Below are 213,397 nucleotides of genomic sequence, written 5' to 3' on the forward strand. Positions count from 1 at the left end.
AACTCAAGCACTGCATAATACTAACCTACGACTTACTAAGTTCACATTGACTTTATTTTAATTAATTATATTCAACACATCTCTGCCCAGTTGATGAGCAGAATCCATAATTTCAAGGATGTTGCTTTACTTTATGGTTTTGCTATGACTGCAGTCCCAACATTTTTTTTTCTTTTCAGTAACACTGAGATTGGACAAATTTGTTTGCTTATTGAAAGAGATCCCATGCAGTGTAGGTGCTGCCTAGTAGCACGTGAAGAGAAGTTGGCCCAGTAGCTGTTCTGGGTCATTTAGTCCAGGATTACAGTGATGAGCCAATCAGAAGCATAAAATTCTGCTCAAATACACACCATGTTGGGTTTCCATTGAGCCACTCATTTGACAAATGTAATGACTCGTGACTATGACTAGTATTCTGACTTACCCGTTTCATACAGGGCTGCTTTGGCCTACATCTTATTTTCCTCTGTCTTGCTACTCATCTCTCACAGAGGGCTTCTGGAGGGCTGAGGCACAGAGACTGACTACGTAGGCACTATCTTGATGGCAGATGCCAAATAAGAGTGGAGTGGAAGAAGCCAGTAGCTGCTTGAGTCTCATCCTGTCTAGAGGGGGACCCTGGATGTCTCCCTACATGGCCTCACATGGGCTAGTCCTGGGCACAGGCCCTGGGCACAGGCCCTGGGCACCATTTCAGCCCAGGTGGATGAGGGCAGGACTAAAGCAGTGCCCCGTCCTGGGTACAAAATAACTGGCAATTTTTACTTCATGCTTTTGCAGGACACTGCTGGAACCTCTCTGTTTTTCCATAACTGCTTGTGTTAGCAGGGTGCTGGCAGAGTCATCCAGGCCTGGTGTGCCGAGTCCTAATGCTGCAGGGGAGGTCACTGTGCTATGTCACAGCCACAAAATATATTCCTTAGGGGAACACTATCCGCAAAGGAGATCCTCTGGAAGGAGAGCTCCTTCGGCACGGCCTCCATGATGACCTTCCCTCCTCCCACAGATCTGGGGTCAGGAGTGTATTAGATGTACACCACTGCCACATGATGCCCCTGTTTCGGCCTCAAGCACAAGAGGAGTTGAGATACTGATGGAATTTCTACATTTCTTAAAATTCAGGCACTTGAAAATATGTTTATTTTATATAAATCATGTGGAAAAAAAAAAAGTGGTAAATCCAGCGCATGCTTTGGTCTTGCTGGCTTTGGAAGACTTAGAACAGCTGGCAAGTTACTAGGATTGTTACTGTATTGCTGTTATTGTACTGCTAAGCTTTCAGAGCAAGGAATAAAGTTTAAACCTTTTCATTATTAGTACCAATTTAGTGCAACAATTGATAGGAAATTGCTAAAGATTCAGTAGTTTATGCATTAGGCATTGAAAGTTATTTCAGTAGCAATTTCGAGTCATCTAGGGAGCTCCTAAACAAAAAGCAAAGACGGGACTTCACAATCTTAAAACCAGGTTCAGACATGGAAGTTATAGTAGTTGAGACCTAATTCAGTAGAAACCCACAGTGCAGACACAATACAGTGTTGTAAAAATGCTTCTACCTGTACAGTTTGTTGTTCTATAGGGACACCTTCTAGTGATGCAGTTTATGCATCTCTAAATGTACCCATGTTTAAGGTTGAATTGAGATAAATATTTCAGTCCAAAATACTTTTTAAAGTTTGCACCCTAGTTATCACAATTACAAAATGTCATCAAAAATTGAACATTAATAAATAAATAAATAAAAAGGTTTACAGACAAGGACATTAAAGTTTAAACAGGCATAACAACAATCCCCTTGTCCCCCAGGAAACAGAAAGTGACTTTTAACTACAAGCCTCCTTTAAGGAGAACCACCAGGTCACCTACAGCTCTGCCTGGTCCCTAATGGATGCAATTGGTTGGACTCCCCACTCCCCCCCCTTAAAAAACCTTTAAGTTACAGGTAGCACCACTTACTTATCTGACCGAAACACAATTAATAATGAGAAAAAGGAGAAAGTGTTGCAAGGTGCTTCTTTCTTATCTAGGCAAGTGTCCCCACTAAAGCCAGTATCAAGGAGAAAGCTTTTCTCGTACTGCGAATTTTGATGGATAGAGCACTGGAACAGGCGGGTAGCAGTTTAGATGCCAGACCTCATGAAAATTCAAAATATCAGATTATGCCAAAGATGTTTCTACCAATCAGATCAGTTTATAAACGCCTATCCCTTCTCATTACTGCCCTCAACTACCTTGATTTTTGGTGTGAGTGGGTGTGTGGTGCATCTGTGACAAAGCTAAAGTTTAGTGAGAGAATTTCCTGCTTCCTTGATGGGTTTTTAACCATGCAAGGCATATGCATGACCTCAATTCTCAATTTCTTGCCTGTTGTGCAACTGAGAATTTAGCAGCAAAAGGAGTTACAACCTCAGCATTATCTAGTACTTGTGCATATTGCATGTACATATGCTTGGATAAAAATGCTTAACAGCTGACATAAGTTGAAATAAAACACTTCTTTTTTTTTTTTTCTTTCCACAAATAATACTTCATTCACACAGTATTAAAGAATCTTCTGGCAGGAGGACAATTTGTCGTAAAAATCAGGAGGATTGGAAAAGGTATGCCAGGAAACAAAGCTCAGTTTTGTGTAAATGGCGAAATTCTCAATGAGTTCCACAACCGTCTGCGATTAAAACTGATTTCTGAAGCCAACAAATATGAAATCCTTTTAATGTTCACATAAAACGTTGCTATGAAAAGCTTTAAATTTTTTAACTACTTTTCAAAAACGAACAGAAGTAGTGCTCTTCCAGCTAGCGAAACCCGGTCAACAACACAAAGGAGTAAATAACTCCCGAGCACTTTTCCTCGCCACAGCCCGGCTGTGTCTCGGCGCTGGGCAGGCGACACCAACCCAGGCGTGGATGAGCTCTGCGGGTGTCAGTGGTGCTAACTGTGGGCTTTGGGAGGCAGAGACCTTCAGGAATTACACGCTTTGTCTCAGCGGTTGCGACGGGTATTAAGCAGCTCGGAGGCACTTATAAAGCAGCGGGATTTTCATAACTGAGGTACCGCCTCGGTGCCTACACGCGGGCGGCTCCCCACCTCGGCAAGGCATGGACGGACATTTTCTCCCCCTGCCTCGGCCGGGGACAGGGACACGCGTGCCCAGGACCGACGGGACCCCGGTTCCCTCAAGCCGCCAGCCCGGGGCACACCAGCCCAACGCCCCACGTCAGGCTCCCTCCCGCCTCAGCAGGGCCGGGGGCCGGGCCGGACGGCCCCAGGGCCGGGGCCCACAGCACGGCACGGCACAGCACGCCGCTCCGGGCGGCCCGGCCGGGGCTCCCCCTGGCGGCAGCAGCGCCGGGCGGGGATGGCGGCGCGGTGCCTTCCGCGGGCCGCCCCCCGTGCCCCCCTGCCGGCACCGCCGTCCTCCCGTGCGGGTGGCTGGGTCGGTGGGTGGAGAGAAACCCGCAGCGGCCCGTGCTGGATTAAGCCCCCCGCCGGCTGCTCGCTGCGGCCGGTTGGCAGCGTGTCCGCGCGGTTTATTTAAGATAAGGCGGCTGGTTAAAGCTTAACCCGCGCAGGCCGAGGAGGCGAGCGTCGGCGGGAGGAAGCGCTTCGGAGAAATGCCCCGCCGCCGGCCCGGACCTGCCTCCCGGGGCTGCGCGGCAGCGGGAAGCGGGAAGAGGCCGCCCCCAGCGCGGCCGCGAGGCCGGCGCCGCTCGCCAAATGGCGGCCGGGGGCTGCGGGGCGCCCTCAGCGGGATCCCCCGCCGCGCTCCCTCTCGTGCCGTGCTCGGTGCCTGTGAAGCCTCTCGGAAATAAGGGGTCCTTCTGCCGGGAGGCAGGCCGTTAGCCCCTCCAAGGGGGCTGGACAGCACGGTGCTGCTCCGAGTTGGGAGCTTGTGCCTTCGGTTAAACCGGAATTAACATACACAGAAAGCCTTTCGTACTGCTGTGGTGTACAGACCCGGTGTACGAGACAGTCCTTTGAAAAATTCAACCTGTCCCTTCTATTTTTTGAACTATCACTTCGTAAGTATTTGCGGAATAATAAAAGCTCCTGTAAATTGTTTCCCATCATTTGGGAATGCAGGAGGGAACATTTCTGATTTTTTTTCCAAACACAGTCTTCTAAACCCTAATCTTAGATATATGGTGAGCCATGCACGTAGACAAGGCCATGAACTAGTTTAACCAGAGTTATTTTGGCATCAGTTTAGCTGCTGTGGTGTGAATCGTCATGTGGACATACTGAGAAACAAGGTGTAAACATCATATTAGCACATTAACACGGGGTTTTAAGTGTGTTTAGTTAAGTAGGTGTAAAAAGTGATCTAGATGAGCCAGAGCAAGCTTTGTGCGTAGACTAGTTTTAGCATTATTTGGAATTAAGTTCCTTTTGTCTGGAGTGCCAGTTTGGCAACACAGGAACTCAGCCTAATTCTGTATCAGATGACTGCTATAAGTAAGTATATGCTTGTTCCACCACCGGGAGATTTGCCTTGAAGTATCTGAAATATGTGACATAATATGCTTTCCTCCTATAGTAGCAGTCAAGCTAAAAATCCAGCCCTATCACCTGACTTAGCATGCTATTTTCTTTACACTCAAATTTAATTTATTTATTCATTTCAGATGGTGAAAGTCAACAGCCATGTATTTCAAGACATACATATTTTCCCCTCATAAAAGCATGTTCCAAAGCCTATGCAAAAAGTCTGTGAGAAGAAAAGCTCATTTGTGTGCTTGAACTTTTAAAAAAATACAAAGGTATGGTGAACAATAAGAAGGCAAAGTATCCAGAAGGAGGGAATGTTACACCCATAAGTTCAATCATATTAAAATTACTCTAGTTCATTATAAAACCTGATGATTTTGTCCTAAAAAAATAATACAGGCTAAGGTTGGCGGCCTGATGTGAACATCAGGGATGAGTATGATTACAGTTTTTCTAAAAGAGAAGGTGAATACACACACACGCAGCCTTAGCAGGATTTTTAAACATTTGGTAGTGTTCGATATGTCAAAACACTTGAGCAGCTGTAAGGGCAGACCCAAAGGCCTACATGTAAGGATGTAGCTTCTAGGGAGGGCAATTAGGGTAAAGTGAAAAATGCTTACATGAGTCCTATTATAGTTGCTATTTAAGTAACCCTATCTGAACTTAACCATTGTACTAAAAAATATTCGAGTCTTGCAGGTTACTTATGCTTATGCAACCCGAAAACAAAATCTATCAGTTGAGCCAGACCTTGGCACTACTCCAATAGTTCAAAACAGCTCTGGAGCCAGCTTAACTGCCCTAACCATAAATATTTTCACATCTCCAGGAACACCTCTGCAGGGCACAGACCCATTGAGACAACCCACACTTCACTATTTCTGAACTCTGACTCCCAGAACACATGCAAAGAAACAAATGGCATGGGCTGCATGTACCTGCTCTGCTGTGATTCTCTGCCTGGGGAGCACTCCCCCTGGGCTAGGAGTCACGGATTAATTCTTCAAACAACAAAACAAACCCCAGGATACTTAAAATGTTCACCATCACCATTTCTTTCTTTCTTTTTTCTTTTAATGACATCTGTGGAGATAGAAGGATAGACTCAGCAGTAAGAAACTATTATTTTTTAATGTCAACAGATAGGATTAAGACATGTTTGCTTTTCCTTGGTCTCAACTGAATGAACCCAGGTACCGTTTTAGAATTCCTGTTGCTTGCTTTATACAAACATGCTCTCAAGCTTCTGTCTGGTGAGAAAATAATGAGAATTTGTACAGCAATAAAAGAGAGTCAACATTTCACCATGCTGAAAACTGTTCATCATCAACATCAAAAGGTTTTAATCTGTTGACAGTCATATACTTGATCTATACAGCCTGCTGCCCTACTGACTCTTCTCTCAGGCGAAGTGAAGGGTGCCCTGGGATATGTGTCTTTGTACACTGAGAGCTCTGGAAACATTGAAACAACAACTATGCAAGGCAATGGGTTGAATAGGAAGGCCTGAGCAAGAAGTAGTCTTGGCAGTACGTGTGATTTTCCCAGGTTGATGTGAATGAATTAAGAGTAAAGGCACTGCCTGCAGGAGTCAAAACAAAACAAAACAAAAAAGCCAAAACAAAACAGAACAAAAAAACAACCCTCTGTCTAGCAGTTGCCTAGAGCAAAGGGACGGAAATTTTGTTTTTGTGTTCCTGTTGCCTAGAGTCATGTAAAACCTTTGCCCTTTTACAACTAGCTACAAATCCTGGGGCTGACTGGGTATTACACTGTGTGAGAAGGAACAAGAAAGAAAAGAGAAAGAGCCCTTTGGGGCATTGAATGGACCTAAGGGCCAACCATGGGATTTGGGCAAAAGAAATTGCTTACTGTCTGTTTATTTACAAGGACTATAGAGGAAGGGACAGAGCCAGTATTATCCCTTTGTCCTCCTGATAGACGCCCTAACTCAAAGACTCAAATAATAACTTCTAAGCCAGGAAGAAAACGCTTTTTTTCCCCTTTTATGACAATCAGATGTTTAGTGGGAGGAACTCTCAATGTGCATCTAAGAGATAGGTAATGCCAGTTACAAGGAAAAAGGAACATTGCACCCTCAAACTAAATTAGCTTGGTTGCCAGTACAGTAAGCAGCCTGAACATTGCAGAGATAGGTTCATAATCACTTGAAGTATTCTAGGTAACACACAAAAAAAAACTTATCTAGAGACACCATAAACTTACAGGCTTTGCTTAGGAAAATGAAGTGGTAGGGAAGGTTCCCCAGATGTGGGCTATTCTCTTCCAGGTTTACCTGAGAAGGGAACAGAACAAGGACATCTGAAAGAGATGCTGATTTCAGCTGGTATAAAGCTGCTTCACTGGCGTAAGTGATTATCATGTCCTCTGTTCCTGCAGGTGCATGAAACCCTGTTTCAAAGAAGGATTTTCATCAGCACCATATTTTGAACAGTCAGGCAGTGATGGTGAAAATGATGAAAACATGACAGCCAAAAAATTAAAAAGGCAACGCAGATTCCTGTTTGAAAGTACTATTTTCATCATTGCAGAACTCACCTCCTGATTTGCTCCATCTCCTTATCACTTTCTGTGAACTTTGTCTCATGAAAAGATAAGAAAAAGATTATGTACCAAATGATTCAGCTGGGTCCCTATTCTGACAGTCTGCAAGGGAAGTAAGTGGTATGCAAATATTAACTGTACAAGGTGAATTTCACCTTGTTTTTCACAACCCAATTTTAAAAGACATGTTTCTACAAGATATTCCATGTAAGATTTATAACGTTTCTGTTAACAAGTTCCTTTTCAGTTTGTTTTTTCTTTTTTTTTTTTTTTTACATCTTTGAACACATTTATTTCCTAGAATTTCTCTTCCAGAATAATATAGATTATTATGAAAAATAAATTGTTAGTATTACTTTGAAGTGCATTCTTATTCATGAACACAGCTCAGTGTTGGCCTGTCATATCCAGTTTTACAGTAGTAATGCACATCAAAAGTTAGCTTGCTCTGATGTTAAAAAACTTTTCAAGGGAGAAAGAAGTCACAGTTCATTGCGATTATTTATAGGATTTAAGAATGCTTTTAAGTATCTTGTAATAGCAGATGCCATCGAATACTCTGTCATAAGTGGTTTTCTTATTCATAACAAGTAATGCATATTATGATATGTTTCAAGAAAGGCCCACATTAAATTTTGTGGGAAAAATAAATACCACATCTGTATTATTGTCTGAATTCCATTTGGGTTTTGTTAATGCCACGTTGTATTTTTATTTTTGTTTTGAATGCAGCTCTCACGTGTGGTTTCTAGCCATCAGTTTGGTAGTCTAATGTACGATGGATTTTAATGGATTGTCTAAGAAGCTCCAACACAAGTATTGAAGGCATGCTGAATGGTGTTACCCTGGGGTGGAAAAAAGATTTGTTACAACAGGACCGACCTTTCGATAGCTTGGACAGGAAGTCCCTGAAATGAGATTCCTGCTCTTCCAAGTGTTGGCCTCTTTCTCCCTTTCAAAGCCATTTCCTCCCACCTCTATTACTCAGCCTCTCCCCAGGAGTGTCTTCTCTTACCCCGGGGTACATTCTTGTGGCTTGCTGCCCCAGCAAACAGGGAGATGCTACAGCATATCCTGGCTTGGGGTAGAGGAGCAAGAGGGAACTGGAGGACCACTAGGAGCTCAGAAGGTCTGGGACACCCGTTCTAGGATCTAAACAAGCTGCACTGTTCAGTACCTCTGCTCCAGACGGATCCATGATATGGAGCTAAGAGCTGGCAATGCACTGGAAAGACAGATTTAGGACTTGCTGACCTGTAAGTAATAGGATCAAGTCACAACACCATGAGTCTTCCCAGAATAGGACCAGGCCACATTCTAGCAAAAATTGACAAATTCGACCAGACTTAAAGTCTCATTCTGGCTTCTCCAAGCTAGAAAGCTCCACTCCCTTGGAAATGACAGTGGCTCCCAATGGTTCATGTGTAAGGCTCCCAGCACTACCACAAGAAGCTGTTACCTTCCTTCAGACAAGCCATTTCTGTATGCCCCAGTCCTGCTTACTGCCTCTGACCTTACCTTTGCTGCCACCCCTTCCAATGTCTGCTCTTAATCATTCAGTTATAAACATCCCTTTAACATGTATTTGTAGCTGTCAACTTGCATGTCTTCTAGAGTGGCTGTGGTCATTGAATATTCAAAGTTGTATTGTAGTTGGCAAGTAAGAAGTCGTTTCACAGCTGTTTAAGAATGTCCAAGGTAATAACTTTGGAACTTCGGGGCATGTAGATGAAAATATTTACACTCATTGTTAAATAGGTTAAAAAGTAGGTCATTCCTTTTATTTATTTATTTCTTCTCTTTCCTCTGCCATTTAACACATTGTGTGAGGATTTTCCTTTTAGAAGTTGCATAGCTGCCTTAATCAGCACTTCTCGCCCTTGTCATAAAAAACAAAGAAGCTGGATTGGGAGCTTCTGACATGCTCGTAGTTCCTCTAGTCCAAATTCCATCTTAAGCACTGTTGGTATGATTCCCACTGGGAAGCTTCTGCTGATTTCTGTTTTTTCCCTCTTGTTTGTTTGTTTGTTCCACATAAAAGTGGAACTATATTTTTATGTGGAACTATATTTTCTGACTGGAAAGCTTCGATAAAAGCAAGCCAAGCATGTTTAAAAGTATTATCTAAAATGCATAATTGAAAGATAAGTCTCTACATGGTGTGCCTTGACAAGTTCCTTGAGTCGCTCTGGCCATATTGAAGGACAGAATTAACACCCATAGGGTTTTTTTGCTGTAATCCTAGCTGCCCGGTTATAACGACCACAATCCTCCCACAGCCTCAGAACCCAGCAGTCTGTCCCTTTTCCTGCCAACACAGCATTTCTCTAAAGAATGCTGTTGACCAAAGGCATACCTGTAGAGAAGATGAGACTTTTATTTCGTATGTATCTTCTTAAAAAAACAATCATCTGCTGAGGTGATGGGAATTTGGGGAATTCTGTATTATAAATACCCAGATGTTTAGTACATCCATGGCTTGCTTGTAGACAAAGTCAGCACTCAGTAGACTTCAGCATATAGCGAGAAATATAAACAGGAAATGTTTAATTCTGTCCCAGTGAATTATATACCAGACACAGAGACTGTGGATTCTTAGGATTATTTCTGCAAAGTCGAGTGTTCAGATCCCGTAGCATTCCTAAATGCCCTAAGTGAAGTACGGGCTAAAAGAAGATTCTGATGGCAAAAGAAGTCTTTACATTGCTGGTAGCCTACAGTTTTCAGTTATTGTCTTTAATTATTCTGAATTGTATCATATTAGCTATGGCTTATTCAGGTGTTCTCAAGGGCAATGAGTGTTTTGTTTGAGCAAAGTGTAAGGGTTACTGAAAGAGTGATTCCCAGCAAGTAATAATTCAGTACAGAAATGTAGATTTCATTCAGAGGAAACTATTTTTAAGATGTGTCATCACAGACAAAGCAGACTTTGGTTGGTATAAGCTAGTTATTAATGGCTTTCTGATGTTAGGCATGGTATAGGTCTGAATGTGATTAAGTTAGCAGGAATTCTGCCATCCTTCAGTGACAATGACGTTGAGTCCTGAATTGAAAAATAGGAACATCATAACAAGGGAGGAGCTATTCTGAATAATTCAGCTAAAACATTAGAAAATGTCAGGGTAAACGGAAAGAGCAGACCTCAGCATGGGTGATTTAAAAGAACTGTAGTTGTTAAGATCTAATTATTATGCAGAAAATGGGAAGATTAAAAAATCCCTAATATTGCAGTTTACCACTGTCAGCCTTTTGAGTGCTTTATTTCTAGGTGATGGCCTGATTAACATCTTAACTATGAAGGCAGCTCCGATTCTTTATAATACTGCTTCAGATGTTAGTAGCACTATCAGCAATAGCAGAATCCCTAGACATAGTTTTCACTACATTAACACAGGAATAATTTGTTTCTCAACGGTTATTTTGAAACATATTGATTTTTCAGCCTACACATGTTTTTACTTGTTTGTGATCTTATCTTATTCAAATTTCTGAACCGCACAATTCACCGCGAAGATACAGAATGCAAAACTACCGCCCAGCTTGGCTTCAGACAAACAAATGCAACCCCACACAAACAAAGGGATTTGTATCTAAGCATTATTTGCCTGTGTTCTTAATATTTCAGTACTCTGTGGAAGAAAGCAAGTTGGGTAACAAGCTGTTTTGACTTCACATCCAGTATACTTTCAGGTTTCTCTAGTCTACAAAGCCAAGAATCCAGTCTAAAGATGCCACAGAGCTTCAGCATGTTTAAGGCAAGACAGTGCCTTAAACATGCCTTTTTTTTTTTTTTTTCAATCTTTGTTGCCATACTTTGGAATAAAATAAGTTTTGCTATAGATAAAAAAGGAGACATGTCTGAGACATTACCCAAATACCCAAGTCTTCTGTGCCTATTCCATGTATGATTTATGCTTGGAAGAACGAACCTTGGGTTGGAACTGGTTAGATTTGCTTTTTCTGCTGAAACGAGCACTGAGCTTGAAGCATTTCATTGGAAATACCCTGCTTCAGTGAGCTTTCAGCAGTTAAAGCTGAAGCCAAGTTCCCCAAAATGGGGCACTGCACTGTCTGGGTCTCCAGTCTCCAACCCAGTAGCAAATGGTTTGTGGGGACGCGGCATCAAAATCATTCATCTTGCTAGTGGCTGACATGACTTCCTCAAAGAGCAATTTGTGACTTTTCCAGGAAAAGCTCAAGCCTCACAAGTGTGGACATTGCCATATGACTGTTGTTCTTGCTGTCATGTAGGAAACGGGGTCAGCTTTGTAGAGGGCTGCCTGTTGACTGCTCTGGGTTATTAAACTGGCAGCTTGAAAGCAAGCCTCCCGCAGACCCAGAGATCTCCTCCTGAGAGTCAGCAAGCCTCAACTGCTGCCCTGTAAATGACTGCACTTTCTAGGGAAGTAAAACTCTGCTTGATTCCTTGTCTCTTCGTGCGGCTTCAATTTGGAAAGTCTTGTTAGTCCCCATCAGTACCAGGGAGGACAGGACCTGACATTTCAAATAACTTTTGTTTGTCCCCAGCAGGACTTGATACTTCTTGCCCAAGTTATGCAAGGCTGTCCTACCCTACGTGTGACAGAGCTATTTGGCAAGATCTGCCATTGTCTTTCTTTACAGACAGGGCCACTCTTTCAGTCCCGACTGACTGGAAAGTGTTTGCCAGTTTGTGTGTGTTTTATTTTAATTTCCTCTGTGCAGATCTGGAGAGTGCCTGCCTATAAATATGTGCTTATAGGGTGCTTGGGGAACCACTGTTTTCTCCAGGGACTAGATTGTGTTTTCAAGTCATATCTCACCATGGAAACAGATGGCTAATGAAGGATCTGAATTGGATTTCTCTGCGTCAACATCTCAGTCATTCATTGAACCAGGTGGCAAATCCTCATTACAAGATAAAGGTTACAGTAAAAGCGGGACCCCAAAAGCACAGGTTTCACAGGTTAATAGAGATAAGCAATCTGTGACATCTTTTCCAAATCAAAATAATAGGGCAGTGGTACCTTCCATAAGGAAATTTTCAGGTCTTTCTACAGAAAGCTTTACAGCCAATCTGAATGCAGCTCAGACTGACCTGTGAATTAACATTTGTATATTAAAAAAGGGACCAGAACATGCAACTAAATTCTAATTCAACCTTTGCAACTGAATGCCAGACATCATTGAATGATTTTCAAGATGTTATTCAAAGCAATGAAATGTATATTTTAAAGTGAGCTTAATCTTGCCCAGATTTTGCATGAAATCATTTGGAAATGTATGCTTTTGCAATTTTTTACTACACCTTAATCTGTTACAGTACTCAGGAAAGCTGTTGAAAATTACAGGCTACGATCCTACAAAGAAACATCACCATTAAGTTTAATAGAACTACCAGCATGCTATTAACTGCTGCTAATTAACAAGGATTAATAAATAAATGTTTTCTTAACATTAAAAGCCTTTGCTGAACCAATGCAAAACTGCGTCAACATTAACAATAAATATGTTCAGATTTTTCAGGATGTTATCAAAATTATAATGAATTTCTGAATATACAAATCAAACAAAGCAACCAATAAAAAAATTAAGGGATTTGAGAAAGATGACATGGAAATGCGTAGAATTGCTGCAATGGATGTAAAAGATTTGCCATAGAACATCTCTTTATAGTCTTGATCAGAACAAGAGACAAAGAGTGTTCCCAAAAGATCCACCATGTGTTTGACAGCCCTTAGTGAAGACTGAAGAAAGAGTTTTGAAATCTCACTTTGTCCAGGCAGAGCACACAGTTTCTATCAGCTTTAGTAAACCTTGTAATAAATAACAAGTCTGCTTGTATTATTTTAAAGATGACTAAAGGAACTTAATCTATAATAACAGTTTACAATACTGTCATTCCTGGATAGGAATTACTAATTGCTCAGTACTGCTAATATATGTTAGCTAACTGGAAAGTATTGTGGGGACTAGAGAGAAAGTTGGTAAAGAAATAACTGTATTATCTTTTGCTTTGCTTAGCTCTTTTCTCTCTTCTGTATGAAAGAATAGTGGCAGAATGTCATTCCTTATCCTCATTACTCTGTGAAAATACTATTTTGTGTCTGATTCTCATTCAGCGCAACTTGTACCTCTGTCATGATGCTGGTCCAGTAAAAGGGCAGTAGGAGCATTGTGCCAGAAGGTAAGGGGAAAAAGAAAAAAAAAAGCTGTAGAAGGGCTATCTAAGTGAAAATGTTTGAAAGTTAAAGGGAGGGCACATGTTTGACTTCACAAAAGAAAATGCTGGTTTCTGTTGCAATGTTGGTTACACAATCACATAAGGTTTTATTTTTAAAAGCAAGTAAAAAATTATAGTGCATCAGCTCCTCAACTGGTGTAAATCAACATGGTTTTATTGACTTTGATGGAGCTATGTCGATTTATACCAGATGAGGATTTGGCCCACTGTATGGAGATATTTTTACTTCTCTTCTCACTCTATCAGTTAAGGAAAGGGTAATAATCAGCAAGCTGGAAGCAATTATGTGTGTGTGAGGAGGGGGTAGTTTCATAATAGCTAACTTGATATTATTTCCTGTAAAATGCATCAGGAGAATAGAGCCTAGAGCCTGCTGACCAGTTCGTTTTGTAAAGAAATATTTGTTCAAATCTGTTTATAATAATTTGTCAAGTGACGGACAAGCAGGGCTCGAGCACTTGCCTTGCACTGACAGCAGAGGCGGCAGCGCCGCTGCTCACCCAGGCAGCGATTGGCAGCTGAAGAGAAAGACCCAGGAGAAATTCAGGTTTCATTCGCACCCATGTAAATCTGGACAAATTCTACCAAAATCAGTGGAAATATTCTCTATTTACATCAGTGTGCCTAAAAGAAAATTTTGGCAGAGATTTCAAGTAAGCATTTATAAGCTGTTTCTGGCAGCAAATAAGAACGGGGGAGGGGAAGATTATTCATTGCAGATGCTTTGTGAGATTAACAGAGGCTTTCTGGTGACAATAATGCCTACTAAGATAGTCACTCTTTGAGAATGCTTTTAAAAATGTGATTTGAGGGAGTTTTCTGTCATGCTTTAATTCTTAGAGCATTTCTTGGTGGCAAAAAGTGCTAACCAAAACCTCAAGTGCAACGGTCTAAATCGGCCTCTTGACCCTGGCTGGGCAAATCAGCCCCCACCTGTGATACTGAGTGGGCTGAAGTGGTTTATGCAAGCTAAGACTTCTAAGAAATCACTTTGGATAGAAGTATTTTGAAAGGTTTAGTTTTCATTATTGTAAAGGAGCCACACATTGACAACGGAGTGGAAGACAAAATGAAACGCAATTAAAATAAATTGAAGAACATGTGAAATTATTTTTAAATATAATATTTAAAATATATTTATCTATTTATTTTGAAATATATTTAAATCTAATGCAGATTATTCTTTAGAACATTCCTTAGAATAATCTGAATAATTCAGTACCGACGCTAATACTATTAACACTATTCCAACCAGCTGTTGGAATAAAGCTTAGTCATCAGTTAGCACTCAGGGATACTTTAAACATTTTTGTAATGTTTTTGACTTACAAACATCAATGAAACTGCTTCACCCCCTGTTAGAGCAGATGTAGCGACACGAGGCTGAAGGTGCTCAGTTACCGTGCCTTGTATCCATCTGGCCACCTCTGACTGATCTGCAGGGAAAACGATCCCCCCAAATGGCACGTAGGTGAACCCTCAAGCCCGAGTGGGTAACTCCGGAAGGGTTCACGAAGGTGGTGCTCAGCCAAGCCACGGGGCACCCTGGCACAGGCCTCTGCCCCGCGGCCAGCTGCCTTTGCAGGCCAGGGCCGGGGGGCGGCCCAGAGGCTGCTGCTGAGCGCAACCGCGACTCCTCTGCGTCACGGGGCCTGCGGCAATAAGTTAACTCCATGGGGAAGGGGTGGCTCTGCTTATTTGGGGTTCCTTTGTTTTTAGTACCTTGGTTACAACCTCCTCAAAGCCAACGTACCATGGCCTCCACCAGTTCATCAGGGGCAGATGATGGGCTGCTGACGTTGAATTTAAATCCCCTTTCTGGTAGTGAATATATAACTTTCAGTACGAGCTGCTAGCTTTTTCCTCTGTGTGTTGTCACAGTGCATCTTTCATTGGTTTCTTTAGTCAGCTTTCCAACCACTCATGGAAAGTCACGGGTTGTTTCTGCCCACTGCTTCACATCCGTGTGCTGTCCTGCACTGGGAGAGACAACTGCAGGGTCACTATCATCTTTTCTGGGGAGAACAGAGAATTGAAAAGCAGGTGCAATTTTGTAACCCATACTGCCTCTTGACTGAATTTCTAATGTTATACAGATTGTGTAAAAGAATCATTCTATTTTTCATAAATACATGCACCCAGATCCTTTTTGCTATTAAATGTATTGCACAAAACATAACCGTATTCCTAGAATCAATACCACAAGATTGATTCAAACTAAGTGTAATTTAGAAAGGATGAGAAAACTTTGTGTACAACACACAAGCGAAATAAAGGCAGGCTCTTTTTAGTACTTTTCTGCTTAGCTTTTAGGCTGTTACAGAGAAAGGCAAGATACAAAGATCACCTTTAAATCTAGTGTGTACTGTGAAGATGATGTCCCAGCTAACTGTGATGCGGACAGAGATTATGACTGAAGTCAGGAATACACAGAAGATTAAATCCTAAACCACAACCCTGTCTTCACAGAAAAAAAGTATTAAGGGAACAAAATAGATTGACATACCTAAACCAAAGCACTTCTAAATAAGGCATCTGTCAGATTTTTCCATGAGATGTAGGCAGTTTAAGATTTGTTGTGACAGAATTTGAGATGGTTGCATTTTAGTTTTGCTCAGCTTTCAAGGTAAAAGTGCTCTAAAGCCTGAAAATGAATTTCAGGGACAAGCTGAGCAGTAGCCAGGAAAATGATTAATATTGCAGTAACTACCAGTTCAGACACGTCAGCTAATCTTTAATGTGAGAAAACATGGGACGGGGTCATCATTAAATTAAGTGAAGCTTACGTGTATGAATGAATTTGAGCTTGGTGTCCAGCTACACACAGGATTAGATATTAGTGCAATATCTGATCTGTACACGCTGCTGGATTTAGTGCTTAGCGCAGCAGAACCTCAGGCTGCAAGCACAATTTCTCATAGGAAATATCTGTGGGTTACAATGCATCATTGTTTGGCCTTGATCGGGAACCAAGATAATCCTACCACCAGACAGAGCTCAAGTCTGCTGAGAGATCCCCGAGAGGAAGCGCACAGGGTCCACAGGACCAGGCGCTCATTGCTCGCTGTGTTATTCATCCGAGGACCAGGGCATAGGACAGAAGAGATCCAACTACACCCTGTACCAGCTGCAACCCCTGGACAGGTAGGAATCAGGTAAAAGCCAACAAACTACGACCAATGAGTTCCCTTCCATGCACTCCAGCCTGATCTCAGAAGAAATATTAATCATATTCCTGCTGTCTAAAACAGAGCTCAGATGTTCTTATAGACTGATGGTCTGGAAGCCTCCTAAGGCTCCTAAGGATTTTTTTGTTTGAATTATTTGTTGTTTTTTTTTTTGATGTTGTTTTGTTTGTTCGTATGTGTGTTTCTTTGCTTGTTTTACTACACACATTGGAAAATAAATCCTTGGAAAAAGAGACACCCATCACTTTTTGATCATCATGTTCCCATAGATATTATGATGACTGGACTGGAAGGGCTCTCTGAAGGCCATCTAATCCATCCCCCTTGCTAAGGCAGGTTGGAACAGCCCAGGTCAGGTTGCTGGGATATCTTCACTCACAAAACCGCTTTCTAGTGTGAAGCCTGTATCTGACTGCTGCAAGGTTTTACAAAAAGAATTAGTGAGGTACTTGCAGCTCCTCGGGGAAGAAATGAGAAGAGGAATGAAAGTAGCAGAATGACTTTTAAAAGGCTGTTACTCAGCTTGGCTCTCAATTTAGTATCAGTTTAGTGTAACTGTTAATTAAAAAAAAAAAAAACCTTAATTTGATTACTCTGTGTAGTCCTGAAATTTAAGAAGCTAGTGTCAAGGCCCACAGAGCCAGAGACCAGCTACGGTCTAATTACTAGTCTGGAATTTTTTAATTACTACAGATAAGAGTATTGGGGGAAAACTGTCATGATTCAGAATTCAGAAACCACATCCTCCCTATTTTCTAGCCATCCCACTCAGCTGCTGAGAGGGAGTGCTGAGAGTGTGGAGGCTACGTGGAGGCAAATAACCACATCCCCAGTCTGCTGTCATCCTCAGACAGCAGAATTTCCGATGTGCCCTCTACTTAACAAAGAGAAGTGATGAAAACAAAGAGGATGTAAGTAACTTCGTCATTAACAGGTGTCTTCACAATAATTTCTCAGAGTTGTCCTGGGCCTACAGGCAAAATTTCCATCGGCTTTTTGGCAAAATTCTGTCATGCCACCACTTAAAAAACTTAAAATGAATCAGCTGAAGGCATGAAGACAACATGAACAATTCAAGACATCTTAAAGCCTACATAAAGGCTCTCATTCAGGAGCAAAGTGCCTGCAGAGCTCTGATAGCACTCCCCTTCTGAATGTCTCCTTTGCTGAAAAATGGCTAAGATACCTCAGTCATAGAAGTTTACTGTCTCTTTTGCCATGTAGCAGAGCAGTATTCACACATTTGTGAGGGACATCCTCATCATTTACACCTAGCTGTCATAACACAGGCCTGTTTTTATTACTGGCTTATGATAAAGCACTGTGCTGTGAACTGGAAGATAGGAGGTGTGGTACCTGGTGTGTTCACCACAGCAAGGTGGCTGGGTTGGTGCATTAAACTGCCGAGCCGAGGGCAGTTTAAACTACCCTTGAGCTGAACTTTAGCTAAACTACCTTTAGCTGAGGGAATTTGGCAGAGTTTTTGGTTCATTATAAGCAGATCCTAAGCATCAAACTAAGGCCACTTGATTTCTGAATGGAAACCTCCACTGAGGGCTGAAAGCATTTTAAGGTCTCTGACAGATGGGCTCTGTTGGCTTAAACAGCAGCAATCTTTAACAATTTAATGCTACGCTGCTGTCTTCCAGTGCCACCTGTCCCATCAGCAGGGGCACCAGGAACAGATGAAGATGAAGATGAAGATGAAGATGAAGATGAAGATGAAGATGAAGATGAGATGAGATGAGATGAGATGAGATGAGATGAGATGAGATGAGATGAGGTTAAGGGTGGCTCCACTATGGAGTCTGGTCTGGGGACCAGGAGACACCAAGCCTCCGCTCCGGCCACCACTGGTGTAGAGGCAGAGACCTGGATCCAGCGGGGAGGTGGAGGAGGTGAGAAGTGGGCGACACAAAGCTGTTGCTGCTAAATCTGACCGAGTCCAACTGTGATGTCCCATACATCTTACCAGAATCTTCATTCAGGCAACTTGTTCACACGCATAATGATGTGACCACTGAGAAAATTTTGCTTAAAGCAAAGCACAAGAGAGCACTGATGCGGTGCATGCAGCAAGCAGAATAGCTTTAAAAGCCCTTTCACAGCTTTGATCTGTGGCTGTCCCTGGAAGGTTTTGGGGTTGCAGTAACCCTGTTTTGCCCTGCCAACAGCAATCCATACAGGGAGACAAACATGGGTCCCATCCACTCCCACTTGCAACACCCCCCTCACGTCTGGGCCTACTTGCCAAGTTTTGTGCACCTCTGTGTCTGGCACCTATGCAAATTAAGCAATCTGTATCTAATTTAGATGTGGTCATAAATATGACTTTTGAAAATAAAGGCTTTAGGGATGGGCTGAGCCCAGGCCTCTCTGAGAGAGAAACTGCAAGTGCCAGGCGAGAGCATGTGAGGGTGGGGAGGGGGAAGGAGGCCTTCTTGCTGATCATCCCAGAAAGAACACATTTTTGTGAAAAAGAACAAGTAACAGGTGATGGGCTGTGAGCACTACAGCGGAAGGATGAACTGGAAAGAGCAGCAGGAGGAGTGTTAGCAACCATCCTGTGCTGCTTCTGCAGTGGGTGCTGCCAGGCTCTGAAGTCCTCCATTATCAGAGCCCTACTGCTGCCAACCAGCTCTGGTCCCCTCGTCCCCCTATGCCACCTCTCCCTCCTTATGGGACTCCTAGGGCCTTAAAACTGCACTGCAGAGTACAGGCAGGCCGCCCATCAGCTGTGAATTGCCCTGCTCCTTGCGACAGGAGCAGAAACCACAGCCCACACCAGCCAGCTTGCCTGCAGCAGTTTTTCCCCATTTTTTTTTTTCAGAGCAAGTCTTGCTGCTGCCTCTTTCTCCTGCTTTTCCCTCTCACCTTGCCCCTCTCCCAGCTCCCAGGAGCTGGCGGGGATCCAGTGGCACAGCGGAGCTGCCAGGCATATCCAGGTGAACCAGTCTGGGCAGAAAGCGATTCCAGTCTGTTGACCTCTGTACTCCAACTCCTCCTGACAAAGCGAGGGGTAATGGGATTCACGTGCTCTTCTGAAAACCTTGCGGGAAGAGTGACAGTGATAGCATGGCTGGGAGAGGTGGGATGGCTCCACAAGGCCGGGGAGAGGAAGGCACAGGGCTGGGCTCCTCAGGACTGAAAGCAACTTAAGGAGAAAGGCCAAGCTGAACAGGTCATCATGAAGTTGTAGGAGAGGCTCTGAGCAGTGGCATGGCTGCTTTCCCCACCAGTCAAACACCGGCGTTGGCTGCTCTGGTGATGCTGAGAAGTTCACACGTTGTTTCTCCTGAGCTGTGATCACAGCAGTGAGGTGAGCCTTGTGGGCTGGGTTTAGTTGAGGTTGAGAGCACAGATGTCATCCACGCATCCAGGATGCTTGCCTGCTCTGCTCTGTGCCAGCATCCTTCCCTACCACTAAGGCATGCACAGGGACATAACTAGTGTGTGACCAGCTCTGTGTCCTTTCCACTCCCTTCATGCCCTCGCAGCCACATACAGAAAGGACAAAGGAATAAGCCCAAGTCTGGACACCATAGGACTGTAGTTACAGGACCATAAACCAAAACCAATCCACACCACTAAAAGGCTGGTAGCTCTGAGTCGAATGGTCTGCTTATGAGTCTCAGTGAAATACCCCCTTTTAGTTACTAAATAAAAACTCATCCCTGTTGTTTGTGAGAGCTGAGCCATATGTACAGTTATGATGAAATATGGGTGCTGCAACTAACTTCTGTTAATTCAGAGCATGAATATCAACTCGAACCGATGAGTGGTAAGAGGAAAAAATAAGAAAACATGTAAGAACATCCTTCTATTACCAGCGAGCTTTCAGGGTGGCATCAACTGTTCCGAATACTCAATTTGAGCAAAATAGTTGACCAGAAAACAAAACAAAATAAAAACAAACGCAAAGACAAAAGATGAAGAACAAGAAAGGCAGACCACAGTGGCTCAAGACAAAGGAACACAGTGTTGGATTGTGTCATATATGTACTGTGAAAGAGGATCAATCTGAAAGGGACTGGAAAATTTCACAGAAATTGTCCTGTCATCTATTTGAGTAAATACAAATTCTCATGCTACCCTCAATTGCGCTGTTGCTGAGTGCAAAGCGCTCTCAGAACTAAGCACGTCATTTTAAGGTTCCTCTCACCTACAGGAAAGCCTGAGGAGGATGGGAAGGAAGAAAATAGCCATAAAAGGTGTTTTGGGCTTTCTTTGGCTTTAGTGGGTAGCAGAGACCCTGGAATAACTGCTAACTAGTTCATATTTAGCTATTCTGCAAGTTAAAGTATTTTTTTCACCAGAGCAAACAAAATAATGCAGGTACAGGAGAACTTCAAAGGTAGTTTAAAGACTTTATTATTTTTTTCCTCCCTCAGCCCACACCTTTGGCTGTAGCTCAGGATCTGAATATCTGTGCATAAGTAGGCTTAAAGATCCATCTTTAGACATCTCAGTGCCCTGAGTTGGGGGTGGGGAGCCACATATTCAGCTGATAAGAACTGAAGGAAATTCACTGGAGTCTTCTTACAGGCATGGAGTTACACCAGCAGGCATTGAACCAGCTCACTCCCCTCTACTTTTATCTAACAGTTTCCTTGCTCAGCACCTTCTGATGGTTCATGGTGGGTCTTTGAAAGGAAACACAAATTGAACAGGCTTCATGATGCACAGAGACGCTTCAGCTCACGCGGTTACCCACCAAGAAGGGATGGGCGGCCTGGAGCAACCTCTGTGCCGGTGCCAGCCTTCCTCTGGCAATGGGGCACGCAGGCCTCCAGCTCCTGCGCAGGCCTCCGAGGCTCTGGTTCCAGGGAGGCAGGCAGTGTGCCTCCTGCAGAGGCTCACCAGCATCAAAGGTGAGGCACGGAGGACAACGTGAGCTAAAAATCTCTGCTGGTGCTCAGCAGGTAGCAGAAAGCAGGAGCCAGGGGAGCCGAGGCTGGGAAACAGCCCCACACAGCAGGGCCAGCCACAGCTGGGCATGGGCCAGGAGGATGCAGGATCGTGCCATGGGGTAGAAGAGCTGAGAAAGTAACAGCAAGGAGCCAGGACAGTGCAGCGGCAGCAGGAGGCGGCCTGGAAGTAGGAACTGGGAAGAGGAGATGACCATCCCCCAAAGTTGCATGAGCAAAAAAGGAACTACATCTGAAAGGCAGCTCTCCGGCTGAAACCCACGGCCGTGCACCCACGAGTAACACGGCAGAGGTAGCACTGAAAGTCAGTGTAACACCTGCACGACTAAATGTCAGTAGCAGCCTAAAGAGGGAATTTCACTCTGAAAAATGCATAGCTGTGAAATCCGTAGACAAAACTGATGTCTGCTTCCATTAGTACCAAAACAGCAGTTTGACCTAAATAGCAATTTTTGTTTGGCATTGAAAGACAAACAGGAATAAAGTCCAACACATGAGTCATTAAAAAATTTAAAAAAGCCCAACAACATGCACTCTACTCCACAATCAGCCCCTTCCTGAGAGAGGGCCAAAAGCTGTACATAGTTTGGAGTCTTCTCTCCCATAGCAAATCTTAGTGCAGCTTCAGAAATTTTGGCTGACACCTTTATGACACTGAAATAGAGGGAGTCAGTCTATGAAAGGCAGATTTAACTAGGCGGTGGAGCTCCTTGGTAATTCCAGTAAGTGCCTCAGAATTACAGACTCGCAGTATTGCAACACCATATGTTGTACTTACATGTGCCGTATCTGTGATTATAAAATCCCTGAATTCTTCCTATGACCCAGTCATTGCCTGGTGCTGCTTTGGATTTTTGCTGATGACCTTCTGGGTGACTGCCCCGGCAGGAAAAGAGCCGACAACGAGCTACCAGTCATTGGTCCAGCTTTTCTACAATGCCCAAGTCGAAAGGATCAGTGAGGAGGTCCAAGACGCTCCTGTGAGGTTACTATTGCCAGCGCAGACTTCTGATACAGATACCCTGACTACGCATACATAGCAGACTGTGCTGCTAAGTTCAAGTAATCATATTCCCTACTTGTCACAGTTCCTAACTGGAATGTACTGACCACTCAAAATGCTTTCAGAATTACCAAGAGAATTTACCAGTTCATGCACATCTTCCGCTTGCACACCTTAAGCAGGACTGAAAGAAAATACACAGGCACCCACTATCTCTTGTATAGAATAGTGCTCCCCAACACCTAGGCCTTGTTAGTGGGCAAGCACCCTTCGTTTCATTTGATTTCTAAGCTGCTCAGCCTCCTGTTTTTATAGCTTTCCATTTAACTAACTACTAAAATTGTTATTTTTTTCTTTACTTCTTTATTCGAGCAGCTGAAAGTGAAGCAGGCAGCTCCACCCAAATTCTTCTTTTCATTATACCAACATCCTTGCTAGGTTTATCCATGTATCAGCTTGTTATCTGTTTTCTACTGTTTTAAATGCTTTGCCAGGAAGCTGTCAGTGATGTTCCTCTCCCCTCCTCCCTCCACTGGGGACTATTTATCTTTTTAATGTCATTTTAAAATAGAGACTATTTCTTTTAATGGCGATGTGCATATTTTCATGCTTACAGTTATAAGTCAATTAACGCATTGACCACAAAAGTGCATTCACCAATACTACAGACCATGTGCGTGCAATTACCTCATGTACACGATCACAATAACGACACATAATTCAATGCCCCATCTGTAAGATAGGAAATAATATTTCCTTTCTTCTACCTTTGTCCATGTACATAGTAGACTCTTGAGGATAAGCAGAGTCTCATTTTGTTTGTATATATATATATATATATAAGTTCACACACACACATACACAATACACATGCACACAATGCTGCAAACAATCAGAGCCTGGTCTGGGGCTGCTATAAACTCTGGTAGAACATTTTGCTTCAGATTTTGGCACGATATCTCCTGCTGACTTTCCCTCTTCTTGCTATTTCTAGCCCAGGCTGACAGTTTTGGTTAGCTGCTTTCCATGCTCCAGCAAACCTGGGGAAGCAAAGCAGAAACACTGGAGGACAGAAGCAGAGCCTTCCCTCTCTCCCACGTGTCCCCCGGGCCCTCTGTGGGGTTTGGGGCACGTAGTGGAGAAGCAGAGCCCTCACAACCATTTTCACACAAAAAGAGGGCAGATGAGGTAGAGCCCAGGAGGACTCTGCTGCATCCCGCGATGGCAAATGAAAAATGTTTTCCTGTTCTTTCTGTCACAAAAGGTGGAGGGAGAGGGACCTCCCAAGAGGAACGAACGAAAACAATTCATGAGATACGGCCTGTGGGTACAGAACTACCACAGCTGCAGGAGAGGCTGGGATGTTGTGCAGGTCACGCAGAGGAGAGTGGGGGGAATGCAAAATGCTAGAAAAGACTTGCAGCAAGTAGGCAACTTCTGTGCTTGGGTGTTTAAGATCTATTTGTTGGCAATCCTGAGGTAAGTGGGGAATGACTCCAACATATGCTAATGTAGGGGATTCCTACATTACAAGCCCCAAGGGACTCCTGAGATGATGAACTCCAAGCCTTCAGCAAACTGCTTCTTCATTCCTGTCAGAACAGACTCATCTCTAGGGTCACACAAACATTTATTTATTTTTTTATATATATATTTTTTAAATACTGTAAGCTGCACTGAGTTGCAGGAATTTAATATATATATATTTAAGCATGATGTTCCATCTCTCTCTCTTCCCCAAAACACTGTGCCACGAGTCTGTTCTCAAACGAGTGGATGTACTGACATTTGCAGAAATTTAACGTGCATTAGTTGGCCAAACAGCATTGCCCTCCTTCTCCACTTATTTCTACAAATACGTGCCCCTCTACTGCAGAGGGTTTGTCACAGCCCAAGGGTGAATTTTGAGAGACCGTTTGTTAAAATGCTGGCAACGAGCCGCAGCATTGTCTGTGCTGAGCTCCCACATTTCCGAGGCGGGGAGCCAGAGCCTGGGTCTGCCATGGTACCTCCGAAGTGGGATGGGGCTGGGTCTGACCATTTCTTTGGAGGCCCTGATGGGAATTCCTGGAGAGTGTGAAGCAGTCCTTTAGAAAAGCTTCCACCATTATTCCAGGCCGCACTGGCCTGGAGAAGCTGCTCAGCTAAAGTGACTGGCTAAGAGTGCTGTTACTGTCTTCCAGTGACAGAGACAAGAGGCAGGCAATGCCACACTCGGGTAGCACTTCTGCTTGCCTCCGGCTGCTCTCCTCCAGGAGCCTGGGGGAAAAGACAGCTGGAAAGAGACAAGAGACAGAAGAAACTGAAGAAAGAGAAAAGGAGAGAACAGATGCAGAGGAATTTAGGAGCTGGACTTTTTTCATGCTTGTCCCACTGTCAAGTTATCCCATCCAATACCCCTTCCAATACCACACATTGGGAAGAAGCATACATGGAAAACAGCTCACCTTTGACAGCTAGGCTGTCCACAGCAGACTTTTGAGGTTTTTCTTTAAAAAGACATCATGACAAGCAAAAATTTTGCAATGTTTTCTGTCTGCAAAGTTGTTTTATCATTCTTACACCTTGACGGTTTTTGCCCTGTTACAGTGGGTCCCAAACACCTTCTTTGGTTTACTGAAGTAGTTCTCAATGGATTTAAACTTCAGATAGCTTGTCCTGCAGAAGCCAGAGCACTACATGGAGAGTTATGCTGCTACGGAAGAGTGGAGCTGCTCTCAGTGTGTGCCAGAAACTCCTGGTGATTACAAGAAGCACTGCAGATGCACAGCTCCCTCTGATTACTTTGTCCTAATTCAGCCCTACAAACATGAATTTCCATGATTTATGAGTTGCTCATGACCCACAGGGTTTTGGCGTCACAGCTGGGGTTAGCTGCGCCATCAGGTCATACACAACGCTGTCTTTTGCGGGAAGATGTAGCACACCGCCACGTAGCTTAAGAGCTGTTCACAGCAGCAAGCAGTTTCTGGGCCGGCAGCTTGCAACAGCCACAGTGCCATCTGTGGTAGCTGTCACCCAACTGCCCTGTGCACAAACCCAAAAATCTGGATACCAGTGGGGGTTTGTTTCTCTCACTTCCCCTCTTCCTGATGCCAGCAGCCAGCTAACAGCAAGAAGAGTGCGAAGGATGAGGGCACTAGGAAAGAACTATTGATTTTTTTGAATTGACTATTGAAACTTATTGATTGATAAAGAACTATTTTCAGCACTGTGGTGTGGTTAATCTGGGCTTCCTTTTCAATGTTGTCTTGTAAAGAAAAGGGTCAGAAAGTTATCTGAGAGAAGTACTTGATGTTTTGCTTTGCTTTCCAGCTCTTCTAAATCAGGTCGGTTTACAAAGAACACCCTGGCTGTGTAGCACATTTTATATGACAATCTCAAAGCAGTTGATATTCAGTTAATTCACAACCTTGCTTTGATTTTGGATTTGTTATTCCCATTTTCACTGTAGACACTGAGGCAGAGAAAAGTTCAATTGTCTCTCAAGCAGCATGCAGTACAACAATAGCAGAACCCAGAACAGGGGCTCGGCACGCTGGATGTATGCCTGGCAGCTTCCTAGAGCCAAACAAGCAAAAGCAGAGCCGAGGCAATGCAGGCATTCTTAGGAAAATTTCCCCTGATGACCCAGGTTGCCCAGGTGTACACAGGGAGGACAGATTTTCCCACTTATCACACAGGGTTTTGCAAACCTCCTCATAACTTACTTTTGCTTCTCGGGTGTAAGGGAATCTATGACAGGACCAAAAGGAGACAGATAACAAGTTGGAAAAGGGACAAATTCAATTAACACCTTCTTTCACACAGTAGTTGTTTCTAGCTTGTCATGCTTGTCATGCTCGTCTAGCATAACACCCTTAAGAACAGCCCTATGAGCTTCGGCCCTATGAAGCCAAGATAAGAAGAAATGTCTGAAGGGACAGGGAACCAAACCAAACCGAATTACCACTACCCTTTCTCTGCAAACACGTGGATGTGTGGTTTTAAATCAAGGACCTGTTAAGGGCAACAGAGGAAGACAGACATTTCAACAACTTCAACTCACCTCTGACTTTCTCCTGATGTCTAAAAAAGACATGGGGAGCTTCCCTATTGCACCCTCTGTTGCATCTGAGCTCCAGATGCGTGCATGCTATTTCCAGAGTCAGAGGATACAGATGTCATTAAATATGCTGGTGATCTGCTCGAGTCTATTGAAATTTTTTTAATCTGAGATCAACACCCAAAAAAGTATTTGAAGACTCAGCATGAAGAGGGGAAACAACTGCAATGAAAGCTATAGTTCCCGTATTACCAAAACAAGGTGCAGGGCACAGATTATAGCTAGGATTGTGAACCAAAAGTCCAATTGATAGGGGACAGGTCTTGCAGGACCTCTGAAACAAGTAAGAAACTTTCCAATATGGTGTTTTCTCCTCATGTGGTTGTAGGGTTATACAGTAGGTTTTAAAGTCCCAGCCAGTTTTCCTTTTATAGTAGCCTATTTATACACTCTAAATTCAGTCACAGCTTCCACTGTACTGTACTGATTACTATAGTGCTTATTTCCTCATTCTGAATTGCACATGCATTTCTTTTCCCATTTGTTATTCTCTCCTTGCTTGCTAGATTTATTAGCCTTGCATTACCTCCACCCTGCTGCTTAGTCTCTTCTAGGTTCTCTTTCTAGGGGCATTTGTGGCAAATAAGTTGGCAATTAAGTAATCATCAGTTTAGTTTCTGTACTTTAATAAAATAAACATGTTAAGCAAAGCCTCTTCACTCTTAAATGCATGAAGAATAGATGCAATGGAGTTTTGGGGCAGTGATTCAGTATCGCTCAAGTTAAAATCTCCTCCTCCATGTCAAATAAACCACTAAAAATATAATTTCTTAATACTCACTGTCCGTTATCTGGTATCATTTACTTACTGTGTTACTGTGTGCCTAATGGCCACTGTTCTGTTTTGCTTACAGGATATATTATAAAGTTTTCTGACCTGTAAATCATTTGACGACTGAAATCCAATTTAAAGTTTTCCCATTTGCACTAGACATAAGCTGTGTAGCAAACTTTTAGATGCTAACAATACTTCTGAATTCACAATGCACTTAGTCCAAAAACTCCTGAAGTTAATATTTCTGCACTTGGTTGCCAATGTTTGCTAAAAACTGAAACATTCTTCAGCTGACTAAAAGCTTCACATCCTTAGAACGTAAAATCTAAATATAAATGTGGTGGGCGTATGTGGATCTTTTCTCTCTGAGGAGGCTCTGTTACGAATTTCCAATGTTTTACGCCACCACCAAGCCTCCGCTAAGCCGTGACACCTGTTCAGAATTTTCAGCTTCTTAAACTGAAAATAAGCTGAAGCTTATTATACTTCCTATAATCCCCAGAAGAACTGCAGGACATGGAACAGAGCTCTGCAGTCCCGGACTTGTGGTATTAATTCTCAATGCCCCCTAGGTGTCTTTCAGTGTTTTACATTAATAGCCACCTTAAGGATGACTAACTAAACAGATAGACTTGCTTCTCTTAACTAATGCCAGTAAATGCTTGGGTTAGCAGGCAGACCAGGGAAAGAAAACCTACAAATTCCATAGAAGGAACACTACAGATAATATGGGGAAATGGCCTATGCCGAAACAAAACAGAAAAACTTAACGTACTGCAGCTTTTAAGTAACTATGTTGAATGCAATGCTATCAATCATATTAATAATGATTTGCTATTCTTAGATTTGATATATTCAACAAACATTAGCAGTACACAATGCTAGTGAACAAAAATTGTTTTGGCATCAGTCTATAGTCACTTTCTAATATTTCTACCAAAAATAAACTGTATCTCCTAGTTAAAAGCCAATATATTCTTCTGAGGCACAATGCCTCCAGAAGAAATCCTGTTTCAGAAGACTCTCTCATTACAAACCACAGATACCACTCAAATTAATAACAATAACAATTTTGACCTGATTTGTTCACACACATCAATCAGGATTCATTTTAGACTCAAAATATATGACATTACAAGGTTATTAGTAAGTTTTTCCAGGTACTAGAGAATACTGTATAGATATATTTGTTCAAGTGCTTCTTTGTCAATATCCTTTTCCACATTTACATCATAGTTTAGCTGCACCTCTACTACCCATTGGCTAAATTGTATATCCGTCTGAAACAATGAAAACAGATCCTTAAATTAACACAATTCTGAGAAACATAACAGGATTTTCAAGGCCAATACAACATTAAGAAAGCAAGACATAATAAGAGAGATTAGTCATTCCAAATTAGGCAGCAGTGATAAACTCATTTCTGGAAATAATATTTAACTTGAATAGGAGAGAATACAGATAACTTTTTAAAATCATCTCAGTTGGTAATGTAGGTATTTTGCTGGTATGCTACAACTGCTTCTCTATATGCATTTGTATAAGCCTCAAGCATCCTGATTTCAGGGATCATTTTGACATAAGTAGTGAGGGAGTAGCTAACTGTACCATGGAACAATCACAGGTACTTTCTTGTTTTACACCCAGGGAATATTATAGTAAGAGTACAAAGGGCTTCTCATCTGTTGTGTAACTACTGTCTGCTCCAACAAAAGGTCAAATGACACCCCTGCTGCTCCTGGGGCTGAGGATCTATTTCATCCATCAGCACACAGGCAACAAGTGATTGCATGTCTATAAAGCAGACTATTGTGGCCAGCAAGCCACTTTATAAGTAACCTTGTCATGTATTATCAGTGTTTTGTTTCCTAAGTAAAGCCAGCCCGCATAATTTGTATAGGCATCATACACATAACAACTGCAATCTACCGATAACCTATGGCAGAATGGACGCAGGGCAGAGGTTGGTCCCTCGGAAATGGTTACTACTCAGAGAACAGCAGTGATAGCATAGGAAGTTCAGCATCATTTAAAGCTGTGTTGTCATTCTGTTTGTTTCCAACTGCAATATAAAGTAATGTTTCTGATCCAATCATAATCACTTGGCTAGTTGGGAGACTACACCTCTCCCTAATCTGTTCTCCTAACAGCTCATACCGGCAATATTGTGTATAATTTTCAATGCTGACAGCAGGTCAGAAGACGTGATATCTTCAGGAATCCCTTCTTTAATATATTATTTTCTCTCACTGGCTTAGCAAAACAGTTTGTCATGTTTTAAGGCAATGTGCAAATGCAGAGGTAAATAGAGAAAACAATTTTTTGCTTCTAACTAGAAGTTTATAAATACATCTGTACTTCTGAGGGTCTACTCCTATACCTGGAATTAATGAATACAATCATCACAAAACTTACTCACATAATATGGCTTCAATAATGTTTTGTCATCGTTGTTTTTTTATAACCTCACAATTAAAGTCTTGTTAATAATACAATGATTCACGGAGCCTATTGATATAAACTGGGTTTTCCATTTAATGGGTAGGAACAATCAAAGTACAGAAGATCATTGGTGGTCAACCTGGAAATAAATTCCAGAATCCTACAGGTTTTAAATCTGTGCACTAAATTACATACCCTTTCTGATGGCAATGCTGGCAAGCAGCTAACCTCCAGCACAGAACTGCTTTTCCATAGAAAGTGACAAAATGTGTTGGATAAAACTGACTGAGGGAACTTACCCGAAGCTTTGAGAGCAAATCTTCAAGGTTTGGAACCGTCACTAATAAGGACCCTCTTTTCTTTACATTACAAGCAATAAACTCCCAAGCTCTGAAATACATTTAACAGTAGGTCATCAGTTCTGAGGAAAAGAAACACATTTGATATACAACAAATCTAACACTTCTACAGTTCAAGCATCGGAAGTAGTCTAAGCTTAAAGACTTGCTGTACATGCCTTTGGCCACTGTTCACATCTCAGCAAATAACTTTGCAGGAATAAAATCAAGCTTTGTATTAAATACAGAGGGAATATATGGTCTTATAATGTTAGTTTTTGTAACTTTTTCACTCTGATACATACATGCATGTCATTTTGTACTTGTGTACCTTCACTTTGGACTACAATTAAACATCAACACTTGGTCCCTTTAAACTTTTGAAGAAAATCCAGTCCCCTCACACACTGTTTTATTAAGCAGCTCTTTACATACTTCGCAGTCGTGACAAAAGTCTCTTAAGACATTAGCAATAGCAGTATCTAAATATAGCCCCCAGCGTTCCTTTTTTTCCTGATTTTGCAAGTCAGATCATTTCTCATAGCACAGCAATTTAGACTAAAAAGAATTTAATTTCCAGCATTCTTCAAATGTCATTTGTCTTCATGGTACCAGTGCAACATTAAGCCACTACACCTGAGTTCTTGAAGAATCAGATGAATTCTTGGTCATGTGCCTGGAAACAAATCTGCTGGCAATCTGAACCACCCACTACCCTTCACCTACCCATTCTGTCTCTGTGGCTGACGTTACTGCTTGGTGTCAAGGGCAGTAGAACAAGCCTTAAACTGCTAGCAATGTCACACTGTTGGCTGGGCTGGCAGAGACACAGACATGCTTTCCTTTTTACTGCCCATACTAAAAGAAGAGTAACTTTGTGAGGTAAAGTTATTAATGTTTTAAATAGACACTGCTAGATTAACAAAAGCTCATCTGTGAGTGTCTAGTACCTGAAAGACAAAGAACCTTAACCATGCATTTTTTTGCTGCCACATCCTTATGAAGATACAATAGAAATATCATTATGTTTTGCAGTGCATCTGTATTAATGCTCTGACATCCACAAGGCAGAGTGACCTGTCTTCTTTCTGAAGATTAAGCTTTATGCTGATAGAGTAATTTCAGACCCTTTAACAGCAAGGTACTATTTTAACAGATCAGTGCAAGGATCCAGGGCAAGATTTGGGTAAACAAAAGAGCAGTATTTAGTGGGTTTAATAAAAAACAACTGCCCTAACACCTTAGCACTTAAAAAAAACCAATGGAGTAAAGGCAGTTTGAAACAATTTCCTTATGTAATTTATGTATGTGACTTCAAAAAGCACAACCTTAAGGTTTTCCATAATTCACAAGGTTACACACACATTGCCAAAGAAATAGATTACTTGTTTGGACACATAGCTTACCTGGCCTGTTCCAGTCTGTCGAGAAAATATTCAAAGACATTATTCATTACAACAACAAACATCAGCCTACTGAAGAAGTGAAGCCTGAGTACAGATGTCTGCATGAACCACCTGAAGGAGAAAAATTTCACAAGGCATAAATTAATTTAAGAGACAAATAAAGCCTTTAAGTAGACATGAAGTCTGTCAACATAATACAGCACCTGCTACCACCATTTTGGACTTGTCACAAAAAGGGGTATTTCACTGAGTTAACAGTAGATAAAAACTGAAGTAAATAACCAGAATAAACTTTAAAAAAATTAAATAGACATCTTTTCTCTAATTAAAATACTTGATTCATTACATTAAATGAAATAAGCTGTATCCAACTTTTGCCCTAGTACAGCACGTGCCATAAAGGAGGAGATGATGTATGTGATGGCTGATACTTTTCATTTATCTATGTAACACCACAAGTACTTATTGATTATAGTGAAGGAGTTAAGCTAGCTAAAGGTTTTTTGAGGATACTAACAGGCTCTTCACAGGCTCAGTGGCTTACTAAATGATCATAGCTAGAAAAGACAATACAGATGTAGGTTTGACAACTAAATTCTCATTACCAATATTGGGACTGGGAATGCTGGAAAGGCAAAATGCTGACCGGCACTGGAGGACAGCAAGTACTTTACCTTCCCAAACAACTGCCTCCCCAGACAGCATAGGAGCTGGCTTGATTTCATTTACTTTCACCTACCAAAAAGGATATTAGCACATCATTTCATTTTCAAACAGGTGAGATTATAGCAACAGGAGAATATGAATGCTCATTAACACTCTGACAAGATGTGTTTGATTTCCTCTTAAACATGGAGAAATACATCACATCCTAAATCTGAGGAGAAACATAAATCGGAACATCTTTTTTTGAGGGGATAAAGGAAAGAATGCTAATCTGCATATTGCTTGCATTCCACAAAATGTTTTGGAAGTGCATCTATGTATGTTGACAGTGTAGAGAAAATACAAATTCCAGTCTTTCCTGTGTGACCTATTACTAGGCTGTGCAGAGAATATACTAACATGATGGATTTAATGTTCCACATTTTGAGAATTCCTTCCAGTGTTGGGAAGATGTAAAAGGGAATCTTTGACTCTGACAGGAAAGCTGAGTGCTTGTATAGAAGATAAAACATTTACCTGTTGAAAAACGTTTTGCCCACTTAACAATATACAAGTACTTGTTGGGAGGGTAAAATATACATCCCTCTTCACAAAGCACATGCAAAGCATGCTATTCTGATTGACCAAAGAAACAGATGCTACCACCCCTGCAACTGGTAGGGGTTTCAGAGGGCGAAGTGATGACTAATTGTCACAGTTTATGATCCCAGCTGATGCTATCAGAGTGCATTATAGCAATTGCAATGATAGCCAAATATTTCAATATCAGTAATAGCAGAAACAAGGTTCTACTGTTCAGAAGAAAATCAGCATCACAGCATTTAATCTCTGTGAGCTATATTCCATGTTCCATGGGTTCTGGAAGAGTGCTCCAACTCAGAGAAAAAAAAAAGCTCTCTTTCCTTAAATGCATCACCATGCCAAGTTGGTCACAACTGCCTGTAGTGAGCAGAACAGAACCAAATGTATTATCGTACCTTATCCAGAACTGGCAGGCTAGTGTTTGAAGGCTGTACTTCGTTGAGAAATATGGACAGTTTAGTAGTCAGAATGACTGGTCAAATGGCTACTTTCACCTCTAGTGTGCGGACATCTGAATTCACTAGCTCACTATAACAGTAAGTTCACTATACTTAGAGCTTTTTAATACAATTAAAAATTGTCATCATTTATCTTAAAACAGTGCACTATAAACTGCAGGATGACCAGATGATCTTGGAGGTCTTTTCCAACCTTAATGATTCTGTGATTCTAAAAAGAAGCTGGAACATCTAGGCAGCAGAGAAACAAGACGGATCACCCCAGTCGATGTCACCACCAGCAGTCCTGATGATGGTAGGTTCTAGTTGTGAACTCATGTCCTCTGCATAAGCCACTGCTAACTGCAGATAAAAAAGACAGACTATGAACTGAGGTGGTAGAGGTATTATAGATAAAGGCTTGACTACTGCCCTGCTACATGGGTAACTGCTTCCTGCAGTGGGGCAGGACAGACAGCGAGGGAGAAAACATGCTTCAGCAAGACCTGTCAGAGCTCACTTATCAGAACCTGCATTACTCCATGATTTTTAGTGCACCTAGGCTGTAAGCAGGGTTCAGATCACAATTTTCAAGGCTAAGGAGACATTTTACTTTACCTTTTTTTCAAGGGGAGGAAAAAACAAAACCACTAAATTTATGTACAAAACACCTGAGCAGCAGCCATTTAATCCAAACACAAGTGACTGACGGACTATTCACAAAGGGATCTTTAAAATGACAACCTGAAGGAGGAAAAGGTTATATATATACACAGCACAAGAAGTTATATTAGTACTGAAATTTCTTAATGCCCTACTAATGGTAGTCCTCGTGTTTTAAGCCTCAATTCAGAAAAACAAACTACTAGGAAATTTTGAACATGTGTTGTTACCTCCTTTACTTCAAAAACACTTAAACTTTGAATTAAAATAAGACTGCATTTACAGAGCAGGTGACTGTGCTGATTAAACTGATTTCAGCAGCCCCTTCTCCCTAAACACATCCTTGTTCCTACGCAGGAATGTTGGACCACATGAGTGGCTGCACCACGAGCCAGACTCAGATACAGCTCCAGCTGAAACAGTTTTTTTGCAGGGTTCCCTTTCAGCTGGACCAATTCCCTGATCTGCTTGGCTATGTGCTGGCACAACAGAGCGGGCAGCAACTGATTTTAAATCTGTTGAACTCTTTTATTTTCTGCACAGCATCTAAACATTTGCTACAACGGCAAAAGATGCTGAGCAACTTTCAATGTACTTTAACAAACCAAATCTTGACTAAGATTACACCTTGCTGTCCTTTGGGAACACATTCTAACAAAAATTCAATGGTTACTTAAGAAAGGACTTTTCAAAGTTTTTTCCGTATTTGTGTCATAAATTATTATCAGCATCTGGATTCTGACTATTTTTTAAGCTAGTAGGTATCTCTAGAGAGGATTCATTTTGGGGGTAAAAAATAATCTAATGAGATATTAAAAGCAGTGTGATAACAGAAGTCACATGACTAAATTAGCATCTAATGAGATGCAAGCAGCAAAGTCCTCAGGCATTGCTTTGAAAATGTAATATCTTCTTATCTTTATGCTCTGAAATGAATACTTCAGCAGAATTACAAGGTGTGAAGGAAAAACAAAGTCGTATAACAAAGAATATACAAGGCCAAAAAGCATGTATATACATCTCCAGTTCCACTGAAGTAACTTGACAAAGTTCTTAACTGCACCTTCAGTCTCATCACAATATGGTGCTACACAAATGAACACAAAGAATACGCAAAAAGGGAAGGTTATGGATAAACTGGCAGCCTGGGACTGAACTGGGTAACCCGATGATACTGCTTACCTTGTGTTATATTTATGTATGTTTATTATTTCTTTACAGTTTAAAATTGGTTACTTTAATTTCAAATGCACTACTGCACCCAGCAGTTTGTGTGACTCCACTCAAGAGCATATGCATATAACACAGGATTAAAACCACTATTTCACTCAGCATACCCTTTTCACCAGTTTTTGCTGGTAACAAAACAACTGGTATGCCCAAATACAAAACATTTTTCTCATTAAAGTGGTAGTAGTTATTTCCACAACAGGAGTATGGAAACATTTCCCATATGATCTCCTATTATTTGAAACCCATATTGTTTGTGGAAGGTACACATGCACTGGCATTCCAAGAAAAAAAATACCAATAGCCAAAAGTCCTTTATGTGTTCTTAGATCCAAATTTGCAAATCCTACAAACATTTTTCTGCTAGTGTTAATGAAACACAGAGATATTTAGTTTTGTTATTCAAGACAGAAACTCTTTACATGCTCAGTTCCAAGGAAGTTAGTGGCAATCCTGTCATTAGTTCACTGGAGAAACAGCTAAGATGTATCTGTTTTGCATGAGCCAGCAGGTAAGTTCATTCCAGAAAAAGGCTAAGCAATTTGACACACATTATCGTATTTTGGTAATTTCCTTTCTCCTTACTGCTTTGAGAATTTATTTTCCAATACAAAGCCTTTGTTTAAGACCAAAACAAGCAGAGGCAGAAAGAACTTCTCAGAATGCTGATTTACCAGTCTCTCTCATAAACAGGATACCTACTGCACAGTGGTTAAAAATGCACTGAACCATATTATTTAGTTACCTTTATTCTGTCAATAAGCTGGTATTTTATAACTGTCATTTCTTGCAACTGTCAAAAGTCTGCATTTCTACTCCATAGAGTTGGGATGCTGAGCTATAAAGACAACCCTGTGTTAGGAAATGGAAATTTAGTAACTGATGCCTTTAGAACAACTTCAAATATTTCAGTCAAAATGGAAAATATAAAACAAAGGTTAAGATTAAGAAAGTATTTTAGAAAAGGATGCTGAGATACGTCTTAATATGGATGCGATGTATTTTTCAAAGCTAAGCCCCTATTTTGTCAATTTCCCCTTATATCTTGTGAATTTTTAAAGAAACCCAACATAACAGGTCAAAATAAAAAGAAAAGTAAAGCTCTGACTTTACTTCAATTGCAAAACAGATGGAAAGAGGCCCTGGAAGGAAAAAAGCAGTAAAAAACAAATTATAAAAATAGTGTGAAAGGAAAAGACTGTACATTTTTGTTTCTAGTGAAAATTGAAGAAAAAAATAGCAAGGGAAAACAAAACAAAACAAGCAAACAAACAAAAAACCCTAAGACATACACACAGTCAATGTGAGTGAAAATGGAGGGCAATGTACCCATAATATAATGGGATATTTTTGGACAGTCTTTGTCAGCACCTCTAAGAAGTGTATTACTACCATTTTCAGGTGCTTCATAGCGTTGCCTATAAAAAAAAGAAATATTATCTCTCAATAATAAGCCCAAAATACTTCAGTGGATCAGTTTTGGACTGAGATTTTAGAAAGCTGTTGGAGATGTGTTTTTTTGTTGTTGTTTTTTGTTTTTTTTTTAAGAAACAAGCAACCTTCCTGCAAACAACAACAACCAAACAACCACCAAATGCTTGAGCATATAGGGCCCTACTAGAGATATTGCTTTAACTTTTATCTGCCATTGTCTCCACTGAACACCATTATTACACATTAGCATTATTGCTAACAATGGGAGAGGCAAACAAGCAAAGCTAAAGATACAGACTGTTTGAGCTACCTATGGACTGCAATCTAATTAACATTTTCTGAACCCACTCAGTTCAGCAGAAACGCAGCCTGTGAAGGTAAAGTCACCATTTCTCCAACACAAGCCAAGAACATGACAAAAAGTAGAACTCTTTACGAAACGTTTTTCCTGCTTTATCTTGAGACTATCTTCTACTCTAACAATACAAGCATTTAAGAGCTTCAAAACAAATTCAATAGCTAACAAAAGTGTTACCATTTAAGGACCCAATGCTGCAAATATTTACAAATTGGAGTAACTTTTCTCATCTGAGTAGTCCCAAAATTAGATTATTCAGATGAGTAAAATTACATGCTCCAGTGTTTCCAAGACTGAGCCCTAAACAGCCATTGACTTTTGTAACAAAGTTGTAATGTGTGTTTTGCATTGCTGTTGGCCATATGTTGCACCAGCCATGCCAAAAGCAATCAAAATTGCACTCAAGTTTCTCGATGAAGTATTTTATGTGCATTTTAAAACACAGAGCAGGACAATATGTTTTTGGAGACAAATTCATATCAAAGTCTTCCTTTGTGTAATTTAACAGTTTGTCAGCTTCATAAAGGAATTTGACATAACTAATCTATATATAGACATGGTCAAGACATACGGGACAAACTTACTTATGAAGGAGAGACAGAGCAGGAATTAGCAAAAGAGCAGCATGTGTGAGAGCAATATGCTGCCGTGTTGGACAACAGACTTCTCCTCTCTGTAAGCAAGATCATTTGTATTCCCTTTTGTGAGGAAAGAGCAAGAACTAAAATCACTACTAGGCAGCACCATACTCTATTCAGACAGTCAAACCAGAGATGCCATTAGGAATGACCTGTCCAAGATCGAGTAGCGAGAGTAGGCAGTCAGAGAAGAGGGAAAATGATTGTCACAGTAATAAAATACAAATTCCTGTGCTGGATGTTACCACAAATAGCTCTGCACCAAGCCTGGAGCCAATGTCAACCACTACCTTTCCTGTCAGGTCAGGCAGTACACGCTGATAAAGAAACTTCAGTTTCATGAGAGAAAAGGAATGCGAAATAAACTCTGGGAAATTAAGAAGAGAACAAAGGTGTTGGATGGGCAGTGCTAACTAGTTTGCTATTAACCAATTAAACATTAATCTGAAGAGTTGCCATCACTGAAAACCTGTCTGCTTTCTTGCCTGAACTAGTGTGGGGACCCTGGAAAACCAGGGTTTGCAGATCTGATGTAGCCTGCCAAGGAGACTGTCCTGAGCGTGGGGACTCATTCCCTTACATGGAGAATTTTGAAATCCTTCATGAAACTAAATTCCCTTTTTCTGCACAGTGATACACTTTAAAGAAAATCAAATACACTAACTTGGAGTCATTTAAGTAAAAAAGAAAACACGGTACCTAAAGCTCAACACGATTCATACAAACCTTTTTATGGGCAGACATATTAATAGCTTAAAATTTAACTCCAAGGTTTTAAGGAACAGAATGTTCTCCTTATAAACTATTCCTTCTTCAATGCCTGTGCTGTGCTGGTGACAGCAGTGATCTGTACCACACCACACATGAGCTTTAAGACAGATGGTGCTTTCTACTGCCTTTCAACCTGCAAGAGGAGACTGAGGTTACTGCACAGTAGAAACGGTTTTCTTCTTGCATCTTCCTTTTCAGTTGTACATAGCTGTACCTCTTCCCTGCCCAGTTTTTGTGGGCAACTAGGGTCATTCATACACTGCAAATTACTTTGACTTACTTGTGCAGGAATCTCCTTCCATTGGTTAATGGCAATAATTCTGGCTGTGTATTGCACCAGTGTGCATGAAGTCCTCCATCAGCTGGATGCTGTGCTGTCCAGCTGAGTCATTGCGCAAACCAGTTTAGCTGAACAGAATTTGTTTCTCATGTTCCCAAAAGAGCACTTACCTAAAGATGCACTCTTGTATGAGCCACACTCTGTGCAGTAATTTCTATTCATTCTCTCCTCCTCACACAATGAATCAACGATAATCATCATCATAAAGGAATGCATCAACATGAACCATGGGCAGTGGATGCTGATGTATCTGAGAAAAAGAACAAAATCTAAAAAAGACATCTATACCAAAGTCTTTTACGCTGTTACACAGACAATCACCCCACCATTCTACCTTTCCCCAAATCCCTGAGACCCAAGTGCTTCCCTATTCAGAAGTTACAAGACAAAATCCCGCATGTGACCTGGATCATCAGATTCCACTGAAATAACCAGTAGGTGGAAGATGACAAAGGAAAGAAAGCTGCAGGCTTTGATAGCTGAGTAGGAGAGCTAGTGTAATTTTTGTCTCCTTAGAACTGTTTGGCTACAGGGAAGGTACAGGGTAATGGAAACTTTTTCTCTTCCATTTTAATGAGGAGAACGTATATTAAGAAAGGGCGATTTTGCTTCTTAACTTCAACAGTCTGAGTATTTTCATCTTCATGCTTTATGCCTCCATCTAGAAATACCCCTGATTAACACAAGTATAATTTTCAGTCAAAAGGACGCCAGTTGGGATGCTCGCCTTCTCATCCTTTCAAGGGGTATAATTCTTTATCCTCCTACTCCTCCTTCCTCCCTCTCCTAGGCTTGCTGCATGTGGCCAATCCACTTTTTCCTCTTAAGAGCCACACACCACTTTTTTGGGGAAATGTGTTAACTTCCCAGCTATACTGCCAGCTCAAGTAGAAGAGGTGCTCTCCCCTCCCACGGGACTCACAGCCCACCTCTTTCTGAGCCATCAGAATCTGAAAAGAACTGAAAATCATTTCTGGGCTGCCCACATTACAGCAACAGCAAAGCACTGGTCCTGTAATTCTGTGTTCTTTCAGGGGGCTGTTAGAGTCTATTATGGAGCTAGCATTAAGGAATCACCGTGACAGGTACCACATCACACAGAATGAAAGCTGTGCCAAATAACTTACGAAGCAGTATGAAGCAGCTTTCCTGGGGTCACACAGTCATGCAGCAACAGACCCGAGAACCAAACTGAGATTTCCCATATCTCAGTCCAGCACTCAGTCTCTACCATGAGCTACTAGTAAAACTGAAATCAGCACAGCCCCCAAATAAACGATGTGGTTCAGCAAAAGGAGACTGTAACAATTAACTTACTTTCTGCATAGCTATATGTTCCAAATTAAACATTGCCTCACTGGGTAAATGAGGTAAATTCTGCAAATCTTCAGTGATATTTTTGAGCACAACTTCATTATTCGTTACCACAAGCTCATCAAAGTCACCAATAAATCAAAACAAACACAAAACTCTGAACAATCATATGTAGATCACGTGGACTAAGTGATGACCAGTACAATATAGTTGCAAGACATAAACAATACCAGATGGATAGGGTTTTTATTTGAAATGCATTTTTCAGCCTTTGTTGGTTTTCCCAGCCAATGACAGATTTAAATTGTAATAACTTTGCCACTTAAAATAAACGTAGTGCTTTTTTGAAAACTCAAATTATTTTCATATTTATAAACTTATAACTCACATATGATGGTCTGGGCTGCCACCAAAGTGATACTGTTTCAGCTTAAGATATAAAAACATCAAAGATGTTTTTGAACTATTGGAGAAATTACAAAACTCACAGTTGCCTGAATGTGCATAGTTTTTTGTGTTTTTGTTTGTTTTTATAAATAAAAGTTTCTTTTTATACATACCATCTTTCTAATAAAGCGGTTACAAAAAAAATCAGGGATAATGCACAGTTCAACAGTTCAACTTACGATACATTTTATGTGACTGAAACTATCAAAATATTTCAAACGTGAAAGAAAATAAGAAGGGATGTAAAGCAGTACATTTTTGCAAAGCCACACTAAATTATTTCTATATTTTCCATGATATCCCTGCATTACTTCAACTTTTTTTTTTTTTTAATTTTGATTTTTTGATTTAGACATCTAGAAAAAAGACCTGGAAGGAACCTTGGGGAGTTACCAACGCTGCTTTTTCCAAGGCAGAATCAATTCTGAGTGCCACTACTTCTTCCAGACTATTATTTAAAAAAAAGAGATTGTTAATGCTGGAAACTCTACAACCTCCTTTATCAATCTGTTTCAGTGCTTGTCTACACCTACCATTAGAAAGAAATACTTTTCTTAGTAACTGATCTAAATTTCTCTGTGACAATTTAAACCTAGTACTCTCTGTCCTGCTCGCAACTGGAAGTAGAGAAATTTGTTCCTCTCCTGTATATAACAGCTTTTTTATTTCTTTGAAGTCTCCTCATGTCCCTTTAAGCCTTCCCTTTTCTAGAAGAAACAAGATCCACTTATTCAGCTCTTTCTTGCATTCTTTCTAGGAGTCTGATCATTCTCATCACTTCCCAGATCCTCTGGACTCTCCCATCCTGCGGTGTTCAGAACTAGGCCCATTACTCCAGCTGAAGGTTTATTTGCATCAACCAGACTTCTCACACCTTGCAGACAACATCCTGCTTACATACACCAGTTTCACGCTAGCCCTCTTCCCAGAGCATGATGTTCCTAACTGACATTCGGCTTGAGATCGTCTGTACGCCTGTGCTCTATTCCTCTCCAGTTAAATTTCCCTTAAAAGAAGGACTAGATGAACTAGATGAAATTCCTTTTGCCTGGACATCTCATCGCTCTGAGGGCACCGAGTTGGTTCTGAACAAAGGTACGTCTCAGGTCACAACTACATACGTGTAAAAGAAACAAAAAGCATGAAACAAAAAGCGACCACAAAACTAATCCTGAAAATCACATTCACCCCATCTTGAGTCTTTAACACGTTTGTCCTCTGTTCCCCACCCCTCCTGGTTTGCTTCTGGCTCCGTTCAGAATGCCACTACGTTGGGCAGAGTGTGGTTTTTACATATACATGTATTGCTCACCAAAAGGAGATCTGACAGCTTTTATAAGCGTTAATAAAGAAGTTTGGGTTTGTCAGCGTTGCTGTCCCAGGCGGGAGCATTAGGATGAGCATGCTTGATAGCAAGCAGATTCAAAATCAATCTATCAAACATGCCACAGTTCTGCCTATGCTAGTACACTCAATCTTTGTTGTGAAGCACAAGCAATGCTAGAAACAGGGAGAAAATTTAAGGCAGTAGGAATCAGAGACCAGCTACACTTTTAACTAGGAAATGCTTCTGAAATGCTGTTTGCTTAAGCACTTCAGTCAGAACAGTGTGATTGAAGAAACCATCATTCATCAGTGCAAAACACTCTTCTTACAGGGTACAAGCGTAAATGGTGATTCCAACACATTCCCAGACTGACAAAAAGAGATAACCCTAAATCCCCCGTAGTAAGCACCAGAAATTGTAAATGAGCTTTATTCCCTTAAAATGTGTTTAGTTTATCAGTTTAAAATGTCCAGCGGTAACACCCCAAAGCCCTGACGGGCACGGTACACCCCCTATTAGCTGTTACACGACTGGACGACAATTTGCTGTTTGAAACAGTTCACAGATAGGTTCTCCAGGACCTCAGCTCCCCAAAAGATGCAAACTTTGCATCGAGGAACAGGGCGGGATAGAGGAGGCAGCTGCAAATGCAGCAGCACGAACAGCACAACAGGTGCAAAGCAGCAGCTCCAGCTTGTCAGTATGCTAATTCAAAACCTCTACTAAGCACCCGTCCCCATTACCCTCAGAGTCCACCCCACAACCTGCAGATTCCTTAGGACCAGCCCAGAAGCAGCGAAGACAGTGACTTTTCTGATCGGCTCAGGGAAGGCTTCTGTGGATGTGATGTAGCACAGAAGTAAACCCAGAGGTTATGGGAAGGAGGACAAACTGCTGCCTGAGTCTGACAATATCAGGCCTGGGGAAACCTCAATAATTAATGTGGGAATGGGACCATCAGCAGCACTGGGACAGACCTTTAGAGTGCAAAGGAACCAGAGTCTGCGGAGGTGGAAAGCATCTGAGGAAGCAAGAAGAGGAAAAATCACGACACAGACAGAACAAGCGAGTAGAAAGCTGATATTAGCAGCTGTACGGGCTGGTGGCTGTGGGCAATGAGCCCCTACATCTGGCACATGCCTTAAAACAATACTATTACTATGCAAGAGAGCTCATCCAGCTGTTATACTGCCTGCTAAGAGTATCAAATTCATACAGAGAGTTTAACGAAACTCAGGAAGTGTTCGTAGACCACCGGGCCCGCCACATCCCACTGCAAAGGCAGAACTGCAGCTCGCTCGGTGGGTAGGACCTGCTCCCTCGGGGCTCCAGCCACGTTTCCTGGCCAGGGGCAGCGGTGGGCAGCCCTGCAGGCTGCGTGCAATATCGCAGCCCCACCACGGTGGGAGACAGGCCGCACACCCACCTTCCTCAGATCCTGGAATATCCCTCCCCTGCCGTGACTCCCATCCGTACAATGCTTGTCGCAACACTGAACGTCTCGTACGGGGCCCTCTGAGCTCCTCGTAGGAAACAAATGATGCCGTACAAAAGCTCTTGTGGATGCTCTGTATGAAATGGGTCCTAACCTAAATCTCCTTAAAACACCTAAGCAGCTCAAATGAAAAACTTCCGAAAAACGAATGGCCAAAGGAAGCGCTCCTTACCAACTATCAATTAGTTTTGTAAGCACAGGCGTTCAGCAACAAAAAAAGAGGAGGTCTGAGCACGCTCCTCCCGAGATGACAAAATGGCAGCTCCAGCAGACGCCGCACGAGGAGCGCTCTGCACTTGCGTGGTTAGCCCCTGACTAAACTCACACCCCGAGAGTCACCTCATTCCTGTCAAAGCAAGAAACAGCAGCAGCTCCCGCAATAACTCATTTACTTTTGCAGTATGTAAATATTTATAGATTGCCATCAAGTACAGAACCCAGGTGCCAAATATGAAAATCTGTATTTCTGCCTCAGACTGCTGCAGTTTTACCAACTCCACCCTGGTGTTTAACAAATTGTTCGCTCTTGAGAATCTCAGTATCACCTTACAAGGATCTTCAAAGAAGAAACAAAAATAGAAAACTATTTTTTGCTATCGTTTTAGTGCCTGTTATATATATCTGAAATGCAGAGTGTGCAAGACGAACCCTGCATTCAGAGAGCAGACAACTAACCAGGAAAGAGCTGCACAGTTCATGAAATGCTGCGAGATGAATCACAATCATTTGTTTATGGAGGAAGTCTGAGAGCATTAGTGTTTGTATTTTACTTCAAAAACCGGTTCCACTGGATCTACTCAACGTGCATTTCTAACATTTGATCAACACATTGCAAAAACCTAATTAACACCCTGGTGCTGCTCAGTCTTTCTACAGCAAATATAACACAAGCTAGGAAAACATCACAAAGCCTGACACGGGATAGAAAGAACTGCTATCCAACATCTAAGCATCCTGGCACTGTGAAATGCGTGGCAGAAGACAAACAATCTACTATTTCTGAATGACAACAGAAGATAACATGTCATGTGGAAAGGTGAGGATTTTGCAGTATCAGCCAGCACCGTATGGTTTTCGAGATGTATATTCAGGCTCACAGGAGCAAAAAGCAAACACTAACATCTATGTTACTTGATACAGAGTTAATTTAACCATTCAGTGTGCTTCAAGGATACTGGTCAAGCAGGTCAAAGAAGAAGTCCCACATCCCTAAAACATTACTAGCTCCAATTTTGACCAACAATTTCAGAACCAATCTGTGACCTCAGTATACCAGGTTCTTCAGGAACTCCAAATACCTTTTCTACCCCTAAGCATAACTAGCCATTGGTAGAAAGAAAACAACTTTTTTTTTTTTTTCCCAACATAAATATAACCAGAGATTATTTTATTAGTTCCCTTCATTCATAAATTGAAAGAAACTTCAAAGTTAAATTTTAAGCTAGTTAACTCACACGCCTATTTTACAATCATTGGTTTTCACCACCATTATTAAGTTTCAGTGACTAACAACTTAGAAGTACTTGGTATTCTTGAGATTTCTTTCCCGCAGCAGTATCAGTTGTCTCAACTGAGAGTAACAAAGAAAATTAACGCCACTTCCTAAAACTGGTGATTCATCACATGACAGGTTTACCAAGCAACAGAGTAGTGAAAAAGATTTTTGGTATGGCATCATTTTAATAAACTACATTCCTGTTAATGTGGCTTTGCAACACTATTTTGATCTCTTTTGCAATGATATTCTACTTGGATAGATTCTACCCATTTGGGTATTAAGCCTTGTACTAAATTGCTTTTTCACACACAAAAAACGCCTACGCCTATACTTGTTACATCGCAGAAACCCATGCTTTTATCCTTCTAAAGAGCCTCATTCCACCTGCAGCGACAACAGTACTGAAAAGAAACATTAAAGACCATTCCCTGTAAGAAAGTCAGGTTATTTTCTTATTTTATACTACGTCCTATTCTTGTCTTGTGAAAATCACCATCTGCTAGTTTTACCTGGCCTGTCTGGAACACTGCAAAGCCCAAGTCATAAAGTACATAATGTAAGCTGGACAAACTCGGTCTGTTCCTGAGAGCGTGATGAGAAGTTTCTTCTCCATATGCAGACCACTGTACTAAAGGAGCATGTCTACTATGGTCTGGTGAAGTTAATTTTGTCAGACACCCCTCGTTCACCACCTGTTAAAAGCCTGAGCTTACGGCACTGACTGACCTCAACTTCCGAGTCACAGGACTAAATTCAGTCTCTTAACAAGCTGGTTTACAAGTGAATCCACAAGAGAAAAAAAAATACTTAATTATATGTTGCTTATCTTTAACTTAGAGGATTTGTGAGGGTTTATTATTCAATGACTGTTTTGAATAACACATCACTCTATGAGCAATTGGCGTTTCAACCTAGAAAATCACTTTGAAATCTTAGCTTCAAATTTAAATGTTTCTAATGAAATGTATAAAATGGAAAAGCTTATAAGATTGTTTTATTTTACTGTTATACAACTGAGGAGAAAAAAAAAAAAAAAGAAGCTAGTATTAGTCTGTACTAGCCCTGCTGAAAAAAATACTTTTAAAAAATATATCTTAGACCCCATGACAGTACATGAAAAATCATAAAGGGTCTTTTTATCACCTTATCTGCACTCACTGACATGAATCAAGAGACAGGCTTTTGTAATCTGCATTAAGGCTCCAAGTACAGCAAGGATGCTCAGTAGTTGCCAGTAGGCAGAGTGGTTTGGTCACTTCAGTCTTGAAATTAGTATTCCTGGAGCTACTTCCTCTGATTCCCATACTTCCGTTAATGTAGAGATACGGGAGCCTGATCAGAGCCTAACCAACTCTGCTCACATCGCCTGTCTTCTCCAGCACCCATTCTTACCCAAATGCAACCTCTCCTGCTATTGAAAATTCTTAAGAGTTTGGGCAATGGAAGAGCGTTAGGAAAAATGTGCATGCACACATTTATATGGAAGCTATACATCAAATGCTGGGACCCAACCGAGTGGGATCTTCAGGGGGGTTTCCCCAAGTGGTTTGAATTAGCTTTTGGGCTTCACCCAAGTTTTCTTAGCCAGAACTTCTGGAACATGGTTATTGCAGAAGGATATTAAAGCATTAATCATCCTATTATATAAAAAAAGTTCAGTTAAGAGACCAAAGGTTCCTGTTATTCTTTCCAACTCTTATTGTTTCATTTTCTTTGAGATCTAAGAGTAACTCAAAAGAAAAGCTGGAATGCAAGTCACCGTGAAATGACGTACGTTTCACTGCAGTGTGTGGGAAGAGCTGGCTGATTGCGAAACAGCGAAGCAGCGTTGCTAAGCAGCTGCCTTCGAACAGTAACGTCTTCTTCCATCATACGTAAAGATTTGGAACTTCTAAAATTTGTGAGACCAAAAAAAAAAAAGTATGACTAGTTATTTTGTTCTCTGCTGGGACAAAGAAAATGAATAGGATCTTACACACGCTTACGTTCCCATAATTACTGAGAAAGATTAGTCAGAAACCATTAGAGTGAGAGCCTGTACAATGTTCTCTTAGCCCCATGTACATATGTGTCTTTACTATGGATAACTTCTTTTATTAAAAAGTAATTTGGCTCTTCCATGGAAAAGTTTTGATTTCAATCCATGCACTTAGCATGTGAATCAATCAGAACACATCAGTTAAGTTAAAATGAATAAATACGGCTGATTTTGTAATAACACAAATCCTAAAGGGCAACCACTTTTATGGCTTTACTGTAAGGCTGCATGTACACTGTTTGAGAGGGAAAAATCCTACCTATAACTAACACTGGAATCTTGCCCAGTCTTCCTCAGCTGGAAGTAAAACTATAAGCTCAACATCTTGACAGAAACGGGAATAGGATGGCAGTAGGAGGGGGGGAAAAACCCACACACCACAGAAAAACAACTTTGTGAGGGTGCCATTTTTGTTTCCATAAATCCCATCCTTGTTTACTGTCACTGTTCTCTTCATTCAGAATGCTATTCCTCTATCCCCCCCCCCCTTTTTTTTTTCTTTTTCTTTTTCTTTTTTTCCTTATAGGCTTGTTTCTTTCCTCCACCTCTGTTGCCAAAGACTGGGCTTTTATTTCCGTGTGGTACAGGGATATGTTAACTCAGTGCTGTAACTCAGAAACCTCAGTGCCTCACAGTCCTCTGTCCAACCAGTCCTAATGACTACAGCGCTACCTTGCGCAAATGTTAATCATTTTGCTTAAACACCATAATCAATAGATGCAGAAACTGGTAGTTTCTACAGGCAGTAGCATGAGACCAAATTTTATAGGCTCTAAATTTCTCCACAAACCTGGCAATCTGGGAAGTAAAATTAGTCTAAGTCCAACATGTCCCAAATGACACGCGTAGGTTGCCTATAGTTTCAATCTTGGCAAAATACAATCACAAGCTGTAAGGAAATGCTGAAAATGCAGATGCCCAAAGTGTAATTTCATTTCTCAGAAAATAAATTAATGGCATTCAGACAGTACGTTAAATATGAATGATTTTGTTTTCTGAACAAGAGAAAGGTAACATATAGTTATTATTAATATTATCAGATCATACACATCCTGTCTACGCTGTGCTCTGATCTGCAGCATTGGAGCTAAAAAGCCATTGAATGGCGACCAGACAATACATTATGTTAGTTTCAAGATGACGTACATAGTGAGGCAACAGAAATCAGCACATGCAAAAACCGAAGGATGAAGATTACTCAGATGTATCGGGTATGACACAGTTCAAAATTTAGAACCCGACCTACACCTTCGTTTGTATCTTCATTACAAAGAGTAGATGTGAAGCAAAAATATAAATCTCCTTTCACTGAAAGACTAGGCACAGACCTAGATCGTTAAAATAAATAAGTAAATAAAAGCAATTGAAAGATCATAATCTGAGGAAAAGTAGCAGTGTATCATATTTGTCTTTCACAGAAACTACCCGTCTGTGAGGATTTTTGGAAGTCGGCATAAAAACAAAAATTAAAAAGTTATTAACTGACAAAAATACGTCGTTTTTACTGTGTACATAAACTGTACTGCTGGCTGAGGACTGCTCCTGGCAGAGGTGAGGCAGGGTGACGGCCTCGGAGCGGGTGTAACAGCACGTGCACCTTTCCTCGCTGACACGGGCTCGCATGTGCAGTTCATGAAGCAGTGCGACTGCGTGTGAAATTCAGCCACACTTTTAAATCGGAACGTGCAGGATGGCAGAAAGCCACTGTATTTACGTGTATTTACACGTTTATTTACAGTAAGCAGGCGCTGCACCCAGGTCTGCAGAGGAGGGGACGCACCAGTACCACGCGCAGACAGGTGCGGGGACACACACACCCCCCCGGCACACACACGTGCACATATATAAGCGCACACACACACACACACACACGCACAATTACACACACGTATACGCTCACACACACACTCACTACAGCCACCACCACCTAACCCCCCACCCTCAGCCTCGGCACCCGCAGTACCACAGAGCCACCGCCGGGGGGCGCTGCGCCTCACGACCCCCCCCACACCCCGCTGCCGCGCATGCGCAGAGGCCGGCCATGAAGCCCTGCTACGCGCGTCCGGGGCCTCCCTTCCCCGGCCCCTCCCCTGCCGGGCGCGCTGCGTGTCCCTCTGCTCTTAAGGTGGAGCGGCGCAGTCCCGCGGGATTTCTCGGGGCGCGGGCACGCCGTTGCGTGGCACGACCTTAACGCGGCGGCTGGCGGGTGCCCCGGCGGCGGAAGCGCGCCGGGGGTGAGGGCGAGTGGTGACGTTTCGCCGGTCGGCGGGGAGCGCCCGCCGCTGCCGGAGCGCGGAGCCTGCGCAGCGCCGCCAGGCCCGGCCCGGCCCGGCCCGGCCCGGTGAGTGCCCGCGGACACCGCCCCGGGCCGGCCTCGCTGCGTGCCGCGCTCCGGTGCGGGGCCGCTGCAAGGGGTCCGGGGGGCTGCGGGGACGGGTGTGCCTCGCAGCGAGCGGTTGGTTAGCTGCGCCGGGGGGGGAGGCTGCCCTTCGGCCCGGCAGGTCGGGGGTGCTGAGCCTGCCGCCGGCCCGCCAGCGGGCCTGGGCCTGGGCCTGGGCGGGCGGCTGTGTAACGGGAAGGTGTGTGGAAGTCTGCCTGAGCAGTGTTTGACCTGGTGAATTTGACGCACAGGCACACCAGCGAGTGAAATGCCTCCTAGTTGCAGGAGGGAGCTTCTGTTTTTAAGTAGGCCATCAGGATAGCCCGAATTTAATTTCAGCCCAGTATTTGCCAAAAATAACTTGGCAAAGTGAAACTTGCCTGCTTTCTGGAGTGCAAAGCTGATTTCTTAACCTAATATTTACTGGAATAATTCATTTGGGAAGGCATAGCTTCTACTTGTTTTTTAAATTATTTTTTAATTGTGTGTGGTTTTTTTTGTTTTTGTTTTTTTTTCTCCTCTTCAGGTTCTTCTCTTTGAAGTTCTACCTGAAGCCGCCAAAATGGTTCTAGCAGATCTCGGAAGAAAAATAACCTCAGCATTGCGCTCACTGAGCAATGCTACCATCATCAATGAAGAGGTTTGTAATACACCTATGCGATGCATCTGTAACGTCTAGAAAGCGAAGTTCTAATAGATAAGGCTGATGAGAGGCTTGAAGTGGGTCAATGTAATCCCTGGGCTCTTTTTTTTCTTTCAAGTAACATTTCTAGCTAGAGGTTTATAACCCCTGATCGTACGGCGAAAACGCAGAGCTACGTTTAGGCCTCAGAGGTTGTGGGTCCCATGGTCACGGAGCCTGGTGGCTGTACTCCTGGACAGTGGCGTTCTGAGGAGGAGAACGCTGAAGGAGGCAATTTGCACCTACGTTTGGTTGGGATGTACGGTGTGAGACTGTACAGTGTTGCAACTTTTGTGTTCAGCTACGCTGTGGACGTGTATTAGGTTGCTAGAAGTTAGAGCGTGGAAGGAGAAATAGCTTTCAATGTAAATCCTGCCCTCTGAAATGTGAGGATTGTTGTGGTTACTGCCTTTCTATTCTAGCCAGTGTGTGTGGTTCTGGAAGCTGCTTGACTTGGTAGAGTTTGTATTTAAAAAAAAAAATCAAAACATGAAATGATAAATAAGTGTGTTCTGGTACAAAGACTGAAAAGCAAGATTGAAAACTAACAGATGTGATGGTTCGGAACTGCCAAGGAGTAAATAAATTGCTAGAAACTTTTCAGGTGGGAAGATATGGTTTGTGGCTTAAACTACAAAGAAAGCTTATCAAGGGTTGTAGAGTTGGCATAGTTCTAGAACTTGTGCATGGGGGAAAAGTTTTAACAAGTCTTAAGCTAGGAGACAACAGAACTTTAACTGAGTCAAATATAGCCCAATTCATTTATTCAGCAATGCAGATTTTTCCGCTGCAAGAGCTCAAGCTGTGCAAATGAGGCCACCTACTCAGGTGTTACTTTCAAAAAAAAACCTTTCTGTTACAGACTTTTCAAAGTGACAAGTCTTAAAACAACTAATCTGGGTTTCAGAGGCACCTGTTTGCCTCAAAGCCATGCCACAGAGCAACATACCAGTTTCTGCTGAAAATGTTGATAGTGTGACCACCTTGTATTGGGGGAATACTTTGTTTGTCAAGATTGCGTTAAATTCTTTTGTGGCTTTCTGTTGCAGTTGTTTTTGAGGAGTAGCTGTAGGGAAGTTTAGGAAGTATTGCTACCATACAAGCTGCCATCCTCCTTAATGCAATAGGAAGCATTCTGCATTACTTTGTAGTTTGAATATTACAAGTTCAGGAGCCTCCATTCTCTTTCAGATTTAAATTTGATTTGCAAATGAACAAATGTGCAGACCTTATGTGGCACTTGATATAATAATGGTACCACATGCATTTAATTCATAAAAGCCTTTACTAGATCATAAATACACTTTCACATTCTTATTTGAAACTAATCCTGGGCTAGTCAATGCTGTGGATTGTAAAACCATTTCTCTTTTATACTCCAAAGGTTTTAAATGCTATGTTAAAAGAAGTATGTACAGCACTACTGGAAGCTGATGTTAATATTAAACTTGTGAAGCAACTAAGAGAAAATGTCAAGTAAGTCAAATAATCGAAACAAATTTAACTCCTAATGTTTGTAAAAGTTGTAACTTGAGGTTACAGAAGAGCAACTTCCAACTTGCTTATGGTTTTCTTAGACATACCCAGTTCACCTGTAAGCCCCTGTTTTCACTTTACAGAAATATTTAGTTTAAAATAAATGTCCTGCCAGCTCTATCAAAAGAAATCTTCCTCAAGTTCAGCCAGCCTTTGCTGTTGTACGCTTGTTTTGAAAAACTGATGTCAGTTCAGTGGAAGAGTAAACAAGCTCTTTGTTGCTGCCTAGACACCTCATCTTCATATGTTTTGTGCCGGATATAAATAGATCCGTGCATGTGACCAGGACTGTTACCTTGGCTATTTTCAGATGTGTAACTCAAGTATATGCGAGTCTGAAAGACAAGTATTCCAGAAACATGTTTTTATCCTGCATACAGAAGCAATGTCTCTAATGTATGTCACTTCTTGAATGTGCGCTAACTGAAAACTCAAAGCAAATATCAGAGTGCCGCTCCAGCTACAGAGACTTCACTATTATTAGGTTGCTTTAAGTTATATTAGGATGCTTTAAGTTATACTAATATTTCATGGCTTTGGTTGTACTAAAACTGTTTTCTTCAACTCAGGTCTGCAATTGATCTTGAAGAGATGGCATCTGGCCTTAACAAAAGGAAAATGATTCAGCACGCTGTCTTTAAGGAACTTGTTAAAGTAGGACTTCAAAATTCCCTATTACATCACTTTTCTTGTACAGCCTGGGTTGTGCGAGCACTACAGTAGCAAGCTAAGCTTTAAGGTTACCACGTGGTCGCAAGAGGGGTTCTGCGTATCTGGGTTGTCATGTTTTCTGCTCTAATGCTATTTACTATGCAAACAGTATTTTTTCTGATCAGAACTTTACTTTCAAGGCATCTCTCTGACTAACCTCAATGTAACCTTCAAGTTCAGCTATGCTTACTTTTCAATTGAAATGTGAAGACGAAGGAAGGGTAATGGCCTACAAACTTGTGGACTACTGTATTTGGTTGTCCCAGAAACAAGCCTTTGCTACCTTAATGAAGATTTGTTAAAGCTACTTTAAAAAGTATAAGTAACAACCAGGCAGTTTCTCTACTGCAAATTCTAACCTGCCTGCTTGGTCAAGTCACTGCCCGGATACCAGGATACCAGTATTCTGTCCTCTCGCCAGTTAACGGTGTAGCGTTTTGTTCTTCTGTAGTCTGTGCTCACCCACATGATATCTCCCTGGAATGTATGCACCTTCTACTCACTGAGAAGTGAGGCACTAACCCAAAAAAGTCTTCTGTAGTGTTGGGCTCTCGTCAGAAGAGGTCCATCTAGTGCAGTGATGGTGGGGTGGAGGTCATGTTTCTGTGCTGATCGTAGTATTTGTGCCATATATGCAGGCCACCCTGACTTTAGTGCTTGGCCTTAGAAAGAAGCACTGTGACGGTCACAGAATGGTTAGGTATAACACCATATACTACAGATTTCTTGCGTGGGCTGTGGCTGTTCTTGTAAACCAGTAAGCGTCTAAGCCAAATTAAGACCCAGATATACAAAAAATTGTCTTTCTCCATGGAATGTGACACTAACTGTTCTGTGCTTCTGAAATTCAGATCTGCAACACACAGTATACTTTGTTCTATAGCTTGTAGATCCTGGAGTCAAAGCATGGACACCTACCAAAGGAAAACAGAACATTATCATGTTTGTTGGCTTGCAAGGAAGCGGTAAAACAACAACCTGTTCAAAGGTAACTTGCACGGAACCTGTTTGTGTTGTGTTGTTTTGCTTTGCTTGGGAAGGAGGGTGTGGTTGGACACGTTATGTAGGGCTTGCTTGTGACCCATGCTGCTTTTATCGCTAGGAAAGTACTGACTGATTGCATTGTAGAAATACTTCTGCTGAGGGGATTCTATGATGAGATGAATGTTCAAAATAATATTCTTTTGAGACTATTTATGGTTTCAGGACTTCCTTCAAGATTTTTTTCAAAAACTACACTCTTAATGAAGGAATTTTGTATGTGGATCACAGATTCTTTCCATTCTGTACTTCCTGGATTTAAGATGTACTCTGAGTAGAACCTATCTCATTCTATTACCTACTTAGGGGAACAAGTAGAAATTGGCCTCTGTATTAGGTGTCTCAGCTGAGCATGAATGGGTGCTGTGAAATCTGTTCCAGCCCTGAGTTTATTGAGGAAATTTAGATTTTTATCCTCAAAGAAAAAAAAAAGGCACAATTCAGAGCAGTTATAACTTAACCTATTTACAATGGTTTTGGGGAAGGAAAAAAATCATACTATGGAAGAAGACTACTGATGTATGTTTGTGTATTTTCTTTTCTTTTTTTGGTCACCTGCTCTCTGTGAGATTCAGACATAAGCTGTACTGAATATATCACTGCTCTGATTTCATAAGACTTTCCTAGTGTTTATGTAGACAAACTGTATTTTGGAAGTCTGTCTTTGGGTGAATCAAATGTTCTGTGAATGTATGTTGTACTAGTGAAGCTTACAAGTGTTACAAGGCAGTAAGGCTTCCATCCATTGCTTTAAAACACGTCCCTGCAATGAAATATCTTTGTTCCTCTGGAAGTGAAGAAACAAATGCTCACGTTGCAGTACAGCTTTGGGTAGTTTCTGAAAGCTAATCCCATCTGCAGAATCTAGGAGTTAACAAAACGGGAACAGAGGCTATTTGTAGCCATTCCTAGCTCAGGAAACTGAAATCAACTATTTTCATCTAACCATGTTAATCATTTATATAACATACTTTTCTAACATGCTAACAAGTTGATACTTGCACAGTGCTACTAGGTGGTCTCGGTTATAGGAAAGCTGGCTTGATTTTGTGTCCTCAGTATGTACTTCAAGCTGGTACATAGTGCCATGCTTTCTAGTGGGATTTTGGTGTAACTACTTGTTTGGATTTCTTTTAACAGTTAGCATACTTCTACCAGAGGAAAGGTTGGAAGACGTGTTTAATATGTGCAGACACATACAGAGCAGGTAATATAAACAGCTTCTAACGATATGGTTCTTTCTCTGAGTTTTGCTTTTTTTAAATAGCCCCCTGACCATACTTGTCTTACAGGTGCTTTTGACCAGTTAAAGCAGAACGCCACAAAAGCAAGAATTCCCTTTTATGGGAGGTAAGTATCTTTCAGAATCTGTTTGAAGAACAGCTCAATTATAACGAGATATTGTTCCTTACTGAACATCTCCCACAAAGTCCCATTCAGTGTTGCCTAACTAATAGGCTATTAAAATATTTTCTCTCATGAGATGAAATACCTGTCTAGCTCAGTATATTCTGTCTGTCAGTAGTAGCAGGTAGAGTGAGTGTAAGAAGAGATCAGGCATCTGGAGATAATCCCCCTAAATGTTCTCTCAGCTTGCAAGTTTACAGGGCTTTACCAGACAGATTGAGGTTTTCAGGAAATAATCCACTTAGCATCTTTACAGATCAAAAGGTGATTTTTTTGGCCCTTAATTTTTGTCAGGTAGTGGCAGCAGTAGAACTAATATAGTTTTTATTAAACTTCCGTATGAGCTCCAGCTTTGCTGGAGGTGCGCTGTCTAGGTGCCTAGTTACAACTTCCTTCCGAGAAAGGCTAGCAGAATCTAGCACGATCTTCAGCAGGTGAGACAGTCCTTTGTGCTTCAGTTCACCGGACTTCAAGGGTAAATGGCTTAGGGAGGCATAATCTGAATCAGTTTTGGCTTGATATAAAGGAAGTCCATCTTGAAATCTAGGTAGATTTAATAAGTTCACAGTCAAGTAATAAAATCCTTAATTAGCTTAAGGATAAGGAATTGCATACATGTTGATGTTTACCTTTGTGATCAGTTACACAGAAATGGATCCTGTAATTATTGCCTCAGAAGGTGTTGAGAAATTTAAGAATGAAAACTTTGAAATAATCATCGTTGATACCAGTGGACGTCACAAACAGGAAGACTCCTTGTTTGAAGAGATGTTACAAGTTGCTAATGCCATTGTGAGTAGTTTCAAGAAACACATTGACATTTGTTAGAATAATTTGAGTACAAATCATTGCTCATCTCCCAATGTTCTGTGTGGTTTTCTGTCTTCTGGAATGTGTCAGCATTTTTAACACCTAGAATGTGTTAGGAATTACAAACTGATATGAATAAACTAGGACTGGATGATCAGTGTTTGATCGCTTTGTGTCAGTTTTAATTCTTGGATCTGTAATTCAGGGGTGCTTGCATATAACTAGATTGCAGTGTTACTGCTTTAACTTTCCCTTTTGAGGTCTTTGCATTAAGAAACTAGATAAAATCAGACCACACTGGTTCTTTTCTGTAGCTGTGTACTATATTTCTGTGGTTGTTATGAATGTTTGCTCTGAAACAAAAAAGATGATTGGAGAATGTTCATCAGCTTGGGTATGTAAATGAAGCTGGTGTTTCTCGTGTGAGTTTTAAAAAGTTTGGCTAGTTTTTGATTCTGTGATCTCGCATAACAATGTGACAGTTCCCACACAACTCCTGTTAACGGTAACTTGTTTTCAGAGAAATGGACATCATAAAGCTCTTAACGTAAAACCAAATGGAAGATGTTCATTGCTTATAGATGCTATTTAGCTTACTGGCTCAGGTACTAGCTAAAATCATTCAAAACATAAATAAAAACTGTAAAGCTAATAAAGTTTAATATACTGTGTTGTAGATAAGATTTTCACAAATAGTAGCACAGCATAAGGGTTTCAAATGGTCCTTAGACAATACTGCTCATAGAACAGTGTTACAGTGAGTTCTGCTACTGAACATAACGCATCAACACAGTCCAAGAAAGCAGGAAACAAATTTCTCTTCTTTTCCTCTTAGCAACCGGATAACATTGTTTATGTGATGGATGCTTCCATTGGCCAAGCTTGTGAAGCTCAAGCTAAAGCTTTCAAAGACAAAGTAGATGTAGCTTCCGTTATTGTTACTAAGCTTGATGGACATGCGAAAGGAGGCGGCGCTCTTAGTGCGTAAGTATGGCGATACAACAGGGTGTCCAAGGTCTGGCTGTGGGTGTACAACCATGAAATGTGTTAGTGTCTCACAGAAACCTGTCTTGTGAAAGTGTCACTGTCACATTACAAGAAATCTAGAAATTTCAGTAGTAACAGTTAGATTTTTATCCTAATTTCAGTGGACCTTTTGACATTCAGTGGGAATCAGAATTGGGTATTACGATGTACTTCCAATGCAGTAGTGTGTATTGTCACACGTCAGACTTCTGTCTTCTGAGAACAGCAAAAAACAATTGTTGCATCTTGCATGTCAGATGCAAAGTACAAATTTGAGCTTAATAGATAAGGCTTACCTGAAAAATTTTCCTTCTCATTTAATGCCCATAATTTTTCCAAAAGGGAAAAAAAAATTTAGCTAGTCCTATCTAATGGCCTTAAAGCTGTGATGCAAATGAAGTTTCTGAATTTTCAGTGTCCAGCAACTTGGTAAAAAGATGAGTCTGCAGTTATGCTTTTCTGAACTCCATCTTCTTGGGCTTATGTGCTGTGCTGTATCTTGACATCCTTTGTTGACTAGAACATGCCATATTATCTTCTAAGTTAGATTAATCTCCAACTGTTTTTGAGTGATACAGCTTTGTATGGAGCCGAGATGTGTCTGACTTGGATCTTAAGTGTTAGAATTCCTAAACTGCCATATGTATTTTGCTGTTATTTATAGCACAGTAATGGAACACTAAATTTAAGAGCAAAATGAAAATACCAAAAGCGAGTTCCAGCTGTCATGTACTCGTATATGTTGTCTGCTGTGCCATTCTGTACTTTCTGTAGACTGGAAGCAGAGTTCGATTAAAGCTAGTGTCAGTGACTGATTCCTGAAAAGGTTTTGATTTTTCTCATGTCTAAGTTTTTTTCCTGTGTTGAAAATGAGATTGTTGTCTGTAGGAGGAACCCTGAAGAAAAATTAATCAACACCTGTGTCATCTGACCTCCCTACATTAGGGTAGAATGGGCACAATTTATTTTTTTCTATCCTCTCAAGTTTCTGAAAATTGGCAAAGAAAATGCAACTTATGTATCTATTGGTGATTTGTCAAAGCAGAGTGTGGAAGAAACAGTTTGTATTTTACAAAGTACTAATTAAAGAAATGTTGTCAGCTATTCCCAGCTACCCCTCCTAAATGGATGTTGGATGTTTCTGCATTAATAATTTTTGGGAGTAAAAAAGATACTTGGGAGATTGAGTTGATGTGTTCATTGTGTTGTGCTGATGATGTCTGAGACATAATATATTCCATATTCCATAATATATATATACATATATTTCACTGCAGAGTTGCTGCTACAAAGAGTCCTATTATTTTTATTGGAACTGGTGAACACATAGATGACTTTGAACCCTTCAAAACGCAGCCTTTCATCAGCAAACTTCTTGGTATGTATGACATGCAACTGTACTTATAAGACACTTTGAACCTGATAATAGAAAGTTAAAGTGTATTTTTTTAATGCTAACTTCAGAGCTGGTTTTGTTTTCCAGGTATGGGTGATATTGAAGGATTGATAGATAAAGTAAATGAGTTAAAGCTGGATGATAATGAAGCACTCATAGAAAAGCTCAAACATGGTAAGTTGTTCCCTGAATAGCAGATGTATTACCATGAACTAATCACGGCAGGTTCCCTCCAAGATGCAGACCACTGCATTAATTTGCGGTCTGTGTAGAGACAAGTAATTTGTTTCAAGTGCACATTGCAGAATGGTTGTTCTTACTCTAATAAATGCGTCAAGCAAGTAAATAGTCATGTTTTTCATCAAGTGACAGGTAGTGCTGTAACTGCTGATTAAGCAGCTTAAAACTCTTGAGTGTGTGCCATCTTGTGTGCCTAGCTGTATTAACGGTAGAGACGATGTTTACTTATCTGTTTTTATGCAGTATAGTATTGCTCTTTATTTTCACAGGGTAAATAGTTGAGAAAGTAACACCTAGATGTTAGTGTGACCTTTGCTAATCTTCTCTTTTTGTTGTATTTCAGGTCAGTTTACATTAAGAGATATGTATGAACAATTCCAAAACATCATGAAAATGGGACCATTCAGTCAGATCTTGGTTAGTTATCCCAAAAATCATTTTTCTTCATCAGATTTTCATTTATATCTGGCAAATTTCTGCTGTGAGCTTAAAAACTTTTCAGTGAAACTGGTGCTAGAGTCTGTGCTTTATATTTTTAGAAAAGGTCCACTGCGATACATACGTGCTGAACTCAAACTTGCTGTCTGTATTTCTGGCTGCTTACTTAAAGTTAGATTTGCTTGTTCTGACACAGCTTTTGTTTTGCATTTTAAAACTAGGGTATGATCCCTGGTTTTGGAACTGACTTCATGAGTAAAGGCAATGAACAAGAATCAATGGCAAGGCTAAAGAAATTGATGACTATAATGGACAGTATGAATGACCAAGGTAAAACAAACTTCAACCAGTATTTCACTTCTCAGTTGTTGAACAAGCCTATTTACAGAGATCTCTTTTGGAAACAAGTTGGACCTAAGGTAGCATCTAAAATGACAGAAAAGGGAAGAGAGCATTTACCAGTCTTATAAACAGTTACTTATCCCTGTGCCTTTAAACTTTCTGAATAAGTCCCAATACTTAGAGATATACTGACAACTTCTTGTTGCTGCTCTCTTGTGTAGAGCAGATGGAATTTCAAAGCATTCCATTGATAATTAATGCGTTTTTGTTTTTTGTAGTGTAGTTGTGCTTCTAAAATTTATTAATGCTACATGTGCAAATGAAAAAGTTGGATTTGTTTTTGATCTGTCATTATCATATTTCTTCATACCTTTCTTCCACCCTCAAGTTTACTTAGTGATATAGCCTAGTCTCTGGAATTCAGGGTGTGCTGTTTCTAAACCACCCAGAACTCTTACAGGAGAGGTATGCTCTCACCCTTGAGCTAAACCTATTAGCCTGGCTTACACCAGGTATGCTGAGAGCATAATTTATTCTGACAATTTTTTCTATCACTCTGATTGACACGGGAATGGCCTGTGCTATTCCTTTGAATATTGTCTCAATTATTTCTGTACAATTCTGCATTGACACTTCTATAGCTATTTTTTTGTGCTGATAATTTAGTTTTAATCCAGAGCGCGCACTTGTTTTCATTACTTTTAACAATGTTTTTTTCCTTCCTCTGCTGTAATTGCAGAACTTGACAGTACAGATGGTGCCAAAGTATTCAGTAAGCAGCCAGGAAGAATCCAAAGAGTAGCAAGAGGTTCAGGTGTTTCTACCAGAGATGTCCAGGAGCTTTTGACCCAATACACTAAATTTGCACAGATGGTGAAAAAGATGGGAGGTATCAAAGGGCTCTTCAAAGGTAAAAGAAAGTAAAACACTTATTAACTCAGTGCGAAGGTCACTTGATATGTGAACACAGAGGAAGCTCATAATGTAGATTAGGTGCTGGGAGAAGGGAAAGGGGAGAGAGGTGTGGTGGGAGAGGAGGACTGAGTTGTAGGTCACTCATTTTCATGATGCTTGCAAGCTCTTTGATTTAACTGGTGAGAGCCATACTGTTCTTCGTGGTGTTAATGTGTAAATTGGGAGTGAAAACTGCTGTATTTTTGGCTTTATCGAGGTAGAGTTCATCACTACCACAATACTGACACTGTAGTCTGTTATGTGGGCGGGACAGGGACTGTTGATCCTTAATTACTCAAAGTAGTTGATGTAGTAATTTTTGATCATTGACTTGAATGGATTTGAATATAAAATTACGTAAAATTGTTTTTTTTTAGCCTTGTATTTTAATCCACTTTTTCTTCCATTTTCTTGAAGGCGGTGATATGTCAAAGAATGTAAACCCATCTCAGCTGGCCAAGCTGAACCAACAGATGGCAAAGATGATGGATCCAAGAGTCCTTCATCATATGGGTATGTATCGGCATTTGACAGCTTCACTAGGTGATTACCTGTTACAGTAATCTATTTGAAATATTACAGAATTTAGGAAGGGGACTCATCTGGATTCAGCTCTCAAAATGAGCGATTGGAGTAACATCTGAGGAAATAGTACAGTGACTTCAAGCATGTCTGTTGTGAAGCAAATCTATTCCTGAACTTCCATCCCCTTCCAAGCTTTGCCTTAAATAAGTAATTTTGATAAGAACAGCTTTTACTAAAGCTTTTACTAAAGATTCCCATACTGGAATCTTTTTAACTGATAATGATGATTTCTTCAATTTTTTTTCCTTTGTCTAGATCTTGATGCAAAGGTCATCTTAAAACCTACTTTAAGCTTTATGTAATTACTTCCTCGGTTGTCCATATTTTGATAGCCATTTAAGCTTGGCTGAGTATTGGGCTTTTGTTTGTATATTACAGAGATGGTCTCCTTACACCACACGTACTTTAGAAGCAAGATAGCTGTCCTTCAAAACTAATTAACGCATGCATCTTCTCACTTATTTTCTTCAGGTGGCATGGCAGGATTGCAGTCAATGATGAGACAATTTCAACAAGGTGCTGCTGGGAATATGAAAGGCATGATGGGATTCAATAATATGTAAAGAAGCCTTAATAAAAATGGACTTGGTTGACTATTAGTTGCGACTTCAGTGAAAGGATTACTTTCTTCCTTTTTACAGTGATGGGGGAGTGGTCTTTTAAAATCTTATTCAGGCTTCTCAGTTTCTACATCTAACTTCTGAAAACTATTTTTGCTTAAAGTAGTTCCTCTCCACTAATACCTGATGGCACAAAGAGTAATTCAATTTAATAAAATCATGATGTAAAATTTTAATATGTAGAGACACTTTTTAATTGTTTACATTAAATGGCAGCCATTATATTTGTAAACAACCCTGATCTTTGGTTATAGTAACATAAAATGTCACAAATATACTGTAAAATAAAATTAAGCGATTATGAACACAGGAATGGACTATTTCTTCCAATTCTTCATAATGATCCTTTATCAGTATGTAATGAGACTTCCTTAATTTGAATCATTTCTAATTATCTATGCCAAACAGTTATAGCAAAACAGTTATAGCAGTAACATAACTGTAATGCAACATCTAAAATGTAGAGGTGCTGCTGCTCAGATTTTTGAAGGTGTCAGTTTTGTACAAAAATTGTTCTCCAGAAGTCTTATCAGTCTTTGCCTTTACATAAACAATGAAGGAAATTAAAACATGTATGTAGAAATCTTCAGTATATGTGACAGCTTGAAAATCTGCCTACTGGACTGCCAATTAAGCAGCTCTTCTGTTATCAAAATAGTTTGTAATATATAGTAAATAAAACTCTTGTGCTGGTATTGAAATTCAAATAGCCATAGATAGTTGTATCTGACAGACCATATTGCCCCAACTCAACTATTACCTGATCTTAATTTCCTTTGTCATCTCTTGTACTACCTCAGTCCACAGTGTAGGTCTGAAATGGGTGGAATCTACAGGTACACTTGAGAAGTGTAAGCCAGATAAACCTTAAAATCTGATACACAGTTTAGCAAATATGGTGAGATCGTTCAGTGTTACTTTAAGGAAAGGGAGTATATTATGGATTTAAGTATGCTGAGTGCTTGGATTGTAAATAGACACCCATTTCTGTTGCCTAGATGACATAAAAATTAGATATGGTAATCAAAGTATGTCCATCTGTTAGTGGCAGCCATTTGTTTGAAAAGGTGACCGCTAACAGCTGATAGTGAACAACTTATTAGCACAAGAGCATAATTACCTACATAAAACATAAGGCATGCTGTAACTTAGTTTATAATGTCTATTTTCTGCACTAGTAATGGTACATGTATTCTAAATAGGATACTGAAAAATCTTTAGGTATGCTTTTCACTACAATACTGCATTTTATGCATATAGTTAATCTGTAAAAGGATTGGTTACACTGGATTCTATTATTTTCAGTGAAAATCAAACAAAAGAATGAATACTTGCATATCATGAGCTTGTGCAGGAGCTGTCCTCAGCTATACAAGTGGCACATGTTTACGAAAACTACTTTTTTAAAGTATTTTCAGTTCTTGAGCAATTGAAGTGAATACAAGATACAAAACTATGCAGCTGCATTAGAAAGCAGAATATAAATCTTGGTTTGCAACACGGTAGGGGATAGTGAAGTTAAGTTGAATGCTGTTGATGGAAATCAAACGTGAGAAGAATAGGCATATTGAGGAGGAACAGTGAAGCACTGTTCCTGTACAGGCTTAGTTGGACTGTCAAGTTATCAACAATTAACTTGTCCTATTTTCAATCCATTGCACGTGTTTAATTTTAGTCTTTAGAATATCCAAACTACTACTGCTGCCGTACAGGAAGAGACCAAATAGGGATAATTGCCTAAAGATTTGAATTGGTGTCTTTAAAGAAAAAGTGGGTATAGGCTCATGCTAGAGGTGCTTAAGTGGAAAGTTCAACTGTACAGAAGGGTCTATAAAACCCTCTCATAGATTTATAGGAGAAAAACATTTTTAAGGAGTGTGGGGAAATAACTTTGTTTGTAGATCCTCCAGAGTACAATGTGTAGAAGAAAATCTGAGCTGTTGCCAGAGAATAGAAGCTATCATGTTCAGTACATTCTTTCAATCTGGGGCTCTAAACTGAAGACTTAATTACATCAAGTCAAGAGAGGTCTATGTAAAACAAGGCTAGAAAGTAACAACTCCCTGGACTATCTTCTTGCATTATTTAGACTTCTTGTGCTTGTCCATCACAGAAAAGTTCTGTCTGGTATACATGAAGCCTGAAAAGTTGAAGCAAGTTTCATTGGGAATAAATAGAAGACTGAGGTTTGTCTTTCTGTGTCTGTCTTCACGAAACCAGTTGGTGCTGCTTGGACTAGTTAGCTGTTTTGTTGTCTGGGCACATGGCTAAATCTAGGTTGAGAATTTGAGAGGAGATGATGAAGGGTTTAGGAAATCAGGTAACTGTAGTGCCCGGGGAAGGCCACGAGGAGGAGCCAAGGGACAAAAGAGCAGTGTACAAAATAAGCTTGTCTCCTCGAGCTTCTGTTCTACAAGTACATCCATGTTTTAAAATCAGTGATATCCTGCAGTCGCCCTCTTACAGTATTTAAGCGTACAGTACATTAAGGTTACACTATGTTAATAAATTCTGATATGTGTGTGTTCATTAGTGCAACCTGATGTAGAAATAGGTACCTGATGTGTGTTTATTGTTTTTGAAAGATGATGGATATAAAACTTTGTAAGTCCTGATGATTTTTGCTGTTCTGTAAAAGTGGAAGACCTTTACCAGCTGTGGAACAATCATTCATGTATTGTTGGTGCATGCTTTCTTGGTTTGCTGCCTCTTGATGGAAAGTCCTACCGAATGGGCTGGAACAACAGGTCTGATGGAATTTTTCACTCCTTCACTCCAGACAAGGAAGAGAAGGAACTACCCTGGTAGTTCAAACATCAATGACCTTTCATCACAGCTATTGAAAAGGATGCATGTAGTTCATAGCAGCAATTCTTAAGCCTCTCTGCCTGAGTAGCCTACTAAGAGAGGAAACAGTTTTGATGGTCAATATATAGCTGTGTGATAATATCTGGACAATTAACTCTATTAGCACACAAAAACAGCCATGAAAAGGCACAGGTATGGTTTTGTCAGAACTCTGTGTTATTTATTTACTGATACTAGTCTTTACCTTTCTTTAGGACTTCTACTATTGACAACTATTAAAGTCTAATTTGCAAATGCAAATTGTTCTGGGAGGTGAAAGTTTTACTGCACAGCTGCTATTATAACCATAGAGGCAAAGGACAGCAAGTTGGTTGATTTAATGCCGTTCTAAGAGCTGCTAACATATTTCAATCAGTTCTTAATAAACAGAATTCAGATGTAAGGATAAGAGGTATTTACTTGCCCTTATGCTAATTTGTTTCTTTGCAATTTTAAGTAATACCTCATTATTTCTATATACAAAGTAGATGCTTGGTCCTGTATTGTACGAAATAGTACTCTATTCATTCAGGTGTTTATCATCAAACATTTTGATCACACATCCCATTTGTAAGTCACTTCTGTAAGGGGAACTTTTCTGCCTTGTGCGAGTATAATTGTAAATCTGGTACATTTGTGCTCAGTGGGACCTTAATTTGCCTCACAATCTGGATAATGCTTCGATATGACTAAAGAATGGTTAAGAGTCTGTCTGTGCCACAGCCCGTAATTTTGGGAAGCCATAGTGAGTGACACAGGGTTGAAGGTTGGCTCTTACCATCACGTAAATAATTGTGTGTTACAGCCACTGACTCCTACCTTTAAAACATGATTCACTCCTCGGTTCTGCAAAAAGGATGCTTCAAATACCTCCTCCTCCAGCTGGCTTCTCTGCTTGTTGGCAGTGTCTGTGCCTTTCGCCTCGCTCAGCTCTGGCCAGGCAATGAGGGCCGGGCAGGCGGCTGCCTGTGGGCGCTCAGCACAGCGCTGGGAGGCTGAGGGCGGTCAGCTCCCGGCTCAGAGCAACCCAGTTACCTGACACGAAACGCTTCTCCCTGCCTGCTGGGAATACGCGTTATTTGCACTGACTCAAACCCCAGGGGCCGGGACGCCCTCGCTCTGCATTTCTTTCTCCGGGACGATGAGAGGCGCGTTACAGCGAGCTCCCTTTCCCTCTCCGCGGTGCCACGGCGCTCCCCTCGGATCCCCGAGCGGCACCGTGGAGCAGGGCGGCCCGGCAGGCCCCGGCGGCCTGCCCTCGGTGCCTGCCCCGCCCCGGCGGGCGGTGTGACGGGCGGCGCCGCCCGGCTGCTCGCCTCCCTGGGCCGCGGCGGGCCCGCTGCCGCCCTCCCCCGGCGCCTCGGCGGGCGGGAGGGAGATGGAGCAGGGGCTGTCCGCCATCACCCTGTACTGCGCCCCCGCCGCCGGCCCCGCGGCCGCCGCCTGCGCCATGGAGCCCGAGCCGGTGAGGAGCGGGGCCGGGGAGGCCGGAGCTCGGCGGGGAGGGCGGCCATTTGCGGGGCGTTGCGTGCCCCGAGCCCGGCGGGCAGGGCCGGGGCTGGGTGGGCAGGAGACGGGGATCCGGGGTGCGGGGGGAGGAGGAGGAGGAAGGGAGGAAGGAAGCGTGCCCTTCCAGTGAGCTGTGCTTACAGCCTGCAGGGCGGGCACGCGGCTCGGTGTCTTGTGTTTCACCTGTCAAACAACGCCTCTTACAAACGGGCCTGATAAATATTGCATTAAGACAGGTCTCCGCTCCCGGGCGGCGCGGTCAAGTTGGCAGGCGTGCCGGAGAGGGCCTGGCAGGCTCCGAGACACTTCCCCCTGGCCGGCTCCGTGTGTCCCCTGCTGGGGGCTTTATCCCCAATGCCTGCGTGTGCTGCGCCCGAGCTCCTTGTGCTGGTGCTTGCGGCGCCCGGGGTTTCTTACAGTTCTCTTCCGACTCTCCTGTTTTGTCATCTGCTTCCAAAATACCCTTGCTTTTTAATTTCAATTAAAACACAATGTTAGAAAGTCAAGCAGTATGCCAAAAAACAATCCAAAAGACAAAACACCAACCAAAAAAATACCTAGCTCCCCCCCCCCAAAAAAAAAAAAGTAATACAAAACGAAACCGGTAAGGCAGGCAAGCTAGCAGGGGTAGAAATATTTCTCAATAGGTATTAGCAGCCTTCGAGTAACTGGCGCTGTCAGATCGGTAGATCTGTGCAAACCGAATTACTCGTCTTTCTGAGGGAGAGCGGATGTCACAGGCTTTGGCATTTTGGAACAAAAGCTCTTGTATATGGCACCGGGTTCTGACAGATTAGAAGGTGACAAAGTGAGTAGTTTCTTCTCCTTATTGCTGGTTGCTTTTCTTCGACAAGACTTGAGGTTATTGCAGTGCCTTGTGTTAGTTGTGTCGAGCCCCACTAGCTGCAGGTGTCCTGGCACACCTCATCCTTAATTGTAGCTTATTTGTTTTGGCATTTTGATTGTGGACTTAAATTCCATTGTGCTGGATATTGTACCAACAGCGCCACAATGTTCCCTGCTCTCGGTGTGTTTCTGGCCAAAGGGTGAGGTAGGCGAGGAGGTGAAAAGATGGTTAACGAGGAACAGCAGCTCTGGATGTGACTTTCTGACAGGCCAGGTTTATGGGGAAGTCATAAAGCGAAGAAAAATTCCAAGAGGGCATTTGAAAGGAAAGGGAAGTAGCTTTAAAGTGTTCACGGAGTACCTTCACAGCGTGAGCTAGTGTGGCAGAAAGCACAAAGGTAACTGGCCCTCGTGTTGACACAAAGCTGACAGCGTAGAAGCCACAGTAAATACTTGTATAGTGTGAGGTTATGTCAGCTGCTGAGCCTTTCAAGACCTATATAATGTGTTGGAAGGGGATAGGCTTGTGGAAAAAAATGAGATGGCAACCTGAGCAGAGCTGTGTAGTTGAAGGACAGTCTATGTAATGACCTCGTGTACTGGAAAAGAAAGATCGCACTCAAAAAGAAAGCCTCAAGCAGAAAATAACGTACTGTTTGGCTGTAAAGTGAACCTGGATGATACTTAGGGAATAGATCTGCATTGCCATGTTTTTGGGTAGACTGTGTTGGAAAGATGAATCAAATTTACTGATGCTGGACTTTCTGCTTGCAGCTGGAGAGTTGGCTTTTATTGGTGCTGTGTGTATAAAAATTAAAAAGAACAAATGCTGCTGTGATGAGTAAAACAAGCATCCGGGTTTGTTGGACGTATAATAACCAAAGCAAGAGCTGACGTGTTTTATTTTATTTAATAATTTAGGACTGTGAACCAGATTACCAAGGGAAACTGGATTCATTGTTCCTTGATGAATCCTTATTGTCTTGAACTGCTGCATTTGTCTGAAACTTCGTACCGGTGCCAGCTGTGCTGAGCTTCTCACCGTAGGTAGTGTAAGTGGAGTGTGGGATGGGTTGAAAAGTGTACAGTTTCCACAACCAGGGAATTAAAGCCCGCTTTTTAAACTTTAAATATTAACTACAGTATTTTTCTAAGTTAAAACATGTTTGAAGTATTTGAGTTAAATGAATCAAAATCAGCAGAAGACTGTGCCTTTAGAGGAGCTTGTAGGCGAGGGTTTATTCTGCTCGTGATTATTAATTACAATAATATTTGTGATGCTGTGTCACAAGAAATAGTGCTCCTCAGTACTGTGACTAAACATGAACAATGAAATCACCATACTATGCCAATAAAAGAGTGTGAAATTTTGCTAAGAGACGATTCTGTGGTGCTTTATGCTCCAAAAAAGACAGAGCTGACTTGCAGTAAGTGGTCTCTGCTTTTCCAGTGGCAGCAAGGGATGCTCCCTGTACTTAGGCTGTTTTGCTTTTTTCAGCATTCATATTTTTGTAGCTTTGTTGTTCTGCCACTGCTGTGTTTCCAAGACTGAAACTCAGCAGAGAGAATGCACTAGGCCCAGCACAGTCAGTTTTGTGTTCCTGCATGAAAACATGAGGCTGTTTCAGCTGGATTATACTTTGGAAAACTTGTCACTTCATTCTGCTCTGCTCCTCTAGGAAAACACACACAATGTGCCACGGTAGCTAAGAAACACTCCAGGAAGCTGAAATGACTTGCAGTTTTCTGAAGCAGCTGTACGAGGGCTAGGAAGGATGATGAATGTGTGTGCTCCCTCTCCACATCGTCGGGCTTGGCACGTGATCTTTATATTCCCTCCCTCTGCTCTGTGGGCATGAGAAAAATCTATTGCCTGGAATGAAGGCAGCAGTTCTGCTCTCCTCTCCCTTCGCCTGCCCCGCTATACCATGCCTAATGTATACCATACCAGCTAACTGAGCCTTTCTGTGTTGCAAGGCTAATTTATGTAATGCAGCACAAGCGTCAGGAAGGGCGATACTGTGCCCATAATGATTAAGGGTTATCTTACAACTGTGTGATAAAAATACGTAATTTAGTAGTAATTTTGATTTTTGATCTGTGAAGACTGCTAGGGTTGCATAAACAAGAAGTCAAAAATTGGAACGTGTCCGTTTTATGCAGCCTTAATTCTGTGTGTGCCTACACACATTTCCTTCCACAAGTTTCTTATGCCGTGCTTTTAAATTACATGAACTCATGCATTTTTAAAAACCTTCACAGTACATTAAAAATGTGTGGCTAACATTTCCTGTCTTCCGTGTCCTTCTCCGTGTGACAGACGTGTTTTCAAAACAGTTTTTGCATTTGTTGTAGTAGTATGTAAAAGCTCTACCAAGATATAGACTCTATTTTGATAGATACAATACAAAACCTTACTAAAATTCTCTGTCTGTGGGAGTTACTAGCCTAAAGAATTATTGATTGGCCTTTGAACTAGGAGTATATTTTTTCTAATGCTTGTGGCTCGAAGATGGCATTGTAGTATTCAGCAGCTCGAAGAACAAAACTAGACATTGTGCTTTTCTTTTTGCCCTTACACGCCAAATTAAGTGTTCTTCTTTTTGCACGGTCCCTTGTACTGATGATGATTGCTGATGAAAGCCCAGAGAGGCAGATTCCTTGAGGCATCTTTCTAAAGCTTGAGCCTGGCGGCTTAGTTATCCTTCACTTGGTTTTCTTTAGAACTAGAGGTTTCTGTCTAAACTTGCAAAGAGGTGGCTATAGCCTCTGAGTTACTCAATTATCTTCAGTAGACACTAATTCAGAAACCAACAGTACGTTTAAATATTAACACTTATGTGCTCATCAAGTTGTTTAAAGTGTTCTGCTAAGGAACTCTTACATAACAGTGTTCTTTCAGAATAGCCATTTTTTAAAACCACCTGTCTGTGCTGAAATGAAGGCACTTATCTTTTTGTTGTTTCTAGTGAATAGATAATTTTTTATGTATCTGCAAAGAATAATGTTTCAGTCCTATCTTTTATCTACAGCCAAGCTCTTAGATAGATCCATTGAATGTGGTAAACAACCTAAAATTCTTTAAATACCTCATGAAGTTTTTTAAGGGGGAACTCTTACAGTTTTGCAGCTTATTGCACGGAAGTGTACTTGAGATAACGATTTTTTTCTTCATTATAGCAACTTGCAAATGGAGATAGAGGCTTTGAGAATGTGGAGCTGGGTGTCATAGGGAAGAAGAAGAAAGTTCCCAGAAGGGTTATTCATTTTGCAAGTGGAGAAACAATGGAAGAATACAGCACAGATGAAGAGGAAGATGAACAAGAGAAGAAAGACCTGTTGCCTCCTGTAGATCCTGTAGGTATTTTGGTTGATAAATTGCTGCTTCTGGTTTATTGTATAATTACCTGCATTTTATCCTTTAATTTTTATGTCACAAATGTGATTTGGTGCATTAAAGATTCAGTAAATTCAATTGCCTCTAGGCACTGAGAAATCTCAGAGAAGTATTCTGAGAAGTTTTGTCCTGCAGCTCTCCCTCACTGAAATAGCCCTACTAATTAGAAATGGGTTTAATTTCTTCACAGTTTTAATCTGTCCTCTCCAGAATTTCCCCCTTTGATAATATTTGCTCAGTGTCTCTTTTATTCACACTGTCATTTGAAAAAATCAGTTGGGAGGGCATTTTTTCTTATCTTTGTTGGCAGTGGAGAGTTGAGCTTGTAATTTAGTGTTAGCATACCAGCAATTAAAGGAGTGTACAAAGGAAAGAAACGGATGATTTGAAGAAGTATAGGAAAACTTCATGATATATCAAAAACAGGTTTTAAGGGATCTGCCTGGTCCATGTATGTGAAGTCCTTCTGTGTTTTAAACTGTTAAGATTTGTTCAAGCTGAATGACATCTCCATGTGTTGGTCCGAATCCGAGTGAAGTTAGGACAATTAAAGCTGTCTCTAATAGTACATTTTATGGCTACTAAAAACAAAAACATTTCCCTTTTGTCAATGATTTGGTATCTACACTTAGAGGTAAAATGAAGTATATCACCTGTTGTATTCTGTTGGAGTATCTGACAATGTGTTTTGTAGCCCAGAGATGTGCAACCCCAGCAGCAGCGCACTGGAGGAGGCAGCTCCGTGCCTTCTGGCAGTCAGTCTCGGAGAAGATACACATCCATCTCTTCATCTTTCCACACCCCCAGTCTCATGTTTCTTTTATGACAGCCCCACAAACTGGTGTTCCAACTACCTCTTTTCTCTACCCTCCTACAATTCTGTCCTCCATGAGCTGGGTCTGCGGTCCTGTTCCCTGCCTGCCTGCAGGACTCCCTTCCTGGCCCTCCCTTGCCTTCTTTGCTTGTACTGAAGTTAGAGGTGGAGCCCCTGAAATTGGCTGGATCCTTCCCTGTGTGCTGAGTACAGTGAAGTGGCTGGGAGTTACTGCTTTGTGCAGCAGCCAGTCCTGCCTGATTGCACACTGGAGGCAAATGCCTGTTTAGAGTTGCTTGTTCCCACACTTTGATAAGAGCCTTGGCATGCACAGAAACTGGTGCTGCTTCCTACCTCACGTAAGCATTGCTGTCGAAATGACTCATGCACCAGAGTCTGGGAATCGGTGCTTAAGAAATGTCGTGTATGAAGCTCACTATTTACTGCACTGCTAGGCTCGAAGTTTATTTACGTGTGCATCCTTCCAGGAGAGCTGGGATTTCTTGGGGGGATTGCAGTGGAGTTTGACTTCCTGCCTGTTACTTTCTGAGAAAGTGGTGTGGCCACGAGGAGCTTGCTTTGGGAAGGACTGTCAATCAGTTTTTTTTCCCCCCCTCTGTAAAATTAATTTACCTTGAAGAAAAAGTAGTAGTTTGAGGACTGAGCTGCCATGAGACTGTAGAAAGCTGGGACTGGGGCTCCTGAGTAAAGTTGTTGCATTTAATCTTGATGGCCTGGTGGCACTGCCGTCTCTTTCTTATTAGGTTGTTCTTGTGTACAAGGAAAAGTAACGTTAGCCTGAGAGCAAGTGTATCAGTATAGAAATGCATATGAGCTTTATACATGATTTAAAGTATCATTATTGAAAATAAATGTACTAAACTTATCAACAATGAATAGATGTTAAGCTATCTTGCTGGGTGGGTTTTTTGTTTGTTTGTTTGTTTTCTTTTTGTCTTTGAGGTTCTGTTCAAAGAAGTGCAAGAACTATGAAACTTGCTCAACATTCAGGTATCTTCGGAGTCAGATCTGTTCCCCGCTGTGCAGGTTGTGTCAGATATCCGTGGATGTGTATAAAGAGATTTGTTTTTTCCAACTATAATTAGCAGAGGACCAGATCAGTATAATTTCTCTGTCATTTCCCCTCAGTAGAACAGTTTCACCATGATGGAAGGCTCAGGGGACTGTATGTGTTGTGAGGCCAGAGGAGTACACACTGCTGTACAAATGGACACTTAACTAAAAAACCTGCAAATATTCACAAGAGCCAGGAATTCTGTGCGATCATTCTCCTGCTTTCCTAATATGGATTTTATTCTGAATACCTGAAAGTATATTGTATGGCACAGTTAAGATTGCTTTATTCCACTTCTATAGTTTATGAAATATTTAATTTTTATTACATTTTTTAATAAAAGGACCTTCCAAGGCTGAACGTTTTATTGTGGAGCACAGTATGCCTTATTATGCATTGCTTTTTACCTTGACAGAATAAACTTGATTAGACCAAGGGTTGCCATTAAGTGAAGTTTAGCTTATCTGCTGTATGCTTCGTGTATCCCAACTGAGCCAGTGAATTGAAGAAATGTTAGTCCAAGCTGAGCTTTGATGTTTTAGCCAACAGCTGCCTTAAAAATGTTTTTATCGTAGGATTTCTATAAAAGCAATTAAATAGTCAGTTTGCTGGGACCAGCATGTCTAAAACTTGTTATCTCAGTTGGGATACAAAAAAGTACGTTGCAAATAATAGCTGTTTCTGGTCCAATTTATTTTTAGAAAAAGCACATTAATGTTTTGAATAGAAACTTTACATCATGAAAATTCAAAGCTCAGCTGGTATTGGCATACAAGCAGGTTCTGAATTGAGTTTAAGAGAAACAAATGTTTTGACATATTGTAAAGAAACTTCTGCAGTAACTACCTTGGTTTAATTACGCTTTAGAGTTAAGCAGATGATGACAATGTCTTTCTTGCTAAGCAAAGTAGCATATGTATATTCTGGTAATATGACAACTAGAGAACTCACTGTGATGGACTGGTGTCACTCGTAACTAAACAAATTCTCATGAAGTACTGAGTCTTAGGCTTTGCTTTGAAACAACGATTCCAGCACTTCTGTAGGTCATTGTTAGGTCATTTACATTTTTGGACTGGAGTGTCCTTTTGTTGTGGTGTTTTTTTTTTTTTTTTTTTAAGAGTGAGTTGAATCCAGAACACAGGGCATGCTTACTAAATTTTTCTGTGGTTGTTGTTGTTTTTAGATAATAGCATTTGGTATTATTAGTGTTCTCCTTTGCCTCTTTGATGATTGTAAATGCTTTAACCGAATCTTCTATCAAAAAATTTAGATGCTTACACTTTAAAATCTTTTGCTTCTGTCCACCAAAACCTTGCTTTATAAGTTCTTTTTTGTTTTGTTTTAATTAGAAGAAGAAATTAAATTTCTCTAAGCTGTTCTAGAAGGTAATCTTTCTGTTTATCCCTGGAGTGCCGCTTGCTATGGAGTCTTGGTTGCATGAGTAAGCAGAACGTGGAGTCTAAGCCTTTGCAGGGCATCTATAAGCAACATATAACTGTTGATTTTAACCTTAGAATTCATCCTGAGAACATTTCTGTGACAGAGCTCCAAAACAGATGTAATTTTGTTAACCTTCAGTGCTTGGAAAGACTGAAACACGTTCTTACAGGAAGATTATCGTGATATCCTGTAGTTAAAAGGAGCTTAACTTCAGGCAGCAAAAAAGCATTGTTTTTATGCTGTTGAGGACTCTCAAACTCTTAATTTTATTTTAAAAATTCTGTAATGAGGGAGAAAAATAGTTAATGACTTAATAATAGCTGTTCATAATATCATAGAAGCTTTTTTGATGAAGGAGGGAGTATGTGTTTCTGAATTTTGTTTTCACTGGCTTCTGTTAGTTGCCGCAGTTCTACCTGGTGCGTACACACTGAAGGACCTATTATAGCAATGACCAGTCATTAATTTAACTCATTTAAAATGAGTCTTGACACAGGAAACAATGAAAGAAAATATCTATTTGGTGGTATTTAACTCTCAAAAACATAATTTATTTTTTCTTAAAATGGGAAATGATTCTTTACCTCCTTTTGCCATTTTCTCTGCCAACAAACAAACAAACAAAAACAAAACAAAAAAATAAATTATTTGGAAAGTTCAAATGTTACTAGGGACTGAAATCTGGCAAAAATAAATATAGATGTGGATTGTTTATATGGTACACACTCTGCTGAGCGTGTCTTTTCCCTTCAGCAGCCCCATACTAGGAAACAGTATCATGTTGTTACTGAATAATAGCCCTCTTGGTTTTATCAATGGTTGAATTCATTATGTTAGTCCTACTTAAATTGCAGTACACCAACACCTTCTGGAGGTAGATTTGGACAGGTCATATTATGGCTGAGTGTCAGATTAGACTGTACATTAAGATGTTTTGTACTTTAAAAGCTGAGTGTAGCAAGCATTATGTTTTCTCTTTTAAACAGCAAAATGAACTCATGATAGCAGAACAGTATAATTAAGCATTGCAGAAACATATACTTAAGAGTAGAATGATGCTAGGAGAAATACTATTGCCTCCTAATACACTGGTGTCCTATATTCCATTCAAGAAGTACGGTACTACTGTGTCTTTGTTTTGATTGAAGCCATTCCTCTGGCTGAAGGAGATTGATGCACAGCATCAGGGCATGTGGTTCTTACCAACCATTAATAAGACCTGATTTTGGTGCCATTTTCCAGTGTCATTCAATGCATTAAAGCTACATCACAGAGGATTAGTTTGTACTGACCTTTTGCATAACACTTCACTTCATATCACCCATAACGTTCCACAGGGTTCTTGTCTCTCCAGTACCTCTTCTCGCCTCATATTTGCCATTCTTGCTTAGGTCTCTGAGGTGCTACCCAAACTTATCGTGAGGGGAAAAAAAAAAGAGGGTTATTTCTCCCAGATGTGTTCCCATGTTCCTGCTTGTTCTTAGTGGTTTACTCTACAAAACATTTAATTTTTACTGCTTAATTTTCATAAAGTAGCTTCTCTTGGTTTTATATTGTCTTTTGAGATGCTTGAAAGAATGCTCCTTTTTTAAATTATCAGGACCAGCAAAGCAACACTGGACATCACAAAACCACAGAAAGACATGAGTGAAGAATTGTCTGGTTGGGCTAGAGACACGTTGTCAGAAAGCAGAGGTTTCTACAAAGTTGAACTTAGAAGTACTTCTAACATACCAAGCTGTTCTTTAATTATAGTGGGAAAATAGAGGAAATAGAAAGCATCTCTGTGCCTGCAGAGTCTCAAATTTTATGTTTGTGGTACTACAATAGTACGTTAGAATATTCTGTGTCTGATTTACTTCTGTCACGTTGGAGCTCAGCTTCTCTTTTTATCTTTAAATGTTAAGGGGACTCTTGTAGCTTCTTGCTTACTGCTGCACAGCAGGCCTTTGTTTGTCCTGTGCACTGTGTGAATGCTTTTTAACCTTGTCACCTTGTTATGAAGGATTGTACAGAGGCTTGTCAATGCCATTATTTGCACCTGTGGCAACAAGCTTTTCCAGCACTTTTCTTGACTTCTTCAACTGAACAAACTGAGAAATGATTGTCGTTAGCCCGTCTGCCAACTGAGTACGTAATCAACAAGCTGGAGGTGCTTTTGTGTAAGCAGGATAGCAGCTGGTTTTGCTTACACTTTTACCTTGGCAGGATATTTTCCATACCCACTGCCAAAAATATATAGCATCTGGCTTTTTTCTGCCTGCCCAGCTTGAGTTTCTGGCTTGACAGATTGTACACATTGATGAGATTTCCCCTGAGCTTTCTCTTCTCAAGGCTAAACAGCCCCAGCTCTCTTATCCTTCCCTCATGTGGGAGATGCTCCAGTCCCTTTATCATCTTAGCAGTGGTGCATCCCATCAGGGCTCCTGAATTCACGTATGTCCAGTTAGCTTGAGTATTCTGTAAGCTGATCCTCCTCCATGCTTTTCCTTATGCTACACCTTCCCTCAGTCCTCTAGATTTCTGAAGACCAGTCTTACTAGTAAACACTGAGGTGAAGATGGCTTTCACTACCGCAGCCTTTTCCGTGTCCTATGTCTCCAGAGCCCTTGTCCCATTCAGCAGTGGCCCCACAACTTCCTTTTGCTGCTGAGGAACTTACAGAAGCCCTTCTTCTTGCCCTTTAAGTCCAGATGCACTTTGGCTTTTCTAATCGTGTCCCCTCATGCTCAGGCTGCTTTATATTGTTCCGACATTATCTGTCCCTGCTTCCACCTCTGTATAGTCCCTTTCTATGACTGAGTTTGGACAGGAGCTCCTCATTCATCCACACAGGCCTGCTGGCATTTTTGCCTGACTTCGTACTTTTTGGGATGGATTGCTCATGAGCTTGGAGGAGATGATCTCTGATTATCATCCAGCATTCCTGGGCCCCTCTTCCCTCTAGGGCCTTTGCCCAGGGAACTTTTCCAAGCAGATCCCTAAGAGGTCAAAGTCTGCTCTCCTGAAGCCCAGGGTTGTGATTTGGTGTTTGCTCTGTTCCCTCCTCTCAGGATCCTGAACTCTACCACCTCATAGTCATTGCAGCTGACGCTGCCTAGAGCCTTCACAACCCCAGTGAGTTCTTCATCCTTTGTGAGTATGAGGTCCAGTAGAGCACCTCTACTTGTTGGCTCCTCTGTCACTTGTGTCAAGAAGTTGTCATCAGTTCTCTCAAGGTACCCGCTATGGTGTTCCTCCAGCAGGTATCGGGGGGTTGAAGTCCCCATGAGGTGCAGGGCCTGCAAATGTGAGGCTGCTCCTAGCTGTCTGTAGAAGGCCTCATCCACGTGTTCTTCCTGGTCAGGTGCCCTATAGCAGACACATGAGGATGGCACCCATAATCAGTTCTTTAATCCTTACCCATAAGCTCTCAGCTGGCTCCTTATCCATCTCCCGGCAGAGCTCCATGCACTGCAGCTGCTCACACAAATGGCGGCTCCCCATCATCTGCTTCCCAGCCTGTCCTTCTCGACGAGCCTGTCTCCATCTATTGCAGCGCTCCTGTCACGAGACCATCACACCGTGTCTCTGTGATCCCAGCAAGGCCCTAGCCCTACAGTTGCAGGCAGATCTCCAGCTCCTTATGGTTACTCCCCATGATGTGTGCCTTCGTGCCCAGGCACTTCAGACAGGCACCCCAGCGTGTTGATTTCAGAGGAGGGGTGTTTCCTTTTTCCTTTTTTTTTTTTTTTTTCCCTCCAGAATGGTGCCTTGAAAGCACTTCCTTGCCTGTGTGCAAATGCTTGAGGTGACAGCTGAAGCCCTGGTTTGTTGATTTGGTGTTCCCTTCCCTTCACATCATCCTAGGCCCTTTACTAATCAGCCCTGTCCGCTGCTCCCTCAAAGGGCCACCGGTGACTCCCTCCCTCACTGTTCCTAGTTTTGTTCGTCAGGTACAGTTCCAAATGATAATTCATATCTGTATTTAAATACATGGAAGCAGCTTCTTCATTACGACCATTTTGAAGTGTTGTTTTGCTTGTTTATTTTTTAAACTGTCTCTCATAGTTCTCTCATTATAATCAGGAAATACTTGGTTAACCCACTTCTCTGGTCTGACAGAATTCAGGTTATGAAAAGGCCTTTATAGTTACAAGAATTATCTTGGGATTGAGCTGGATGCTTGCTGTTTCCCAAGTCCGGGGGTAGGAAACAAAAAACAGTGAAATGAATGTTCCCAGATATAACAGTGGTCATCTTTCTATCTTATGGTGACACTTTCCTTTATGTATGTCCTACCTAGACTTACTTTAAAGGAAAAATACTGTGGTAGCTGGCAAACAGGCAGTGTCACAGATCTTTCTTCTCTGTCTGAGCTTTCACGTGTATTATGTACCATGAACTTACAGCTGTACATACTGATACTAGTTTTGTTGTTACAGACAACGCTCACATGGGGACCCTACTTGTGGTTTCATATGCTAAGAGTTGCCACGTCAACCTTATCAGGTATTGCTTTATTTAATTCTCACGTAAAGCCATGAAGGGATATTGAGTCACTTTGATCGGCTGTAAATCATCTTTGTGATCTACCAGTCAATTTTTCAAAAGAATGAATAAGACTGTGGTTTTATTTTTTTTTTCTGTGCAGATATAATCTCTTGTTTTTAGCACTAATTTTATTTATTAATTTATTTTTAATCAACAACTGTTGAATGAACAGAAAAATCCTTTTGGTGAACACTTCAATTTTTCTCTTTTTCTCCATACGGAGCGATGGTGATGTTGGCAAGGGATTTATTTCAGCTTCTCTTATATAACCATTTGGAGTGATTTTATCTGAAAAGAATGCCGTTTGGCCTAACTAAATTGATTTTTTATGAAGACTTAAACTGGAAAGTATCTTAAAAGCACACCTAGTCTTGTGCTTTACAACAGTCTGCTGAAGTTGCAAAATAAACAAAAATAGGGCTATTGTCAAGAGTCTTAAACTCACTACACAGAATTTTCATTGACCTGTGGACCTCATAAAATTTTGTTTAGAGTGCTTGTCATAATCTGTGTTCCTCCCAAATTGTAAAGTATGTGTGTTATATATTGACAAATATTTGTGGGATTTCCGTGATGGTACAGCCTCAGTTGAAACTATTGACAGTCTATCCTATTGATTTTTATGTTTTTAGAAGCACCTTAATGTACAGTGTAATCCTATTCATTGCATATCTTTTCCTCATACACAATGGTAGATATTGCTTTCCTTTTTTTCAGAAGTTGTTAAGAATTTGAAGATTGCTACATATTTTCATCTCACTTCAGTGTCATTGAACTTTGTCATTTGAACTGGTCTTTTGCAAGAGCTCTGTCTGTAAGGATGCCTGTAAAATGACTGAATACTCATGGAGCCAATCAGTTTCTGACTTCTGTTTTCACTGAAGATGACTAACTCATTCACATCCTCAGGGCAAATTTTTAATTTGAAGTGCAATATATTTGGTTTCTTGCTTGCTTTTATTCAAGGATCAGTTCTTTAGCTCTCATCACGGTAGAGAGACTGACTGACCTAAGCCCACCTATTCCATCCTTCTGCTGCACTACCTGTTTTAGCGAAGGAGAACTGCATGTAGCCTCTAGCTTGAAAAATGAGACAGCTGACACCTAAAAATTTAATTAATCCATCAGTATGCAACACAGATCATTGTTAAAACTGATACTGGCTTAAAATATACATCTATCAATAAATAACTTTAGTCGCTTGGTATCATTAGACTGAATTGCCAGTACAGTTGGTAGCCGTGTATTTTTATCTAGCCTTAATTTTCAGTTAAAGTTCAATTAAAAGCCTGTACTTTAACTGATGCCCTAGCAAAACAAGCCTGGGTACAAAGATAGAACTGGTAGAATGCAAACACTACCATTATCAAGTTTTTTTTTGTTGATTTCCATGTTCCTTTTTTGTTCATTCTCTGTCTTAAGGAACAATTATTAATATATTTAGCTAATAATAACTATATATAAGTAGATTAGCATAGCAGATTTTATTTTTGTCTTTTGAGTGAACTGTGGAAAACCGTTCAGGAAAGATGACAATTTTTAAAGCAGAACTGTGTTCAAGAACTTTCTTCTAGATACTAATCATTTGTAAACCTCTCTTTATTTTCAGTGTGTGACTTCCTTGGGGAGAAGATTGCATCTGTTTTGGGGATAAGCACACCAAAATACCAATATGCTATTGATGAGTATTACAGAATGAAGAAAGAGGTATGTGTGTGAAATAGGGTTCTTACATTTTTTTCTCCCTACTTATCTTCCCTGGCACTTTCAAAAATAAAATTTGTATTCGTGCATTACTTGCTAAAATGAAGTTAAATTTTAGAATCTCTCTTTTAGTTCGCCTTCAGTTTTCATTTGATGCTTGATTTATGCTTGTTTATCCATTAGCATTTTCTCACCAGCTTATCTGTTGGGTCCTGAGCACTGCTCTACTTGCTTCTCTTCTACAGTGCATTTTAAAGTCAAGACTGTGAGAAAGCTGGAAGGAGCAGTTCCTAAAGAGGCAGCTGCCTCACATTACTCACTTAAACTGAGTGTACTTTGAAACTCTGAAACTTGTCCCATTTCGTGTGATAGAAAGTGCCAAGGGTAAATTGAACATTATATTACCATTTGTTCTGAACCATAACTTAAAATGATAGCCAGTATTTTATGCAAAAATAAAAAAAAAATACAAAAATTAATAAATTTCATTTGGAAGAAATGTGAAACATTTAAAGTTTTGATACTTCTTTTTTAATAGCTTTCAATTATTAAGGGTTGAAAATGCTTTATAGAAGGTGGACCTATCACTGCTACTTTTGACTAAAAACTGCTTACCTAGATATATGTCATTTTTTCTGTGTTTATGTAACACACTTTAATCCTTCACTTTGGGCTATTTCCAGAATTCCCGTTATGGAGGAGAAAAAACAACAAAACACCCAATCTTATGATAAACTAGTGACTGTTTTGTAGCAGAATAAATATTCTTTCTTTTCTTGTAATAGAACTGGTATGTTGTTACAGAAGGTAAGTGGTGTTTATTTCAAGTAAACAGTAACTTACGAATCTGGTTACGTATTTTCAGGAGGAAGAGGAGGAACAAGAAAACAAGTTATCAGAAGAAGCAGAAAGACAGCATCAGGAGCAGCAGAACAAGGCACAAGCTGAAGCTCCTGTCCAGACAGACCAGCCTGAATCAACAACATGTACTTCATTTGTGAATTTAAACTTTGAAAATGAGGGAGATTGCCACTCTGTTGTGGAAAATAAACAAGATGTAGTTCCTGTCCCTACCTAAGTATAAAGCTCTGTATAATGTAGGAAATAGGAAGTGTCAGGTGTCACGATCTGGCTATAAGGAGGAAAAATAGGATTATACTTAGTCAGTGTAATACAACTTACAGCATTCTTATTGATCAGGAGAGAGCTAGGTGATGTCTCTTCAGTCTGTCTGCCTAATAAAGGCTGAGGCATTCTGCCAAATTGGCACTTCAGTTAAAATGAAAATTGCACTACAAACATTTGGTCTAAAATTGAATTTCTGTGTAAAGCAAGTAAAAATGTCTTTCCTTTAAATTGCTGTCTGGCACAGTGGATTGCAGATGCAGTGCTGTTCCTCCTTGTGAACACCTATTTCTGATCTGCACGTTGTTTGCGACTTGGCTCTCTATGAATAGATTAATAGGAATCAATGTCCTGTAACTCACAAGTCATTATAATCACTTCTGAATTCCCCTATTTATTGTCACTATTGTGTGCATGTATCTTTTTTCTGTTATTAACACAAGAGAGGTTAGATTTAACGTTAATTACATTTAAGGGCCTAATGGAACACTTTCCTTTTCTTTTTTTAACTCTAAAGGAGGCTGTAAACACCCTTAAGTATTTATGAACTAGTACAAGCACTCTTGGGGGCTAACAGTGCTCAGCTGTGCTGTATGGTGCTGTAGCAAAGTACAGAATTAGCATCAGTGTAAGATGCTGTCACTCCAAATCCAAGAATTAATACAGATTCTTTACCTGCTCTGAATTAGCCTGGGATGTAAACTGAAGTCTTGCTAAATTATAATCAATTACTGGATATCGTGTATGGTACCAGTCTCTAACTACAAAAACTTTATTTTTAACGTAGGTTAGCTGAGTGAGTGTACTTGGTTAAACAAATAGCCTGTTTAAGGTTAATGTTTAATTATGAATAAGGAATGGGCCACTGCAGGGGTCTTTTCCCCTCTAGTGCAGAATATATATGTAACTGGAGATCAGAAAACCAGGCTTATGACTTCTTTTTTTTAACATGAAAAACGTTTGTTTCAATAGTGAAACAATACTCCTTTTTGCAGGTAGCTCCAGTTTTTAACCAGCCCCAAATACCATTCAATTAAAAGAATTTCAGTGCAGTGACTGTGATCCTACTTCTACCTTGTAGAAGGTGAATGGTTTGCTTTGGGACAGTCAGGTATCAGTCTGGCAGGCAGACAACCAGCCATGTCCCAGGCACTGTCTATGCAGAAAGTTTTGTAGATAAATGAGCGGAAGACCTGTACTAGTTACCGTAGGGATTGTTGTTTTTGTCCTTGAGACTTCTAAAAATAAACCTGAAGAGGCTTCAGAGAAAGCTTATGTTGGGTATCATCACACTTGCAGGGCCTTGGTCCCACTACCAGCTAACTGAGGAAACTCCTGGAGCAACACAGGCCAGGAAGCTCAGCTATTAGTTTGCAGAGCTCAGTTATGTATTTCAAACAGCTCTCCGCCTGAAATAGCGTCCCATACAACTCAAACTCTTTATCTTCTCATCTGCCCCTAGCATTCCAGCACTACAGCAAACCTTCTGAGGAAGATCCAGTCGTCTGCTCTATTTGATCTGTTTTGATGCTCTGTTCTTTGCCTTTTTGAATTGTAATGCAGAGGGTGCTGACAGCTGTGTAAAATCATTCCATAGCCCTGAACATCTGCAAGGGAGAGTATGGTTCATTGTGTGGGGAATACAGAGAAAAAGATCGTGTTGGGAGTTCTTGTACTATAGCAAAGATAAAAGCAGCCCCTAGCTCAAGAGTAGGAACTGTAGAGCTGAAGGATGCTTTGCTTTTCTGCAGAGAAAATGTCAGTTGTATTTTCTTTTTTCCCCCAACTATCTGTTGCATCAGAAATGCTCTCACTGCCTCGGGGTTAAACTTCTTTGTATAAAATGCTGTATTACTCACTGTGCCTTAACTTAATCCTTCCCGTCAGTTTTTTTGCGAACTGTATGAAAGTAATCACTTTCATAACGGTTTAATTTTTCTGTAAATGCATTAATGGGTTATTTTATATTTAATATGATTTTTGAACTGAAAATTGGCTATGGGTTTTCCTTTGAAACTGCATGGTCTTTGAAACCTTATGCCTACACACAGGAATACATGCTTGTTCACTTTGCATTCTTCTTGAGTCACACACATCCTAGTGGAATATCCAGGCACTGAAATTCAAGATACACCACCCCCACCCCTTCCTTACAACCTTATGCAGTACTTGTTAAAGTACTTGACATGTTCAGCACTACCCAACCTAATAAATAGTGTAGGACTACAACTATTTCTGGCCTGCAGCCTTTCTAATTTTATCTGAAAGTTGGAACATTGACATAAATTCATTAAATCAGTAAAACACTTATTCTTTAATTGCATAGCTGAGCTACAGCTGTAGTTAAGTTAACCTCCTATGCAACTATTTTATGTAATTTAAGTTAGTGAAAGCCTTTACACAGGTATTTGGATTAGTTTTAACCAGACCTACAGCTAGGGTGGTTCCATTTCTGTCCAGGAATCTCTTCAGAAGCAAGCGAATAAATGTTGAAGTGATTGAATAGTTACCCTTTCTGCCAGACAAAGCTAGACATATAAATCAAGAAAAATGCCTAAGCTGTTCAGGTCTTGCTGAAGACCTTTGCCTTTACAGCAGGATGCATGACAGTGCTGTCATTACGTGAAGCCACAAGGAATGCTGTGGGAGGCCCCGGATGGCTGTGTGGATACAGGGTGGTGCTGAGGATACCCAAGAAACTCGTTCTTGCTTTCAGGATAAATTCACATTCCATATTAGAATGTTCAAATAATAAAAAGGCTTTGTGTTTAAGGATAAAGTCCACAAATATTTATTTAAAAAAACAACGCACACACACCAGACCACAGCTACCTCTTAAACAAGACTTGGGCTGGTTTGTTTTCAGGAATTAGTTCTGCAATTCCTCTGTACCACATTTTATATTATATGCTTGAGGGGGAATAAGGTGGGGAGGAGTAAAATGGAAGAGGCATCGATTCAAGTAATGAATGTTTCCAGCTTCCAACAGTTAATGAATGCTTCAGTTAGAGATATCTCAATGGATACAGTCTACTCCTGTTCAAAGTCACGTATCATCAACGTCAGCAGTGCTGTCATTATCACTTGCCACAAGGACCTCTCTATTCTCGTACGTCCAGAACCCATTCAGATCAATTAGAATGCTGGTAACAGTGTCTCCTTGACTGCTATTGATTAAATCCTGAAGGGAGATTTTGTAAGGATCCTTAGGCTTTACCATATCAAAGATTTCATCCTGTGGAAAAAAAAAAAAGCCAAAATTGGGGGGAAAAAAGCCCCCACACATTAATGAGTAGAATAATGGTGACTTTATACCACATACAGAATGATCTTTGGATAACTAGTGCCATCCTCACCAGTTTACAAAACAAGACCTCAAGTCTCTAACCATTTAAGATACAAAACATAATAGGAGCTACAGATAGGACCAGTGTGCTCAGCTCACAGAGCTCAAATAAGAACTTGCTTTTCTGGGGAGGCTTTGGGCTCTAAGTAGCAACATGAAACTCAGTTCATTTGTGTAAGTTAAGTTTTATAGAAGCTTTTGTACTTTTAGTGCTAAAGCTGCTAGGTGTTAGTAGGCAGCAGTGAGGCAAATTTTACTGATAGTTGGTTTTAGTCAACTCCACACCCCCCACAGAGGGATGATCCTGAATTATGAAATGGCTATATAAAATATCTTTAAGGCAGAGCAGTACATATTAACAGCCAATGCATCTATTAAATATGGAAACTACTAGAACAGCTTACAAAGCAACTGCTGAACAGAAAGACATCTTCAAACCTATAACAAGTCAAATTCACCTGTACTACTCTGCAAGCAAATATGCATCAACCTAGAAACTAAATATTAAGCAAGTTATAAAATCTTTATTCAGATATTTTATGTAGTTCTCTATTCAGGAAAACTAACCTTCACATCCTGAAAAGAAACTGGTTCTTGTCCGTGGATTTTCATTTGTTCCTGAATAGCCTAAAAAACAGAAGTCAAAAAAAGTAGTCCAGTGTTACACTGATGCTGTAGGAAACTTTAAGTGCTTCTGCATCTTAAGCTGTATTGCCTTGTGACAAAGCATTAACAGCACAGCTTGCAGTCATTTCTCTTCCCCAAGTAAGGCAGCGGTGAGTTACGACAATCAATAATACACATCTCTAGGTCCACAGCTCTTAGTCAGCGTAACAAGAACCCAGGATCATTACGACCAGCATTTGAACGTTCTGCAAACAGGACATGCAGACACTTGAATATTACCATTCACCGCTCAAGACAGGAATACAATCAAACCAGAAGGTTCCGTTGTCCTAGAAAATGTGGAATACAGACTAGGGAAATAGAAAAGGGGAAAGACCGATCAGCAGACAGACAAAGCAGCGTGGCTACTGACTTGCAATTGCTTTGAAAATGGAACTTGTATTATGACTGATCAAATAATAATGTGAAGGAGGTGGTGCATTTTTCTATTTGAGCATTTGTGCATGGAAGGATTCTCCTGCTTCATGCTTTAAGTAGGCATTTCTGACCTGGAGTAAGAGAGTATTTGCTACTATTAGCTCTGTTAATGCAAGGCTATTTAGGAGCTGCATCACCAAACCTCTGCCTGCAAACGATGACTGTGAACAAAACCATTTGCTTCACTAGCACAAGCCGCACAGCCCTGCCAGGACAGCTGTATCACTATGGTCCAGATGCAGCCTTGGGCTCTCCAGTCTGTGACAGACATTGACAAACCACTGCGAGCCCACCAGAGAGCCATCGGGATGCTCAGGTAGCCAAAGCAAGCACAGATGGGAAGCGAGGCTTGATAAGATGATTTATTAGCCTGGAGAGCAGAAAGTCGAAGTTGGTGGTACAAACCTACATGCTAGTTCAGCAACCTAGCAGGTGGTTAGAGAGATGACACAGCCATGCTCCTCTTGGAGACGCACAGCGCAAGGATGAAAGGAATGGACATTAACTGCAGCAAGGGACATTCTGGTTAGACCAAGACAGGTGAAAGGACTGGGGGAGAAGATATTCTCAGCAAGGTCATCAAGCACTGGAACACAGTGCCCAAAGGGGCTACAGAGTCTCCGTCCTTGGAAATACCCCAAATTTGCCTGAACAAGGCCTGGAACAGCTTAACCTCACTATGAAGCCAGCCCTGCCCTGAGCAGGCGATCCCACAAGTTCTTTTCCACCCTAAATTACTCTGATTCCAAAATGTGGTATAAAAAAAGATTTTTTTAAAAAGCAAACAAACAAACAAACAACCTTTCCTTTCTAAGAAAGGTCTTCAAGATAAGAAGTCCCTTTTTTTTTGGTTTGTTTTTTTGTTTATGAAATGATATGGTTATAGTCCCTACCAAAGTTTATTGCAATAAGCCTCCATCCGAACATGAAGAAAGAAGGTGGGTATAAGACTATGCCTTTAAGTAGGCCTGAACACTTAACGAGTTGACTGATGTACCTTGGTCCTCATACTTTGAGCACAGGGAGAAGTATGACAACATTTATTTTTAAAGTTTTAAGATGATGACCCACATACAGAAAACTGAAGCATTTGTTCCTGTGTCTGAATAAATATCACCAAAAGAAGGCCTTGAACATGAACAAAAAGCATCATGCTCTCAACTCAACCGAAACCAACCACAGCAAAAATGTAGTCCCAAGCTGGGAACCTACGGACAACAGAAATACTACTTTACTCTGACATTTCCCTTCCCAAGACACCCAAGGTATCAATTAGCAAAAGAACACCACAAACCAGAAAAAGAACCCCACCCCCAAAGCCATAATTCAAAGGGATACTTTACAGTCTTAGGTTAAGTTTAACATCAACTCAAAAAAAAATATTTCAGACCTATTTGGGGAAAAAAGATAAAAATACAGAGTATTAAATATGTGAAAAGCTTTTTGCGAGGGGTACCCTGGATGAAAAATCCCACAGCTGTACAGGCCACCATTTCAGTATTTTCATTTTTTGTATGGTATTTTAGGATTACAGTGGAAATTAAAAGCATGAGCAATAACCAACTAGAACCATCAAAAGAGATTTTAACAGGTAATAATTAGGCAATTTTAAGGACCTTTTTTTGAAATCAATAGAAAATATTTTTCCTAAATGAAATCAAAACAGTTAATTTCAACTGCAGATAAAATGTTGAAATACCTTTTGAATTCTTTCCAAGTTTTGCAATTTTTTAAAAAAATGTTTTAAATCTTCTTACAAGTAGTTACTAGCCTCCCAGTGGGTATTGGTAATTCAAAGTGATTCCCTGCAGATCTGCATGCAGAAGCACACAGGCTATAACACCATAAACACAGAAAATGGCCTACCTGTATAAAGAGACTTACCCTAAAGAAATAATTAAGCGAAAAGACATTCAGGTATCCTTTGTTCTCTATATCAAGCAGTTTGAAAATATATTGCAGAGCTGCAGGCTCCTTTCTGTTTTCTAATGCAAGTACAAAGTCCAGGTAGGTTTTATAGTCCTAAAAGTAGACACAATCACGTTTATTACAGTCTTCTTTCTAAATTGATTTTGCAAGCAGGAACATTATAATTGGCAGCTCTTTCATTGTAGGGGATCAGTCTATTTTCTGAAAAGGACGACATGAAATAGAAAATGGCTGCTACCAGCAATGCGAACAGAAAAGTTAGTTTCTAGTGACTGCTGAGGATAGGAGATTCTGCCATTTTAGATGCAAAATAGGATTCCAAGCATAAATCCAAATTAAACAAGCTCCATATACACTTTTAAACAATGCTCATTACATCTTTAGGCTGCTGAGCATACCTAACCAGTTAAAAAAGCCGTAATAAGTTGTCATAAGCATAAATTAGAAATATCCAGTAGTAGTAATCCCACAGTTATCCAAGAGTAAACTATATGGCCAATTAAAGTACACAATTCTTAGACCAGAGTAGGTAGTCCGGCAAACCATGTAGTTAAAGCATTAGCAAGCAAAGATTTGTACATTTCTTCACTTTTCTTACTTTTTCCACTAGTACTGATTCTTGCTTTTCTGATTAACATACAGTTGTGACAACCAAGGGCCAAAATCCTACAGTCCTGTGAATGTAATAACCATGTCTACCTTAAACACCAGCAGGTTTTACTTCCAATCAGAAGGACCTCAGGCTGGAGAAACGAGAATTTCATTGAATTCAACAGAGGGAATGCAAAATCCTGCATCTAGGGAGGGAAAAACCCATGCCCCAGTACAGCCTGTGGGCTAACTAGAGGAAAGCAGCTTTGCACGGGAGCTGGGAGTCCTCATGGTCACAAAGCTGACCACAAGACAGTGCTGTTGTCAGCTGCCTTCGCTGCACTCATATATATATGCCCACACCTGAGTGCTGGCTAACCTCTTCTGGACTCCCAAGTACAAGTCAGATATGGGCCTACTGGAGCAAGTCCAGCAAACCGGAGGCAACTAAGAGGATCTCTCTCCATAACCTCTGTGATTCTATGGATTCTAAGTCGTCTGAATGCAGACATTATAAGTAGCGATGCATTAACTCAAGCTTTCAAAATAAACATAGGGCTCAGGTTTTGTTTTAACTGTAATTTAGTTAGACTTCACATGTTTCACAGATATATAAAGCCTATAACAACAAGAACCAACACTATTAGCTAACCTGAACACTTCATCATGAAGGCAACTTGCAATAGTATGAAATGTGTCTCTCTTTAAATAATGAAACATAATTGAAAAGCATGGCTATATGTATACATTTTTTCAACATGCACTTTGCATTACTGAATCTACAAGTGGAAGAGAAGTTCTATCCTAGGTTATCTGGATTTCCTAACACCACTACTTTTCAAAGCAAACAACTCATTTTCCAACCACATTGCAATCATCCTGATGTTAGAAAATTAATTTTCTAATCTGCTGCACTGTCATTTCTGTGAACAATGACAAATAAAAGTTGCTTCATCCCAAGCTTCTTTTTTTTTTTTTAAGATACTGCTTTTGAGATATTTTCCTCATCAATAAGAAAAAGCTTTTGTCTTGTGAACAGAGTATAAATATGCAATTACCATTTCTCCATCATAAGTTAAGCATTCCTGAAAAACACGATCCAAAAATATGTTGGTCAGAGTCCCTGTTCCATATCGGGACAGTTCTTCTTTGCTGAGCATGCCATTGTGATCTTTATCAAGGTTTAAGTACTGCCCTAGGGAGGAGACAGGACAAAATATATTATTGCTATATCACCAAACTGTTTCAATAGAGAAAGAAAATCTAGTGTGTTTAATGCTAATTTAATTTTCATCATAAAATTAACGTAGTTAAGTGGGAATCTGCTAGATCCACAATAATATTAACAGAGCAACACAAATAAGCACAGCATGTGGGGGGCACAGGCTGGGCCATCAGAACTCCCATAACAAGGCACTGAACAGTTCCACTATAAGTTAACAGCTCAAAAGTAAAGGCTGTTTATACAAAGGTGTAAAAGACTGACAAGAACATTTTAAACAGATCTGCTGTAAACAAAAAAAATCTAAAGGTGATAAAAGTATGAGCAGAACTGTCAAAAGAGAAGGTTACAGAGGAATCTTGTACCTTATGCCAGAGGGAACAGAAAATGACAGGATAAAACTGAGGTAAAGAGCAACATTAGAGAACAGAAACTGTAAAGTCAGGAGGATATACTGAAAAGACAGCTAAAGGAGTTGAAAAGACAAGTTATCAGAAGGATTTAAAGAGAAAAAAATAATCAAATTCCTAGTGTTATTTTTCCTAAATCATACAAGGTGGAGAAAAAGAAGTGTTCACATATAAAAGGAACCTACCATAAACTCTTAACGCAGAAGGAGCAGAAAACCAATTTGTTTCCTGACTTTCTTTAGAGAGTTCTTCATCCCTTAACTAAGTGAAATATAAAGTTAGAATTCAGAAATAGTAAACTAAAATACAATAGTATATATTAATAGATCTTTACCTCCAGTAAGTCATCCAGGAAGCTGCAAGCTAAGATATCCTGTATCTTTATCTTCCCTGCAGCAAGAAAAAGAAAATGCATTTTAACAGTCACCTAGCCAACACATCCATTTAGCTGTTCTCATTTACCTGGTTCTCAGCACAAAAAAAGCCTTTTTTTTTTTAAAGTACAAAAAAATACAAATTCTTACATCACGGATAATGCAGTCATTTAAATGATAAAATAAAAGTAGCTTTTCAAATGATGGAACAAAACTAGTCTGATATTGGTAGAAGAGGAGTTAGGTTGCAACTCTGAAAGCCAGAAAACTAGATAAAAATATAAATATTCAACTCAAAGGGTAAAATAAGAAAAAAGATAAAAAGAAAGCATATGCTTAAAATGTTTACTAGAAAAAGTGTCCCTGAAGCAATGTGATTTTTACATTTTCAGAAACTACACACCTGACAAAAACTTCTGCTGATGAAGCTTTTACCAGTGGGCAGACGCTACACAAATAGCTGTGCAGAACGACGCTGTAGCTTCACATACACCCTATCTACATGCTTGTTATCACCTCTGCTAGAGGGTACTGCCCACACAACTCTGACATCTTCAAGTGGCACAGCAACATCTCGAAAATGCATAGTTTGTGACTTAATTCAAGTATAGGGGGGAAAAAAAATATCAAATTCTTGTCTGAGTAAGCTACAGCTGTAACAAGAGAATTAGCAGCCGTAACTGCAAACCTCTTCTAGGGAGCTTATATGGTGCGCTCAAGTTTAAACACAAATGAAGTGAATCACATGAAGCATTCTTGAGCATTTCCTCAGTCCTGTGGATGTTCTGCCCCACAGTTCATAATTACCTGTTGTTAGTTACTGTGTTTTCTACACATTTTAAACGCTTATAAAAGTAGCTACTGCTAATGACATATTATGATGAAATAATGTGTTATCTGTTAATTTCTGTAACTCCGTACTACCTCAGCTGATGGATACCTCGGTACAACTCACTAGCAGTGCAAGTCAACTACCCAACCCATGGAAAGCCTCATGGTCTTCAGGGGAGATTAACATTCAAATACAGTACTGCTGAATTGGACCTTACAAATATAACTATATATTATTTTGAAGGCACAAGTAACTTCGGTAGAAACATTTTAGAAGTGAAAATATTCCCACATATTTAGAATTTGAGAAACACAGACCTACCTGTTCTGAGAGGATCCAGAAAGAAGAAGAACTTTCTAACTGCTGTGCAGACATAAAAGGAGTAAAAAGATTTTTCTAAGCCATCCAGCTGTGGCAAAGTAGGGATGAGTTCCAAAATATAGTTTTCTAAATCCTGCAGAATTAAGAAAGAAAAGAGCATACATACAGAAGCTTTAAACACTACTATTGTTTAAAGCATAGTTGCTTAGTTTAGTTTAAACTAAGTTTAGTTTAAAGCATAGTTTAAAGCATAGCTCCACCCTAACTGTCACATACACTTAATTAAAAATACAACCCAGCAACAATGCAGGAAAGAACATAAATGCAGGCAAAAGAGCTAGTATCAGTGTACAAGAAATCCTAGGTCAGATGCGTAACATGTACATGTGGTGCAATGACTGAAATGGTCTGCAAATAAAGCAGAAGGTTAAAAATTAGATGATTTTCACATGTAAATATAAATGCATTCCAACTGCACCTTTTTCAAATACCTATGTGTAACTCCCAACTGGATTACCCTATTGCTGAACATTCTTTAATATATCTTTTTAAGGAGGGCAGTAACTAGAACCTTTTTATTTTATAATATTAACTTCTGTTAGGAGATTAATTTCACTGAAGCCCACTCTAGCCATTGTTTTGTGATTTCTACTATATCCTAACAGAGCTAGTAAAGAGCTAGTCTCTTTTTCAGAGAATTACCTGTAAGTTAAAAAGGCTGGCAGCCCTCTCACCACCGAATTTCTAGTGTTAAGATAAATATTGATCTGTGTAAGTGTGCCCTCCCCAAATCTAGATTATTATGTTGTTTCAATGCTCTATCACGTGAGTGAAGACAGACATTAAGTTAACCACGAATGTACTTACCGATTCTCTGAGGTAACCCTGTCCTGCCACGTCATATAAACTGAGACCAATTCTTGTCTGATGAAGCCACACTGCAAAACAGAAAACAGAATTATAGTATAAAAACCTGGAGAGTATTTTTTGAGGCCTCACCGAAATTTGAAGTTATTCAGGCAGAACTGTTAGATATTAACAAGCTCTATTTCCTGTTTTTCAGAGATTTAAGCAGGTAGGTACCAACCCTGCTGAGAAACCCTGGTTCAGTCTCCAAACTGATAAGAGTCACTAGTGATACGTGGTGTGCTGCAACCAAGACTGCCCTGTAATAACCAGCTGTGAGTAATGGCTGGGCAAGTACCACATTTTATCTGGTACGTTGAATCAGACGGATTTGTTCTCTCTCACTGAACTACTTGTACAGCATTAAAAACCGCTGTACAATGTGGTACACAGATTGCTTGTTAGATTGCTACAGCCCCTTGGGCAGCGTGAGGCACTGCAGCTACACCCAGCTGTAGCAACCTCACTTCTGAGTTACAGTACAACAGTAGAATTAAAATAGCACAAGCATCTGTTTTTGAAATGAGAAGGTGCATTAATCAGATAAATTACAGGACAACGTGCTTGATGGCAGGGATATCCAGAGCTGCAAGAGTTATGTCAGGAAACCTTTATGGTCACAACTTGAACTGCATTTTCCAGTCGCCCTGCCATTGTTAAAACATGGTAATAGAGATGGAGTACAGATCAGACAACAGAAAACTTATTCACGTACTGTGCTAAATCTAACTTTCATCTTATGAAGAAACAGTTTAAAAGCTCCCCTTATGAAGCATGTTGTTATTGAAGAACGTTGGTACTTCATACCAACATTCTTCTCTTCAGGGTTAAGTGCTTGTCAAGGTGGACCACGTATCACTCAAAGATGCCAGAGGCTGGCTGGTGAGGCCATTTTATGGCTGGCTGAAGTTCACAGGTAAGTGCATCATACACCCTGAAGTGATTCAAGACGCTTTTACCGTGCTTGACTTGTGCAGCAAAGCCAACAAATTCAACCACTCTTTTTCCTGAAGGACGACTGTTTCTGGAGTTGGACAGTGCTTTAGGAAATGCTTCTCTATTATTCAGTTATTAACTTTGCTTGTCTCTCAGACCTTTCCAGAAGGGCTGCACAGATCACTATGGAATAGGAAGAGAGGCTGTAATCCATGGACAGTAGGAAATCCTCCAAGTGGAGGCAGGAAGGATAAAAACAGAACGCTACATGTTTGGGACAAGTACACGAATGCCCACAGCTATTCCTAAAACCTTCACAAGCATATTAAAAAAAAAAAACACCCCAAAGCTCAGTTGCTTAGAGAATACCATGAGGCATCCGAGTCAGAGCAGTATAAGCTGATTTTTAGGATGTTCTGGCCTCTTCCCTGCTGCAGCACCACTCTAGCGACGGACAGCTCAGCTGGATGGCCTCTGTCAAAACCAGGTGGGACATGGGACTGAACTGCTCCAAGGCAGCTGTGGGGTAACTCCCCTCATCTGTTGCTTCTCCCACCCCATCTTTTCACTGCCATGCCTGAGGAACCTTACCAGTAAGCACAGATGGAAACAACTAATTCTAGTCTACAGTATTAACTGAAAGCTCCTAAAAAAAAAAAAGGAAGAAAAGATTTAAATTCAAAACCTAGTCTGGTCTTTAAAGCTCATAAGAAATGCTGTCCAACAGACAGCAGAATGATCTCAGCTACTGCACAGACATGCTACTGGGCTGATTTTGTTGGAGAAGTTCTGTGCTGAAAGCAAGCAAAACCAAGGATCTTTGTAGAACTGTCCCAAGAGGGGCAAACACTGCAATGGGACTTGTGTTGGACAGGGACTGACAATGCAATCATATTGAGGTGGGACACACTGAAAGCCAGAAAGCTGCCTGTGTCTAAGTGCGTGTATTTTGTTGGTGGTGGTTTTGTTTCTTTTTTGTTTTGTTTTACACAGTGGGAGGCAGGTATTAAGTCTTGTGTGTTTATGGCAAAACTTCCATGAAACAACTGAAATGGAGAGCTGTGTATCTCTGTTCTGTCTTTCCCAGTAGGCTTTTTTGAAAAGCACACAATTTCCACAGACTTCACAGAAAGCCTTTCTATCCTGTAGCTTTTGTGTCTGCCATTTGCTGTCAACAGATGCACCACTCCCTTCTTGCATACTTTGTACTTCTGCTTACCAGATTTCCTGCTTAACACATTTCTCATCCTTTGCACCTCAAGAATTAAGTTAAACAAGCTGAGCTGGTCAGAGAACAACGCCATTCTCCCCTCCTGAAGGCTCTACCAGACCCCAGAAAGCACACAGGACAAGGCAATGAGGCAACCTTTCCTTTCTGCTACCCAGTCTCATCTTGTTAACAAGATCCAATACAGACTAAATACATATATATGGATTTTATATTTTCAGCTCCAAAGGCTACTTATAATCAAAAATAGCTGACAATATAGTAAGGCTATATTGACATGGACAAGAACACATTTACTGACTGTGCTTGTCCAATAAGAAGACAGATAACGCTCTGTAGAAGGGAAAACAGCTGGTAAACAAAGCTATCTGCTGGACAGTCCCATCCCAGAGGTTAACATCACACTGGCCACTGAAGTTGATTGTTTTATTCTTCACAATACTGCCTGAATAAAGGAAATTAGATTGATAACATATACAATAAACAGATCAGCGATCTTGCTGGCTGATGGACTTCAGAGGTATAGTGAACTCTCACCTCAAGGTAACAAAAACCCCTCAAACCTCCATGACAACAGCATTAGCAATCAAGGGATAGATCTCACTGCTTTTGAGGAGAACAGCAAGTAATTAATAAAGGTTAAAATAGCCTTGAAAACAAAACAACTTCTCATCAAACGATTGGAAACAACTAACCTTTTCGCATGACATAATTGAAAAACTGCATGATCGATATCCTCCCATAAGGATCGTTATGGAGTAATTTAGCAAAGATCTTGGCTGTGAAGAACTGCCTGTAAAACACAAACACAAAGCTACATCTGTGCATCTAATTAAACTGTACTGATAGATGCAATTCCATACCCAAAACTCAGACACTTTAAAGACTGTTTTAACAACACAGAACATGTTCTGTGTCTTCAAATACATTAATTTGCTCTGCTACACCCAACAAGTGTAGAATGTATCCATAGCAAGTACACACTTAGTTGGGAACCTCCCAAGTAACAATAGTAAGCTCAAAAAGCAGCAGCATTTACTGCTCATACACGTGAAACTCTTCAATGTGAGCATTTAAAGAGTTTTTCTCCAACCTAATTTCTCTTCAGTGCAATATATTTGGTAGCTCCCAACCTTCTGCAATAACACATGCATAATAAAAGGAACTGCCAGTACTGACAACTAATCTGCTTCTGCCTAAAACTCAATCACAAAGCTACACGCACAACATAGCTGTGCGTGACAGCAGTCTCCCACAGGAGCATAAAGAAGCAGTATTAATTTCATGACATACACAGAATATTTGGTAGGAAAGGTTCCATCAAAAAATATTACAGAATGCTAAGCAGTATTGCTAGACATGATTTCCCCTCCAAGTAGTAACATCATAAAAATACTTACAACAATGAGAATTTCTTCAAAAGAACACAGTATCCTCTTTGGCAAACACCTCTATCAAGAGGCTGCAGAGATGCAGGCAATACACCTTTGCAAGGATGTAAAGCATCATGTTCAGCAATAACTTCATGAATGTGATTTCTGTCACCATTAAACTGTCTCTGTTTATTTGAGCAGTTAAAAGTTACAGCACCATTTAAACTTGGCCACAGTAAGCATATACAAGAGAAGAAAGCCTTACTTGCATTTAGGTCCAGCTTTTTCACCAACTTTCAAGAAGTTCTCATAATTGATCATTGCTTCTTCCCCTATCATTGGTGATGTCTGATGTTTGTCCAGTAGAAACCAGAGATTCTTGAAAGGAATTTATATATTTGGTTAAGTAAATATCACCCTGTATACATCAATGCGCATAAGACAAAGCATCGAAGAAATGCAGCAAAAATGCATTTTTACTGCAAGGCTATCTCAGTTAATTAGTACACATCACTTCAGCCAGGAAAGCAAGCAAGCAGTACTTCCACTGCTCTAAACTGGCATTACACACACACCACTAGGATTTCCAGGGTCACATCCCTTTGTCTTTGCACTGCAGTACACTCAGCTCTCTTTGTACTTTCTCTCAGGGATACCCAAATACTACTTCTGGGCCCACTAGGAAATTGACGGAATGTGCTGGAAAACTAGAAGCCATTGATTTAATCCTCATGTACATCAAGAGGAAGTCTTACACTTAACCTTATCAGCCAAAGTCTATTCAGCACTTTGGTTTTATCTAGGACTTCACAATAAGCCAACATGCCCAAATACAAAGCACCTTACCAGCCACACAAGATTCTGCGGGGTGACAGCAGATGCTCAAATTGTGCAGAGAAAGGAAGTTTGTCAAAAGTCATTACAAGATGTACAGAAAATATTTTCTTACCTGCAGCTCTTCATTATCCAAAAGTTCTCTGCTTTTTCTTTGCAGAAAGACAGCTCTAGATTCTTCTCTTAATTTCTGAAGCAAGACTTCATCTTCAGCTGGCAGCTAAAAGCATTGTGATGTTTTAATTTTCTGTACAGTAATACCATTCAAAAATTACACAGCTAGCAAGTATTCCTAGGTAACCCTGACTCACACCCTCAGATAAAGCTGTTTACTCAACCGAAAATATCATACTACTGACCAGAATGCTGTGTGGTACCTGCTTATTCTACAGGTGTACTTTACATTTGCATACTGTCTCAAACTATTTCATTACTGAAATACTTATTTAAAGCAGGATGTTGACATGAGAGACAGGGAGACCTATCACATACCTGGTAACCCACCTTAGAAGCATTTTCCCACTGTTTTAAGATAGAAGGGCTACACAAGACATTTACTAGTGTGTTTTTAGTCAGGAGAGAGCAGCACTTTCTGTTTCGTGATAGGCCTGACTCTCAAAAGCATACGTGTCTATGAGACATGTTTTGGTCAGCAAAATACGGAAGAATGCTTTGTATGAAAATTCTACCAACATTTACACAAAAAACTATACTATCACTATCAGAACTTATGTTTGCATGTGTAGTCATCAACTGAAACATAAGTACATGAGAACTTTGTTGGCAGAAACCCATGATCCTAAGGAATATGGGACGATACAAGACTAGACAGCAGTGAACTGTCAAGCTGATAAATGCCAGCGCTATCAAGGTGTCAAACTTTTGTTCTCATAGTCCCCCAAAGCTATCTGATGTATGCCACAGGTAAGTTGCCTGACCAAGCATTTCTGGCAGATGCAAGCAAGAGCCTTATCTGTAGTTTTTAAGACTAAGGACCCATCCTTTTCACAAAGTAGCAGCCTACAGTGTCTGAATACAAACAAGAAGGTACTTATTTGTAACACCTGTATGCCAAAACTTAGTTAAAAGGGAAGTACCTCTGAAAGAGAAGCAGGACTTGTTACCTTTAGGAAACCCCCAAGCCTACTGCCTGAGTACCAAGCTATTTCATGTCCTTTCATGAGATGCTTGGTAATTATTTCGAACTGCTGAAATTTGTATGCATACAGAGATAGAAGATCCACATCTTTCAGATCTCAAGATACTTCAGCTTCTGAGGCTGAAACGCCCCTTTGAATAAGCACAAGCATCTTTTATGGGACGACACAGCCTCTTGCTCACCTGGCCGCCCCACCTACCCTGTAGTAGAAGCGCGGGATGTTGGTGTATGACGGGTTGCCTCCTTTCCTCCCGCCCTTCCATTCCACGTAGTACTTGGTGAACAGCTCCATCTCTTCATCCTTCAGCTCCTGCTCGCTCCTTTTGGCTGCTTAACACAGAAAACAGTTTCCACGTTGGACTCTAGAGCTCTGGCACGCCGCAGGACTCGCGAAGAGGAACCAACACCGCCGCTTACACAGCCGCACGGAGCGGTGGGGCAGTCACTACGCGGAAAGGAACGGAGCACACACCTACTGCATCAATAACAGACTCAGTGGGGAGGCAGGCCCCGGCTGAGGGCTTCCAGAAGGAGAAGAAGAAGGAGGAGGAGGAGGAGGAAGGGGACGAGGAGGAGGAAGACGAGCCAGCCCCCCCCCCCCCCGCGCACTCACCGAGGCGGCGGGCGGCCAGGCGGCCCCGCAGGCTCCGCGCCCAGTCCATGGCCCCGCAGAGCGGCGCCGCGCATGCGCCCTGCACCCACCCGACGCGCCGGGCGCTCCGGGCTCTCCGGGCGCTCCAGGCGCCGCGCCCTCAACTGGCATGGCGGAAGGGACCGCTGGCGGCGTGCGGACTTATAACGCACGCCCCCCCCCCCGAGATGTGATTGGCTGTGAGCCCGGCGGGCGCGCCCAGTAACACTTCCGGGTGAGAGGGGCGGTGAGCGCCCTGTCCGCCGCGCGGCCGCCTCTGCTCCACGCGGCGGGCGGGCAGCGGGCCCGCAGCGAGCCTCCCGCGGCACCGAGGCGCCCACGGCCGCCGCGCACCGAGGGAGGTGAGCGAGCCCCGCAGGGTGAGAGCGCAGCGCGCGTAGCGGCCGCGCTCCTGAACGCTCTGGCGCGGTGAGGCGGGGCAAGGGGGGGAGAGAGACTACATTTCCCATTAGGCAGCGCGCAGCCGCCGTGCCGCGTGGCACTCTGGGAGTTGTAGTTCAGCCCGCGTCGCTTGCGGGCCCCCGCTTTGTGGCAGCGAGGCGTGGGGGGGGCTGGGGGCGAGCAGGCGGGGCTTGGCACCGGGCGGGGGGCGGGGGGGCCGTGCCGGGACTGCCCGAGGGCCCCCGGGGCGGTTCCTGGCCTGGAGGTGTCCGGGTACAGCGAGCCGTGAAGGTGGCGGTGTGGGTGGTGCGGAGCAGGGCGTGACGGTGCGGGCTGTGCTTGTTTGTAGGGAACCTCCCGAACTGGCCTGCGTGAAGGCAGGAGGAAGAAACGCTGCGCCCTTGGCCTGGCTGCATGCAGCGGTACCTCCTCTGTACGGCAGCTGTCAGAGAAATGCTGCGCCGCGAACCTGCAAAGCGTCATCTCTAGACAGAAAGGCACTCGTTTGGATGAATGTTCTCGTAGTCTGAGTAATTGTCTTTTTTTTTTTGAAGACATTTTACCTTTTTTTGTTTCCATAATAATTGTAAACGACTCACAGAACACACATTTTGAAACTGCAGCTTATGCAGCGTGACGGCCCTCAGACCTTTATGATAAACTTTCCCATGCAAGCTGGTTTCCATATTACAGCTTCTCTCAACACCGTGAGCTGATAGCGAGATAACTTCTTGTGATGGCACTCTTTTCTCAAACTAGTCAGCAGGGTTTGCAGGCTTTGCTGTGGAAATGCCGTATGTTCTGGCCTGTTTCGAGATGTCAACAACTGTTTGCTGTCTCTTTCGGCATCCCCAGTAGGGAAAAAGTTAGCTGTTTCAGTTTCGTGACATCTTCCAGCACTGCTTTACCCGTGGATCCCAAAGGAGCTGATGCCTTTCCTACCAAGAAAAGGTCTGAAGTTGTTTACGAAGAAGAAAAAGGATGGGATGAGGAAACTAAACAAATACCTGAAGAGAAACTCCGCCTCTCTTCCTCTGCAGGAGCTCCCAAGAAACGAATAAGTCACATTTCATTAAGGCATAAGTTTGCCAAGGTACAGCCTCCAGAAAAACCTTTACAGGCTGAGGAATGGAATAGACTGAGGGAAAGCTTTCCGTCACCAGAAATATTTGAAGAAGTGATGTTTAACAATATGATCAGGTACAACAGCCCCATTGACGTGGCTAAGTCCTTGCTGACTCACGTGGCAAAAAGTAACGGTGACATTGGGTATAACCTGTTGGTCAAGTATCTGGCATTGTGTGCCCAACAAGGGAAGACTTCAGAAATCTGTGACGTGTATGATATATTGAAAATCAGATTTAAAATTTTAGAAAGTGGGGCTTACAATGTTATTGTCAGGGGGCTGAGTAATTCAGATCAATGGAGAAAGGCATTGACTATTTTGGAAGAAATAAAAATGGCTATGATTCCTTCACGAGCGAACTATGAGTCCTGTATCAAAGCAGCCTGCCGTCACCAAGAAATGACCCTCGCATGCGAACTCTACCGTGAAATGTTGGCTAAAGATTTGGTGCCAACACTGGATGTCCTGCAGGCCTTTTTTGACTACAGCAGGGGTATGAAAGATCCTGAATTACAAAAAGAGCTGTTTGATGTCCTCTTATATTTCAGAGAGAACCAAATATATCCTCACAAAACACTTATGCGGAGTATAAAGCTGTGGTTTGAAAGGTAAATAATGTTCCAATAGCAAGCTCCAGCTCATGAAGGTGGGATTCTGATTATTCCACACATCAAATCTAATAAGATCCCTTAACATATTGTTTATGCTGATGGCTGAAAATGAATAAGCACTTGACACAGTTCCCAAACAGAAATAGAATCTGCCAACTTCTAGCACCCTTAGCCTCGCAAAAACAATGCAGATTGGGAAGTAACTTTTGCTGACAGAGGAAACTGACAGTAGAGTACGCACAGAAGTGAGGTCTGTGAGTGTAACTGAATAGGTGTTCTTTTAAATGTTTTTGTTGTTGTTGTTTTTCTGAAGAGCAGGTTAGCGCTGGCTTTTACTAGTGAGTAAAGCCAGATCCAATACAGAGATCTGAGTATACAACAAAGAGTCACAGTATTTTTGGTTGCCTATTGTCTTTGTAAAACAAACAAGCATCATCAGCAAAAAACATTAAAGAACCTCTGTGTATCATTGTGTGCAATAGGAAAGGAGGGGAGAAATGGGATGACTATCCCAAAGCCCATGGCATGTGTAATTGTGCAGCCTAAGATAATAAACGCAGTGGCAAAGGGAGAGAAGTCTGCCATTTCATGTTGTCGTGTGTATTATTCTGTTTTGGATCTTGTGGGCAAAAAGGACTTCATGTGAGTGTGGTGGCACCTCTAGTGGTGGGGGTGATGATGATGTGGTGAGAAAGCCTCAATGCAGGATTATGGGATAAGCAACATTACTTGTGGAGTATCTTTCTGAATCTGTCAGGATGACATGCACAGAATTCTTGAGTCCTGCTTTCCCATCTTGATTTTGGAAGTGCTTTACGAATGTGTAAGGCAGCAGCTTGAAACTGTCTGTGCAATCTGGTTATTTATACAGTTCTTAATATTTGGTGACGAAGTAAACTGGAGAGTTTGGTGTTCGTTCTCTGCATGTTATTAGATGCTGATTCATTACATAATATTTTTAGACATTGCTAAATTACATATGAATCTTCGTACAATTTCTTTGCAGGGCTGATTGGTCTATTTTATTTCTAAACGTTGACCAAAATAGAATTGTTCTTTATCTGTAATTTAGGTATTGTTAAATAAGGATCTAATACTGTCATTTATCTTTCCCTATGTACATGTTAGTATACCGGGAGAGAACTGGAGAGGACACCTGACCAACATCACCAACAGGTAAATGCAACATTTTATTTAAAAGTGAGCTGTTGTCCTTTGATAAATCTTGAGCTTTTCTCTCATAGCTATAAATTTTCTTTTTCTATATCTTTGTATACGAAAATATTTTAATCCTTGAGAATATGAATTTTCATTGTGTATATATGACTTCCCAGACTCCAATTTCCAACTCATTCTTGTGCATGAAACAAGACCCAAGAGGTAGAGTTGAAAAAGAGCTATGTTGAGCATAGCCGAGACAAAAAAAAAAAAAAACACACTCAAAACCAAACAAAAACATAGAGAAAAATAAGTTAAAAAAATGCTATTTTACAGCATGTCTTATTTGTTTAATGTTTAGGAATTAAAGACTAACTTTTTGGTTGGCTTTACAACACTGTGGTTTAACAGGATATTTAGTAGAGCAGCTTTTGGGGTGTAAATTGATGTCACCTTGAAAGCTCTCTGTTGCTATTCGTACCTTGCAGTAATTTATACAGATGCAAGGGTTCTCCCTTCCCACCTGATTTGAATGAAGACACAATAAATGATTCTTATGTTGGTTTTCCAGAGGGGTAACTTGGATGCACGTTTATATTACAGCACAGTTTTCTTAATGTCTGTAAATTCCTATTGTAAGGGGTACCATTCTATTTGGAACCTAGTTCTGTGGTTTTGTAGCAATTTGGGAACTGCAAATGTATGAATTATAAGAATGTTTCCAATAGATTAGGCTATTTTGGTGATTCACAGTAGTACGCTAAGTGGTGGTTCCTAATAATGCACTGCTACTCGTAAGCAAAAGCGCACACAGAGACTGCTGCTTTTGAAGCCCGTGAGAGAATGGTGAAACTCCTGCCCTAAGTGTAGGGGTTGTTCACTGTAACGTAATGGGTTATTATTACGTACGAATGTGTGTGTTACTGTACTGTATTATGATAAATCAACACAGTCTAGACAACCTTTTCAGCCTCTTTAAAACTCTAAACAGTTTTAAAATTCAAAAGTTGCAGAAACTTGCTTTCTTACTGTATAAGCTGTTACAGACTTAAAGGGACTTCGATCACTTCACATGCTATCGTGGGTTACGAATCTGTGAATGCAGCAATGGCAAGGTGCTATGTAGCAGTTATTTCGTGATAACTATATGGATACTTCTTATTTTGAAGTAAACAGCTTTCATGTAACCTGCCTGGATAAGTATTCAAATAAAGTTAAAATGGTTTCAAGAAAAGAAAAAGAATACGTGAGTTTTGTTGTGTTTAAATTAAACTGCTTTTGCCAGAAAGAATCCTTAGGTTGTAATAAAGTTTTTTTGTTTTGTTTTGTTTTGTTTTTTGTCCTTAGCATAAAGGACAAAGCCCTTTTAAGGTATATCTGAAACGCATGTGGCTATTGTTACTAGACTCATCTCTGCACTCAGTGTAACTGGTGTCCAAAGGAACTATTATTTCCTAAGCTGAGCTTGAAAATTCAGTAGGCTCGTTTATAGGTTGTCCTGATTTTTTTTATAAATACTGGCAGTTATATCTAATATGCTTATAGCCGGGATATTTTCTTCTTTCTCTGAGCTTCTAGTTTCTTTGATCTGTGGTAGTCATAGTCAGAAGCTTGAACCCTCTGCAAAGTTACAAAAGTGTTGGTTTTCCAAGATCAGCTATAGAAAGCTTGATTTTTTTTTTTGAGCCAATTATCACGTCTGATTTCATGTTTTGCATAGGTGCCGTGATACTCTAGCTCTGTCCCTCAAAAAAAGAGGTTTAACAGTCAATGAGTTGTAAGGACAGGTACATATCTTACAGAGATATCTGTAAGATATCTGTCTGGGAATTTCTCGGCATGAAATCATAAAATGGTCAGTGAGGTCAGCTATGCAATTAATGCACTCTTGGTTTGTTTTTAGGTATTGGTCTAGGCATTAATGTGTACCAGACATCAGTTTTTGGCAGAATTTCACATTTCTGATTGCCATGGTTTAGAAAATTACAGTGGCTTACCCTTGGTATCTCCAGGATATCTTTGTGGAGAAAGTCAGAGGAGAACAACTTGTTCCGTATTAACACTTGAAGCTCAAAGCCTTTGATTCAGTTCTGAGATTGTGCTTGTGATAATAAGTTATTGTGTTGGATTTAGAGGAGAATGTTTATTTCTTCACTTCAAAGTATGTCCAGCTGTGTGAATATAAGCTTCTAAACAGGGCATGATAGAAAAGAGAAAATGAAGTATCAACAACATATCCTGCATATAAGAGCAGCCTAAGTGGGAGCGAGCAGGGAAAATTCATTGTTTGGCAGCCAGGAATTATCAAAGACCCGTTCCGACTAAGTGTTATTTAATTTATTGCCTGTTGAACAAACCATTGGATTCTGCTTATTTTATTGGTACCGTGGCTGGAGTCTCCAGTCTGGTGATGAAGAGGCAAGGTGGATCTCATGTCTGATACTCTTTGAAGAAGTGCTTAAGAACTTTAACATACGCTACAGAAATTCACAGTCAGTTGTGTCTTAGCTCTCTTTAACGTCCTTTCTGACCCCTTTTTTTTTTTTTTCCTTTTTCACATAGTTATTAAAGAGTTAAGCTTGGAAACATTTCCAGTTTTAACCCACGCTCACTGATGCACGTCATGAAGTATATATACCACGAAGTCTATGTATATTTTTAGCTCATTCATTTGTCTTTAGAAAGCTTATCTGTGAAAGTTCAAACAAGCTTTTTAGGGGAAAAAAAGAGTTCATGAAGTTCACAACTGAAGCACTGAGACGCATGTTGTTTTGTCTCAGTCCTCCACTGCTACCCACACCTTACTGATAGCTTTGTGGTAGGCCCAGAGGTTCGTGGCAATGGTGCATGACTCACACATTTCTGACCTGGGTATGGAGTTGTGCATTGTCTTGCTGTACAGGCTTAATTTGGAGGGGCTAAAGGGAGGGACAACTGTGAAAGAGTCAAAAGAATGAACAAACAGTACTTGGAAGCAATGGCACTTTGATTTTCTTCAGAATGTGTGTTGGGGCAGAGGCTGTGGCTGTGGGACATGCAACAACTGAAAAAAGGCTAGATTTTTAAAAAGATTATTCTCTTTCTGACAGCAGAGTTCTGGAAGATTATACAAAAATCCAGAAGCGACCACAGCTTTTCTACACGAACCTGCAGAATTTTAGTCCTAAATCCTCAAATGTCTCTAGAGTTCACTCTTTGATCCTGATCCAATGGAAGCCCATAAAATATTTCTAGTGACTTCAGAGTTTTGGATGCATCCCAGAAAGAGTACAACTAATTTTCACATAATTTTACTCTGTTGGATTTGTTGGAAAGAATCACAGAATTGTAGGGGTTGGAAGGGACCTCAAGAGATCATCGGGTCCAACCCCAAATGTGCTCATACTCGGACAAATTAATAAAATTTAAGGCAGTTCTTATTTAAAAGTCTTTTGTTTTTATCTTCTTGTTTCACTATTGATACAGTGGACAGTGCCCAGTTTGCAGCCATCAGCTGGAGGATAGTGAGCTCAGCAAAGAGGAGTATAATAATCTCAGTGAAAGAATAATAAGAGATGTGATACATGGAACTGACACTTTCAGAAAGACAAGTCCACAGGTAGGTCTTGCATGCTGTCAGGCTCGTTGGCTAGGAGGGTGATATATAATTAATATTAAATTTCTTTGAAAACACTACAAATCTTATTTTTTCTTTGCTTTAAACATTAATAAATCATTAGATACTTACTTGAAGTATCCTCTCTATATATGTATATGTATTCAGTTCTGTTGATAAAACGTGTCTAAACCTTGATCTCTTTAGCATTGTTTTTGTTCTTACATTTTCAACCAGTCATTAATGGATACTGAAATAATTAAAATGTAAAGGAAACTTGGAAAAAATATGTTTTTAAATAAAAAATGAAAAGCTGTGGAAATCTTCTAATCCTTCAAAAGATACATTTTAAGTATGGAATAAAGTTTAGTAACTAGAACAAAGTAAGATGTAGCATTTTGAGCTTGCAAAAAAAGCAGAAGTCCTTGATAAGTTCAGTATCATATATGAAGCTTGTGTTTATGTGCCGAATACTTGATTTTTCAGTTTGGTGGCTGTTTGCCAGAAACAATAAAGATCCACTTTTCATTTTGTTTACTCAGATTTTACAACCGACCAACCAATTACCGCTTGATTTTAAACATGCACTTTCATATTTATAATTACAGTATACATCAGGAGCGTCAAGCTCTTCTAAGGATGTTGTATACATACAAGAGGGAGTAATTCCCATAGGCTATATTATATATTGCAGTTCTGCTTCCTACTCGTTTTGTGTGGAGATCCAGCAATAGTGATACTGAATGAAGCTGAGCTCCACTAGGTGGAGCCCACACCACATCTCGGGGTGGTTTTGCTTTACCTCGGTAAGTATTGATGTCATTTTGCAGCAGCTGGAACCTCTGTTCTGCGCCAGTTCTGAAAATATGGGAGAGGATGCCAGGTTTGTGTTTAAGGCTTTCTGCAGACACAGCCCTTGCACATGTATAACAGTGAAAGAAATCTGAAACAGTTAATGTCAGGGTGCTTGTAGTGTATGAAGCATGTTGTTCAGATATCTAATTTCTACACAGATACTCTCCTCAGTTCAGGACTTTTGGCAGATCTGGCTGTGAAGGGGAGTGAAATTATCCTTAAAAATATAGCAATAATTTTAAGTATTCAGTGGGTACTGGTGTTCTGTAATATTACAAGATAAACAAAAGGAAACGTTTTATTGCATGCTGTAGAACTAACTTTACTCGTTCTCCAAACACCTTTGGGAAAAGTTGAGGTAGGTTTATTAAAGAAAGCAACAGCAAAAATTCAGTGCCTGAAACAGTTAACTGTCTAGTCCATGAAGCTTCATTCACGTTCTGTGTGGTGACTGCTGTCCTGAAAATTTCAAATGTGTGAAGTGTACAGGGCTAGATTAGCAGCACCATCTGGGGGGGGGAGCTCAACTAGGGAATTCTGTAATGGGTCATTCACGCCCCAGTTGAGCAATAGTGGAAATGCACCTGATCGATCTAGTGAATGCAGTCTAATGAAACAAAGAATCCGTGTTAAGTTTTGATGCCCATAGATTTTGCTAATTTGTGCGGTAGCTGCATTTCTGTCATTTGCCTCTCTAGGGCAGTTGCGTGTCGGCCTTGGTCCAGGTGGGCAGCAGGAGGCTGGGAGGGGGTAAGCTCGGTGTGCTCGCTGCTGGCTGCATGGCTCCGAGTCCGCTCCCGCTCTGAGAGCTGAGCGTGGAGGTGTGGCAGAGGCCAAGCAGCGTTGTGATGTGTTGGAGGTTTCCAGAAATAACTTTGGGACTTTTTGTTGCCTTTGTTCTGTGAAAGCAGACGTGACGGAGAAAATATCCTGCCCAGTTTTGCTATGCCAGACTCTGCGACTTCTCCTGCAGCCAGGGTTTTCCAGAGAGGAAGCTAGGTGAGGAGGCTGAAGTCATGATGTAGGCAAATAAATGAGAGAGGGGGTTTTGCATTTTCCAGGCAGTCATGTTTTTCTAGTAGCTGCAATAGAAAGTATTTTGACTTTCTATTCCCTGTTTTCATTTAACTAATTTTCCTCAATGCATCAGTGCTTCTTGCAACAAAATGATTAATCAGGGAAACAGTTTGAGTTGTTTTGAGCTCTAAAAAAGTTTTGTTCCAATAATGTTTTAAATTGCATTTGTAATGCATTTGGAATTTTCCTTTTTCTTCACTAAGGAATAGTCTGCTGTCTTACAGCAGTGTCATTGCCTTTTTTTTTAATTTACTCTCACTGAAGCATACGTGCAGTCAGAGTAGCAAGTGAGGAGCAGAGGTATGGTTTATTGAGGATCCTCCAACAGTAGTCTGTTGTGCTGTGTTTAAAAAAATAATGAGATTTTTGGCTTTAGATACTTTTAGAAAAGAAAATCAAACAATTTAGGATTACACATAAGAATGGCAGCATACGATACTTTTCAAATATTTTGAAAAGATGGCTTACTTGGACTATGTATGGTCATCTGTGATGAGAAAATACCTGTGACACATTAAAAATAGCCATCAATTCAGATTTTTGTTAATAACTACCAAAAGTTGTGTAATAAGGATGTCAGATGCTGGTCAGATGTAGCGAGCTGCAACCTTGCAGCTGATCCAGGAAGAACACAATCGTAACAGGACTGTCACATTTGTACCAGTGTCTGGGTGATGCTTTCAGCTGGATGCCTGTTTACTCTGGCTGCATTTAATTGGGAGCTCTGCTATTGAGCCTGAGATGATAAAATCAGTATCCTGAGAGGCAGCAGCATCTTTTGCCGTGAAGACTTTCATGCTCAGCTGCTCTCAGCTGTTTCTCTCAAATACACAAGCGCAGCCATTTCATTCCCTTCACAGCTACTTCATGCCTCTGGTAAGGGCTGCTGTGCAGGAGGAAGGAAGCACATGCCAGATGTGTGTGTGTGTGCTGGCAGGAAGGCAGGAAGAGATGGGTTTGTGGGCATGTAAAGTCCCCGCACTAGGTCTGGGCTAATTGTGTAAAGGGGTTTTACAAATCCTTCTACAGTATAAGAGACTGGAGGGAGAAGAGGAAGTGACCCATTCATATTGCTGTTATTTTTGCAGTTGAATGAGGCTTTGCTGTTTCCGAGGAGCATGGAAAATAAAGCGCTCTGTCAGCTTTTAGATTGATGGCTTTCCTACAGTGCTTTGGTTCTCCTTTCATGTGGACATGTCCCAACTGCACAATTTGCCTCAAAGCCCTTTGTGCTGTATGTGAGTTCTGTTCTAAATGGTGTAGTTCACTAATTCCAAAAAATGTACGTACTCCAAAACCGTCTGACGCAGTCTCAGTTTCTAGCAAAATCATATAGTTCTTCACAGTGCACAGTGTGTGCTCCACCCAGGCTGTGTGGGCCATTTACCTCCTCTACCCCTGCTCCCATATGTTACCTTCTTCCTGTCAGTGCCAGCGAGCAAAAGGACTTTGTGAGGAGAAGAAGGAAGGAGAAGGCTGGGTGGAATTTCTCCTGTGGCTTCATGTGTCCCCCTTCCCTCCTAGGTGTGTGCCATACTGCATCACAGGGTTCAAAGTCCCAGTTAAGTTTTTTATGTACAGTAGGAGTACAAAAATGTGGCCTGTTGGTGAACGCTGCACCTTGCACTGGGATGGGGCTTTTTTAGACAGGGACACTTCTTGTGGTTCTTTTGGGTTGTAGGTAGGATGGGGTTTCAGGATAGCGAGGATGGAAGAACTTGGTATGGCTGAATCTCAAAAGTCCTGGAAGTCTGTTGTTTGGGGGTTACTGTTTTGGACAGCAGGCACTGGAGAACTTGAGTTATTGATAGAATCTTAGAAGTTCATTAGGATCGAATGAAAGCTAATAGCAGTGGAGATGAAGAGCTTACTGGTAGCCTTTTGGGTGCGTGCTGGTGTTGGGCTATGGACAAGACTAAGGCAAGAGCTGATATTTGGGAGTTAAAATACTTGAAGTGCTCGCTCAGTACGGCTCTGGTTTGGTCACAGCATTAGAACAGAAGTGACATGGGTAGGAACAAATGTGTTATGACAGTCAGCAACAACAGGAATCAAAAAACTGACTTATAACTCATTTCATTATAGGACAACCAGTGCTGAACATTTTTTATTCTACAGATGATTTTACAGGTGTTGCAGAATAACACAGTGATGATCAAGTCCGTTACTGTCTTGTGGCTAATTTTTAGTTATGGGTTGAATATGGTCCTTGGATAAGAATAGGGTTAGCATTGCAATTAGAATTAAATACACCACTACTAGCCCTGCTGACTCCTGGATCTTGAAGAGTCCTGTCATAGATCTAGGAAAACCTACAAAGATAAGACACAACATTTGTAGACAGGGCTGAACTTTTTTTAATTATTTTTTCTCTGCTACATATGGGCCACTGGACTCAATTGGGATGAGGTTAGTAGTCAGTACGGCAGAATCCCGTATTGCCTCAAGCCAGGTTTGTTGCTAGGTCTTGTAACATGCCACAGGAACAGGGGAGATTTGAGGGGCTCAGGATTAGCTGTGGGTTTCTTTCGGTTGCAGTGTTTTGGTTAGGTTAGTTTGGGGGTTAGAAAGAAGACTAGCTTCAGAGCTCGGTCCACTACTGAAGCTTGTACTGAATCTTAGTAAGCGTAGAATAAAGGTGGGTAATGGTTTATGGTGGATGTTGGGATAATGTCAGTACTAGATCGCCCAGACAGGCTGAGAGCACTAACTTATCCTGCATACTTTCTGTCTTACTGCCTCCATTTAATTCAAAGAGAATGTTACACTCTTGTGATATGATCTGCTAGAGAGGAGAGAACTTCTGGAAGGAAGGAAGAGGAGGGGAAGAGGGAAGACTGTGCAGGGAAATGGGTGGTGAGATACAAAGGCTGCTGGAATTTTTCTAAGGCTTCTCTTGCATCTTCTCTTACCCCAGAGGCTCCTGATAATGGAAGCAAAGAGAAGCACGGAGATTATTTTGGCAGAGAATAAAAAGACTACGCTGCTTCCTCAGTAGCAAGAAATAAATTTAGCATGTATTTCTTCCCCTTGATTACCTCAGTGTTAGAGAATCTTTGGTGGGGTTGGGTCGGATCTTCTGGGGTGGTCCAGTCTTCCTCTTCTTGATTCATTTAACAAGGAATGAATTGAGATTTTATTGAGGTCACTGTCTACTATGCCATCAGCTCATTGTGCTCCAAAATTAGGCCACCACGTAAGAAAATAATGTTCCTTTCTTTCAATCCATTGTCTAAACCTGTTCTGTTGTCCCACCTAGTCTTTTCAAACTGCTCCTTTGTCACCTCTGTATTTGGAAATTCTCCTAACATACTCAATACTCCAGTTAGGGCAATCAAGTAAGAAAAATCTGTTTCTAATCTTCTAATCTTTTTGAATGCCATTTCCTTGGTTAAAATACGCTTGCTTTGCTGATGCAATGATTTTCTAGATCTGTATCTTCCTTGCATTAGCTAGAACATATAAAAAGAAATAGAGAGAAATAGAAGAAATAAAAAGATTCACCAAGGTTTTAGAATGTCATACCTTGATAAAATATTCCTTTTTTTTTTCCTGTTCATTAGCTGATCACAGAGGCAGACAGGCGCCATAAATGTGAAGTCAGAATAGTAAATTTTCACCTAAGAGTTAAACTAATCTGACTTAATCTGAGTAGTTTATTTTCAAGGAGATTATTTTATTGGAAACCCCTTGGATACACAGTCTGGTAGTTGCAGCTCGTTCATTCCACTAATTAGGATCTTAAGACTTCTTCAGACAGTGTTCTCTGCCTTTGAATATTGCTAAGTTCTTTGATAATACTTCTAAAGTAAAATTAGTATGAGCTCATGTTCTTATACACACTTTGAAATGTTACCTCTTTGAACTTGGGCATAATCAAATGGTCCTTTACCATTTCATCCTTTGGTCCGTCACCAAAAATGCTTGCTTTTAAGTCAAGGAGCTGGTCTCTAGCTGTGGTCAAACCCAGATTTTTCTGATGCTGCAGAGACCTATGTGGAATTTCTAACACAGGGCTTCGTTGTAATTTATGGTAACTAGAATGGCTTAACAAGTTATAATAATTTCATGTTATCTATCAAATGCCTTATCTCTGAAGATTTGGTAAGGTTTGTTTTAGAACAGCAGCAATGTGAGTGGATGTTTTCATTACACATGATGATCCTATAAGTAGATACAGTTCCTCCAGAAATCTGTAAAATGTAAGTATACTTTTTTCCATAGTATGCATTGTTTCATCTTTTTGATGTTAAATTTAATTTGGTTTTGTATTCATCATTGGTCTGGCTTCTTCTGTGCCATTCTCTTTCATCAATGTCTGTAAAATATTTCATGTACATATGGGAATTAGTATAGAACTTTGAAAGAAGATGCTAATTTTTTAGCATGACCCTTTGTTCTCTTTTCGAAAATGCTATGGCTTGTTCAGTGGTTTAGTAGCTTTTTATGAAGTTATGTCAGTTTTTTTTTTAAAATATAATTAATGTCATGTGGTTCTCTTTTACCTACATTGACACATGGAAATAATTTTTTGAGATGTCTTTTGCAAAAGATGTGCACATGAAACTCCTCCAGATCATGGTGTTCCAGTGGTTTTATACAGTTTTCCATAATCTGACCAATCCTGCTACAATGCACAGATTCTGGTTTATAATTCTCTGGATTGTTTCCAGAAATATTAAAATAGGGTTAGAACATTTGGTGCCATTCAGTTCTCCAGTTCTGAGTGGAGATATTCTGAGTGGAAATATTCTGAGTATGGACAAGCCTAGATGACAAAATCAGGTTTTATTTTCTCTTGGGTGGTTTTTCAGCTAAATCTGTTCCTTGCTTAGATTCACTTCAAGCATTTGTACCAGCATAACGGAGAAGGCAGCAGGGAGGTATATTTGGCTCTCTGATTTTCATGAGACATCTTTCCACATGGAGATTATGGACTAGCACTAAGTAAGTGCTAGTCTGCCTTGTGTACTCGGATGCTCTTTTTTTTTTTTGGTGCAGTTCACATTGCATGGCTTTTTTGTTCCACTGTCTGTCTTTAATGCCAGTTACAGTGTTATTAGGCATTCAAGTTCATCTCCAAAGGCAGCAGTGCAAAGATGAGGGCATTTTTTCACTGAGGGCAGCATCACAAACTTCTTGTTCCTTCCTCCATGTTAAGTGTGCTCAGGAAGGACATCTCAGAAGTGCACTGCCTGGGTTGCCGAGGCCTGAGTTCTGCACTGTTGGTGTGACGGACCCACATCAGCCAGCACCAAGTCCTGCAACAGCGCTGCTGGGCTGCCAGCGTGCCTGCTCTCTGCCTCCCACCCCAGGTCCTTCTTGTTTGTGACAGTATCTCTGGAGGTTACGGACACAGCGGTTGGAGACTCTTGCATTGTTTGTTAACTCTGCAGGCATAATAATAGAGGGCAAACAAATCGTATGCAATCCAGAGTACATAGTGTTACCATACACAATACTGAGAAAAGCCTTCCTGCTTATACGGGTTTGAAGGGGATTTCCAGGCTTTGAAACTGTGGGGGAAATATTTAAACCCTTCAGGCACAGCAACAAACAGACTTAAGAGGGCTCCAGTAGTTGCAACACAAGGCGCCTTAAAAGAAATTGGCTGGATTTCAGTTTGACAGCTGAATATTATTTCTCACACACTAATGCTCATTCCTGTGTTTTTCTTCTGATATCAGGAAACACTGCCAAAAACAAAGCAGCCCCCATCGCTTTACGTTTTATGAAACTGCTAAAAAGTGAATGTTTTCAGTTCCCTAAAAGCTGCTTTCAGTGTTGAAAAACACACTGTTTGATTCTTAGGGTAGGGCTGTGTGATATTTAAGTGCAATATCATATTCTGTTAATTCGAGTTTACTCTTTCCTTGCACTTGAGTATATTGCCATTCAATATGGAGAGGGGAAGCACTGCTTTTTCTGTTGTACAAACCTTAGAATATGGTGAATGCTTCTGTAAAATATATATATTGGTAACTATAGCTTTGTACTTCATAATCAACTTGTCGTGTCTCCACCCTTTCTGATGAGTGAGCACAGATTCTATTGTTTGGAAGGAGTGACAAGCAGCTGCTTTTCCAGTGATTTTAATAGCTGTTGGTAGTTTTTTTTTCTTTTCTTCCCAAATTCCATGTGTTTGCATGAGCATAATGGCCTTTCTTGTATTTAAAGTCCTCTATGGATTTGCTCATGTACCTCCTTTGTATGCATTTTGTACTTTGTTTTTTGGCATTTAGATTAGGGGACATTTTGGATTGTTGAAGAATTTGAGAAAGACCATGATTTCTATTTCTAGTTTCCAGTACATTTCCTATTTAGATTTGTGCAGAAAAAATGCTATGATCTAACCTTTCAGTGATCTTAAACTTTCACTCCAATACCTCAGGTTGAGAGATCACCAAAACTCTCACAAAATTCTGTAGTTTCACAATCCTGGGAGTTAGCACAGTCAGCACTACCCGCTGACCCCAGGAGTCTCACCTGCTCCCAGCCTCATTCCTAGACTGTGTGCTTTCTGCACGTTGTGCCAGTACAGACTTCTGTGCTCTGACCTGACCAGGGCAACTGGTGCAGGCTGAAGTCTGTTCCGTTCCAGCCTTCCTTGTTGTGCCAACAGATATGTTTGAATAGGTAGAGGTGGGGTTAGGCTAGGAATGAATGGCTAAGAGAAGGAAGAAGGTAGAAACATCTCTTTCTGTGGCAGCACCAGTACAAACCAGTAAAAAAGGATGGTGAAATACAGCGTGAGACATCCAGCTGGTGTTGAGTACCAAAAAAATGTGCAGTCGTTTCGTGCTTTGGCTGAGATATGAATAGACTTCAGCTACCCACATGCTAGTGGTTAAACAAAAAAATAGTTTAAATGTCTTCACTTCTTTATGTCAGGATAAATTCCATAATGGGTTTGTTATGGCTGGCTCTTAGTAATAAATCGATTTAGTCAGTGTGGTGTCCATTTGCAAACATAAGATCTCTTAGTAAAAGTGGCTGTGAATCACTTCTAATGATTGCGTAGCTGGCATTTCCCTATTTTCCCAGCGAGGCAATGAATGAAATCAGGCTTTTTTTTTTTTTTTTCCCAATTCCCTTTTGTTTTGCACGCAGGGTACCACAGCAACCTCCTTTCTGCAGGCTGCCCATGTTCCTGCTGCAGCGAGGCACGTTCATCAGGCACACAGGCTCCTGCGCAACACCTGGCAGCAAACGCAGCAGAATTGCTGCACAGTTTGTTGCAGCACTTTTCTGTAGCTCCTTTGCATTAAGAGAAACTTCTCCTCAGCATCGTTTTGAGGCAAACCCAGTTGGAACAAGTTAGAAATTGCTGTAGTGTTTGCTGTGTTTGTTTGAGTGCTCTTGTGTGTGAAGAGAGATGTCTCGCTACTTGTTGGCATCTTGTAAGGGTTCATCAGAAGTGTTCCCTGTTGTGTTCAGCAGGAAGTTTTCATCTAAATGTTCCTTTTTGGTTTCCTGTACACATTATCTCCCTATCTGGCAAACACACTGGTGCATTTAGATCAGGCAACGCGTCCTCAGTTTGGAAGGGGAATCCTGTTTGGATTCCTTTTGCCTAAATCAACCTTCACATCACTGTTGTACCGCATGGGTGATTTTGGGGTCTGGCTTCTCCTGATCAGTTGTATCCTGGCTGCAGCTGTGCTCTGCTTAATTCCTCTTTATAAGGAAGATTTTCAATTTATTTTTCCAGATGGCTAGTGAGGGGAGTATCTTTAAAGAACTGTAGATGAATCATCTCTTTATTACCGTAGCTGTAAGATTTGGATAAAATACAGACAAATCCCGATCTTTGAAAGATTAGCATCCTTCAGACTGTACACTTTCTCTCCTCTCGTGTAAGTCAGTGTGTATGAATGGATAACTCTTTGTACTGCACCTGGATGGCATAGCCTGCTGCTTGCTCCCAGGGTTTGCCCTTTTCCTTCCCTGTGTCTGGAGAGGATGGTAAATTTGACAACTCAAAAGCTCTCTCTCAGGGAAGGAGACCTGGATCTTCTATGGTTCTTTCAGGTGTGTTGTGTTGTTTTTTTTCTTGCTTTGTTTTGTTTTTCTGGAAAAGGAAAGGAGCAATCTTGTGTGTTGCTGGGGAAACGTGGGTGGAGAGGAGAAAATGAAGAGATCCTTGGGGATTTTTAATCTCTCTAAGGCTTGTCACTGAGGAGTCTTCTGAATTTGATGACATAAATTAAACCTAGCAGAGTAAGTGCAAAAGACAAATGGCCATTAACTCCTCATCTCCCCCTGTGTGGAAAACAGTCTCCTGTGGCAGCAAGCCTTCTCTTCCTCCAGAATCGCATCGTTTACTGGTACTGGGAGTGTTTTCTCTTTCTCTCCCTGCTGTATTGCGGCATTTCCTGGTAGTGAGGCAGAAGAGCCGCGCAGAGCTGGGAGCCCGCCGGGACACGCTGACAGGCCTCGGCTGGCTGGGGCCGGACACGTGGCCAGGAGGAGATGGCAGGGCAAGGTGGGGGGGCGAGGGAGCACTGTAAGGGCTGCAGCTTCTCCCCTGCTCCGAAAGTAAACCAGAGAGAGCCAGGAGCTGGCTGCTGAGAGGCACTGAGCCTGTCCCGCTTAGCAGGCCCCTGCTGGCAGCTCCTGCTGGGAGAGGAGAAGGAGCAGAGCAAAGAGCAAAGTGCTGAGGGGAGCACCCCCTGCCCGCCTCCTCTGCTGCCCACCCTGCTTGGGTGCTGCAGTGTTTCCTCGGCAGAGCACTCAAGGAGCTCTCATCCCCTCAAGGAACTGCTCTGTAACTATTAGCACTTGAAATAAAATACCTCTTTAAGGATTCTTCACAAAACGTTTGTTCTGTATTGCACTGAGCCCTTGAAGACAAGGCTATACATATGCCATGTTTTCTAGAAATGTGTACCTAACTGTAGTCAGAGTTGTGTCAAACAATGTTGGCATTGGGAAAATAGCACTCTGTTGGAGTGTGTACCATGTGTTTGCATCTTTCACTTTATTTTGTCTTTTCCATTCTTACTAATTTTTGCCTCAAAACTTTCCTATTTTACCTTCATTCTGCATGCATGTGTTTTCCTCTTTCTTGCCTTCCGCTCCTTTCAGCCAGCCGTCCAGTGTTACAGCGATGGCTCACCTGATGATGAACCACAGGGGAGTCCAATGAGCCTGGCAGCCAGGAATCCTCGTTGTTTTCTGCAGTTGCTTCTCTCGTCCCCACTGCCTCTGCTAGTGACTGAAATTTTAACACCTGAATGATGCACTCTTATCTTGCTTGGTTTGTTTGTACTCTGCATACAAGTAACCCTTGTTATAGTGTAATTTGTCATAAGCATCCTAACTAAATTTTTTAAAGTCGGTGATCATTTGGTACTGCCTGACAGCAATATATCTTCTAAACAAATAAATTATTTCATTTCTTTCTCTGAGGAAGAGTTGTATATGCTATAAAGGTTTTTGGTTTGGTGTGGGGTGTGGGGCTTGTAATTCTTTAGTTTTACATATTGCTATATGGATAAATGTGAGAAAGTAAGATTAGAAGAGTGGTTCTGGAATTTTGAGCCCAAGGGATGAAATTTGCGATTGTTATGTCACTGAGAGCCTGGGGCTGTGAAACCTCCACTACCTGATAAATAAGTTGTACCTGTTAGTAGAAGGGTCTATTATGAAACAAGGTCACTGCACACCACTTGGCACAATATCAGCAGGAAGTAGAAGTCTAATGCAAGCATCTGCTGAAAACACTAAACCTTTACTCAAAAATCAAAATAGGAATTCCCGAAGCCTTGATTAAGACTTTGTATTCTGTTCTCCTTTGGGCTCTCAGGGCTAAAGCAATTGTGGTTTTCCTTCTGTTAGGAAAAAAATGGATGGATGCTCTTTGTTTGCTCAATCACTGCATTATGTTTCTGACCTAGTAAGAAATTCATTGTTTTGCTGGGCTTAAGGCTGTGCATTTCTCACAAGCAGAGGGCTGTGTTTGTAAATGAATGTTTATTTAAACATAGATCCTATTATCCAAAGACTGGCATTCAAGGATTTCAGAATTCTTACAGAGAAACTAAGCATGATGCTTTCATATTGGAAATACTAGCGGTAGTGTCATACTCCAGCAGTATTGCTTTGTTCCACAGCTGTTCCATAACAATGAGTATAGACATGTATCTTTACAAAAATGTTTGGTTTGGTTTATAATTTTTTAAAATCTAGATGACTGCAAAGTTTTGGTTTTCAGTACTAATGTAACTTAAAATTATGTTGAAAGCATCCACTGTAACATTTATGGCTAGAGAAGGTACAATTTTGTGCATATGTTTGTTTTAGCAAATATACAAGATGTGAATTATAACCAACAAAGGAGAAAATGAGAGATTTAGTGTTTTGTTTTGTTTGTTTTTAATAAAAACTGAATGAAAACTTTGTGTTAAACTAAACATATTCTTCCCCCTACCCTTTCAATTTCTTTCTTTCTTTATTTCAGGAATTTGAAGCCTTTCAAACATTTGTGGAAAATCGACTTCCGTTTGATATTGTTATTGATGGACTCAATGTTTCCCACATAAAACCCAGAAAGTTGCAGTGTGAAAATGTAAGTGCTGGTTAAATATTAATTAAGAGTTTTGTGTATGCCTAGGCTGATGGTGGAACAATTAGTGACTCATTATTACTTACCCTCTTGAGAAATTGGTCAAACATTTTTGTAGCATGTTACAGTCAGTCCAAAGACTTATCTAGACTTCACAAATGAAAATAATCAGTGGAGAGATGGTGGTTCTTACACACTTAACTGTATTAGTCATATAAAATGATACATAAATTTCCCTTGTACGCAATGCTCATAGTTAGAGATAAGTTATTGATAGTAACTTTACTAGGATATACATTGTGTGTTTCTCTGTTTTCTTAACAATGGGGAACAGAATAAACTTACTGTACAGAAGATATAGTCTAATGCACTTATGCTGGTAAATCTTTCTCTTGAAATAACCCCCTAGTTCAGACTGCATCCTTTATAAGTTTAAACTTTATTTCACTTCCTATTGTCTTAAGCATTTGAGTTCTGTTCTTACAAGGGCAACTCAGACTGGCTTCAGTTCTTTCCACTTGGTGATTTTTAGAAGAATAATCCAGCTTCTTTGCCAATACCTTTGAGAATCTTTTTTTTTTTTTTGCTAATACCTTTGAGAGTACCTTGCTCAATCTTTGAGAATTCTTGGCACTCCTTTTTGGCATTTCCCTAAGAAATGGCTTAATGTTTTGTTGTTGTTGTAGTTCCAATGAAATATTTATTTTAAATTAGGAATAACAAAGTAGCTCCTCACATGTCTTCCAAAGCAAGTCTTTAAACTTTCAAGCTCTTGAAATTAAAACTAAGTTATAAATGAGTTTGATAAAAAAAGGAAGTAATTTACTTCTAGTAATTACAAGAAATACATTTTTGTTCTTAGAACTACTTCAAAACTATTCTGAAGAGGCAGGATATCCTTTTATATATGGAGATAAAAGCAGCTGAGCTAAGGAGCTGAGATAAACCTGCTGAAAGATGTTTAAGAGCTGCAATGAAGCTTCATGAGATGCTGGCTCACGAAGAGGGTACTTTCCTTAGAATGAAAGTAGAAAAGGAAGTTCACAAGTTGTTTGCATGGGATCATGGAGGAAGTGTTGATTATCTGAGAAGAATCCCAGGCAGCATGCAGTGGCACAATGTTTTAAGACCTATGAAGACAGATTTATGCTGCCAAAGGGAGAAGAGAAACGAAGTGTTGTTTTGTTGATGTCCTGCATCAGTACATGCCTGTCCCAGTGTGGGAGCTCTGATTGGGGTCTTGAATGTTCACTAAATGTTGGAGGCAATGGAGCAAAGAGCAAGCCTGGTTTTGCGGGATAATTACTTCTGATCTCTGGTCAGAAATCTTACTAGGAGATATTAGCATGTTGAGCAGCATAAGCTGCCTTTGAATTCCTTTTTAGATTCTGCCTTGTTCACTGGAAGGATTTTAGGATCTATGTTGCTGAGCAGCTCCAGAAGGACAGTATGGCAGCATCAGCTTCCATTTAGATGATTCCATATAGATGCAGGTTGGATCTTTCATGAGTCCTAGGTATTTACAGATTGTCTGCTTTTTCTTCCTGCATGACAGAACACTAACTTGGGCTCATCCCATCTTACCTCCTGAGAAAGATTCTCTTAACTAAAATTTACTTGTTCTGCAAGCTATGGTGCTGTTAATTATTACTGCATCTTGCCATGCACCCGAAATGTTAATCATTGGAGTTTCTGCCAAGTAGTCTTTTGATGCTCCTGTTAGCTCAGTCCTGTTTTTGAGAGTGTGAAGTCATTACAAGAGATAGGATGAAAATGCCCATTAGTTTTTCTATGCCTTTCATCTCTAGATATTTACTGGCTGGATAGAATGTATTTTTTTATAGGAAGTGTATATTCATGCTCTAAGTGACAAAACAGCTTCTTCGCTGCTCCAACCATCCTGAAGAAATACTCTTTTAGACATATGAACGACTGGATACTTTTTTCTTCTATTGAGCCCCTGTATTCATTGAGATACTTTGTTTTTTAATGGTAGATGTATTTATACATGATTATTCTATTAACTGATGAGTATACTGTTTTATCCACTTAAATGTGGAACATTGCACTTACCCACTTGAACTGTGGCACAGTTTGAATGTGAGAGCATGTAGGATGCTAATTAGGAGTGTTTTCTTTCTTTGTGAGCCTGAATTCTTGCGCTGTAGCATATCAGGAAAGGATTGTGCCTTTATTCTTATTTTAGGTGCTTTGGATAAGAAGCATGTATTCTGGTTTATTTATTTTTTTCAAGACACAGCTGAACAAAATAAAAGGAAACAGAAACAGCAATGCAAAACAGAGCAACCCTTTCTTCTGTCTCCAAACGTTTCCTCCAGATGATGGCAGGGAAGGCCACAGGAATCTCTGCTGGTGTAGCGTTCCTGATCAGTATTGGTGCTGGGGGAGTAGCCCCCATCTGTGACTGCTGACCTCTGCAAGCTGTAGGTTGAGCTTTGAGGTCTAATTCTGCCACAAAGCGCTTCCTCTCCGGAGGCCGCTGTCCCTGCGGCAGAGGCAGCTGAATGGGAAGTGGCAGGTCCGGGGCACAAAATGCAGAACTGAGAGGACAAAGAGGAGAAATAAATGCCAGAGAAGCTGGAGGCAGAGTCTGAAGGATAGAGAAAGCTAACAGTGAAGGCTGCTGAGGTCAGGGTGGCTGGCTAGGATAGTATGACTGGCCAATTTAGAAGAGGGGCGTGTTGTGATTCTTCAGTGACCTAGTCTGCTCTTCTTGAGAAATAATAATATTAAAGTATATTTCCAAGAACCTGTGTCAAAAGCTGCAAATTGTTAGCTTGTTGGACCACCTCTTATACAATTTAGAGTAAATAGCAGAATAAAAGTCATAGTTAAACGTAGGAGATGGCATAAGATTTGTGGCAATTTTAATGCAGTCTCATTTTTATTTACATTTAACAAAAATATAATAAAACATTGATAAAATACTACTTTCTTTTTCAAACAGCTTAATATTTGTAATTCCCTCTAGGCATTCTCTAGGCGTCTTGGAAAGTGGCTGGGTGTAGGGGCAAGGCACAAGTACCTTATGGGATGAGAAGAAAAGGAAAAACAGCAGAAGTTAAAGGAATGACTTTTACTTGTGTAATCCCCAAAGTATTCTGACATTCTGGAAAACTAGATATGTGACTTCCAGTAGCCCCAGGCACCTTTAGTCTTCACAGCCAGCACTTACTTAGCAGATCATCATGAATCTTATTGACTTGGCAGATTTACAGGAATATTCTGTGGTAATTTCTCTATTATATGACACAGTCACTTTGTAATTACAATCCACTTTTTTGCCAGGTTGATTTTAAACTAGAGCTGTTTCCTGGTACAAATCACCAAGCGGCTGCATCAATTACTGACAAAAGAGGAGGTAGCATGAGGATGGGAACAAGCATTTTTGAGGGCTAGGGAGTGGTGAGATCATCTCTTTTGAAGGCAGTCGCTGTAAAGCTGCAGCACTGGTTATTAGCAAGTACCTCTTTTCGACACTTTGCAAGTTACTGTGTCATTTTAAATTAGACATTATAATTAATTCCTAATTAGAAGATACTATGGAATGGAAGTTATTTTTGCTATATAATCTGAACAATAGAAACAGACTCCCATAACGTGTAAAATAGTTGTCATACGTCTTTTTTGGGCATTACATTCTGTTCCTATTTAAGACTGTACCTGATGTGTATTTGCCTTGATGAGTCAGTCACAGTTTGTACTGCAAAGCTGGTAGTTTATAAACTGAGCTATCCTTGCAGTTTGACTAAGCAAAGTTCATTCTGGCTGTGTCGTGACTTAGAGTTAATCCTTTCCTCCAGGTGTATCTAATTACATCAGTCTGCAGCTACACAATGACATTTGGAACTCCCTGTTCCCTGCTGCCCCAACTCCCTGTTGTGTTCCTGCCTTTCACCTTGTAAAGGTCAAGAGAGGGAATTTCCACGCGCTGGCCGTCCGGTTGTCTTCTTAAACACAAACTGTTACATAACTCTCAAATGCATTTTTTCCTGTTTATCACTGTTTTCAGTAGAAGTATTCCTCGGAAGCAAGGGGAATCTAAGTGCAGGCAGGATAACAAGGCTCTGAAGCATCCCTCTTGGGATGTGGGAGAGGAGTCAAGGAACTCTGAGCTCTTCCCAGCTACCCCTAGATTGTAAGGGCCAGGGCAGGGGTGACAGCGAGATGGGCAGGGGAGCATGGTCAGCAAGCATGATTTAGGGAGGACTTCACTATTTTAAATATACATTGAGATTGCTCTATTGTAAATGAGGTATGCAGCCAGCTCCTTTCATAGCTGTACCCAGCTGGTCTTAGACATAGCTGAGTATATATATCTCAAATGTGTGTTGGGACAGATCAAAGCAAACTCACAATTCCCTTCTTCAAACAGTTCAGCAGTTGGGGCCAGCTCAGCCCTAACTTTTCACTCCCTAATCTCTGTATTAAACTCAGACATCTAAAAGATTGGTAAAATGCTCCCAGACTGAATTCGTTAAGGCAGATACTGTACAAAGAAATAGTTTTCGCTCTTGGCGGAGAGTTCAAAGTGGTTACTTCCAAACTTAATCAGCATTTCTATAACTGGACTACACAAGTTCATATAATTCCCATGCAAATTGTAGTGGGCCTGTACAACAGCTGACGAAGCCAGAGCCTTGCAGTTCCCCTCCCATCCCGGCCCGGTGGCAGCAGTTGGCAGCCGCCCCTGCCTCACCTCCTTCTGCCTGCAGCAGCCGTCAGCCCCTGCCAGCTGAGCCACCAAAGCTGCCTTCCTGCACAAAAGGGCAGGCTGGGGTTGCTGTAGCTGGGGTGCTCAGACGGGCAGAGGGGATAGGGCACGCCTGGTAGATATTTCCTCTTTCTTCCAGGTGAAAAACGGCAAACGTGTTGAATGGAGGTTGCTCTCTGAGTAAACAACCCTCCGAAGGGCTGTTTGCGTGAACTGTGTGGTAACAAGTAGCATAGCAAACACTGGTTATTGTTGCTTTTTTTCATATTAAATAATTTTCAAATTTTTATCAAGGAAATTCAGAGTTTAAAACTAATACTATAATTTTACCTGTTCTAGTGTTTATGTGCTAGATATTCCTGGACTCCGTGACTGCTTTAGTAGTATTGAAGAGGAGAGAGAGATGTTGCAGCTTTGAAGGGAAAGCTGACAGTGAGAAGACTTTCATCAGGTCAGGGGAGAAGAACATGATGTAGGATAGTAGTCTACAAGGAAATGATGACTGGTCTTATTACATTTTTGAAAGAAAGCCTAACAGCGACCACAGAATTGAAGAACTTTGAAGTATTATTCATTGTAAATTCAGCTTGGAACCATTTTTTGATATGACCTTTATTCCCAGTGTCAAGATTCTTTCTCCAAATATCAAGACAAAGGGAATAGCTCTTCAAATGAAGAAATTGAAAAACGAGGGGATGAGGGGGGAGGACCAGCCACAATAACCCATCATTCTCTTGGATTAGTAACCCAAACCAATTTTGAAGTATAATTTTGTTTTTTTTTGAGGTCTCCTGCACCAATAAATCCTCTGTCATTAAAAAAGAAAAAAAAATGTATTGGAGCTTATGGTGTTTGGGGGAAACAATAAAGAAAACTTTTGCTCCAATGTCTTGACTTAGTAAAAAATACTTTTAGGCTAAAAAAAACAGAAAGAAAGTAATACCTGCACATACATACATATATATAGTTGACAAAAAACTAATTACTCGGGTTTTCATGTGGTGATTTTTCCCAGTCTTCAAGTCTGTTCTTAGCCATGCTACATGTATACGAGATCAACTGCACAATTAGTGAGACACTGATACTTAATACAAAACTTGAGCTCTACTGTATGAGATCTCCTGCAAAACAAGCATTTATTAATAAATTTGCCCCAAATCAAGTCATGCATGGAAAAGAATGTTCTTTCTTCTTTGACTCATTTGGCAGCATCTGTGATTTGTTCAACTACTTTACTGTCTTTAAATGAAGCGAAAATTGAGTAGATCCATGAGTCATTCTCTGTTCAGAATCAATACATCCAACAGAGGTCTTATTTGTCATACTGTGACAGTTCATCAATTCTTCCTCCTACCAACTCTTGTCCTACCACTCAGCAAAGCCGTCAGACGTGTCTGTCTATTTGCTCCCAGCCTTTTCCATCTTTCTATTTTCTGTCTTCTGATGATAGTCCAAGTTTACATTTCCATGATAACTAAACATTGCCCTGTTACTCAATGTTGGAGAAATTTCTGTCTTTGCAACATCTGTTGCAGTCTTTAGAACTGTGCTTTCATTTCCTTTGAGTATTGCTCGAATCATAAGGCTGAAGATCTTTGATGGATGCACTGAAAATCACCTACAGTGTGTGTAACGTGATCATCACTTGGTTTAGCCACAGGATACCTCTCCTGACATTCAGACCCTGTCTTAGTATAGAAAGAAGCTCATGTACTAACAGGTACTCTTGCAACTGCACTTATTTTTAGTGTTAGAGGTATGTGAGTGTCACACTCAGCATTGCATTCATCTCTCCTCTGTTAATTTCTGAGGGTCCTTGAATATCTCAGCAGGTGGACTGAGTGAATCTCTTCCCTGAAGTCACATGTAAGGGACTGATAAGCTGAAATTTATCCCCCCTCATATTTGTGCCATGTTGAATAGGATAGGTCCAGTTCGTAAATTTTTGTCCACTAGATCAAGAAGAAGAGCAAGGCTGTTACGCTCCTCAGGAGACGTGAAGGGGAAAAAGAGGTGAAGGGACGTTTGCTTCAGACTTAGAGGAAAGGCCTCAAGAGTCAATCTTTTCTCCTTGAAGTTCTTCAGAACACTCGGATAATTTCCTTTTGTGGCTAAAAGAGAAATAAAGGAGCATTTAATGTATTCAGCTTCACACATATAGGATAGTTGAAGGCGTATTTGACACAAGTGTCAGAGATTCTAGAAATGCTCCTTCAAGTAGTAGGCATGTATGCTTCCACTTTCATTTTAGAGTTACCCAATCTGATTTTGCATTTCCTGGTGAGAAGAATAAAGCAGCAGAAACTGAGCAGGTTAAGAAATCTGACTATCAGGCGTTTTGATAACCTCTCCCTGTCGTTTTCTGCCCAAGTCCAATACTTTCTGGTGGTGCCTCCCCTTACTATTGTTGGCCTCTGGCTATAAGGCTTCTTTTTTTTTTTTTTAATAATAATAATAAAAAACTTGTGATTAACGTAGTGAACTGTTGTGGTTCCTGTCTGGTATTTATCATTTCTGCCTTTGTATTTGGCAATAGGAGCAAATCGAATGTTAAGATAAGTACAGGAGCACCCAAGCACTCCTTTTTTTATAAGGGAAATTGCATAATATCTTTCATAATAATAATGCTTGTACATCACCAGGTATATGAGCTTGAAATTCGACAGAGCAGAATGAACGTGCCCTGATGATTCATGTTCAGGTGAACTTTGTAGTTGTAGCAACAGGTTGTTTGTTGTGTTGCGGAGAAGTCCCTCTAAACTCTGGGTGACGAAGTCAAATGAGGGTATCTTCCGAACTGGGTGAGTTTGAGTCATGCTGTTTTCACTTCTCCCTTAGAAACCAAAAGGTGAACTTTCTTCGGGCAGCCCAACTGATTCATCTAATTATGGAAATGTTATCATATGGCAATAAGAGGTATGCTGTGCTTCCAGATCTGAAACCTGGTCTTTAGGGAACGGAACTGCTTCTTTGGAAGTGATCTTTGTGTGGAAACTCCTATTGAATAGTGATATGAACATAGGGATGCAAGCCAGAAAACATGGTGGTTGGTTTATTATAGGCCAATTCTATGCAAGAATAAATATTTGCTTTGAGCCTGAGAAATGCTGTTTCTCTGTATGTCGCCTTAAAGGTAATGTAGATAAAATCCTTAGAACAATGATTGGATTCATTTATGTACATCTGGATTTATGTACATTGAAAAGCAATAAATTTTTGATTCACACTTGGCTTTTATAGATGATATTCTATTTTTAGTAGAAGTAGGAAAGTACACATGTTTAGAAGCTGTTTTATCTCAGGGAGAAAAGGTGCAACGAAGCAGAAGCTTAAATTCTGTTTGGATGTATTTATGAAGTTATGAAAACCTAGATTTTCTTGCCCAGTGGGTTATTTCTAGGGATCTCAGTATATTGACATGCTGATTAATGATTCAGCAAGCCATCAAGCTGCATTTATTGCTTTTTCTCTAGTTGAATTCTACTTGTAGAGCTAGAGTGAAAGAGGTATATAGGGATAGAGGTTTATACAGGTAGTTAAATATATATAAAATTGAAGTTATAAAATGATTGTAACTGCAGTGAAATTTAAAACCAGAGTTAAATTATTATTATTATTTTTTTAATATTCTAGAAAAATTGAGTAGAATTCTCTATAGATTTTAATCTAAATCTCTCTGTAAACTGATTGCTTCATGTTGTCTGGTACAAGAAAATAGTTTACAAAGTCCTATTTGAATTTACAAGAACAACTTCATCAGATAAGATTCCATACTGCAAACATGATTGCACTGGCAGTATGCTTGTTTAAAAACAGTTCATAAGAATTCGTATTTCAGACTGAAAAATTGTAAGAACACTTAATCCTTATCCAAAATACCATTCCCATTACAGATGACTTCCTGTATCAAACATTTACTGTGAAAAACATACCTTTTTCTAGTACTGATTTTGTACATCAGATGCAGAGGTGATAGGCAAGAGGCTCTCACTCTTCAAATTCTACCAAGTTTGGAGGGATGATTCCTGTTGTTATAGTCTCCCAGATCTATTTATTTTTTTACTGCTTGAAAAAACTGCCTCCTGAATAACGGATTTAATTGCCATTGGTAGAATTTTCTGTGATAAACTTATTTAATTACTTTCCCCAAATACTTCTGGTTTTCAAAGCATCCTGTGGCAATGAGTTCTACAATTACAAAAGATATGATAAAGTCTGTGCTTCTGTTTATTTTAAACCTTCTGTCTGATAATTTTTTATGATGGCCTCTACTTTATGTGCTGAGAAATGGTGGGTATTACCCATTTGCACTTTCCAGCTAACTTGTCATTTTTCGGGCCATCTAGAATAGGTAGCACATACTCTTTATAAATCATCTGAAATAAAAAATTGTATACAGTTCTACATGTTAGGTGTCATGGATTTTTGTATCTTTCTTATTTTTAACTGTGTTCCTTTCTTGATAGGGTATTTACTGTACCTGAGTGCATATGATGAAAATAAGGGCTACTCTTGGGCTAAGGAGTAAGCTCCTCAAATGGGACTGGGGAGAGCAGCACTTCACTATATAATTGCTGGTCTTGTTTGACTGTGAGCAACTCTGTTTGAAGTATTCAGGTCTTGCAGATTTCTTGTAGGTAGTGTAACAAGCCAAAGCTTTTTGTGAATTTTTCACAATTTTTAAAGTAAATTCTTGTATCTCATAGAATGAAAATTCCTAATATCTTTTCTTACTTAATTGTAAGAGATTAATATAAAATTTTAAATAAAATTCAAAATTAATTGCGCCTCAGAAAGGCAGTTGGAGTCTGTGACACTACAGCAAACCATTGCAATCTTCTGTGGATCATTTGTGGTACACCTCTGCTGTGGTTAAATATGTGGTTAAACAGAGATAGCAGGAGAAGGGAACAGTGTTTTGGCATCTTCCATCTAATTCCCCAACACCAATGCAATCAAAACATAGTCTAGAATAGTATAAAACGTGAAATACCTGGAAGCCTTGCAAGTGTGTCTATTAATGGTTCTAATCAGACCTGATTTATTCATACAAAACATAATTAAGGTATTATCACACATGCTGGGAGTTGTAAATGATTTTGTTGCTAGGTGTCATGTGAGGAGCAGTAGTGATATGGTAAGAATACCAGTACCAGGAACATAATAAGAAAGCTATGGCTACCTTTGCTACTGCTATTCAAATTTTCATTAAAAAAATTACCAGAAGCTAATTTCTAACACAGGCAGTGTTAATCTGCATGGGTTCTTCTTTTGTCATATAGAATGAACTCTGAAGAATGGCAATTTCTTCAGACTGCTTCTAGGAGAAAAGTCCCAAGCTGAAATAAACTCCAAAATCGTCCCTGAGTTGCAGGATCTCCTGAAAACGAGCCTCTTATCTGCTGGTTCTCCTCATGGGCATGTAGTGATAGTGTTAGCAAGTCAATGGCTTACTGCTGCGGAGGTCAGTCCTGTGTATAAGGTCATCCCTATTTCTTTGTGTAAAGCAACAGAATATTCTTTGGTACTTGCAGAAGCTCTCCAAACACTTTCCATATTTGCTTCTTAGCATGATGTTTCATGCTGCTTACATGGTTTTACGACGTTTTAGATCTTCCCATGTGCGTTTTTCTAAATGATAGAGAATGAACTAGAAGCTTAAACTGTGTATGTGTATTTACTTATTAGTAGCCATGGTTCTACGGCCCTGTACATCAATAGAATTCTTCACTAGCTGACCTCCGAGAAAGACACCTACCTCAAGGTCTTAAAAATTAGACTTTGAAAACCATTTGATGAAGAAATACCCCTATGAAGCATCATTTAGATGCTTCATAGACTTCTCCTTTTTATGTGTATCCATCAAATAAAAATCCGTATTTTCTATTCTATAAATATTTTTCCCTGAATATGATCCCCAAAACTACAATGTAAATCACTTTAAATACTTAGTCTTTGGCATCGTACTTACTGACCTGCCACATATTTTTAGGAAACCTACCTCTTCTTAGGAAATCCTCTATTTCCAATCATTTACATATTTCATACTAATATTTACAAGTATCTACTGGTTTTTCCTTTCTGCACAGAGATACTAACTTGTGATGCTGTTTTCTCCTGATCTGTTATTCACCAGATAATTCTTTAATAATCTGAACAGTTCTTTTCACAGTTCTATCTGGAAACATGCATTCGAGTTATAATGAGTCAGGTGAGTCAGAAGCTAAAGATGTTTTCAAAGTTATTAAACATAATATACCCTATTTTCCAACCAATTTTATCAGTATGAACTGATACTTACTGGCTTCTGTTTAATTTTTCCAAATCATTTATATTATTTCCAACTGCTATGTTGTCCTATCCTTGAACAATTTTTCCTGTAGTGACTGTTACAAGTGGACCCGTGCATCTGTCAAGTTTGTGATGAAACCAATATACCTTCAACATAAATAAGGAAATACTAGTTATGCTTGTATCTGTCCTTATCATTTTCCTGCATTTGTGTATTTATCTGCTCACTTTTATGGTCATTATAAAAAGAGACAGTGAGTTGGCAATAATATTTCTTCCGTTTGTGATATTTTTAATCTTTTTGAATCATGAACTTTCCAGGATTCATGTTGACACGGCTCCTTGAGCAAGTTGTGCACATTGTGTGGCATAAGCTCTCTAACAGAAGTTAAAAGCCAGTTCAGTTCCACTGGTTCAATGGAGTTATTCCTGATTTAGGTGGTGTACTTGTGTGGAAGAATCCTCTTTGCTAATGCCTTCTCTCCTTGTTTATTCCTAATTATGTGATGTTGGGGTAAACTAGGTATTGCTTACGCTTTGCAATGGAAAAAAAAATAGTAGTATGATGGTGCGTATTAGATTTGTGGTTCATTGGAATTTGAGCTTCTACATTCAATTACAGTTTATGTTTCTATAAATGGAAGATGGGTATTCATTAAGTGCTAGTATTACCTATACTACTACCTGATTGATTGATTGATCGATTGATAGGAATTTTCTTCCACTGCAGTCCTAAGTTGGTACATATTTGAATAAATATATAAAGTGGCAATAAGAGAGATGCAAGAGGGTAGTCACAGAGCAGAACCAGACAGTCTTAATGATGTTGATTTACCCTGATCCTTACTAAGAGTCATCATCCTGGGCTTGTCTAATGTTAATTTTGCTACACTGCTTTCGGCATCTAAATCCATTTGTGTTTACATGTGATATCCCTGTAAAGGTTTGTATTGACTGTCTAAATCCATTTATGCATGCTGGCCCTAAGACTCAACAGTTAAAGGAAGTGGTTTAAAATAAAAGACGTGGAGGTTTTGACATCTTCACTTCTCAGTGATACATATGTCATACTTCATATTTTCATGTCTTGCAGAGTAAAGAGTTCTGTCTTTCCACTGAATGGGCATCCCCAAATGGGCTTTCAGAAATACTAATGCTAAAGAATAGAAATTTTTTTTCTTGCCCCACTCACTCTCATTTCCACAAGCCCCATCACTCTGCCAGCCTAGCTATCATAACCACTAATATGAAACAGTTTTAACATTGAATTACCTGATACATTTGGCTTATTGTCTGTATACAAAATACTTTTGAAACTACAGCTGTCCCTTACACTTGAGCACAGATGTTTGGACCTGGGTGCTGTAGGGGGTGTTTGTGGGTGTGTGTGTTCTTTCCACGGAAATGGGCGAAGGAGGGAAAGATGCAGCAGAATTCCTCAAATGGCTGGCTGGTGTAGTCACATACAGACAGCTGGAAACCATAATGCTGAGTCCCCGGAATGAAATTCGCTTAAAAAGGTAGATCCTTTTATGAAACAGGGAGTGGGATGTTCTTATTTGGCTTCTATTATCTGAGCCTTTCTGGTGAACATATTCACAAGCTTATTTCTCTGACTGCAAGGGCAAAAAATGACAAAGTTGACAAAGATTTTCATATAACCCTTTGTTCCCATGAGGTGGAGCTTTCAGACAAATGCCAAATATCATCTATAATTAATTTGTGAGAGCTGACAATATTATCTGTTTGTCAGATACTCTATCTTATCTCCTGAATTAAAGAAAAATACTTAAGATAAACACTGACCTGGCCAGTGTTTAGATACTGAGTACTGCAGACTGTTACCGATAAACTTATATTAAAAGCATTAAAGTAAATTAGATCTTGTGGATCATAGCCATTGTGAGGGGCTTTCAGACCTTCACTGCCAAGGATCTCCAGGCCCAGATGTTGGCAGCAGCGATATTAGCAGTAAAATAGCATGAGTCTCCAGTGTTGTACAATCCGAGTTAATAACTGTGTCAAGAAGAATAATGCTGAAATATTAAAGCCCCCTAAGTTTTCTGGTAAATACCAATTATGCTTATACCAGTATTAAGCAGATTCCTGCCTTAGTCCCTCTCTGCTGAAATCCCTTGTCCTAGGTATGCGTGCAGGGTAGGTAGGCCTGGCTCGGGCCTTATTGCTGCCCCTTCACCTTAGAACTTTGTGCTTTAGTTTATTTCTGCTAATTTTTGTCCTGCTGAAGAAAAACATTTCATATGTTCTTTGACATATTAAACAATTTTTTAATCTTTCAAAGAGAAATCACCAGACTTGAGTAGTGTTGGTTAATGTATTTATTTGTGATAAGGACTGGACAATGGCTCTTATTGGAGCAACTGTTTTTGGAGGTATCCTCTTTAGCGCTAAATAGTAATCCGTAGCAGGCAACTGCAAAATAGTAGGAATAAGAAACAGAACAAAAATTGTGTGAAAATTGTGTCATAAATATTTGCTTCATACTGTAGTCTAATTCTGTTTTTTTTGATTGCAAGCGGTTGATTTATGGATGAGTTTTGTTGGTTATCGTGCCATCCTACCTGGACCATAAGCCTGTTTACCTGTAAGCACAGAAATAGCCTATATTTTAATGTTTTTCTGTAAGTCTCTAGTTTATCAAAAGGTAGGTTGTCACTGCAGAAGCACAGGTTTACTGTGTCTTGAGCAGCATCAAGCCTGTGCCTGCCGTAACATTGATCTCCCCAGCTGGTGCAGCACCTTTCCTCAAAGAATAAAAGTACCGTCTGGGACTTTTTGAACCACAGATGGGAGAGGGGGAAAACACAGCATCAGACTAGGTCAGTGACGCTGTTCAGACATCTGCATGGGACAGTGGTGAGAGCTACAACATTGGTATCTTTTAAACTCTCAGTTTCAATCTTACAAAGCTGATTTCAGTCCTGCACTAAGTTATTTCCTATCTGTGGAAAAGATCAGTTGATTTTGTGTTTTCATTTTCATAACGACCCACCGCCATTGCCACTAACACTCAGAGGTCCTGCTCACATTTTGGATTTTCAGTGCTTAAACATAGCTTCTGACTCAACCTGTCAAGATCAAAGACTGGCACAGCTGCATATAGTTCACAAATATTCCTTTCTAATAGCTAGCTTTTTACATTCTTTCTAAAATGAGAAATTATAGTTTTCTGTATAAGTTTTTCGTATATAACTGCTATAGAAATAGTAGAAATGCAAAAATACCAGTGTAATGTCAGACTGGATTTCCAGTGAAAGCTGGCTGACCCCTGAAGTTGAGACTTCAGCTGGGACAATTTTTCCATTTACAGTCTATATCACTGATAGATGAAGTTTCATTTCTGTAGCCTATACAAAAATAAGTAAAACCTTATACCTTTTCATTTTTATATAACTTACTTGCTCATGAGAATAATGGTGATGTATATGCAGTACTTAGTGCAATAAAACTATGTGTAGTGAACAGTAAGAAGGTACTGTTGAAGAAACAGCAGCACAAGCAGGAAGAATTTAAGAATGAGAATAAAGGATAGTACTGAGATGTGGAAACACATAGGCAAGACTTTGTGTCCTTTGAACTTTTATATGCTTATTTTCCTCCTGTTGTATAATCACTGATAGAGAGAATCACCTAGCTCATTTCCTGGGTGTCAAGGGTTGATACTGATAAATCTTTCATACTTTGCAAATCCTCAGGTTTTGATACAAAATAGTGAGTTCTCAGGAGAAGTCTGGATTAAAAAAAAATCCATGTAAGATGCCCCATGAGTTTTGTGAAGATCTTGGTATTTTTTTCTTTGTCGCAAGAAAGGAGATGAGTAAGAGGAGAGATGAAAGTATGCAACAAATCAGATACATATTAAAAATAGAGAAGACAGGTGAGGTTAAAGGATTAAAATAAGGGTAATGGAATCATTTGATACTAGTTTTTTAAGAGATAGGTTATGGGTTTGCACAAACTTAAGTTTTGATCCAGAACATCAGTTACTAGTTTCAGTCATTCAACAACTGGAAATCTAGGTGTATTTCTTTCTTTAATGTCTTGAGCCATAACCTAAGTAACATGGCTTGAGAAGAGGATTAAGAGACAGTCTTCCAAACAGAATGTATTGAAATTTGGAAGGGGTGTTGTGCCATGATTTAGCAGATCTACTTGTGTAAATTAACTTTCTGGATTTCATAATAAACCTTATGAAAAGAACAAGGTGATTAAAATCTGTCATTCTTATATCATTAGAATTTCCTTTTTTTTAGTTGCAGTTTGAGGAAAAAAATTATCTATTTAATTTATGGTATTGATACTTAACTCTGAGGAAGGAGTTATCTAGGACAGGAAGAATCCAGGAATTATTAATTATAATATTGTAAACTTGTCATTATTTCTGGAGAATTAATCTCTTGGGCAAGAGTATGTTTTAAAGCTTTAACATATGCAAGTGAGACTTTTATCCTTAATATTTAAAGAATTGCATTCCAACAAATCATGCTTTCATTCCTGAAAAGACTTGAGTGACACAGGTGCTTGATCTTACTTTCTATGGGAGTACCTCAGGGTGTAATTTTCAGGGAGAACAAAGGAAGTCTAAAACTGTTCACATTTAGAATAGATGAACCAAGCTTATAAGCCATGTTTTGTATCATACCTACATCTTTTTATTGCCCAGTTTTGTCTCAGATTAACATCTATTATCATATTAAAAATGTAACTGTCCGTAAGAATAAACCTCTGATGTGTATATAGCTGAATTTGATTGCTTATAGAGAGAGCAACTCTGCTCCCCCCTGCTTCCCTCCCAGCAGAAGTCCCCATGTTCTTCACCACAAACACAGTGTCAGGAAATCAGGTAGATGGGAAGATAGCATTGGGAGCCACGTGGCTAAGCTTTTTGCCCCTCAAAGTCGTGCATCCAAGTAGAGACCGTGGAGCCAAAACAAGAGGAGCCATGTGAGATGGCCTAGTTTTGTAGTTCTCACCCATGCTCTCTCCTTTTTTCAACGTGCTTTGGGTAGTACAAGATGCAGGCTGTGGTAGAGAGGTGCAGCGTCTGAGATCACTTAGGTAAACAGCCTAGGAGGGGATTTCAGATTATTGATTGTGACTGCTGATGTGGGTTGTGTGTTTCTGAATTCCTGAAGTCTTAAAGAAGTTTTAACGTTGCTACACTTGTGACAAAAGCAGAAAATGAATGTGTTACTAAATTTTCCTTGTGAATATGAACATTTCCCAGTTTTAGTTGTTGCATTTTCAAAAATGCTACTTTGGATTTCAAACTCACACTTTCTCATGATCTTTATGCCTACTTCATAATTACTGAGCCAACATCAGTGGGTCAGTTTGCATGTTTAAATCAATGGTATATTTTTTAAGTGATTGGGGAAAAAAAATGCTGTTGTAGATGGTTAACAAAAAATTACTGTTTCTTTGTCTCCATGCGATTCTAAACCTGTTGCTGCATAACAGATTTTTTTGTAGATTGAGAAACTTAACTGGCACTGCAGTGACTTTCAAAACTCAACTTTCAAAGATTCAGTTATGCAACTAGGGAATGTTTGTGTCCACATATTTCTTGAATTGTTGTAAGAGTCAAAGAACGAAGCTGTTTTTCTCTTTTACAAATTAATACTGTGAAAATCAGCAGTTCTCCAGCTCCACATCACTTCTTTAGCCATCATTTCAAAGTTCTTGGCATTGTTCATTTAATAACATGCTTTGCTAACCATTATCATTACCCATTTCTCTTTTATTTAGCCATGGTTGACCTTTACTCATCTGAAGATCATGAGGGAACTGGGGTTGTTTAGTCTGGAGAAGAGGATGCTCAGGGGAGACCTTGTTGCTCTCTGCAGCTACCTGAAAGGAAGGTGTGGGGAGCTGGGGGTCGGCCTCTTCTCACAGATAACTAGTGATAGGACTAGAGGGAATGGCCTCAAGTTGTGCCAGGGTAGGTTTAGCTTGGAAATGAGGAGACATTTCTTCTCAGAAAGAGTAGTCAGGCACTGGAAGGGGTTGCCCAGGGAGGTGTTGGAGTCACCGCCCCTGGGGGTGTTTAAGGAAAGGTTGGGCCTGGTGCTTAGGGACATGGTTTAGTGGGTGACATTGGTGGTAGGGGGCTGGTTGGACTGGGTGATCTTGGAGGTCTTTGCCAACCTTGATGATTCTAGGATTCTATGATCTTGAAAATATCACCATTCAAAAAGAGTAACATAAGTGTGTTCAAGAATGGTGACACTAAAAGATTTGTGGGGTGTAAGGTCTGAGAAGGGCTGGAGATCTTCAAAGCAGTAATCCGTTCTGAAAAAACAGACTCCAAAAATCTGGTGTTTCTTCCAGCTGATGGTCCTGCACCTGCCTCCCTATCCTTCATGTCACACATACAAATAAAGTGATTTGAATAATTTGTATATATGCATGTCTTTGGTCCCTGCATGCATCCCATTTGATTCTTTTAATTCATGTAGAAAATACTGGTGTGCTATTCATCCAATGACTACTCATCGTGCCTTTTGGGTATAATAGCAAGATATGGCTGTAATTAGATTACATATTAGAAAATATCTATTTCAGAACCTTTTTTTTTACTTGCATCTCTGCTAGGAAGGATGGGGACCTATCCCTGACTTCATGTTGCATAGAAGAAATCTGCAACAGTTTTCCAAAACGTAAAGGTAATTTACAGAAGTTTGTTTTGTAGAGGTGTCTCTTCAAGATTGTTTGGAATTGGAAAATTTACCTGTAGTCTATAATAAAGCAGAATTTAATACCAGAGTCTTAATTACGAACATACTACTTCTGCATTCAGGACTGTTTCAGAGATTATTTTGAGCAGGTTCCACCTCAGTTGAAGTCAAGTACAGTAGCAATTAAAGGTATCTCTATTACTGGGATAATACCCAGGATACCGTGAATACAGGAAAATATAAAACATGCTATTGCTTCTGTGCCTAAGTTGAACCTGTTTAAGGTCACTCCTTGTAACTCTGCTTTACTCTCCACACTACTTGGGAATCAAGAAGATGCATGAGTCAGGATGCACTTGCTGTCAATGGGAACACCAGCATGTGCTGAAACGCCAAGGGCCTTGGTACACAGTCAGGTTGCACTTGGCTGCAGAAGCATCCCTTGGATGCCTCTGAATACCAATTTCTCTGCAAACAGCAGAGCTGTATTTGGGCATCATCTCCTCTGGGTAGACTGAGGCTGCTGTACCGTCCTCGATCTATGTGAAACCAACTTGGATATCTTTGCTTCTGTGCTTTAGTTTTTCTGTTCAATCCATACTCTGCCTTTGGTTACTAGAGTTCGCTGTGAAGTCGAGAGCAAAAGCTGGCACCTAAAAGTGAACTGCAAATTCTAATGAGTCGTGGAAGTTAAGGCATATGTGTGTGTGTGTGCTCAAGAGAGGATGTGGCAATTCTAGGTGTGGAGTCAACATAGACAGGTAAAAACATGTTAAACATTGCGTGATTGCTGTCATGATGTGTAAAGTGGAGTCATTGGTAGAGTTTTGCATGATGATGTGTGTGTTGCATCAATCTGCACAGTCCTGCTTTATCGCGGCATACAAATATTCCTGACAACATTGTAACTGCAGCACTACAGAAACCCTCAGTACTGTAGAGGATAATTCCCAAGAGTTAGCTACTGGCTGTCTTGAGCAGTACTGTAAACCAGGCTGCTCGAGCTTCTGGCCGTTATTTATTAATCCATTACCGCTTTCTCTTCTAAGTAGCTGCCCCCTTCTATTCTATTCAGGGGAAGGGAATCTGCAGGAAACCAATAAACGTGTATGCAGCCGCTGCATTTGAGTGAAGAGGACTTTGAGACTAATTTACACTGAGGACTTTGAGACTAATTTACCCTATGCCATCAGTAATAATGTAGGGAATATAAGAAGCAGCTTCCATTATGTTTGTTGCTTTGATAATGGTGTTGAATCTGCTTCAGCGAAATGACTGGGCTCACTGGAAAAGTGACAGATTAGGTTTGTTTGGTTGTTAAATTTCTGGGAGGCAGCACCCTGCCTTCCCTGCCTAACTCGTCGTGGTGGGGGAATACCTCCCGTGTCCCGGCACGGCTTGCTCTCCCATGTGCCACTTAAGTGCACAGGTTTTTTGAGCTTCTTTGTCTGCGATACGTAAAAAGGGAACTAAAAATGATCAATCGAAGTCAAATAAATGTATTGATGGTGGGAAGTGTTCCCTTGCATAACCCTGGTGAGAGCGCTCCTGCTCAGCCCTGCTTGATGGTGTGCTCAGGCCAGCTCAGCACCTGTGGTCAGCAGGGTGGTTTTAGGTTTCCTCTGCACTTGCACAGCCCCAGGACTGGGTGGGAAGCAGCACTGACAGCAGGTGAAAATAAATAGCAATAACACTCAGCAGTTTGTTGCTGTTATTAGCAGATACCAGACCATCGGTGTGTTCTGCTTTTAAATGGCAACTAGTAAAAACAAATGTTCAGAAAATGTCTAACATGATTTATTAACAACAAATTTAAACTGATTTAAACTTTTTGGTTGAGTACTTCTTCCTGCTATAGCTGGATGCAGGTGAGCCACCACCTTTTGCTGAGGGCCAAAGGGTGTGCCTCTGAGCACAGCATTTAGGGATTTCCCATCTGACAAATGGGAAAACACTGGCAGTGTCCAAGGAGAAAGGTTGTCTTACAGAAAGCTAACCTTTGGAAAAGGGACGCGTGGCGCTGGGTGATCTAGCGATCAGAGTGGATGACTGGCTGTAGGAAATCCATACCTGCTCTGCTCATAGTTCCTTGTACGAGGTGGAGTAATTCACCCGTCTTCCTTGTTTTTATTATTAAATTACATCATGCACTTGTGTAAAAGGGAGATTCAAGTATACATTTACTTCATAAGGCTGTTGTACAGCTGAAAGAATGAGGATATGTTTTGCAATGTGACAAGGACTGTCTGCCCCCTCAACTTAACTCCCTTCTTTTATCCTTGTTCAGTTGTGCAGAATTGTGCATGTGGATTGCTGCAGAACTATTCCCAGGAATTAGTATTGAAGCATTCCCTTCCAGTGAGAATCTGTTAATAGTTAATCTTCACCTGAAAAGTGATTCTTTCAAGGTATAACTTGCTGATTTTTAAAATATAAAATTACCAGCTACAGCGTTTTCAGTTGCTCTATTTCACGTTGGCAAAGCTTAGGCTTTTGTAATGTGGGATCGTATAACGTGGCTGAACCCCAGCAGGTTGCTGTGGGGTTTGTGCTCTCTGGTTCCTCTGATCCAGAAGTTCCTGCCCTTGAGTGTGAGCGCAGCATGGCCCCACGAATAGATGGTATCAGCACAACTGAAAATTAAAAAAAACAAAAGGTGCATTGCGCTATGAGGGCAGGAGTGTGGTGGTGGAGGGGAAATTCCATGAAATCGCATTGCTTCAGATACAAAACAAATATTCATTTACTTGTGGGGAAATAGCTGCATGCCTTTATCTCTGGGACTGTCCCAAGGAAAGATAAATGTATGCACTCAGCCAGGGTGCTGTACGAGCGTGCTGTTCTTCCACTGATCCAGAGCTTAGGGTGCAGAAATAAGAATCAGGGCATGCACACGGTACACATGCATCCATTCTATGCTTTTCCTTTAAAAATTAATTAATAGCAAAATGCTTCAAAGATCCACGTTGGGAGATAACACACATGTGTGAGCAGTGGTCTGCACTCTTGCACTGATCTGTGTGCAGTTTCATACTTCCTTGTGGCTGCACCTTGGTTCCATCCAAGTCCAGTTTACTAACCTGCTGTGAACACAAAATTGTTTACGTTGTCAGTGAGATGTTTAGGAGAAGCTTGAGACAGATCTCATTAAACGAAGACTGGGACAGCACAGTGATTATTTAAATGTAGCTGATAATTGAAAGGGCTTGCAAACAGATCCTGTTCTGCAGGTTCTAATGAGCATGAATTTCGTGGGGAAGGATCTAGTGATCTCCACAAACAGTTGATTAAAATGTATCTGGTTCAGAAAGAAGCATGGACCCTGATGTGCCCTGTCAGGAAAAGAGGGTAAGACTCAATGCAGTGATAGCTATTTGTATAATCCAGAAGTACTTCCAGTACCTTGTTGCGTGGCAGTGATGTGTGCAGCACAGCAGCAGTTCACAGCTTCTTGGTGCTTCTCTGGCTCAGCCGCATCTAGCCACGTGAATTGAAGGAGTCAGCCTAACCATGCTTATTTTCTCTTCCCTGCAAAATGGCAGTTTACAATTCTAGTTTTCAGAGAAAATGAGTTTTTTATGTGCTCTGCTGACCAAATTTGAAAGATAATTGTAAATAGTAATAATAATAGGTATTACTATTATATATGCTATTATAATATCTGTTATAGATAGACATTTATAAAAGGTCATTCTTTCACTAATTTTGTAATCCTCATTCTTGAGAAAATGAATAACGTGGGGAATGTGTGTGCTGCACATTTTTAAATGTTTTCCACACACTGCCTTTTGAACAGATTATCCAGCTGAACATCTGAGGTTTGCTGCCTAACTAGTGTGGGAACATTCAAAGGGTGCCTCAGCACAGAGCTGTTGCCCATAGAGCTCAACATATCAGCTGTTGCCTATAGCAAATATGCATTATGTAGTGGCAGAAAACAGTAACTTTTCCCTAACTTTTGGAAATATGAGATTAATAAAATACTCTTTCTTTTTAAGGGAGATATCACTACTTCTGCTTTTTTGTTAACAGTACTATGTTGATTTTCCTCTATGACTAAAGCAAGTGTTATTATTGTGTGTCTCATGTTTTCCTTTCTTGAGAAGCAGCCAGGCGTGGGAGTAGACACACTCAGGGAAACCCCCCACATCAGTTCTGTGACTCTCTGTAGACCACCCTTGTTAAGTGCCCAAGCCTAAAATGAGATAAAATGCTGCTTCGTAAAGTTGTATCAGGCAAGGGGGTGTGCAGAACAAAATTATTTGTATCTTGTGAAATCAAAAACAATTTCTATCTTCTATGTTTTATTTGTGTAAGTAAAGTTTAATCTTTGTGGCAACTAGAGGAGGGACAACACGCTGTTATACAGGCAGGAGATTCTGTTTTTTTTTAAGGCAAGTCCAGTTAACTTTATTAAGATTTAAGCCTGTTTTGAGTTTGTCCATTGCAAAACTGTAGCTAATTTATACCCACATCTCATTTTTTTTCCCAGAAGCCCTTCATACTAGAGAACCACATATCCTAATAAAATCTAGGAGGCGAAAGTCCATATGACTGCCAGATACATGGCACACTTAGTCTGAGCTGACTGCAGGTCCTCTGCCAAAAGGGGCGCTCACACACTTGCTGGCCTCACTACCTCCAGTGATGTCTTCCCATCATTTCTCCTTGCATCAGGTCTTTCAGTTGTGTGGCTGCAAGCTCAGCCCTGCAAAAAATAAAAAAATCTCTTGTTGGATCGGTGAGCTCACAGGTGGCTGGGACATTGTTAGATCCCGTGCCACGGAAGTGGTGGGAATGTGCAGCTTGAGACAGAAATGAGTGGGAGCACCCCTTCCACTCCTACTTCCAGGTAGGTCAAACCAAATGCATTGTAAAGTTGTACTCTAGGGTTACAAGAAAAAAATCTTTCTATACCCTGGAACAAAGGCTGATGATAACAAATAATTGTAATGATCATAAAAGGAGAGGGAAGAACAAGAGAAAGAGAAAGATAGTTGGAGGTATAGCAGGGAGAAGAGATAACAGGGAAGAGGGAAGTAACTAGAAAAGCTATGAAGAGGGATTAGAGTAAAATCAGGAGATTGTACAAATACAAATAGTGGCAGCAAACAGAGTTGCACATTAGGAAGCACCTTTCCCTGGAGGTTGAGCATACAGTCCTTGGCCTTCAAACACGATGCTTCAGTCTCAAGAAAGAGTTTTCCTCTTTCTGGGCAGTATTCAAACGGCATTGCTTTGTGACCAACCCGCGGTGCCGATCTGCAGGCTGAACATCAGAGTCTGTGCCTTCACCTCTGGGTGAAGCAGGGAGGGAAAGCCAAGGCAGCAGTCGTGGCCCCGATGCCCGTCCAGAGCAGCACGTATTGCTGAACTGGCACAGCTCAGAGGCAGGCGAAAAGTCCCTCTGAAGAGATGCCAGCATCGCAGTGAATTTGTCACCTCAGGATGTTGGTTCGTAAGTGGGAGGCTGGCCTGGATGTGGCTTTCACAAACCCTTATTCCTGAGGTCATGAATTTCCTTTTACTGTAGCTTGCTGCTTCCCCACAGGACAGCCCAGATCAAATGTAGTTCTGTAATTTCGACAACAGGTGGGGCTGGGACGGCTGCATGGTGAGGGCTCAGTCCTCCTCTCCAATACCAGCAAAGGCTTCTCTGCTGAATCATTCCCAGGGCAAAATATTACTTGAATCCCAGAGTGATTCAGGTCCCTCAGCTAGCTCTGGATTTCTGAAATCTCTTACTGAATTCAGGCATATCAAACTGCAAGACTTGCTAAACTGCAAGAGTTGGAAAGGCTGAAAATAGCAATGCATTTTCTGTGTTTTGAGAACAGCTTCCTGCAATCTTTTTTTTTTTTTTTCCTTTGTTATTATGGACTCAAGTTACTTATCTACCTAACGTGTGTTGCAGGTAAGAACGGTAGGAAACGAGGGTATGCGAGAAGTCCCTCTACCTGACAAGCGGATATGAAAGTGTTTCCTGCCATTCTTGTTCTACAGCTAAGGAAATTGTTGGTTTTGCTTTTGTTTTCTGCAGCTATTTGAGGCTGTCAACTGCCTGGCAAAAAACAATGCCCGCTTGCTTGTGCTGGGCCGCAAACACATGCTGGTCAACTCTTCAAACTGGAAAAGAGAGATTATGAAGGAGATGCAGAATAAGGCAGACTTCTTCTTTGCTGAAAATATGTAAGTTGAAGAAAGAGGCTATACCTAACAGAGATCAACAGCTGATTTATGTGCCTTTTAAATCAGTATTAACAGCTATAGGTTTTAGTACTGTTACTAGTATCTCCAGTTTTGTATGTAAAAAAAAAAGCATATCCCTTGCTGTACTCGCTTCAAAAAAACTATACATATTAAAAGATGCATTATGTAAAATTTCATCACTTAGAACTGTGCTGACATCGGTATGGTTTGCTATGATTTATAATTGTTCAAAGCACTGCCAAAGATCACAGTGGCCTGAACTTATAGCATACCTGATAGCATCACTAAACTGTTGTGGTCTGCTGTGTAACCCTGCATAGGGGGAGGTGAGGTTTGTGCCTGCCCAGTGGTGCTTGGTAGCAGAGGAATGTGGAGAGTCTGGAGCATGGAGTTCTCTGTTGCTCCTGCGGCAGAATATTTCTGAGAGTGGAAACAGACTGTCTGCTCCTGTCCACTCAAGCTTGTCCAAGGCTGTAAATTATTTACTTGTCTCTGCCTCCACCCCAGTGTCCCCCTCCTTGCCCTGCTTTCCTCATATAATGATTTTCCTCATATAATGAGTCTCATTCTTCCTTCGGTGCCAGCTCCACCTAGTCTCCATCTGATTTGGGCACTGTTGATCATTTGCCTGTCTCTGCCACTTCTCCCGTGATCTCAGTTCCCAGATCTTCTGAACACGTTCCTTGTCCCAACAGCCAGTCCAAGTCTCTTCTGTCTCCTTCTTTCATACCTATTCTCCTGCATCACCTGTCTAGTTCTTGCTCTTCTCTTTGCTGTTGAATCACATTGCTTTCTTTTCTACTATCTGAGCACCAACAAAGGGGACACAGTAACCACAGGATGGAGAGGAGAGCCTCACTAATCTCAAGTCTCATCACTAACTATTAGAGTAACCCATAGCAACCAGTAAGTGGTTTCAAGCAAAGTTCTGCTTCAGAACCTTCTTAAGCCATGCGGTAACTCCTGCCCATTATAAATGTATTTTTAGAGGTTTTTCCCTAAAACTATTTCAGTTTAATAGCAGCTAATATTGAGTACATTTTTGCAAATAATCATCAGGCCTTTTTGGAAATTCATTCACCCATGTGATAAAGACTCACAGATTTGTGCTGTTGACGGGTGATTATTGTTTGTATTCCAACAAAGTTTTGGGGCTACCCTTACCAGTTTCAGTAGTTCTGTTCCACAACAGCACTGTACTGTTAAGTTTTATAGCAAAAGATGATATCATTGTATTACCAGACAGTGATGAGAGGGAAGAGTGCTTTGTGTAGCATGCAATTTTTATTGTACTCTCTGGCTTCTGATGCCTCGTGGCAAGCAGAAGTTACTTATTTTATCATGGACCTTGAGTAGCGGTGGGAATTTTCAGTGATGCTGATGAATAAATCTCAGATCAGCATTTGATTCATTTCCTGCAGACAATTACTGCCTTGTGAATGATGTCTCTCTTTTCCATTTGTTTTGTTAAGTTCTGAAGATGATGCCTTCTTGTTATATGCCACTCTTCGATCCGGCAAACACTGCAAGTTCGTTACGAGAGACTTCCTCCGGGATCACAAAGCCTGTCTTTCCGACAGTCTGACGCGTCATCTGTTCCGTAAGTGGCAGCGTGGACACCAAATAGTCCTTCTTCCTTCTGTAGGAGGAAATCCTATGAAATTTTTGGTAAGTTTTCTTCTACGTTCAGAAAGCACACAAAGCATGTTTGTTAAATATATATAATTTCAAACTCAGTAGGCAAAAAGATTTTTGTTGGAATATAAGAGGTGAATTTGGCTCAAAACTTCCATTTTTACTGAAAATTCACTATATTCATAAGGCATGGCACAGACTTGTTAATGTTAAAGAAGCAGCCCTTGGAAAATACAGGCATTTCAGTATTCACTGTAATATTATCCTAACATATCTGTAAAGTTTCATGAAAGAGAGCCCAGAATAGTCATGTTTGTAGTCGATATTTAGCTACTGAAATCACAGCATACCAAGCATAATATCATCTTATAGCAGAATGCTGTACTGCTTTTGTTTAGGAGACAAAAGTCCTCATGAGACATGAAAAGTATATTAACAAGAGTGCAGCTGTTCTAAGATTTTTCTAGGGAAAAATTCATCACGTGCCATTCCATATCCTGCAGTTTCTTGCTGTCTGATCTCTCTTTGTTGTTATTGCTGGCTTAAAGGAATACTGCACATACGCAGATTCATTTCCTTGCTGCTCAAGTTAAAACTGTAAATTAATGTTCATCACTTCAATCAGACTGCAGAGATACAGGCTTATAAGCATGTAAGACTGACAGCCTTTCATTCGGTGCTGCCATATACATATCTTTCTATGGAAGCAAAAAAATTGGATGCAGGGTTACCTGAGTAACACAGCTTTAGCTGCACTTTGTTTCTTTCTTTTGTTGTAGCAGGGCTAGTAATTTTCACATCTTAATTCACATGCAGGTTTTGTGTATCGCACGTTCCCAGTTGTAGACTTCCAAGACTATACATACACAGTTATAACGTGTTCTGAGAGCCATAATTGCAAACCAGTAATCTTCTCTATTTGAGTTACATGTGCTGAGTTATTATATCTGTAACACGGTAAACCAGAAGAATAGTTTATATTTGTCTGACTGGCTGCTCTCGAAAGTGCTATTGAGAACCCCTTTTCTTATATCCTCCTTGGCACAGAGCAAATCATTTCTGCAAAGAAATGTGGGAGAACAAACACAGGATGCCATTAATGTACTCTATCAGTTCAAGCTGGTAAACTCCACACCCTAAGCTAATTCCCATATGATTTCATTTAACTGAACAGAAAAACTTTGCCTTTTCTGCAAATTCAGTGCATTATGTTCAAGTCATTATTATCTGGTGGAGATCGAAGACAGATTTTTTGAACCATTTATAATGACCCCTAGACCACAAAATACTAAAAGATGTTTTAGTTTTTCCTTCAATGCTAAAATTTGTAATTTGTTTGTTGTGGGGAAATAAATGAGAGTTGTTAAAGAGATGAATCCGTGGAGATTTCTAAGGAAAATGTTGTAACTAGCTATAAACAGTATTTTAGTAGCATATCATGTGAAGTCTAAAAAAAAGTTTTTATTCTTTTTTATCCTACAGCCTGCTTTCAGTTATGACTGTGTGGTACAGACTACAGGGGATACATGGCATATCCCCTATAAAGACGCTTATGAGGAAAAATATTCATATCGAGTGCCAAGAAAATGGCTCTGCCTTCATCGGAAGTACAGAAGAGTGTAATTGCACAAGCTGAAATTTCTTTTTTTTTTTTTAAATCCCTGCTGCCAACTAAGAGAACAGAATACACCTAGAACAGCAGTACAATTAGGGGATTAATGCGTGAGGCATGTAACTAAAGAAAATTCATTAACTGCATTTTGTCAAAATCATTCTTGAAGTAAATCTGTTAATATCAGTGGGGGTCCAGCAGGGGTAAATTAGGTCCACGATTTCCATCTTTACTGGCAATTTCTGTAGCCTCAATGTGATTTTGAATTAAAACTTGTTTTTCCCTCCTGGAATTTCAGGTTGTGTGTTTTTGGTTTTTTATTTACCTGCTTTTGCTCAAGCTTTTCATCTACACTGAAATTCATGAACTTTAAAAAAATCAGCAAGACTTCCAGAGCGCCTTCAAAATTGGCATGCTGACCACGCAACAGTATTGCACACTGTCCAATAAATAGAGGTAAATGGGCCAAATAGCATGTTTACTATTCATCAGGCACTCATAGCTCTTTAATACTTCCTCACATTAATTAGAATTAATTTGATTATTTAGAATGTGAAAGATTTGTTGTAGCAACATATATTAAGTTTTTGTCTGTAAGAATGAAAAAATAACCAGTGGAATATTGTCTGGTTCTTTCAGTCTTAAATTTGCTGCTTCTGACAGGATTTTATATCACTGGAATAATTTGCTTATGGAAATACTTGTTTTTTTCTAAACAAAAATTGGCAAAAACTAGCAATTCAATAATACAACAATTAAATTTTGTACAGAGATTTTAATGAAACCTCTCCCAGAGCAAGAAAAGTAGTATCTATTACAGTGATTGTGTTCTAAGTTGTTATCTGTGTTTCTATAGTAAATGTGTTTATTCCATTTACCACTTTTATGCACACCTCTCTCCCCCAAAAACATGGAAATACATTAATCTCAGCTAAAGGATCACATTTTGTCAAATTTATCTCACACACTAAGAAGTCCTCTGCTTGAAACTGAGCTGAATCATGCAGATCTCTTTGCATATTACTTGCAGTTCCGAGTTTTTGCTGTTTGGTGACAAGCTCCCTCATGACTCTTAGCATTCAAGCATGTTCCCTGCTATTTTTTTCACAACAGGGAGCTGTCCTGACACTTGTTGTGCTCCTGCTGTCCGTTTGTAAAGCAGCAGGTTTGTTTTGCACGTAGTCATGTCCTTCAAGTAATGTGCAGAAAATGTAGAGGAGATGGATACCTCTTAAGCTAACCTAGAACCTTGGTTTTAAATTCATCATGTTGCTGGTAGCATTCATGACAACCCCCTGTTCTGGCAGAATGTGCCAGCTCTGGTAGGTCATCTGCTTTCTGGAGTCCTCCGGGAATGCAGAGAGATTGGGTCTTCTCTTGCTCCTCAAACTGATTTACTTCTGATTTGTCAGAAGATTGTCTTTACAATTCTCCAAGTGCAGCAACTGCCACATCTCCTTGAAAATGCAAATACTGCATTGTTAAAGCAAGTGTCTGCTCCTGCACAGGACTGCTTCATTAGTGAGCATTGCTCTGTGTGAGGGTTACCCTCTGATGTAGTTCCACGACAGCAGAAGCTGATCTGGGTGAGTGTTGTTACGGTCCCAGTTTGATGCTAGCTTTGGTTGTCTTGCAGTCCTAAGCAATTCAGAGCTAAGTCAGCTGAATGCAAATGCTATAAATGTTGTGAGACACATTCACTGAGGTTTGTATTTTATCTCACCCTGGTCATTAACAGACACGCATAATACCAACATCTAACTGGAATAACTGCATCCTGTGCTTCCTTTTGACTGAAACCAGACATGTCCTTAATCGCCCAGGTTTCATCTCAAAAACTATTCTTAGAGAGATACTGTAATACTTTCTAAATAATAACACTTCCTGAATACACAGTCTTAGTGTGAGTAGTTAATAGTGAATGCTAGTATGTGTGCTTTTCGTGTTGCTGTCTATCATGTGGAGGTTCTGCAACAATTTTAATTCATGGTCAAGCTACGAGGCGGTTACTTTTTCAGTGCTCTTTTCTTCCTTTTTATTTGTACTGCAGGGGATGGAAAGAGTTTGTTAATCACTGGCAGGATGAAAGGGAGCATGGAGTTGCATGCTTCAGAATGTGTTTTGGTGTAGGAGTTTATTGAATCATTTGACAGCTTTTGAGAGCCTGTGAAACATTATTAGGTGGGGTGTCACTGAGGTTATTCCCCATACAAATGAATTCCCCCATGCAGGGAATTTATCCTGAAGCCCACGGTGCCATTGCAGTTGTAGAGCTGGGCAGATCATTTTGACTGGGACCATGTTCACCTTGGGGAATGCGCCAGTTACTTAAAACCAGTCAACCAGAAGAGTATCCTACTAGTTGTGTAATTTAGTATGCTGCCTAACGTGTCAGAAGGCAGGGAGGCTTACAGTTATCCCATGTAAATGGAGTGCCATAATAAGTAACTGGGTTTAGTTATTGCATATGAAAAAATTTGAGAGAATGTAAGAAATTGGTTGAAAACCTCAAAACTTTATTTATTTTTTTCCCAATATGTGAGTATTAGAATTAGCTGAAATAATACAATAATACAGTACTGATGCCAGCAACTATTAAAGCAGTAAGTTATCTCAGAGCAGATACTGAACAAACCAGCCAGAGGGAACACAATCTGGAAATTTGCAACAGGAAGCTGTCGCAGGATTAGTGTGAGAATTCTTATGATTTCATTTTTAATTATGTTTGCTGCTAATGCACTTTGTTGTAGCTCCTTATAAGGGATGAACAGCCTCCTCTCTGGAATGAATGAGGACAAGTGACCTAACTACAGGCATTTTCAATTTCATGCCCCCAGTGTCTGGATATATAAAAGGAATTCTGAGATGTTTTATTGGCAGCCTGAGAGATAACCCAAAGTACTCTGCCAGCAAATCTACTGACACCTACCAGATTTACTTGACATCTAGTACTTATTAGTACTGTTGTACAGTGAAAAACCAAGGATTTTTAGTGTCTTCCTTGCATTAGTTTATCAGATTGATGGGTCCACATTGAAAGCCAGGAAGGCAAGTTCAGGTAAGTCCTCCGAACGTCACAGGAGTCAGTGCCACCGTAACCATGGCAAGTGGCTCTGGTGCCCTTTGCAAGCATGCTGAGTAAGAAGAGTCAGACAGAATAACACTTAACTTGGCCTGCCACGTGCCATGGGGACGGAGACACGCTGGGAAGACAGACTTGAGGAAGAGTGGACTGATTCAGCCTTTGCTGTAGTTGTTTTGTGAATAGTTTCATCTCCAGGATTGCCCATTTACTGTTTATTATGTTAAAAAGATGTGAGAATAGTTTTTCTCAGAATCTTGCATCACAGACTTTAATATGGTTGGTAAGAATTGATGAATATTACACCAAAAATATTTGATTACTCTTCTGAAACAAAACCATCACTTAGAAGCTGATGCAATTGTTATATAGATGGAGAAAGCTTCTAGAAACTGTATCCTGAGAGTAGTATGACTTCCGCCCTGTCATGTCCATGGTGTTAACTGTTTAATCTTAGTCTTGGGTCTAACTCAAATATTGAGTCTCTGATTCCAAACACTTAAAAGTAATGGATTTTCTCACTTGGTTACTTTTTTGGCAATTGGGCTGAATTCTTTCCATTTCTCCATCCCTTTTTTTCTCATTGAGAATAAACACAAAGAATGTGACATTAAATTCTAGCATTATAGTATGGAACAGCTTCATGTGTGGTAGGAATGGGAAGCCAGGCATCCTTAGCACGGGGAAGGAGAGGTCTTAAGGGAAGCAGGTTGTAAGAATCCTGAGTGTTGCGGAGGGAGTGCATGGGGATGGAGTGCTTGCTGTCTCTCCCAGTACAAAAGTAGCATCAAATGGTGCTGGCAAATAGAAGGTTCATACGAAAGGTGAAGTTTCAGATGAAACCACGCAACGCATCACTATGCTGAGCAACCCTTTGCCATGGCATGTTGTGGATGCGAGAGGTTCACATGAGTTCAAGAGGAGAGCAGCAAGTTCATGAAAGAGAAATCCAGCAGGGGTTATTAAATAACTAGACGCTCTCTCTGCCCTGGGAAGTCCCTCCAGACGGCTGGAGACAGGGAGAGCATTCACGGAATGCATCATGAAAGGCTCTCTGCAGCCTTCATAGCTTCTCCTTGGGCCGCTTTTGGCCACAGCTGGAGACAGGGCACCGGGCTGGGGACTTTTGCATCAGAGCTTTAAACATCTCGTGTCCGCCCACGGGGCCTCTCCCTAATGAGGGGGACAAAATCTGTCTCTTTTAATATGTGGTGAGGCGTTTTATTCTCGCATTGTATTAACAAGCAAGGAAAACCACGTGGAAATAATTAAAGCAGACTTTCGGTGCGTGGCACACACGACGTGCACCTGCAAGCTGCTATTTCAACAGGAAAGTTCGTGCAATTATATTTTCAAATGGAGGCTTGGACATCAAAACACAGCTTTCCCAGCTTTTTTAGTGAGCTCTGAGGGAAAATAATAAAGTAAAAACAGCCCTTCCCACACAGAGCCGGGGAACTCCGAGGCGCTGAGGGCGCGGCGCCCGCGCGCCTCACCCACAGGCGGGGGTTTCCCGCCGGGCCGGCCCCGTGAGGCTCCCGCCGCGCTGCGCATGCTCGCCGGAGGCGCGCGGCCGAGCGGCGCGGGCACGCGCGGCGGCGGGCGGGCACGCGTGGAGCGCGGCGGGGCGCGCGTGCGCCGAGCGCGTAACCCGGAAGCGCTCCGTCGGCCGCCCGTCCGGTAGCGGCGGGGCCCTGCACGCTGCGCGCCCCCGCGCCCCCCGCCCGCCATGTCCCGCGGCTCCAGCGCCGGCTTCGACCGGCACATCACCATCTTCTCGCCCGAGGGCCGCCTCTACCAAGTCGGTGCGTGCCCGCGGCCCGCCCGTCCCCGGAACTGCCCCGTCACGGGCCCGGCCGGGGCAGGCCCCGCCGTCACCGCCTGGGGGGGGGGCGGCCGCGGTGGCCGTGAGGGGGACGAGGGACGGGGGGGGGGGGCGAGGGGTTCGGCCGGGGGTGGTGCGGGGCGCCGGGGGGTGCGGGGGGCCTCGTGGTGCGCTTCTGCAGGGCCCTCGGTAACAATGCGGCCGCCTGGCAGGCTGGCAGAGTTCACCCACAGTGCGGCCCAGGGAGCCCCGCAGCTGGGCCCCACGAAGTGTTTTGGCCGCATCGTCCTGCTGCCATCATCCCCCGGGGCTTGGGGGCTCTGCCCCGGCTGCAGGGGCCTCACCGTCTGCGTGCGGTGTCGGTACGGCCATCTGCTCCCCGGGAAAGGAGGCTGCTGGGACCAGGCTGCACGGATTGTCAGCAGCAGCCAGCGCTTTCTTCTGTGTCTGCCCTTAAGCTTTGCTCAGGAAGAAGGGATGCATGGAGCAGGCTTCTGGGCAGGCAGCGCAGTCTTGGACGGCCCTTGCAGCAAGGCACGCCTACAAGCATGTCCGTGTTTGGGTGGCCATGCATCAGCAGAAAGTCACTAGCTGCCTACATACAGGTGCCTTCTTAGTACCTGTAGTTTCCATAAGGCTTGGATACAGCATGCTGGTAAGCCTTATACATGCAGGTAGTAAGAATGTTTCCTTGCACAGGATGTCAGTGGGGGCATGATGGAAGAGACGTGAAGTACAGCCTTCTGTTGCCATTAAAACATGCTGGTTGGCCTGCATTGCCTTTCTGGCTCCTCTGCTGCAGTGCTACTAGCGTCCTGTAGCAACGAGGGAATTGAGCCTGCATTTTCTGCCCCCTGCATATATGCATCGACTGTTATTCACCATTAAGATAATATATGAGAAGAGTGCAGCACTTCCATATCTTTTGCCCATGTCTGAGAAGCAAGTTTCTACATGCCTATTTGAGACCTTCTGCACACAGTCCGAAGGTGTTTTGAGTACCCATCTGTTAGGGGAATATAAGGAGGAAAGTACTTAGGTGTGCATACTTACCTTCAGGTAAGCGTGAGCTCGCTCTGCCTGCAGCCACGCTGATAACTTGGGCATGGTGCCGCGTGAGTCTCTGTTGGCTAGCACCTAGCCACGGCATGGGCAGAAAACACGTGTGCTTGTGGTCAAATGTGTGAATCTTTCTTTCTTTATGAATTCTATACATCCTTGTCTGTGTGCTAGATACAGACTATTTAGGTGCTATTGAGTATGGACGCATCTTGTGCTTTAAGGCTGTCTCAAAATTTGTTTTGTTTTATCTTCCCCAGAAGTTTTTACCTGAACAGAGATTTCCGATGTAGTGATACTGGCCTGAAATGCCAGCGCTTTGCCTTACATCTGTCTTCTGAAGCACAAAAAGCTTATGTGCCTTCAAAGTGTTCTCAAAATAAAAAATAGCAGTTACTTCATATGAATTTCTTGTTGCTGTGATTAAAAGCCTTCAGAGAATCAGTGTTGTCTTGCCATCTGTTAGTTCCCGTTATCAGAATTGATGTTTCTTCCTAGGGGACTTCTGGGAGGTGAAGGAAAGGGTGGAATTTCTGATGATACACTCGAATAGCAGAAAACAGGCTTCATTGCCAGCAGCAATATTTATTTGGACTTGCTACACTGGAACAGCCACTTCACCTTTTGGTTTGTCTCTTTGAGCACAGCATCGCAGGTAGCAATAGGAACAGACAAGGGGGGACAGCTCGGGCAGGGTGCCCAGGACCACGTCCAGAAGTGCTGTCTCATGGTTAGACGGGACCTCTGGTGTTCCAGTTTGTGCCCGTTGCCTCTTGTCCTGGCACTGGGCACCACTGAAAAGAGCCTGGCTCTGTCCTCCTTGCGCCCGCCCTTCAGGTGTTTAGACACACAAATAAGCAAGCGCCGCACGCCCCTGGCCTGGGGCTTCAAACATGGGCGCTCTGCGGGCAGTGCTCGGGCGGCGCAAGCTGTGTGTCAGGGCTCCGTGCTTCGCTGCAGGCTAGCACGGGTATGCCTTGGGAAGGCAGGTGGAAGGGGTGAGCAAGGTGGTGCATCTAGTGGAGAGAAAAGGGGAATGCTCCTTACAGTATGGTTAGGTAACCAGTAAATGCTGGGAAGTCTGAGAGCAATAAATGCAGCACTCTCAGTACGTGACAGTTACCCCTTCCACAGTGCCGACTCAGGGTATCAAATGTCGGCTTTTTGCAAGATACGTTTTTTCATTTTCAGGTGATTCCTCTCCTGTTGTGCAGTTTCTCCCACAAATTTGAACGCAGCTTTTGAAACAACTTTATTTCTTGCCCCTACTGTGTTTTTTTTGACAACAGTGGTAGCAATGGGTTCTGGGTTCCAGCCTCATTCACGTAGCTAACAAAAAAATTGATCTGCATCTAACTAGTGCCTGAAACTTGCTTTTCCTGACCAGATATTAGAAAGTTCTGAATGTTTATCACGTATTGCCAGATAAAGGTTTTTAAAGGCTCTTGAGGCTTTTGAAATCATTAATGAAGGGAAGTTTATTTCTTGGAACATATCTAGTAAATCTTCATCATTGTCTGATTAATGCGCTTTAGTAAGCACGTGGATAGATTTTTTAAAAAGCAAATAAAAGCATTGAAGCATTTGAGCATCGAGACACAAAATGTGATGATGAACTAGAAACTCAGCTTCTCTGCCTTGCCTGTTATTTCAATTCTCACCTGTATTCATTAAAGTCTCTAAAAGAAAATTACGACCTTACAATGGTAATAATACTTGAAATACTAGATTCTTCCATGGTAAAAATTTTATGTAAGGATTACAGTTCCTGTAGGTTAATGTTGGCCTGTGTTGGCCAAGTGTAGAACAAATTCTGTTAAGTGCTCTAATTGAACAAAAAGGCCAATTATTAGAAATATTTGAAGGAAGCAGTAAGAGCAGTTCTGTGAAGAAAGACCGGCGTAACTTGCATCAGAAAGTCTTGTGCTTTGTGCTAAAGAGCTTAAAGACAAAGTGGTGCAGAAGTGCCTAGAATTAAAAAGGCCAGAACTTGGTGAGATTTCTGTGGGGGAAGGGTCTCAGAGTTGCTTGTACTAATATATCTAATAGTGTTTTTTAATAATTCTTACATATTTTTTTAGAATATGCTTTTAAGGCCATAAACCAGGGCGGACTTACATCCGTAGCTGTCCGTGGGAAAGATTCTGCAGTAATCGTAACACAGAAGAAAGTACCTGTAAGTCTGCTCTTTATATAAATATAACATTAAATATTAAATTAATGTTACACGTATCAGCATTGACACAAATAGATGTTTGAACTGAATTTCTTGTCACTCTGCTTACTGTGAGTTTTAGCTCTGTTCAGTGCTCAGTTGTGCATTTCATCTCCACGTACTGTGATTTTCTCTGCAGCTGTTGAAGGGATAAAGCAAAACTACAGGCTAGGCTCTAGTGTACCTTGGTATATCTACAGTGTTGTGGCTCGTAAGGGTTGAGCTGTCCAAAGTCAGTTTTCTGATTTCTCTTCCTTAATTCCCACTAAGTAAACATAATACCAGTAGCACAACAGCAGCTTTCACATGGGTGTTTCAGCACAGTGGTGATGTACTGTTGACGCAGGGGAGGAACGCTTGCATTCGAAGGGCAGCATGCAAGAGGAACTCCAGTGTTCATATGCCTTGCCCTCAAAGTTTCTTCAGAGGGAAGAGGCCTTTGTGTTGGTCATGCTTTAGTTGTCAGCGTTTTCCAGATACTGCAGTTTTTATCTTCCTCATTATCCTATTTGTTCCTTTGCGTGTGTACAGCAGTAAGTAGCGGAGAACCCAAAAGACAAGTTTTAGCTGTTGATTCTTTTGGGCTCTTCTGTAGCTACCAGTCTATCTTTATTGTGCTCAAAGGCCTTACTGCAGCCTTCCAATACTTAAAAGGGACCTATAAAAAGATGGGGAGAGGCACTTTACCGGGGTGTGTAGCAACAGGACAAGGGTAACAGCCTTAAACTAAAAGGGGCTAGATTTAGATTAGATATAAGGAAGAAATTCTTAGCTAGGGTGGTGAAGCACTGGAGCAGGTTGCCCAGAGAAGCTGTGGATGCCCCATCCCTGGAGGTGTTCAAGGCCAGGCTGGATGGGCTTTGGGCAGCCTGGCCTGGTGGGAGGTGCCCAGCCCACGGAAGGTGGGTGGTGGAACTAGATGGTCTTTAAGGTGCCTTCCAACCCAAACCAGTCTTTGATAGCATATCATATCTATGATAGCAGATTGTTTCTTCTTCCTCTATAGGACAAGTTACTGGATTCCAACACAGTGACTCATTTATTCAGCATTACTGAAAATATTGGCTGTGTGATGACAGGAATGACAGGTATTTCATTCACTATCTTTTTAAGTATCTGGAATGCCTGTGTTTGTTTTATTTGGTTGGCCAACGGTGTATTGCATAAAACTGAACCTGTGCTCTAGGAAACTTGTTACAGTCAGTCTGGTCTTAGAGAACTTGTCTAGATCTGATGTATTTTTTAAAACTTAGAGTTGGGCATAGAATTTGCATTCTCAGCCAACGCTAGGATTAAATGTGGTATGCATTCAGTGAAATTAATAATTAGCTCTTTCCCTCTAGCTGACAGCAGATCCCAGGTGCAGAGAGCCCGCTATGAGGCTGCTAACTGGAAGTACAAGTATGGCTATGACATCCCTGTGGACATGCTGTGTAAGCGGATTGCAGATATTTCTCAGGTCTATACGCAAAATGCTGAAATGAGACCTCTCGGTTGCTGTAAGTATAGTGTATGAAATCTTCTCTGTTTCATGTCTAAGCTTGCAACTTCAAGTATAAGCAATTACCCATTTTTAAATTGTGCAAAATGATATGAATGTAACCAAAGGAGTAAGAGGGATGAAGAGGCAGGTGAGAGAAAAGTGTTGGAAGTCTTGAACTGGAGCCATGATTTTACCATTGACTTAGCATTTGGATTTAAATAAATGATTTAACTGCTTTAAATCATGTTGCTATTTCACCTTAGTTTTATGAGCCTAATCTGTTTGCACGGTGATGGCTGTGAATGAAAGATGCTCTTTTTACCAGTGTCTGCGTCTGGGTAAATATCACAGACACATGAAGAATGCAGATTGAGAAGATGTTCAACTTTTTTTTTTTAATCTAAGTTTTGTATATTGTCTAAAAGTAAGCTAAATTGGTGCTTTTAACTTTACCATTACCTCTGTAAAGTAGGGAAGACGCACTTAAAATTTCACTTGCAAAGATTTCTGCACCAATCTGGCTATATAATAGCAAACCCAGCTTAATTAAAAAAAAAAAGTGTGTAAATTTTTCTGCATATACTTGGTTGTCCTTGTAGTCTGAGTTTGGTTCTGACTTCTTTTTTTTCCTTATACTTGGTCATGAGTAATGTATAACCGTATCGTTAGACTGCCTGGGAACTGGGGTAACAGACTTAATGTTTCCTCAATTGCTCGTTCGTTAGACGTTCTGCCTAGATTTCTTTTTGTGTCGTTGGTTTTCTTTTTTAATGAAAATATTTTCAGAAGTGATGAATCACTTCTGGTAATCGTACTAGGCACTAGCACTTCTTACAAAAGAATTAACATTCAGGGTTGCACCACAGTTTCCATGATGGGGCAATTTTTGTAGGCTTGTATGCTTGTAATGTTCGGGAACGACCATTTCTTTTGTTGCTTGGCATTTTCCATGCCCTGATACAGCTGGAAAGTGAACTTTTTTCAATGCAAGAAGAAAAATGTGTTTTTCCTAACTTTGTTTTTTAAAAAGACGAAACTTTTTTGTTGCAGCAGTAGCTGTTCAGAAGCTGACAGCTATAACTGCTATTTAAAAGTTGCACAAGTATAAAGCTAAAAGTAATAAGATGCTTTTTTTTTTTTGCAATTGTTATTTTTCAGTTATTTTTAATATGCATACTGAGACTATAGAACTGTAAATGTAAAAGTGTAGCTGCATATAGCTGCACTTCAGGGATTTGACCAGTTTATGTCTAGATGTAATGCAGTGATTGTCAAGATTATAGTCAAGAACTCAAATTTGCTATTTTAATATTTCACTTCAGCATATTGTAAAGATGCTTTCTGGTAAAAGACATCTTAACCGAATGTCTGTTTATGCTTTCGAAGTGTCACTGTCACATAATACACAGGATGTGAATTGTGGCTGGGTGAGCCTTGTGTCAGGATTAAACTTGTATTTCCTGACTTTGTGGTTCTTTACTATCGAGTCTGGCCAGAACATTGCTATGTTTAACAAGCAACTTTCTTGGGGGTGACAGAAATCTAGTCTGCTCTAAAATGAGCTGCGTGCCTGGTACGAGACACTGGTAAGAAATGGTGAATTAGAGATAAAAGAGTCACAGGTCTAGGTATTGGACTGGTTTCTAAAAATGAACTGCAGCATGCACATGTCTCTTAGGAGAAGAGTATCTTTAGTGGTCTTCAGTTCAATGGAACTGAGAAAATCAGAAAAAAATAATTATTAACAAATTTTCCCTTCAAGGTATGATTTTGATTGGTATTGATGAAGAACATGGCCCTCAGGTGTACAAGTGTGATCCAGCGGGTTACTATTGTGGATTCAAGGCCACTGCTGCAGGAGTTAAGCAGACAGAGTCGACCAGTTTTCTTGAAAAGAAAGTAAAGAAGAAATTTGATTGGACATACGAACAAACAGTAGAGGTAGGCTGGTGGAGGGTAATAAAGGTTTATCAAAGTATTTTTAATGATTATCGTCTGTGCAGGTTTCTGATACAGGGGAGGGCAGTTACACGTTTCCTGTTTTGTTACAGCTCTGTATTGCTGCCAGAGCAATAATAGCTATTCCAACCAGAAAATCTTTGAAGGTATTTGGCAAGTGTTTAGAGTCATCTGGTCTGCCTTTTCTGCGTTGTATTAGCTGCAGTGGAATCCATAGGATTCTGGGCATATAAGTGTTGTGTTTTTTTTTAGTGGCTGTTAAAACAATCCTCATGTTAAAAAGCGTTTCAAACGAGATGGGGGCTAGTACCTATCTGTCAGTTCAGTAAATACAATTGCTGTGCCTGTTGTGAAAACTGTTGTTCAAGGCCCATTATAAAAACATACCCTATTTATACAACAGATTAATGAACTGTATAATAACCCTTACTTTTTCACTTACACTGTAGAGACCTGTCTAAACAGACCTCTTCCATGGCGCACCTGTTTCTCCTGCCTGGTCTTGTTCATCTCCCATAATGTTAGGTTTCTTGCATCACAAGATCAGTGGAAATGAAGTATAATAACCTAAGCAATTGACCCCACTGTAAGATGAAACAGACTATTGGATTAACATATATGCAAATGCTATGCAAATTCAGAGCTCCAGCTTCTGAAGTCTACATTACTGTGAAAGGACCATTTAAATGGAAAGTTCTTCAGTATAAACACACCAGTTTAAAATGTCTGTCCAAAAGGTGTAATATACTGATTTCTTAATATATTTTTTTTTAAATAAAAGATCCTGAGAGGATACATACTTGCAGCAGACTGAAGTTGAATGTATTTGAAATTCTGTCAGAGACCCTATTTTACCCTGGTTAAATAATCTTAAAATTAAATGTATTTTTCTGATACTGCTTGATTATACTGTTGAGATGTTCTTCATCATCAGAATGTTCACACAACTTTTTTTAAAAAGCTTGCAGTGCTTTAAAGGTAATTCTCCATGGATAAGTTGTGGTGTTGGCTTCCATGCAGTCTTCTGATAAGATGTCTACATAGTCTCGTACAATTACTGCAGAATCAGTGTATTGTCAGCATACTGGAAATAAACTTTAGGAAAGTCTTGTCTGGTGTTCTATGCTTCCTAAAGCAATACTGATAAGAATTAAATGCCAGGATGTCAGAATAACTGATTTGGTAAGCATCTGGCTAAATAGCTGTTTTGCAGAACTCGTTTTTGTGCTCAATCATCATTTTAGGGATACATCTTCAGCATTATTATGACTTGACTGCAAAGTATGAGTGAGGATGCAAAGAACACCTTTTAAAACAGGTGATGATTAAGACCAAAAAAAAAAGCAAGTTAAGTTGTAATTAAACGCAATTTCTAAAAACAGCCAGTGTAATTTTAGTTAGCAGAAGAAAAGCCGAAATGGAAGCTACGCAGGTGACATGCTTTGAGTAATCCTGGATTGTAATGATGACGTCTGTCTTGTTTGCCACTTAGGAAACATGTTTGTCCTTGGGACCTGGGGTTTTAGTCTTCACCTGATAAAAGGTTTTGGTTTTATCTTTTTTTTTTTTTCCTGCTAAGAAAATTTGATTTTTGTAGATTGAGTTTACTAGAGAGAGAAGGTGAGAGGAAATGTATTTTGTAACAAAGGAAAACTATTTGAAGCTTCACAGCTAAGGTTTTGAGGCGGAAGGAAATAAAACTAGAAGAGAGGATAGTTGTTAATGCTAGGTCTACTAAACAATGCTTAAGTGCTGTTTAATGACATTTTTTTGGGTCATCTTTCAGACAGCAATAACATGCCTGTCTACTGTACTATCCATTGATTTCAAGCCTTCAGAAATAGAAGTTGGTGTAGTCACAGTGGAAAATCCTAAGTTCAGGTAAGTGATCAGTGTTAATAAAACATGGTGTATTTCTCTGGTTATGTGTGATTAGTTTTAACTTGCTGTGTGATAATAAATTCAGAAAGAGAAATGTCAGAAATTGAAATTAATCTTAACATGGTTTTAAATTTTTGACCTGGTTAGGGGATCCAGTGGAGAAAAGTGTTGTGTTTGTAAAAGTGTGTTTTTTTACATGGTTAAAACGTGTTTGTGTGTTCTAGATGTTTCTTTCATGCTTAAAAGATTAAGCAGTTTTGTTTATACTAGTATCTGGAGTTCACTTTCAAGTCGCAGTCATGACAGCTAACTCAGTAAAGTCTGTTTTATATTAGGGTTCATTCTGAAAGTCCTTTAATATTTTTTATCCTTTTCTAAATGGGAAATGACTCTTGCTCATCTCATCATAGTGTTTAGGAGCTCTAGTATGTAGTTAATAGGTTATGCATTTGTATGATTTGAAATAATTATTTAAATTTGACAAGATTAAAAGATTTTGGTTTAAAACCACTGTGCTGATTCAGAACTCGCTGAACTTTTACTTTCCAAGTACAGTGTGTTCCAGCCTACTGCGAAAGCGAGACCTGCCATTTCCTCCCCTCCCCTCTGCCTCTGCTATTGTCTGTATCTGAGTGCAGCCTGCTGTGTGCGGCATGGTTACACAGACAATACCTGGAAATCTTCCTGCTGCGGGCTATATCTCACATCAGATACAATGTGCTGAACAGCCTTCCCACAACACAGTGTACAGCTGTGGAATTAGACATGAAAGAATGGGAAAAAAAAAACTTTGGGGGTCTTTTAGTTAATGCAGCAGGACCTTCTAGGTATATGTTACTTAAAATTTGGCTGAGTCAGACTTGTTGCAGAGAAGTTCAGTTAATTCTGCCTTAGTTTTTCATTGTGTTTTGGTTTTCTTTTTTATTAAAATAAATAAAGGAAAAAGTCCTCTGCTGCTTTAGTCTAACTACTTAGTAGGTGGGGATTGGAGAGAGACTTCAAACTTTTGGGTCCTACAAGTGCAGACTTTCGAATGCTTCCTAATGTGTATTAAGTTGACATGGTGATGTTGGGTGATTTTGCGTTTGGTAGTGGATGTTCAGGACAACAGAATAGCACAGAGTTTTTGAAAAAGCATACAAGAGCTACATTAACCCTTTTCTTTCGCTGCTCAAGGATCTAGTGCTAGCTTTCTGCCAAACTTCATGTACCTGTCTTATGTCCTTTTCAAAAAGGACAGGTGACATGCAGAACTAGAAGGCTGTAGAAGCCTGTGTCTTCCTTGGAGTAATTAATTGTACTAATTACCATACCCATTCTTTTAAACAAGGTGCCAGCTTGCTAATAATATATTACTCACAAAGAATTACCTGTTCTTTTTCTGCCATTTGCTACCTCTTTGCTCTCTGTGCCTTTGATTCCTCCTTTATTTTCTAAGAATATTTTAAATGTTGTTTTGTGGCCCAGGTAGCAGGGCGTTAAAGTTTGAAAGATGCAATGTGTAATACTGATTTGTGTAGATACTAGGTTGGAGTTTAAGGGGAAGAATCATTGAAGCTATTTAGGATTTCTTTTTGTTCTTTCAGGATCCTTACAGAAGCAGAGATTGATGTGCACCTTGTAGCTCTGGCAGAGAGAGACTAATTAGCTTTCCCATTTCTGTTGTCTGTGCTTCTCACCAGGATATTTGGTGAAAAGAAAACACTTATTAACGGATTTAGATTATGGAATTAAAACAATGTTCACTGTATGATGTATTTTACTCTGTACAAATAAAACAGAGGTTTTTGAAATACTTGTTGTCTTCTAAAGTATTTTTCTTAACTTTCAGTTCAGTGAAGTTCTCATCAAAATGCTGGATGACTTTGAATGTTTCTGTGATTATTATATCTGTTAGTTGTATTTTATGAGCAATTTTATACTTGGTTCTGTATTTTTCATCTGAGCTATATGACTCCTATTGTAAAGTTTCATATCAGGTTGTGGTGTGTGTCTCTTGAGATAAATCTTACATTTCCATGTATTCTTTTGCCCAAATATTTAAAGGCTTATAACAGTACTGTTTTATCCGTGGGAAAATTAAGAAGATGTTGATTTCAAACCTCAGGATTTGCTCCAGTTTCTATGAGGAAGTAGGACAAAAGCTGAAGAAAAAAAAAAAACAAAACTGAGCTGTGATTCCCAGTGCATTCAACAGATTTATCTGGGGAGTGGGGAGGAATGTTATGCTTAACATGTCAGCTACAATCAAACAACTCTGAAGCTAACGCTTAGGGAAACAGGTTCTATATGCGGTCTCTGTTGGGAGTTGTCACCTGCCTGGTCTGAGGCTTTGGGCAGTGCCAAAAGCAATCAGTGATGGAGCCAACAGACAAAGCCCATCAGCAAGAATGTCTCTGGGGAGTAATTCCACTTGTGCATTTAAAGGTTCCAAGTTAGGAGGAAAGATCAGATTGCAAAAACTTGAGTCAAGGTAAAGGAAACTGCTTTTTTGTTTTGCTGGAATTTAAGAGGTTTCAGTCTCCACAGCAAAAAGGGAGGTGATAAAGTTGCAAGGAAGGAGATACTGAGGAGAAAGTGAAGACTACCAGATACTTTTAGCTGTTGGGTAGATGTGAGAATCTTCCTGGAAGAATGCTAAGCTAATATGACTTAGCTCTTCAATTCTTTTGTCATGCTATTTGTATGCTGGCTTTCATGACTCCAAAATTCTGTTCAGTTTCCAGGACCTTTGGGGAAGGCCTAGTAAGTTATCAGGAACTGGGATTGCTTAATATTTTTTGCTTTACTTTACACTTTAAGCCCCTTAAATGTGAATTTTTCAAGTTCAATGTAGTAAAGGAGATACAATTCAGTGTTTGGTTTTAATAAAAGATAATGCTAACTGTATAACTGAGTTGAGGAAATTCTGATACGCACATGTTTTTCTAATGCCTCCAAAGTAGTGTGAATTGCTGACTTTGCAACATTTCCAGAATTTCCAAGGGCATCTCTAAATTTCAGCTTCCATCATGTCAGAAGCCATCCTTGCTTTTTTTTTGGGGGGGGGGGGGGGGGGGGGGGAGGAGGGTGTTGGTTATCTGAGAATTGTGCATTATGTATAACGGTTGGCTAAACGTAGGCTAGTGGCACATTTGGAAAGGTTTGTATCTTTCCGAGTGACGGATGAGTTTCAGAAACTTCCCTGAACCTTTCTTCGTAATAATACACATGTAAAACAACCTGGAATGTTGAGTATACTGAAATCATCATTTACTTTGCCATAAAATATATTCCACTCACACTGTGTACTTAATCGGCTTTGCTTATGTATAAAAACTTCACTAATGACTTCACAAACAAAGCTGATTAAAAGGAATACGACAATCAGAGAACCATATGACTAGATAGAGCACATTTGCATAGCGTATTAAAGCTCCCTACAATGCCTTTAATTCTAAACTTTTGGGGGCTTATATGTGATTGTGTAACTTGCATGTTTTTTCTGATAGCAGTGTTTGCTCATACCTTATGCTTTTGCATGCAGAACATCACACCTTGTTTTCAGAGATGACGAAGTAGGCTGCCTACAGTATATTCACTGGAAATGTTCCATCCTCTTTTTATAAGCAAAGTTAAAATTACAGCAAGTGAAATACTATTTTTCCTGGTGTCTTGTCCTGTAATGAAAATTCACAATTCTCACTTACATAATGATGGGGATTTTCCTTTTTCAGTCAAAGCTTTTTATTGCGTAAGGTAAGAAGGCTACACAAAAGGTAGATAGATACCTGACCTAATGGGGAAAACCCCATGTGTTACAGATACGCGTGTATCACATTCCTCACACCCTGGAGCAGATAGCATCTGCAGCCAAAGTGCATCAGCCATGAGCGGTGTTGAACTGTACCTGGTGTCACCTGCTGGTCCAGGCCTGGCACTTGGAGAGAAATTTGGGTATGCGTGGTATGATCCTAACAATTCTGGCTTCAGTAGAGCATATCGCAAGAGATACCGGGCTTGAGATAGTTTGGGAATTCATGGGGTGTGCATACATGTGGATACATAAACAGTAATTTTGGCAACGTGAAATAATACACTGTATTCTCTTCTACCTTTTCTGTCCTGTTCCTCATTAAACTTGACCAAAAGTACCAAAGAAGAAATAATTTGGTTCAGTGTATGTTGCTGGAAGTAACATGAAAGAACTAGATCTATAGCTTGCTGAGCTGAAGAAAAAAAAAAAAAAGCTTTCCATTTTTCACTTGACACAAAGCAAAGCCTGCTATTTTGAATTCTTCAAAACTTGTTGGCTCATGTGATCAAGTTTTTGAAGCGTATCCATGAGAGTACTCTTGTTTTCTTTTAAGAAAAGCCCTACACTAGTGGGGGTGATAATGGTAAGGCACGCTGTTTTTCATTTTGTAATCAGGTTGTGTTTTTTTTCATATGGGAAGTTCATAATTGTCATAGCGTGTTCCAGCCAGTTCTTGCTGGTAACGAGTTGTTCTGTCCTCTTGTTTTGCTGTAACCCAAACTATTTGGAAACAATGTGAGACATCCTGTAGTTCAGGATCAGTTGGAACAGTAAGCTTAAGTCTCTCATGCTCAAAGTAAAACAAGGATAGTCACATGCTTATGCATGGCTGCCTAAAGAAACTGGTGTCTGGATTTTGTTTCTTACGATTATCACGTTTTAAAAAATAAATCATTTTCTCCTGCTCAATATCTGTATAGGTATACTTGCATTTTTAAAATCTTTGACTGAAATCTTTGTTGACAGCTGCTGTTCAAGTTTTTCTTAGCATACTTAGCATAGGAACTTTTTCTTTAGTATTATTCTTTCCTGTGTCACCACAATCTATGAAAATTCTGTGCTGCAATGCTCAATACGGGAACTGTAGTGTATGACTGTTAACCCGGTGAATAAATACTCAGCAATATCACTAAGTCAAAATCCAGCTAACCAAATCTGGCAGAATTGAGTAGTCGACAATGAAGTGTATGCTTCCAGTTTCGGGTTAATAGTTTTCTTCACGTCAACTGTAGTTGACTGTTCAGTCACTACATTCACTACAAGTCCTTGCTATGCAACTCATCTTTTCTTAGCTGACATAATGTTTATCAAACCGGAAACCTCGGGAGTAAAGTTTTCGACCTAAGGCTTTAGCAGCATAGTATGCAGTGCAGATTAAGACACCCAAGCCAAACTGTAAAATTTCTCCGACAAGTTATGTCTGTTTCCCTCTCCCAGAAAACCACCTTCTGTGACAGGCACTGGCATAGACTGTTGTTGAACGTAAGGTATTCAGTTCTTCACAGGATTCCTATAAAGCAAACCTCTGTCAAGTTTGTCAAACTTGGTAGTTGTGAATGGGCTTGAGAATTTAAAGCCTCCTATTTAAAGGCTAAGGATGCACGTAGTTCTCACACAGGCTGAAGAATTGCCTGCATATTTAGGGTTTCTGTGAGAAAACATGGTGTGAATGTGTGCAGGCTGGGATTGTGTAATCAGGAATGGGAATTTCTTTGTGACAAGTGATTCTTCTGTGATGTTTGTGGTTTGTCTTGCCCTCCTCCCTGTTTTGATCCCAGGTACCTCTATCTTCTTCCTTCAGCCAGCACTGGTGCTCGTTTAAATTTATAATGAGTCGTTCTGTTTGCTAAACTGATGAAGTGTTTTGGTTTTGTCCAGCTCTCTGCTGGATTAGTGGCCTGGATCAGCCCTGTAGGATCAAAGTAGCAGGAAAACTGGAGCAAAGGAAGGGAGAGGGAAATGGGATCACAGTCTCTGATTTAAGCCCCCATGGAAAGGACAACCTATATCACCAGAGGGAAGGAACAAGAGAATCTGTAGCCCATCGTGCCCCCAGCTGCTCTTTGGCTTAAACCTATATAATGGCACTTGGTCCACTGGAGTAGAACGTGCATCTGTGAGCAGGTGACACAAGTCTTACCTCGAGCAGCATCAGGACTGCCCCCTCAGTAGGCAGGTACCAGGCTGAAGGAGGCTTCTCTGGGCATGGTGCTGTTCAGTACCTTCTCCCCAGTTCCTCTCCTCCTACACCTGTTGCGTGGCCCAGCAACTTCCAGGGCTACCAGGGAACGTGATTCAGAGGCAGGTTTATGTTTAAAAATAAATTAATTAAAAAATCCATTCAGAGATGTGGGGCTCCCAGCTGAGCTTTGATCCTGGGCCCGCAGCAGTAATACCAGCGTAGGGGGCAGTGCAGGACAGGAACCACGAGCAGGGCCCGGTTAAACTAGCGGTGCATCTGGTAAGGGGGGTAGTTGAAATCCTCATCGGCAAATATTTTCTTTGGGAAGGGGAGCGATATCGATTCTCTGGATCTGTTGAGGCCTCCTTTCTGGGATCCAAGAGAAGCCTGGCATGGCCAGCCAAGGAGAGGGCCTCTCAGGTCAGCGCAGCCTTAGGGCCTCGAGGCAGGTGGGGCTTCCAACGAGGTGCTGAGAAAACCTACAGCAAGTTGGATGCCAAGGGAACAGCTGCCCTGGAGTGTTTTTTAGCACGAGTAGAACAGACGACATTTCTGTTGTTCACATTTCCAACTGTGTCCTGTGCCTGTGCATACCTTTTGGGCATTGTGAAGGAATTTAGTTACGGTTAATGCTAGCCTAGTTTCAGCTAGCAGTATTTGGAAATGCCTGGCTGAGAGAAAAACGTTTCTCACCCTAAGGATGTGGTGAACCTTGAAAATAGGCTACCAGGGTAGCTTAGTTGCCTGCTGCCTTCAGCGTAGCCTCTGGTATCTGAAGGTGACAGGATGTGCCTGTGAGAAAGCTGGAGGGTCAGCTTCAAGGCTGTCAGCAGAAGGTACGGGAGGAAAAGGAGCATTTTCAGTGACAGCCAGGGAGGTTTGCAGCGAGGTAGCGGGCAGTGCGCCTGAACCTCCTCTGCTGGATTTTTCGGTCTGCGGTTCCAGGTTGCTCTGCCCTGCCTGGGTGTCTGCCACGCGAAATGTTTGTTAAATACCCGTTAGACTATTGTGACAATAGTCCCTGTTCTTATCTCCAGAAGTTTCCATTAACTACCTCTCTTACCTAGTAACAAACCAGGTAAATGCAGTATAAAAAATTATAAAATTAGCGCTGTATGTACAATAATAGTTGTATCCTTTGGGCGACAGTAGCGCTTATCAGGAAATACTTAAGTTTCTTAAACTTTTTTCTCCTTGAGCACTTTCCATGGACACCTACACCTTTCTCTCTCTGGCACAGGAAACAGACCTGTGCACCTGTGTAGGTAGTTGAGTGGGGGACAGCTGCTTGATGTGGAGCAATGGTCCATAAATTCAAAGGCAAGAGTAGAGATGGACTACAAAATAAGCCTGGCTGTAGGAAAACAAACAAACAAAAAAACACAGTCCACAGATGCTGTGAATGTCGTGGCATCCACTTTGTTGATATGATAAAGGGTGTAAGGTGGTCCGGAAAAGGAAGATTTAAACAAAAAAATAAAAGTAGTGGTACAAGCAGTCTATTATACAAGAAAGAAGTAGCAAAGATGTCTCTGCCCTTCAGCTGTAAGAGGGGGATTTAGTTACCAGTAGAGAAAAAGAGAGTAAAGTGAATTTTTATGTTTTTTGATGCTATGCCTATTGATAAATAAAAACATGTGCACTACACTTAGCAGAAGGACTGAGAAACTCCCACTGCTGATGAAGCACATTTTCAGAACCAAACTACAGTCCTTATTGCAGATGTAGGTACTAATGAGTATATGCTGCTCTCCCGCTCTGGTAGCAATTCAAAACACAAAGTCACAATGCATGAACACTTGTGCTTTGTGACCAGAATTGCTGCGTATGGTTTTGATATGTGCTGTAACCCAGATCTGTGGGGAGTGAAGGACTTGTTAGTGTTAGGTCAGAGGTTGGACTAAGTGATCTCCGAGGTCTCTTCCAACCTAGACGATTCTGTGATTCTGTGAGTGGGGAGGGCTAGCAGTGCCTAAGTGAGAAGAGTGCTGTAAGAGCAGGGTGGGCAAAGGGTTTGTTTCAGCTTCTAGGCTCACAATAAAAAAAAAAGAATCTGTCTAGGTTCAGCTCTCAGCACGAGCAGGCGAAGGTGCGGGTTCACAGCATCTTTACCACATCCAAGTCAGAAACGCCAGCATTTGGTCGCTGCAGGTCCCACACCATCCCTCGTGCAGCAATGGCATCTGTGCGATCAGGGAAGGGGGCAAGGTCTTGTGGAAGCAGGGCAGGTGGGAGCCCATGTAGCACAGGCTGCTGTGCCGTCAGCCTGTCAGAGTGAAAAGTCCGCACGTCTCTTGTTAGACGGGCATGCAGCATGCTGCGGGTTGCCATGGCTATGCTGTGTGGGTATTTTTTTTTTTTAGTTCCCTAGGAGAATAATAAACGATTGCTCTCTGCCAACTTCACCCGCGTCACTAGCTTGTGGCACACTCCAGGAATAAAAGCACGGCCCTCCAGCCCACATTGCTGTGACTGAGGTGAGGTACCTGCAAAGCGGGCTGAATCAGCACAGCGTGTGAAACTCCCGGTGCACGTGCTTGTTTCTGTTTTCCCCGAAACAGATGGTTGTGAGGGCTGGATTTAGGATCTGCGGTTACTCCCCGGGTTCTTTCCAGCTGCTGGAAGGCTCGAGCTCCCTCCCTGAGCTCTTAGCAAATACTGAGGAGCTGCTGGGACAGGTTGGCCGTGCTGGCTGCTGTGTTCTTGCCTGCTCCCCCATCCTGTTCTGCCTCGGATTTGCTGAGTGAAGGTCTGGTTTGTTGTTGTTTTAAATGCATCTATGTGAAAAGATACGCGTTTACCACAACTGAGCGTTCGCAGTATCTATGAACAAGGCTTGGCAGTCAGTTTTGCACATCCGTTGATTTTAGAGGTGGGAAAGAAGAGCGTGCTGCCCGCAGTAACCGAGGTCATGTGGGGATACTGGGCTGAAAGGAAGCCAGCTGTGCGCCACCGCTGCTCTCGCGAGCCTTGTGCAGGATTTGGAACAGATTAAATATAGCTGCAGGAGAACCTGCCTGGCTCGTTTCAGCTGGGCCTGTGCTTTAGAAACGTTGATCAAAAAATATCCTGGCGTGGTTCCTGCTGGTGCGGTTTCGGTGGCGATGGCAGCAGGCATGGCGGGCTGTCAGCGCCCTGCAGCAGGCGGCTCGGCCGGGCACTGGGGCTGGCTCATGGCCCGCGGTGGCACCGCGCCGCCAGCAGCCTTGCAGGAGCCCTGAGCTGAAAGGAACAGCATCACACTTCCTCTTGCCCTCCTGTTGTTGACTGTAATTTGGATTATTCCAACCATTTTTTAGAACAGAGAGCTGCCTTGCAAATGGACAGACTTCTATAAGCTGGTCTTGTTTTCAGGTGTCTTTAGAACCTTATGCCCAGGTCCTGGGCAGGTTTTTTCAGTCTAGGAGAACAGGTCAGTGTTCGCTCTTTTTGATGCAAAAATGGCAAGCAGCTCTGCAGAAAGTAAGTTACGAAACACTCGGATAGAGGCTGTTAGAAACTTGTCAGCTCAGTGCTTGTCCCCGTCCCGTCCCCTCCACATTCGACACGCTCAGCAGCTAATTGCTCCTCTGCTAAACCATAAGCAGCAGAAAATTTCCGAGGCAGCTCCCCGCCCTGAAAGGCCCCACAGGCCCACCCCGACAGCAGCAGCAGCAACCCCTGGGCCCAGCGGTGCCCGCACCGCACCCGCCGGCAGGGCCGCACCCCGCAGGGAATTCCCACGCGCGGTGACTGCGCGGCAGCACCACAGCAAACACCATGGCCAACACGAAACCAGCGCAGCAGGGAACTTGGCTGCAGATCCTGTAAAGGAAGGAGATATGTGAATGTGCACGGCCTTTCCTGAGTCCCACCCCCCCAAGAGGATTTTCTACGCCAGCACCTTTGAAGCTCCCCCAGGGAAGCCAAGCTGTATCTGCTCACTGCAGAGGGTTATCGTGACCGTGGCAGCTGGGGAAGCGTGGTGTTTGCTTTGTTTCTGGTTTTGGCAAGCAGCAAATAATGGTTTTCCTCTGATAAGACTGGGGTGGTTGGTCTCTGCTTTTATCCCTCCTGGCCAGATGGGCAGTGACATCTTCCCACCTGGAAGCTGCGGGTCACACCAAATTGTGTTTCAAACGCTGCAGGGCAGATCCCAGCTTCACAGCAAAATCGCCTGCTGAGCTATGTGCTGCATCCAAGATGAGTGCGTAAACTGGGGGGGCGGGGGGGGCGGTCATGGATTCACGGAATCATTTAGGTTGGAAAAGACCCCTAAGGTCGTTAAGTCCAACTGCTGACTCTTCAGAAAGCTTTGTTTAAAACAAACAAACAAGAGGTAGTGGGGTGCTCCCCCTGCTGCAGTGGCTGGATCCAGCCCCAGCTGCCCCGCAGAGCAGAGGGCAGGGAGGTGCTGCAAAGGACGGCTGAAGGTGATGCTGCTGGGAGACCTCTGGGCCTGCCAGCAGCATTTTCTGGTGCCAGCAGGTCCCCAGGCAAATGAGGCAGGCAGGCATTCATGCACTGTGTGCACCTCTCTCAGCTTCCAGTATTTGGCACCTTTTGCACGAGCCTGCCAGGTTCTTGCTGTGCACGGCCTGAGGTGGGAAAACTCTGTCATGGCCTCAGCTGGAATCTGAGTTACGGGCTCGACAAGAAGTGAAGGTACCAAAACCCCCTCCTGGTTTCCCAGTTCCCAGACTTCTCCTCCATTCAAAAGTACCTTGTATGAAGATAGCGTAGCAGTCTGGGAAATTCCTGTCTTGCACGGTTTCCTTCTTCTTTTCTTCTTCCTAAAATGCAGCGGTTTTGTCATTACACAACCAGTGTCCTCTGCGTCTGTCTCAAAAAAACTGAGACCATGCCAGGATCCCCGTGAGACTGCGTGGTGGCTGCTGCTCCATTCATGACAATTTCTGCAGACTCACATGCACGGGAGACATTTTTGGTATGGCAAGGAGCGAGGGATCCTCCTTTTTTCCCTCAGCCATCCTGTCAAGAGAATTGACAGCGCCTCCAGCAGTAGATAGTTCTTATAAACCACAAACTTCTTTTCTTTTTCTTTATTTTTTTTAAATTTATTTTTGGCCAATATGTTCCTGGTTTTAAGCAGATAAGGAGCAAGGGGAAACAGACTCACATAAGTGTGCAAATGGAGAAGAGCAGGCACTGTAGAGCTGGCACTAATGGACTTTTTAACCTTGATAGCAATATGTTTTTCACAAAGAGTAATCTTGCGAAAATCCCTTCAAATCCTAAAAGCCCGATTAGTCACCTCTAGGGCCTGGAGGATTAGGGGCTATGAACAGGTCCAATCACAAGTCGCGGTTCTCCTCCCAGTGCCATCAGTGGGACGAGAGGACAAGGTAGGAACGCAGACGGTGTGAAATAGCTCGCGCTGGTGAGGTGCGTGTGCTCCTCTTCTGGAGGGCAGGGATTATTTACTGGCTGCTGGAGGAGCTGCGTTAGCTGCGGTGCCGGTGGCCTTCCGCTAGAAATCCCCCAGAGGAGAAGCTGAGTAAGCTGAAACAGGCAGTGCTGAGGCCGGAGCAATGCGTTCCTTGCAAAAGCAGATGTTGTCGTGTAAGACCAAAGAGAGGGGAGGGGAAAAAAAAAGATTAAAAAGAGGACAAACAAAAAGGCATGGGAGGAAAAAAAAAAAAAAAAAGAGAGAGAGGAAAAAGAAGTCCTGGGAAGACATTCTGTCCCTGTGTAGGTCTCTTGCTGTGTTTAGCTGCAGGGCAAAACTGGCTGAAAAATGGGAGGGATGTGCCTTGTTTTCCACATAAGCATTATGGCATGTCCATCCTGCAGTTACTGTGGGCCTGGTTTCCATGCTTTTTATTTTTTCCATCTAAAAAAATTGACTTTTAGATGAGTTTGTTTTCCACGCCAGTTCTGCAGGCTTGCTGGAAACGTCCTCAAGAATTTTCCTCCTCAGGTCCAATGATCAGCAGGAGTGTGGGAGACCCAAAGTGACACAGGTGGCTTGGGGGACATCGTCTCAAGGACCCAAAATCCTGCTTCTGCAGTGCTTTGGGGCAGCAGCGTGCTGCAAGGGGGCTTCAGGGGAGCATAAACAGGGCTGCAATGGGGAATACATTTTTGAGAAAGGAGAATGCTCTGTTGCCCTGAATGTAAGTGAGTGGTCAGTACAGCGAGTCACCGTAGTGCCAACACTCTTTGCCAGTGTGTCGCATCTACAACACTTGGTGCTGAGGCTGCTTGCATGCAGCAGCCTTTTCCTGGCCCACCAGCTGGGGCTGGCAGTGCTCCAGCTGGAGGGACCAGCTTTTCTTCTCACTGTTAAAATAAGGACAGACAGTACAAACTGATTGCCACCAAACTTCTGATCAGTGTGTGACCCTGTGAATCTGCATATTCAGTGGAAATCGTGCCATAGCAGTGTTTTCCACCTGAATCACTATGAAAGTAGGAGAAGAATCCTAGGGAGATGGGTATTAACCAGAAAATGGCACAAGGAACTTTTTTTTTTTTTTAAGTAACTATTAATAGTGAAATGCAATCAGCTGCTTAGTGTGACGGTAAAGGAGGTTGGCCTGGTGAGACAGAAAGCAGCATTGCATGATCAGCATATGCATGAACCAGCACTGCAAAAACCCCCCGAAGTTCTCCGGCCTCAGCAGTCCTTTGCAGGCACAAAGCAGCCCTGCTGCAGCTGGGGCACTTGCTCCTAGATCTGGCTGCACCGAGCAGCCAACTTCAGAGCAGTGGAGGACTCTGGCTGCCTGCTACCTTCAGGAAGTGAGATATATTTAATAGGAGTCGTCAGGTGTGTGCTTTGTTTGCTTTCATTGGGGTGATTCCCCAGAAAACCACAGTCAAAGCCAAATCGGTGGCTAGTCGCCGGCGCTGGCACAGCTCCACCAGCCACAGCCTTCCATGGGAACCGCTGCAGCAGCCTCTCCTCCACCTCGGCAGCAGCCAGACAGGGGGAAAGAAAAAAGGGTAAGGACAGGAAGCCAATCCTCACCGCTCCTGAGCCCCCCAGGAAGCCCTTCCTTCTTCCCAGCGTGTCCCATCAGGAGGCTGCCCTGGGGGGCATGGAAAAATGTCTTCTTTCCAAAGCTGAGGAGTTTGTCTCAGCAAGTTACCACAGGAAACCCTCTGGTTTCTGAGCTAAAACACCAAAAGGAGAGCATCTGCATGACACGCCCATTTGCTCTGAAATCCAGCACATCCAGCTAGAAATTACATCGGTTTGATCCAGAGGTAATTTTGTTTTGAGAATAGCAATTGAAGGCAATGTTTTCATCTGTATATCTCTGCCCAGATCTGTTCCAGCTGCCACTGCATGTTGCCAAAGGCTTCTGTGAGCTTCTCCAGTCCTGCCCCCAGCCTGTCCCTCGCTAAGAAGTTTCCCTGGGTTCTCACAGATGCTGTGCTTAATGTCAGACAGCTACTAGCCAAACTGGGGTTTGTCTGCCCCAAGCCAGTTCTGCACTGGCATCTGCTTTTTGGTCCTCCAGAGGTACATCTTCCACGTCAGACTTTGGACCTTTCCTCTCCTGGTTCCCTTCTGTGGTGGAAGTGCTCAGTGCAGCACTTCATCCACTACAGCAAGTCTTGCTTCAAGGTGGATACGCTTGGTAGTTATCTGCCTCCTAAGGCAAGGGAAGAAGGAAGGGCATTGCCAACACGATGCATCGATGAAGCAGAGAAGAAAGGTCACCTCAAGTACATGCACTGCTGGCCGTGCTAGTTAGGCTGGAAGTAGCAAACCCCTCCTCGATGAGTGGCAGCACGTCATGAGAGCCGAGTCACCAGGACACCTATCTGTCAACAGGTGCTTTGGGCAATGCCGTCCCGCAGAGGACCGGCACATGCGATGGCACGTGCTGCTCACATCACAGATGTGCATCAGATTTACCTGAGAACATCACTGGGGCAACGGAGGATGTCTGTCACACCACAATTAGCACGAGAAGCTCTGCAAACATTCCCTCAGGAGCCCTGTGCATACCACTGAGCTGATACCTTTACTTCCAGCCCTGGTGTTGTTTATACAGACTGGGCGTTGACAGGAGCCCCACCAAAACTAGGCTGCAAAAGGAACATTTTGTTTCTGGAAGAAACCTGGAATTTCCCAGTGTGAGAGCAATGGCTTAGCCGATTGTGCTGCCGTCGAGCAGTTGGCTGCCTCTCCGTGGTCCCGCCTCGGCCTAGCCAGCCTCGTGCCGGGCTGGGAAAGGCGTCCGCCTGCCTGGCTGGTGTTGCTTGGGCTCAGCGCCTCTTCACCTGGTGCCAGGCTGGTTTTCAAGGTGAGCCATCCTACGTGAGCAGAGGGAACAAGTGCCTTTGTGCAGGACACAGGTGCTGCTCTTCTCCTCCCCTGCCTGAAGCGTGGTGGCCTGGGAGGCTGTGGGGGCCGGAGGCTGACGCTGCTGGCTGGCGTGGTGCTACACTGAGAGCCCTGGGACTCCTCTCCCTTTGCAAATTTCCTCTATTTCAATACAGCACATGCTCGGCCATGCACATTTTGTCTGCCTGGCAAGCTGTGGGGCCCGCTGGTTTCTCTTCAGCCTCCCAGCTTTTCATTCCCCTGGATGCCCTCGCAGCCTTGGCTGCTCCATGGAGGGGCCCCCTCCTACCTGCGATCTGCTCAGTGCTCCCACACACTCACAGACAGTCCTACTGGCTTTTCCTCCTCAGTCTCCTGATAAACCTTTAGGGCCCTCTCCATCTTTTACTAAAGAACCTGCAGAAACTTCACCCCTCCGTCCCTTCTGGGAAGGGATGCTGCTGCCTACCCTGGTGGTTTGGTGGGTCCTCGGGAGGGGTTTTCTGTGTGCATTGGGCCATGGGGACCTTCCTTCCTCTGGTCCCAGCTCTGGTGCTGGAGGAGGTTTCCAGCCTCCCGCCTCTCACCCATCCTTCCCACCAGAGACTGCACCCCCCAGGTGGCTGGTGGAGTGATTAGAGTGCAGTTCCCAGTGTGAGTTTCAGGCAAAATTATACAGGTTACGCTGCGCAGTTCGACTTACCTAAGCAACCCAGACTGGTTCTGTCTGAGCTGAACCAGGGGAAAGCTTGTGCAGGGCTCTCTGCCAGCCCTCGGGGGGCTGAAAGGTGGGTACCACATTGGCCAGCCAGACTGGGGCCCTTGCCTCTTCCACCAGCAAAGCTGGGTGTGCAGCAAGACCTGTCCTCCTCCAAAAGGTCCAGAAAACAGCCAGCCAGCCCTGTGCCAAGAGGAGCCACTTGTCAGCTGAGCTGAGAAGCCAGCTAGTGCATACGACGTGCTGCAGGATGTAGGGAGTTGCTGAGTGCCAGCTTTCCAGGCTCGGATATAGGCTTTTACAGCCTACCAGCATCCTGATTTAGGATTTGAAATCTCTTCTGGGATCTGTGCCCAAGTGCTGACTTCCGCTATGCTACTGGAGAACAAGCGGTCTTTCCTGAGGCCGGGACTGAATAGCTCCTGTATTTCTGTGGCCTTTCAGAAGCACAGCTCCAGCCGGGATCTCGTTACAGGGCTGTTAATAGTCCTGCTGCTGCAGAGTGGCTCAGATCGTCTCCCGTGTGGGCAGAAACATCTCCTTGCATAGGTCTGTGCTACTGTGCTATTACTCGGCCAGGAGCCCAAGTGATGGTGAGGTTATACCCTGATGTTTCCAGCATTGGTCATGGCTGAAGACAGCACCAGGTTGGAAGGACCTCTGGGACAGTGACTGCAGTATCCTTATTAAGTGTTAAACTCAGCCTGTTGCTCAACGAGCTGTTTTCTTCATGTAACCCTGACACAGCCTGAAATAGTCTGGGTAGCAAATAAATTGCAGAGCAGTGAGCAACGTGACCGGCTCCCCCCGTGGCTCAGCGTGCTCCCAAAGCCAATCATCCCCAGCATAAATTATAGGTTTGCTCAACGCCGAGGACGAGGCCCCCGTATAAGTATCAGCAAACATGAGCTCAGATTGCCTTAAGCACAGCTTTGATTCCAGCATTGCACAAACACTCGGCAAGAGCGTGCAGCTTCTGCGGAGCCTGCCAGGGAGACGTGCTCAGGCTGATGGAGAGGAGCGACCTTGGAAGCCGCCATCCCCGTCCTGGATGCTCAGGATGTTGTTGCAAAATCTCCTGCTGGGGGCTTCCCTGCTCGTGTAACCTCTGGCACCACCTTCCTGCACAGTTGTCTCTGATGGCCAGTGGAGGTTGCCAGCTCCGGCAGCAAAGCTTCTAGGAACTGACTTGTTTATCCCTTTTAGGCTGATAAATCTCAAAACAAGAGATTTAAGTTGAGAGCTAAGTGAGCTCCTAAGCCTGCTCTGTGACCAGGGCACGGCTGCCAGATAGCTCCGCAGTGGTGGTGGGATGAGTGGCTGGGAGACAGAGAGTGAGTATTGGGGTCAAAATAAGAAAACCCTTGAAGCTGGCTCCTGCAGACAGGTCTGCAGCCTGGATCTGTGATCCCTGGAGTGTGTGATGGCAGGAGTGTGTCCGTACAGGCGTGCTGCCGGGCTCTGTAATTAGGTTGAAGGCCTGCAGTTTAGGGAGGTGGCTTTGTTCAGTGATAGAGAGGTTGGGGTGTGGGGAGATCCCCAGCTTTACATGTCATTTGAGTCCAGCTGGCTGCGAACTCGAGACAACAGAAAAGCGAGCCATACCTAAATTAATAACAAGCTACTCTGTTTGCAGACCTGGCTGTTAAACTAATGGCACCTTTCTGTCTAAAAAAGTGCTCGGGTCAGCCAGGAAGGCCAGCAGCTTGCCAGCATGTGGAAGGGACCAACCGGGGCTGGATCCCCTGGCCTGGGCCCCGGAGGAGGGCACACAGCAGGTACCACGTGCCCGGGCCCTGCCTGGCCAAGCAATTTCCACCCTTGGAAATTTTGTTGGTGCTGAAGCCAAGGACTTGGGCTGTCTGACTCCAGGCAGTCCTGACAAAGCTGCAGCTGTGACTCGTCGGCAGCCGAGTGTTTGGAAATCCTGGGCTCCCGGTTGCGCAAGGGCTGCCGAAATCTGGCCGCGCTGCGCAGACGGCCGCCCGGCGTGCAGGAAACCCGACGCGCGCACAACCTGTCGAGCTCACTGCGTGCACGGCTCCGCAGCGCGGGCACGTGTATTTCGGGCCAGGAAATCCCAAACAGAAACACGGCAACCCCTGCCTGCCCAGGCAGCCCGCTGGGGTTTCTCCCTAGGGAAGAGATGCGACGAGCTGTTTGCTTGCAGCAAGCAGTGTCCCAGCTTGCTTGCAGCAAGTCGCATGGCTTTGCCCTGCCACGGAGAAGCCCGAGCTTACTGCCTGGCCCTCGCTCTTTCGGGTAGCTCGCAGAGGCAGGCGCTGTGGCGTGCCCAGCTGCTGGGTGCAGATGCGATGTCTGCAGCTTCCTGTTGCTTTGGCAGGAAGCCACTGCAGACACCGTGGCCTCAGTGCCCTGAAAGATCTTCACGTGTAGTAGTAGGGCAGGAGCAGGTCGAAGAGGAGGAGGGAGCAGTAGCAGAGCTGAGCTCGCAGCTCTTTAGCAGAGTCCTTGCTGAAAGCACGTCTAGAAAACAACTGCTGGATTTTTCTTTGCGGCAGGGCTGCACCAAGGGTGATCATGATTGCCCTCTGCTCCCTTCTGTGTAGGTCTGTGTGAGGCTGAAGGGGCAGCTCTGGCCTTGGCATTTCCCTTTGCTTGCTCAGGCAGTGCCTTGCTCTGTATCCCGGGCTCCAAAAGTGCCCAGTGGATTTCAGCAAGCTTTTATAAGTGAGCGGCTTTAATGCCTGTCATTGCCATGCTCACACCTCTCTGACAGGCTGGTCTGTTTGCTCCTTACACCACATCCTACTGGCCTTGTACCTCCGTATGCACAGAAAAGTCTCCGGGCTGAGTGAGACTGAAGCAGGTAAGAGGAATGGGCTTGTTTGGGTACTATCCCTCGGTTCACTCCACCAGCCAGTCCTGGAAAACAGCTCTGCATGGCGCTGCGCTCGCTGAGATGTGGTGAACAAATCCCCAGGGAATAGCTTTAAGTAGTGCTGGGTATTTCAGTCCACACAGCTGAGTGCAGGGAAGGAGCAGGGACCCAAGCTGGGAAGGAAGCAGGAAGCCCCCGCCACTGCTTTATGCACTTTATTCTCACAGCAGCAGTCTTCTCTATTTCCCTTAAAAGAAACAAAAGGCAAAGATGATTCACGTCCCATTCCCCAGCTCAGCCTTGAAGCGCTGTTAGTGTGACTAAGGTCCTCGCTGCATCATTTCTTTCTCCATCTGATGCTGAGAAGGGTGGTAGCAGGGCAGGTTGTGATTAAGTGGAATTTCTCAATGTTGAAAGACGTTTGAGAATGGTCCCAGTGATTAATAAAATGACTTGAGGGGCCATAGGAAAATCTGATCCTATAAATTTTTTTCTGAATCGCGTGAAACTTTTGAAAGTTATGCGTGTTAAAGCTTCAAGAACTGCATTTGCAAAGACTGCCTCTGCAAGGCAGGCTGAGCAAAGGTGAAACCTGCTGGAACGCATGGTCCCAGCCCAGCCAGAAATCCTGCTGAATTTCCACCTTGCACCTGTCCCTGGAGTCCACAGCCTTTTACTTCACCTTATTGCACATCTCCGATGGAAATCCGCTCATTTGGTTGTGCCTAAAGCACCTGAGGGAGGCCCTGTGCAGAGGAGACAGCCTGAAGCTTGGCTGTCACAGCAGACATCGAAGTGTGTGCAGCTGAAAGCACCAATGGATTTAACTCTGTTGGTGCTGGTTTTACCAGTTTGTATCCTTGTGGCTTTGCACCGGAGTGGACTGGTAGCACACAGTCTCCAGGCACCTCCACAAACATGTATTTAAAAGCAGCCTGTGCCCCGGGGAGCTTGCAGCCTGAAGCTGGGACGGTGATCCTGCAGGCCACGGGCCCGCTGCGGGCTCTGACTTCATTCCCTGCAGCAGGAGTTCGTGCCCGGCTGGCTCTGGCTGCCCCGAGGGGCACGCAGCCTGCCCAGGCGAGGAGCAGCAGAGCCACGCAGGTGGCAGGGGCTTTGCTCTCTGAGCACTTGCCAGCCTGTGCCACTACTGAAAGGTGCTTTGAAGGAGTGATGTTTCACTTTCCCCCTGCCCTAGGTGCCATCAGGGAGCAGGCTGAGCCCTCCTGTGCTGCAGAAGGGGTAAGATAAACCATCAACTACCCGTGCCTCAGTTTTCCCTGCTTCAGACCTGTAGTATTGGTCGCGCTGCAAGTATTTTGAGAAGCTAATACCACGCTCAGTCGGGCTCGCTGGTATTACTGCAATTCTTAATTTAAATTGCTGGCTGTTTGCTAGCAAAAATATTTCTTTCCCTCTCCCTCATTCCTTTGGTATTAATCAGTCTGCTCCGTGCTGGCTGCTTGCAGAGGGGTTTTCTCCCGGGACATCTGCAGCCCCAGTTGGCAGATGCCGGGAGCACACAGCTCGCGGAGGGCGGTGGGAGCAGGGGGCCCCTCCTGGGGACTGCAACGCCGTGCCAGCAGCACATCTGGTATTGCACTCGAGATCTCTGCAGTGCTGTGCAGGCACACAGAGCCGAACAGGTTGCCAGTTAGCAATGGGGAGACGCTCTGGATTTGTGCAGGAGCAAGTGCATTAGGTGCAGGACTACAGCTATGCAAGAAATAATTAGCTGCCAGCAGTAAGAGGGAGAAGGTGCCAATGTGGCTGCAGCACTGCGTCTTGGAAGAATCTTCCTATCTGCTGTTTGATGCAGCTCGTGCTGTGTGCACGCAGCTCAAATCATTTCCTCTTTCTTCTTCATTTCTTGTAATGCCAAAGGCAGCTGTGCGTGTCAAGCTCTCACTTTTAAGAGCAGATCTTCGGTACCTATTTCGATCATGTTTGAGTAGGAGCCAAAAAAATCCCTATTAATGTTGACAGGATAAAGGGACTTTTCAGCACCCTTCCCAGCCAGAAGAGCAGTCAAGGCCCATGTCAATCACGTCGCAGCCATGCAGCTCTTTTATCTGTACGCTCAGGTGCTGCAGAGCTGAGCAGCTTCAAAATGTTTTCCGTGCTGAGGCCTTGATGTACTGCAGATATTTGCATTTACCATCACTGCCTCTTTTTCTTACCACTGCTTTGTAAAACGAGGTAAAGTGAAATCCCATGCAAAGCAGCAACCTCACTTGGAGCCAGCTCGCGCTTTCCTGTCTGAAGAGCTCCCGAAGGCTCGGTGCGAGAGGCGCTGAGCTCCCGCTCGCTTCAGTGGGGCTTGTGGGCGCATGGCGCCTCTCCCCTTGTGCAGTACTTGCCCTCATTTTGAAGCTCTCTTTCTTCTGATTGTCGTGCCTGTTTATATATGTGCTTTTGGTGAGTTCTGCCCCCGAGCTCTGGATTCGCACATGCTGGTGATGGAGCAGTTGGGCTGAGCAGGACCGTGCTCTGCACACTTCACCCATCTCACCTATCTCATCTTTGATTTCCTTCCGTGGTTTCCTGAAGCATGTCCCCCACAGCTCACGGAACAGGGCTCGGGGCACACAGCATGCTGCAGGAACGGGGCGGCCTCCTGCTCCCACCACGGGCATGAAGCGGGGAGCACCACGTCACGGCTCCCCACGCCATGGAGCAAGCAGCCAGCAGGACCAAACAGCAAGCGCTCTGCATGCATCACAGCACTGCCCTTCGGCTGAGTGCTGAGGAAACGTGATGGAAAAGTCTGCCCTATCGTTAGGGCGTGCTTGGTTTTTAGTTCACCCTTGAAAGTCCCTTTTACTGATGGATCCCAGCAGTGCTGCATCATTCTTCACATCCGCACTGGGCCAGGGTCATCTCTGCCTGCGGGGAGGCTGCTCCCAAAGGGTTTCCTTGCTAGTTTTAGCTGTCCTCAGAGATAGACCTCAGGTGCTCTGGGGATTGGCAATGAAGGTGATATTTCATATGACATTAAGCAAAATGGTTAATAAATTTAACCATTTTTCTTTGTACTGTGGTTCCGAGGAATATGCAGTTTCTGCTGACAGCAGCCAAGGGTCCAGATGTAAAGTTAGTGAAGCTGTAGAGATAATTTTTTTTCTTAAGGTGATGCTAAGAAGCCTTGTATGGTGATGTTCCATGACAAACTTGCCTGCAATGCAGGGGACTTGCCTGCAGGAAGAGGACACACTGAGCTCCTTTCATTCAGCTTTGCTGCTAAATGAGAGCATCTGCATGGGAAATACCTAACACTCCCTGGGTCATGTGCATTGGCTTCATGCCTTCAGTTGAATCAGCGTGGAGACATGGTGTAAGTCACGGGTAAAATCTTCCACACCAGGACACTTGTCATGAGGTGCCCAAATCATCACCCGTTAACCTGTGAGAAGCTGCATGCTCGTGATTGCTTTACCACCTCAAGAGTTTCACCACAGAAAAAAGCCCTCAGGATCTATTTTGGAAAATACCTCCTCCTGTGAGCTCAGCTTTCTCCTAATGTTTGATGTATCCGGAGCAGCCAAAAGATACAGTCAGTGGATACAGGAAACGGGATCTACGTGGGTGAGGTGGGTGAGTGCCTGTGACTGCAAGAGGCGGCAGAGAAGACCTGACTGAAGGCCACCGATTGCAAGGCTGCCTGAAAACTTGCCCCTAAACAAGCCCGAGGTGTTTAATAGCTATTGTATAGACTACTATTGGATGCAAATTTTGGGGTTGACTTTTCACGGATGACGCAGCACGCCCCAGGTCAGAGAGGTATGCCCAGTTCACATGAGTCAAGAGAAGAGGGGGAGAGGAAATTATGTCGTGTCACAGTCTTGAAAGCTTGGGAGAAAAATTGTTTTGGATGAGTGACAAAAGAAACATCTGAAGTTTCCAAAGACTAAGAAAAAATGAAATAAAGGCTTGTTTTCTGAGTCTACTGAGTACTCTGTTTCAGCTTGGAAGTTCTCAATATTATTTTAATCACACAAAAGTTTTAAACAATGTATTTTTTCTAGCTAAAACAAAAAAAATATTCCCTTTGGGAAAAAAAAAATAAAAAATGGCAATTTTGAATTATTCAACTTTTTATTAAATTGAGCAGAACATTTGGTGAAATTGGCATTCATTCACAGGATGCTGAGATACAGGTGGGGCTACACATTCTTTACTCCTTAATGCTTGTGAAAAAATGTGTTCAGTGCTACTTATGCCACACTGCTGCTGCACGCTGACTGATGTGCTCTTCTCTGTTATTGTGCAGTGCGTGGTTGCAGCTCTTTCCTCTTTTCTCCTGCCCCTCAACACAGCTATTTTTAGGAACGGGCTTCCCAGAGCACCTCATCTTGGAAGACCTCCTTGGACACTGCTTGGAAGGAAGGAAGCAAGCACCGAAAGAAGCCGACTGCAAAATAACCCCAGCGGTTTCCTCATCCCACTTTGTCAAGACTTTTCTGAAAAGGGAAATGAAGATTTATCAGTTCCTGGCTTCACAAGTCCTTCAGAAACAGGAATGGTTCGCGAAGGGAAGTGGATACGCTGTGCGTGTTGGAGGTCAGCCTCTTTTCCCAGAGAAGGGAAACAGGCTTTGCGTCCAGGCACGCGGTGGCTGAAGGTGACGCTGGCCCGAAGTCCTGGCCATTTGTGATGCTGTCCACATCTCTTAAGCAGGAGCAGATCCAGAGATGATACAGTGATAAATCCTTAAGGCATTTCCATATGAAAAACAATCACCTCAGCAAGTGAATCAGGGTGCGAGTGGGACTTCTTTACGGTTGGATATCCCAGCATCTCGGTGCCAGGTGTTTCAGCTTGCTGCTGCTGTGGGTCAGGCCTGCAAGGATGGGAGCATGGACAGGTCTCGGGCAGGCAGGCATATGGAGGATGTGGGATGTTCTGCTACAGCTCGGGAAATTTCATAGGCTGTGAGACAGGAGGTGGAGGTCAAGTCTATTTGGGGGCGAGTGGGTGGTGTGAATCTCCCTCTTCTGGAGGGTTTTCCCCAAACTCAGCTCGGCACAGCCCAGAGTAAGTAGTCTTCATGCAGCTTAAGGGAGGTTTTATTTATTTGTTTGCTTGTTTGCTGGGGCAAAGCTTCTCAGAGAGGCCGCGATGAGTAGTCAAATCGGCATTTTATATTGAACCCAGAAGCAACAGCCCTGACGCAGGCTGGAGTGGAAACCCATCCACTTAGAAAAACTGAAATAAGAGGGCGGTTTCACTCTGTGTACCACACAGGCCAGGCAGCTATCATTACTGACGTTCAGTCCTTCTCGGTTCAACATGTACTTAGAGCTCTGGCTTGGAAATCGCGTGTCCTTTCCCCATGCAGAGGGGAAGGAGGCAGCTCAGCTCTGCTAGCACAGCCCCTTGTTGAAAGCTGCTCGGTGCTTCTCGCCGTGGGCTGCCTGTTGCTCAACACCTGGGCAGTCCCAGGTGCAGACAAACAGGGTTGTGAAGTGCAGCAGCAGCACTCACAGAACTCTTCCCTACCTCTTTGTGAAACACCCTCCTCCGAGCTACTGAAATCCTGGGGTAATAATTAACTGAGTTAAGGCTTGCACTGTAATTGCAGCCATGTGCACTTTGCTGGGTGCGTTTGTGTTAAAAATGTTTGCATTTTAAGGCTCTTTCTGTTTGACGGTCTTGCAGCACTTTGCACGTATTCGCTCATTTAGCTTCACGTTACACTTTGCATTTTGCTTCTGGTTGGAGGGATGACAAGCTTCTCTTTAGGGTGTCTCTTGAAAGACATGCAGGAAATTAATCTCAGCTAGCTAAAACTGAGATTTTAAAAAGGATTTAAATTAAAAGAGGCCTGCACCTTCCAAGCAAGACACCCATCCAAAAGCAAACTAAGCTCAAAAAATGGGCAATTTAAATTAGTTTGCATAAACTCTCTAGAGCACCCAGGCATTGGCAAGGGCCAGGAAGAGGCAGGTTGAGGAGCAGCGCAGGAAGCCCTCTACATTTAAATGTTAGTAAGGGGGTTAAGCCATCCGAATCTGGATGCTGTCCTCCAACATCCAGCCCTGGAAGTGTTCCCCTTGCCTCTCCAGGCGTACCCACAAATCTTGCTGGCATCTGTGCCCCTGGGACTTCGACCTGGAGGACTGGGTCTGCTGCGGGCCTGGGGGACAGGAGGTGGGGTTGGTGTGAGGACCCAGTCGGCCCAGCCAGTTGGTGAAGCCTCCACCAAGCCGTGGCCAGTGGTGGGTAGGTCCAAGGCTGCATGGCCACTGCTGGGAAAGGTGACAGAGCCCATTGGAGCTGCTTGTGATGGCTCTAAAGCAGTCACATTGCGGAAAGGATTGAGCAGGGAAATCCCCAGCTTTATTCTGATCCAGGCTAGAAAGTCCTGTTTGGAAAACCGGACAAGGAGATGGCCTTGGGAAGAGCTGAGTGCCAGAGTGAGGGGGAGGAAAGGAAGCCGGATCTCCAGGGCGGGGGGTGTTTCTGTTTCAAGCCCTCTGGACTTTGGTTTTGTATACTGTGGCCTGATAAATGTGTCAGCGTTTAAACAGAGCCTTTTGGCTTTGATGTGTGGGCTTCAGAGAGCTGCCCCAAGGTGCCACAGCTGTGACTGGCTCCTGCTGGAGATGGGGAGAGCCCACACAGCCACTGCCCCAGAGATTGAACTGAAGCTGTGGGGCAAAGCCAGCAGCAGCTTTTAAAACAGATCAGAGGTGCTGGAGGCCTCGCTGCCTTTTGGTGCACGGAGTCCTGCTGGGGCAGGCAGGCGGCCGCGCCCACGGCCTGCATGTGGGCGAGTGGTTGCTGAACGCCGGGCCTCGGCCCTGTCTGTCCGATAGCGCTTCTGTGCTATGTCCCCTGTGTAAAACGCCAAAGTGTCAGCGGGGAGCCACTTCCTAATGCCAACGGGCTGAAGGAGGAGGAGAGCAAGAGTTACAGCCCCCGTGTAGGCCCCTTGTGCAGACAGCAGCCCAAGCCCATGGCCACCTCGCCCTGCTGAGGCGAGGCACCCTCACCTTTGCACATCCTGCAATGAACTAAGGAGAAGGGTCCCAAAGTACTCGGTGGTGAGAGAGAGTATGAGGAGGAAGAAGAAGGTGTGGGAGGAAATAGATAGTTCAGCTCTGTGTGTGCAATATAAGGAAGTATGGGAATATCCCTGAGGGATTATCGAATTGCTTTACAAGAATGGGTGAGGGGAAAGGCTGGAAACAAAAATGCAAGCTCATGCAGGGCAATGTCATAAAGGTGGATGAGTGAATAAGCTCATGGGGAAGCTGGTGCAGGAGGAGAAGAGGAGGGACCTGAGGGAAATGCTCAGCCTGAAAGGGAGAAAAGAACAGAAAAAGGTGGATCCTGCTGCTGGGGAAGAGAGAACCAAGGTGCTGGGAAGGGAGGCTGATGGAAAGAACTGAGCCTGCTAATAACAGTAGATGTGACTACATTAGAAAAAAATATATACTGGGAGAATTTATAAGGAAACAGAGAAGTGTGCTGCTTTGTGCCCGTCCTTGCTCTGAGGGACAGCAGGGATGAGGGATCCTGTGGTGCGAAGCCAGCAGCAGCTCCAGGAAGTCAGTGTCAGTGGTGTGAAAGCGGCAGAAGCTGCACTGGCCTTCACGGAGAGACAGAGTTATATTTTGATACCACAGGATAAACAGGAGGCAGAACATGCTATGAGGATGGGTCTGTAGTCAGGGGCATTTCAAGAGAAGTTACCTGGTGGCCAGCTGAAATGAAGAGATGTGCTTCCTCATGCCATTTATCGGTGGACTGAGACAGTCCCTCCCACAGGGTGCTGCCAATGTCAGAGGTGTGCAGTCACCTCAGAAGCAGTTAACAACGTCTGTGGAATAAAACCCCATCAAGAACCATTTCTTATGAAGGAGGCCTTGACCTCGGTCAGTCTCAAACCACAAGTTGCTGAAGTTAGGAGAGTATGCTCAGTATTGCTAGATAGTGGCCATCCTTGTATGCTTTTCTGTAAGACCCTGATCTGTGGCAGCAAAGCTGTTCTGGAACTCTTTAAAGCTTGCTGAGCAACCCAGGACAGGTGCTGGAAGAGAATTTTGAACCCTGGGCCAACGTGGAGAAGCACTGGCAGGAGGGAGCAGACAAGCAAGAACAGGTTGAGTTGCTCTGCTAATAGCAGCCGTAGTGGCAGAATAAGAAAAAAAAAGCGATGCTGGCAGAATGAATACCCAAGGAGCTTTTTCTCCCAGTCCTTCTAATGAGACATGTCTACCAGAATGCCAGGGAGCAAGCATAAAGGCAGAAGGTTATCACCAAAACCAGTCTCAGAAGATCTTTCCAAAGGCATGGGTCTGGAAAAGACAGAAACAGTGCAGATATGCATTGGTTAAGGACATGTGTCAGAACTTGCTTTTTTGGGGGTGGGTGTGTGAGTGACATATAGTGGACAGGCTTCACTTTTGTGTTACAGCGTGATCAAGTTGCATCAAGTGAAAAGGCAAAACGCTGCACTGAATAAATCCGTGCTAGCAATGTACACTGTGGAGTGGCCACAAACACACAACATGCCCAAACCTATTTTGTGAACAAACACAAATTCTCACATTAATCACTGTCCTACTTGCTTTAACTGTGGTTCCTGCATTTTTGGTACTTTGTTAATTTTGCATGACTGAGGAAGGCAAACAGTAGCATAACCAACATGCAGTACCTTGGCAATGATTTGTTTAGCTGCAAAACTTCCTTGTACAGTAAAGCATTTGCTTAATTTATTAAGTCATTACAGAATTCTTACAACATTATAACAGCACCTACCTAATATATTGTTTGCCTAAATGTTGCAATGGGCAGCAGGGAATGTACCACTGCCTCCAAAAGTACTCAGCCAGCCTGGTACTCCTGATAACTACACTTCCCTCCCTCCCTCCGGCTTTTCAGTAAAAAATATTTGTATTCAGATGGTATCTATTTAAATATTTGTATACCAGGTCCAGCCACGTACCTGAGCACTTCCAGAACACTGATATCTACAGGTGGTAAATGCCTCCAAAGGGCCCTGACAGCATTTCAAGCCCACGTTTTGTCAGTGGGAAACAAGAGGTGCAGCTACTTGAGGGAACCATTGTCTTTTTTATTTTCAGCCATTGCAACATGGTATTTAGTCAAGAAAGGCTCGAAGCCAACTGGGATTCTTTGCTGGTGAAATACCCTGCAGCAGGTAGGTAAACCCCCATCCCCTCCACCCCCAGCTCAGATTTAGTGGCTGCTAAATCTGCACGAGTGCAGGGTGAGGCTCAAAGCCCAAGAAGGTTTGGCAGATTTTTACCCAGCCCCAATCCTGGAAAACATTGCAGGCTTGAAATTTGGGCATGGCCCTTTCTGCAAGAAGGAAGTTTCAGTGTGTACACCTGGCCAATTCTAATGAAATGAGAGTGGAAGGGAAATACAAATGACTCAGGATAGCAATTTCTGTGTAGTCACTTCCACAAGGGCCTTTGGCTCCCATGCAAATTAGGAAGTGCCCAGCCAGATGCAGTGCTCTTCCTCATACCAAACAGCCCTTCGTGCAGGTTGTGTGTCAGAAACCCCCACAAAGAGGGAGATGGGAAAGGGGATGGGCATCCTGTGCAACCTGGAGCCCTCGCCGCCTCTTGAGGGTGGCCGGCTGCCAGCAGCACAGGAGTCCCCTGGCCAGCGGAGCTGGCAGAGCTCGGTCCTGCGTCAGCAGCTCTGCCGCACCCCATCCCAATCTCGGGGTCGCGGTGTGGGAGGAGTGTGGCACACAAAGCTGGGAATGGCCCCATTTCTCTCAACCAAATCTCTATGTGATTGCTTAATGGTCTAGTGTCTGCGGCTAAAATCAGCCCTGCTCTGCAACAGGCTGCTGAAGGGCGATCAGACGCAGATGGGAATTTGAACTACATGATTCTGTGTTAGTTCCTGGAGAAAACGCGGAGGAAAAACTGGAAGGCGTTAAGGCCCCTGGCTGCACTGCTGCAGACTGTGCGGGGATGGCTGCAGCTCCTGCAGTGGGGAGGAGGGGGAGGCCTCTGCCTGAATTTCAGCGGGGGGAAGCAGCAGCACTCCTTCCCGGGCATGCGCTCCCTCTTCCTGTGGAAATCCCCGCTGGAAAGTCTGAAGGTGTCCGAGTTCAAACCGGAGCTGGGCTGTGATAAATGAGAGGGAGGGCAGGCACGGGGCTGCTCTGCAAACCTCCCTCAGCAAGTCAATACAAGAGCAGCCAAGTTTCAAGCCACGTTCTGCATCCCTGCTGTGCCCGCAGCCACCGGAGACGGAACAAAAGGTGCCACCAGGGCGGGCGGTTATCACCAGAGATGGTCTTGTAGTCTCCGCCTGGCCTGGGCGGTCTGGCACTTGTGTGACACAGGGGGAATCCCAGCCCCCTACCCGCCTGCGACAACGGGCACAGGAAACTACACCTACGTGTGCTGCTAAAATTAGCTGCAGAAGGGCTGAGAGCTGAAAGCTGCTTAGATGTCTTACTCCTACTGCAGTAAACCCCCTAAAACCCCTGAGCCTCTGACCTTGAAGGTCTACTATATTTCAAGTACTTCTGAGAAAGCTAACCGTGTGGGGCCCACGCAGCTCAGGACAATGAAAGGGACAACAAATTGCTTCACAGGCCAGGTACAGTAATCTGACTTTTTTAATAAATACATATCTCACATGTACCAAAATAATTATAAACAGAAATGTACAGTATTTACATTCTATACAATTGCTAAAAAGTGTAGCAATTATGACACACACGGTGTGAAACGCACTGTTTCCAATGCCCACAGTTAACATCATTGCTACCTTTCTCGTAACAGCTAGGAGGCCACATCTCCTCTCTAACTCCTCTGCCTGCTGCCCAGCACCCCGAGAGCACCTGGGGTCAGTCAGCGAGGCAAGGGAGTGCCATCAGCCTTACACCAGCCCAACAAACAGCCTCCAGCACATGGGGCATTTGTATGAGCCCATCCTGCCTCGAGGGGACAACATCCCTCATGGTACTCCGCGTCACAAGGTAGCTCTCGAATGCATTTCTGTCAGCAGCACGCTGGATGTGTAGTAGTCTGTTATCTTCAGCTGGCTGAGACGACGAGATACACAGCTCTTTATCAGGTGGTGTGCGTAATCACAGATCTCTAACGATGTTACACTCCTGTTACTTAAATACAGGTCAGAACATGGAACCAACTGCTCTTGTTACCATTTCGTGCTCCTGGCTGGGCACTGTAGTATTTCAGTACAGTCTTCTCCTCTGCATTTAGACTTCCTTTTTAAATGAAGAAAGTCAGTCCTTTTTCTATACATATGTACACAGTCACTTTTCACAGAAACCTCTGCTTTAAAATGCCAGCTGTCGTCCTCCAATACAGCAGTCGTCGTACATAAGCTGGAAGAAAAACACAGAATGCTGTTAATGCAAAACTCCTACTGGGAGTATCCTATCTACTCTGGGAAAACAGCCAAATGCTGTGTGCCCTGACTTCAGTGGTGCCTATAATTTCTACACTGAAATGGTTACGTTTGCTCTTCCACAGCACTAATAATGTCAGAAAAACAAATGCTGGGGAGGCAAAAACCACCAATTAACTTAAATTTTATCTCACAAGGTTCTGTAGGTGTCAGGAACAGAACGACGCTCAGAGGAGCGCATCGTGTGAAGTTAACCTCCATTCCCCAGTGTATTGTTTGTATTTTATTCTTAAGCTTATTCTATTTATATCCCTGCCCCAACTTGCCACCTTTCTGACAGTTGGCAGTGTAACCTTGCTTTAGCAGCTATTTATCCCCACAAGTTATATAGGTAAGAGGTCATCAGAGCGGCACCAGCCAAACCACAAAGGGCAGGATCTGACCCATCTCTCGTAAAGGTGCAAATGGCCACTTACTTCATCCTCTGTGAACTCAGGCTCCGATTCACTGCTCTCCTCGTCCTCGCTTTCGGGCAACATCTGCAGATCAGCTGTGGTCAGCTGCTTCAGCTGTTCCTGTATGCTGGAGTTGTCTCTTCCCCACGTGAGCTGATAAGGGGAGTAGCCCTGGTAGGTCACTTTGTTCACGTCTGCCCCGTGCTTCACCAGAAGTGACACCAGCTCTGAATTCTGCAGGTCCACGGCCAAGTGCAGCGCCGTTCTGCCATTGCATGGCTCCTGTTTGGAAATAACACAAGGTATTGCACGTTAGGAGAGCTGGGCTTGCTGGCGTCAGACCTGTTGAATCTTGTGACTACACAGCCCTGTTCAGTTAAATTCATGGTATAAGTTACATACCTGAGCATTTACATCTGCTCCCAAGGACAGCAGGTACTCGACAACAGCCAGATATCCTTGAATAGAAGCCAAATGGAGACACGTATGTCCTGTAAGACACAAATGAAGGTAAAATTTGAGTAAGTCTAACGTAACGCCCTATAATTCAGTTAATAATTCAGTCAAGATGATAGGATAGGATGATATTTAAGTTTGCAATTCATCCAGAACAAAGGGGTATTTTCCAGAAGAGCTTTCCAACTTCCATCAAGTATGGATAATAGGGTTGGATTTGGAAAGATTTCTTAAGAGGCTTTATTCCAGTGTTTAACTGTGGCTTATTGTAACAACAACAACAACAAAAAAGAGGAACGTGCAAAAATATAAAATATAACTGTAATGAGTACTGCAAAAGCACTCATTAAAAATGCAAAATTCAAAGCCATGAGAGCCAATGATCAACAGTGAGGAGGCCTACGAGATGCAGCCCGTGACATTTTAAGGAAGTCAGACACTGCATTGTTCTGGGGCCTCCTCATTATTAAAATGGAAACAACGCTGCTTCTCCAGCTCTGCAGAGGTCAGCAGCCCCGTCTGCAGCGCCGTGTACTGAGGTGTGCGTATGGCAGCATGTGCGTACCGTTGTAGTTGGTTGCCTGCAGGACGGCGAGGAGGTGGTGGGGCTGGCAGTACTGCGTGAGGACGCTGACGCTTCTGAGGGAGCCCTGCTGGCAGGCGATATGGAGCGGGGTGTTTCCTCGGAAGTCCCTGATGTCCAGGTCACATCCAGCTTTCAGGAGGTGCTCAGCGATTTCGGGCTGATCAGTGATCACTGCCAGGTGAAGGGGAGTCTGCAGGCAAAAGAGAAAAGAGAAACCTGTAAGTTACACAGCGGACGTGGCAGCAATGTCTGAACACACAAACCCTGCAGTCGCTTGTGGATTTCTGCCCAGCTGAAAACACACCCCACAAAGTCAGTTCGTTACGCTTCCTGACATAGTGCAGAGCTGCTCGTTAGTCTGGAAGCAATGAACTCGGGGCTCTCCAGATACCAGACATGCAATCCGTAAGAAGGGTATCATTAACATCCCAGCGAGGAGGGGTGCAACCCATTGCATCATATTTGAAAAATGGGGGCGGTAAGTAAGAGGCCGCTGCCGGGGAGGTTGCACCAACACCGGTTGGAGTCATTCAGGTGCTTTCCTGAACGGAGGCTTTGATTTAATATCCACTGAATTAAAAAAGCGATTTTTCCTTGGGAATTCCCCACAGGGCTTTTGTGGGGGCGGTGGGGGTTGATCCGGGCCCCGGGGTGCCGAGGTGAAAGTACCTGGCTGAGGTTGTTCTGGAAATTCAGGAAGGCACGGTCCCCGCTGGTCTGCCGGATCACCTCCAGGCTGAGGGCTTTTTCTTCGTGGATAATCGCCAAGTGGAGAAAACTGCATCCAAAAAAAAAAAAAAAAAAAAGAGAGAACAAAAGAAAAATTAGCCGAGCTACGCGAGAGCCCCAGTCCCCCCGGCGGGAACACGGGTGACGAGGTGCCCGGGCCACGGCCTCAGTCATGTGCGGGTTTCGAAAGCCGGGGCTTTCGGCGGCCGGGGCTTTCCGACGGCAGCGGGAGCCGCCTCTCCCTGGCGCCGCTCCAGGGACTTTCCGCGCTCCGCTCCCCGCCCGGCGCCTCCCCGACGGCGGCCCCGGCCCCGTTCCCGTCCCGTTCCCGTCCCGGCCCCGGCCTCCCCGCGGCCCCGGCCCCGACTTACGTGTCCCCGTCCTCGGTGAGCTGCTGCGCCCAGCCGTGCGGGCGGGCGGGCGGCTCGCGGGGCTGCAGGCGGATGTCCTCCAGCTCCCGCACCAGCTGCCGGTACTCCTCCTCCTTCATGGAGTCCAGCCCGCTGTCGTGGCGGTCGTCGGGCGGCAGCAGCCCGGCCGCCCGCTCCTTGCGGGGCGGCTCGCAGCCCTCCGCGGCGGGCGGCTCGGCGGCGAGGCGGGCGCTGATCATGGCGGCGGGGCTCTGAGGGCGGCGGGGCGCCGCGGCTCCGAGGGCGGCTGGCGGGGCCGGGAGCGGGGCCGGGAGCGGGGCGCGGAGCGGGGCTGGCGCTGCCGACCGGGCGGGCATCCGCGAGTGAGCGGCGGCGGCGGCGGCGCGCCGCATATACACGGCGGCGGAGGGGATTTCTGCGGGGGAGGAGCCGCCGCCGCGGGAATTTCCAGCCTCTCAAGGCCTCGCCGGGCGAGTCCGGTCCTGCTCGGCGCCAGGGGCGGCGACGGGGTGGGGAGGGAGGGAGGGAGGGAAGGGGGCCGGCCCGGCTCGGCGCGGCGCGGCGCGGCCCGGCAGGGCGGAATTCCCTGCGCCCTCCCTGCCCGGCCCTGCCCTGCCCGCGGGGGGGAAGTACTCGGAGCCCCGCGGGGGGACGCCGCCGCCCGGCCGCCCCGGGGGCTTCCCCGCGGGGCCCGCTGCCCGCTGCAGGCAGCCCCCCGGCTCCTCGGCCCTCCCCCGGAGGCCAAACGGGGCTTTGGGGGACGCAGGAGGGGAGCTTGGGCTGCGGCGTGGGGCTGCTTCTGCACCCCGTGTCCCAAAGCCTGGATCGGGTCACCGTGATGCTAATTATTTACTTATTGGGGGGTGCCAGGCTTTGGAGAGACTCAGATGCTGCGCACGGCTGGTGTTACACATCGCGGAGCCTGCAGGTGTGCGGGTACCACACAGCACCTGAGGGACCTCACACCTCTGCGGTGGAATTGCTCACGGGATTAGGAGCAGGCGGGAGGATCCCTGCTCCACTCTGTACGTCCAGGCCGTGTCAAAGGCTAAACAGAACCCCTCAGACCGTACACACAGGAACTTTGTTTCCCGAGAAGCGGTACCTTCTCCCAGTACCCTTACTCTCTGCATCCATTTTAGTTACTCCCTGCTCCTCATTACCGATGTCCTCCCATCCGTGCGTAGGGAGAACAGGATAGACGCGGGCTCCCACATGGATAAAAGACGCCTGTGAGGTTGACGATGCTGAATTTTTCCCTGGTGAATTTTGCTGCCGCTTCTCAGATGTGGGGGATTCCCATTAAGAATTTTTCTTCTCTTGCAACTCTTGCTGGCCTCGCTGACTAACAGTGTCTGAGAGTTTTTTGGCTTTTGCCATTTTCCCATGGGATGGTGTCCCTTTGAAAAAAAGGACTTGTGAGAAAATCCGAAGATGAAAGGGGGAGCCAGAGGAGAGGGAAGACGCCTGGCTTTCCGTAAACAGATGTTTCTGATTTTCAGCCCAGCCGTACCATTCCTGGGCTTTTTTTCATTATTCATCTCTGGGCCTGGGACAACCCGGTGGTGCTTTTGGGCAGGTTTAGAAAAGCCGTGCAGCTCTTTCTTTTATAGGTTAAGGGTTATGAAAGTTTTGTGAGCTTCTTGAAAGAGTTTCCCCTTTTTAATGTAAATTGGCAGGGGAAATTTAATTAACAAATGATTCTCCTCCCACCTGCCTCTGTGCAAAAGCAAGGAGGGGAGCTGGAAAGCAAGCTCCTGATCCGAGTAGCAGGGGCACCAAGCCCAGCAAGAACCGAGCTGCCTCCCGGTGGGGCTTCGCCAGAGCCATGCAGAAATTAAACTTGCAAACTTCCTGTCCTCGTTGCGATGGCTGGAAACCGAGTTCAGCAAAACAAGTTCTTTGCTTCTGCGAGTGACTTCCAGCTGCTGTCACAGGCAACCTCGGGGCTATTTTTGGAAAGTGTTTGCCAGCAGAAACCTCTTTTTGGAGGCACGCGAGCTGAGATGCTCTCATTTTGTGTACATCTGAACGCTGCGGTGCTTCAGCCAGTTGTAGGTGGCGGAAAGGAGATGGAAAATGATTTCTGGATGGAAAGATCAGCCCACTTCCTGCCCCGGCAGATGCAGCACCAGCCTCTGCTGCACGGGGCCGCGGTGCCCGGGTGCTTGGCCGTGCCCTGGCAGCAGGAGCTGAGCTTTGGGTGGGAGTGGGTGCACATCAGTGCTTCACATTTACTGACGTCTCTGTTGTTTTTCGTTGTACAAAGAAAAATGACGTCCCCGGTGGTAATAGTAGCTTTGACAGTCTCACTGACGAAGGGCCCCAGACGTGAGCCGGTGCTGAGGCTAAGAGGCAGCCAAAAGCACAGCTCAAGAACCGGCTCTGCCCTAACCCTAATCCCTCTGTACAGTAGCAGACAGCCAGCGGATGCATGGGCAAGCAGGACTCTTATTAAAACAAATAAAGCTGCTGTCTTCTCGGGAACTCCTCTCAGCTAACAATAGTGTTTTACAATATTTGCTTAGAGGGATAGCTTAAGCTTGTAGGAGATAATGTAAAACAAAGGTTTCTTAGCTATGTTGAAGGTCACCGGTGCTGCTTTTATGCTACTGAGGTACCGTCCTTTCCTGAAAATTAACTCATTCTAGCCATTACTCTGTACAATTTGCCATACAGTCCACAAGCATGAACGAATATAACAGAAAGAAACAAACTCACCTTTTCAATGTTTGGTTTTCCCCTTTCAGTTGTGTGCTTGCTCAGATTTGCTAGGCAGCCCTCTGCCCGCGTGTGACGTGGCCCTGGGGACGGAGCAGCCATCCCGACCCAGGGACAGGGCTAGGGTCAGGGTCAGCACCAGCAGCACACGGATCACATCTAGCCACGCTGAAGCAGGAGCAAACTTCATGAACGCTGCCGTAGTTTGTGCTGACCTGAATGCCTTTTTGTCCTCTTGCATGTTATGGTTTAGAACCTCTGCTCTGAGTGCTTTTCGTACTCATCAGCTAGAGATCAAGGGTCTCTGCGTTTTCTTATTTGTGACTATGTTAGGAGTCTCTGCTGCCTGAAGGAGCTTAGTGAAGATCCATGGGAGATGCTCTGCAAATGGGTCTGGCTCCTTGTTACACGGACAGCACAGTACTGAGGCCATTCCCCCAAAAAAGGGGCTACCTAAACGGCACTGTACCGATGCAAAAGGCTGGGACCATGGGAGGTAGTTTTGATACCCAGGGACTGGATTTTGCAAAAATGCCCACTGCTCTAGGTACCTTGAAAACCCAATTTGCAGAGCTGCTGGCCTGCAGGAATGGTACGTTTGGTTTTATTCTAGCTTGCAGCAAGCAGCTGGTGGGGCTCTGAGAAGCAGCCTTGCGTGCCTGAATACTGAAAAGGGGCAGTAGGGTTTTAATCAGTTCTTAAAGTACATGAAAGATTCTCGTGCTGCTTCCTCAAGCAAACACATTAAACTGTAATTTCCTGATTGCCACACTAATCATGAGACCTGTCTAGTGCTGTCACTGTGGTGCTGTTGATTTACCAGAGTTTGTCCCTCAACTTCGTCCTTCTGTGATTGCTGCTGCAGATATCTATTAACTGTTTCCTCCCATTTGATCTCAGGGGCTGTGCACGTCTAGCAGTAAACATGACAGGAAGGGCAGTTCACAACATTCGGCAGGATCTTGGCCAAGGCTGCTAGAGCCAAAAGCAAAGCAAAGCAGAGCAGTAAGCCTGCATGTGCCAGTGCACGTGCAGATATCTCCTGGCTAATCTGTGTGCTCTTTGGAATAGGACTCCCTTTTATTTCTCCAGGGGATTAAGGACTTCGCTATGCACTGGAAGCTAGGAAGCACTTGCTAGAAAACACTGACGTTCTGACGACGTTTTGCAGTTCAAACCAGCATATCTCAGCCGCCCATCTACAGCTGCTGCCGAGATAAGGACCAGGCTGCTTTCAGGTCCAGACGCCTAGTCCAGCGCTAAACGAGGGGAACACATTTCCCTCCCACTTTCTAATAATAATTTGACTGTTACTAATTTGAAAGGACACAAGGGGAAAGTTAAACAAAGGTTATTTTTGTCAGCCTGGATGTGGCTCGCAGTGCTGCCCGTGCCCTGCGGGCTGTTTACCAGCCTCCTCACACGTTTGATCAGAGGCTGTCAAGGGACTGCCAGGTGCTCTGAAAAGTCCAGCAGTGGGTGCAGTAGGAAACATTTCCCCGGCTTATTCAGGCTTATACAATATCCAAGGAAACAACACGGGAGGTACTTTTTCAGCGTGTGAGGCCAAGGTCCAGACTAGGCATTTAACATCCTGTGGCTGTTCCATGGTACAGAAAGGGAGCTCAGCAGGGTGTCCAGGCCAGAGCCTAGCAGGGACATTATGTTACACAGATTTCCAACTGACCACACTAGTCTCTGGTTTTATTTTTAGACTGCAGCTTATTTCTGTCCTCTCTTAAATCGACGTGTTGCATCCCTGGGAAGATCTGCATTTCTCTGTGTGAACCGTGGGGCTGTTTATATATCCGTTGCTTGTATATCTAGAGATCCTTAGGGATGAGATGTACCATATAAATTTACACTGCTTTTATTGTTATGCCTTAAAGGTAAATATAGGTCACTTAGTTTGAAATCTGCTACCACTTGGAGGGCAAGTTTTCCTAGGTGCTTTCCTTTCATTTCTCCCGTGGAAGTTTTGTTAAAGCATGCTGCTTGCAGTGCTTATGCCTTGAGCAGATGCTTGCTGCCGGCTGCAGCAAAGCTCGCTGTCATGTAGGACAGGAGAGATGTGGGGTGGGGGAAGAGCAGGGAAGCAGAGACAGGTCTCTTGGGCTTGTTGTACAACTTCCCCTTCAGCTACACAAATACCAGTGCTGCCCATCAGTACAGCCCCTTCTTCGGCTGCAAACAGAGTGGAAGCACCTGACAGGGAAAATATGAACTGGGAGCATACTGACAATTACGAAGGGACTTTCCCCTGCAGGCAGCTGTGACATTTGATAATGTGACGTTTTCTGCTTTTTCCCAGCAAGTAGGAATCCTGCAAAGGTGGGGAAAGAAGCACCACGGGACCATGCAGACAAGTGGCCCCACGGGATTTCAAGACCAAGACCTTTGTCAGGCACAGGGGGAGTTGAAACAGCAAGCAGGGATGTGCTAAGGAAGGAGCTCATCTCCTTTCTCTTTGGATTAGGGATCCAGAAGGTTGAGACTGGCTCTAGGTGCAAATTTTCGTGTGGTACGAGATGATATTTTGAACAAACTAAAGACCTGAACTGGACAAAGCTGGGCTGTCCGAAGAGAGGCTGCACGTGGGCAGCCTCTGAGCCAAGCCATAGCGGGTCAGGGTTGCTCTGTGCAGCACTGATGCCTAAAGTTGGTGGGTGCAAAGGCTGCTCTTCAGCCTGGGTGAGTTTAAAAAGCCAACATGCTGCTTATATGGAAGTAGCTGAAGCAGCTGGAGCCCTCCGCAGAAGACAGGCACACGGCGAGCCTGAATTAGCAGCTGAACTGTGTGTGGGCCCAGGGATTTCCCTGGGGACGGATGTGGCAAACGCAGGGGCTAATGCACTGAGTGCTGTAACTGTGTCTGTGAGATAGCTGAGGAGCCGAGGGGGAAGGAAGCAGGAAATACTAGACAGAATACTAAGAGCATAACCCTGAGGGGGGAAAAAAAAGAAAAAGAAAAAAAAAAAAGAACCACAGAAAATGAACTTTGGGCTGGGTACTTCCTCAAAAAGCCCTGGGACTGCGAGCAGAGGTCCTGAGGTTGGTTCCTCCTGCGCACACCTTCTCCGAAGGCAGGCAGCCTTTGGGCAGCCCCAGCCCCTGCCTCTGCCCCCCATAAAGCACCCGAGTCTGAAACTCCCGTCAGTGCCAGAAGCTGCCGAACCGGCACCATGGGGGCTTTGCCTCAAGCATCTCGGTGTGACGTGTTCCTGACGGTGCTGCTCTTGGGAAAGCTCTCAGGTTTGACCCTCGTTTTGTTCTGGATGAGTTCTGGGCCGTGCTCAGACCTGGAGCTCCGGCTGTGACCGCAGGGAGCACAGGCAGTGCTGCCAAGGGCTAGCTGTGTTTCTGGCACGATGTCCTGCCCCAGCCCATCCTTCCTCTGAGTTCACAAAAGGCTGCTGACGAGAGCAGGGCTGCAGCACCTACGGTAGCTGAGCTAAGGAGAGCAAATGGGGAGAAGAGCTCCAAGGGACAGCAGAGAGATACGCTGCACGTCCACGTCAGGGCGTGCCCGTGCCTGCTGGTGCTGGGGTCCCCCAGCTGCACCGGGCGATGCAGGAAAGGGGAACAGATTGCCACAGTGCTGGGCTGGAGAGTCATAACCGGGGCTCCAGAGGAAGCGGGAGCAGATGGAGACACCACACAGATTTTTCAGCCTGGATGGAGTTTAAGTGTCTCTCTCTCTCTCCCTCCAAGGTTGCATCCGTTCCTGGGATGACTTCTCACTCAGTGCTATGTCCTTCAGGGCTCTGATTTCTTCAGATTTAGTGGGCGATGCTTACAGAATTAGGGCTGCGGTGTTCCCCAGGCAGAAATGTCTCTGCGATAAGCTCCTTCTTGGCCAGACGGTTTGTGCATGGGCGGTGTGGTGACGTCCGGAGGCGCGCAGCATAGCCCCGATGACACACGGTGCCTGCCTTCCCTCAATGTCCGGGAACAAGTGGGGAAAAAGTAGTCCTTGAATTCTTCCGGGACAACATTTCTGAGCAGGAAACACAGATAATGTGTTTAGGAAAACCCTGACCTCTGGCAACGCAGTCTTAGGTCCACTGCTTTGGTTTTATGCTTCAGATGGGGAGATTCATGGAGGCTCTGAAATGTGTTTGTGGGAAAGCCAGTGAGGGAAGTGGGAGGGAAGGGTGTGTTTTCCCCCCGAGCTGTGCAAAGTTTTATTAGTCCCTCTCTGAAACAAGCGTTTGACAGTCACATTATTTATGCTGCTGCTATTTGCGTGCACAGGCACAAACCCCTCCCTCGGCTGCCTCCCCTGCCTCCCACAGTCTGCATCCCGCCGCGCTCATCGCAGCCCCTGCTGCACCCTCCCCAGCTGGCAGCTCTTCACCCCGCGCTCCTGGGAGGGAGAAGACACCACAAAATATCCACATCCACCAGGGCTTCCAGGAGTGTGACCCCTTGCAGGACAGCAGTGTGCCTGTCATGTTGCTGTCACCTCACAGCCACCAGTGCTTTGGGACCGGGGAGCAGCTCGAGCCTAAGCTCCCTGATCTCTGGGCCATGGGTGTTTCCCCAGCTCCCCTGCTCTGCCGGCTGTGCAGGAGCAGCACGGGGTTATGCACGCACCTGGGAAGAGGCACTGGGTTGGTTGCTCCCTGTCTCCTCCCTGGTTAAGGGTGGGTGGATCCAGCCTGCATGGTCCCATCAGTTGATCTCAAATGACAATGTACAGCAGAATTAAAAACAAGCCAGATGACCCAAAAACACAGTTTCCGGCACAGCGTGACCGTGAGACCTACTCTCACTCCTGCGTACCTTAGCATCTTTCCTCAGCTGCCCTGTACGGAGGACTCTGGTAAACACTGCTGTGATGCCACCAATTTGTGGGGCCCAGAAGTGGTCTGGGGAGACCTCGTACCCAGAGGAAGCTGTTGGTCACAGGCACAGGTGTGCTCATTCTGCTGGTGCAGCACACCACTCATCCAGGCTTTTCCAGACACCTACAGGTGGGCAAAGCCTGCTCTGAGCCCTCTGTGGAGAAGGGGGCAGGAGGGCAGCTCCAGCAGGGCTTTGCTCCCGGGGGTGAGCGTGGGTGTGTTTAAGAGGGTGGAAGAGGAAACATCTTGGCTCCTGGGGCTGTTGCACTGCTACCCTCACAGGTGGCGCCCACTCAAGTGGAGTTTGGAAAAAACCCACCTTGGCTGAGTTTATTAGCTAAGTTCAGCTCAGTTTGATTTAACCCTGACGGGGTGAGCTACTGTAAGAGATCATCCCATGGCATGCATTGGCAGAGGCAGAAATAGTTCCCAAATGGTTCCTTTCCTAAGGAGCATCCAGAGGGACCACATGTGCTGTCTCACAGGAAGGATGGAGCCTCTAGGAGGTGGATTGGGCATATAAAAGTCTGTGCTCTGGAGCCCAGCTGCTCACTAATTTCAGCTGCATCATCGAAGTGAGTCATTCAATAAAAACAATTAGCTGAAGAAATATCACTAAACAGTAATAATTATCCAAATGTCCTACCATTGACCATTTAGATGACAAAATCCACACAATCAATTGTGTTAGTGAATGCTAATTCAAATCTAATAACCTTCCTGTTTATTTGATTACGTATAAAGAATTCATCTGCAGGGTGGGTGCAGGAGGGGCTGCAGGGCAGCCAGGTGCTTGGGAGGCCTCCGTGCACACGATGTCCCTCAGCTGGCAGTGCACAGCGGCCACCAGTCGGGCTGGGGAGCAGAAAGGGAGTGGTGACACGATCCCCAGGGGCCCTTTGGCTGCAGCTTTCATTGGCTGAGGAGGGACTTGTGCCCTCAAAGAAATGTGACATAACCTCCCTGGAGAGGCTATGTTTTCTTTTCTGCCTCCCTGTCTGAAGGATTTCCTGTGGTCTGACCCCCTCCCAAAACCTCTGGCTCAGGCTTTCACTTTCCTCATGTCCTCATCACTGTCATACCTAGGATCAGGATGTATGCTGCTTTTTTGTTCTGAAGTACTTCATGCTATGAATGGACCACGATACACGTGATTATTTTGTTGTTCAGAGACACTGCCATAGCACTTGTCACCTCCAGACCTGGGTATCTAGAAATGATGGATGTTACAGATTCAGTGGGCTTCAGCTTGGAGCTAGGATTGCTCTCAGCCTTCCCCCAAGGGCACAGTGAGCTCCTTCCCCACTGTGTTCAGCTGGTGTGTGGGGTAAGCAGCCCTACCTCTTCTTGCTCACCAGCATGAGGAGCCTGAATCTGCACCACTTGGGGTGCTGAGTCTGTGCCACTTTCATTTGTGAGCAGGGCAGGAAGATGCTATGGCTATTGAATGTGAATGCATGAGACCATGAGCAGAGCTATTTCTTAGTTAACAACAGTGCGTGCTCTGTGGAGATGATTTCAGGAAAACATCTTTTTCAGCAATATTTCAAGAATAGGATCAGTCAAGTTATGAACAAAGCAGCCTGCTCAGAAAACTGATGTCTGCTGTGTTATTTTCACATTTCTCTATGAATTCTTATGTTTAGCTCTCACGCTGCTTTGCAAATGCAGGAAAGAGTGAGCACATCTAGCACAGAGACTGGTGACGCACTTTCACAACGTGGGGTGCCAGGGATGGCAAAAACCCAGCACCTCTGAAGTCAGTGGCAGCCAGACTGTGCTCACATGTTTCATGCCGATGCCCCATCCGTCGAACCATGTTGTTCCCCTGGGGTGAGAAACAGCACAGCCATCAACAAGGCAAATTTCTCCTGCTGCCCGCTATCTGCTCTCACTGTGACATTTCAGAGTTTTCTGAATGAGGCTAATACACAGTGAATCATCACGATGTGCTGCAGCCGGACTGGCTCAATCCTTCTCGCACTCAGCATCTGCTGCATCCTTGGGGCTGTGCCAGGATGGGTCACAGCGGCAGGTCCCGCAGCGAGGCAGGAGCTGCCCCAGGCAGCGTGGTGGCATTTTACCATCGGCCGAGGGAGCCTGACCACTCTGCGCCATTCGCCACGGGCTGTTGGTTGCGTGTGGGTGCAGTCAAGCTGCTCGGCAGCAGGAGCAGCCCTTGTACTGCAAGGACAGGGCTTCTCTGCTTGTTTCTTACTATTAACAGTCATTTGCTCTCCAAGGCAGGCTGGTTTTATTTTTTTAGGTCATTCTGTGTAACGTAATTATATTGGGGTAGGATTCTTATACCTAATCAAATGAAACTTCATGCAGTCAGTTTGTCATTAGCATTTACTAACGAATGTGATTGTGAGGATTTAGTTTCTCACATGGTTAATAGGAAGGCATTTAGATGATTACAGCTGTCTAGTGTCTTTCCACTGCTAATCACTTTTACCGCCTGCTTCATTTCCAGACCAGCAAGTGAAACTCTGGCTCGCAGTTGTGCAGGGAAGCTGCTCCTGAGTTATTCATTGCTGTATCCCAGGTATGACACTTTCTAGGTGGAAAGTCAGTTCCCAGCTACATCCTAAATTCCATATGAACTTCAGAAAAATCTTGTGGTGATCCAGCTTTCCAACTTGGCTATAGCATGCCAATCCACATGGTTCAGCACCCTATCTCTGACACTATCCATCTGAAGATATCTACAGAAGAAAAAGAAGCAGCAGATAACTATGTAATGGTCCAGCTCCTGGACTGTGCATCCAGCTTTCAGAGCTTTAGGAGCTTCCTGTGCACCTATCTTTAGTAGCTACTTGTGGATTTAGCTGCAGTGAATGTATCTAATCCCTTGGTGGGCTTCTCCACATCTTTGGTCTCCACAATATCCTGTGACAATAAGATTTAATTAAACATACAATGAAAACAAAATTCCACCACGACTTCCTGGTGTTTGTTTTAAAACTATTAGGTCATAGTTTAATAGAGAAAAAGGAATACTTCTGTTATGTGAAACAGGGAATGAGACTCCTTCTGCATCTTCTTAGGCCACCAGTGATGAGACTGAGCTGTCACCACCCTCTGCTGTCTACTTTCCAAACCTCAGATAGTCTACTTCTAACCTGTTGAGTTTCTTCTCATACGGGAGCTTTTCACGGGCTCCTCACAGGACCACCCCAAAATCTGACCTTATGTCTGAGAGCGTTGTTCAAATGCTTCCTGAACTCTGACAGGCATGGTTCTGTGACCACTGCCCTGGGGAGCCCGTCCCAGTGCTTGACCACCCTCTGGGTGCAGAACCTTTTCCTAACACCCAGCCTGACCCTCCCCTGTCCCAGCTCCTTGCCGTTCCCTCGGGTCCTGTCGCTGTCCCCAGGGAGCAGAGCTCAGCGCCTGCCCCTCCGCTCCCCTCGTGAGGGAGCTGCAGGCCGCCATGAGGCCTCCCCTCAGCCTGCTCTGCTCTGGGCTGAGCAAACCAAGGGACCTCAGCTGCTCCTCCTCGCTTCCCCTCTAGACCCTTCACTATCTTTGTAGCCTCCTTTAGACATTCTCTAGTAGTTTTATATCCTTATAATAAAAACAGTTCATTTAAAGCCCATGATTGTTCATGCATAAATAGGGTTTCATAACATGACGTAGCAGAGAATACATTTCTGCTATTCTTCTCAGTCACGGTTTTATCTGTTATGGCTAATTCTGTATCAGCTGTGGTCTTTGCTACTTGGCTCTTCACTCCCTTTTCTAGATCATTCAAGGATATGGAAAACAACATGGTGAGAACTGGACATAATTTTCTTTAAAGGCCAAGTCTAGGGAGGAAACGTCTATTATACAAGGTAAGAGTATGTTAGAAGAATGATGACGATAATGATCATTCTTGTCAACCTTTGTGTCATTGATCTGTCCTTTGATAGCATTCTTGTCAGCAACAAACCAATCCAGGAGCTGTTTGGAACAGCACTGTCTTTTTATAAGCTGAATGCATTCACCTCCCCCTGCCAAGCCAAAGCAAAGTTTGAAACATGAGACTTTTAGGAAAACTGCTGAACCCCTTGCTTCCATGCTGGAAAGCGGTGAATCCAGCACCTTTGAAGTGGAGAAGGGTCACTGCTCTCACCCTGGCAGGCTGGTGATGAGCCCTTACTCACTGCCTGGACGCAGCACTGGGCTGGTTGGAACTGCTGCCTCTGGGGAGATGCCGTGGAGGACTTGTGTCCCTGTGAGCGCCGTGCCTGGGGCCGCTCAGCCTCCGGGTGCTTCCTTCAGAGAGAGTGTGATGAAGAGAGAACAAACCTCCTGCCCCTCTTTCTCAGACCAGGGAGCAGCTCTTCATGTCAATTTAACTACCAACCAGAGGCAGCTTCCCCCTGATGCCCTTCATGTTATCCATACAGAAATATCAGCATGCTTCCTGTCAGGAGGCCCTCGACCCCGTGAGCCCGCCAACTTCCCACGGGCAGTTCCTCCGTTTCAGTGGGACTGGGTTCCTCCCCTGCCACCCTTTGTGGCATTTACCCCCCCGCGGCCCCAGTTCCCGTGCAGTGCCCGGCAGAAGGGTGTCCCAGGGCAGGACAGCCCCTGGGGAAGAGCCCGGCTTCTCCTCGGCCTTCCACCGGCCCTCGGCCTCCGCGGCAGCTGCCGAGGGTGGTGCTGTGTTTCCCTCTAGTGGTGCCTGAGCCCTGCAGAAAAGCCCAGCGAAACCTGCAAGCTGGCCGTGATCTGCAGGAGAGGCTGGGGGGGTGACTTTCAGAGCTCGCAAAACTGATCTTTGCTTCAGTGAGCGATCCAAGGAGGTGGCAGCGTGCCTCCAGGCGAACAACGGTGGGTTTACGGCAAAAATCTCACTCTGTGCTTCATTAGACTCTCAAGGAATGCTTTATGAAGTACACTTGATCTGTCCTTGTATACATGAAGTTATCATTCATTGCGTGGTCTGGATCGATAACAGCATTGCTTGGTGCAGCATTCTTGGCACGGCTGAAATACCTATTTCCAGGAATCTGTATTTTGCTGAGTTAGGATGCTGAAACGTCGAGGTTGTTCCTGACCACCTGACACATCTCTAGGGGAAGTCCACGTCAGGCTGTTTTAGTCTCTGTGTTATTCTAGTATTGCAAGCAACAGATAGAGACTGAGGAGAAATGGTGAAAACAAATATATTTTAAATCTCCAAGGAAGAAAGATTTAACGTATCAGGACTGAGGTAAAATACCTTGTGCAGACAAGAAACTCTTCACAAATAAAAACCAAAGATAAGCCTAATAAGTTCCTTCTCCACAGCCTATTACAGGGCCTTTGAGCTTTCTGCAGATGTCCTAGGCCAGGGGATTTTCACACTGGTTGAGAAACATCCCATGTCTCAAGGCAGTTGGAAGTGGGTTGGTGAATCCTTCAGCTGCTCTTAGATCTGACATAAATGCCATCCATGAGTGCACTGCAAAGCTCCTTAATGCCAAGAGCTCAGTGCTGTAACATGATGGCTTGAGTCAAAAAGGGGGTCCACCTTGCCTGCACGGTGTCCTACCCAAGGACACTGTGTCCTCTGCCCAGCTTTCTGAGCAAGTTTAAGTTACTCTGGGCAGGTGACATTACACGCCTGCTGTTTACCATCAATTGTGAATGCTAAAAAGCCTGGTGCAAGTTTTTGTAACCTGCCCAACATTAACCAAATCAAAGGAGTGAGCTGCAAGACCTCCAGACCTCAGCTTCCAGTTCTGGTTACATTAGACCTGTGCCACCACATCACTGTGTTTTAGTATAAAACCCTCTCCCCATGCTCAGCCTAACTACACAGCTCCTGCTGAGATAAACCTGATTTTGTGTAGGGCAGAGGTTAAGGGAAAGCCACCTGTTGCTGATCCACATTTCACATTTGACCACCTTGGAAGCTTCATACTGGCAATCTTGCTTAGATTCTCCTGCATTGCACTTTACCTCTCTTCTCCATGTACTTTCCTGCTAACCTGCCATCTCCCTTTCTCAGTCCCTTCACAAGCAGCTACTAGAAGTCATTGAAAAGCCATACTCTTATCCTTGTTTTGGTCCAGATTCAGCTCCCTGCACCACATACAGCACTGGCTTCTGGATTGCAAGCCATCTTTTTGGCTTACATCTATATATGCAACATCATTAATATGGCTTTTTGCAAAGATTATCTAAAGCTCTTCTAATAAAGCTACCTAAGCACCTATCATAGCATCGTCCTTGACCTCCATCTCCTCCTTCAGAAAGTCAACAGACTGGGGGAGAGTGTGTGGCATAGTTCACTGATTTTGGCAGATGAATATTTGAAAAGATTTCTTGAGTATCCTGATGAGAAAAGGAAATGTTTTGTTCTTTTACATCTGGTAGGGAAAGCAGGTGATTTTTCTGATTATTTCTCTTAAGATTAAAAAGCTATTGTGGGTATTTACAATGTTACTAGTATAAGAGTTTATAATAATATGTTAAAAATGTTAACATAAATAATATTGACTAATGTGGGCTCGTTGAAGTTGTATCTTTTAAATATTATTGCTACTACATTGTCTTGTTGGAACAGCTTTAAATGCTTTTAATTAATTTTTGCTGAAGCAAAGCACCAGCAACAGGGATGCCAGAACGTCTTGCAGGTGTGCATCCAGCTGTAAGAGGGGTGTAATGGCAGGACTTGGGCAGAGTTCAGCTGCTTTAGTTCAAAACTGTGACAATGAGAACCACCACTTGCGTGCTGTCTCACCCTGGCCCAAAGTCTATGAAAGATGCAGTTTCATGTTGCAAAGGACTTCAGCTCCTCAAATTCCAATCCCTCAGTCCCCAGTCAGACCCAAGGTCTCCTAGGATCCTCAGATCCAGTCCCTGGTCATGGTTACCCAGTGACTATTTCATGGGAGACCAAGCTGGAGCCTGGTCCGAAGCCCTTGATACCCCTCTCCCCAGCTCCCATTCCTTATACATCTCCTGTAGTCTCAAGAGACATCCCCTGTCTCTTGAGGATGCTGAATGTCAGAAGTGAATGGATGAAGAAGCCTATCTATTAAACCTATTAGATCTAAAGACATCACTCAGGAATTGCCTGAGCCAAACATTGCTGGCTGTTGGGAATACATTAAAAGGAAGTATCACTTTATGCTTTCCTGTTTCTATACATTTCCCCAAGCATCTGCTTTTGGCCACTGTAGGAGTTAGTAGGCCAGATGGGCCTTAAGTGAGCCAACTGGATATTTTTAGGACAGATAAAGCTGAACAGGCCTTTTTGTGCTGCCTTGCTGGGAGTGTGTCACCAAATCCCAAGGCTTTTGTGAACAAGTCTTTGGCAATGAGTCTAGCTGTATCAGAAAACTAAAAATTAATCAGATAATAAAGTAACAAAAATTAGAACAACACCATTAAGGTTGCAATGTTAAGCATGTAGAGGGAAGAAAATGTCAAAACAAGTGTCTTGTACTGATATTTGAGAATCTTCCACAAGTTACAATCCTATCTGGTGCCCTCCTGTGTGCACTAGGAGATAGACTTGTTCTACACAGTAACACTATTTTTTCGATAAGGTCCTTCCCTCATTCAGATCACAAAGCAGGGGTCACTCAAATTGAATGAGACGCACAGGGTGAAGGAGAGGGTAGCCTGTAGAGTTCTACCTCCTCCTGCCTGCAGTGAGGCAGGAGCTCATAGCCAAGAAGAGGAGCTGCTGGTGAGCACCAGGGAAGGCTGCTAAGTGCCACGAGAGCCTGCCCTGAGAGCACTTCAGTGCCACGCTGGATGTCTTGGGTGAAACCACCTTCTTTGAAAGAGGGCATAGACTGCTCCGTGTTTCTGGGTGCTAACTGAGAGGACCTGATGCCTTATTTGTTGATATGTTGAGTTCTCCTCCCCACAACACCTCATGTCAGCTAAAGTTGCAGGTGGCTGACAGCTCCACTTGCTGTCTCAAGGGCTTCCTAGCAAAACTGAACGCTTTGTTGTAATCATTCTTTCATTGTGAATGTGCTTATACATGTCACGTTGACCTCCTGGTGAATCTGGACAGGGTGCAGCTGAGCAGACAGCAGGTGATACAGAGACAATCAGACCTCTCACGGACAAGCATTATTTGTGGTGTGCAGTGCTGTGAAGTTAAGTGAAGATAGGTAGTCCATATGCCCTGAGTCTCCCCAGCCTGTTGGGCAGATGTTCTGGGAGCTTCTGGCACCTGAAAGTGAATTCTGATCCCTTAAATTCAAAATTTTCACAGGTCAAGAAGATTCTTTGTTCTTGTCATCTTTCATAATGCTTTCAGTTCCTTGTTTGAGTCTGGCAAAACTTCCATTTTTTCTTAATAATTCCTGCCTCAAATATAATATTTTTTTTCATTATTTTTCAGGGTCACACTTGTCAGCATTCTCCATCTCCCTGTGTTCTGCTTAGGGAGTCTGTGACACTCCTTGTTGTTGGCCTGGGTTTTGGGTTTGGGTATGGGTTACTAATGCTAAATGCTGTATGTGCCCCTACTGGCTTCTTGGTCTGCAGTAAAACTAAGTGGAGGTTCCTTTCTGACACCCATGATGTGGAACAAAACATGGAGGTTACGGGTGGGTTCATCATACCTAGGTCAAGTTGCCTGTGTCCCAGCTCTGACACAGAGGGACCAAAAAGGCCGTTCATGTGTGGAAGGTGTTTAACCAGCTGATTTAAATTAGACAGCTGTCTTTTAAGTGGCTAAAATTTGCTGACAAGAGGAGGGACACCTTAACCTTATGTTCACACAGTCAGTTGTTGTCACATGAAAAGTGTTTTTTTGTTGTTGGTGGTGGCTTTTTTTTTTTTTAAATCAGTTTTATAGTCCACTAAAGAATGACTAAGAGCTAAGGAAAAGAACATATTTTCCTAATACTTTGTTATAGTTGTGCCCTGTCTGAAAAAAAATAGTCACCATGAAAAAAGAAAACCACCCACAGCTCAACCTGAAAATTGCCTCCCAACAGTAATGAATATATCACTTCTCTCTGTGATGAAGTTAAAATGTAATTAAGGTTATGTTGCTTTGGAAAAGTTTGCTGATGATATGGTTGGTAGAAGGAGGTAAGACTGCAGAGATTAAACATGCTGGAAATTAGCATAAGGTGTTATGCACTCACAGCAATCTTCATAGTGTCCTGGCAGTTTGTCATGAGAGTGTCTATTGAAGGAGGTGATGCTTTGACTGTGATACACAGCGTGAAAACACTTGATAAACAGGAAGGCTGGTGTGATGCTGAATTTTCTAGAGTATTAGGTCTAAACTTAATGTAAGCAGATTATTTGGAGAGTGTGTGTAAATAACTGTATGAATATTGCCATGGTTTGTCTGTGTGGAAGCATGAGAATACTTTCCCCTTGAAGTGAGAAGACAAACTTATCAAAGTTTATGTGCTTAGATTTCATTACTGGGGTAATTACTCCACATTCACGGGAACTGCAGCAAAGAGAGTAAAGTTTTTACTCTTCATTATTATTGTCCATTATTACAATTAAAATCCCTGGAAACTGTCATTTAGCAGCAAATTTAAAATAAAAAGACCAAAACTTAAACAAAATCCACAAATAAAACAACAACAAAAAACGTATAGGTGTTGACATATCTTATCAGCAGGTTTAGAAGGTAAGTACAAGAAAAACGATTGTTATCTGGTGTGAATTAACATATAGCGAATTTGCTCACAACTGAAGAAGGTGACAGATATAACACATGCATTAATAAAACTCCTAATGAAAGGTATGGCTGTCATTAGGGATGGTACTTGTAGAAATGCTATTGATTCCAGAAATTTAATTTAATTTGATGGCTTTTACTGTAATTAACGCAGTGGTTTGTACCGGCATAGATCTCTTAACATTATTATCTAAGGTGACAAATTATGAAATTAAATGTTCATTTAAGATGCAATTCAAATTTTCTAAAGGTTTTCTTGAGTCAATGGGTCTCAGTTAATTTCCTTAGAGTTAACAGACCTGATTTTTTTCTCCTGTCAGATTTATGCCAATGAAGGTGCTCCCGATTTACATCAATGCTGCAATGAAGGCAACGCATACAAAGGAAACATTCACAGATTTTCATGAGTTCTTGGCAGCCGCTATTGCCTATACTTTGAAAGCTTGAAAGGTATTTTCTTTGTAGCATTAGTTTTTAATGGCACTGAGTGTAACGTGCACATATAATAACAATAATTCACTTTCCTTGTGTTCACCCATTTACCTTGTCATATATCTGCTAGATGCTGCCTGGCTCTCTTCTCTTTTACACCCGTTTTACCTGAGGGCTGTTTATTTTGATGGAGTTACTCCTGATTTAGACCTGTGTATATGAATCTGTTATCTCAGAGAGGTAAATTAATGCTTTTAATCAAGACCACTCTTCTGCCTACCCATCAACATCAAAGCCTAGACATGCTATTAGTTATTGAGAAAGGAAGCACGGTGTGAGTAGGCAGCCCTCATCTATCTCTGGCTCCCCATTTACCAGAGTTTTAGCACCATTACCTCAAAACCATGAATACTTTTATCCTCACAGTCACTTGGAAAGGCTGCATACCCCCATTTTACAGACCAAAGCCACAAAAGGATGCAGAATTTAGGCAGAAATGAGGGTCCTACATAAAAATCTAATTCTCAATACCACTTTTTGCAGATGCTACCCAAAGTCTCCCCATTTTGAATGTGCCTCTGTTTCGGACATACCTGAGGTCCCACATACCTGAAGATTGCCTTCTGTCCCTACCTTGAAGGATGTCAGTTTTCTCAGGGCACAGCAGCTGGTATGTCTCACCTTTCCCCTGTCAGAGCCTGTGGCCTCAGCAGGTCTTTCCTCATTTCCTTCTGGAAGGTGAATTTGCCACCACATGCTCTGAGTATGCTGAAATCCTTGGGCCAGTTTTCACAACTAACACCAGTAGAATCAATGTTGTTTTTTTGAGGGTTGTTGTTGTTGTTTTTCCCAGACACGAAGAGCTCTGACTGTCTTATCACTGGTTTTATATCCAGTAGTTGATTAGATCAGTCACATGGGATGTAGGTGAGATAGCAGTAGGCCTTCTGATTGTGAGAGTTCAGATCTATGTGTATATCTCCAGTGAACTGCCCAAGTCAAGGGCTAAAAAGAAAGACTTCCCAGTTCACTGTGATCCACAAGGTAATCTCACTGAGGCCTGGTGAAAAAGATGCAGTGCACCAGCTCCATCCGTCACCCGAGGGTGGGGAACCAGGCCACTGTGCTGAACTTCCTCAGAGGTAGCTAAGAAATATGCGATTTCATGTTAGACTCACTGTGGTCCGGGCAAAATTGTATTGTGGGAAGCCCTGCTATTATGTACTAAATACACCAACTATTGGATAAAGAAGTATGAGCCATTCTTGGAGAGGGGATTGGGGCAGATGGCTAGATTTTTCTCTGGTTGTCTTAGCCACCAAGCAGGAGGGTTGATCTCCCTCTTCCCCCCTTCTCTGTGAATGTTTGAGTAGTTGAAGCACATCGACCTCATTTCTGCAGGGGGAGTGGAGACTGCCCCGGTACAGCTAACTCTGCCGTCAGGTGGAGAGGGGACACTCTTTTAGAAGGGGGAAGGTTGGGCTCCCCTTGCACAGATACAAGCATTGAGCCTGGTTTTCCTGTGGCATGGGTGAGTAAGCTCAGTGGTTGTATGAGGATGTGAAACACGATTATACTTTACAGGAAGGCATAATCCCTCCCTTGGTTTTCCAGACTGGCGGCTGACATAGCTACCCTGACAGGAGGGTGCAGGTCTGCGAATCCCAAGCCGAAGTGCTGCGCGCTAGGGGAAACTGGCGGCAGGATCACTCCCTGGGTGCAGATCTACAAGGCACGGAGGTCGTTCGAGACGGGGCAACGACGGGGCGGGGGGGGGGGGGGGGGGGGGGAGCATTCTCTGGCGGCCTCAGCCGGGCTGGGCCCTGAAGGGGGCGGTGAGAGCTGAGGGGGCTCCGCCGGGCCCGCCCTCGGCAGCCCCGAGGCCCGCGGAGCTGTCCGGGCCCGCGGTGCTGCAGCGCGGCCCTGAGGGCAAGGGGCAGTGAATTGCTGGGAGACACCGTCATGGGTGCGGGCGGCAGCCCCCCGTTATTGCCGGCTGATTATGGCCGTAATTGCTTTGCTATTTAGCCGTGGCAGAGCTTCCCCCGTGTTGAGGATAACGGCGTTAGGAGGTGTCACGAAGAACACTGGTTACCTAAACCCAGGACTTCGAATTTCAGGTCTAAAAGGCAAATGGAGGAAAAAGACGATTCGAGAAGGGGTAGGTGGTTAAATGCACGGAGACAATGCGCCTGCTGGGCTGCCGATCTGAACAATATTCCCTGCCAATGACAGCAGCTGAAAAGAAAATGGGGGAACAGACTGACAAGCAATTCAACTCTGCAAGTACTTTAAGGAGAAGGTTAGAAACGTGCACGTTTATCAAAACGAACGTAACGTTGAACACTGTTGTAATTTGAATTGATGAAAAATTATTAATAGTTACTCCTAAAAGAGAAAGAGCTTAAAAACTAAAAGCTAAAATCTAGTTTTACTTTGTGTAATTTGTTAGAGGAGAGAGATAACGAATAAAACTATGATTAATAAGAATAAAGATAATAAGTTTCTATTAATGCTTATAAATACATTTTCATTAATCACATAAAGACTGATAGAAATATTCAGGAAGTAGTTAAGAGAGATTTAAAAAAAACAAATGGCTAAGAAATATAATCCTACTGTACCTCAGTGATTGTTAAAGGAAGGACCCATTATCTTAATTATGTTTCTGGAGCAAACATTATTTCAATGTGATAAAAGATGACATGACTCTAAAGGTAAAGCTACAGCAGATGTTACATGAGTAACAAGCCAATATGCCTACATTCTGGTAATTTCTCCCCCCCTAGACATGTTCTCATTAATCTGTGATTAATAGGATTTGAGTATAGTAAATGATGTTGATCTATTGTCTGTCTTTGTCCCACACCATAGAGAGAGCAATTTGTCAGCTCAGCTTTTGTGTGACTATTTAATAGCAAAGAGGGGAAGAGAAAAGACGCTAATCTTCTAATTGGCATCTATAGAGAAAGGTCTAAGAACACTGCCTGCCTGGAAATAGGTTGTGTGCAATTCCTATGCCCGTGAGGCTGAGGCACACAGACGGTCGTAGAGCCACACGTGCACGCGGGAAAGGAACTGTATGTATCTTTCACACAATCACCTGCTCTCCAAAAGGAGAACTGAGAGAACGGAGCACCATAGAACAATGTGCAATTGCCAGCTCTTCAAAATCTGTTGTGTTTCAGCCTGTTACATGTCAAGGGAGTACTTCTTGACTGGTGTGACTTTAATAAAGACAGAAAGCTTCCTCCTTCACAGAACAGAAAGAACAAGGCAGGGGAGGAATGGGGGTAGTGATGGAGATAGAACACTTCTCTCACCAGAAAAATCAGAATCAGGGGAGGGAACGTGAAGTGCCCAAACACCTTTCTTGAGATGTCAGGTGAACAATGGCTTCATGCTAACAGGGTGTCACTTATAATTTAACTGTCCTCCCTAGTTGCTAAGGTTACCTAATAAAATTATTGTACCTAACATAGGACAAAATACAGATAACTTCACAATTAAGTCACTAGTCCCAATTCAGCAAAGCGTGTAAGCTGCAGCTTCAAATTAGGCATGAGGGTAGGCACTTTGCTAAGCTGTGTTCCCTCAGATGCCTTTCCCTCAACCTCTGCTGTCTCTTTGATGTCCTCTGAAAGGTCAGAATCAAGACTTCTTTTTTGGGTGCAGTTCAGGAATGGACCCCTCTGGCACATTTGCCTCAGCAAAATGCAAATTCGCTTAGTATTATGATATCTTGAGTGGTGAACAGAGCTGAAGAATTCCTGATTTAGTTTAACCACCTGAGCAGTTATGACAATACAACTACTACTTAAGGCAATGCAGTAACTCTTTAAAAATATGTATTTTTGAAAACCTGTGTCATTTTTAACTGGTGAGATTTAGGGCACATTTCTCTATGTACCTTTATGAACCCCATAGGTGGAACCAGTAAATTTCATCAAAGAAGTGTGGTACTATCTTGAACCAGCTTTGCCACTTGGAAATTGTGCTGTGGAACTGCACGTAAAGTTGTTTCTACCAATGTAACTCTTCAGTGGTTATAACACAGAAAATCTTTACTGTCTCTGCTTTAATGCTAATGCATCTGGGCAGGATTTAATGGAAACTGATAAAAGATAAAGATCGGATAAAGAGATGTTTCACTAGGGGCAGAATAAAACCACAGACAGAATTGAATCTGATTTAAAATGTAGCATAGCGTAAAGAAATGATTTGATGGTCCTGAGGTTAGAAAAATGGCTCTCAATAATGTGTATTTAGGCTTACAATATTTACTGCCACATTTCACAAGCAATCACATCCCTGTATGAAGCTGCTAGGATCCACTGCTCAGGTATATAAATGAGGGCTTCCGCATGTACGGCAGCCACTGTGGTGCTTGGACTTTGCAATGAAAATGCTGCCTGGATTTGAGGAGCAGATGTGCCAGCACAAAGAAAGTGGGGAAGTAGGGCAAATTGTACCATCTTGTATATGAGTTTACAAAAGCAGAGCATTTCAGTGCTGCTTGGTAACATTATTCTGGATGTGCTGAGCACAATTATCAGCAACCACAGGACACAGCCTTGCTTCTGTCTCGGAGTGAGTGCTGACATTTGTCTCCATTTCAGGCATGGCATGGAGAAGGCACCCAAAAGTTTCATAGTGGAAACAGACCCCTAATTGGAGATGCTGGAGATGTGCTGGTGGTACTAATCCCACACTGCAAGAGTGTAGTGACAAAACCTCTGCCTAAGCTGGGGCCATGTGAATGAGCTGAAGTGCAGAAGGAGTAAATAGCTGTGGGCATGTCTCTGTGCCCTAGCTAGTACACCTTTCAGAGAGAGAAAAATAGCTTTCCTTCTCAATGTGAGCTTGCGCAGCACCATGTCAAGCTGTCATGCAAGGTAGATTCATGGTCTCAAGCCTGGGGCTTTCTGCCTTATGCTCTCCTCTGATGAACTCAAATGGGACATTCGCTTTTGTGGACTGCTGAGATCAAGCAAGGGAGAATTTCACCATCCAAAACAGAAAGGCCTTGGGACATACCCAGGCCCAGGGTTTGGCAGCCTTGGAAAGCTGCAGGTTCTCCTGGACTAGCCAGCCGCCTTCACTATCCTTCTCAATTCCCTTTGCAGAGGAGAGAGGTGTCCTGGGATGGTTTCCCCATCAGCAGCCAGAGCGGTAACCAATAGCAATACAGTCCTTTTTAGAGATTAGGGTGCTTTAACCTGTCCAACAGGCAGTGAAAGATGATCCAGCTCACGAGGAGTTTCAATCAAAAAGCATACACTTAGAGTAAGCTTAAAGCTTATGTAATTCAAGCATTTGCACAGATATACAACGTGTCCAGGTTCAAATACTGCAAGTTTTAGTTCTTTTTAAAAATGAGGTTAGGTTTTTGTTTGTTTGTTTTTAATGCTCAGAGCTGTGAGAATGGAAATGTTTGTTAATCCTGTGAGCAAGTAAGTGCAAAATGCCCCCACACGCTCACTCGGAGTATAGCAGGAGGCGCTGGAGGCTGGGGGTGTCTGTCTGTGATCTGGACTTCATCTGACAAAGTCCTCCGTATCAGGACAGGAATTTATTGCATCTGTCCATCAACACAGCTCATTACATGGAACTTGAACTTAGGCTGTCACATATTTTCCAATAGATTAATCTCTATCTAGCATGTGAAGTTGTTGCGAGTGCTTTTTGTTATTTGATATTTCATGCTCTCAGACTGTTCAAAAAGGTGCTGAGTTAAGGAAGATCAAAATGCAGAGTGACATTTCTCTTTAAAAAGCCATTATTACAGAAAGACTCCAGGACTGTTGAAATGTGAGAGAACAGTGATAGTAGCAAATGTTATAGAGCTGTTATTTTAAAACATGACCTGTTTTCTGCCTGCCCCTCAATATTGCTATGCTTAGAAGGGGAAGGAGGCTGTATTTGAAGCAGTTATCTCCTATGCAGGCAATAGCATCTGGTGATATTAAAATGTCATCAGATGAAAAATATATGCAACAGCATCAACCTCATTTGAATATGAAATGTAGAGACAATCCAAGGCAGACAACTGCTTGTTTAGAATTATATCTGAATCCAAAGGCTGGATCATCAATAATAGATTAAGGTTTTTTGCCTGTTGTAAAGTAGAGGTTGGATGGGTGTTGTCATTTTGTTTTTTAATTATTTATAGCATTAGAAAGACTGGATGTTACAAAACACCAAGCAGAGTAAAAATGTAAAATATGAAGTCGGAAGAATTAATTTTAAAATCTGACACTAGAATAAAGCTTCAAAACCCTGTATCAACTACACTGAAAATTAGATAGTAACATTCTGGTAGTTCTGTCAAAGTCAAATACAGAAGCAATTGTTAAGTGTTGATAGGCAGTGGCTAGAAGGTGTAATCCACTGGGAAGGTTTTGATCCAAAATGAAACAGTTTTCTACCCCTGCTAGTCAGGCAGAAATCTAATTACTCTCTTTTGATCTCTATGGAGAGGTAAACCAAAGAGTTATAGGTTATGGACAGTTTTATTG

The 213,397-nt window shown here is 42.8% G+C and overlaps 6 protein-coding genes and 2 long non-coding RNA genes across 11 annotated transcripts; 5 read left to right on the forward strand and 3 right to left on the reverse strand.

Moving 5' to 3' along the window:
- Positions 1-29,767: 29,767 nt before the first annotated feature.
- On the reverse strand, positions 29,768-39,403 carry LOC310899832. Of its 2 annotated transcripts, none has more exons than XR_014584701.1 (3): positions 38,694-39,403; positions 31,465-31,575; positions 29,768-30,110 (listed from the first exon to the last, which is right to left on the reverse strand). It is a non-coding gene; the product is annotated as an uncharacterized lncRNA (long non-coding RNA). The 2 variants fall into 2 exon arrangements; XR_014584702.1 differs by lacking the exon at positions 38,694-39,403 and adding an exon at positions 33,364-34,258.
- Positions 39,404-48,845: 9,442 nt separating this feature from the next.
- Positions 48,846-61,183, forward strand: SRP54 (signal recognition particle 54). Its single transcript, XM_083837692.1, has 16 exons — positions 48,846-49,043; positions 49,609-49,722; positions 51,149-51,240; positions 51,870-51,954; positions 52,895-52,999; positions 54,193-54,259; positions 54,345-54,402; positions 55,101-55,251; positions 56,105-56,253; positions 57,573-57,673; positions 57,779-57,865; positions 58,275-58,348; positions 58,591-58,699; positions 59,451-59,621; positions 60,083-60,178; positions 60,722-61,183. The coding sequence occupies exons 2-16, from the start codon at positions 49,645-49,647 to the stop codon at positions 60,811-60,813; spliced, it is 1,515 nt and encodes a 504-aa protein (XP_083693818.1). The 5' UTR covers positions 48,846-49,043; positions 49,609-49,644; the 3' UTR covers positions 60,814-61,183.
- A 3,805-nt stretch (positions 61,184-64,988) lies between these two features.
- Positions 64,989-82,155, forward strand: FAM177A1 (family with sequence similarity 177 member A1). The gene is made up of 5 exons (XM_083837697.1): positions 64,989-65,182; positions 69,253-69,429; positions 77,226-77,292; positions 78,944-79,041; positions 79,904-82,155. The coding sequence occupies exons 1-5, from the start codon at positions 65,096-65,098 to the stop codon at positions 80,114-80,116; spliced, it is 642 nt and encodes a 213-aa protein (XP_083693823.1). The 5' UTR covers positions 64,989-65,095; the 3' UTR covers positions 80,117-82,155.
- Positions 82,156-82,930: 775 nt separating this feature from the next.
- Positions 82,931-97,516, reverse strand: PPP2R3C (protein phosphatase 2 regulatory subunit B''gamma). Of its 2 annotated transcripts, none has more exons than XM_083837694.1 (13): positions 97,342-97,516; positions 96,928-97,055; positions 95,685-95,789; positions 95,001-95,113; positions 94,058-94,155; positions 91,160-91,230; positions 90,293-90,425; positions 89,100-89,155; positions 88,951-89,026; positions 88,192-88,328; positions 86,498-86,635; positions 84,077-84,136; positions 82,931-83,398 (listed from the first exon to the last, which is right to left on the reverse strand). In XM_083837694.1, the coding sequence occupies exons 1-13, from the start codon at positions 97,388-97,390 to the stop codon at positions 83,210-83,212; spliced, it is 1,353 nt and encodes a 450-aa protein (XP_083693820.1). In that variant the 5' UTR covers positions 97,391-97,516; the 3' UTR covers positions 82,931-83,209. The 2 variants fall into 2 exon arrangements, with proteins under 2 accessions (XP_083693820.1, XP_083693819.1); XM_083837693.1 differs by having other exon boundaries at positions 96,928-97,058.
- Positions 97,517-97,581: 65 nt separating this feature from the next.
- Positions 97,582-144,223, forward strand: PRORP (protein only RNase P catalytic subunit). Of its 2 annotated transcripts, none has more exons than XM_083837690.1 (8): positions 97,582-97,721; positions 98,111-99,495; positions 100,627-100,674; positions 104,122-104,254; positions 116,646-116,753; positions 140,515-140,663; positions 142,157-142,352; positions 143,802-144,223. In XM_083837690.1, the coding sequence occupies exons 2-8, from the start codon at positions 98,498-98,500 to the stop codon at positions 143,940-143,942; spliced, it is 1,773 nt and encodes a 590-aa protein (XP_083693816.1). In that variant the 5' UTR covers positions 97,582-97,721; positions 98,111-98,497; the 3' UTR covers positions 143,943-144,223. The 2 variants fall into 2 exon arrangements, with proteins under 2 accessions (XP_083693816.1, XP_083693817.1); XM_083837691.1 differs by having other exon boundaries at positions 97,600-97,739.
- A 4,361-nt stretch (positions 144,224-148,584) lies between these two features.
- PSMA6 (proteasome 20S subunit alpha 6) lies at positions 148,585-159,228 on the forward strand. Its single transcript, XM_083837696.1, has 7 exons — positions 148,585-148,818; positions 151,979-152,073; positions 153,119-153,200; positions 153,456-153,611; positions 155,358-155,536; positions 157,341-157,435; positions 159,022-159,228. Exons 1-7 carry the CDS (start codon positions 148,743-148,745, stop codon positions 159,077-159,079), a joined length of 741 nt encoding a protein of 246 aa, XP_083693822.1. The 5' UTR covers positions 148,585-148,742; the 3' UTR covers positions 159,080-159,228.
- Positions 159,229-169,880: 10,652 nt separating this feature from the next.
- On the forward strand, positions 169,881-188,173 carry LOC310900182. The gene is made up of 2 exons (XR_014584881.1): positions 169,881-184,423; positions 185,086-188,173. It is a non-coding gene; the product is annotated as an uncharacterized lncRNA (long non-coding RNA).
- Positions 185,855-189,651, reverse strand: NFKBIA (NFKB inhibitor alpha). The gene is made up of 6 exons (XM_083837695.1): positions 189,228-189,651; positions 188,797-188,905; positions 188,107-188,317; positions 187,488-187,576; positions 187,107-187,367; positions 185,855-186,607 (listed from the first exon to the last, which is right to left on the reverse strand). Exons 1-6 carry the CDS (start codon positions 189,617-189,619, stop codon positions 186,560-186,562), a joined length of 1,110 nt encoding a protein of 369 aa, XP_083693821.1. The 5' UTR covers positions 189,620-189,651; the 3' UTR covers positions 185,855-186,559.
- Positions 189,652-213,397: the final 23,746 nt, after the last annotated feature.

The sequence above is a fragment of the Anser anser genome (assembly GCF_964211835.1).
Source record: "Anser anser genome assembly, chromosome: 5".
In the NCBI taxonomy this organism is placed as follows: domain Eukaryota; kingdom Metazoa; phylum Chordata; class Aves; order Anseriformes; family Anatidae; genus Anser; species Anser anser.

Bases quoted from the DNA above. Each gene is read 5' to 3' on its own strand.
- PRORP (XM_083837690.1), top strand. From the start codon at position 98,498: ATGGCACTCTTTTCTCAAACTAGTCAGCAGGGTTTGCAGGCTTTGCTG. The intron at 99,496-100,626 runs GTAAATAATGTT...TGTACATGTTAG, and splicing joins ATAAAGCTGTGGTTTGAAAG to TATACCGGGAGAGAACTGGA. The intron at 116,754-140,514 runs GTAAGTGCTGGT...TGTTTTCTGCAG, and splicing joins GAAAGTTGCAGTGTGAAAAT to CTATTTGAGGCTGTCAACTG.
- FAM177A1 (XM_083837697.1), top strand. From the start codon at position 65,096: ATGGAGCAGGGGCTGTCCGCCATCACCCTGTACTGCGCCCCCGCCGCC. The intron at 65,183-69,252 runs GTGAGGAGCGGG...TCTTCATTATAG, and splicing joins GCGCCATGGAGCCCGAGCCG to CAACTTGCAAATGGAGATAG. The intron at 69,430-77,225 runs GTAGGTATTTTG...TTGTTGTTACAG, and splicing joins TGTTGCCTCCTGTAGATCCT to ACAACGCTCACATGGGGACC.
- PSMA6 (XM_083837696.1), top strand. From the start codon at position 148,743: ATGTCCCGCGGCTCCAGCGCCGGCTTCGACCGGCACATCACCATCTTC. The intron at 148,819-151,978 runs GTGCGTGCCCGC...ATATTTTTTTAG, and splicing joins GGGCCGCCTCTACCAAGTCG to AATATGCTTTTAAGGCCATA. The intron at 153,612-155,357 runs GTAAGTATAGTG...TTTCCCTTCAAG, and splicing joins AATGAGACCTCTCGGTTGCT to GTATGATTTTGATTGGTATT.
- SRP54 (XM_083837692.1), top strand. From the start codon at position 49,645: ATGGTTCTAGCAGATCTCGGAAGAAAAATAACCTCAGCATTGCGCTCA. The intron at 58,349-58,590 runs GTTAGTTATCCC...TTTTAAAACTAG, and splicing joins GACCATTCAGTCAGATCTTG to GGTATGATCCCTGGTTTTGG. The intron at 60,179-60,721 runs GTATGTATCGGC...TATTTTCTTCAG, and splicing joins AAGAGTCCTTCATCATATGG to GTGGCATGGCAGGATTGCAG.
- NFKBIA (XM_083837695.1), bottom strand. From the start codon at position 189,619: ATGCGGCGCGCCGCCGCCGCCGCCGCTCACTCGCGGATGCCCGCCCGG. The intron at 188,906-189,227 runs GTAAGTCGGGGC...TTTTGGATGCAG, and splicing joins CTCACCGAGGACGGGGACAC to TTTTCTCCACTTGGCGATTA. The intron at 187,577-188,106 runs GTACGCACATGC...TGTGTCTTACAG, and splicing joins GCAGGCAACCAACTACAACG to GACATACGTGTCTCCATTTG.
- PPP2R3C (XM_083837693.1), bottom strand. From the start codon at position 97,390: ATGGACTGGGCGCGGAGCCTGCGGGGCCGCCTGGCCGCCCGCCGCCTC. The intron at 91,231-94,057 runs GTTAGTTGTTTC...TCTGTTTTGCAG, and splicing joins CAATTATGTCATGCGAAAAG to TGTGGCTTCATCAGACAAGA. The intron at 89,156-90,292 runs GTAGGTCTGTGT...TTCTTGCTGCAG, and splicing joins TCTGGATCCTCTCAGAACAG to GGAAGATAAAGATACAGGAT.